Below are 285,993 nucleotides of genomic sequence, written 5' to 3' on the forward strand. Positions count from 1 at the left end.
GGAACCCTGCAGCCTAATGGTATCAATGTGGACTTCACCAGTTTCAAAATCTCCCCTTCCCCTACTGCATCCCTAAACCAGCCCAGTTCGTCCCCTCCCCCCACTGCACCACACAACCAGCCCAGCTCTTCCCCTCCACCCACTGCATCCCAAAACTAGTCCAACCTGTCTCTGCCTCCCTAACCGGTTCTTCCTCTCACCCATCCCTTCCTCCCACCCCAAGCCGCACCCCCATCTACCTACTAACCTCATCCCACCTCCTTGACCTGTCCGTCTTCCCTGGACTGACCTATCCCCTCCCTACCTCCCCACCTATACTCTCTCCACCTATCTTCTTTACTCTCCATCTTCGGTCCGCCTCCCCCTCTCTCCCTATTTATTCCAGTTCCCTCCCCCCATCCCCCTCTCTGATGAAGGGTCTAGGCCCGAAACGTCAGCTTTTGTGCTCCTGAGATGCTGCTTGGCCTGCTGTGTTCATCCAGCCTCACATTTTATTATCCCCAGAATATTGCCCAGGTCTCTGGATTAATTGTGTAGTGATTGAGTTTGATTCTACTGGAGTTTCGGAGAGTGTGGGTTGATCTGGTCGAGCTGAACAGTTTTGACACGATGGATATAGAAATAACCTTTTCCACTAGAGGGTCCACCCAGAATTAGGGAGCACTGTTTTAAAACGAGGGGATGCCTTTTTAAGACCCAGATGGGAAGAAATTCTTGCTCCCAGAAAGTAATGCGACTTTGCAACTCTCTGACTCTGAAATATTGAATATTTTGAAGTTGGAGCTAGAGAGATTCTTGTTGGCTGAGGAAATCAAAAGTTATAAAGATGAGAATGTGGAATTCAAAACACAGCAAGATCAGGTATGATCGTATTTAATTTTATGAGCAGGCTTGAGGGGCTGAATGGCCTACTTCTGCTCCAATTTCATTTATTCATAATGTCTCTACTATTGTTTTAAGCCTGTGGTCTCTGATTAGTGATGTCCTTCCCATCCATTCGATCTAGGGTCCTCATGTGCCTCAATGAAATTTTGCTTCAGCCTCCTCTGAACCGAAGAAAATGACCTCAGTCAATCCAACCTTCCCACAGGGCTAAGACTGTCACAAGTCTCCACTGAAACATATCAGTTACCATTGCACCCTCCCTGTAAAGCATGACCACCCCACAGCAGTGTGACTAACCTAACAATGAGTCTACGCTAATACAAACATATACACGCAAGATAAACAGGACTCTACCAGAGGGGATTGTTCACCTTTAATTGACTTACACTGCACACATGCTCGGAACTGACTCTGAAACAAACAACGTGCCCTGGATCTTAGGGCATTATTTGCTGTAAAAGTGTAACCTGAACTCAAGCAGGGGCTGACACAAAAGTTGCACAGTCAGTGTTGACTGTAACTGACAGGCTGCAGTGACTCACCCCGATGGGGTTCGTAAGCAGTCTGTCTGCCCTGAGGGAGTTTGGGGACTAGCAGAAGCCTGTTTTGTAAATTAGATTTCAACTCTGTCTTCTGTATTATATTATCATGTAGTCCCAATTCCCATACTAGCTGCAGTTTTTGAGGTACATATTGTACTGTTAGAGGCCGATGATGACAGAAGAACACAGACCAGGCAGTAAGGAGAACTGGACACAGTTGATTCTGTTTGTCAGACAATGTGAAAGAGTGTCAATATCAGACCAAACGCAGCGTAATGACCTCTCTTGGGCTCCAAGTGTACAAGTTTAACTCAACCAAGGGGCAGATTGTTTGCTGAATGTTTCCTACATCATAAACACAGCATGAAAGGTATCCACTGTATGGCATCTGGAAAAATTGCAAAGTCACTTTAAAGCAATTGGACTGATGATTCTTCCAGAATTGCTAAATCTTTCAAAACATGCCTGGTATGTTAACATTGTGACATTGAAACTCCAGTGACGTGTTGCTAAGAGTGAGTCAGCAATGTGAGGGAACTGAAAGAGTAAAACTGAAGATAACGTCAGTAACACAGAGTCCTGACTGGGAACAAGGAACACCCGAGCAAGATTTATTCTGCGTAACGTGTTTCGTGAGCAATTTCTGAGGTCCTGTAAAAATTGCACATTCCTGTAAAGCATGAAATTTCATTTAACAGCAGAAATTAACTTCCGAAAATTCTAGCATAGGACAACAAAAGGGAAACATTACGAGAAACACAGAGGTCATTTGCGCATTGAATCGGTGCCGACAGTTTATCTGGTGCCAAATGTACCCTATTATCAGTGCAATGTTTTCAAAAATAGGAACGTTTTGTGCTTAGAAGGGGTAAAACCTAACCTTCAAATGGAGATGGGCAAAAAGGGCAAAGATCACTAAACATCATGAGGACTTCTTCCATGGTCATTGGCCAAAAGGGTTCAGACAATTGGCTGGCACAGGCTAAATTCCCTGCTCCTAGAAATATGATACAGCAATAAGTGCTGGCGCCAGAAGGGAGTTCTCAGTGGGCCGTCCTCAGGCACCTGTCTTCTTCAGGTGGAAGATGAACCAGAAGAGGAGGAGGAAGACCCAGAGAAGAGTTTCCATACTCCTTGGCTAGAGAGCACAGTGCTGCTTGTACCACTTTAACACGACTGAAACATTCCACATCGACAGACTGCGTGCCCTCTGGTGTCAGTGAGCCATCCCCAATTGTCACAGTTGTACACTTTCTTTATCCCATTAACTAATGTACCTCATCTAAACTGCTGCTTCCTACCTAACTCAATAAACTATCAGAAAGTTGCTCACAAATCATCGACTGCCTGTATCAGGTAAAGTCAGAAGTCATACCACACCAGGTTATACTACAACAGGTTTATTTAAATTCACAAGCTTGAGGAGCACTGTTCCTTCATCAGTGAAGCACATCTGACTTGTCCACTCCAGTACAACACCAGCATCTCCACATCATGGATATATTAGGTAACTATGAGTGGGAAACTCTGAAAATCAATACCCCTGTCTTTTCTTCCTGAAGTCTACCTTTACATTCATGGAAAACTAATATTTTAAAACTCTCTGAACTGTCACAATGGGTTGGGTGGTCAGTTTTTCCTTCCACACGCAGTACATTTATGATTGCTATATGGCTGTCTAGCCCAACACCTCCAAGTAGCCATTACACGTGACCCTGTTTGTTAGACATCCCTCGTGATTCTCCACTGACTGCACAACACTTGCTGTAGCCAATCAACACTCCTATTGCGCTGCTAGAAAATACAAATGGTCTGAACCTGGTCTACTCTTAGCCCGTAACCCAAGTGTTGACTGCTCAATTTTAAAAAGGGCTCGTTTAACTATGTTACAACTAATAATCATTGTCCTAGGTGCTTATTGGGTAGTGTCCCTGTCTGTAAGCTAGCAGCTTTGGGATCAAGCCCCACTACGGCCAACAAAAGATGTGTTTAGAACATGGCCAAACATAAAGCATCCTGAGAATGGCAGGCGGTAACAGTGGAAGGGAGGTCTGGTCAGCTGTGTGATAGAAAGAATGTTGCAGCCCTCACTTACCACTGCTGTCCATAGCTCCAGGTGGCAACGTGCAGGTAAAAGTATATGTTGTCATAGAAACCCGGATTCTGAGTTGGGGAGGGAGAGCCAGTTGGTTCGGTTGTCTGGATGACTGATGTGGATCAAATTGGAGCTAACAGCAAACAATGTAGCCCTCATTCAAGCAGGGATGGATTTGGGGTCTGTCTACTTCTGAGAACTCAGTGCTGTGAAGAAGAATTATAGTTCCTTTGGAATTCTACAGACTGTCATCCCTGGTTGGCCCTGACTGGGTTTCTTATCTCCTTGCTCTTGTCCTGCCCTGCTTCTGCCCAAAAGCAGCTCTCTTCAGCTGTTTTCTCTCTGTTATTATCTCTTGGATCTCTCCGAATTCCTTGGTCTCTCACACACACTCTCTAACAGCCTGGTTTTGTTCAATTCCATGGGAGTACATTTTTCCTGCTTCAGATATCTGAAGCACAAAAGACCTTGGGAGTCCTAGTTCAGGATTCTCTGAAGGTTAATGGGCAGGTTCATTTGGCAGTTTGGAAGGCAAATGCAATGTTAGCACTCATTTCGAGACGGGGTAGAATACACAAGCAGAGATGCACTGCTGAGGCTTTATAAGGCTCGACTCACACTGCATTTGAAATACTGTGAGCAGTTTTAAGGAATGATGTTATGGCATTAGAGGAGATTTTCAAGACTGATCGCAGGGATGAAAGGCTTGTCATATGAGGAGCAGTTGAGGAGCCTGGGCCTGCGCTCATCTGTGCTAAATTGCCCGTAGTGTTCAGGGATGTGTAATTTAGGTGGGTTATAGGAGACTGGGTCTGGGTGGGATACTCTGAGGGTCGGTGTGGACTTGTTGGGCTGAAGGGCCTGTTTCCACACTGTAGGGATTCTATGATGATGACTGGTCTGTAGTTTTATGATCAATATGGTAGTGATCAGAACTGTGAAAGTATTTGAGCTTTTGTCTAACTAGTGTTGTGCATTATTCTATAACATCCTGCTCTTTTTTTAAAGCCTGAGACAATAAAGGAAAACATGCCATACACCAGCTCAATTACTCTATCATTGGGGAGGCAATGACCTAGTGCCATTATCACTGGACTGTCATTGCAGAGATCCAAGTAACATTCTGGAGACACGTTCTGGAGACCTGGGTTCGAATCCTGCCACGGCAGATGCTGGAATTTCAATTCAATAATAATCTGGAAATAAGAGTTTAATGATGACCATTAATTCATTGTCAGTTGTTGGGGAAAAGCCATCTGGTTCACTAATGTCCTTTAGGGAAGGAAACTGCAATCCTTACCTGGTCTGGCCAACATGTGACTTTAGACTCACAGCAATGTGCTTGACTCTTAACTGCCCTCTAGGTAATTAGGGATGGTCAAACATTCAGTGAATGAATTAAAAAAGCACCTCTGTTGCTAACTTTGAGGATATATGGACATCCTCTCTAAAATCTCTCTGTTTCTCCATATTACCCTGTCATTTCCCACTATCTTGCCTTGTGGCACTCTTCAATTTGCACTACTTGGGTTTCTCCAGATTGAATTTTACTTTCCACTCTTCTGCCTAATTGATCAGACCATCTTCCTGCAATCTGAAACTTTCTTCCTCACTGCCAACTACATAACCAATATCTGTGTGAATTTGTAAACTTTTTTATTGCGCCTCCTATGTTTGAACCTAAATCATCAACATAAATGTAATCTAACTAACACCAGTGGCCAAATACTTTTCACAGTTTCCTCCCCCAAAGTAGAATGTGTGATGGCAAGGCTAAAGGGATCAAAAGATATGGGGAGAAAGTGGGAACATGGCCCTGCATTATGAAGTCATCGATTGTAGACTCTTCAGTCCAACTCACCCATGCCAACCATAATCTCAAACTACACTAGTCCCATCTGCCTGTGCTTGGACCATATCCCTCAAAACATTTCTTATTCACGTACTCGTCCAAATGTCTACTAAATATTGTAATTGTACTCATATCTACTTCTTCCTCTGGAAGTTCATTCCACTCATGAACCACTCTGCATAAAAAAAACTGTCTTTTTTAAAATCTTTCCCTTCTCACCTTAAAACTATGCCCCCCTAGTCTTGAACTCCCCCACCCTAGGGAAAAGAAAGCTACCAGTGACCTTATCTAAGATAACAAAGTGTGGAGCTGGATGAACACAGGAGGCCAAACAGCATCTTAGTAGCACAGCTGCATGGCCTGCCGTGTTCATCCAGCTCCACACTTTGCTATCTCAGATCTCCAGCATGTGCAGTTCCCATTATCACAGTCACCTTATCTATACCCCTTATGATTTTATAATCTTCTACAAGGTCACCCCTCAGCCTTTTATGCTCCAAAAGAGAAGTATCAGTCTTTTTCAGCCTTTCCTTATTACTCAAACCCTCTATTCCTGGCAACATCCCAGTAAATCTCTTCTGAATCCCCTCCAGCTTAATAATATCCTTCCTATAACAGGACAACCAGAACTGATAACTCCACTCCAGAAGAGGCCTCAACATTGTCATAAACCATAGGAGTAGAAGTAAGGACATTCAGCCCATCGACCGCACTCCACCATTTAATAATTGCTGATGGGCATTTCAACTCCACTTCCCTGCACTCTCCCCGTAGCCCTTAATTCCTTGCGAGCCCTTAATTCCTTGCCTTGAAGACATTTAATGTCCCGTCCTCCACTGTGCTCCGTGGCAATGAATTCCACAGGCCCACCACTCTCTGGCTGAAGAAATGTCTCCTCATTTCCGTTTTAAATTTACCTCCTCTAATTCGAAGGCAGTACCCACAGGTCCTAGTCTCCCCGCCTGACGGAAACAACCTCACGGTGTCCACCCTTTCTAAGCCATGCACTATCTTGTAAGATTCTATTAGATCTCTCCACAACCTTCTAAACTCTAATGAATACAATCGCAGGATCCTTAGCCGTTCATCGTACGTTAAACCCACCATTCCAGGGATCATCCATGTGAATCTCCGCTGGACACGCTCCAGCGCCAGTATGTCCTTCTTGAGGTGTGGGGCCCATAATTGGACCCAGTATTCTAAATGGGGCCTAAGTAGAGCTTTACAAAGTCTCAGAAGCACATCGCTGCTTTTATATTCCAACCCTCTTGAGATAAGTGACAACATTACATTCGCTTTAGAACATATAGAACATAGAACATTGCAGCACAGTTGTGCCGACCTGTCATACCAAACTCAAGCCTATCTAACCTACACTATTCCATGTACGTCCATATGCTTGTCCAATGACGACTTAAATGTACCTAAAGTTGGTGAATCTACTACCGTTCCATTCCCTTACTACTGTCTGAATAAAGAAACTACCTCTGACATCTGTCCTATATCTTTCACCCCTCAATTTAAAGCTATGCCCCCTCGTGCTCACCATCACCATCCTAGGAAAAAGGCTCTCCCTATCCACCCTATCTAACACTCTGATTATTTTATATGTTTCAATCAACATAGAACATAGAACATAACAGCACAGTACAGGCCCTTCAGCCCTCGATGTTGTGCCGACCTGTCATACCGATCTCAATCCCATCTAACATACACTATTCCATGTACGTCCATATGCTTGTCCAATGATGACTTAAATGTACCTAAAGTTGGCGAATCTACTACCGTTGCAGGCAAAGCGTTCCATTCCCTTACTCTCTGAGTAAAGAAACTACCTCTGACATCTGTCCTATATCTTTCGCCCCTCAATTTAAAGCTATGGCCCCTCATGCTCGCCGTCACCATCCTAGGAAAAAGGCTCTCCCTATCCACCCTATCTAACCCTCTGATTATTTTATATGTTTCAATTAAGTCACCTCTCAACCTTCTTCTCTCTAATGAAAACAGCCTCAAGTCCCTCAGCCTTTCCTCGTAAGACCTTCCCTCCATACCAGGCAGCATCCTAATAAATCTCCTCTGCACCCTTTCCAAAGCTTCCACATCCTTCTTATAATGCGGTGACCAGAACTATACACAACACTCCAAGTGCGGCCGCACCAGAGTTTTGTACAGCTTCACCATAACCTCTTGGTTCCGGAACTCGATCCCTCTATTAATAAAAGCTAAAACACTGTATGCCTTCTTAACAGCCCTGTCAACCTGGGTGGCAACTTTCAAGGATCTGTGTACATGGACACCGAGATCTCTCTGCTCATCTACACTGCTAAGAATCTTACCATTAGCCCTGTACTTTGCCTTCTGGTTACTCCTACCAAAGTGCATCACCTCACACTTGTCTGCATTAAACTCCATTTGCCACCTCTCAGCCCAGCTCTGCAGCTTATCTATGTCTCTCTGCAACCTACAGCATCCTTCGTCACTAACCACAACTCCACGGACCTTAGTGTCGTCTGCAAATTTACTAACCCATCCCTCTACGCCCTCATCCAGGTCATTTATAAAAATGACAAACAGCAATGGACCCAACACCGAACCTTGCAGCACACCACTAGTAACTGGTCTCCAGGATGAACATTTCCCATCAACTACCACCTTCTGTCTTCTTTCAGCAAGCCAATTTCCGATCCAAACTGCTATATCTCCCACAATTCCATTCCTCCGCATTTTGTACAATAGCCTATTGTGGGGAACCTTATCGAACGCCTTGCTGAAATCCATATACACCACATCAATCGGTTTACTCTCATCTACCTGTTTGGTCACCTTCTCACAGAACTCAATAAGGTTTGTGAGCCACGACCTTCCCTTCACAAAACCGTGCTGACTATCCCTAATCAATTTATTCTTTTCTAGATGATTATAAATCCTATCCCTTATAACCTTTTCCAACACTTTGCCAACAACTGAGGTAAGGTTCACTGGTCTGTAATTACCACGGTTGTCTCTACTCCCCTTCTTGAACAGGGGAACCACATTTGCTATCCTCCAGTCATCTGGCACTATTCCTGTAGACAATGATGAGTTAAAGATCAATGCCAAAGGCTCGGCAATCTCCTCCCTGGCTTCCCAGAGGATCCAAGGATAAATCCCATCCGGCCCAGGGGACTTAGCTATCTTCACCCTCTGAAGGATTTCTAATACCTCTTCCGTGTGAACCTCAATCCCACCTAGTCTAGTAGCCTGTATCTCAGTATTCTCCTCGACAACATTGTCGTTTTCTAGAGTGAATACTGTTGAAAAATATTCATTTAGCGCTTCCCCTATCTCATCTGACTCCACACACAAACTACCACTACTATCCTTGATTGGGCTTAATCTTACTTTCGTAATTCTTTTATTTGTTAAATACCTATAGAAAGCCTTGGTGTTTACCCTGATCCTATCCACCAACAACTTCTCATGTCTCCTCCTGGCTCTTCTGAGCTCTCTCTTTAGGTCTTTCCTGGCTACCTCCTAGCCCTCAAATGCCCTAACTGAGCCTTCACATCTCATCCTTAATCACAGACTCAACCTGCAAGTTAACCTTTCGAGAATCCTGGACCAACACTCCCAGATCCCTTTGAACTTTGGCGTTATGAATTTTCTCACCGTTTAGAAAATAGTCCGTGCCTGTATTCTTTTTTCCATTTGCTCGCATTGAATTTCATCAGCCATTTGTCTTGTGCAGCCTCGACATCATGTCCCAACTCCTATACTCAGATGCCTGAACAATGAAGGCAAGCATGCTAAATTCCTTCTCAACCACCCCATCTACATGTGACACAAACTTCAATGAATTATGGACCTGAACCCCTAGGTCTCTCTGTTCTACAACACTATCAGGGCCCTACCATTAATTGTAAAAGACCAGCGCTTGTTTGTTTTACTGAAATGCAACACCTCACATTTATCCAAATTAAACATTATCTGCCGCTCTTCAACCCATTGACCCAATTGATCAAGATCTCTTTGTAATCTTAGGTGACCTTCTTCACTGTCCACTAGCCGACCAGTTTTGGTGTCATCTGCAAACTGACTAACCATGCCTCATATATTTTCACCTAAATGATTTATATAAATGACAAACAAAAGTGAACCCAGCACTGATCCCTTCAGAACACCACTGGTCACAGGCCTCCAGTCTAAAAAAACAACTCCCTGCCATTACTGTCTGTCTCCTGCCAATTTTGTATCTAATTGGCAAGCTCACCATGTAGACATAATAAAATGAGTTGGATGACCATCCATGATCATATTGAATAGAGGAGCAGGCTCAAAGGGCCGAATGGCCTACTCATGCTTCTATTTATGCTGTTGCTGTGTTATAGGACAGGGGAGTCTCAGTAATTTCTGCCAATATTTAGAAAGTTGTTTTGCAAACATTTGAGATGAGTTAGCAACACTGTCGGAAGTTGTATACTTGAGCTCTTATTGACTGGGTCAGCACCATAAGTACTGGCCAGATGAACTTGCGAGTGTCATCCAACAACAACAGTTTATAGTAATGACAAATAATGTCTTTTTTAATTGAACTTTGTGGAAAAAGTGACTTGAGAAAGTAATGACTAATTTAAATTGCTTACAAGGGGGGCCTCCCAACCTGGGAGTCAGGAAACTATTTGGGTTCGTGAGCTGAAAGTTTTGAGTCATGAACTGTGACAGGGTAATGACTACTATTGAACGTCAGGCCTCAACCCCATCTTCACTCTCACAGGATTCCCCTTCCCCACCTGCTTGTTGTTACAAGCTTTCTCCACCCCATTCTCCCTGCCCCACCTATCAATTTACCCCACAACGCTCAAGAGGGTCGGAAAACTTTCAAGGCTCAGCAATGGGGTGACTTGTGAGATAAAGTTTTGGAAACACTGACTTGCAATAAATAAAGCTGAAATTATTGACAAAAGATTAAAGTTCAAAGGTAGAATTCCAAAGGTTAATCTAATCAGCGAATGATTTGTACTTTAATTTATAACCAGATATCTCTCACATTGCCAAACAAGGTTACCACAACATTAACCAATTGAGCTCAGTAGGTCTGACAGCCTCAGAAATCAGGATGTTCTGAGGAAGGGTCACCAGACCTGAAACGTTAACTCTGATATTTTCCTTCACAGATGCTGCCAGACCTGCTGAGCTTTTCCAGCAACTTCTGTTCTTGTTCTTGGTTTACAGCATCCGCACTTCTTTCGGTTTTTATTAACCAGTTCAGCACTCATTCCTTATCTCAGATATTGATTGGTTAACCTTGTGAAAATGCAGTCATTAAAATGGGTAGGTGAATGTGTTCATCATTCTCTATATCAGCGCACTTCCATGTACATGTGTCTGTATGTACTTATATGTTTGTGTATAGTTATATCTCCATGTATGAGTGCACACAAACACACGTGTATACAGATACAAAAACTGAAGTTGCTGGAAAAGCTCAGCAAGTCCGGCAGCATCAGTGGAGGGAGACCAGAGTTAATGTTTCAGGTCTGACGACTCTTCCTCAGAACTTCCTCCCTTCTGAGGAAGGATCACTCAAACCAAAATGTCGGCTTTGATTTCTCTCCCCAGATGCTGTCAGACCTGCTGAGCTTTTCCAGAAACTTCAGTTTTTGTATGTAACAAAATGCTGAGCTTTTCCAGCAATTTCAGTTTTTGTATGTAACAAAATGCTGAGCTTTTCCAGCAATTTCAGTTTTTGTTTCTGATTTTTAGCAGTCGTAGTTATTTTCAATTTTTACATGCATATACGCGTGGCAGTACGCATCTTGCATATTCAGGTATTTGCACTGATTCATTTCTCTTATAAAGTTAGGTTTTACAGTAGCTTTGTTCCTTCTCAATATAGTGGCAGATAAGCCATTCCATTAACTGCTCAAACAGCAGCAACGAGGCTGTTCTCTCGACAGCACAGCTCCTCCAGCAAGATGGTGGCACAGCAAGGGTGACATCTGTAGCCAAAGCAGGACCGGTGGGTAGGCCAGGCCTGGCTGAGGAGCCAGGGATTCCTGGTTGCAGGGTGAGTGTGGGTTGAGTGGCATCAGCGAAGTGGGCCCAGTGGCAAAGAAATGGCATCCAAATTGGGTGAGGTCTTATGTTGGTAAGCCCTGTGCCACGCAGTGAAAGTCTCCGTTGATGCTATGTGCAGGCATGGACTGGGTTGGAAGGACTGATATCCTGAACTTCTTTGTTTTTCAAACTTAGTTCTATTTCCCGTAATGCTGGTGTATTTATTTCTTTACTTTTTTTTGGTTCCTAAGGATTTGATCTTATGTATCTATAGCTAGGTACCTTTGACCCTGAGATGGCACCATAAATGATGTTTGCAAACCTTTACTCATTTGAGTACACGTAGAGATAATAAAACTGATTCAAACATTTGTTCATTCACAGGCAGGCACACAGCTGCCATATTAAAATAACCCAGAGTGAATCACTATCCTTTTATCCACTCAGTATTGTACACATTTAAGTGCTAACATGCACACAAGCAGTGATAGCATTTGGAGAGTTTTGAGGTCAGAGGCTACAATGTGTACCTGAGTAATTTTAGTGCCACACTGTTCAAATGCCACACTGTCAGAGGTACTTCACACTGAAGCAAGACACAGAAGCCCATCTGCTCTCTCAGGTTTATGTAAAAGTTCAAAGCCCAGGTCAGTTCCTCCTGGTGGGCTAGCCCATTTATTTATCCCTCTGTCGACATCACACACAAACACACACACAAAAAAATCCAGTGTTGGCGAGACCTTGCTGTTTGCAAATTGCCCGCAGCATTTCCTACATTGCAGCTGTGAGTGGATATCTAAACGATGCTGTCCTGGCTGTGGGATCACATGGGAACATCTTCAGGTTGTGAAAAGGCACAATGAGAATTGCAAGTCTCGCTCGAAAAAGCTGACAGTGACACCCTGCTGAGTCGCACAGCCAGTGGTCAGGAATGAATGAGTTTCTTATCAGCTGTGTACTGTCAATGTACAGAAGCAAATACTGAGATCAGTGAGGCCCAGATGGATGTGAATTGTTCTCTGTGTGGCTGCACTGATCTATATGCTATGTCTATGTGGCAGCAATGTATGTGCTGGCTCTTTCACACTATGAAAGATTTCACTTTCAGCGGACCCTTTGAGGTGGGAAAGGCTCTTTAACAGTTTAACCTGTGCGCAGACCACCTCTGCTCTTCCCAAACACAAGTATAGTGTTATACTACACTCAGAGATAGCAAGAACTGCAGATGCTGGAGTCAGCGATAATATGGTGTGGAGCTGGAGGAATACAGCAGGCCAGGCAGCATCAGAGGAGCAGGAAAGCTGACGTTTCAGGTTGGGACCCTTCTGAATTTCTGAAGAAGTGTCAAGTCCGAAATGTCAACTTGCCTGCTCCTCTGATGCTGCCTGGCCTGCTGTGTTCCTCCAGCTCCACACTGTGTTATCTCTGTGGTGTTATACGATACCTGCATGTGCTCTTAGGTGACCATAGAACATAGCACATCAAACAGTACAGCACAGGAACAGGTCCTTCGGCCCACAATGTTGTGCCGAACGTGACGCCAAATTAAACTAATCCCTTCTGCCTGCCATAGGTCCATATCTCTTCATTCCTTGCATGATAATGTGCTTATCTAAAAGTTCCTTAAATGTTCCTGAGACTCCATTTAGCTTCTGTCTCAATGGCCAAGAACATATTATTTTATGACCCATTGCAGACTCAATTCAGATGTTACAAAGTTTGATCTCACTATCTCATTTGTGCTGTGCAAAATCTTGTTCCCTTCCTGTCATCAGTTAATTACATGGGGCTGGCCATGCAAAGTCATTATGCAGATACAGGCTTTACCACGATAAATCTGTTACAGAGTTTTTAAAAAAATCTTATTAATGGTGGCATCAATGGCCCTCTCAATCAAATGGGGGAGGGGAGGATCTGAGTCTTTGGGCCTAAAATTCACTCAGAGATGATAGGGTCCAGTCTATCACTGGTCCCCAATCTCAAGCTTTTTGGCTATTTCCCTGGTCGCAAGGGAATGACTCAGTCCTGGAGTGGGGGTCTTTGAGGGGGTGGGGACGGGGGTGCAGAAAGGTGGTATGAGTCTCGATGGTACATCTTGGAAAGGGGGCTGGGGGACGCAGGGCACGTGCTAGTATGGAGGATGGGGGTGGGGAGAGGTGCTGATGCCAGGATATTGGCATGGGGTGCACTGGAGGGGGCTGTGGATTAAGGAGGTGGGAGGACAAGGTTTGGCATGTTGTGAGATTACATACGGGAGGCCTCACGGGCCTGCTGGCCTGCTGTGTTCATCCAGCTCTACACCTTGTTATCTCAGATTCTCCAGCATCAGCAGTTCCTGCTATCTCTAAGAAGTTATAAGGAGAGGTTGGATAGGCTCGGACCCCTTTCTATCCCTGGAGCATAGGAGATTGAGGGGTGACCTTATAGAGGTTTATCAAAACATGAGAGGCATGGAAAAGGTAGATAGCTGACAGCTCTTCTCCGGGGTAAGAGAGTCTAAAACTAGAGGCCATAGGTTTAAGATGAGAGGGGAGAGATACGAAACGTCCAGAGGGGCAATGTCTCCATCAGGCCTATTCTACAACCACAAGACCAGTAGGCAAGTGTCAACCATCCACTTTGACACTCCAACTGCTCCCAATCCACGTCCTCGTCCGATCTCCACACACAGGGGAACTGATGGAGGAAAGGCTATTTCATCTCCCTTTTCCCATCCTGGCTAGTCACGTGCTCAATGCTAAAGGAGGAGCTGTCATGGTGCAGTGGTAGCGCCCCTATCTTTGAGTCAGCACACAATGGCTCCACAATCCAGGGACAATCATTGAGTCATAGAAGGTCTACAGCATAAAAACAGGCCCTTTGGCTCAACTTGCAAATGCAGCTCAGTTTTCACACTTTAAACCAGTCCCATTTGCTTGCATTGGGTTCCAAGCTGTTCCAAAGGTTTGTCCTAACATCTCTGAACAGGTTGGGTAGATCAGCAACGGTCACGGAGTTATTGTGTCGATAACAGCAATCGATCTCAATCAATGAATCTACAAGAGACCCAGGCAACATGCAAATTCGAACATGTTCCAGCACAGAATTGTCATGAATGGGGGTCCAGCGTTCTTCCCCCCTTCACTGGGCAGGATCACAGAGCTAGCCAAGTGGAGTACAGACTGGGATCTGCTGCTCTGTAAATTTCAAAGTGTTGTCTTTATCAATCAGACTCTATATGGCCTTGTTTGTTTGGGCAAACTCAACTGCAGGCCTCATCTACAGTTTGTTTACTCCTGCCCTGTCAGGATTTCAACATAGCATCGAGGTCGCTCAATGTGGAAGCTGTTCAGATAGCTTTGTCAATATTAAGTGACTCCTTCTGTACAAACAGTGATGATCGATGGCAGGTTGCTTATTATTGACTCATATGGGCCAGATTCCAGGGATGTCGAGTGTTGGCAACACATAAACAAGGCTGGTTTTAGCCATTGTGCAGTTTAGAAGGGGCTTATTTTTTAAAAATTCACTCTTGAGATGCGAGCATCATTGGCCTAGTGGGGAGGATTCCATCACACTCCTCCCTGACTTGTGCTTTGTAAAAGGTAGACAGGCTCTGAGGATCAAGGACTGAGTTACTTGCCATGGAATTCCGAGCCTCTGACCTACTGTTTTAGGCAAAGTGCTTATTGGCTAGTCCAGATCACGTTCTGATCTATAGCAGCCTCCGAGTTGTCGATAGTGTGAGATTCAGTGACAGTAGGTCATTGAAAATCAAGGGGAGACGGTCAGACTGTCTCTTGCTGGAGATGGGCAGTAACAAATGTTACTTACCACTTATCAGACCAAGCCTTGACATTTGTCATGTTTATGAAATCATGAGGGGCATAGGTGAAGAGCAAAGGTCTTTTCCCTAGGATAGGGGAGTTCAAAACTGGAGGGCATATTTTTAAAGTGAGCGGAGAAAGATTTAAAAGGGATCTGAGGGGCAACTTTTTCACACAAAGATCAGGTCAAATGGGCAACGAACTGGTAGTCAATGGTAAATGCAGGTACAGCTACAACATTTAAAATCATCTGGACAGATGAAATAGCTCTACAGAAGCTGGTATCCTGTCACTCAGTTACCTTTTATTTACACGCGGAGAGTCTGTGACACTGCTCCAGCTTCTTCAAAGCCAGCTCGCAGAGCAAACAGGATGTTTGACAGAGATAATGGGAACTGCAGATGCTGGAGATTCCAAGATAATAAAATGTGAGGCTGGATGAACACTGCAGGCCAAGCAGCATCTCAGGAGCACAAAAGCTGACGTTTCAGGCCTAGACCCTTCATCAGAGAGGGGGATGGGGAGAGGGAACTGGAATAAATAGGGAGAGAGGGGGAGGCAGACCGAAGATGGAGAGTAAAGAAGATAGGTGGAGAGAGTGTAGGTGGGGAGGTAGGGAGGGGATAGGTCAGTCCAGGGAAGACAGACAGGTCAAGGAGGTGGGATGAGGTTAGTAGGTAGCTGGGGGTGCGGCTTCGGGTGGGAGGAAGGGATGGGTGAGAGGAAGAACCGGTTAGGGAGGCAGAGACAGGTTGGACTGGTTTTGGGATGCAGTGGGTGGGGGGGAAGAGCTGGGCTGGTTGTGTGGTGCAGTGGGGGGAGGGGATGAACTGGGCTGGTTTAGGGATGCAGTAGGGGAAGGGGAGATTTTGAAACTGGTGAAGTCCACATTGATACCATATGGCTGCAGGGTTCCCAGGCGGAATATGAGTTGCTGTTCCTGCAACCTTCGGGTGGCATCATTGTGGCAGTGCAGGAGGCCCATGATGGACATGTCATCTAGAGAATGGGAGGGGGAGTGGAAATGGTTTGCGACTGGGAGGTGCAGTTGTTTGTTGCAAACTGAGCGGAGGTGTTCTGCAAAGCGGTCCCCAAGCCTCCACTTGGTTTCCCCAATGTAGAGGAAGTTTGACATTCCTGTTCAATCAGGGCTCCCTAACCGGGCCAGGTTAACAGCCCCAAACAGGGAACTCATTCTACAAGGTCCACGTGGCTTGTTACAATCACTACATCTGTCCTCCCCCTGAGTCTGAGCTGATAGACCAGTATTTTTTGTTATAGTTCCTCCTGGGGTGTTTTAGCACCAGGTCAGGTTCCTCCAATTCTGCCCCTAACATGAGCAGTGCGTAGCAGCACAGTAGCTTGCCTCTTGCTCCCGGAGCATCTCGAAAGAAATTCATTCCCCTGTTCAGGTGGCAAAGGCATTGAGACAGCAACATCCATTGTGCCCATCTCAGATTCTGAGGTTTCATCCCCATTCGATGGGGAGGGAGAGCTCACAGGCTCTGGAATAATCTGAAAGGCTGTTAAGGGAGCCAGGTACATTTTGCTCCCACTATTTTTGCAAGTTTGCAGCGTTCATATGGTCCAGGTGCTTGTTCAGGACCATTGCACCTACCGGAATCTTATTCATCACTGAACCTCATGCCAATCATGCCTCTTATCCATGCATGACCATATCTCTGGCTCCTTCACCAAATGTTAGCCCCTGAAGTACACTGTCTCGCTTAGCAGAGTCTTGGTGTTCCTGATGCCATTTCACACTCCCCACCCACAGCTCAGGAAGGCGAGGCTTTATCTGATGTGGAGTCTTCTCCCCACTAGCAACTCTGTCGGAGCTACCCTGTAGTTGCATGAGGGGTGGACCTACAATCAAATAGGAACCAGGAAAGATTGGTATCTAATGAAATTGTTGGCTGTTTCTTTAAGCCAAATTCTGGTTGCTCTTTCTGCCATTATTGGATGATGGATGGTATGGAAGTGTCCTCATACAACAAATGCCATTCAATTTTGGGAATTCCTTGCTGATGAATTCTGTTACCATTTAGCCAGATGTTATTTTGATTGGTTCTGATTTGGATGTTGCTAAGAAAGTTAGCTGTGCCAAACCAGATGTAGATGGGCTTTCCTGGGCAGGCACTCTCCTGGATATCAGCCTATGAGTTCCTTTCCTCAATTTAGGATTAATTGGACACTGTTGCCGTATCGAGTCTGCTTACCAGCAGCAACTACAATGGCTCACCAGCCCAGATCCTGAAGAAATTGTTAACCATTTGGCCAAGTCTGGGCTTTGTTTTGGAGTTTTCTTATGTGCTGACCTCTGTTCAGGATATGCCCAAAGTGAGGCTAAGCAATTGCCATCACTCAAGTGATGTCCCCCAAGCTCAGTCAGCCTGGTGAGGTGTCCCCACTTCCATCAGAATACCCTGCAACTCATACAAACCACTTGCTGGTTTTCCAATGAAAAAGCCAGTTGTGGTACTGGTTTGAAGTCTGGTTTGAAGTCCAGTTGGAATTCAGCTAATAGGCACATTTGCACAGTTGCATCATTAGTCCCACATACCTAATGGTCTCTCAGCATCTCATTAAGTGTTGCACCAAAATCACAGCCTCTGCCAGTCATCTTAACCTTGTCACAAATCCTGATACAGATTCCATTGGTTCTTGAATTGCCTATAGCATTAGAGGCAGTCTGGGGGTCATAATATTCCTTCATTAAATCCATCAGGTTTTAGTACCTGGTGCCTCAGAAAAGGTTGAGGCTCCTAATGACAGAAAAAAGCTACAGGTCCACAAACTACCAGGAGAATTACTTGTTGCTTTTCATCAACCAGATGTCATTTGCCTGGAAAATATAACACTCTTTCCACATACTGGGCCAAATTTTCAACAGCAGGATCAAACAAGCCAAGCTTCCTAAATAACAACATGATGTCAAAAATGCTAACACTAACTTAAACACAACTGTTGCAAGTGAACATCTTCAGGAGCATGTTTCTTCTCTCATCACCATTGAAATAACTCCACAGAGGCTGAAATCCCAGCAACAAATCATCCTTTAGTTACACATAGGACATCCTTGACACTGATCCAGCTTCCCTCAGAGTGAGCAGAACCTCTGACACTCCTGTTTATATCTGTCAACCAGGGCACCATGATTGGGCCAGATTAAACAGCCTCAATCAGGGAACCCATATTCAATGAAGCCCACATGACTAACCTCATTACAATCCCTGTAATAGGTGCATGAATAGGAAATGTTTGGAGGGATATGGAGACCAAACGCAGGCAAGTGGGATGAGTTTAGTTTGGCAAACATGGTCAGCATGGACAAGTTGGGCCGAAGGGTCTGTTTCTGTGCTGTATGACTCTAGGTAAAACAAAGACCTGCAAAAGTTGAAGACAGGAATGGATCCTGCACTGCTGGCTTTATTTTGAATCATATTTCTCTCATCACGCCAAAATTAGCTAAACAACTAGTTTATGTGGAATGCTGGTAGTGGTCCTACCTCGAGGCCCAGTTCAGTCTCACCTGCTCTTGCGGTATATCACACCATCTCCAGAGCAGGTTGATAAAGAAACTGCTGCCACAGGCTGGTATAATGTTTAGCCCAGGGCAGTGCTCAACAGAGGGAGAGGAGCCAGAGGGTGTCCTGCAGAATCTGGAGGTTCTGTAGAAAATGAAGCCTGGTATCAGAGGATTCCCCAACTGGGGCAGTACGGCAGGCCATCGATGGGTTGGTTTATTTTTGTAGGCTGTCCTATCAGATCTACGAGATAAATTATCCAGTTTCTGCATTACTTGTAGGACCTCTAAGATTGCCGCTGTGTGAGCGTGTGTGTGTATGTTTGTGTTTGGCTTTGCTGTGTGTGTGTGTCTGTGTGTTCATGCATGAATGCATCTGTGTGTATGATCATGTATGTTTTTATGTGTGTGTGTGTGTGTGTGTGTATGATAGTGCAAGTATATATCTGTGAGTGATGAGTTTGCATGTATCTGTGTTTGTGGGGGTGCTTGTGTGTTTATGTGTGTTTGTATTTGTAAGTGTGCATGCATGTATGTGTGTAATTGTGTATGAGTGTTTGCATACATTTGTGTGTGTTTGTGTGCTAGTGAGTATGTGTGTGTGTGAGTATGTGTGCGTGAGTAAGTGCGTGTGTGATTGTCAGTGAGTTTGTGTGAGTATGTGTGTGTTTTTTTGTTAGTGTGTGTACGTGTGTGTGTGTGTGTGTTAGTGAGTGTGTGGGTGTGTCAGTGTGTGCAAATCTGTTTGTGTGAGCATGTCAGTGTATGTGAATCTGTTTGTGCTGGTGAGTGTGTGTGACAGTGTGTCGGTATGTGTGAATCTGTGTGTGTGTGTGTGTGTGTGTGTGTCAGTGTATGTGAATCTGTGTTATGCTGGTGAGTGCGTGTAAGAGTGTGTTGGTGTGTGTGAATCTGTATGTGTGTGCATCGGTATGTGTGAATCTGTGTGAGTGTGTGTGTGTCGGTGTGTGTGTGATTGTGTCAGTGTGTGTGAATCTGTGAGTGTGTTGGTGTGTGTGAATCTGTGTGAATGTGCAGGTCAGACAGAATGCCTCTGGGAGAATGCTTGGTCCCATGGCCATGTTGCTCTGGGCTCATTACATCTGTGGAAGCAGAATGGCACCAAGGCAGGGAAATGATGCCTTTTTAAATCAATGTTTTAAAACAGATTGTTGATCGAAATTCGCCTACTACCGCAGAATATGACAGATGCATATTAGTCACTGATTCAGAGAAAGTGCAGTACTGCTTCCTCCAGATCATTTCCTGAACGTTAGTAAATGTAAATCAGTTTTACTGGGGGTTGGGGGGTGTAGATGGAAGAGTAAGTGGGGTGGGGGGTGTTATTGACTTGTTGCTCAGGCTGCATTTTCTCCTCACTACCCAGAAAGATGGTGGTGGGGTAGGGCTTCTGAGCTGGGGGTTGGTCCCCTCCCACTTTACCTTTCATTTTCTTTCTTGATTTTCCTCTCTTTTATTTTGCTTTATTTCTTGGTTCAGAACTCAGTTGCAGAGATGGCATGAATGGTAGTGAGTAGGCCCAGCAGCGAGGAATTGAGTAGGTTCAGCAGCACAGACTCAAATAGGCCCAGCAGTGCAGTCTCAAGTAGGCCAGCATGGACTTGAGTAGGCCCAGCATCACAGACTGTGGTAGGCCCAGCACAAACTCAAGTAGGCCCAACTATCTGTGTTCAAATGCACTCCCAGAGGCATTCTGTCTGACCTGCACACTCACACAGATTCACATACACCGACACACTCACACACACACTGACATATTCACACTGTCATACAGTTTCAGGCACACTGACACACTCACACACACGGATTCACACACACTCACACACACACAGATTCACACACACTCACACACACAGATTTACACACACACTGACATACTCACACCGTCATACAGTTTCCGGCACACTGACACACACACACACACACACACACACGCACATACACACACACACACACACACACACACACACACACACACAGATTTACACACACACTGACATACTCACACCGTCATACAGTTTCCGGCACACTGACACACACACACACAGATTCACACACACTCACATACACAGATTTACACACACACTGACATACTCACACCGTCATACAGTTTCCGGCACACTGACACACACACACACAGATTCACACACACCGACACACTCACACTCACACACTGACATACTCACACCGTCATACAGTTTCTGGCACACTGACACACTCACACACACAGATTCACACACACTGACACACTCACACTCACACACTGACATACTCACACTGACATACAGTTTCAGGCACACTGACACACACACACACACACACACACACACACACAAACACACAGACTCACACACACACACTGAGTAGGCCCAGCTGCTCTGACTCGAATAGGCCCAGCACAGGCTCGAACTGGCCCAGGACGAGCTCAAGTAAGCCAACAGCAAGGACTCAAGTTGGCCCAGCAGCGCAGACTCGCGACGGCGGCGTCAGAGGTGGGTTGGGGTTCGGCATGATTTCCGCACCGTCGCAGTGGTCCTAGCGCTGACTAACAGTTGCTGAGGCAGCAAAAGTGAGTTCGGGTTCCCTGAGGCACCTGCGTCCAAGCAGATTCATGGGGGCAGCAGCAGGGCCAAGTTTAGGCCTGAAACAGGCTCATGGCGACGGTGGAGTTGACTTTGGGCCAGTGCAGTACCCAGCAGCTCAGTGGTGTCTGTATTGGTGAGGTCCGTCGAGAACTAGCAGCGGCGAGGTCATCGGTGGAGGTGAGATGGTGCCAAAAAGTGGTGACTTTCATTCCAGCAGTGAGGGCGCGGCATAGGGAAGCCATGCCTGGTCAGCAGGCCCATGACGCAGCACTTAACAAGAAGGACTGTAACGGTGACATGTTTTCATTATTTCTTTACTTTTGTGCTTTGGTTTCTGTTCGCGGTTTTATGTTTGGTTTATTTTCCTGTGAGAGAAATAGAGATGGTACCGGAGAATGGTGATGCTACACAACACTGTACTTTGTAACAAGATACGCATGACAATAAATCAATCGATAAACAAATGAAAATAAATCAACGGCCAGGCAATGGGGGAACTCAATCCTACAATAAAGCAGTTCTGAGGAAGGGTCACCGGACCCGAAACGTTAACTCTGTTTTCTCCTTCACAGATGCTGCCAGGCCTGCCGAGCTTTTCCAACAGCTTTGTTTTTGTTCCTACAATAAAGCAGATGGGTAGCTGCCACACTGCACCTCTACCCCAAACCCTACTTCTGTCTCTGTCCTGTCACTGTGGAAGGTGAGCACTTTATCCTTGGAGATTGTGTCCAACTCGTACGACATTCCAAACATTCAGCTGAGTATATCCCATTTACATGGGGAGGTGATGGCCTCATGGTGTTATCGCTGGGCTATTAATCCAGAGAACCAGGTAATGTTTCACGGCAGATGGTGAGATTTGAATCCAATGAATATCTGGAATTCTAATCATGACTGTGAATCAATTGTTGAGGGAAAATCCCATTTGGTTCATTAATGTCCTTTAGGGAAGGAAACTGCCATCCTTACCTGGTCTAGCCTACATTTGATTCCAGACCCACCTACTCTTAACTGCCCTTTGGGGATGGGCAATAAATGCTCCCTGGCCAGTGATGCCTTCATCCCATCAATTTAAAATAAAAATTTAACCATCAGCAGCCATTACATGAAACTTTTTGAATTTCTTCCCTCAACATCTCCTCCTCCTCCTCCTCCTGCAGCCAGGGCTGTCCTTAGAACCTATGCCCAGACTAATATCTCCGCAAGATGCTCAGTGTCAGATTTTGTTTGGTGTCGCTCCTGAGGTTTTCTGTCTCAAAGGCTGGGTCAAAATCCTGGGATTCCCTCCCTAAGGGCATTGTGGGTAAACCCACAGCACACGGACTGCAGCGGTTCAAGAGGGCAGCTCACCCCCACCTTCTCAAGGGGCAACTAGGGACAGGTAATAAATGCTGGCTCAGCCAACGACAGCCACATCCCACTAAAGGTGAAAGAATAAAAGAAAAAAGGTGCTACCTAAGTACAGGTTGTTGTTGTTCCTTCATTGTTCCCAAAACGTCAGGACCCCCTCCTTCCTGTGGGAGAACCATCACATAGTAATCTGCAGTGAGTCAGATCATGACTACAACTTTCTTAAAACTGACCCAGCCTGTGACACTCACCAAATGTTCGACAACACTTTGTAACTGCTTCGCCACACTCACCAGTGTGTGGTTACAGCACAACAGATACACGGAGGGCAGTAAACAAAACATGTTCCAGAGCGAATCTTGAACCGTGCAAGATAAGTACCTGAATAAGAAATGTTTGCAGTGATATGGCTCAAATGCAGGCAGATGGGACTAAGTTTACTTTGGGATTGTGGTCAGTATAGACTGGTTGGACCGAAGGGCCTTTTCCATGCTGTCTGACTCTGTGACTCGCTATGTTAGTTTATACCTCACCTTCATTGCTCAGTCCTTTGTGTATAGGGGTTGGGAAGTCATGTTGAGGTTGTACAGGACATTGGTGAGACCTCTTCTGGAGTACTGTGTCCAGTTCTGGTTGTCCAGTTGTAAAAAGGATATTTTCAAGCTGAAGAGGGCTCAGAAGAGATTTACCAGGATGTTGCTGGCTATGGAAGGTTTGAGTTATAACGAAAGGCTGGATAAGCTGGGAGTTTTTTCACTGGAGCGTAGAAGGTCGAGAGGTGACCTGATAGAAGTTTATAAAATAATGTAAAGTATAGATAGAGTTATTGGCATTCCCGACAATATGAGATTTCGAGACTTGGGGGCACATTTTTAAGCTTTAAAAGAGAGAGCTTTAAAAAAGGCATGATGCAAATTTTTTACACAGAGGGTGATTCGCGTGTGGACTGAGCTTTGTGATGACATGTTGGATACAGATACAATTGTAACGTTTAAAAAACAATGTGAATTGATATATGAACAGGAGATATTTGGAGAGATAAGGGCTCGGAGCAGGCAGGTAGAAGAGGTTTACTTTGGGATTATGGTTGGAGCAAAGGGTCTGCTTTCTTGCTGTATGACTCTATGACTCTATAACTGATTGAGTGAAGTTCCAGCAACACACGACAAGGTTGATAGACATGTTCAGAGGAGAGCAGCTGCTTGTCTAGCACCCATATCCAGCATCTTCATACTTACTCCCTCCACCACCAATGCTCGGTAGCAGCAGTGTGTACTATCTACAAGATGCTCTGCAGAAATTCACCAAAGATCCAAACCCATGACCACTTCCATCAAGAAGGGCAAGGGGTAGCAGATACACGGGAACACTTCACATTCCCCTCCAAGCCCCTCACAATCCTGACTTGGAAATATATCGCCATTCCTTCACCATCACTAGCCAAAATCCTGGAATTCCCTCCTTAAGGGTATTGTGGGTCAACTCACAGTCATGAACTGCAGAGTTTCAAGAAGGCAGCTCACCCCCACCTTCTCAAGGGGCAATTAGGAACGGGCAATAAATGCTGGACCAGCCAGCGACAGCACATACTCTGAGAATTAATTGTAAAGCAATCAAATCAGCATCCATAAAAATTCACAAAAATATTCTCAACCTGTTTCTTCTCCAAAAGCTGGAAATCTCCATCTCCGAGCAACTGAGATACTTGTAACAATGGGGGACCTCCGGTGGTTGAAATGGGTTATTGCCTTTTGTAAATTCACCAAAACATTTTCAGGAACTGGGCATGAGTACTGGTGAATAGTTGTATGTTTTTCCCTTTTCTTCAAGATAAGAGATGTCAATGTTGTGTCTTTTTTACATACATTTGATATCAAGCACTCCCAGGACACAGACAGCATGGGGTTAGATACAGAGTGAAGCTCTCTCTATGCTGCCCCCCCATCAAACCCTCCCATGGCAGGGACAGTATGGGGTTAGATACCGAGTAAAGATCTTTCTACTGTTTTAAAAACTAAAGTAATGCTTCCTTTAAGCTGTCCCCATCAAACAGTCCCAGGACAGGGACAGCAAGGGGGAGAGACAGAGTAAAGCTCCCACTACACTGTCCCCCATCAAACACTATAAGACAGGGACAGCACAGGGTTAGATACAGAGTAAAACTCTTTCTACTGTTGTAAAAACTAAAGTAATGCCTCCTTGACGCTGTCCCCATCAAACACTCCCAGGACTGGTACAACACAAGGTTAGATACAGAGTGAAACTCCATCTACTCTTTTAAATTGAAACTTCAATGCTTTGAAGCTAAAATAAAATTTACTTGACACTGTCTCTATCAAACATTCCCAGGACAGGGACAGCATGAGGCTACACAGTAAAACTCTTTTTTTAATGTCACCAGTGTCCCATAATCTGTTATCTTAGCGTAACTTTTGCAACAGCTCCAAACAGAAAGCTGATCTGCTGAAGGAGATAGAACCACACCCTGCAAGTAGGGGCTATCTCTTTATTCAGGGTTCACCCTTTTTAACTTAGAACTTGCTGGGTCATACTCTGTCCTTACTGATCCAAATTGGTCATTTTATTTCTTCATCAGTTTTGTGTACTTTTATTTATATTGGTGCATATTTATGTTTAGCTTAACATCTAGCTTTTCCTTGGGAATTGGCTGTCAAGTGAAGACGTTCGCAGGAGAAACATCTTCATCCAGAGAGTGTTGGGGGGCGGGGGGGGGGGGGGGGGGGGTGGTCTGTGGAATTCTCTGCCACAGGCTGAGGCCAAAACATTAAATGTTTCCAAGAAGTTGTTAGATATAGTTTTTAGTACTAAAGAGATCAAAAGGGGATGGGGAGAAACTGGGAACCTGGTACGGAGTTGAGTGGTTAGCAATGATCATATTGAATGATGGAGTAGGTTAGAAGAGCTGAATAGCCCACCCCTGCACCTGTTTTCCATGTTTCAGTCAGGAGTCCCAGCCAGATTATTCATTCACAGGATGGGAGCATCTCAGCACTAGGCCAGCATTTGTTTGCTCGTCTTTAATTGCCCAGAAGGCAGTTAAGAGACAATAATATTGCTGTGGGTATGGAGTCACATATAAGCCCAGATCAGATAAGGATGGCAGTTTCTTTCCCTATAGGACATTACAGAACTAGATGGGTTTTCCTGACAATCATGGTTAGCAGTAAATTCCTAATTCCAGATTGAATTCAAATTCCAGCATCTGCAGTGGTGGGATTCGAAACCAGGTTCCCAGAACATTACCTGTGTCTCCGGATCAATAATGTAGCAATAACACCCAGGACCACCAGAAGAAATCATTGCAAAGTCCTTCAAAGAAGCATTACCAAACAACATGTGGAACTAAGCCATATGAGGAGGTTGGTATTATAACAGATCACTAAAAGATTGGTTAAAGCCGTCAGTGTCTTTAATCAGGAAGCTGAGAGGAAGAGAGAGGTTGAGGTTTAGGGGGAAGATTACAGAAATGCACTGAAGGGATTTAAAAATATCACTTTCAAAATGGAAGTGTTGCTCAACCGTAGTGGGACCATAGTATATTTAACAACAACAACTCGAAATACGGAAGGGAGATAAGGGGCTTGGTGACGTGGTGCAATGAGAATAACTTCTCTCTCAACGTTGGCAAAACTAAAGAACTGAACATTAACTTCAGAAAGAAAGGAGGAGAACACGCCCCCAGGTACGTCATAACCGATGAATGGACTGTCTAACTTCAAATAATGCTGATCTTATTAATGTTGATCTCACCCAGTGCATGCCCTGTGCAAAGTAACCCATATATTTCTGTCTAAGTTCTTTGCAACCTGTACATCCTTGCTTACTATGAACAGCCTGTACATAAAACTTTTCACTGTACATAGGTACATATGACAGTAAGGGGTGGCACGGTGGCTCAGTGGTTAGCACTGCTGCCTCATAGCACCAGGGACCCAGGTTCAATTCCAGCATCGGGCGACTGTCTATATGGAGTTTGCACATTCTCCCCATGTCTGTGTGGGTTTCCTTCCACAGCCCAAAGATGTGCAGGTTAGGGTGGATTGGCCGTGCTAAATGGCCCATAGAGTTCAGGGATGTATAGATCAGATGGGTCTGGGTGGGATGCTTCAAAGGTTGGTGCGGACTTGTTGGGCTGAAGAGCCTGTTTCCACACTGTAGTATTCTATGGTACTTTAAATCATTCAATCAACTATTGTATATAGCATTGGTTAATGTTTGTGTTACTTTAGCTCCACCCATTCTCCTGATGTTACACATAGTCTGTGGGTGAAGACAGGGAGTTCTCCTCCAGCTTTTGAGTTGACAAATCTTTCTGTACTAGCTCCTGGAGAACCTAGCAACTTTGTCCAACCCAATGTTGTTGGACCTTTTGCCACCTTAGATTCCCTACAGTGTGGGAACAGGCCGTTCGGCCCAACAAGTCCACAGCAACCCTAGGAGCATCCCTCCCAGATCCATCCGCCTATAACCCACCTAATCTACACACCCCTGAACGCTGCAGACAATTTAGCATGGCCAATCCACCTAACCTGAGCATCTTTGGACTGCGGGAAGAAACTGGAGCACCCGGAGGAAACCCATGCAGACACGGGGGACAAGGTGCAAACTTCACACAGACAGCTGTCCGAGCGTGGAATCGAACCCAGGCCCCTGGCACTGTGAGGCAGCAGTACTAACCACTGAGCCACCGTGCCAACCTTCTTGTCCTCTGTGTAGAGTTCCTCTTCTATAGCATATGAGGGCGTATCACTTACCACTAATCAAAAATAAGACGAGACATAGGGGGAATTGGTGGCAGCAAATTACCCCAAATAACCCTTACCCAGTGCCACACACCATCAGGCACCAGGAGTGGTTGTCTGGACAAATACAACATATAGGCCAGATGAGAGAAGGGGGCAGATTCCCTTCCCTCAAGGAATTTATTGACTTTGCCCCAGAGTGCGTTGTATCATGGATACCCAGAAACTGTTTGTTTACTTCTAGATTTCTTTTCTCACTGTGCCATCTTAGCTTGTGAAAACTCTGTGTAAAGCCATCCCTCACTGCCCATTCATGTGCCTAGGCCTGCGCCGTTTGTTCCACTCGATGGACAGAATGTACACCTGGACCCAATAGGGCAGAGGGTCCCGGATTGAATTATTAAGCTGTGCAGACTAGACCGAGCGCTAGGTCCCAGAAGCCTGTATCCCTGCAGTGAGGGAGGGAGGAAACCCCAACCAGAGGATTCAGAAAAGGGGCAAGCCTTGAACATATTCCTTCCGTATGAAGGCACATTGCTTCCAAGAATGGCTAGTCCACTGGGCGTAAGGCCATTACAGAACCTCAGGGGCCCAATCGAGCTGCGTTATTACATTGGCGATGAGAAACCTCTCACGAATGAGTACGTGGCTGAGTGTGTGGAGTCCTCAGGTGAGAGCAGGACTGGCCCAGACTCTCTGATTTATCTACCAAAGCTCGCTCACCGAGCAATAATGACAATTTAACCGCAGGCATAGATTATAGGAGCAAGAGTAGGCTATTCAGCTGCTGAATCATGCTTGCTAAAGTATAGCTGATGGTTTTTTTTTTAAAATCCATTCACAGGATGGGGGTGTTGCTAGCTAGGCCTTATTTATTGTCCGGAGGGCAGTTAACATTGCTGTTGGTCTGGAGTCACATATCAGCTACCTTCCCTAAAGGATATTAGTGAACCAAATGGGGATTTCCCAAACAATTTGGCATGGATTCATGGCCACCATTGGACTCTTCAGTCAAGATTTCTTGTTAATTGTAATTGAATCCCCGTTCCACCAGCTGCTATAGAAGGATTCAAACCTGGGTCCCCACAGCATTGTCTGGGTCTCTGGATTAACTGTCCAGTCATACCACCACTAGGCCCTCACCCACCCTTAAAGCTTGCAGCCTGCATTTTCCTGTCTGCCATCTGTACCCTCTGATTCCATTGTCAGTCAACACTTTATCTACTTCACCCTTGACCATGTTCAGAGCCTCCATAGCTCAGAGGGGAAGAGAATTCCACAGAACGGCGAATATCTGAGAGAAGGACATTTCTCCTCATCTCTATCTCCATCTGAGAGAGGATCGTCAGTGCTAATGGAACTGAGGCCCACCATAACTATATGGGGTTTATTTTAATAATGTATATGGGCATTTCTGGCAAGGCCAAAATTTGTTGCCCACGAAGTGATTGGGTCTCTTGACCAATTTCAAGGGCATTAAGAATCAATTACATTGCTGTGGGTCTGGAGATACATTAGGCCAGACCAGGTAAGTTGGCAGATTTCCTTCCCTAAAGGAACTGGGTGGATTTTTATGATTATTGACAATAGTTCAGCGGTCCACTATCAGTCTTGCTTTTAATTCCAGAGTCAGTAAATTCAAATTACACCAGCTTTCACAATGGGATTTGAACTCGTGTTGCGGACTATTAACTGGGGTCGCTGGGTTGCTAGGTTACTGACATTGCCTATAGACTCAGACTGTTACATTCCCACAGAGCCCTTCCGGATGGCTGAAACATTTTCATCTTGCACTCCTCAGGACACACGCAAGAATGCCAAATTTCTAACAGTCACAGCAATTTATTCTACAGGTGCAAGAGATGCTGGTTGGTCAAAAGGTTGGCTATGATTGGCTGATGCGTTGCCATGGACAAAGACATAGGGGAAATAGATGCTGTCAATGATCAGACGGTCTGTTTGCTGTCACATTGCTGCCTATGAGAGTTGACTGTGTGCAAATTGGCTGTCGAATTTCCTAGATTACAACAATTCAGAGCTACTACATTGGCTGGAAGGAGCCTTGGGACATTCAGAGCTGCTGAAGGGCACTATATCAATGCGTGTACTTGTTTTAATTTACTTGGTGGGAAATTGACATTTGAATCGATTTGTTTGCCCCTTCAGGTGTGGCCTGAGCTTAATTCTCTTTGTCTTTATGTAAATTATCTCCTGAAACATCTCTGCAGCAAAACAGGTCCATTCACCCCAAGGTAATGGGAACTGCAGATGTTGGAGAATCATGATACCATGTTAGATGTTAGAACACCTACCGCTCAGTTCGCAGTAAACAACTGCACCAAACACATTGTAGTGTGTTTTGTAAAAACTGTAAATCAACAAACACATTGATTTGGAGCCAATCTACCATCCTCTGAGAAAAAGAACAGGAAATGACATCACCAACCCAAGGAAACCTAAACAGATAAATAGAAAGCCGGACATAATACCAGCACTTCACCGGAGGCTCACTGATGATGTTACCTAGAATGGTGATGAAATGTCTGAGAACTAACCTTCCAGCTCAGCGAGCAAACTCACATCCGCAACTGCACCTCCCAGTCGCGAACCATTTCAACTCCCCCTCCCACTCCTTAGATGACATGTCCATCCTGGGCCTCCTGCAGTGCCACAGTGATGCCACCCGAAGGTTGCAGGAACAGCAACTCATATTCCACTTGGGAACCCTGCAGCCCAATGGTATCAATGTGGGCGTCACAAGTTTCAAAATCTGCCCTCCCCCCACTGCATCCCAAAACCAGCCCAGCTCGTCCCAGCCTGCCTAACGTGTTCTTCCTCTCACCTGTCCCCTCCTCCCACCTCAACACGCACCCCCATTTCCTAACCACTAACCTCATCCCGCCCCCTTGACCTGTCCGTCCTCCCCGGACTGACCTATTACCTCCCCACCTATACTCTCCTCTCCACCTATCTTCTCCTCTATCCAACTTCAGTCTGCCTCCCCCTCTCTCCCTATTTATTTCAGAATCGTCTCCCATCTCCCTTTTCTGATGAACGGTCTAGGCCTGAAATGTCAGCTTTTGAGCTCCTAAGGTGCTGCTTGGCCTGCCGTGATCTTCCAGCTCCACACTTTGTTATCTTGCCTTCACCCCAAGGTGTTGGCTCTCCTTGCAATAACATAGTTTCATCAGATCCTTGAGATTTGCATTCTGAATTAAACTGAATCCAGAAGGTCTCAGAAGTGAGGTGCATTCATGCATGTGGGAAGAGGGTGTTCAGTTGGCTGGATGGCTGGCTTATAATCCCGGCTGGCATTAGCAGAGAAGGTTCAATTCCCACACTGGCTAAGGTTACCTTGAGTGGCCCTCCTTCTCAATCTCTCCCCTCGCCTGAGGCATGATGACCCTCAGGTTAAACCCTCACCAGTCAGATCTCTCTACTGAGGGATCAACTTTATGATCCGGTAAGGTTATGGTGCCACAATGGGAGGCAATAGCCTAGCAGTATTATCATTAATGATAGTAATCACCTCAGGGGAGGTATGGCCTAATGGTATTATCGCTCGACTGTTAATTCAGAGACCCAGATAATATTCTGAAGGACCCAGGTTCAAATCCCACAGTGCCCGATGGTGGAATTTGAGTTCAATATATATCTGGAATTAAGAGTCTAATGATGACTGTGAGTCCATTGATGATTGTCTGGTTCACTAATGCCTTTTAAGGAAGGAATCTGCTGGCCTACATGTGACTCCAGGCCCACAGCAATGTGGTTGACTCCAAACTGCAACACGAACAATAAATGCTGCCTAGCCAGCAATGCCTTCATTCCGTGAATGAATAAAGGAAAAAAAAACTATTAATCCAGGAAACTCAGCTCATTCCCTGGGAGCCTGAGTTCAAATCCTCCCACAGCAGATGGTGAAATTTGAATTCAGTTTTAAAAACAAATCTGGAATATCGGAGTGTCCTGATGACTGTAAATCCATCACTGTTTGAAAAACCCATCTGGCTCACTAATGTCCTTAAGGGAGGGAAATCTGCCATCCTTACCTGATCTGGCCTACATGTGACTCCAGACCCACAGCAATGTGGTTGATCCTTAACTGTCCTCTGGGCAATTAGGGATGGGCAATAAATGCTGGCCTAGCCAATGCCCTCATCCAATGAAAGGATAGAAATTAAACATTGCCATACACGCGGACATGTTCTGTACTAACAGAAGGAAAAAAAAAATTCAAATCTTGTCTCTTTCCTGAATTATCAGAGGGCCTTGGACAGCCTCCAGTTGCCCCATTGTATTCTCTATAGCAAGACATCATTCAATCAGAGCCAACTTCCTGACCAATCAGCATCCTTTCATCCTGTAGTATAAATTGCTGTGATCGTTCAAAATTTGGTATTCTTGCATGTGTCCTGACGAAACCGTCTCAGCGACCCGTCTCCTTTCTCAGGAAGGGCTTTGTGTGAATGTAACGGCCCGTGTCTACCAGTCAGCCAGCTGGGTCACGTTCTGAGGTTGGAATCAGTCATGTAGCAGGCCTCCTGCAGCCTCCCCTTTGCTGCGTGTGGGCGGCACCGATAAACCAAGTATGTCCTGAACTCACCGCCCACCCCTTCCACCCCCTCACCGAGCCAGTTTCCTGTAGTGGCTGCTCGGAGCGAACAGGAAGAGCTTGTGCTCTGAGCAATGCAGGCTCAGGTGAGACAGAGCTTCCACCCAGACAGCGAGGCTGCCATCAACAAACTTATCAGCATCAAGTACTACACCTCCTACGTCTACCTAGCCATGGTAAAACCTACCTTCTTACTGACATCTTGCACTTTAGAGTGAGAGCTCAAAGAGGCTTGGCTTTTTAAAATGCTACACTTTGCAAGGTTAAAAAGAAAGCCGAAATGATCTCCTTCTAATCTCTGCTGGCGATGATATCATTTAAAATATTGCATGTTGTTTCTCCTTGTGGGAGAGTCCAGGACTAGAGGGGCATGATTTCAGAGTAGGGAGTCATTCATTTAGGACAGCGATGAGGAGGAATTTCTTCTCTCAGGAGGGAGTAAATGTGCGAAATTCTTTAGCAATGAGGGCTGTCGAGGCTAGGCCATTAACAAGGTTGGGTTAGACAGATGTTTAATCAGTAAGGGGGTCAGGGCGAATGGGGAAAAGGCAGGAAAGTGGGGCTGAGGGTTAGCAGATCAGCCCCAATCTCAGTGAATGGTGGAGTAGACTTGACAGGTTTCATGCTCCTATATTTTATGGCCTTTCGGGATAATATCAATTTCTTTATACTGTATTCTCAAGACAAGCAGGAATGAAGTCAAGTAGAACGTGCATTTTCATAGCACCTCTTATCATTTCCAGTTGTTGCAAAGTGCTGGACAGCCACCAGAAGTATTTAAGATGCATAACGCAGTGTAGTCATCATGTTCCAAAGACAAAGTCAGAAATTTGTCTTAAGGCACTGCCTGCGTACGTGGGTGTCACCTTAACTCCAGGACTCAGTAAACAGACCAGCACTTCTAACTCACACATCTGTATCATACCCATTAGTGCTGCTCTCCATAGAACTGTGCTGTCCCTGTCCTGGGAGTGTTGGATGGGGACAGTGTAGAGGGACATTCACTCCGTATCTAACTCCATGCTGTCCCTGTCCTGGGAGTGTTGGATAGAGATAGTGTAGAGGCAGCTTTACTCTGTATCTAACCCTGTGCTGTCCTTATCCTGGGAGTGTTTGATGGGAGCACTGTCAAGTGAGGATGTGTATGTTTATTGAGTGTGCAGTGGTGTGTTTACACACGTGTACCTACATGTGAGAGCTTGATCCTCCCCTGTTAGCCTACCATATGATCCCAGCTTTGTCAGAGAGGAACTCTCAAAATTTCACTTCCTCAAAGGGATCATGGCATTCCAGAGCCAAGAAAGAGGACTGCAAATCATACAGTACTGTCAGAATCCAAAGGTATTGTAAATAGTTTATCCCTGCAGCCAACACCCCACCAACGTTGGAAAAAGAGTGGAAAATTAGCAACAAAAGCATGCAGGAAATAGTTTTGAAAACAGAAGTTGCTGGAAAAGCTCAGCAGATCTGGCAGCATTTGTGGCGAGAAATCAGATTTAAAGTTTCAGTCTCATGGCCCTTCCTTAAAACCGTTTCTGGAAAAGGGTCACTGGGCCTGAAACATTAACTCTGATTTTTCTCCACCGATGCTGCCAGGCCTGCTGAACTTTTCCAGCAATTTCTGCTCTGATTCTGATTTGCAACATCCGCAGTTCTTTCAGTTTATATTCAGCAAACAATTTATGTTGCCTAACCTCTGGCCCAGGATATTTTTCACTTGACGGACGCAGATACAGCTCAGTAAGGAGTGCACCACAATTAATTTCGATAGCAGTTAAAGCATTTGTTTCATTTTTTTTAAACATCTGCTTGTGAGAAAGTGAAATGCAAAGTAGCCATATTCTGCTTCAGAGATATTTGGAACTGCCGATGCTGGAGAATCTGAGATAACAAGGTGTGGAGCTGGATGAACACAGCAGACCAGGCAGCATCAGAGGAGCAGAAAAGCTGACGTTTCAGGTGTGGACCCTTTTTCAGAAATGGGGGAGGGGAAGGGAGTTCTGAAATGAATAGAGGCGGGGGGAGGCGGATGGAAGATGGATCAAGGAGCAGATAGGTGGAGCGGTACAGGAGCTCTCTTCTTAGTGAGAGACAACTCATCGCAATTTTAACCTGACGTGGGGAGAGAGTTTGAAAAGGTGAATCCTTCATGGTAACGTCACAATGCAGAAATTGAGCCCACGCTGTTTGTTCACTCACCAGCCATTCAGCCAACTGAGCTAACCAACCAGCTTTAAGAAAGCACCATTCACTTCAGAGCATTTTAGTAAAAACTTTTAAAATCCTGCGGAAATGTTGCTATTATTATCATTCAGCATCACAGCTGTCCAGGTACTTTTGACTAACTTTTCAGAAGTAGCAATTCGTGTTACAGATCCCCTCCACACCCCCTCCATAGATTTGTTGAAGGTATTAAATGGCATCCTTTTCTCTTTTCTTAAAAACTGAAGTCTTTTTATTTCGAACGGGATGATGTTGCACTGGAGAACTTTGCAAAGTATTTCCATGACCTGTCAGAACTGCTGCGTAAAAATGCTGAGGAGCTGATCAACTACCAGAAGCTCAGAGGAGGTCGAGTCCAGCTGGAGAATATTGAGGTGAGCTGGGCATTTCTATTTCTGTATGTCTTCGACTGTAATTTCTTTCCCAAGTACTTCCTGTGAGCACTTGCTTGGTGTACGCTCATGTGAGAAGTACTTTTAGGAAGTATTTAGTTGTGCATTTGTGACGCCAACGTGTATAAGGCCCATGTGCTGGAAAATGGGATTGGACCTATTGGGTTATTGGGTTTGACCAGCGCAGACTCGATGGACCAAAGGACCTTTATTTCCCTGTGCTGCAGATGCAGGCTCAGTTGCAATGTTTAAAAGACATCTGGATAAGTTCACAATTTGGAAAGATTTGGAGGGAAAGCAAAGCGTGGAGCTGGAGGAACACAGCAGGCCAGGCAGCGTCAGAAGAGTTGATGTTTTTTGTGTCAGGAACTGTCTTCACAAATGACCTGAAACGTCTGATGCTGCCTGGCCTGCTGTGTTCCTCCAGCTCTGCGCTGTGTTATCTCAGACTCCAGCATCAGCAGTTCTTGCTTCATCAAGGCTTGGATGGATGTGGGCCAGGAGCAGGCAGGTGGGAAGAGTTTGAAATTGGTGCATGGTTAGCATGGACAATTTGGACTGAAGAGTCTGTTTCCATGCTGTATGAATCTATGACATGATGATTAGATGCTCACATCCCATAAATTCTCTCAGGACTCTGATAGGGCTTCTGCGCTATTCCAAAACTCTCCCAAGCAGCATGTGACACTGCTCTGACCACAACAGTGGAGGTAGTGTTGAAAAGGTAGGGTCGATGGAACTCCAGCTTGACGTGACTTTGGGTGTTGGGTTAGCATTTGGAGCCACTGAATGGACTCTAGCTGAAAATGAGGGGTGTCTTTGGTGGAGAGAGAGCTGATGGCAAGGGGACCAGGCAGTCAGAGGAGATCCACAAACCAATGGAAATAATGAGGGGCATAGCTAAAGTGAATAGCAAAAGGTCTTTTCCCGGCGGTGGTGGAGTTCAAAGCTCGATGACATAGGTTTAAGGTGAGAGGAGAAAGATGTAAAAGGGACCTGAGGGGCAACTTTTCACACAGAGCGGGGTTTGTATGTGGAATGAGCTGCCAGAGGAAGTGGTGGATACAGGTACTGTTATAATATTTAAAAGCTATTTGGATAGGTACGTGGATAAGAAAGATTTAGACGGATATGGACCAAAGGCAGGCAAATAGGGCTAGCTTAGTTTGGGAAACTTGGTGAGCAAGGAGCCCGGGTTAATGCTCTGGGAGCAAGGGTTCAAATCCACTCTGGTTAAATTCCAATTCTACGAATTACTCCAAAATGAAAGCTTATCTTACTAATGGCGAGCACGAAGCTATCATTGAAGATAAAGACTCACTTGTTCATGCTGTTCCTTAGGGAAAGAAATCTGCCATCTTTATTCGCTCTGGATTCCATGTAACTCCATACCCATAATGTGATCAGACAGCAACAGGCTCAATGCCTAATCACCCTCTGAAAAGACCCAGTGAGACCCTCAGTTCAAGGGCAATTAGGGATAGGCAATAAATGTGGGTTTTGCGATCGATGCCCACATCTCAGGAATTCATTTAAAAAATAATCAGCTTCAGGCATTCTGCTGATATCATTCCACAATTTTGACATTGTATCTGCGTGTGTTCCCTCCGGGTGCTCCAGTTTCCTCCCACAGTCCAAAGACGTGCAGGTTAGGGTGGACTGGCCATGCTAACTTGTCCGTAGTGTCCAGGGATGTGCAGGTTAGGTGGGTTAGCCATGGGAAATGCAAGGTTACAGGGATAGCGTAGGAGGCTGAGGCTGAGTCTGGGTGGGATGCTCTTCGGAGGGCCAGTGTGGACTCAATGGGCTGAATGGCCTGCTTCCACAATGTAGAGATTCTATGATTCTAAGCCCCCTTTCTCCTTTTTGTCCTCTGTCCTTTCATGCCTAAATGTACTGAGTACCACTGTGAGGGAGCTGGATTAATGTCAGAGATACCATCAGTAACACAGGGAGCTGGCTGGGAGGGTTTCACTGAGAAACAGTGTGAGGGAGTTAAATTAATATCACATTATAGTGACTACATTTCAAAGGTACTCAATTGCCTTTGAAGCATTTTGACACTCTCAGAGATTATGAAAAGTAGCTTTTAAATGCAAGCATTTTTAAAACAGCAGATAGAGTTGTTAACCAAAAGTTATTTCCTTTCTTCTTCCTCTTTCCCCTTTATTTCTCTTTTTTGAATCTAAGTTCACTATCTAGGAACTTTGTACCTAAGATGGTGCCATTGGGTGACATTGTGATACTTTTCACTGCACCCCTGTACTTGAGTACGTCACAATGAGGGATATTCTGTTCTACTCTGTTTCCAGGACCATCCACTGATACTTCCGCTGGCTCTTACACTTATGTTAACAAATGCCTACTGTCACATGTGGTTCATTGGGAGCCTAAATTGAGCAATTAACATGTCAGGTGCCAGAACAGAAGCTGAATTATAGCCACTACAGTTCATCACGCGATCTCATCGCTGGCAATCATGTGGAATATGTCCATGAACTTTAACCTTTATCTGCTTCAGTTGCCAAATAAATGGTAGCCATGATGTGATTGTGCCAGTATTGGACTGGGGTGGACAAAGTCAGACATCGCATGACACCAGGTTATAGCCCAACAGGTTTATTTGAAATCACAAGCTTTCTGAGCACTGCTCCTTCGTCAGGTGAAGTGGAGGGATATGCACAGGCACAGAATTTATAGGCGGAGAGATAATTGGCAGTCAACACTCCACTCACATCATTTGTATTATCTTTTGACATTCTTAATTACCTGCAATTATCTTGCAATTATCTCTCCGCCTACAAATTCTGTACCTGTGTGCTACCCTCCACTTCATCTGATGAACGCGCAGCACTGCGAAAGCTTGTGATTTCAAATAAACCTATTAGACTATAACTTGGTGTTGTGTGACTTTCTATCTGAAACAAACGCAGAGTGTGAGAGTATTTGGTGAACATTATAAGTGCTTTGCTTCTTTGGTTGTGTAAGCCTGCATGAGTAGCACATTTTATCTGTTATGTGAATGAAGGCAGGGTGTTTTCTACCAAAAGCAGTGTTTGAGGCTTGTCAGCAATTTCTAAGAAGCAACATTGCCCGAGACCTCTGAGCAATGCCCATTAGGGAAGAATATCTGTCAACCTTACCTGGGTCGGGCCTACACGTGACTCAGGACCCACAGCAATGTGGTTGATTGTTAACTGCATCCCTGAAATGACCAAGAGAGCCACGCAGTCCGGGGGCATGTGGGGATGGGCATCAAATAGCAGCCTTGCCAGTGGCACCCACGATGCCTATGTGTGAGTTTAAAATTGCCTGGTGTGGTGCAGTTCACAGTAGCTACCACTAGATGGCAATAGACCATTGATTTTTCATAGGCGACCCTCGATGTTATCCATCCCAAAACAGTAACAAGGCTCTTGTCATGGAATGGTAGTGCCCCGTCCTCTGAGACAGGTGGCCTAACTTCAAGTCCCTGAGGCATGTTATAATATTGCTGCTTAGATCAGAAAACTTTCTTTTTTGGAAGTGTGGGTACTGACGCAGTATAGCAGAGGCAGTGGCACAATTTCTGCACAGCAAGATCCCACCCCGTGCCATGAGCTAGCCAGCGGATCATCTGTGTGAGGTGTTGCTAAACGCCAACATGAATCTTTTGCATTTACGTAACGCCCTTCGCAGCCCAAATGTATAAAGTGGTTTCCCAAAGTGTCAACAGTTGTTGTCACATGGAAAGAAAAGCAGCAGCCAATTTGCTCACAGCAAACTCCCACAACCAGCAATGATCAGGTAAACGTGAGATCTTTCTGAATTATGTATTCCCTAAATCACACCATGTTTCAACTGCCCATCACCCCGTGCTTGCTGACCTTGTCCACAACTCCCTTTGATTTCAAAATTCTCAAGATTTGTCCTCAAAGCCCTCCATAGTCTCACTTCTCCCCTATCTCCGTAATCTGCTCCAACTTCGCAAAGTTTAGGGGAAGGCAATGACCTCATGGTGTTATCGCTAGACCATTAATCCAGAGACCCAGATAACATTCAGAGGACCCAAGTTCGAACCCCACCATGGCAGATGGTGGAATTTGCATTCAATAAAAATACCTGGAATTAAGAATCTGATGACGACCACAAATCCATTGTCAGAAAAACCCATCTCGTTGACTAATGTCCTTTAGGGAGGGAAACTGCCATCCTTACCTGGTCTGGCCTACATGTGACTCCAGGCCCATAGCAATGTGTTTGACCGTAATTGCCCTTTGGGTAATTAGAGATGGGCAATAAATGCTCAGTGATGCCCTCATCCCATGAATGAATAAAGAAAAAAAAGAATTCAAACGAGGATTCCTGGAATATTCCTTGAATCTCAGAATTAATAGTCCAATGATAACACTGCTAGACCATTTCCTTGCCAAACCTATAAATGCTAACAGGACTAGGCAGGGTAAACACAGGGAGGAAAACAGGAACAAAAACAGAAGTTGCTAGAAAAGCTCAGCTGGTCTGGCAACATCTGTGACGGAAAAAAACAGAGTTAACGTTTCAGGTCCAGTGACCCTTCCTCAGAACACAAGAAGGATGGTCCTGATGACTGGAGAGTGCAGAACCAGAAGATCACAGTCTCAGGATACAAAGCAGGCCATTTAGGACTGAGATGAGGAGACATATCTTCACCCAGAGAGTGGGAGACCTGGGAATTCTCTGCCACAGAAAACAGCTGATGTCAAAGTGTTGAATGTTTTCCAGAAGAAGTTAGATATAGTTCTTATGCCTAAAGGAATCAAAGAGAATGGGGAGAAAGCAGGAACAGGGGTATGAGTTGGGTGAACAGCATGATCACGTTGATCATGCGGATGGCCTACTCCTGCTCCTAGTTTCTGTGTTTCTAGCGGATTATAAAAGAAATTTAAACTGTGGAGCACATTGCTAATGTTACAAAATCTTCCAAGATGCTTTGCAGATGTATTATGAAATGATACATGACACTCCGTCTCCTCGGGAGATACCAGCTCAGGTTTTGGTTAAAGAAGTAGGCTTTAAACACTGGTTTCGGGGTGGAAATTGAGATAAGGAGGTGGAGAGGTTTGGGAAGGGTATTCCAGAACTTAGCACGAAGGGCACAGCCAACTGTGTTTGTCAGTGATTCACATCAGGGGTGCTCAAGATGTCAGAACGACAGGAGGCAGACATCTTGAAATTTTGCGAGACTGGGGAGCACGACCACGGAGAGATTTGAAAACAAGAGCAAGAATTTTGAACAGTAAAGGAATTATGGGTTACGGTGAGTGGGCGGGTAAGTGGAGCTGAGTCTCCTATTGATCAGCCATGAAAATATTAAATGGTGGGACAGGCGGGAGGGGCCGGATGGCCTACTCCTGCTCCTAGTTCTTATGTTCTTACTCATTTTAGAGCCGAGGCAGCTTTTATTTGTCAAGCCATTAGAAGACGCCAGTTTAGCCAACTGAGAAACCTTCCACTTCAATTTTTTTTAAACATTTATTCACAAGGTGCAGGACAATGAAATGCCCATCCCTGATTGCCCACAGGTCAGTTAGGAATAAACCACATTGCTGTGGGTCTGGAGTCACATGTAGGCCAGACCAGGTAAGGATTACAGTTTCCTTCCCTAAAGGACATTGGTGAACCTGATGGGTTTTTCCTGACAATCGATTCATGGCCCTCATTAGACTCTTTATAGCAGATCTTTTATTGAATTCAAATCCCACCCCGTGCCATGGCAGCAGCACAAGGGGAAACAGCTCCAGAGCATCACTCAGGCAGTCAGCGCGAGCCGGCAGAATGAGCTGTAATAGGCAGGAGCAGGCAGCCTGAGGTGGGGGGGCGGGCGACAGAGTGCCCGGAGTGAAGCAGGAGCTGCGTCCCGGAGCGATAGAGGAGCTGAGGTATGAATCCTGATATGGCACGGCTTATCTTGTTGCTGCTGAGTGCCGGTGAGGAACGGACTGGAGGCTGGAGCAATGCGGGACAATTGCTGGTCTTTGGCCTGGCACCACTTGCTGAGCTGCTGTTGTTGGACTGTAATTTAAAACCTTTTCACCTTGTTGGAACTACCTCTGTAGGTAACACTTATGCTTTCCTTCTATCCTCATTGAGTGGAGCCACCTTATTTTAACTCTGTAAGATTTGTGCCTAGGTACTGGTGTGTAAAATGGCACCCTTAAAAGGCCACCGTTGTAAAAGCTTTTCACTGTACTCCTCTACTTCTGGATTTTTCTTATCTGCCTGTTTCGTGCTGTCCTTACAAACGTCAAGGCCCTTCTCACTGGTGAATACTGAAGCCAAGTATTCATTAAGGACCTCCTCTGACTCCACAAACAAGTTCCCTCCGCTATCCCTGATTGGCCCTACCCTCACTCTGGCCATCCTCTTGTTCCTCACAGAAGCATAGAACACCTTGGGGATTTCCTTGATCCTAGCCGCCAAGATTTTCCCATACCCCCTTCTAGCTCTCCAAAGTCCATTCTTCAGTTCCTTCCTGGCTACCTTGTAGACCTCCAGAGCCATGTCCAATCCTTGCTTCCTCAACCTTAAGTGATCTTCCTTCTTCCTCTTGAGTAGGTATTACATGTGTCTGGTCATCCAAGGTCTCTTCACCTTACCATCCTTTTCTTGCCTCAGTGGAACAAACCTGTCCAGTACGACAAACCTAACCAGTACTGTAGCAACTGATCCCTAATCAACCTCCACATTTCTATTGTGCATTTCCCTGAGAACATCCGATCCCAATTGGTGCTCTATAGTTCTTGCCTAATAGCATTCTAATTCCCCCTCCCCCTATTAAATACTTTCCCATACCTCCATGCAATAAAAGAATATCTAATTCTACTGCAGACAGGATCACACTGATAGGGGATTTGGTTTTTAACTTATTGTTGTCACATGCACCGAGATAGAGTGAAAAGTGTTGTTTTGCGTGCTACACAGGTAGATCATACCATACAAAGTCCATTAAGGTAGCAGAACATAGTGCAGGAAACAGTGTCACAACCACAGAGAAGCTGCAAAGAGAGAGAAATTAAAATTAACATTTGAGAGGTCCTTTCGAAAGTCTGATAACAGCGGGGAAGAAGCTGTTCTTGAATCTGTTCATACATGTATTCAAACTTTTATATCTTACAGAAGAGGGTGGCGGAGAGTATAACCAGGGTGGGGAGGGGTCTTTGATTATGTTGGTTGCTTTCCCGAGGCAGTGGGAAGTTTAGATGGAGTCAATGGATGGAAGGTTGGCTTGGGTGATGGACTGGGCTGTGTTCTGCCCATAACTCTCCGTAGTGTCTTGCAGTCTTGGACAAAGCAGTTGCCATACCAAGCCGCGATGCATCTGGGCTGCGATGGTTAGACAGAGATCTCAGTTTGACTCTTTTCTTGGCACAGAAACCAGAAAGGCGAGAATGGACAAATGGGCTGGATGCTGTTCAGTTTGCACTCGATCTGCAGAAAAGTATCAACAAGTCTCTCCTTGAACTTCATCACCTGGCCTCCAATAAACATGATCCTCAGGTACCTATGGGGTGTTGTCCCTGCCGCAGGGCACTCTGCTACAGAGCTATAGATCAGGGCCACACAGTGGCTCAGTGATTAGCACTGCAGCTTCACAGCACCAGGGACTTGGGTTCGATTCCACCCTCAGGCGACTGTCTGTGTGGAGTTTGCGCATTCTTCCCATGTCTGCGTGCGTTTCCTCCGGGTGTTGTAATTTCTTCCCACAGTCCAATGATGTGCAGGTGAGGGCAGATTGGCTATGTTAAATTGTCCATTGCGTCCAGGGGTGCACAGGCTAAGTGGGTTAGCCTGTGGGACTGGATTCTCTTCAGACTAAATGGCCTGCCTGCCACACTGTAGGGCTTCTATGCTGCTGTTGTCCCCCATCACCCACTGAGTGTGGAATGTGGATGACCATCACCTGACAGCCTCTTTCATGGACAACAATGCTTTACTTGCTTGCCTGTGCCAAATGGATCCCATCCCTGTTCGACGCTGACCCCTCGTGTACACTTTAACTCTTTCTTGAAAAGCCCAAAGAACCGCGGATGCTTTGAATCAGAAACAAAGACAGAAGTTGCTGGAAAAGCTCAGCAGGTCCGGCAGCATCTGTGGAGAGAAATCAGAGTTAAGGTTGAGTGACCCTTCTTTAGAGCAGAACTCTTTCTCGCTCACTCTCTGTCTCTCTCTCTCTGTCTCTCTCTCTCTCTCTCTCTCTCTCTCTCTCTCTCTCTCTCTCCGCTGATGCTGCTAAATCCTCAGTTTCAGATTTCCAACATCCACGGATCTTAGATTCCGTGACTGGTAGTGACCAAACTCAATACATTTTTGATCGAATGGGGTAACTGACTGAGCTGCTGAGTTATTTCACATTTGGGTTTTTTTTTTCGCTCTCCTAGATGTGTAACTTCCTCGAGTCCAACTTCTTGAACAGCAACGTAGAAATCATGAAAAAGCTGGGAGATCATGTCACAAGCCTCAAGAAGTTGACTGTGGGCCAGACAAGTGGAATGGGCGAGTACCTCTTTTATAAACACACCCTCGGGTAAAAGGACCTGACTGTGGGAATGTCAAGTCTCTCCCTTTATAACCCCCACCTCTCCTGGGCAGAGCTGAAATCCAAAGCGTTTTATGCTGCTTGGTGAAGCAATGAAAATTGGAAGGAAGTCTTTGTTCATGGAGTGACATTGTCGATATTATGTAATAAATAATTCTAATTGAAAAGGATCACAAATTTCATCTCTGTTTCACTTTCAGATCTGTTGCCTCTCTCACAGCTCCATACAGCATAGAATCCCTACAGCGTGGAAGCAGGTTATTTGGCCCATCAGGTCCAGACTGACATTTTGAAGATCATCTCACTCAGAACCACCCCATCCCTATAACCCTGCACTTCCCATTGGCTAACCCACCTAGTCTACACATCCTTGGACACTGCAGGATAATTTCACACAGCCTAACCCCTAACCTGAGCATCTTTGGACTGTGGGAGGAAACTGGAGGACCCAGATTGTGCAAAGTTCACACAGACAGGTCACCCACATGTGGGATCGAGCTAGGGACCCTGGTGTTTTGAGGCAGCAGTGTTAACAACGAAACCACCTTGCCACACTCTGCTGTCAGCCTTTCCTCAGAAATCAGAAGTCACACAACACCAGGTCATAGTCCAAAAGGTTTATTTGTAATCACAAGGTTTTGGAGCGATGCTCCTTTGTCAGCTGAAGATGTCACTTCACCCAATAAAGGAGCAACACTGTGAAAGATTGCGTTTTCAAATAAACCTGTTGGACTATAACCTGATGTTGTGTGACTCCTGACTGCGTCCACTCCAGTCCAACCTCCAGAAGACTGCTGTGTTCAATACCCATAACAATTTCCTCCTCCTGGGGGAAAGCATGTGCATCCGAATAAAATCAGTGCCACAGGTTCGATTCCTGTCCATCAGAAGTGGATTTGGAGCTGGCTCCTCACTCTGTCCCTGAAAAAAGGAAGGTGAAAACTGTGAAGGAAATAGCTCAGGGTGGGGTGTTAGGAGACAATGAGCCATGGTCCTGACTTCAGGCTCGGAGCAACTTGTAAATAGATATTCCTACGCTGATGTTCATTTATTACAAGAGAATTGAATACCAAGGTAGGGATGTTCTGTCTCAGTGAGGCAAGACATTGGTGCTCCTTGTGAGCCATGAATGTTTATGGGTACAATATTTGAAGGAAAGCTGGCGGGCATGGGGAGGCGATGGCCTAGTGGTATTATTGTCAGACTGTTAATCCAGAGACCCGGATAATATTCTGAGGACACGGATTCGAATCCCACCACGGCAGATGGTGGAATTTGAATTCCATAAAATATCTGGAATTAAGAGTCTAATGATGACCATGAATCCATTGTTGATTGTTGGGAAAAACCCATCTGGTTCACTAGTGGCCTTGCAGGAAGGAAACTGCCATCCTTACCTGGTCTGGCCTACATGTGACTCCATACCCATAGCAATGTGGTTGACTCTTAAGTGCCTTCTGGGCAATTAGGAGTGCTGCCTAGCCGGTGATGCTCTCATCTCATGAATGAAAAAAAAGGCACTTATACGGACTGTGTATAGTATTGCTTTCCTTATTGAAGGAAGGATGTCAATGTATTGGAAACAGCACAGAGATGGTTCACCAGGCTAATAAAAGCAAAACACTGCAAATGCTGGAGAGAGAGAGAGAGAGAACACTGGAAAAACTCAGCAGGCCTGGCAGCCCCTGTGGAGAGAGAAAGCTGACTAGTTCCTGGGATGGGCAGGTTGTCCTATAAGGAAACTTTTGGACAAACTGGGCTCGTATTTGCTGGAGTTTAGAACAGTAAGAGGTGACTCCATTATAACAGAGAGGACCCTGTGGCATCTCAGCAGGCTGGATATCGAAAGGATATTTCCTCTCGTGGAAGAATCTAGAGCTGGGGGGTGGGGTAGTGACATTTAGAAAGCGCGGAGCATCTGTTTAAGCAGAGAGCGGGAAGAATCCGTTTTCACTTCCAGAGGACCATGAGAGTTTAGAAATCTCCTCTTTGACAAGTGGTGGAAGTAGGGCCAGGGACAGGGGCTGAGGGGTACATCAAGTACACCAGGGGTCAATGTACTCAGGTCGGGGGTCAGAGGGTCATGCGGGTCAGGGTGGGGTTGAGGGAGTCGGGGGTGGGTCAGTGTACTCAGGTCAGGTAGTCAGGGGTCAGGGTGGAGTCGATGGGGATTGGGGGGCATGTGGTCAATGTGCTCAGGTCAAGTAGTCAGAGGGTCAGGGTGGGATTGAGGGGTTCGGGAGGTCAGGTAGTCGGCGGTGTGTCAGAGCAGAGTCGAGGAGTTCAGGGTGGTCAGTGTCCTCTGGTCAGAGGATTTTGGGCGATCAGAGTGGGATTTAGGCAGTTATGGGGGGGGCAGGGTACTCTGGTCAGAGGATTTTGGGGGATCAGGGTGCGATTTAGGGGGTTTTGGGGTCAGGATACTCTGGTCAGGAGATTTCAGGGGATCAGAGCAGCATTTAGGAGGTCAGGGGAGCCAGTGTACTCAGGTTGGGAGCTGGGGGGTTTGGAGTCACAGGACATCAAGGGATCAGGGTGGGGGTCGGGTAAAGTGGAAGTTTTACTCAGTCAGGTGTAGCCCTGGGGTCTGTAATCTCTGTTGCTGTCAATGGTGAAAACTGCAGAGGTGCGTAGGTTCATGATAAACAATGTGTTTGGGGGTGTTGGAGGGTGAAAGGTGATCTTGAACACGTGGGAATGCGGAGCAGTATGTTCAGCCGAGATCTTATCGCATGGAGGAGCAGGCCAGAGGGGCAGTATGAGCAAGAAGTGTTAAATGTTAAACCCTTGTTTACCAGGAACCAGTGTGTTCCAAGCGGCAGGCACTCTGTCCACCTTCCCCATTCTCCTCCAGGCTGCCACTCTTCACCCAGCTGTGAACAGGCAGCCACAGGGAACAGCAAGGGAGCATTGCTGGCTCAGTAGTTAGCACTGCTGCCTCACAGTGACAGGACCCGGGTTCGATTCCACCCTCAGGCAGCCATCTGTGTGAAGTTTGCACATTCTCCTTGTGACTGTGTGGGTTTCCATCCCTCCAGTCCAAGGGTATACAGGTAAGGTGGATTGGCCATTGTGTACAGGGTAGTCTGGGGCAGGATCCCAGAGAGCCCAATTAAGGAAGTAAGAGTGGGGATAGGATGGGAAATGTCCCTTTTCTGAAGGATCAAAGAAAATCCAAAGTCCTCAAGGTACACTAAAACGTTCCAGGAAATGATCAGCCCAGTCTCCATAAAATATGAACATATAATTTTGCGATGGTGATTCAGTGGCAGAGTTGGGCGATGGTTTTAATCTTTTTTTCCTGTTTTAGCTGATCAAGAATTTGATTCTCAGGTGTTGCTGCACCAAAAACCTTCCAGACATTGGAAGCTAAGTTCTGGATCAGGTATGAATGTTAAACACAGCCTAACCCGCTGTCATTTCTGTAATCCTGAGTTGATACTGTTAAACCATTTAACCCAAAAGATAAACATGCATCACATACAGCTTATGCAAGGATTCCTGTAAACAATAACGAGCTCCCAAGGATAAAGAACCTATGTTACGTTCCTCTTTAGCAAGTGGTAGCCTAGAACGAGTAGGTGTGGACTCGATGGGCCAATTGGCCTGCATCCACACAGTAGAGATTCTGTGATTCAAAAGAATCATGGGTCCCAGTGGAGGAGCCCAGCTCCTATTCTGTACCTTCCCTATGTTCTTTCTCAGAAAGTAATTAGTCTGTGAAATGTCATTTCCCCAGCTTGGGAGGAGAGTTACTGCATATATTTTAAGGCTGAGTTAGATTGATTCCTGATTGATGTGACGGTAAGAGGGTGTGGGAGTGAGAGAGGATATGGAGCCGAGGCTACAGTCAGATCAGTTGCAATATGATGGAGTGGAGGAGTAGGTTTTTTGGGTTAAAGGCTGAATGGCTAAATAGCCTCATGTCCACATTCCACCTGAATTGATCGAACTCGGCCTTAAAAATATTCAGTAACTCTCCTCCAATGCTGGGGAAATAACATTCCACTGACTAGTGACCTTCTGAGAGAGAAAATAAGGAATGTACAAAATAGAAGCAAGGCTAGGCCATTGGGGCCTTGATTCTAGTCCACCATTTGGTCAGGAGTCACAAACATATCTTCCTTATCCTTGGGAGCTAGCTGTTGTTCATGGGGTTGTGGGTTCGAGCCCTAACTCCAGACTCTTAAACTCAAAGTCCAGCTGACATTCCCAGTGCTGCACTGTTAGAAAACCAAGAAATTTTAGACCACTGACCAAGGCATCTGCTAACAGGAAATGACCATGGTCCTAACAAGGGAGAGAGTGACTAATGCCTTAAAACATTTCAGTTGTTCATAGAGACCCAGCAAGGATTTTTGATGGACCCTGCTTCAGAAAGGTCTAGGCCCAAAACGTCAGCCTTCCTGCTCCTCTGATGCTGCCTGACCCGCTGTGTTCATCCAGCTCTACACCTTGTTATCTCAGATTCTCCAGCATCTGCAGTTCCTACTATCTGAAGGATTTTTGATAGATGAATCACTTTTGATGAAGTCTGATGTTGATTGAAGGATAAATGTTGGTTTGGACAATCACATTAGAATGTTTGCCATGGGCTCCTTTACATCAACTTGAGAAAGGCCTCAGTTTGACTTCTTACCTGAAAGCTGACACCTCCAACACAATATTATGGGAAGTGGCCATTTAGTTCTCAAATCTGTTCCAAGGAATTCATAGTTGATCAGTGTCCTAACTGCCTTGGCCCACCTTAGCACCAGGTACCTTAACATCTTTGATCAATATTACCTCAAGGTGGGGATTCAACAAATGATCCAGCATCAACTACCATCTGCAGAAGATGTTCCAAACTCCTGCCACCCTTTCAGTGTACAAGTATTTGTTAATCTGACACCCAAAAGATCTGAATCTAAATTTTCAACTCTACCTCCTAGTCCTAGATACCCCAACCAGCAGAAAGCAATCTGATTGACTTATCCACCATCACATTAGTACCTTGACAGTAACTTCCAGACCCATATCAACTTCTTTCTAGAAGGACAAGGGCAGCAAATGCATTCACCCCCTGCAAGTTCTCCTCCAAGCCACACGCCATCCTGACTCAGAAATATATCACTGTTCCTTCAGTGTCATTGGGTCAAAATCCTGGAATTCCCTCCCTAAGGGCATTGTGGGTCAGCCTACAGCACACAGACTGTTCAAGGATGCAGCTCACCAGCACTTTCTCAAGGGGCAACTAGGGACGGGCAATAAATGCTGGTCCAAGCCTGCGACACCCACATCCCTCAAGTGAGTCATAGAGTCATGCAGCAGAGAAACGGATCCATCATTCCAATTATGGCTACCACAGTCCCAAACTAAACTAGTCCCACCTGCCTGCGCTTGGACCATATTCCTCTAAACATTTCTTATTCATGTATTTATCGAAATGTCTTTTAAACGTTGTAACTGTACCCACATCCTCCACTTCCTCTGAAAGTTCATTCCACATATGAATCGCTCTGTGTTAAAAAAATGCTCCTCAGGTCTTTTTTTAACCTTCCTTCTCTCACCTTTAAAATGTGTCGCTGGTTGTAAAATCCCCCACTTATGCTTTGTTACTAACTAAAAATTGTCAGCAAGCCACAGAGGGAGATATCGAAACAGATAACCAAATGGTTGGCCAAGTCAATGAGTTCTGTAGAATGTCTTAAAGGAAGAAAGTGAGTGTGAATAACTGATACTTTTCTTGAATTGATAAAATTTCACTCAAATTGCCCCTTAACCTTCCAGACCCCCAGACAGTGCAACAATAATTTATGTATTGACTCCTTGTAATTGATGCTTTGGAACTGAGGTTTCTTCCTGCTGACTCTCTCCTGTTTTTACTCAAGGTCAGTATATCCTTCCAAAGGTGAGCTGCCCAGAACTGCTTGCAGTAATTCACATGTGGCCAAACAGGTCACTGAATATCTGAACATGACTTCTACCCCTTTGTAACCCAAAGCCAGGATTCCACCAGCCTTTCAAATATTATTCCTGTTCATGATATTTTCATGATCTATATACCTGGAGCCGAGATCTCATTCATACCCCCTCCAGGGTGGTTCACTTTTTAATCACTTGTCAGCGCTCTGCTCTAACTCTTATGGAGATTAGATTTAAGGCGCAGTAATAAAACAGAATTCAATCAAGTATCTCAATGGCACCTATCATGTACTTAGGAAGTTCAAAACTATTTCATGTCAGCAATTTTAGACAAGCACCACTGTGAGACCAAACCTAGCATCTAGTTTACTCACCAGATTATAGGCCAAGATTAATGCAGGATTAGATACATCCCAGCCATTACATACATAACAAAATGATACATTTTCCGTGTATCATATGTCACATTAGCTCGGTTAAAAAAATAAACATTTGAGGTTTGTGAGGTGATTGTAATGAGGTCAGCAGTGTGGACATCACAGAATATGGGTTCCTTGCTTGGGGTTATTAATCAGGGAGGCCTGGCTGACAGATTAAACAAGATTGTCAGAGGTTCTTCGCACACTAAGAGCCGGCTCTGAGGGAGATGCAACACCAGGGCTGACTGAACTTGGGGAACACCACTTGAATGAAGGTAATTGCCTAGTCTCATTCAGAACATATCCTGCACAGAGGGACTCTAAGTCAGCCCACAGCAAAACCCCAAAACAAAGCCCAGGCTCGGCCAAATGGCTGGCCAGAGCAAGAATACCGCAGAGAATAACTCACCTCCTGACTCCCTAAAGCCTGCCCACCATCTACGAGGCACAATTGTGGACTGTGAGGGAATTCTCCTCCCTTGTCTGGGTGGGTGCAGCTCCAACATCATTCAAGAAACTTGACACCATCCAGGACAAAGCAGCCATGTGACCGGCCCCACATCCACAAACACGCACTCCCTTCAACACTGACCCTCACGAGCATCACACTGTACTACCTACTAGTTCCACTGTACAAATTCAAGAAAGATCAGCACCTTCCAAACCCACAATCACTTCCATCCAGAAGGACAAGGGCAGTAGATACATGGGAACACCGACTGCAAGCTATCCTCCGAGCCACTCACTATCCTGACTTGGAAATATTTTGTCATTCCTTCAGTATCACTGGGTCAAAATCCTGGAATTCCCTCCATCAGGGCATTGTGGGGCAACGTGTGCCATGAGGACTGCAGCGGCTCAAACAGGAAGCTCTCAAGGGACAACTAAGGATAGGCAATAAATGCTGGTCCTGCCAGTGATGCCTACACCCCATGCAAAAAAAGACAACCAGGATCAAGCCATTTTGAATCCAGTGATTTTTAATGAGGCAGGTTTCATAAATGATGTCTGAATATAAGATCTCCTAGGAAATAGTGATCATAACATGGTAGAATTTAGCATTCTATTTGAGAGTGAGGATCTTGGGTCTGAAACAACTGTGCCATGATTAAATAGGGGCAATTACAAAGAACAAAGGCAGAGCTGGTCAAGCTGAGCTGGGAAAGCAGTTTAGCAGCGAAGACAGTTGAGGAAAAACGTCAGACCTTTAGGAAAATAGCTCTTGTCTCACAGCAAAGACATATCCCAGTGAAGAATAAGGATTTTTGGAAGGGGATGAACAAATCATGGTTAATCAGAGAAGTGAAGGATAGCATTAGGTTGTAAGAAAAGAAAACATATAATGTGATAAAGATTGGTGATAAAGCAAAGGATTAAGGAAAGTTTTTAAAGCCAACAGAGAATAATCAGAAAAAAAAGAGGGACTAAATAAACTTTAAGAATAACGTTGTAAGTAGTGTCAAGAGAGCTTCTTTAAATATATAAAAGGAAGAGAGAAGCCATAGGCTGTTTTGAGACTGAGGCTGGAGAGATAATAATAGGGGAACCAAAAATTGCAGAGGAGTTGAATAAAACCTTTGCTTCTGCCTTCACTGTACAAGATACTATTAGCATCCCAAAATTACTGAATAGTCAGGAGAAAATAGGAGGAGACGAAACAAATTCAAGATTAACACGAGAGAAAAGATGCGAGGGAAACAAATGGGGCGAGACACTGACAAGCTCCCTGGGTCTGGTGGGACGCCTCTCAGGATATTAAAGGAAGTAGCTACAAAGACAGTGGATGCACTGGTAAGTAATCTTCCAAGAATCCTCAGATTCTGCTAAGTCCCCGAGTATATGGAAAACTGCCAACGAAACACATTCATTTAAAAAGGGAAGGAAACTGAAATAACTGCAAAGAGACTGATATTCCAAGTTACCCAGTCCACCCTTTATCTATTTCTGCACAATACACTGGCTGTGTCCAGCCAGCTCAGAGTCAGTCTACTCAACTGAGGAGATGCTAATCTCCTGGAGACACTTTTATTTTGCAGACATGAATGTTTATATTTTGCTTTTAGTTTTTATTGTCCTCAGCACCCACATGCTTTGTGCGTGTGTGCATGTGTGTGTGTGTGTGTGTGTGTGTGCGCGTGCGTGTGTGTGTGTGTGTGTGTTTGTGTGTGTGCGTGCGTGTGTGTGTTTGTGTGTGTGTGTGTGTTTGTGTGCGTGTTTGTGTGCATGTGTGTGTGTGTGTTTGTGTGTGTGTGTGTTTGCGTGTTTGTGTGCGTGTGTGTGTGTGTGTGTTTGTGTGTGTGTGTTTGTGTGTGTGTGTGTGCATGTTTGTGTGTGTGTGTTTGTGTGTGTGTGTGTGTGTGTGTGTGTTTGTGTGCGTGTGTGTGTGTGTGTTTGTGTGTGTGTGTGTGCGTGTGTGTGTGTGTGTTTGTGTGCGTGTGTGTGTGTTTAGGTGCAAAACACAATGAAAACACCAGTGGTACCAATAACTTTATTAATATTCCACCACCAGGAAAAACCCATGGTGGCCAGGGAACCAGTGACAAGTATAGTCACAGCCAGAAAAATGTTCACGTGAAAGGAAAAGGGAAAGGGAGGGCAGGAAATCAAATCAAAATGGAATTGGAAGGGCGGACCGAATAAAGACCCCATCCCCACAGTGCCCAACTCTCCCTAAAGGCATTGAGAGTGTTGGTGGACACTGCGTGCTCCTTCTCTAGAGTCACCCGGGCTCAAACATGGCCATGGAAGACAGTCAGGCAATCAGTTGTAAATGCCCCCCTCCTCTGCCCGCCACCCAGGCCTGTGAAAGGCCAGCTTGGCCAGGCCCAGAAGCAGATCCACACAAGGACCACACTCCGACCTGTCCGCTCCCCTCTGCACTGAGTGCCCGAAGATCAGGAGCATGGGACTGATGTGCAGCCCCCAAAAACACAAGGTCCTTCAGATAACTAAAAAGGGGAGTGCAAATGCCCACACCCAACGTACACATGGTCCACGGACTCCACAGCACCACAAAACAAACAATCTCCTGGTTGTAATAAAATGTGAGGCTGGATGAACACAGCAGGCCCAGCAGCATCTCAGGAGCACAAAAGCTGACGTTTTGGGCCTAGACCCTTCATCAGATATTCTCCAGCATCTGCAGTTCCTATTATCACTGATACAATCTTCTGGTTGTATTGGTCAGCTAGGGCTTTCTTGATTTGCCCAAGTAAACAACCCCCATCAAGGTCCTCACAGTTTACAAAGTTAACCTGATTCCACTCACTACATCCGTGCCCCATTAAGCCCAAGGATGTAGGCCTGGTCTTTCTTTTGTAGCTTTTCCTGCGACATTTTCGCCGCAGGCCCAGTTCCTCTGATTCAACCCCTGACACGGGTGGCATGCACCTGATCAAAGCCCGCCTCTTACCGAATGCCACTTGGCTTTAGGAAATATTTGAATTCCCTGCATCCCATTGTCCATGACTCATACCTCCTAGAGTCTGTGTATCGCAAACGACGCTCGCAGCTTCTCAATCACCATCTCTGAGTTTTCCGAATGAACTTTATTCACGTCCAACCACTTTGAATGTTTGACCATTTAACCAAATATTAATTTCAATCTGTTCAGATTTGTGTGTCACTAAGCAATTTAATTCTTCCAGCCCACATGTGGGGAGACTTTCCTACTTGTCCCCTATAGTTGAGCTCCTGCTCAAACATGAGGATTGGAGCCCTGAGCGAACTTTGTTACAGGCTGGCTATGCAATCACTGAAAAGACCTCCGTAAGAACCGGGTGAATCAGTTCACCAAGTGTTTGTTTTGATTGGTTCCAATTTGGATGTTTCTAAGCGATGTAATTGTTCCAATCCAGATGCGGATGGACTTTCCAGGGTATGCACACTCCTGGATACTGGAACGTGAGTTCGCTTCCTCTCTTTGGGTTTGGTGTGCCGGGTATGGCACCAACCGTTGAAAAGTTTGCCCCTAGCACCCATTGATTCCAGCTTTGCTTGGGCTGCTTGATACCAAACTCAAACATGGCCTTGATATCCATGACTGTCACTCTCGCCGCCAAACACATTGTTCTTCAAAACTGACTTGAGTATATTCACAACAATCTCTCCCAATCTGACAACACCAATCTACAAGGAGATTAAAGTGTCCCATCATTAATGTACTGCCTTTGTTGCGTGCCCTCATTATATCCCAATTTATCCGCTGTCCTATAGTATGCTACTGTTTGGAATCTGTACACTGTTCCTGCCAGTGTCTTCTCTCCCTTTTTATTTCTTATCTTCACCCATACTAATTCTTCTGACTCAAGATCATTTCTTGCTACCATACTTATTCCATCCCATAGCAAAAATGCTACCTCACCACCCTATCATAGAATCCCTTCAGGTTCTGGGAACAGGCTACTCATCCTATCAAGTCCACACCAACACTCCAAATGGCATCCTGCCAGATCCATTCCATAAGACCATAAGACGTAGGAGTGGAAGCAAGGCCATTCGGCCCTTCGAGTCTACTCCGCCATTTAAACATGGCTGATGGGCATTTCAACTCCACTTACCCGCACTCTCCCCGTAGCCCTTAATTCCTTGCGAGATAAAGAATTTATCAATCTCTGCCTTGAAGACATTTAATGTCCTGGCCTCCGCTGCACTCCGTGGTAATGAATTCCACAGGCCCACCACTCTCTGGCTGAAGAAATGTCTCCTCATTTCCATTCTAAATTTACCCCCTCTAATTCAAAGGCTGTACGCACAGGTCCTAGTCTCCCCGCCTGACAGAAACAACTTCCCAGCGTCCACCCCTTCTAAGCCATGCATTATCTTGTAAGTTGCTATTAGATCTTCCCTCAACCTTCTAAACTCTAATGAATACAATCCCAGGATCCTCAGCCGTTCATTGTATGTTAGGTCTACTGTTCCAGGGATCATCCGTGTGAATCTCTGCTGGACACGCTCCAGTGCCAGTATGTCCTTCCTGAGGTGTGGGGCCCATAATTGGAACCAGTATTCTAAATGGGGCCTAACTAGAGCTTTATAAAGTCTCAGAAGCACATCGCTGCTTTTATATTCCAACCCTCTTGAGATAAGTGACAACATTACATTCGCTTTCTTCATTGCAGACTCAACCTGCAAGTTAACCTTTAGAGAATCCTGGATCAACACTCCCAAATCTCTTTCCCTATCACTGTAACCCTGCACTTCCAATGGCTTACCCGCCTAGCTTGCACATCCATGGACACTATGGAACACTTTCCCATGGTCAAGCCAACCAACCCGCACCTCCTTGGACTGTGGGAGGAAACCCAAGCTCCCCGTGACGCAGACACGGGGAGAATGTGCAAACTCCACACAGGCTGTCACCTGAGAGTGGAATTGATGCCATGCAGCCCACCTTCTGGGGTGGAAAAAATTCTTCAAATCCCCTCTAAGCGACCTGCTTCTTATCTTAAAATAGGTAGTGGTGTGTGGACGGGTTAGCCCTCTGTACATTGCACTGGTAAGTGGAAGATAGAGGAGATATCTCTTGCAGGCACGCTGGGTCAACATGGTGGCTCAGTGGTTAGCACTGCAGCCTCACAGCGCTAGGGACCCAGGTTCAATTCCACCCTCGGGCAACTGTCTGTGTGGAGATTGCACATTCTCCCTGTGTCTGCATGGGTTTCCTCCCACAGTCCAATGATGTGCAGGTTAGGCGAATTGGCCATGTTAAATTACCCTACAGTGTTCAGGGGTGAGCAGGTTAGGTGGGTTATAGGGGGATGGGTCTGGGTGGGTGCTTTAATGGTCAATGTGGACTTGTTGGGCCGAAGGGCCTGGTTCCAAACTGCAGGGATGCCATTCTATGGGTCAGACGTCTGTTGGGAAGAGGTGGGCAGGAGCGTTTTCGCTCTTCACCACCAGCCTCTGGAGCATGTCAGTGAGGTAAAGCTAATCTGCCAGGACACACCTGTATTTGAATTTCAATAAAAGCCCTGACAACAGACAAACAGCACCTTGGAGGCCTGTATATGTGACTTAGTAGAACTTGTTCCCACCTGAATCAGGTGGGGAGGTGAAAGTCTGTCTGGAACAGGTTCCGCAAAACCTGAACACACAGAGAGCGCGAGAGAGACAGGGTGTGAAATGAAATTTTCTGTGAGATTCACTGGGGAACAACAGTGTTGATACAATCCTCTCCAAAGCCCTGGGGTTGTGACTGGAAAACAGGGCACATGGGTTCTAGGGGCTGTTCATTGCGTTTACAAAAACCAGCAGCAATCTCTCACTTCCTCATTTGCTCACAGTGATAGGTACAGAGCGAAGTCCAGCACCATGATATGTTCAGTTCCCGTTCTCTGCTGTAACTGGGATTTCAGTGAGAAATGAAGCAATTCTCCAGGGGCTGCCAGACAGTCTCTAGCCGCAGGGAGTGAATCCTGACCCAGGAGCTGTAATGGCTCAGTCTCACCGGGTGCTACTCATCTTCCTGGCACTGCTCTCCAGCTGGGTAAGGGCTTCTGTCGCTCACCTCACAGCCTCGCGATTTTAACCCAGGTTGCAATCCTTTCAGGGAGAAATGAATGTGGTGAAGTTTGTAGGTTTTGCAAAAAAACTGCTCTGTGGAGAGAGAGTGACAGAGGGTAAGTGTGAGAGAGCGTGTGACAGAGGGAGAATGTGACAGAGAGAAAGAAGGGAGTGTTACAGAGACACAGAGATTGATAGAGAGCATGTGACAGAGAGAGTGACAGAGAGAGGGAGAGTGTGACAGAGGGAGAGGGTGTGAGAGAGTGTGACAGAGAGAGAGGGAGAGTGTGACAGAGGGAGTGTGAGAGAGAGTGTGGCGGCAAGGGGGAGCGACAGCAGAGTGTGGCAGAGAGAGTGAAGAGAATGACAGTGATTAAGTCACTGAGAGAGTGAGAGACTGACAGAGAGAGGGAAATGTGTGACAAAAAGAGGGGAGCGTATGACTGGAAGAGAGTGAGAATGTGATAGAGAGAAGGGGAGATAGAGAGAGGGAGAGGGACCCTGAAGAGACGGGGGGTGAGATGGAGATTGTGAGACGGGTCTGACAAAGAGAGAGAGAGATTGGGAGATTGACAGACAGAGAGGGAGAGAGAGTATGACGGAGAGAGGAGAGAAGTGTGAAGAGGCAAAGAGGAAGAGAGAGGGAGAGTGTGACAAAGAGAAAGGGGACGTGACGGAGGGGAGTGTGGGTGAGTGTGACTGACAGGGGGAGAGTGTGATTGACAGAGGATGGAGTGTGACAGAGGGGTGAGCGTGACAAGAGAGAGGGGAGTGTGACAGGAGAGAGCGGAGTGTGACAGGAGAGAGCGGAGTGTGACAGAGGGGGGAGTGTGACTGTCAGAGGCGTGAGTGTGACAGGGAGAGAGGGGAGTGTGACAGGGAGGGAGGGGAGTTTGACAGAGGGGAGAGTGAGACTGACAGAGGGTGGAGTGTGACAGAGGGGTGAGTGTGACAGGAGAGAGGGGAGTGTGACAGGAGAGAGGGGAGTGTGACAGGAGAGAGCGGAGTGTGACAGAGGGGGGAGTGTGACTGTCAGAGGCGTGAGTGTGACAGGGAGAGAGGGGAGTGTGACAGGGAGGGAGGGGAGTTTGACAGAAGGGAGAGTGTGACTGACAGAGGGTGGAGTGTGACAGAGGGGTGAGCGTGACAGGAGAGAGGGGAGTGTGACAGGAGAGAGCGGAGTGTGACAGAGGGGGGAGTGTGACTGTCAGAGGCGTGAGTGTGACAAGGAGAGAGGGGAGTGTGACAGGGAGGGAGGGGAGTTTGACAGAGGGGAGAGTGTGACTGACAGAGGGTGGAGTGTGACAGAGGGGTGAGCGTGACAGGAGAGAGGGGACTGTGACAGGAGAGAGCGGAGTGTGACAGAGGGGGGAGTGTGACTGTCAGAGGCGTGAGTGTGACAGGGAGAGAAGGGAGTGTGACAGGGAGGGAGGGGAGTTTGTCAGAGGGGAGAGTGTGACTGACAGAGGGTGGAGTGTGACAGAGGGGTGAGCGTGACAGGAGAGAGGGGAGTGTGACAGAGAGAGGAAGAGTGTGACTGGGGGAGAGGATGAGTGTGTGTAAAGGATATGTTTCAATTTACGTTAAAGATTTTTGCACGATGAAAATGTTATTGCTGGGGTCACTCAGGACCTTTCTGAATCTGTGCTCAGCAATCAATGACTATAATAATTGTGTGGGGTTGTGAAGAATTTCCTGATCTAATTGACCCTCGGTTTAAGAGAAAGAGTGAGCAGGAGTTTCATGTGTGACTGAGAAACTAATTAAGTAGAAACAGTAAATCTCACCAGCTGTGATGAATATTGAGACATTTCCTCTCAATGACCAACGTGGTCACATTGACTGATGTGAAAATAATGGGAGTGGTTTCTTTGTAAGCTGCCGTGCAGGTCTGAGGAACTTTTAACAAATAAAAAAGCCTGATATGAGAAATACCATTTTCACACAGCAAGTGGTTAGGTTCTGGAACGCACTGCCTGAAAGTGTGGTCAGCACAGTTTCTTACAAGGTGTTCGAAGCAGAATTAGCCTGATATCTGGAAAGGAAGAGTGTGTGGAGTTACAGGGAGAATGACACCGAGTGAGATAACAAGGCGTAGAGCTGGATGAACACAGCAGGCCAGGCAGCATTAGAGGAGCTGGAAGGCTGACGTTTCAGGCCTAGACCCTTGACACCGAGTGAAATGCTTATTTGGAGGGCCCCAGTAAACACAATGGGCTGAATGGCCTTCTTCAATTCTGTAGTTCTGTGGCATAGAATTCTTGGGAAGTAAGTGCAGCTGGCATTTATTTCTGATTAGGTGGCAGTGAGGTGTACTTGAATTGATGTCAGATAAGGAATTTGGATTTGGTGCTGGTTTCTCAAAGCCAAGTAATTGCATTTAGTTCAGAGCTTCTCCCCGAAAGGCTTCTTACCATTGGAAAACTGGCCTGATCACTTTTACTGAGATAGCTTTAACAACAAGCAGAGAACTGTTCACAATGTCACTGAAGTTTTGCACTTTTAAAATTAATCTTGGCACATGGCCGCTGGTGGCCGGACCAGAATTTATTGCCCATTCCTAATTGCCCAGAGGTCAGTTAAGAGGCAGTCACATTGCTTGAGAGTCTGGAGTCACATGTAGGCCAGACCGGGTAGGATTGAGCAATTACTCCCCTAAATGGCATTAGTGAGCTCAACAGAATTTTACAACAATCGACAGTGGTCACTATTAGACTAATCTTTCATTCTACGTTTTTATAGAATTCTAATTTCCACATCTGCCATAGTGGAATCCATACTCATATCCCTAGAACATTAATTTAAGGGTACAGATTATTATACTTACAGCACAGAAGAGACCCTTTGGCCTCTCAAGTGTGTGCCAACTTATTTACACTAATCCCAGATTCCAATATTTGACTTCGCTTGCGATGAGATTTCAAGTGCTCATTAGGTACTTGTAAATCCCAGGAATAGACTGTTATGCTATGACCTCTGCTGATTCTGACATAAGCTGAAAGTTATTCAATAAACATTGACCCTGAATGGACTACAATCTAGGTTTACAGACATTAGGAGTTAAACCATGAGGAGAGATTAGATGTGTTAGGCCTTTATCTCAGGAATTTAGAAAGTTAATGGTTGATCAAGTCAAACTTTTCAAGATATTAACAGGAAAAGACAGGGTAGATAAAGATAAACTATTTCCACTGGTTGAAGATTTTAGAACTAGGGACAATGTCTGAGAATGAAAGTCAGACTCTTCAGGAAGGATGTTAGGAAGCAAATCTACACATAAGAGTGGGAGTTTTTGAACTCTCTTTCGCAAATGGCAGTGGATGCAAGATCGGTTGTTAATTTTAAATTCCAATCAGACAATTTTTTGTTAAGTAAAGCTATTAAAGGATATGGGCCAAAGGCAGGTGTATGGAATTATGCCAGAGATCAATCATGACCTTATTGATCATAAAATATAGGAGCAGAATTAGGCCATTAGGCCCATTAAATCTGCTCCACCATAAGATCATCTATTTCTCAATCCTGTTCTTCTGCCTTGTCTCTGTATTTGATCCCCTGGCCAATCAAGAGCCTGTATCTTGAATAGTGGAACAGGCTTGAAGGGCTGAATGGCCTATCATGTTCCAATAAAATGAATAGGCAGTACAAACATGGATTTTAAGAAGCGGAGTCAGAATATTACTGGTGCGAAACTACCCACAAAGCATTTTCCTATTCAAAAGGGGAAGCTTGTGAAGGTTGCATCAGTTTGTTCCGGTGGTGACTTAATAAACGCCGTTATGAAGTGGCCGAGAAATACTCAAGCTGCAGTGGGAGCTATGCACAAGTCAGCAACGATTTCTCCCTCGACACCATGCAGGAACATCCCACCTCTCATTTATCCTCACACCCAGTCCCACAGGCAGCCAAGATGATTTCCAGCATGGGCCAGCATGAGGTCATTGCAGGGACATTGTCTTATCAGTGGGGGGCAGAGGTCGATAAATTTGCCAGGAGGTAACATGATCTGTTTGAATGTAGCAGAATTACCCAGCGAGAAAGCAATAAGCCGAAAACCATGAGGAACTGAAACTTCAAGCTAAAAAATAATTGCCAAAAGCTTAAATTTAGCTATAGAAGCAGTGAACAATTCACAGGAGAGTTTTGGTAAGCAACCAAGGGCTAAATTCAGCTGGGAACTGGGAGTTGTATAGATTTAGAGTTGTTTTTGTTGCAGCAGGCTAGATGGGCAGAATGGCTTTTCTGTGTTATATGATCTACATTGTCCTTACTGGAATGTGTTTAAGGCCAGTAGGATTTCTTGTCAATCAATGATCTTTTTTGACTGAAGAAAGCTCTTGTCAGACATAGTGATTTCAGGCAATAACATAGAGACTACTTCCTCAAATGTTTTACGTTTCCTGTTACACTTCCACGAGGACATTTTATTGATAAAGCCCATTTCGATGTAAAATCATAGACCTTTGGTAACGACCTTACATGAAATCTGAAAATTATATTACAGCCAATCAGCCATCCTGACATTGACATACAATATTATATATCAGGGATCCAGACCAGTTACAAAATGAGTCCATTCTGTCCATCCTGTCTCTACAATGTCAGGGGTTATGGTGGACTCGTAGTATTATCGCTGGACTGTTAATCCAGAGACCTCAGGGACATGAGTTCGACATTCCGCTATGGCAGATGGTGGAATTTGAATTCAATAAAAAATCTGGAATTAAGAATCTAACGATCTCCACGAGATTGTCAGAAAAGCCCATCTGGTTCACTAATGCCTTTCGGGAAGGAATCTGCCTTCCTTACCTGGTTTGGCCTACACGTGACTCCAGGCCTACAGCAATATGCTGGACTCTTAACTGCCCTCTGGACAATTAGGGACGGGCAAAAAATGCTGGCCTGGCTAGGAATACTCTCATCCTGTGAATGAATTAAAAAGAAACATCTGACTGACCTGTCCTTTACCTTCAGGCCTGTAACTTTATTTTCTCCTTCAGGATAATTATCTAATCCTCTTTTGAAGGCCTTGATAGAATTTGCTTTCACCACACCAGATCCTCACTACTCACTGTTTAAGAACGGGCTACGGGTGTCACTGGCTAGGCAAGGTTCTATTACCCATCCCCTGTTAACGCAGAAGGCAGTTCAGAGTTGACAACATTGCTGTGGGTCTGGAGTCACATGAATGAGGGAAGATTTCCTTTTCCCAAAAACATTAGAGAACATAATGGTTTATTTTAGCAACAATATAAATTACTGGAGAAACTCAGCAAGCCTGGCAGCATCAATGGAGAGAGAAACAGACTTAATGTTTTGAACCAGGTGACCTTTCATTAGAACTCATGAAGAAGAGTCACTGGACCCGAAACATTAACTCTACTTTCTTCACACGCTAGCAATTTCAATTTTTGTTTCAGGTTTCTACCATCAACGGTTCTTTATTTTATTTTAGGAGTTCTAACAGTAATTACTGTTAGACAGCTACAGTTACACAGCTACTGTTCGGTTAGGTTTCACCGTCTGCTATGATCAGATCTGAAACCACGTTCACACAGCTCTAGCTAAGAGCTGGATTACTAGACTAAAGACTTTATTGCTACCACCACCAGCCCAAGGCTTTGCCTCATGTTGTCTTTGCATCACATCTTGTACCCTTGATGAGGGTGTTGCTGGCTGGGCCAGGACTTATTGCTGTCCCTAGTTGCCCCTTGAGAAGGTGATGGTGAGCTCCATTCTTGCACCACTGCAGTTCATTTGCTGGTCGTAGGCCCACAATGCCCTTAGGGAGGGAATTCCAGGATTTTGACCCAGTGGTACTGAAGGAACAGTGACATGTTTCTAATTCAGGATGGTGAGTGTCTTGGGGAGTGGGGGGTGGGTCTTGCAGGGGGTGGTGTTCCCATTTGTCTGCTGCCTTTGTCCTTCTAAATGGAAGTGGTTATGAGTTTGGAAGGTGCTGTCTGAGGATCTTTGGTGAGTTTCTGCAGAGCATCTTGTAGATGGAACACTCTGCTACTATTGAGTGAATATTTGTGGATGTGGTGCCAGTCAACTATGTTGGCTTTCCTGGATGGCATGAATAGAGTTACACCCATCCAGGCAAGTGGGCATATTCCATCACAATCCTGACTTGTGCCTTGTAGATGGCTGACAGGCTTTGGAAGTCAGGAGGTGAGTTACTCGCTGCAGTATTCCTAGCCTCTGGTCTGCTCTTGCAACCACTGTGTTTATGTGGCAGGTCCAGTTTTGTTTATAGTCCAGGATAACTCCCAGAATACGGATAGTGGAAGATTCAGTCATTTAATCTCAAGGATCCAATTGCCTTAACTCATTGTCCTCTGGTTCTCAATTCTCCCAACAATTAAACAGTTTACTTATCTATCTTGTCCAACCCCTCACCTCTATCCAAACGTGCTAATCTCCTCCTTTCTAAAGTCCTAAATGTTATGTTCTCATAAGTGTTGTGCTTTAAATGAAATTGATTTTTGAAACAACAGAGAATCTGCTTCATAAAACACCCCATTCTCTGACCTTATGACACACTGCGCTCTGTGCGTCATTAGAGTTCACCTCTACGGTAATGAGGCCCTGGTAGGTGACTTCCTTCAACTTATGCCATCATATCTCAAAGACCAAAAGAACAATGCAGCACAAGAACAGGCTCTTTGGCCCACCAGGCCTGCTGGGACGCATGATGCCTTTCTAAACTGAAAGCCTTTTGCCTTCTGTGGTCCATGTATCCCTTTATTCCCTGCCAATACCTATAGTTGTCAAGATGCCTCTAAAATGTTATTATATCTGCTTTTACGGCCTCTGCTGAGTGCACATTCTTGGCACTTGTCACCCTCTGTGTAATAAAACTTGCCTCTAATGTTTTCTTTAAACTTTTCCCCCTTTAACTTAAAGCTATGTGCCTAAGTAATTGACATTCCTACTCTAGGAAAAAGACTCCATCTGTCCATTCTATCTGTACCCCTCATAATTTTGCTAACTTCTATCAGGTTGCCCCCTCAGCCTCTGACATTCATATGGAAACAAATCGAATTTGGCCAATCTCTCCGTCCAAACCAGGGACCTTTTCTGTAACCTCTCCAAAGTCTCCACATCCATCTGGTAGTGTGGATACCAGAAACATGCAACATTCCAAATGTGGTTTAACTAATATTCGATACAGCTGCAACATGATTTGCCAATTTCTATACTCCAGCAGAGTGATAAAGACAAGCAGGCCGTCTGCCTTCTTGACCACCTTATCTACTTGTGTTTGTCATTGAAAGAAATGAAATCATCCTCAACTTCAGGAAGTCCACAGTACATGACAGCAAGTAATGACACAATCAGGCAATTTGATGAGTCACGAAGTAATTTGTTTGTTTTTGTACTGTTGAGGGATAGAAAATTTTTGGCTGTGACTTTTGGGAAAATCTCCTATTCTCCTTTGAAATAATGCCAATGGAACTTTACCCCCAGCTGGGGAGAAGAGTAAAAGCAAAATGCTGACGACGTTGGAAATCTGAGATATAAAAGAAAGGCGCTGGAGAAACTCAGAACATCTGGCAGCATCTTTGGAGAGAGAAACAGAATTAATGTTTCAAGTGCTTCTTCAGGGGAGAGGTGCAGAGCCTCTGTTTGAGGCATGACCTAAAAGATTGTAGTTCCTCCCTCAGTGCTGCTTTGGAGCGTAGACTGGCACAGCTATTATTTTATTCATGAGGGGCCTCACCATCTCGGTGGCATTTATTGTCTGTCCCTAATTGCCCAGAGGGCATTTTAGAGCCAACCACATTCCTCTGGGTCAGGAGTCACATGTCGGCCAGACCAGGTAAGGATGGCAGATTTCCTTCCCTAAAGGGCATTAGTGAATCAGATGGCTGTTCCTTGACAATCGACAATGAATTCATGGCCATCATTAGACTCTTAATTCCAGATATTTTTATTGAATTCAAATCCCACCATCTGCCGTGGTGGGATTCTAACCCAGGTCCCCCGAATGTTGTCTGGGTCTCTGGATTAACAGTCTAGCCGTAATACCACTAGGCCATCACCTCCCCTAATACTAATGGAAAGACATCATAGAATCCCTACAGCGTGGAAGCAGGCCATTGAGCTCAAACCGACCCTCTAAAGAGCATCCCTCCCAGATCCACCCCATCCCTGTAACCCTGCATTTCCCATGGCTAACCCACCTCAGCCTGCACATCCCTAGACACATCAAGCATGGCTAACGCACATAATCTGCATTTCTTTGGGCTGTGGGAGGAAACTGGAGCACCTGGAGAAAACCCACACAGTCACGGGGAGAATGTGCAAACTCCACATAGATAGTCGCCCGAGAGTGGGATCAAATCTGTCTCCCTGGCGCTGTGAGGTAGCAGTGTTAACTACTGGGCCACTGTGCCTCTCAGCAGATTTCAGCAGCTTCTGTGGAGAGAGAAAAACAGCGTTAACATCTCAAAGTTCAATACGATTTCTTTGCTGGACCTGCTTAATTTCTCCGGCATTTTCTGTTTTTATTTCAGGTTTCCAGCATCCACAGTACTTTGCTTTTATTTAGGGAAAGAAATCTGCCATCTTTACCTCGTGCGGCCTACATGTGACACCAGACTCCGGCAGGCTGTTTCCAAACTGCCCTCTGCAAAGGCCGAACCTGCCATTCAGCTCAAGGGCAATTAGTCATGAGCAGTGACCTGGCTGGAGACATTCACACTCTTGGGAAAGAATAAAGAAAGTTCTTTCTCACTGCCAGGGCCCAGTCGTTGAAAGCAGAACATGGAGCCTCATGGACACAATCTTATTCAGATTCAAATACAATATTGGCCATCACTTACCATAGCAACTTCTGAGAGAAAATGGCAGCTTGAGATCCATGTGTTATCGTTTTATATCTTACCTGAGGTGTGATTCGCCGTCTAGGTCTCTTTAGCAGTTTGGTCTTACCCTGGCCTCTTGCACACTTATCACCTTTGGCCAGCCACTCAGCACCACGACTCTCCCCTCCTCTCGTTCACCTCGGTTGTCAGGAAGTGACCTTGATTTTTTGGCGGCCGCTGCTGGGTTAAAATGGGGCCCGAAGTTCAGCCAAGGCCTTTACTTTTTGCCAGAGCCAGTAGTCCTCCAGTGCCCCTGAATGTCTCACACCAGACGGGCTTCTGTGGCAAGTCACTGGGAGATGTCTAGGATCTTTCCTCTCTGAACCTAGTGTCACTGAGGCAAAGGTGGCATCCAAATGAAGTGGGTGAACAATGCAAAACTTGGAATCAAGCCAGATCAGTATTAATTAGTATGACACCAGGCGATGATTTTAAGTTTCTTTAAAGTGGAGTCACAGGTAAATAGGATAGTGAAGAAGGTGTTTGGTATACTTGCCTTTACTGGTCAGTGCATTGAGTGCAGGAGTTGGGAAGTCATGTTGGAGCTGTACAGGATATTGGTTAGGCCACTTTTAGAATACTGCATTGAATTCTGGCCTCCCCGCTATGGGAAAAATGTTGTGAGATTAGACAGGGTTATATTAGATGGGGATAGTGGGAGGATACAGCGATGGGGATAGGGGGAGGTTACAGCGATGGGGATTGTGGGAGGATACTGCGATGGGGATAGCAGGAGAATACAGCGATGGGGATAGCGGGAGGATACAGTGATGGGGATAGTGGGAGGATACAGCGATGGGGATAGCGGGAGGATACAGCGATGGGGATAGCGGGAGGTTACAGCGATGGGGCTGGCGGGAGGTTACAGTGATGGGGATAGCAGGAGGATACAGCGATGGGGATAGCGGGAGGTTACAGCGATGGGGATAGCGGGAGGATACAGCAATGGGGATAGTGGGAGGTTACAGTGATGGGTATAGAGCGTTGTTACAGACACTAGATAGTGGGTTAGGAAGTGGATATTTGAAAAAGTGACTGACACAGAGGTGGTGTATATATCATTTCACTAAAGTCTCACCTCTATCAGGTCTGTACCTTCCAAAACAGCATCTGTACCCTTTAGAAAGTCAGCAGCATGGGATCACCACCCCCTTGCAAGTTCCCCTTCAAGACATTCACCATCCTGACTTGGAAATATATCACCATTCCTTCGCTGTCGCTGGGTCAAAATCCTGGAATCCCCTCCCTAAGGGCATTGTGGGTCAACCTCCGGCACATGGACTGCAGCGGCTCAAGGAGGCAGCTCATTACCACCTTCTCAAGGGGCAATTAGGGATGGGGCAATTAATGCTGTTGCAGCAGCCTCGCACACATCCCATTGGCAAGTTAAAGAAAAAGATATGATCTGTTTCCTTGGGTCCCAATGGGTTTAGTCTTGACACTGTCACTGCTACCCTCAAAACAATGAACAAATGAAATGTCAAAGTACAGCACAGGAACAGGCCCTTCAGCTCTCCAGGCCTGTGCCAATAATCATGCCCTAATCAACATAAAAAACAAACCTGCCATTTTTCAATCAGTATCCCTCTATTCCCTCCTATTCTTTTACCTGTCTAGGAGCCTCTGAAATGCCTTCAATGTGCCCGTTTCCACCACCTCCTCTGGTAGTGCGTTCCTGGCTCTCTCTGCGTGAAAAACTTCCCTCGCACATCTCCCTTAAACTTTCCCCCTCTGACCTTGAAGCTGTGTTCTTTTGTATTTGAAACTTCAACCCTGGGAGAAAATGCCAGGGTGGACTCACTGCAGCACTTGAGCAGATATGGTGGCTGAGACGCGAATGCAGTACTGAGTGAATGCTGCCCTTCCAGGAGGTACAGAAGAGACATTAAACTGTGCAATTATAGTCGGATGTTATCAAGTGTTTCAAAATAGGTTAGGGGAGCTATCTCCGATATCCTCGGCTGTCACTTCAGATGCAGACTATCCAGTCATTATTACCTTGCTCTTTGTTTGAGCTTGCTGTGTATAAATTGGACAATAGAAGGCAGAAATGCTGGAAAACCTTAGCAAGTCACACAGCCTCCGTGGATCGAGGTGGAGTTAACTTTTCAGACTTTCCATCAGGAAGTCAGGAAAGGTGCTACATAAATGCAACTCTTCCGTTTTATCCTTGCTGCCGAAACAGTTTCTCAGAGCAGCTAAGTATGTGTTATTAATGTTGGCCTAGGCAGCAATGTAAGCATCCCAGTACCCAGTACAGAATAACGAGAAAGGGAAGTTGCCATGGAGACATGCCTAATTAGAGAAACACCCTGTAGGTTCACTTTCCATGATACCAGCCCAGGGGGACTCATGGAAAAGCTCCAAGTAGCACTCCTGTTTATCTTGAGAGGATTTGGTTGGGAGGAACCATCGACTGTCACCTCAGTTGATCACTTGGGTGTAACTGGACATGGCACAATGCCATGCTGTGACAAATTTGATATGACGTCCTTCTTCCTCTGCGTTTTGGGCAGAGCTGGCAGAAAATCCCCTGAGTATATCAATGACGGACTATGGCCCAGTTAATGAAGGCACTAACCTTATGAGCTTTGAACTCTGGAAAGGCATTTGAGGTGCAGGAGATGTTGTTTACTCAGAGGTCAAATGGACATGATGCAGGAACATCCAAAACGTGATTATATTTATTAGTTTACCCAGAATGGAGCTGTGCAGCATCAGAAATTACACACGGAAAAGGGAGTCTTACACAACACATTTCCACCCCACAGAAATCCATGATTCCTCAAAACTATGGAAGGCCAGGAATGTCCTGTTGACAGGGGTGGCACAGTGGCTCAGTGGTTAGCACTACAGCCTCACAGAACCAAGGACCCGTGTTTGATTCCAGCCTCAGGCAACTCTCTGCGTGGAGTTTGCACATTCTCCCCGCGTCTGCGTGGGTTTCCTCCGGGTGCTCCGGTTTCCTCCCACAGTCCAAAGATGCGCAGGCTAGATGGATTGGCCATGCTATATTGCCCGTAGTGTTCAGGGCTATGTGGGTTATAGGTGGTTGGGTCTGGGTGGGCAGTGTGAATTTGTTGGGCTGAAGGGCCTGTTTCCACACTGTAGGGAATCGAATCTAATCTACCTACCCATCCCCCATGCACCACACCCCTCAAATCCCTGATAAGGTTTTAATTATATTGGTTATTGCCATGCTTTAGGCTGAACAGCTGACCCTGAAACTGTTTTTCCTGAAAAGATTCATTTCAAGTGGGATTTGGATTGTTATCTGAGAAGGAAGCAGGGCGGTTTGATGGCTCAGTGGTTAGCACTGCTGCATCAAAGCACCAGGGACCCAGGTTCAATTCCACCCTCAGGTGTATGGGCTTGCACATTCTCTGTGTCTGTGCTGGTCCCCTCTGGGTGCTCAGATTTCCTCTCACAGTCAAATGATGTGCAGGTTAGGTGGATTGACCTTGTTAAATTGCCCCTAAGCATCTTGGGCTATGTTAGCTAGATGCGTTTGCCAAGGGAAATGCAGGGTTATGGGGGTGGGAGGCTCTTCAGAGTGTTGACGTGGACTTGATGGGGTCGAATGGCCTGATTCCATTCTGTAGGGGTTCTAGGGAAAGGTGTGCAGAAGTGGTGGTGACAAAGTCTGCATTGCTCTGTCAGAGATTTTCCCCCAGGCATGATGGGACAGGAGAATTGCCCTCCTCTTGCACTGTAGAAATTCTGGGAAATGCAGAAGGTGGATCTAAGAATGGCACTTTACTTGCAGCACTGACAGAGGGCTGTGGTGGCCAAGAAGTTTATTGGGCACCGTACCAGATGCTAGGAACGATGCCTGTATGGCAATGCCCAACAACATTGGGACCCAGACCTCAGGTCAGCCTGGGTGTGTGCTCGATATTCTCAGGTACTGTCAAACCTTCCGGTTACAAGTCACTGTGTCACGTCTGCATCTTCAACTGAAATTGAACCTGTTTTAACCTTTTATGGGATTTGGATGCTGCCAGCAAGCCTAGAATTTGTTGCCGGTGTTCTCTTCACTGTGACTCATGCCAATCTATGTGCCAACGCATTGACTTTCCATTTCAGAAATCACTGTTGTGCCCAGATCCTGGAGGTCTTAGCACCGAAAAGAAATGAGAGGGACCCTTAACTGAGAGGTTTGCATGGCCATTTCAGAGGGTAGCTAAGAATCAAATGCACTGTTGTACATCTAGATTCACATGTAGGCCAGACCAGATGAGGATAGCAGATTTCTTTCCCTTCAGGACACGAGTGATTCAGATGGGTTTTTATGACAATTGTGGGTCGTTGTCATTGTAGTATTACTGATTACAGTCAATCCAAAATTATTCATTGAATTTTAAGATTTGATCCCTTTGTTCTGTATCCTCCCTATGGAGAAAGTAACTTTGCTGCATTTAGCCTATTGAACACTTTGACCAAATTGGATATTTTAAACGAAACGGGTCAATCAGACCACCCACAATAATTTATGCCGAAAAAAAGGACCAGGTTATTCAATTTGTTCTTATAATTTAATCCTTGTGTAACCTTAGTTATTTTTGGAAATTTTAGTGTGTGTTCATAAAAGTAAAGGAATTAGCCAATTCAGTTGCAGCAGATAATCAGGAAGACTAATGAAATGTTGATGGTTCATGAGGGTTGGAGCATAAGAGTAGAGACGTAGAGGAGAAAAGGAGGAGGAGAGGGGACCTAATTGAGGTATACAAGATAATGAGAGGCATAGATAGAGTTGATAGCCAGAGACTATTTCCCAGGGCAGAAATGGCTAGCACGAGGGGTCATGGTTTTAAGCTGGTTGAAGGAAAGTATAGAAGGGATGTCAGAGGCGGGTTCTTTACACAGAGAGTTGAGAGCATGGAATGCGTTGCCAGCAGCAGTTGTGGAAGCAAGGTCATTGGGTTCATTCAAGAGACTGCTGGACATGCATGTGGTCACAGAAATTTGAGGGTGCATACATGAGGATCAATGGTCGGCACAACATTGTGGGCTGAAGGGCCTGTTCTGTGCTTTACCGTTCTATGTTCTATTTCCAGTCCAACCACCATCTACCTGGTAAAGAGTTAGTTGGTGGGGAGGTGGGTAGGAAACAGTGAGCTGGACAGCTGGTCAAGCATCATTACCCCACACTATTTTTGCAGCAAGATCAGTGAGCGCAGTTGGCTTGATGTCTCTATTTTGCTATAGCCAAAACACCAAAAGCATTGATTCAAGTCCCACAATGGCTGAAGTTACCATGAAGGACTCTTCTTTTCAACCTCTCCCCTCTCCTGAGGAATGGTGACCCTCAAGTTAAACCATGACTTGGTTCTCTCTCTCTAAGGGTAGAACAGACATGTGGTGACTTTACCTTTATTTGCATTCAACCAAGTAATTTTATTTTTGCCTAGACAATATATCTATCTGGTTTCAGTTAGAAATGTCTCCTCGTTAACACCACTTGTGGACCTGGCATTCCTGAACAATGGCACAATAGCTCAGTGGTTAGCCCTGCCACCTCACAGCGCCAGGGGCCTGGGTTTGATTCCACCCTTGGGTAGCTATCAGTGTAGAGTTGGCACATTCTCCCCATGCAGTCCAAAGATGTGCAGGTTGGGTGGATTGGCCATGCTAAATTGCCCCTAGTGTCCAGAGCTGAGTAGGTTATATGGATTAGCCACGGGAAATGTGGGTTACAGGCTGCTCTTTGGAAGGTCGGTCTGGACTCAATGGGCCAAATGACATGCTTCCACAGTTTAGGGATCCTATGAGCAAAGGGTGCACTGACTCCTCTTGCATTTAGGGCAGCCCAATTTTATGTGGAGTGAGGAAACTCAAGCGAGTTACAGGTATCTTGTCAGCAGGCAGAAAGGATCCACCATCCTTCTCTTAGAGCGATTTTGGTACAGAAAGAGATTTACCCATCAAATCCATTCTGCGTCTCCGTAGAGCCGTATTCAGTCAGTTCACTCTAAAGAATAGAAACAAGTGGAATACACAACGCATCATACAAGGGAAAGGAGGGAGATATTTCTCTTTCAGTTGGACGACCTGGCTGGAAGAAGCTACAGGGTCTGAGAAGGAGCTGCAAAGCCAGAGGCTGAGGGAGTGGTATTAGAGATGAGTATAGGGAGTAGTGTGGCAAAAAGACGCAATAAGGAGAATTGAAAGGATTTGAAAAGGAAAGACCTGTGACAGATCAGGACACATAAGAAATTCAGTACCAAAGGGTACTGCAAGACAAGGAAGATAACATCATTGTAGTCTCATTCTCTCAGATACACAACAGGTAGTGGTTTAATCTGGGGGTCACCATGCCTCGGGGAAGATATCTCACCTCAGCCAGTGTGGGAATGGAACCCTTGCCTAGCAACATCAATCCATGCTGCTAGCTAGCCATCCAGCCAACTGAACTAGCAGATTCCCTTTGTGAAGCAACTAGAGAAACCAATTCTGGGTCTTGAAGATTTTGAAAGTAATTGAAAGCCTTGAAGGTAAATGGTCTCCACAAAAACATGTCCCGTCTGTGAAAATGAGAGTACAGGTTAACATCTGAAATGGCTAAACACCAATTTTGTGAATCTCTGGTCTCTTTCCTTACTTGCTACCCAGCCTGCTGACTGTTTTCACGCTTTGTTTGAGATATCATACTGGCAGCCTCCAATGTACAAATGGCTTTCAACTAAGTAAGCTTACTGGCTTCAGTGTCCATAGGACTTTCCACTTGTCAGTGAATTAGTTAGGTAGGGATAGGAAAGATCACCTTGCCACACACCACAAGTGCTTTCCAGCGTGTTATTGAAAAGGAAAGGGTTAGCTGGATGAGATGAATACTAACTGCTGGATGACAATGAGCTTGGCACAGTTTCAGTCACAGCTGATGAATAAAGCTCAGTGTTGCTTACTGTCAGGCAATATGATGGATATTAGATGGGTTTGATGAATGTTCAGAAGGTTTATTTAAAGTCTGACAGAAGAGGCTGCGGTGCAAGATGTTGACTTTTTTTAAGAATTAGTTCACAGGCGTGGAATGGAGGGTAGGATTACATTTTTCTTTCATGGAAGGCATTGTCTAGTGGGGTACCACAGTCATCAGTGTTTGGACCCCAAATATTTTCAATCTCAATATACATCAACTATTTGAATGAGGAAATCAAATTTAATATTTCTAGGTAGGATGGTAGCTTAGCGTTTAGCACTGCACTTCACAATGCCAGGGACCCAGGTTGAATTCCAGCCTTGGGTGACTGCCTGTGTAGAATTTGCACACTCTCCCTGTATCTGCATATGTTTCTTCCAGGTGCTTTGGTTTCGTCCCACAGTCCAAAGATGTGTTGGTTAGGTGGACTGGCCATGCTAAATTGCCCATAGTATCCAGGGACATACAGGCTAGATGGGTTAGCCGCGGAAAGTGTGGATTTAATGGGTTGAAAGGCTGCTTCCACACTGTAAAGATTTTATGGTTAGGTGATATATATTTGTTGCAACATATGTTATTTATGCAGTTGTACATAAAAACATAAGACATAGGAACAGATATAGGCCATTCAGTCCTTTGAAATCACTCTGCTATCTAATGGGATCATGACTGATTCTCTCTTTCAACACCTCTTTGCTATACTATCCGTGTATTGCCATACTGTCTGAGTATCTCTTGATGTTTTTAATATGTTGAAATCTATTGGTCTCAGTCTTAAACATATTCAGCAACTAGATGTCCCCCACCGCCTTCTGGGACAGAGAATTCCAAAGATTTACAAACTTCTGAGCAAAGAAATTCCTCCTCATCTCAATCTGAATGGCCTGTCCTTGATTCTGAAACTATGTCTTCTCATTCTAGACCAATACCAGCACCACCACCAACAGCACCAAGACCACCATGACTATCAACACCTCTAATACCCACCATAACCAACAGCACTACCAATACTCACCATCACCATCAACAACACCAATACCCACCAGCACCAACACAGCACCAATACCCACCATCACCAACAGCACCAACACTCACCATCACCAACACAGCACCAACACCCACCAACACCAACAGCACCAACACCCACCATCACCAACACAGCACCAACACCCACCATCACCAACAGCACCAACACCCACCATCACCAACACAGCACCAACACCCACCATCACCAACAGCACCAACACCCACCATCACCAACAGCACCAACACTCACCATCACCAACAGCACCAACACCCACCATCACCAACAGCACCAACACCCACCAACACCAACAGCACCAACACCCACCAACACCAACAGCACCAACACCCACCATCACCAACAGCACCAACACTCACCATCACCAACAGCACCAACACCCACCATCACCAACAGCACCAACACCCACCAACACCAACAGCACCAACACCCACCAACACCAACAGCACCAACACCCACCATCACCAACAGCACCAACACCCACCAACACCAACAGCACCAACACCCACCATCACCAACAGCACCAACACCCACCAACACCAACAGCACCAACACCCACCAACACCAACAGCACCAATACACACCATCACCAACAGCACCAACACCCACCAACACCAACAGCACCAACACCCACCATCACCAACAGCACCAACACCCACCAACACCAACAGCACCAACACTCACCATCACCAACAGCACCAACACCCACCATCACCAACAGCACCAACACCCACCATCACCAACAGCACCAACACCCACCAACACTAACAGCACCAACACCCACCATCACCAACAGCACCAACACCCACCAACACCAACAGCACCAACACCCACCATCACCAACAGCACCAACACCCACCATCACCAACAGCACCAACACCCACCATCACCAACAGCACCAACACCACCAGCACCAACACAGCACCAACACCCACCATCACCAACACAGCACCAACACCCACCATCACCAACAGCACCAACACCCACCATCACCAACACAGCACCAACACCCACCATCACCAACAGCACCAACACCCACCATCACCAACAGCACCAACACTCACCATCACCAACAGCACCAACACCCACCAACACCAACAGCACCAACACCCACCATCACCAACAGCACCAACACCCACCATCACCAACAGCACCAACACCCACCAACACCAACAGCACCAACACCCACCATCACCAACAGCACCAACACCCACCATCACCAACAGCACCAACACCCACCAACACCAACAGCACCAACACCCACCATCACCAACAGCACCAACACCCACCAGCACCAACAGCACCAACACCCACCGTCACTACCAACACCCACCATCACCAACAGCACCAACACCACCAGCACCAACAGCACCAACACCCACCATCACCAACAGCACCAACACCCACCATCACCAACAGCACCAACACCCACCAACACCAACAGCACCAACACCCACCATCACCAACAGCACCAATACCCACCATCACCAACAGCACCAACACCCACCAACACCAACAGCACCAACACCCACCATCACCAACAGCACCAACACCCACCAGCACCAACAGCACCAACACCCACCAACACCAACAGCACCAACACCCACCATCACCAACAGCACCAATACCCACCATCACCAACAGCACCAACACCCACCAACACCAACAGCACCAACACCCACCATCACCAACAGCACCAACACCCACCATCACCAACAGCACCAACACCCACCATCACCAACACAGCACCAACACCCACCATCACCAACAGCACCAACACCCACCATCACCAACAGCACCAACACCCACCAACACCAACAGCACCAACACTCACCATCACCAACAGCACCAACACCCACCAGCACCAACAGCACCAACACCCACCAGCACCAACAGCACCAACACCCACCAACACCAACAGCACCAACACCCACCAGCACCAACAGCACCAACACCCACCAGCACCAACAGCACCAACACCCACCGTCACTACCAACACCCACCATCACCAACAGCACCAACACCCACCATCACCAACAGCACCAACACCACCATCACCAACAGCACCAACACCACCATCACCAACAGCACCAACACCCACCGTCACTACCAACACCCACCATCACCAACAGCACCAACACCCACCATCACCAACAGCACCAACACCCACCATCACCAACAGCACCAACACCCACCAGCACCAAGAGCACCAACACCCACCAACACCAACAGCACCAACACCCACCATCACCAACAGCACCAACACCCACCATCACCAACAGCACCAACACCACCAGCACCAACAGCACCAACACCCACCATCACCAACAGCACCAATACACACCATCACCAACAGCACCAACACCCACCAACACCAACAGCACCAACACCCACCAGCACCAACAGCACCAACACCCACCATCACCAACAGCACCAACACCCACCATCACCAACAGCACCAACACCCACCAACACCAACAGCACCAACACCCACCAACACCCACCAACACCAACAGCACCAACACCCACCACCACCAACAGCACCAACACCCACCATCACCAACAGCACCAACACCACCAGCACCAACAGCACCAACACCCACCATCACCAACAGCACCAACACCCACCACCACCAACAGCACCATCACCCACCAACACCAACAGCACCAACACCCACCATCACCAACAGCACCAACACCCACCAACACCAACAGCACCAACACCCACCATCACCAACAGCACCAACACCCACCACCACCAACAGCACCATCACCCACCAACACCAACAGCACCAACACCCACCAACACCAACAGCACCAACACCCACCATCACCAACAGCACCAACACCCACCAACACCAACAGCACCAACACCCACCAACACCAACAGCACCAACACCCACCATCACCAACAGCACCAACACCACCATCACCAACAGCACCAACACCACCATCACCAACAGCACCAACACCCACCGTCACTACCAACACCCACCATCACCAACAGCACCAACACCCACCATCACCAACAGCACCAACACCCACCATCACCAACAGCACCAACACCCACCATCACCAACAGCACCAACACCCACCATCACCAACAGCACCAACACCCACCAGCACCAAGAGCACCAACACCCACCAACACCAACAGCACCAACACCCACCATCACCAACAGCACCAACACCCACCATCACCAACAGCACCAACACCACCAGCACCAACAGCACCAACACCCACCATCACCAACAGCACCAATACACACCATCACCAACAGCACCAACACCCACCAACACCAACAGCACCAACACCCACCAGCACCAACAGCACCAACACCCACCATCACCAACAGCACCAACACCCACCATCACCAACAGCACCAACACCCACCAACACCAACAGCACCAACACCCACCAACACCAACAGCACCAACACCCACCAACACCAACAGCACCAACACCCACCACCACCAACAGCACCAACACCCACCATCACCAACAGCACCAACACCACCAGCACCAACAGCACCAACACCCACCATCACCAACAGCACCAACACCCACCACCACCAACAGCACCATCACCCACCAACACCAACAGCACCAACACCCACCATCACCAACAGCACCAACACCCACCAACACCAACAGCACCAACACCCACCATCACCAACAGCACCAACACCCACCACCACCAACAGCACCATCACCCACCAACACCAACAGCACCAACACCCACCAACACCAACAGCACCAACACCCACCATCACCAACAGCACCAACACCCACCAACACCAACAGCACCAACACCCACCAACACCAACAGCACCAACACCCACCATCACCAACAGCACCAACACCCACCAACACCAACAGCACCAACACCCACCAACACCAACAGCACCAACACCCACCAACACCAACAGCACCAACACCCACCAACACCAACAGCACCAACACCCACCAACACCAACAGCACCAACACCCACCATCACCAACAGCACCAACACCCACCATCACCAACAGCACCAACACCCACCACCACCAACAGCACCATCACCCACCATCACCAACAGCACCAACACCCACCATCACCAATACACACCAACACTATACCCAATATCACCATCAACACCACCGGTACCCACCATCAATACCATCAATTCCCATCAACACCGCAAACAATACCCGCCAACACTCCACCATCAGTGCCCACCATCACCACCAATACTCACCACTACCATCAATTCCCACCACAACCCTCTGCCCAGCCAGGAAAAAGATTGTTCTTGTCTCAATCCTATCAAGCACTGTAAGTACTTTCTATATTTGAAGAAGATCAGCTTCCATTCTTCTTAACCTCAGAGACACAGTCTCTTGTCTATTTAACCTTCATTGGACAATCCCTCCTTTCCAGTCATGGTGGCACTGTCCCTTTGACAAGTATGCCTTGCTTTTGTTAAGGAGACCAAAGCTGCACACAGCACTCCAAATGTGGTCTCACCGAGGCTCTTTATTATTCCTCCTTACAAGTTCTCATAACTCTGCTTATTATGAGCCCACATTTATGTAATATATGACATAATATTTCATGAGACACATGACTTTGTGGTATCGGCATTGTGTCTGATCCTAGCTGATATTACCACTGAACAAGAATGAAATCTGGGTTGATAGATCATATAAGCTTTTTTTTTGATGTGGCAGTATTTCACTGAACTATGAGCCTACAAGGCTGCAGGTTTAGTTTTAATAATAAAACAGTTTATTACATAAAGAATTAAAAAGAAATAAACCAAGATCTCTAAATAAAGCACAGACTGAAAAACTTCAAAATATCCAGCAAAACAAAATCCCATCTATTCCCCAACTCCATTGTTTTACGCTTAATCAGATCCAGAGAAATCCCTTCTCAATCAAATTCATAAGTTTGCTTCTGTAAGTTAACTGCTTCTTCCCAATTCCAGTCCTGTGGGCTGTGTGCCCTTTTCCCCTTCATCACCCACACAGCTGAAATCTTAGGCTTTCTCAGCTTTGACTAAAGAATGCGGGTTTCTAACCATACACTGCTGATCTGGAAGTTCCACAAACTTTACTGTTCCACAGAGGTAATTCTTTAAGTGCTCAGGACAACTTCATTTTTCAGGAAAGGTTTTATTTGCATCTGACCCCAGTCAGGCCTTCTTTGAGCTGAACTCAAAAGCTTTTGAGCTGCATTTAAAAACAAATTGCTCATCCTAACTTCTGCTAAACTGATGGCTTAATGTTTCCTCTCTTGGATCATTAACTATCATAAAAACATACCAGGAAGTATATAGTGGTTTAAAATCATGGTTCCAGAAAATCTGGCTTAGTTAATTTTTAAACCTAATAACAAAATAATCAACGTACCACTAGTTTGAAATCCAAATTCTAAAGATAAAATGATATTAACATGTAAATCACACGCTGTTCACCATTTTTGTGATACATAACTGCAGATAATATAGTGTCATACATCACAGATACTGACCATTCTGTCCAACCAGTCTATGCTAAACATAATCCCAAACTAAATTAGTCTAACCTGCCTGCTCCTGGCCCAGATCCCTTCAAATCTTCCCTTTTCATGTACTTATCCAAATGTTTTTTAAATATTGTAATTGTACCCATTACTTCCTCAGGAAGTTCATTTCACACACGAATCACCCTCCATGTAAATTATGTGTCCTTATGTTTTTTTAAAATTTCTCCCTTCTCACCTTAAAAATATGCCCCCTAGTCTTGAAATCCCCCACCTTAGGGAAAATGACCATTAATCATATAACAGCTGGTGCGATATACGTTTTATACTCTATGGCGTATGTCGTGTTATTATAGCCCATGACATGAAATGTTGGGAAATGTGCACATAGAGACCATGATATATTATGCAAATTAAATCACCATTCCTTTAATGTTGCTTGGTCAAAATCCGAGAACTCCTCCGCTAACAGAATTGTGGGTGTCTCTAAAGCATGGAACTGCTGTGACTCAGAAAGACAGTTCGCAACCACTTTCTTGAGGGGCAATTGGGGAGGACTAGCAAATGCTGGCTCACCCAAAGAAGCCCATATCCCATAAATAAATAAAAAGTATGGGTGAACTAACTGCTCAGAGGCCGGTATCCTGCCACTGATTCACCTTTCACCTACTTGTGCATAGTACACTGGGTGCGTCCCCCAGCCGGCTCAGATTCAGTCCCTGAACTGAGGTGATTCTAAATCTGCCATTTACATTAGTCAGCCAGTGTTTCCTGATTGGCTCGAGTTAATAATCCCAGTCAAGGATCTCATAGTCAACGTGATCCACCTCGTTCTAATGATTACACTAGGGAAAATCACCATAGCCTTACCAGATCACAGGAGCCACTCACTCATTAGAGAGAGATGATTGAATAAATTAATGAATGAATTAGCTTTATTGTCACATGTACTCAAATGGGTACAGCGAAAAGTTTATAAGTCACCACTTACAGTATAATCTTTGGTACAACCCTAGAGAAATGAAGTAAATTAGTTACTTTACAGCTATACACTGTATAACCATAGGTCAGAAAAACAAGAAATAAAGTTAAAAAGATAAACATTCCAACCTCACTCCAAGAACTCTCTGCAGCAGACCTGCACAGATGACGATGGTGTTTTAACCTAAAGATCACCACACCTCAGACGAAGAGAGAGGTTTGAAACGGAGAGTCATTCTCAACTAGTGCAGGAATTGAACTGATGCTTTTGGTATCAATCTGTATTGCAAACCAGCTGTCATGCTAACTGACCCAATAACTGGCCTTAGAATGGACTTCCGGTCTCGAGGTGATTCCAGAGCAATCTCCTGGCTTTGTGAACCCTGAGGGGAAGCCATACACGTTCTAGAGTTAAGAACCAATACAGACTGGAGCTAAGTGCCAGCATGGACTGGGCTGGAAGACCGTTGGACTGAATATTGTTTTTCCTCCATTTTGTAATTTATTCCTGCATTGTTGAACTTTTTACTTCTCTATTTTCCTAAAGACTGAACTGAAGAAACCGAGCCTAGGGACCTTTGTGCCTAAGATGGCACTGTAACTAATAAAGCTAATACTAATTCTAAAAATATATGCTGCATTTGCAGATGTATGAGTGAAAGAGGGGATGGGAGACAGAGAATGAGAAGATGGGGTAAAGGGTGGTGGGGGTGTGGTATGGAGGGAACATGAAAACTGAGGGATGAAGTTCGAGGGAGGGAGTGAGAGGGGAAGACCTGGAGTTGGAAGTTAGATGGAGAAATTCTGAATCAATCTGAGCCGAGAAATATGAATTCAGTGATTAAAGGTGGCCACATTGAATATGGGTCGGATGTTAAACTAAAAGGTGAGAATTTATAAAGAAGGGTTTCTGAGCACAGCTGTGTCATGATACTGACAACACCATTTCTTTGGAAAAGTCATCATTTCCGATAATCAGGGAATGGAAAATAAAGGTAGGTTAGCTGAGGAATTGAGCTTTTGATAGGCATAGTGTATACAAACCCAACACTAATGCAATTTCTTTCTCAATCAACAGGAGGTCGTATACAGCCTGAATTGTTCTGGTAAGTTCAATAATTCTACTGAGATTATAAAATACAATAAATGTGCAGGTGGATTGCATTGTTGAATATTCTGTTGGTTCTCCTTTGAGGTTAATTCTGCTCTCGTGAAAATAACATTTTAACTTCAGCTCAGCAGGAAAATGGCATTGCTTTAGTCAGGGACTAGAGTTCACAGTCCAGCACTAGAGGTTCTAATGTCAACCCCTTGCTTGCTGGCCTCCTGTCCTGATCATAAAACTACCCCCCTCCCCTTCATTTTCCAATTCCCCCGTAGCCTCACTCCTCACTGTTTCTCCTCTAGCCCACAACCCTGCGAGATGTTGACACTCTCCTTTTTCTGGCATTTTGCTCATCCTCGATTTCAATCTTTGAAATCCACTTTAATCGGAGCCTTTAACTGCTTTGGCTCCCAGCTCTCGAAATCCCTCCCACCTACCTCTTGACCCCACTTACCTCCTTTAAGACACTGCTCCTATTCAGCAGGCTTTTGACCTGACTTAGAATCACCTTTGAGTTGGGTGTCATGTTTTGTTAGATAATGCTCCCATGCAGCAGTTTTGTCAAAGGTGCTTTGTAAATGCAGGTTTTAATAGTTGTGCTCATTTCCATTCTCCATACTGTTAATGGTCCTTGCATCTGCAGTGATCTGGAGTGGGCCTTTACAAACCCATGCCTGGCATGATCTAAGGGATCATACAGATCCACTGGATCCCTGAGGCCTTGAACATACTATCAGGAATGTTCCCCTCTTTGGAAAGTGACTTGACGAGGAATCCAAATGAGATGAGGTTGATCTTAACATCAAACACAAGTGAACAAGAATCTCTCTTTAATATCCCATGTGCTACTGTAGTACCAATTGATTTACAACACAGCTGTCCCTGGAATATCTGCCATATCCTCATCTACTTCACCAGGTTCACTGTTCCTGAATGACTTCACACGCATCTTCCTCTTTCTTTTAACTTCCCAGCAACAGCCACTTCCCACACTGATGAGAAATGAAAAATGAAACTTCTACGTTGCTGGGCTGAGATGTTTTCTCAATACTATGACCATTTGCTGAATGACTCCTGCAGTTTTGACAACTGTATTATCTTAACAGCTAATGTGACATTTTAAAGAGTTCATGCAGGATGACGCATCTGGTACCTTCACTCGGGAACCATTCTCATTAGCAATTTAAGTGGTGGATGAATGCTTAGAAACATAGCAAATACTAGGAGCAGGAGTAGGCTATTCCAGTCTGCTCCACCTTTCAAAATGATCATGGCTGATCATCCAACTCAGACCCCCGTTCCTCCCCAAACTCTTTGATTCCTTTAGCTCTAAGGAGTATATGTGTTGCAGATTTCATCTCTGATGAAGAGTCATCTAGACTCGAAGCTTTAACTTACTCTCTCTCCATGGATGCTGCTTGACCTGCTGTGATCTCCAGCACTTTTTGTTTTTGATACAGATTCCAGCATCCGCATTAATTTGCTCCTCTGTCTAACTCCTTCTTAAAACCATGCAATGTTTTGGCCTCAACCGCTTTCAGTGGCAGAGAATTCCACAGGCCTCCCACTCTCTGGGTGAAGACATTTCTCCCCATCTCAGCCCTAAATGGCCTAACCTGTAGCCCTTAGACTATGAGCCTCGGTTCTGGTTCTTAGCATTTGCTGTTTTTTTTTTAAACAACGTAGTAATTCACGAACCGAAACAAGATCCCTACTCCCAGCTGGTATCTATTAAAAGCCCAAAATGTTACAGCATGCTTTATAACAGAGGGAAGGGGAGTGCTGACACAGTGAAATTGCTGAGAACTTGCAGAGCAAACTCAACGTTTCAACATTCCTCTGTGAGATCATTTACAGCTAATAGGGAAATTGGAATAATTTGAAATAAACACAGAGAACACTGGAGAAACACAGCTGGCAGTATCTGCGAAGAGAAAACCAGTTAATGTTTCAAGTCCAATTTGACTCTTCTTCAGAATCTTTGTCCCAGAGTTTGTGCCTCATTTTTGATTTTTTATTTTCACTTGATTTGATTCATTGTCACATGTAGCAAAGCACAGTGAAAAGTTTTGTTTTGCGAGCAGTACTGGCAGATCATAGCTAACAAGGCCAGACAGATCATAGGGTGCTTAGACAGAGCGAGGCACACAAGGTAATGCTGCACAGGAGGCGCACAAAAGCAAGCTCAACGCTACAGCGTGGGGCCGGAGGGGGACAGCAAGTCAGGCAGCCTCAGAGGAGCAGGAAAGTTGACGTTTTGGGTTTACACCCTAAACCCAAAAGATTGACCTTTCCTGCTCCTCTGATGCCGCCTGGCCTGCTGTCTTCATCCGGCTCTGTGCTGTATTGATTCCGACTCCAGCATCCGCAGCTCTTGCTGTCTCCAAGGTCAACATTAGATTTGAAGTTAGAGTGGTCCATTCAGCAGTCTAATACCAGCGGGGAAGAAGCTGTTGTTGAGCCCACTGATGCGTGCTTTCAAGCTTCTGTATCTTCTGCCCGACCCAAGAGGTTGAAAGGGTCTTCGATGATGTTGGCAATCTTTCCATGGCAACAAGAAGTGTAAATGGAGTTCAGTAAAGTAAACAGTTGTTCAGTGAGCAGCAGAGTTGAGCTGATTAAGATATCAATTAAGGTGGCATCATGCCAATGTCTGATTTTGCGCAGAACAAAATGGCCATATAGACCTACAAAAGAGAAACCTAAGTCTGTAGAGAAGCATGGGGAGTGCCAAGGTGCCCGGTTTGTCCCATTCAAGGCAGCATTGAATGTCCCACTCATGCCAAGCCCACTATTATCCATAAAGCCCAGTTGTGAAAGGGAAGTGCTGCATCAGCAGTGTGGTGCTGTTCGAATGGGAACATACACAATCAGCATGATTTTATCAAACCAGCAACGACTGCGCCCACTGCTAACAGTGACTTCTCAAATTGGAAACCTACAGTAAATTCCTGAGAGTGCGGCTTATTAACAGAAAGTGATGGCTCCAAATTGATTCACGGATTAATCAGAGTAGAAAAGGCCCTTCGGCCCATCGAGTCTGCACCGACATACCTACCACTAAAAGCAATCGAGGCCCAATTTCCTGCACGTGTCCCAGATCCTTGAATGCTGTGATTTTGAAGTGCTCATCCAAATAATTTTTAAAAGTTGTAAGGTTTCCAGTTTGGTCTACCATCCCAGGCAGCGCATTCCAGATTCCCGCCACCTGCTGACTGAAAAATATTTTTCCTGAATCTCCCAAACTTTACCTTAAAACTATGGCCCCTCATGATTGACCCCTCAACCAAGGGGAATAGCTACTCACTATTCACTCTGTCCTTATCCCCCATAATCTTCAACACCTCAATCATGTTCCATCTCAGTCTTCCCTGCTGTAAGGTAAACATCAAAGCCTACCTAGTCTCTCCTTATGACTCAATGTCTCCATCCCAGGCAGCATCCTGGTGAATCTCCTCTGTACCCCCTCCAGTGCTATCACATCCTTCCCATAGTGAGGTGACTAGAACTGCACACAGTACTCCATTTGTGGCCTGACTCACACTCTGTACAACTCCAACATCACCTCCTTGCTCTTAGACTCTATACCATGAGTGATGAGAGCAAGTGTCCCATATGCCTTAGTAATCCTATTCACATGCTCCACTGGCAACCTGTGAATAGTTACCCCAAGATCCCTCTGTTTCCTGGTGACTCCAAGTTGTAGTAGAAGCAGCCACAATCCCAGGGGACCATTGGTTTAACTATCGGGTCTCCATGCATCAGGCATGGGGCAATGTCGAGAAATTAGGACCATCATGGTAACCTCTGCCAGTGTGGAAAGTGAACCTGTACTGTTAACAGCTCCCTGCATCACAAACCAGCCATCCAGCCAAATGAGCTAACCTGTACTCATAGCAGGCTTTGGCAAAGTAAACCTCTGCACTGGAAAGTGTTTGCAATAGTTTCTAGATCTCCAAATGGATAGGGTGAATAGTCAAGTCCTCTTCCCCAGGGTGGGAGAGTCCAAACTAGAAGGCATAGATTTGAGGTGAAAGGGGAAAAATTTAAAAAGGATGTGAGGAGCAAATTTTTCATGCAGAGGGTGGTGTGTACATGGAATGAACTGCCAGAAGAGGTGGTGGAGGCTGGTACAATTACATTGAAAAGGTATCTGGATGGGTATATTAATAGGAAGGGTTTGGAGGGATATGGACCAAATGGATGAGCAGAGAGAGAGAGCTTGGTGTCCATGTGCATAGATCCCTGAAAATTGCCACCCAGGTTAATAGGGTTGTTAAGAAGGTGTATGGTGTGTTCGGTTTTATTGATAGAGGGATTGAGTTTCGGAGCCATGAGTTCATGTTGCAGCTGTACAAAACTCTGGTGTGGCGACACTTGGAGTATTGTGTACAGTTCTGGTTGCTGCATTATAGGAAGGATATGGAAGCATTGGAAAGGGTGCAGAGGAGATTTACCAGGATGTTGCCTGGTATGGAGGGAAGATCTTATGAAGAAAGGCTGGGGGACTTGAAGCTGTTTTTGTTAGAGAGAAAAAGGTTAAGAGGTGACTTAATAGAGACATACAAGATGATCAGAGGTTTAGATAGGGTGAACAGTGAGAGCCTTTTTCCTCAGATGGTGATGGCTAGCATGAGGGTACATAGCTTTAAATTGAGGGGTGATAGATATAGGACAGATGTCAGAGGTAGGTTCTTTACTCAGACAATAGTAAGGGCATGGAATGCCTTGCCTGCATCAGCAGTAGACTCTCAAACTTTAACGGTGTTTAAATGGTCATTGGATAAATATATGGATGATAATGGAATAGAGTAGGTTAGGTGGGCTTCAGAATGGTTTCACAGGTCGGCGCAACATCGAGGGCCGAAGAGCCTGTACTGTGCTGTAATGTTCTATGTTCTAAATGCTGGCAAACGGGATTAGATTAATTTAGGATATCTGATTGGCATGGACAAGTTGGATTGAAGGGTCTATTTCCATGCTTTACAGCTCTACGATTCTATGACTGCTTTGACACTCATATAACTTCGTCAAGGAAATGCCTAAATTAATCTTCAATTTTATAGCTTTATTTTATTCAGCATAGATGAAATTTTAGCTCTTAAGTATTTCCTGACCCCATTCTATTCTTGCCAAGGTAAGAGAGACAGAACAATGCAGACCAATGCAAGAGAGGAGACAAAAGCAGCTTGTGAAGTTTATCTGATAAATCTTTCTGTATTTACACCCACATGTAATCTGTTATCCTAATCATTCCGTGGCCGCAGTGTTTTGGAGAAAAAGTACAATTAGCCCTGATCATTCCCCCATACAGGGACGTTTTTTTGTGTCATCAGATTTTCTGTTAGAACACAAAACTGGATGAATTATTAACCTTCGCCAACTATTATTCACATTAGAGCAGATTATGCTTCGAGGAAGCCTCAGTCGAAATTCTAGAGATCGTAATAATAAAAATTGACAGACTAAATAGGTGAAGCTTTCCCAGCACCAAGGGAGTCCTGTAACTAGAGTGTAACAACAACTTGCCTTTACATCCCAAAAGTGCTTCACAGATGCATCAATAAGCAAAGTGTGTCGCTGAGCCACAGGAAGTTTTAGGGCAGATGGACATAAATGCAGGGAAGAGCAAAGCTCAAGGAGCATCTTTAAAGATGGGGACAGAGAGGTGGAGAGATTTAAAAAGGGAATTCCGGAATTCAAGGCCTAGATACAGCCTCTGACTGTGGAGCAATAAACATGGAAATGCTTCAAATTGTCAGAGATGGAAAGACGCTGGGGATCTAAGGGGAGAAGGTGCAGGGTTACAGGAGGCTACGATGTTTGAGGCCCTAGAGGAATTTGATAACAGGATGGGAAATCGAAATGTTGAACAGCTGCTACTGTAGGGACTGGTCGGTTAGTTCCAGAGCTGGTTTGCAATGAAGTGTGTTAACAACACGCGACAAGTTCACTTTCTGTACCAGCTGGGGTTACTGTGGGGTGACCCTCTGAGGAGGCATGGTGAACCTCCTCACCAGACCCACAGCACCCCACCCCCACCCCAGCCATCTCTCTGTAATGACAGAGCACCTTATCACCTTCTGAGACCATAAGCAGAAACTTTCAGGGTTTGAATATTATGGGCAGTGGCAATATTTGTGTCAGGGAGCAAGGACAATCTCAACAACAGGAATACCTCACTCCATCTTTAATGCTTAAGGCAAGCAGCAGCAGGTGACCAATTAAGGGGAATTTTTTTTTAAGCAGTTTGCTAACAGCCCAACTCAGCTCATTAATAAAAACTGAAATAACTGCTGGAAATCAGAAACAAAAATAGAAATTTTTGGAAAAGCTCTGGCAATATCTGTGGAGAGAAATCAGAGTGAACTTTTTGGATCCAGTGACTCTTCCTCAGAACAGGTGGTAGCTAGGTTCCCCAGCCAACATTCTCTGTCACAAGCTTGTGCATTACTCCAGCAAAGCTCAGCACAAGCTGGAAGAACAACAGAGACTGCAGGAACTGCAGATGCTGGAGAATCTGAGATAACAAGGTGCAGAGCTAAATGCACACAGAAGGCCAAGCAGCATCAGAGGAGCAGGAAGGCTGAAGTTTCGGGCCTAGACCCTTCTTCAAAAATTTTCTGAAGAAGGGTCTAGGCCCGAAACGTCAGCATTCCTGCTCCTGTGTTGCTGCTTGGCCTGCTGTGTTCATCCGGCTCTACACCTTGATATCACTGGAAGAACAACACCTCATTTTCCTCTTGGGAGGTCTACAGGCTTATGGACTCAATATCGAGTTCAACAACTTCAGCACTGGAGCTTTTCCTATGCCCTTATCCCAACCCTACAAACCTGGCCTTGTTATCACATAGTCTGCGATTACACATAACCCATTGTTAGCCACTAACAGCCCCCATTAATAGCTATTCAGTGTCCGAGCCTGATCGTTATCCACTCCTTTGTTCACTGAACTATTCTACTCTCTCATTGAGTGCTCTCTCCACCTAATGTTTACTTCTTGCCCGTCTCCACCCACCCAATCTTCTGCATATAAACTGTTTTCCTCGCCACCATCAGTTTTGAGGAAGGCTCACTTTTCCCCCTCAGCCAGAGGTACCCAGGCTCACATTGCTGCTGAGATAATGGGAACTGAAGATGCTGGAGAATCCAAGATAACCAAGTGTGGAGCTGGATGAACACAGCAGGCCAAGTAGCATCTTAGGAGCAGAAAAGCTGACGTTTCGGGCCTAGACCTTCCTGCTCCTCTGTTGTTGCTTGGCCTGCTGTGTTCATCCAGCTCTACACTTTGTTATCTCACATTGCTGCTGCCTTGCCTCGCCCTGTGGCACAGACACAAAGCCAGGAAGTTTGTCCGAGCTGTCAGCTGGCTGCAGTCAACTTGAGGGGGATATACTAGAGGTGGAGGGTCCCAGCACAGTGAGCCTGAGGACAGTCTCCGATACCAGTCCAGGGGCTTGGACACAGTCAGTCAGCCACTTGGCACAGAATCAGGGGGCTGTCCATGTTAGAAAGCCCACTGACTCTTTCGGCTCGCATCGTGGGTGGTTTGCCCCCTGGAATGAGGGAGAGGCAACTATTGCAGAAGAGGTCAGTGGGTGGCACAATGGCTACTGTCGGCTCAGGTGGGGAGGTGACCCTCAGGTGAGTGAGGGGGCAATGCCGAGGGCAGGGCAAAGTGAGTGTGTTAGGGGATTGGGGTGGGTGAGAGTGCGTGAGGGGGCAATGCGGAGGGCAGGGCAGGGTGAGTGTGTTAGGGGGTTGGGGTGGGTGAGAGTGAGTGAGGGTGCAATGCGGAGGGCGGGGCAGGGTGAGTGTGCTGGTGGGGTTGGGGTGGGTGAGAGTGAGTGAGGGGGCATTGCAGAGGGCAGGGCAGGGTGAGTGTGTTGGGGTGGTTGGGTGGCTGAGAGTGAGTGAGAGGGCAATGCGGAGGGCAGGGCAGGGTGAGTGTGTTGGGGGTTGGTGTGGGTGAGAGTGAGTGAGAGGGCAATGCAGAGGGCAGAGCAGGGTGAGTGTGTTAGGGGGTTGGGGTGGGTGAGAGTGAGTGAGAGGGCATTGCAAAGGGCAGGGCAGGGTGAGTGTGTTGGGGGGTCGGGGTGGGTGAGAGTGAGTGAGGGGGCAGTGTGGAGGGCAGGGCAGGGTGAGTATGTTGGGGGTCGGGGTGGGTGAGAGTTAGTGAGGGGGCAATGCGGAGGGCAGGGCAGGGTGAGTGTGTTGGGGGTCGGGGTGGGTGAGAGTGCATGAGGGATGATGTTGCAGCCAATTGTGAGGGTGAGCCTTGGTGGGAAGTGGATGCAGTGGCAGAGAAAGAGTGTGTGTGAGCACTCAGAGAGCAGGTGGTGGCACCCACCCTGGCAGAGTGGCAAAGGTCATTGACCTTCTTCCTACAGCATCAGGCATTACAGCAGACGGCTGAGACTGCTCTAACCCTCAGGCCCGGTTGGCATGGGCTGGTGTCTCAGCCTCCACACCACCCTGACCAGCAGGACTTCAAGGTCCCTGCCCACAAAGCTGGGCACCACTACCACCCTGTTGAGGGCAAATGAAAGAAACTGAGCAGAGCCGCTCCAGGTGGACAATGCTTCTCTGGGGGCACTAAGGGCATTTAAAGACAGCGCGGGCTCAAGGGATGTTGGTGAATTCCCAGCCAGTATGTGTGAGCGGTGAGATGTTCCTGGAAATGCATGTTGGAGGACAGAGCTGGAATTTGACATGGGGGATGCTTTAGGGGTTGGTTAATAAAATGGATTTGATAAAATACAGTGAGAAAACTTGCTGACCTTGTGAGGAGATCTCTTCACTAATTTCATGACTCTGGCCCAGCAGTGGTTTCCCCAAACTGTCAGGGACTCATGGGAATGGTGATCCAATGAGACACAAGATCCTCTCTGCCTGTTCCCCAGCCAATCCCTCACACTTATTCAACAGCTTTAAATCCATTCCCTTGTCTCCTTGACTTTGAAACAGAGTTGGAAGGCTGCAGGAGGAGGTCAATGTACAGCTGAGAATGAAAGATTGGAGCTGAGATGTTTGCAGGTACTGAAAGTCCAGTGGCAGACACACAAAGAGGAAATTCTTAAGGGGATTGGAAGAGATAGTTTGGGAAAAAATTGAAAATGCTTCACTGAAAAGGTAAAGTCATTGTTGTCCCACGCTTGATAGACAGAGGCAACTGGTGGTCATTTAACCTGAGGGTCACAACACCGGCAAGAAGGGGAAAGATTGAGAAGGATAATCCATCGCAGTCACCTCAGCTAGTGCAAGAATTGAACCAACAATATTACTATTGTTCTGCATTGCAAACCAGCTGTACAGACAGCTGAGCTAACCAACCACCTGTGCCTCTCTAAGCATAGAAACAGGGAATAGGAATAGGCCCTTTGGCTAGTTTGAGCCTGCTTCAGTGTTCAATCTTATCCATTACCTCAACGCCAAATTTGTCTCCATACCCCTTCATGCCTCTATTATCTTCAATAAACTCCAATGGGCGGAGAGAATCAGACAAACATAAAATATACCCAAAGGGCTTCCTTTACCTTAAAACTTAAAACAGATTGAATGAGGGACATAGAATCAGTTCATCATTTCTGGTCGGCCATTTTGTCTGTTCTTACACCTGGCTGCCTGCCCAAGGAAGCATCTCTTTCCATTTTGAGCACCTTCACTGTTTGTGCGTACAAGGCCTTTCCAGGGCAAAGTTGCCCAAGCAGTTTTATTGTGAAAGAAATCACACGAGTACTCAAGTCATTTTGAACAGAATGTATGTATTTATTAATTTATTTCCATTCCCCTTCCAGTAGCAGCAGTCTCCATTCTTCCTGAGAACACTACGGCCCTGAAAGTTACCTGGACAAATCTGACAGAAGATTTCAAATCGATTCAACTGACGTTACAAAATGTCACAAAAACAGACAACAGGACAAGCGGCGAAGTGATATTCGATGGTCTTATGAAAGGGATGAATGATAGCATTTCAATTCACATCAAATACAATAACAACACATGCGAAGAAGTACAAATGGGAACAACAAGTAAGCTCTGTTCTAAGGTGCAAATTGAAACATTTGTCAAAATCTTTCCTGCTTACATGTCAATGGCTAATTTAAAATGCTTCAACTTCCTGTAGAGCTCACTCAGTCTCATGCCTAAACTTGATGTGAAGGTAATAGAGTGGTGTTAATAAAGGTTCTGTAATTGAGCAAGCTGTGGGAAGAGGTCAGAGATCTCGCTGGCAAAAGGTCCCTCTGGTGTTTCAACATGAGGTCAGATTAGAATCAAGTCCGAGGGTCACACTTGCTACCAATAGTTTGTTTATCCCCTTTATTCGTTCACAGGATGAGGGCGATGCTGGCTAGGCAATCATTATTGTCCATTCCTAACTGTCTGGAGGGCAGTTCAGAATCACATTGCTGTGGACTCACATGTAGGTCCGATCAGATAAGGAGGCAGGTTCCTTCCCTAAAGGCCATTAGTGAGCCAGATGGGTTTTTCCTCACAAGTGACAGCAGTTTCATGGTCAACCATTAGATTCTTAATTCCAGATTTTTTTTTTAAAAATTAGATTCAAATTCTATTATCTGCTTTAGCAGGATTCAAATCCTAAGTGCCCAGAACACTATGTGGGTCTCTGGATTAACAATCCAGCGATAATACCACTGGACCATTGCCTGCCCAATGCATTGTGCTAACAAATTGTCTTGACATGTGGAAACACGGAGAATTGGAACACCAGTTGGCCATTTGGCCCTTTCAGCCTATTCTACCATTCAACTACTGGTCTTTTTAAGTTGCTTTTAAAACATTTACAGAAAAGGTCAAGGTAAATAGGAATGTAGAAAATAGGAGCAGTAGGCCATTCAGCCCTTCAATCCTGTTCTACTGATCATCCAAATCAGTCCCTAATTCCCACTTTCTCCCCATATTCTTTTGATCACTTTAGCCCTAAGAATTGTATCCAACTCCTCAGAAAATGCCCGATGTTGTGGCCTCAACTCTTTTCTGTGACAGAGAATTCCATAGGCTCCCCATTCACTGGGCGAAGGCATTTCTCCTCATCTCAGTCCTTAATGGCCCACCCTATATCCTTAAGCTGTGACCAACCCCCCTCTCCCCACAGACCCACTCTGGGTCTGGAAGGAAAAGCTTACTTTTTAAATAATTATTGCGCCTTGGGACAGTGCAACAGGACCGTGCCAGCCAGAGAGAGACACAAACGAGACTGTGAAGATCAGAACTAGCATGCAGGCAGTTGGAGAATTTCTACCGACACACCTCACCCAGGCCTCACTCCTTACAGCAGACAGTGTCTTCCACCATTCATCTCACATCTCAGTGGTGGGACCAGGGGTGTCCAGCTGGACGGGTGCAGACCACCATGCCGTATGAGGCTGTTGGCACTATTGCCCACTATGGGATAGGTTTGCAAACACCGTCTTCGTTCAGGGCCTCCTGGGTCTGGTATGGTTGAGGAAAACTCCTCATTGGTCCAACATGGAATTCATTGTATGTTAGCAACCAGTTACATCAGAGGACGTGGATGTTTGATCTTTTCTCCTTTCGAATCCTTCACTTTTCTCCCACCAAGTTTATTATGATATTGGGTGATGCTCAAAGTACTCCACAGGTATTAACCCAGTCCTTACACCCCTATGCAACACTGACCACATTCTAAACCAATTCTTGAGCCCTGGTCAGCCTCAATATATCACATTGTGAACCATAGTATTCACACTGTACGCACATGGAGATCTTCAACACCACACCATTTCTTGCCCCACTCTAGTTTCAGATCCTACTTTAGGATTGGTGCCAACTCCATAATTTACAACAGGTTCCAGCTACTAACATATCCCACACTGTATTCTACAGACCCAACAAATGCTGTACTCCCAGGTCATAACAGTGACAGAATCCCTACTGTGTAGGCCATTCAGCCCATCAAGTGTACACTAACCATCCAAAGAGCAGCCCACCTAGACCTACCCTATCCCTGTAACCCTGCATTTCCTATGGCTCATTCACCTAGCCTGCACATCCCTGGACACATATACAATTTAGTATAGTCAATCCAACTAGCCTGCACATCTTTGGACTGTGGGAGGAAACTAGAGCACCTGGAGGAAACTCGAACGAATATGGGGCAAACTCCACATGAACAGCCACCTGAGGGTGGAACCAAACCTGGGTCCCTGGTGCAGTGAAAGAGCAGTGCTGACCACTGAGCCACTGTGCCACCCATGTCTCTATTATACCCAAAGTGCATTAGTGTTTGCGAAATAAGATTAAAAATTGGCGAATTGCAAATAGAGTCAAAGACATTTACAACTGCTCAAATACGAGGAAAATCCTGCATTTGCTGGAAATCTGAAACAAGGGCTGACATTGCTGAAGATGCTCAACAGGTCTGGCAGCATCTTTGAAGACAAGAAACAGAGTTAACTCTTCGAGTCCAGCCAGACATTTCTTCAGAAGATTCTTCTTCAATTCAATATAGCAGGCTGAGCAGCATCTTAGGAGCACAAAAGCTGATGTTTCGGGCCTTGACCCTTCATCAGAAAAGTGGGAGGGGGAAGGGGGTTCTAAAATAAATAGGGAAAGAGGGGGAGGCAGATCGAAGATGGATAGGGGACAAGATAGGTGGAGAGGAGACAGGCAACTTAAAGAGGTGGGGATGGAACCAGCAGAGGTGAGTGTAGATGGGGAGGTAGGGAGGGGAAAGGTCAGTCCGGGCAGGATGGACAGATGAAGGGGTGGGATGAGGTTAGTAGGAAGGAAATGGGGGTGCGGCTTGAGGTGGGAGGAGAGGATAGGTGAGAAGAAGAACAGGTTAGGGAGGCAGGGACGAGCTGGGCTGGTTTTGAGATGCAGTAGGGGAAGGGGAGATTTTAAAGCTTGTGAAATCCACATTGATACCATTGGCTGCAGGGTTCCCAAGCGGAATATGAGTTTCTGTTCCTGCAACCTTCAGGTGGCATCGTTGTAGAACTGCAGGAGGCCCAGGATGGACATGTTGTCAAAGGAAAGGGAGGGGGAGTTGAAATGGTTCCCGATTGGGAAGTGCAGTTGTTTATTGCGAACTGAGCATAGATGTTGGGGTTCTGTTCCAAAATGGAGGTCTCGTGGTGTGGGGGTCTTGTTCCAACATGGAGGTCTTGCAGTGTGGGCATCTTGTTTCAAATTGGAGGTCTCTCAGTGCGGGGGTCTTGTTCCGACATGGAAGTCTCTCAGTGCGGGGGTCTTGCTCCAACATGGAGGTCTCTCAGTGTGGGGGTCTTGTTCCAACATGGAGATCTTGCAGTGTAGGGGTAATGTTCCCACTTGGAGGCCTCGCAGTGTGGGCACGTTGTCTCCAGATCCACAACAATTAACTGTGCCCCAGGCAATAGATGCTGCACCTAGACTGTGACGCCTCATGAATGCCAACTTTCTTGAATGCAAGAAGACACAGGACAGATTCACTCCAACTCTCTCTTTGCCCTTATGTTAACAGAGCCCTCTCCAGTCTCCAACCTCTCTGTGGTGAACAGGACAACAGAGACGCTGACAATAAACTGGACGGAGCCTGTTGATAAACGAGCCTCCGAATACACGTATGAAATCACAGTTACAAATGAAACTGAATCTTTCAATAAGACCTACTGCACCAGTCAGAATATTTTCCAAGTGACAGCTCTGGAACCTGGACTCAGATATAATGTGACTGTGAAGGCATGCACTCCTGAGAACATACAGAGTGACCCTGAGACTGTGAGGGCTACCACAGGTAAGTCACCCTCTGTCATTTAAAGGGGCACTAACTCCACTGAGGGTTTAGAGTGTGTGCATTTTGCAATTTGTACTGGCAATTACACAGTGCAGAGTTAGAGTGTGGAGAGTTTTGTGAAGATTAAACTAATCCAGTACCTTGTAGATGTTTACAGCGCAGAAAGAGGCCATTTTGCCCATCGTGTCCATGCTTGAACTCACTCCACCATTCGACTACATTATGGTTGAGCTAGGGAATGTAAACAGCACAGGATGTAATTTACCCTCCACCTCTTAAAGGGTCTGTTATTCCTCTGAGAGTAAGAGATGACATGCCATGTTAAACTAAACTGATGATCATTACCTGCTGAGTCCTTAAAGGACAGATTTGTATATGATATCGCCTGGCAACAGACAACATACTGCTCTTAAAGTGCAGTTGCTGCTGTCACAACCAAAATGTATCTTTGCACACAGCAAGACCCCAAAACAATATAGGGCAGAAGGTTTTGAGGTGTGGCGGTGTTGTTCCAAAATGGAGGTCTCTCAGTGTGGGGGTCTTGCTCCAACCTGGACGTCTCTAAGTGTGAGGGTCTTGTTCCAACATGGAGGTCTCTCAGTGTGGGGGTCTTGTTCCAACATGGAGGTCTCTCAGTGTGGGGGTCTTGTTCCGACATGGTGGTCTCTCAGTGTGGGGGTCTTGTTCCAACATTGTGGTCTCTCAGTGTGGGGGTCTTGTTCCAACATGGAGGTCTCTCAGTGCAGGGGTACTGTTTCAAAATGGAGGTCTCTCAGTGCGGGGGTCTTGTTCCGACATGGAGGTCTCTCAGTGTGGGGGTCTTGTTCCAACATGGAGGTCTCTCAGTGTGGGGGTACTGTTTCAAAATGGAGGTCTCTCAGTGTGGGGGTCTTGTTCCAACATGGAGATCTTGCAGTGTTGAGGTAATGTTCCCACTTGGAGGTCTCGCAGTGTGGGCATGTTGTCTCCAGATCCACAACAATTAACTGTGCCCCAGGCAATAGATGCTGCACCTAGCCTGAGACGCCTCATGAATGCCAACTTTCTTGAATGCAAGAAGACACAGGACAGATTCACTCCAACTCTCTCTTTGCCCTTCTGTTAACAGAGCCCTCTCCAGTCTCCAACCTCTCTGTGGTGAACAGGACAACAGAGACGCTGACAATAAACTGGACGGAGCCTGTTGATAAACGAGCCTCCGAATACACGTACGAAATCACAGTTACAAATGAAACTGAATCTTTCAATGAGACCTACTGCACCAGTCAGAATATTCTCCAAGTGACAGCTCTCGAACCTGGACTGAGATATAACCTGACTGTGAAGGCATGCACTCCTGAGAACATACAGAGTGACCCTGAGACTGTGAGGGCTACCACAGGTAAGTCACCCTCTGTCATTTAAAGGGGCACTAACTCCACTGAGGGTTTAGAGTGTGTGCATTTTGCAATTTGTACTGGCAATTACACAGTGCAGAGTTAGAGTGTGGAGAGTTTTGTGAAGATTAAACTAATCCAGTACCTTGTAGATGTTTACAGCGCAGAAAGAGGCCATTTTGCCCATCGTGTCCATGCTTGAACTCACTCCACCATTCGACTACATTATGGTTGAGCTAGGGAATGTAAACAGCACAGGATGTAATTTACCCTCCACCTCTTAAAGGGTCTGTTATTCCTCTGAGAGTAAGAGATGACATGCCATGTTAAACTAAACTGATGATCATTACCTGCTGAGTCCTTAAAGGACAGATTTGTATATGATATCGCCTGGCAACAGACAACATACTGCTCTTAAAGTGCAGTTGCTGCTGTCACAACCAAAATGTATCTTTGCACACAGCAAGACCCCAAAACAATATAGGGCAGAAGGTTTTGAGGTGTGGCGGTGTTGTTCCAAAATGGAGGTCTCTCAGTGTGGGGGTCTTGCTCCAACCTGGACGTCTCTAAGTGTGAGGGTCTTGTTCCAACATGGAGGTCTCTCAGTGTGGGGGTCTTGTTCCAACATGGAGGTCTCTCAGTGTGGGGGTCTTGTTCCGACATGGTGGTCTCTCAGTGTGGGGGTCTTGTTCCAACATTGTGGTCTCTCAGTGTGGGGGTCTTGTTCCAACATGGAGGTCTCTCAGTGCAGGGGTACTGTTTCAAAATGGAGGTCTCTCAGTGCGGGGGTCTTGTTCCGACATGGAGGTCTCTCAGTGTGGGGGTCTTGTTCCAACATGGAGGTCTCTCAGTGTGGGGGTACTGTTTCAAAATGGAGGTCTCTCAGTGTGGGGGTCTTGTTCCAACATGGAGATCTTGCAGTGTTGAGGTAATGTTCCCACTTGGAGGTCTCGCAGTGTGGGCATGTTGTCTCCAGATCCACAACAATTAACTGTGCCCCAGGCAATAGATGCTGCACCTAGCCTGAGACGCCTCATGAATGCCAACTTTCTTGAATGCAAGAAGACACAGGACAGATTCACTCCAACTCTCTCTTTGCCCTTCTGTTAACAGAGCCCTCTCCAGTCTCCAACCTCTCTGTGGTGAACAGGACAACAGAGACGCTGACAATAAACTGGACGGAGCCTGTTGATAAACGAGCCTCCGAATACACGTACGAAATCACAGTTACAAATGAAACTGAATCTTTCAATGAGACCTACTGCACCAGTCAGAATATTCTCCAAGTGACAGCTCTCGAACCTGGACTGAGATATAACCTGACTGTGAAGGCATGCACTCCTGAGAACATACAGAGTGACCCTGAGACTGTGAGGGCTACCACAAGTAAGTCACCCTCTGTCATTTAAAGCGGCATTAACTCCACTGAGGGTTTAGAGTGTGTGCATTTTGCAATTTGTGCTGGCATTTACACAGTGCAGAATTAGAATGTGGAGAGTTTTGTGAAGATTAAACTAATCCAGTACCTTGTAGATGTTTACAGCGCAGAAGGAGCCATTTTGCCCATCGTGTCCATGCTTGAACTCACTCCACCATTCGACTACATTATGGTTGAGTTAGGGAATGTAAACAGCACAGGATGTAATTTACCCTCCACCTCTTAAAGGGTCTGTTATTCCTCTGAGAGTAAGAGATGACATGCCATGTTAAACTAAACTGATGATCATTACCTGCAGAGTCCTTAAAGGACAGATTTGTATATGATATCGCCTGGCAACAGACAACATACTGCTCTTAAAGTGCAGTTGCTGCTGTCACAACCAAAATGTATCTTTGCACACAGCAAGACCCCAAAACAATATAGGGCAGAAGGTTTTGAGGTGTGGCAGTGTTGTTCCAAAATGGAGGTCTCTCAATGTGGGGGTCTTGCTCCAACGTGGAGGTCTCTAAGTGCGAGGGTCTTGTTCCGACATGGAGGTCTCTCAGTGTGGGGGTCTGGTTCCAACATGGAGATCTTGCAGTGTGGGGGTAATGTTCCCACTTGGAGGTCTCGCAGTGTGTGCATGTTGTCTCCAGATCCACAACAATTAACTGTGCCCCAGGCAATAGATGCTGCACCTAGCCTGTGACGCCTCATGAATGCCAACTTTCTTGAATGCAAGAAGACACAGGACAGATTCACTCCAACTCTCTCTTTGCCCTTATGTTAACAGAGCCCTCTCCAGTCTCCAACCTCTCTGTGGTGAACAGGACAACAGAGACGCTGACAATAAACTGGACGGAGCCTGTTGATATACGAGTCTCCGAATACACGTATGAAATCACAGTTACAAATGAAACTGAATCATTCAATAAGACCTACTGCACCAGTCAGAATATTTTCCAAGTGACAGCTCTGGAACCTGGACTCAGATATAACGTGACTGTGAAGGCATGCACTCCTGAGAACATACAGAGTGACCCTGAGACTGTGGGGGCTACCACAAGTAAGTCACCCTCTGTCATTTAAAGGGGCAGTAACTCCACTGAGGGTTTAGAGTGTGTGTATTTTGCAATTTGTGATGGCATTTACACAGTGCAGAGTTAGATTATGGAGAGTTTTGTGAAGATTAAACTAATCCAGTACCTTGAAGTTGTTTACAGCGCAGAAAGAGGCCATTTTGCCCATCGTGTCCATGCTTGAACTCACTCCACCATTCGACTACATTATGGTTGAGCTAGGGAATGTAAACAGCACAGGATGTAATTTACCCTCCACCTCTTAAAGGGTCTGTTATTCCTCTGAGAGTAAGAGATGACATGCCATGTTAAACTAAACTGATGATCATTACCTGCTGAGTCCTTGAAGGACAGATTTGTATATGATATCGCCTGGCAACAGACAACATACTGCTCTTAAAGTGCAGTTGCTGCTGTCACAACCAAAATGTATCTTTGCACACAGCAAGAGCCCAAAACAATATAGAGCAGAAGGTTTTGAGGTGCGGCGGTGTTGTTCCAAAATGGAGGTCTCTCAGTGTGGGGGTCTTGCTCCAACTTGGAGGTCTCTCAGTGTGGGGGTACTGTTTCAAAATGGAGGTCTCTCAGTGTGGGGGTCTTGTTCCAACATGGAGGTCTCTCAGTGTGGGGGTACTGTTTCAAAATGGAGGTCTCTCAGTGTGGGGTCTTTTTCCGACATGGAGATCTTGCAGTGTGGGGGTACTGTTTCAAAATGGAGGTCTCTCAGTGTGGGGGTCTTGTTCCAGCATGGAGGTCTCTCAGTGTGGGGGTACTGTTTCAAAATGGAGGTCTCTCAGTGTGGGGGTCTTGTTCCGACATGGAGGTCTCTCAGTGTGGGGGTCTTGTTCCAACATGGAGGTCTCTCAGTGTGGGGGTACTGTTTCAAAATGGAGGTCTCTCAGTGCGGGGGTCTTGTTCCGACATGGAGGTCTCTCAGTGTGGGGGTCTTATTCCAACATGGAGATCTTGCAGTGTGGGGGTAATGTTCCCACTTGGAGGTCTCTCAGTGTGGGTTACTGTTTCAAAATGGAGGTCTCTCAGTGCGGGAGTGTTGTTCCGACATGGAGGTCTCTCAGTGTGGGGTCTTATTCCAACATGGAGATCTTGCAGTGTTGGGGTAATGTTCCCACTTGGAGGTCTCGCAGTGTGGGCATGTTGTCTCCAGATCCACAACAATTAACTGTGCCCCAGGCAATAGATGCTGCACCTAGCCTGTGGCGCCCCATGAATGCCAACTTTCTTGAATGCAAGAAGACACAGGACAGATTCACTCCAACTCTCTCTTTGCCCTTCTGTTAACAGAGCCCTCTCCAGTCTCCAACCTCTCTGTGGTGAACAGGACAACAGAGACGCTGACAATAAACTGGACGGAGCCTGTTGATAAACGAGCCTCCGAATACACGTATGAAATCACTGTTACAAATGAAACTGAATCATTCAATAAGACCTACTGCACCAGTCAGAATATTCTCCAAGTGACAGCTCTGGAACCTGGACTCAGATATAACGTGACTGTGAAGGCATGCACTCCTGAGAACATACAGAGTGACCCTGAGACTGTGAGGGCTACCACAAGTAAGTCACCCTCTGTCATTTAAAGGGGCAGTAACTCCACTGAGGGTTTAGAGTGTGTGCATTTTGCAATTTGTGCTGGCATTTACACAGTGCAGTTAGAGCGTGGTGAGTTTTGTGAAGATTAAACTAATCCAGTACCTTGTAGATGTTTACAGCGCAGAAAGAGGCCATTTTGCCCATCATGTCCATGCTTGAACTCACTCCACCATTCGACTACATTATGGTTGAGCTAGGGAATGTAAACAGCACAGGATGTAATTTACCCTCCACCTCTGTTATTCCTCTGAGAGTAAGAGATGACATGCCATGTTAAACTAAACTGATGATCATTACCTGCTGAGTCCTTAAAGGACAGATTTGTATATGATATCGCCTGGCAACAGACAACATACTGCTCTTAAAGTGCAGTTGCTGCTGTCACAACCAAAATGTATCTTTGCACACAGCAAGACCCCAAAACAATATAGGGCAGAAGGTTTTGAGGTGTGGCGGTGTTGTTCCAAAATGGAGGTCTCTCAGTGTGGGGGTCTTGCTCCAACTTGGAGGTCTCTAAGTTTGGGGGTCTTGTTCCAACATAGAAGTCTCTCAGTGTGGGGGTACTGTTTCAAAATGGAGGTCTCTCAGTGTGGGGGTCTTGTTCCAACATGGAGATCTTGCAGTGTGGGGGTAATGTTCCCACTTGGAGGTCTCACAGTGTGGGCATGTTGTCTCCAGATCCACAACAATTAACTGTGCCCCAGGCAATAGATGCTGCACCTAGCCTGTGACGCCTCATGAATGCCAACTTTCTTGAATGCAAGAAGACACAGGACAGATTCACTCCAACTCTCTCTTTGCCCTTCTGTTAACAGAGCCCTCTCCAGTCTCCAACCTCTCTGTGGTGAACAGGACAACAGAGACGCTGACAATAAACTGGACGGAGCCTGTTGATAAACGAGCCTCCGAATACACGTATGAAATCACAGTTACAAATGAAACTGAATCTTTCAATGAGACCTACTGCACCAGTCAGAATATTTTCCAAGTGACAGCTCTGGAACCTGGACTCAGATATAACGTGACTGTGAAGGCATGCACTCCTGAGAACATACAGAGTGACCCTGAGACTGTGAGGGCTACCACAGGTAAGTCACCCTCTGTCATTTAAAGGGGCACTAACTCCACTGAGGGTTTAGAGTGTGTGCATTTTGCAATTTGTGCTGGCATTTACACAGTTCAGGGTTAGAATGTGGAGAGTTTTGCGAACATTATACTAATCCAGTACCTTGTAAATGTTTACAGTGCAGAAAGAGGCCATTTTGCCCATCATGTCCATGCTAGTTGACAAAGATCTTGACCCACAGCTCTGTAGCCTATGGCAATGCAAGTCAATATCTAAATACTGCTTGAATATTAGTTTCTGATTAAACCACCCTTTCAGACAATGAGTTCCATACTGTCACAAGCCTCTGAGTGAAAAATAAACTCTGTTCTCCTCTTAGCCTTCTGTCTCTTACCTTAAATCTATTTCCCTCTACTAATGGAAGATGTGCATCCTCTCCACCCTGTCTAAGCCCTACTTGATCTTTTCATTTCCATCTCAATCATCACAGTTGTAAGGAAAATGACCCTAATCTATCCAACTTTTCCTTGTGACTCAGACCCTCCACTCCTGCTAAATCTCCTCTACACCCTTGCTCATGCAATCACACCCTTCCTTTAACAATAGGGACAATTACTAACTGAATCTGCTGTGCCTGAAGATATAGCTCATCAGAGATGCGGATGCTAAGATAACTGAAATGCACACAGTCCCAAGAGAAAAGCACATTGACAAGTCATAAATCTGAACAGGCTTTGCAAAAGAATGGAGACTGAATGTGGCAGGGACAGGAGAGACAGAGCAGAGCTCACATTACTGCGCTTTGTGTGCAGAAAGACAGAAAGTTACCTGTCTGAGCATTTCATATTCTTTACCCTTTTAAAAACACCTTACAGCCGATTAATTAATTGTGTATTGTAGCGATTGTTGTAAAACCATAAGGAACAGGAACAGGAGTAGGCTGCTTGGTTCCCCGGGCTTGGTTCCCCGAGCCTGCCCCACCGTTCAATAGGATCATGGTTGACCTAACATTCCTCATGTCCACATTCTTGCCCTTTCCCTGTAACCCTCGATTTTCCAACTGACCAAGAATGTACCTGTCTCCCCTTAAATAAATACAAGGACTCTGCCCCCACAGAGAGTTCTCTGTGGCAAGGTGTTTCAAAGACTCACAACCCTCTGAGAGAAGAAATTCTTCCTCATGTCAGTCTTAAATTGGCACCTCTGCTTTCTGAGATTACGGCTTCTGGTTATAGACTCTCCCATAGGAGGAAACATCAACAATTACCCTATCAAGCCCCTTAAGAATCCTATATGCTTCAATGAGATCACCTCTCAGTCCTCTAAACTCCAATGAGCAGAGTCCCAGCATGTTTAGCCTTTGCTCTTAAGTAAATCCCTCCGTACTGAGGATCATCCTGCTGAACCTTCTCTGAACTGCCTCTAAGGAAGTTATATCTTTCCTTAATTAAGGGGACTAAAATTGCTCATAGTACTCCACATGTGGTCTCACCAGCATCTTGTCTGTAGCAAAGTGCAGCAGCTTTGAAGGAGATGTTGTTCTGGGGTCAAGCAGAATGATACCTCAACTCAAGGCTTAAATTGCAAGGAGAGATTACACAAACTAGGGATTGTATTTCCTGGAAAATGAAATGGTTTGTGATTTAATTGAAATTTTAAAGCTTCTGGTATTAAGGGAATTAATGGTGTAGGTGAGAGGAAACTGTTTTTGCTGGTTAGGGAATCTATTCTAAGGGTGTCGTACTGGAATCCATTTTTACGGAATTGATCTTCAGCAACTCCTGGGATTGTAGGTAAACTTAAAGACTTATTATAGCAATAGGGGAGATGATGGCCTAGTGGTATTAACATTAGATTATTAATCCAGAAACACCCAGATAATATCCTGGGGGCCCGGGTTTCAATCTCGCTACAGCAGATGGTGGCATTTGAATTAATTTCCAGTTTTCTAAAAATCTGGACTTAAGAGTCTCGTGAAGAAAATGAATCCATTGCCGGCTATCAGAAAAACCCTCTGGTTGTCTCACGTCCTTTAAGGAAGTAAACTGTGCCATCATTACCTGGTCCATCAGACAGGTGACTCCGGACCCACAGCAATGTGGTTGACTTTTAAATTGCTCTCTGGGCTGTTAGGGATGGGCAATAAATGCTGGCCTAGCCAGAGATACTCACATCCCATGAAAGAATAAAAAAATTTATTATGTTCCACAAATACAAGGTTTTTATTCTTTTTATTTCTTTCAACGTTTAAAAGACATTTTAATTAGTACATGAATAGGAAAGGTTAGGAGGGATATGTCCAGGAGCAGGCAATGGTCTCGTGGTATAATTGCTGGACTGTTGATCCAGAGACCCAGGCAATGTTCTGGGGACCTGGGTTCAAATCCTGTCATGGCAGATGGTGGAATTTGAATTCAATAAAATATCTGGAATTAAGAGTCTAATGATGACCATGAATCCATTGTCAATTGTGGGGTAAAAACCCAATGGGTTCACTAATTAGGCCCAATCAAGGATAGTAGTGGTAAGTTGTGTGTGGAGTCAGATGAGATAGGGAAAACGCTAAATTAATATTTTTCAACAGTATTCACTCTAGAAAATGACAATGTTGTCAAGGAGAATACTGAGATACAGGCTACTAGACTAGGTGGGATTGAGGTTCACAAGGAAGAGGTATTAGATATCCTTCAGAGGGTGAAGATAGATAAGTCCCCTGGGCCGTATGGGATTTATCCTCGGATCCTCTGGGAAGCCAGGGAGGAGATTGCCGAGCCTTTGGCATTGATCTTTAACTCGTCATTGTCTACAGGAATAGTGCCAGGTGACTGGAGGATAGCCAATGTGGTTCCCCTGTTCAAGAAGGGGAGTAGAGACAACCCTGGTAATTATAGACCAGTGAACCTTACCTCAGTTGTTGGTAAAGTGTTGGAAAAGGTTATAAGGGATAGGATTTATAATCATCTAGAAAAGAATAAATTGATTAGGGATAGTCAGCACGGTTTTGTGAAGGGAAGGTCGTGCCTCACAAACCTTATTGAGTTCTTTGAGAAGGTGACCAAACAGGTAGATGAGAGTAAACCGGTTGATGTGGTGTATATGGATTTCAGCAAGGCGTTCGATAAGGTTCCCCACAATAGGCTATTGTACAAAATGCGGAGGAATGGAATTGTGGGAGATATAGCAGCTTGGATCGGAAATTGGCTTGCTGAAAGAAGACAGAGGGTGGTAGTTGATGGGAAATGTTCATCCTGGAGACCAGTTACGAGTGGTGTACCGCAAGGGTCGGTGTTGGATCCATTGTTGTTTGTCATTTTTATACATGACCTGGATGAGGGCGTAGAAGGATAGGTTAGTAAATCTGCAGACGACACTAAGGTCGGTGGAGTTGTGGATAGTGACGAAGGATGCTGTAGGTTGCAGAGAGACATAGATAAGCTGCAGAGCTGGGCTGAGAGGTGGCAAATGGAGTTTAATGCAGACAAGTGTGAGGTGATGCAATTTGGTAGGAGTAACCAGAAGGCAAAGTACAGGGCTAATGGTAAGATTCTTAGTAGTGTAGATGAGCAGAGAGATCTCGGTGTCCATGTACACAGATCCTTGAAAGTTGTCACGCAGGTTGACAGGGCTGTTAAGAAGGCATACAGTGTTTTAGCTTTTATTAATAGAGGGATCGAGTTCCGGAACCAAGAGGTTATGGTGAAGCTGTACAAAACTCTGGTGTGGCCGCACTTGGAGTATTGTGTACAGTTCTGGTCACCGCATTATAAGAAGGATGTGGAAGCTTATGAAAGGGTGCAGAGGAGATTTATTAGGATATTGCCTGGTATGGAGGGAAGGTCTTAGGAGGAAAGGCTGAGGGACTTGAGGCTGTTTTCATTAGAGAGAAGAAGGTTGAGAGGTGACTTAATTGAAACATATAAAATAATCAGAGGGTTAGATAGGGTGGATAGGGAGAGCCTTTTTCCTAGGATGGTGACAGCGAGCACGAGGGGGCATAGCTTTAAATTGAGGGGCAAAAGATATAGGACAGATGTCAGAGGTAGTTTCTTTACTCAGAGAGTAGTAAGGGTATGGAACGCTTTGCCTGCAATGGTAGAAGATTTGCCAACTTTAAGTACATTTAAGTCATCATTGGGCAAGCATATGGACGTACATGGAATAGTGTAGGTTAGATGGGCTTGAGATCGGTATGACAGGTCGGCACAACATCGAGGGCCGAAGGGCCTGTACTGTGCTGTAATGTTCTATGTTCTATGTTCTATAATGTCTTTAGGGAAGGAAACTACCATCCTTACCTGGTCTGGGCCTATATGTGACTCCAGATCCATAGCAATGCGATTGACTCTGGGCAGTTAGGGATAGGCAATGAATGCTGCCTAGCCAGTGACATCCTCATCCCATTGATGAGTTAAAAAAAAGAGATATGATCCAGACCTCCTAGCTTAGAGGTAGGGACACTTCCACTGCATTGTAAGAGCCCTCAAGTTCCCCAGGGTAGATATTATTCAAATGAATCTGTTCTGAGATGTTATTACACACTTCAGCGGGCAGCTGGGGCTTCAGCCAGGCTTCCTGATTCAGAGGTAGGGACACTGCCACTGTACCACAAGAGCTGGTACCATGGTTAGTATTTTTTTTCCTTTTGCTACCTTTTTGCACCATTTTTCATACCCTGAAAGACTATTACACACAACTGGGCGACTGTGCGGAGTTTACACATTATCCTTGTGTCTGTGTGTGTTTCCTCTGGGTGCTCCAGTTTCCTCACGTAGCTCCTTAAATTACACAAAGAGGAATTGTACTCCCTACAAGCTCCTGGGTCATTCACTGTAGTTCTGAACTGGAATTATTTCCTGTCATTTACAGGGAATGGGTGCCTACCTATGAGACAATTAGACTCAGTTTGCCAGCACATCCTTAGTTATTCTACTGGTCCATCTGAGAGATACTGTGCTGTCTGAACTATGTCATAGAATCCCTACAGTGTGGAAGCAGGCCATTCAGCTCATTGAGTCCACACTGATTCACCAAAGAGCTTTCCACCCAGACCCACTTCATCCCAATAGCCCTGCATTTTCCAGGGCCAATCCACCCAGCCTGCACATCGTTGGGCTACGTGAGGAAACTGGAGCACCCAGAGGAAACACACACAGACACAAGGATAATGTGTAAACTCCACACAGACCCCCAGAGGGTGGAATCCAACCTGAACCCCTGGTGCTGTGAGTCAGCAGTGCTAACCACTGAGCGACTGTGCCGCCAATGTCCCCTGTTAGAACATATGTCAGATTTGCATCCTTCTGATAACAGAGTCACAGGGAAACTGCAGCTAGCTCTCAAACATCATCCTATAGCTGCCCATAGAGCCTGGACCATGTTAACCCCACTTCTGCCTTTCTGTTCACAAATCCATCTGCAGTCTCTGACCTGTCTGTAGTGAACAGGACATCTGACTCACTGACATTAAAATGGAGAGTTCCCACTGATAAACGAGCCTCTGAGTACATGTATAATATTACAGTCACGAGCACTATTACAGCTTTCAATGCAACTTACTCCGTCAGACCAGGAAAGAACATGTACCAAGTAACAAATCTGGATCCTGGGCTCAGATATAAGCTGGCAGTGAAGGCAGTCACTCCAGAGAACACACAGAGTGACCCTGTGATTGTGCAAAGTACCACAAGTAAGTTACCCTCCATCAATTAAAGGGACAGGCACTCTGGTGGGTACTCACTTTTTGCAGATTAACGTTTACCTGCCAGCTGTAGAGTTTGGATGGAAGAGACTATTGTGGAAAATAGACTAGTTCAGAATCTGTAACAACAGAGACAAACTCCAAATGAATCTATAAAACCTAGAGATGTAGTTCATCATGGATACAGTTGCTAGGGTAGCTCCAGCTCACACAGTAACAAGAGAAGGCAGATTCACAAAGAGCAGCCTGTTCAAAAGAGTGGAGAGTAAGAGCTCAGCCCAATGAAGATTGTGTGAAGAAAGAGAAACGATTGCCTGTTGTAGCATTTTGTATTCTCGAGATGCTCCAAACCACCCCGTAGCCAATGAATTAGTTTTGAATTGGAGTGACTTGCTATTGAGGACACATTGGCCTGGGAGGGAATGCAGTGTAGATTGAGCAGACTGATGCCCAGGCACCAAGGCTTATATTTTTCATCAACCTACTTAGGCATGTTATAGCATTCCTCTGATGCAGGTAAGACTTGAACAAAGACCTTCTCACCCAGACGTAGGGACATTACCACTGCACCACAACAGTTGGTAGCTCCAGGACTTAAATTACACAAAGAGGAATTGTACTCCATAGAGACTGGTCAATTAATGGACAATTTGACTCAGAGTTTGGGCTTAGTCTAAAAGTTTTAGTGATGTTATTGAGAAGCATTCCTGCAAAGACTGGGCAAAAAACATTTTCCTTTGTGCATTCATGGATGAGGGTGTCGCTGGCTAGGCCAGCATTTGTTGCCTATTCCAGAGGGTAGTGCAGAGTCAACCCCATTGCTGTGGGTTTGGAGTCACATGTAGTCCAGACCAGGTAAGGATGGCAGTTTCCTTTCCCAACAGACATCAGTGAACCAGATGAATCATCTGAAACTCTCATCTGCATATTGCAATTGATAATCAGTAAATCACTAGTTTTAAAGCTGAGATTGATGCATTTTGTTACCCAAACAACTGAAGGCATAGGGATAATCAGAGATCAATCCCATTGGCATCGAGTTGCAGTACAGGCTCAGTGGGCTGATTGGCCCCCTCCAGATCCCGTCTTCACTGTAGCTGTCTTTTCCCGAGAATGCAGAATTTCAAGACTAGGGGGCACATTTTTAAGGTGAGAGTAGAAACAGTTAAATAAGACATGAGCGTCACATGTTTTATACAGGGGCAGGTTTGCATGTGAAGTGGACTTCCTGAGGAAGTGGTGGATGTGGGTACAGTTACAAAACAAATATGAAGGATATGGGCCAGGAGCATCCAGGTGGGACTCGTTTAGTTTGGGATTATGTTCAGCATGGACTGGTTGGACTGAAGGGTCTGTTTCTATGCTGTGTGACTGTACAACGCTTTGGCACAGAGCCCACAGGCTGTTGGCTGTCTCCAGTTGATTGTTCTGTGAGCAATGGCAAGAGAAATGCACACTTGGAATTTGAGGAGAATCCCCTCTCTTCTCCAAAGGGAAGCTTTTGATTTATTCCCATTTGACGCACCAGATGGACTCCTGGTTTAAAGTTTCATCTGTAAGATGTTGCCTCTTACACTCCCTTGGCTATGGCACTGAAAATGTGCCTTGGATTTACCTGAGAGGTACTGTGCTGTCAAAGCCGTGTCTAAGGCTCTGATCTAAATTGTGCCAGATGTTGGTCCTTTTCTGATGCGTGATGTCTCCATGATAGTTTGTCACTATACCTTTCAATGATTTGTTCATGACATCAGGGCTGCATATGCTCTGAGGGTATAAAGGACCCTGACTCCATCTTTACTCAGACCACTCAGAGCATGACGCCCTACTCATTCTAACCAAATAGCCTCATATTAGCCCAGAAAGTATGCATCTGTGAATCTAATCTTTGTAGATAACAGTGAGCAATAATAAATATTTTGTTGGATCTTTCAATACTTCATTAATCAGGACTAGTTGTTATGTTATGGGATATAGCATAAGCATCACTTCAGCAGCTACAGATAGCATGCTGGAGATAAAACACAGATCAGTTTCAGTGTCAGATTACAGGTTGAAAGGACAACCGGCACCAGTTCTCAAACGCCAGCCGAAAGCTGCTCGGAGAGCCTGGGCTACACTAACGCCACATCTGCCTTTCTGTTCACAGAACCATCCACAGTCCCTAAACTGTCTCCGGTGAACAGGACAACAGACTGACTGACAATAAGGTGGTCTCAGCCCAGCGATATACAAGTCTCCGAGTATACATACAATAATACAGTCACAAATGATGCTGGGTCTTCTAGTGTGACCTACTCCACAGTACCAGGAGAGGATGTGTTCCAAGTCCCAGCCCTGGTACCCGGGCTCGGATATAAGCTGGCAGTGAAGGCAGTCACTCCTGAGAACACACAGTGACCCTGCGATTGTGTAAATTACCATAATTAAGTTACCCTCTATCCTATAAGGATGCAACCACTTGCTGGGGGGCTCAGTTAGAGAAGGGCTGAATCCAGTATTCAGATACAGCCTCTTCCAAGGTTGCTGAGGGCAGTATAGACCAGGTGGGACACAGCATCCAACCGCAGGGGCATGCAAAGCAGGGGAAGGGCCTCTTCCTGCACTTTAGGGATTCTACAATTCTAACTCCTTATGTGCATGGGCTTTGTAGAAGATTCTTGTGCCAGAGGGGTAGTGTCTTTACCCCTGAGCCAGGAGGTTCAAGTCCCCCCTTGAAAGCTGAGGGTCTCAGAGCTGGTGACCTTGAAATTATTACCAGTCATTGTAAAAAGCCATTCATGAATGGTGAAGGAATTCTGTCATCCTTATCTGGTCTGGGTCTACACGTGATTAAAGACCCACAACAATGGGGCTGACTTTTAACTGCTCTCTGAATTGACCCAGCAAGCCATTCAATTCAAAGGCAATTGAGGTATGTCAATAAATGAAAGGAATAATTAGTGACGCCCACTTCCCATGGAAAAATTAAAAACAAAACCTGACCGTGTGTGTGTGTGTGAGTGTGTGTGTGTGTGTGAGTGAGAGAGAGAGAGGGAGCAACAAGGCAATGGAGCTGTATTATCCCAGCATTCTTTGCAGCAGTGATGGTCTCCTATTAAATCTACAGTGCGAAGGAGGTATTACATTCATTAACTATTTCTCTCCCTCTCTGCCTGTCTATTGACAGACCCCTCTTCAGTCACTGATCTATCTGTGACTAACAGGACAACAGAAACCCTGACCCTGCTCTGGGCAGCACCTGATGATGTGAGAGCGTTAAACTACACATACAGGGTCAGTGCTGAGTCTGTGAATAGCAGTGCAACCAGCATTACATCACCTGGAGGCACAAAGTTCCAAGTGAAATCCCTTGTACCTGGCACATATTATGACATGAAGGTGGAGTCGGTCACTCCTGAGGGCACAAGCAGCGCTCCAAAGAGGTTGAGTATTGCCACCCGTAAGTAAAAGCCTGCAGTTCTTAAAGTAGCAGTCGATACACACGGCAATATTTCAAAAGCTTATTTGATCACTGCTGCTAACATGACTTTCAGCCCTCTTCTCTTAAACAGCCCCTCCTCACTCTTCATTCCTCCCTTTCTTTCCAGAAGGAGCTGACTCTGTCTGGGGATGTTGCTTGGGCACCGCTGCCTCACAGCATCAAGGACACGGCTTCAATTCCACCCTCCCAGCTGTGGAGTTCGTACACTCTCCCCGTGTCTTCATGGGTTTCCTCCGGGTGTCCCAGTTTCCTTGCATAGTCTGAAGATGTGCAGGTTGAGGTGGCTTGGACATGCTAAATTGCCCCATAGTGTCCAGGGATGTGCAGACTAGGTAGGTTAGCCATGAGAAATGCGGGGTCACGGAATTGGGTGGTCAGTGTGGATGGGATGCTTTTTAGAGGGTCAGTGCAGATTCGATGGGCTGAGTGGCCTCTTTCTGTATTGTTCTATGATTCAAGTCCAGCTTCCTGCATCCTCCTGTCACTGATATCAGCGAGTTAGCCCACTGCATCTGATGTGGCTGAACCCATTCTCAGCTACCATCTAATCTTAGATCTTTGTCTGATGAGGAAGTCAGTGGGTGGAGGGTTAAGCAAGAACGTAGAGCTGAGATCGGGCAGCATCTTATTGAATAGCAGAAAAGACTGTTGGGCTCAAATAGCCTATTTGTGATCCAAAGTCACATGTTTAAAGAAGTGCACATCCTCACAGCATGTACGCACAGAGTCATAAAATGCAGAAACAGGCCCTTCAGCCCAACCAGTCCATGCTGACCATAATCCCAAACTGAACTAGCCCCACCTGCCTGTACTTGGCTCATATCCCTCCAAATCTTTCCTATTCATGTACTAATCCAAATGACTTTTAAGTGTTGTATCTGTACCCACATCTATATCTTCCTCTGAAAGTTCATTCCACACACAAACCACTCTGTGTAAAAAAAAATTGCCCTCATGTCTTTTTCAAATCTTTCTCCTCTCACCTTAAACATATGCCACCTAGTCTTGAATTCCCTCACCCTAGGGAAAAGACATCTGCCATTCACTTTATCTATACTTCTCATAATTTTATAAACCTCTACAGTGCCAGCTCTCAACCTCCCATGCTCCACTGAGAAAAGTCCCAGCCTATCCAGCCTCTCCTTATAACTCAAACTCCAATTCCGGCAACATCCTGGTAAATCTCTTCAGAACCTCTCCAGCTTGGTAATATCTTTCCTATAACAAAGTGACCAGAACTGGGCACTGTGTTCCAGAAGAAGCCTCACCAATGCCTTGAACGATGTCACCTTGATGTCCCAACTCCTATACTGTATAGTGTTGAGGAATGCTTTAGGATGTTTTGAGGTTAAGTAAGAAGCCTTATAATTACAAATCTTCCCCCTTCCCACCATCCTTAGGATTAAAAAAAGTGACAATGTTCCCAGAGATAGACTGTGCTACATATAGCATGAGGCTGGAACCAGGTACACAGAGTGCTCCTGACCATGAGAGGGAGCATGTCTTTCCTGGAGCAGGCAGTGTCTTGGACACATGTATCCAAATCATGCTCCTGAGAAACATTCAATCAAATAGCAATTAAAACCAGGACAGACCACATGCGGTCAGCACTGGGATCTGGGTTATCTACAGCAGAACCAGACCTGTCAGCCCATCATACCTCTACTAGCTCTCTGAAAGAGCTATCCAATTAAGTCCTGTCGCCAGCTCCTTCCCCATCGCCGTAGAGCTCTTTCCTTTTCATGAATGACTTTTTGAAGTTTCATATTGAATCAAGATAGGTCAAGCCTTCTTTCTCTCTCTCTCTTTCTCTCTGTCTCTAGCACTTTTTCACTTTATCTTGCCCTCTCCCTCTCCATCTCTATCTGTCACTTCATCTCTCCAATAAGCCACCATTCTGTCTCTCTCGCCGTGCCCATGATTTTTCTGAAAAAGGCTCCAGACCCAAAACGTCAGCTTTCCTGCCCCTCTGACGCTGCTTGGCCTGCCTAACACCGTGTTATCTCAGTTTTTCTCTGGCATTGTTTCTCACTCGCGCCCCCTGTCTGTCATCCTCTCTCTTTCACTCTCTCTTCCACCAACTCTCCTACTCTCCTTTTCCCTTCTTCTTCTTGTCCTCTTTCTTTCTCTCTCCTTCTCTTCCCCTCCCTCTCATATGGTCCCTCGCTCTCTTTCTGTAATTCATTTTCTCCTTTTCCGTCTCTCTCATCCTCTCCATCTCATCATCTCTCCCTTTTTCCCCCCTCTCTCTCTCTCTCTTGCATTCGCTCCCCCCTCTCTCGTCCTCTCTCACTTTCTTTTTCACTGTTCCTCTGATTGCATCTCTTTGTTTATTTTTTTGGTCATTATTCCGTGCGTTGTAACAATCCATTTTCTAATTCCCACCTGTCCTCTGTGACCCCGTCCCACTCCACGACAGTTCACGTTGACTCGTTAAAAGCAGGAGGCGCTGCGCTGAGCCTAATCCCTCAATTCCTTTTACAGTTCCTGGTCCCGTCTCCAGCCTTCAGTGCAGTGAGATCTCAGGATACTCATTCCTTGTGGAATGGAGCAGACCACGGGGTAACTGCACTGGATTCAACATCTCTTTGTATGATGGAGGCCACTTACTAACTGCTCAGACCATCGGAAAGAAATACGATTTTCTGGTTGAAAACTTGCAGCCTGGACGGAAATACACATTCCACATCTACACACAAACTGGCCAGTCTTACAGCGCGAGGATAACTCAGCAATGTTGGACCAAGTCAACCCGTGAGTATTTCAGATCCGAATGTTTCTCCTGTCTCAGGAACAAAAGCAAAGTTGCGAGAAAAGCTCAACAGGTGCCAGACCTGCTGAGTTTTTCCAGCAACTTTGTTTTTGTTCCTGATTCACAGCATCCGCATTCCGTCGGTTTTTATTTACTATTTCTCCTGTCTCATCTGGGACCAGTGTATTTTTCTAAGAATTCTCAGTAGACCGCTCTCACTATGTTGCCCAATAAGAATCAGCATCTTCAGAGAAGGAAAAGACTAAACTGAGGAGGAAATGGAGAATCAGTGTTTTACGGATGTCTATCTTCTTCACACTAATGAATCCACTAGACTATCTGTCACAGCGATAAAATTCCCATTCAGTTTTAAAAGCAGAGAGAAACATAGTGTTAATGTCACTGATCTAGTAATCTAGGCTCTCAAGCTAATGCAACGGTCTGGATGATCCATGGGTTCAAATCCAATCACATCCGGAAACTTGAATTGAATTAAAGGAATCAACATTTTTTTTAATGTCCTGGAATTGAAATCTAGTCTCAGCCATGGTGATCATTATAACGCCATTGCCATAAAAATTCAACACCATGAACCCAAAGATTCATAAAGCATAGAAGCAGGCACTTTGGCCCACCATATCTATGCCAACCAACAAACACCGATCTACACTAATCCTATTTACCTGCTCTTGTCCGTAGCTGACAATATCCCAGCATTTTAAGTGCTCATCCAGATGCTTCATAAATATTGCAAGGGTGTCTGCCTTCTCCATCTTTCAGGCAGCATGGTCCATATTTCTCCCAACCTCTGGGTAAAAACGTTTCTCGGACAAATTACAAAGAGATCTTGATCAATTTGGTCAATGCGCTAAGGAGTGGCAGGTGCAGTTTACTTTTGATAAATATGAGATAGTCAAACAAGCAAGGGCAGGACATATATAATTAATGGTACAGCCTTGGGTAGCATTGTAGAACAGAGAGACATTGGGATTCAGGTATATAATTCTTTGAAATTTACATCACATGTAGACAGGGTGGTTAAGACAACATTTAGCATGCTTGCCTTCATTGCTCAGACCTTTGTGTGTAGGAGTTGGACATCATGTTGTGGTTGAACAGGATGTTTGTGAAGCCTCTTCTGGAGTACTATGTCCAGTTCTGGTCACCTTGTTATAGGAAGAATATTATTTAGCTGGAGAGCGTTCAGAAGATATGTAACAGGATGATGCTGGGTATGGAAGATTTCAGTTATAAAGAAAGGCTAGGAGTTTTTCACGGGAGCGTATGAGGTTGAGAGGTGACCTGAGAAAAGACATGAGGGGCATTTTTTTTGACACACAGGGTGGTTCGTGTGTGGAATGAAGTTCCAGAAGAAGTGGTGGATGAGGGTACAATTACAATGTTTAAAAGACATTTGGATTAGTCCACGCATAGGAAAGATTTGAAAGCATATGAGCCAGGAGCAGGCAGATGCGACTAGTTTAGTTTGGGATTATGGTCGGCATGGACTGGTTTGACTGAAGGGTCTGTTCCTGTGTTGTATGACTCTATGATTAGCCCTGCACATCTGCATTTATCCGAATCAATTGCTGACTGCATGCTTCGGGCTAACCGTATATTTCTTGTTCCGTGCAGCTATTATCATTGGAGCAGTCATAGGATCTCTCCTGGGCTTGATCCTTATTGGTTTTTTGCTGTTTTTCATCATCACCAAGCGAGTACCATGGGGGTAAGTGTTTCTGCTTAATGGGCACTGAGTGGGAAGTTTGTAATGTTAGGGCTGCCAACACAGAGCCCGGAGCTGAGCTCACCTTTCTTCCATCAGCAACAGCAAGCAGACTGGCAAAGTGGTTTGTGAATTCCCACTCAGTGCAGGCTGGTGGCTAAAGTCTATCTTCTTCCCAAAATCCACAAACCTGCCTGCCCTGGTCGACCCATCGTCTCAGCCTGCTCCTGCCCCACCGAACTCATCTCCACCTATCTGGACTCCATTTTCTCCCCTTTGGTCCAGGAACTCCCCACCTACGTCCGTGACACCACCCACGCCCTCCACCTCCTCCAGGACTTCCAATTCCCTGGCCCATTACACCTCATATTCACCATGGACGTCCAGTCCCTGTACACCTGCATTCCGCATGGAGATGGCCTCAAGGCCCTCCGCTTCTTCCTGTCCCGCAGGCCCGACCAGTCCCCCTCCACCGACACTCTCATCCGCCTAGCTGAACTCGTCCTCACACTCAACAACTTCTCTTTTGACTCCTCCCACTTCCTACAGACTAAGGGGGTGGCCATGGGCACCCGCATGGGCCCCAGCTATGCCTGCCTCTTTGTAGGTTACGTGGAACAGTCCCTCTTCCGCACCTACACAGGCCCCAAACCCCACCTCTTCCTCCGGTACATTGATGACTGTATCGGCGCCGCCTCTTGCTCCCCAGAGGAGCTCGAACAGTTCATCCACTTCACCAACACCTTCCTCCCCAACCTTCAGTTCACCTGGGCCATCTCCAGCACATCCCTCACCTTCCTGGACCTCTCAGTCTCCATCTCAGGCAACCAGCTTGTAACTGATGTCCATTTCAAGCCCACCGACTCCCACAGCTACCTGGAATACACCTCCTCCCACCCACCCTCCTGCAAAAATTCCATCCCCTATTCCCAATTCCTCCGCCTCCGCCGCATCTGCTCCCACGATAAGACATTCCACTCCCGCACATCCTAGATGTCCAAGTTCTTTAAGGACCGCAACTTTCCCCCCACAGTGATCGAGAACGCCCTTGACCGCGTCTCCCGTATTTCCCGCGACACATCCCTCACACCCCGCCCCCGCCACAACCGCCCCAAGAGGATCCCCCTCGTTCTCACACACCACCCTACCAACCTCCGGATACAACGCATTATCCTCCGACACTTCCGCCATTTACAATCCGACCCCACCACCCAAGACATTTTTCCATCCCCTCCCCTGTCAGCTTTCCGGAGAGACCACTCTCTCCTTGACTCCCTTGTTCGCTCCACACTGCCCTCCAACCCCACCACACCCGGCACCTTCCCCTGCAACCGCAGGAAATGCTACACTTGTCCCCACACCTCCTCCCTCACCCCCATCCCAGGCCCCAAGATGACATTCCACATTAAGCAGAGGTTCACGTGCACATCTGCCAATGTGGTATACTGCATCCACTGTACCCGGTGCGGCTTCCTCTACATTGGGGAAACCAAGCGGAGGCTTGGGGACCGCTTTGCAGAACACCTCCGCTCAGTTCGCAACAAACAACTGCACCTCCCAGTCGCAAACCATTTCCACTCCCCCTCCCATTCTCTAGATGACATGTCCATCATGGGCCTCCTGCACTGCCACAATGATGCCACCCGAAGGTTGCAGGAACAGCAACTCATATTCCGCCTGGGAACCCTGCAGCCATATGGTATCAATGTGGACTTCACCAGTTTCAAAATCTCCCCTTCCCCTACTGCATCCCTAAACCAGCCCAGTTCGTCCCCTCCCCCCACTGCACCACACAACCAGCCCAGCTCTTCCCCCCCACCCACTGCATCCCAAAACCAGTCCAACCTGTCTCTGCCTCCCTAACCGGTTCTTCCTCTCACCCATCCCTTCCTCCCACCCCAAGCCGCACCCCCAGCTACCTACTAACCTCATCCCACCTCCTTGACCTGTCCGTCTTCCCTGGACTGACCTATCCCCTCCCTACCTCCCCACCTACACTCTCTCCACCTATCTTCTTTACTCTCCATCTTCGGTCCGCCTCCCCCTCTCTCCCTATTTATTCCAGTTCCCTCTCCCCATCCCCCTCTCTGATGAAGGGTCTAGGCCCGAAACGTCAGCTTTTGTGCTCCTGAGATGCTGCTTGGCCTGCTGTGTTCATCCAGCCTCACATTGTATTATCTTGGAATTCTCCAGCATCTGCAGTTCCCATTATCTCTGGTGGCTAAAGTCTCCTGTCTCCATTGCCAGCTCGGGTTACCCTGTGTGAATTGGCACTTCGAGACATTTTCCACCCTGTTTCTAATGGATGTGCAATACCATACAAAATCATTTTCGAACTAGCAATAAGCAGGGAGTTGAGTTCAGGGTGACAATGCAGGGCTATTGTGAATGATGTCCTATTGGTGTGCAAGAAGGTCCACTTTCCAGATTTATCACTGGATGAAATAAAGGGAATTTTACCCTAATCGTGATCTCTGTGAGTGTTTGATTGGACAATTTGAAGACATTGAAACAGAAAATGGGAGCAGGAGTAGGCCAGTCGGCCGCTCAAGCCTGTTCTGCTATTCATTATGATCATGGTTGATCATCCAACTCATTAGCCAGTTCCTGCTTTGCCCTCATATTCTCTGATCCCCTTAGCCCCATCTGCCAGATCCAACTCCTCCTTGACATCATACAACATTTTGGCAGTGAGTACTTTCTGTGTTGAAGAATTCAATAGGCTCACCATTATCTGGATGAAGACATTTCTCCTCATCTGAGTCCAAAATGACTTACCCTGTATTCTTAGACTGTGACCCCTGGTGATTGGGAACATCCTTCCTGCATCTACCCTGTCTAACATTCCAACCACTAGTAGTCTCACGGGCAGAGTGAGGTATTATCTGGCCTGGGAATAATGAGTAGTCAGGAAAGGGAGCAGAAGTAGGCCATTCAGCCTCTCAGTACTGGGATATATTCACATGGGGAGTCTGTAAGACTTCCCAGGCCGATCTTTGAATGGTGATGGTGGAATTGAAAGCACTGCAGATTGGTGATATCTTTCCTTTTCATTTTGTTCTAGGAAAGAAACAGATCATGACCTTTCACTAATGTCTGCTACCCCTAAAGAATTCAAGTAAGTGGAATTTTCGTCTATTCCCAAAGGCTCTGACTATTATCTTAAAGCTGCCCTAAACTCCAAAGCTTCATCCACATGGCTACCCATTCTACACCACGTCATGCTTTCTTGGGGTATTTTAAACACATTTGACATGGTAACAAAGTGCATTAATAATCCAGAGGCTAACATCCTGGGGTCATGGGTTCAAGTATCACCGTGGCAGCTGGTGGAACTTAAACGTAATTCATCTAGAAGTGAAAGCCTCAGAATTGCTGCTAGACCTGCTGAGTTTCTCCAGCGATCTCTGTTTCTGATGTAGGGAATAGGACGAACTGGAAGGTTGTTTGAAAGGACTTGGGCAGACTCGATGAGCTGGTGGTGTCCTCCTTTACTGTACTAATGTAGACTCGGAGTGTGTTAATGGAGCAGTTTTCCCCCATGCTTTGTTCTGTTCACCAGACCCGTCCATCTGAGCGAATATGAGAGTTACTTTCAGAGAAAGCATGCTGACGCTGATTTTGGATTTGCAGAGGAATACCAGGTAAGGAAAGAGTGATCACAGGATAGGTTATTTAATTTTAAATTGAAATGTTTAACGGCGGTGTGTGCATGCACGCGCGTATGTATTCCCTGTGTGTGTATGTTCCCAGAGTGTATATGTGTGTCCCAGTGTGTGCATTCTCCACTTTCCACTGTATTCCCGTGTGTGTGTGTATGCGTGTGTGTTCCCAACACTGGTGAGTTTGACATATTATGGAGAATGATTGCTGGGTTCTTCCTCCCAGTAAGCTGAGGACATGGTGAGCAAGGAGTTGATGTAGAGTAAGGTTGAAGGTTGCAGGGAATGTGGATTCTTTAGCCCAGAGACTGACTGCTGCTTCCTCTCATTCACAACCTACAGAGTCTCAGCACCGTGGGCATTCATCAAACATTAGAAGCTGCCCTGCTTGAGGACAACAAAGTAAAGAATCGATACACTAATGTCCTGCCATGTAAGTAACAAATGTGCTTGAAATCAGAAATAAAAACCAAAAATGCTCGAAATGCTCAGTTGAGTAGGCAGCACCTGTGAGGAGACGAACAGGCACACAAACACACACATATAGATACATACGCACGGAATCGTACACTCTCGTGTACACACACACACAGACACATACATGCAGACACATAGACAGACAGACACAGACCCACACACACACATACACACACACAGATAGAGACCCATAGACACAGACACACACAAACACACACTCACTCTCTCACACACACACACCGTCCCTCACTCACAGACACATACCCTCCCTCACACACACACACACACACACACACACACACCCTCCCTCACACACACACACCGTCCCTCACTCACACACACACCCTCCCTCACACACACACACCGTCCCTCACTCACACACACACCCTCCCTCACTCTCACACACACACCCTCCCTCACTCTCACACACACATCCTCCCTCACTCTCAGACACACACACACACACACACACACACACACACACACACACACACACACACACACACACACACACACACACACACACCAATACAGACCCAAAGACACAGACCCACACACACAAACATACATACACACATAGACACACATTGTGGCTGATCCAGTGAATGCAAATGTTCCAAAAGGAGATGACAAAAGTTTGGGAAGTCCCTGAGAAGACACAGATGAGTGTAACCAGGATTGGGATGGGCGTGTAGGGGGTAGGGGTTGGATTTCACCTATGAGGCTCGGTTGGTGAACCGGGGTTGTTGTTATCAAGTTGCTGGTGTTGATCAAATAATCATTCAGTCCTCTAAGTTTATTTCAGATCACAAAACACACTTGCAGCTGTAAAACAAACAGTGCCATAGAGCCAATATCAAGAATGCTGGAGAAACTCAGCAGGTCTGACAGGTTCTGTGGAGAGAGAAACCGAGTTAACAATTGCAGTCTGGGGTCTCCAGTCACAACTCCTGACTCAGTTCTGAAGAAGGGTCATACAAAGATGCTGCCAAACCTACTGAGTTTCTCCAGCAACTTCTGATTTTGTTTCAGATTTCTGGATTTCAGATTAAGTAACTGTGACATAGGAAAAGGCCATTCAGCCTGTCATAGAGAGGCAGTGGTGGAATGGAAATGTCACCGGACTAGTAATCCAGAATCCCACATTCACGTTCTGGAAGTTTGGGTGTGAATCCCACCATGGCAGATGGTGACATTTGAATTCAGTAAAAATCTGTAACTGAAAGGCAGTTTCATGGCAATCATGTAACCATTCTTGATAATTGGAAAAACCCATCTGGTTCACTAATGCCCTTTTAGGGAAGGAAACAACCATCCTTACCGGGTCTGGCCTACATGTGACTCCAGACCCACAGCAATGTGGTTGATTCTTAGCTGCCCACTGGGCATTTAGGAATGGGCAATAAAAGTTGGCCTAGACAACGATGCCCTCATCCGTGAACAAAAAAATAAAGATTTTCGAGCAAGCAGCTTTATTTGACTTTTATTTGAGAGCAATACAGTAATTGTAATCACTGCGTTACCTGTGCAGTCCCAGTCAGATTCAACCCTATGCAGAATTGCTCCTTATGACATCTTATGATCTCAAAGGTAGTTCTCTTAAAGGCAAACACAAGCACGCAACAGTTCTCCATGAAGCTAAACAGATTTGGTAGATATTTTGATTATGGAATAGACAAGTGAAAGATGTTTGTATTGGTTGACAGTATAAGGATTAGGGGGCACAGATTTAAGGATTTGACCAAGAGTTATGAGGGAGAATGTATGGAAGAACACTTTTACCCAGGAAACAGGTCAACTGAATCTCTGGAAGTTGAGATCATTGATTGTTTCAGCAGGATTGGTAGCTTGAGTGGAGCCACGGGGAGACTGGGATTGACTGGCCCTCGGTACAGGCATCTGCATGGATTTTCTTTCCTCTTATTCTTTCACAGGATGCAGGCATCACTGGCAAAGCCATCATATGTTGCCCATCCCTAATTGCCGTGGAACTGCATGGCTTGCTAGGGCCATTTCAGGGGGCAGTAATGCATCCACCACATTGCTATTGGCCTGGAGTCACATATAAGCCCAGAGCAAGTAAAGATGGCTGATCCCCTTTCCTAAAGGACATCAGTGAACCAAACGGGTTTTTTCAACTATTAACAATGATTATACCATTGCTGTCAAACTGTCTCTTAGTTACAGAATTAAACAGGTTACTGAATTCAAAGGTCACCATCTGCCGTGGTAGGATTCACACCCAAACTCCCAGAACATGAATCTAGGGTTCTGGATTACTAGTCCGGTGACATTCCCATTACACCACTGCCTCTCGATGATGGGCTGAATGGCCTCCTCCTATTCACAATTACTTTAAGCTAATATTCCTGTGTGCAGAAGATGTGTACTGCACGATTGTGCTTATTGCCGTCTCCTGGTTGGAGGAGAATTTTCTAAAATTATTAATTATTTTCCTTGGCTGTTAAACAATCCTATTTTTGGCCCTTCCTCATAAGTTGGATAGTTCTTGGAAGTACAGGATTCAATAGATTTTTTTTTCCATTCGTCTTTCTGATAGCTTTGCAGAATGGAAGAGATGGATTGAATGGGAGATAGCTTGGGCCTTTGTTAGTTCAAACTGTCCTACAGTGGGATTTAAATTATTCTAGGATATTGGCATGAATTTTCCCTACTGGCTTTACATAATTGAAACCAGGCCCGGTGGATCTCATTGACTATGAGCTCCCTGATTAAGATTGTTAACCTGGAGCCAATTAGGGAGCCCTGGATCACAGATATAAACAGGAGATTCAGAGTGTCTCCTCACTTTAGGGACTGGCTCTGAGCAAGCTGGTCAGACCCCCATGTACAAACCACATGTAAATAATCGGTGACTTGGTGATGGATAGGAGGAACTGCTGATGCTGGAGTCAGGGATAACACAGTGTTGAGCAGGCTGACATTTCTTTCTGAAGAAGGGTCCTGACCTGAAAGGTCAGCTTTCCTGCTCCTCTGATGCTGCCTGGCCTGTTGTGTTCCTCCAGCTCCACACTGTGTTATCACTTAGTGTTGGATACCAGCTTCTGTGCCATTCGTCCAGGCTCAGTTGGCCATTTCTGAGTCAACCACATCACTGTGTGATCTGGAGTCATATGTAGTCTGGACCAGGCAAGGTTGGAAGATTTCCCTCTCTAAAGGACATTAGTAAACTGGATGGGCTTTTATGGCAATCAGTGATAGTTCCATCAAATAACAAGACTACCTTCACATTCCAGATTTATTCATTAAATTCTGTCATGGTGAGATTTGAATCAATGACTTCACAGCCTGGGCCTAGTAGATTACTAGCCCAGTGGCATTACTACTATATCACCTTGTGTCCTCTTCTGGTCAGGCTTATCCCCAGAGGAGGCTTTCTGCCTTTCAATATAGATATTCACTAAGCTCATTCATAACGTTTTCCTCTCTTGGCATTTTCAGACGATGCTTCCCGGGTTAAACTCGTTGCTCAGCCAGCGAACAACGCTTCAGACTACATCAATGCCAGCTACATGCCAGTAAGTGCTGCATATAAGCTGGAAAGGGTTCAGAAGAGATTTACTGGGACTTTGCTGGATTTGGAAGGTTAGCGGTATAAAGAAAGGCTGGGACTTCTTTCACTGGAGTATCGGTGGTTGAGCAGTTGAGAGATAAGAGGTCCAAAGGTGTGCACATTAGATGGATTGGTCATGCAAAATTATCTATAGTGTTAGGGATTTGTAGGTTAGGTGCATTAGCCATGGAAAATGCAGGATTACAGGGATATGGTAGGGGATTGGGTCTGGATGGGATGCTCTTTGTAGGGCTTGTGTGGACTAATGGGCTGAATGGCCTGTTTCCACACTGCAGAGATTCAGTGGACTTTATAGAAATTTATAAAACCATGAGAGGTATACATAGGGTTAATGGTAGGTGAATTTTCCCTAGGATGGAGAATTTCAAGATTAGGGGGCACATTTTAAGGTGAGAGGAGAAAGACTTGAGGGGCAAATTTTTTACACAGAAGGTGGTTCGCCTGTGGGATGAATTTCCAGAGGAAGTGATGGATGCGGGCTCAGTTACAATGTTTAAAAGACATTTGGGTAAGTACATGATTGGGAAGGCTTTAGAGGGATATGGGCCAAGTTCAGGCAGATGGGACTAACTAGTTTATAGTTTGAAATTATGGTCAGCATGGAGAGGTTGGACCAAAGGGTCTGTTTCCATGTTTTATGACTCTATGACCCTATGTGAAGGATTAAGAAAGGCTTTAAATATCTGCACTTGTAACACTGACAACCCTGACCCCAAATACACACATCAAGAAGATGTGATAGAAAGCACAGTGAATGTAAAGGGCCTGTTGCTGAAGCTAACAGAGACTAGAAAGAGGTTTGCTATCAGATCTTTCACCTCTCCCTAACGTTGGGAGTTTGTCTAAACAGCTTGCCCCAATCATTGGGATGGGTGGCATTAGAACCCATACACCATTCCTTGACATTTAATGGCATCACCGACACTGCATCCCTCACCACCTACGTTCCTGGGGATGAACATCAACGAACAACCTAACTTCACCACTCACGGCAAATATTATGGCCGTGTGCAGCTCAAAAGTTGGGATTTTTGAGTCATCACCAGCCCCACAGGTTTTCCCAAAGATTTTGTCCATAATCTACAAGGCATGGGTCAGGCATGTGATGGAATACTCCCCATTTGCCCTGGATAGGTGCAACAACAGTCAGGACCATCCATGTGTTTGGCATCACATCTGCCATCTTCAACAATCTCTCCTGTAACCATTGACAGACTATGACAGCAGTGTCTGCTGTGACTTAGAAAGGCAAACCCACCACTTCTACCACCTAGATGGACAAGGGCAGCAGATACGGTGGAACACCACAGACTGCAAGTTCCCCTCTGAGCCACTCACCATCCCTCACTGTCATTGGGTCAAAAGCCTAGCACTTCCTGCATCTCACAATGGGTGTATGAATAGCCCATGGTTCAGAAAGAAGATTGACCATTATAGGAGTATTGGAATGCACAGTAAATGCCGGGTTTGCCGATAAAGCCCATTTCCTAAGGATGATCCCCATTTCGATGAGCCAGAAACTGAATTTTAGTGACTATTACTTGCCTCCTTGTATGGATGTCCTCATTTTGCTCAACTGCCCTGTCTGGAATGCATTCTTCTAACTTGTCCACACCTCAGGTGGTCCCATGTCATTGGCAGCACAGGGAAGCCTCATTGTCATCATTCTGTTCAATGCCTCGCCTTGGATGGTTCATGTTGGCATTGGAGGATTTCTGAGTGGGACATTGTGCATGACCTCCACGGCATCCTCACACCATCCCTTCCCATTATAAATGTTTGGTCCTGATATTTCAGATGATACCGTTGCCTACATTTTTTTTCTGTGCTATCATTCTGTGGCTTCTGCTCAGGGTTCACTCCTCTTGGATCTCCACAGGGTTACAGGTCAGACAAAGAGTTCATCGCTGCCCAGGGCCCATTGCCCAACACACTGGAGGATTTCTGGCGAATGATTTGGGAGCAGAGGACGGGGGTCATTGTGATGTTGACAAACTGCATGGAAGGAATTCGGGTGAGTCAATGATTCCAGGTTTGGGACGGACCAGTCTCAAAGCAAAAGGTTGAGGGGTTGTGGGGGGGGTGGGGGGGGGGGTGGTGCGGTGGCTGGTGTGTGAGGTGTTGAACAGCCACCGTCATGGTTTGGGGTCACTGTTCAACATGGCTCGATTTCACACAGTGAGGTCTCCTGGTCCTCAACATGAGCTGAATGTTAGAGAACAACTGCTGTGGTTACTGGACATGTGATTTGCCTGGAACTCTGAAGGGAGGCATTCTCAATGTTCTCAGTGTATGTACTAGCATTGTAATTGGGTACAGGAGTAGGCCATTCAGCCCTTCTTGCCAGTCCACCATTCAATAAGATCTTGGCTGATCAGCTTGATACCTCAACTCCACTTTACTGCCTTCGCCCAGTAACTTTGTTGACCCTTATCAAGTCAGCTCTGCCTTAAATATGTTCAATAAGACAGCCTCCACCACTCTCTGTGGAAGAGGATCCCATGACCCTCTGAGAGGCCAGGATTTATTGCCCAGAGAGCAGTTAAGACTCAACCACATTGCTGTAGGTCTCAAGTCACATGAAGGCCAGACCAGATAAAGATGGCAGTTTCCTTCCCTAAAGGACATTAGTGAATCAAATGGGTCTTTCCAACAATCGACAATGGATTCAGGGTGATGGAATACTCCCCATTTGCCCTGGATAGGTGCAACAACAGTCAGGAGGCTTGACACCATCCATGTGTTTGGCATCACATCTACCATCTTCAACAATCTCTCCTGTAACCATTGACAGACTATGACAGCAGTGTCTGCTGTGACTTAGAAAGGCAAACCCACCACTTCTACCACCTAGATGGACAAGGGCAGCAGATACGGTGGAACACCACAGCCTGCAAGTTCCCCTCTGAGCCACTCACCATCCCTCACTGTCATTGGGTCAAAAGCCTAGCACTTCCTGCATCACACAATGGGTGTATGTATAGTCATCATGAGCTTCTTAAATGCCTTAATTCACCAGTATGTCTGATATGAAAAATCTAAGCTACACAGAGACTGAGTTTGTTTTCCTTGGAGCAGAGGAGGGAATCTAGTGGAATTGTACAATAGACTCAAACCTTCCATTGTGGGATTTGAACACAGGACCCAGATCAATACCTGGGTCTCTGGATTAACGGTCAAGCAACAGTACCACTAGGCTAACAAAGTGTGGAGCAGGATGAACACAGCAGGCCAAGCAGCATCTCAGGAGCACGAAAGCTGACGTTTCGGGCCTGGACCCTTCATCAGTACCACTAGAATATTGCCTCCCCTATCATGCTGACAGGATCTGGGTTGCGGGGCTGGGGAATGGGACTTGGAAGGAGGTTTTCGGGTTCTGGTTATGTTGACAGTCTCCTTTGGATTCTGGGTCATTTTGGTGCATGCCTCCCAGCAAAGTATTGACAAATTCTCAATGTTAGGTCCCGATCCTTTGAGATCCAATGCTATTCTGCACACAAGGTGTCAGATTGGGTTGTGCTTACAGTGCACTTCAGCAAGAATCTTTTCAGATCCCTTCCGTCTCATACACTGAGAGGATTCCATTAGAAGTCATGCCAGATTGCATGGCCAGAGCCTCCTGCTCCCACTCACCTGGATGGCAAATTGAAATGTCATACCAGCAAAGCACTGGACTCACAAAGAGTATCAGAGATTTTCAGTGTGGAAAAGAGAGCTGACTCCTCAATTTCTCCACAAGACTTGTGTGTTGCACTCCTATGCCAATTACTAGGAAATTTCCAAGAGTAATAAAAAAATGTGTGGGGAAAATGATTGGAAAATTGTGGGATGGGATGGGGAGTTCACTTCATTCACAGGCAGGTAGAAGGTGATCTGATAAGGGATCTAAAAGGACAAAAGGTTTGGATACAAAGAAGGCAGCCAATATCATCAAAACCCCTCCAACCCCAGCTATAATCACTTCCAATCTCTTCCATCGAGTTGATGATACACAGGTTTGAATACACGTACCAGCAGATTCAAGAACAGCTTCTTCCCCACTGTTATTAGACTTCTGAATGGACCTCTCAAATTTTGAAATGAATGCTGATCTCACTCTGTGTGCACCTTCTCTGCAGCCGCAACATTGTATTCCTCACTCTGTTCTATTCCCCTAATGCACTTTGTATGGTATGATCTGCCTGTACTGCACGCAAAACAAAACTTTTCACTGTGCCTAGGTACATGTGACAATAATAAATCAAAGCAAAGCAATGCAGCTAAGGGCAAGCAAATGAAGGAGAAGAGTCTAGAGGATGATTAAATTCGGATGAGTGAAGCATTAATAGAATGTAAACACTTGAACAGACTGGTCATGTTGAATGGCCTGTTTCTGTATTGGGTATTCTACACAATCCTGTATAATTATTTTGGATGAGTCGCCCTCAAATGTGTTCTTTTTTTGGTTCCAGGTCAAATGTGAACGCTATTGGCCACTGGATTACACACCCTGTGCCTATGGAAACATCACAGTTACCGTCTCCTCGGAGACCATTCTCAGCGACTGGACCATCAGAGACTTCAGTATCAGAAAGGTTGGAGGCTGGAGGAATATTAAAAGGTTCTAGAAAGACCGTGGTGGTTGCATATTTTATTTGGCAACCATTGTCTTCAATAATAGTAGCAACACAACACAGATGCCAGTCAATGACCATGAGCTATAAGCAGCACATGGCTGAGTGGTTAAGACCATAAGACATAGGAGTGGAAGTAAGGCCATTCAGCCCATCATGTCCACTCCGCCATTTAAATCATGGCTGATGGCATTTCAACACCACTTCCCTGCACTCTCCCCGTAGCCCCTGATTCCTTCTGAGATCAAGAATTTGTCGATCTCTGCCTTGAAGGCATCCAATGTCCCGGCCTCCCCTGCACTCCGTGGCAATGAATTCCACAAGCCCACCACTCTCTGGCTGAAGAAATGTCGTCTCATTTCTGTTTTAAATTTACCCCCTCTAATTCTAGGGCTGTGCCCACGGGTCCTAGTCTCCCCGCTTAATGGAAACAACTTCCTAGCATCCACCCCTTCTAAGCCATACTGCTGCCTCGCAGCACCAGGCACCCAGGTTGCTGATATTCCTGAGACTTGGCTGTGGCTTTGGACGTGGGAAATGCAGGGTTACAGGGATAGGGTAGCATGCTGTTTGGAGGGGCATTGTGGACTCGATGGGCCAAATGGTCTGCTTCCACAATCTAGGGATTCTATGATTCCTTGGATTCTACGAAATAACCATAGCTGAATCCCCCACTATTACTAACCCCTAGGGGTTACCATTGACCAGAAACTGAACTGGACACATCATTGAAAAAACATTGGCTACAAGAATAGATCAGAGGCTGGGAATCCTGCAGTGAGTAACTCACCCACTAATTCCCCAGAACCCGTTCACCATCTATTAGGCACAAGTCAGGAGTATGGTGGAACACTCCATAGTTCCCACAGCACACAAGAAACTCGACACCATCCAGGGCAAAGCAACCTGCTTGACTGGTACCACATCCACCACCTTCACTGATAATAAAATGTGAGGCTGGATGAACACAGCAGGCCAAGCAGCATCTCAGGAGCACAAAAGCTGACGTTTCGGGCCTAGACCTTCCACCACCTTCACTGTTTACTTTTCTGCCACTGATGCCGGGAGGCAGAAATATGTGCCATCTACACTAGGTACTGCAACACATCACCACATCTCTGTCTCCCTTTTTGTTCCCCAGAATATGCCCCTGGTATTTTATTTTACTGAGGCATGTCTCCCTCAATTTGTCACCTAGTGTTGTGTTTGTTTATCGGGAAATGTTGGACTGTCTCTTTTGTACTTACTAACGTACTATATTGCTCAGACCATTGAGTACAGGACTTGGGCCATCATGTTGCCATCGTACATTGCCTCACATTGGTGAGGCCACTTTCGGATTACTCCGTATAGACCTCGTCACTCAGCGATCGGGAGGATGTAATGAAATTGGAAAGGATGCAAAAGATTTACAACTACATTACTTGTGCTGGAAGGGTGGGCAAGCGGGACTAGTTTAGTTTGGGAAACTTGGTCAGCATGGACGAGTTGGACCAAAGGGACTGTTTCCGTGCTGTATGACCCTATAACTCCTTTGGGAAAACTTTCCAACGCCCAACCTCCACCAAGTCAAAGGAGACCACCACTCATTGTAAGTTCCTCATCGAGCCACTCACTATCCTGGCATGGAAATCTATCACCATTCCTTCGTTGTCACTAGGTCAAAGCCCTGAAGCTCCCTCCCTATTAGGAACAGAAGCTCCCAAAATGGCACTTGATCTCCAAGGAACAATTTCTCAGCAGAGACGATTGAAACTAGGGTTGTATTTTCTGATGTGAATCTAAAAGGTTAAGAGGTGATTTGCCTGATGTTTTCAAGAATTTAGAGGAACACGTAAGGCTGGAGAGAGACAGAGTGACGGAGAGAGAGGCAGTGGGAGGGAGAAGGAGAGAAAGGGAGAGAAAGAGAGAGAGGGAGAAAGAGAGAGAGAGAAAAAGAGAGCGAGAGAGAGAGAGAGAGAGGTGGGGAAGAGAGATTGGGGGGGCAACTTTGGACTGTGGGACAAAACTGGAGCAAAGGCACACAAACACAGGGAGAACGTGCAAACTCAATTACCTGAGAGTGGAATTGAACACAGGTCCCTGGTGCTTTGAGGTAGCAGTGCTAACCACTGAGGCACTGTGCTGTCCAAGTGGAGACTGAGACAAGATCAATTGTTCATTCTGATTCTGAGACTTTTATTTCAAGACAAGGGGCAAATGAGAGGGGTATATGGAGTTATATCAGAGATCAGCAGAATTTCATTGAATGATGGACCTTGGATTGAGGATAGGGACTAAGTTTAACCATTTTCCACAAATCCCAGCAGAGGCTCTTGGGTTTGCTACAGGTCTGGGATGGCCATTCGAGTGAGGAAAGGGATGAGCAGTTCCCAGTGGATCTCGGGGAGAAAAGGAAGCTGCAAAAGGAAAGAAGACTCACCCTCTGCTTTCTCTGGATAGGCTGGATCATCGGAGCTACGCTCAGTCTCACATTTCCACTTCACTGCCTGGCCAGATCATGGAGTTCCCAAAACAACAGAGAAACTGATAGCCTTCCACAAAATACTTCGTGGTCACCTGAACAGGAGTAACCAAGGTTTTCCGATTGTACACTGCAGGTAAATACGTACTGTGACTGGATCTCTCTGCTCTGCTTTAAGCCAATGACTGTACTCTCTTGACTTCTCAAAAACATCCTACTGTTGTGTATGCAGTTTACATGGATCAGTTAGAATAGCGCAGATGGGCTTAATGTCAGTGGGAGGGAGCTGGAACAATGTGTTACAGTGAGTAACACAGAACAATAAAATAGTGAAAAGGATTTGTATATAAATATGTGAATAACAAGCAATGTCAGTGCTGATGTGATAGATGATGGAGAGACTCTGAAGCGACAAGTGGCATTTAGGAGCTTGTGCTAAATCTGTGCATTGTCATAAGAACATGAATAAGACTTTCAGTGCAGACAGCCCTCTTAAGTTATTGGGTAGTCAACTTCCTCCAGGACCAATCCCAGAATAATAGATGGTGGCAGTGGTAGGAACTGTTTCTGGTTTATCCTGGTTGGAACACACCTCCCGAACTGTTTTACCATTTATTAAAGACCCCATCCGGTTCACTAATGGCCTTTAGGGAAGGAAATCTGCCATCCTTACCTGGTCTGGCCTACTTGTGACTCCAGACCCACATCAATGTGATGGAGTCTGAGATGCTGTAGCAAGCCACTGCATTCAAGAGTAATTAGAGAAAGGCAATAAATGCTGGCTCTGCCAGTGATACTCACACTTCATATATTGAAGAAAGGAAAATCTTTGGAGGGAGAAACATTCGTGAGTGACCATGTTTAACAATTGAACATAATTAGGCCACTTGGCTCTTTGAGCCTGTTTCTCCATTCAGTAAGATCGCAGTTGACCTGGTTTTAACCTCAACTCCACATTCCTTTTCCTCCCTAACAGCTCAGTGGTTGCAACCATAACTCACAATCTGCAGTCTCTAAAGAAGGTGGCTCCCATCCACTCACTGCCTTTTCAACAGTACATAGGGATGGACAATGAATGTGGGTTGAGTCGGTGATGGTTACATCCCCAGAAAGGATAGAGCGAAAGGATAATGTTTGGCTGAAGGGGCGACAGAGCTAAACGCCAGAGCTGGAGCTGTTGCGAGAATCTATCTACCTCTGTCTTAAAAATATTTGTCGATTCTGCATCCATTGCCTTTTGAGGAAGGGAATTCCACAGACTCTCAACCCTCTGAGGGAAAAGAAAGTGGATTAGCATCGAAAGAGACACAGTCAGTAACACAGGGCTGTAACTGGGGAGAGCGATTCCTCAGTGAAGGTGTGACAGAGCTGATTGCTATTAAAGATGCAGATGAATGCTTCATTTCACCAGAATTCTTGGCAGCGGGCTGTGTTTTGAGGGAGCTCAGTTTGGGGAAAGCCTGGCTAATTAGTTTCAATGTCTGCTCTAACTCGATCTTGGTTTTAACCACAGTGCTGGAGTTGGGCGAACAGGTACTTTAATCGCATTGGATTACCTACTTCAGCAAATGGAACAGGAAGGTCTGGTCGATGTTTATGGGATTGTCCGCAAAATGAGGCAGAACCGGCCTCTGATGGTCCAGACAGAGGTGCAACATGTTTCTCCTTGCTTTTGCTAGGAATTTATTTGCTGTAACTCAAGAGTGGCTTCACCTCCTGCATCCGGATAGGATGCTCTTCAGTGGATTTGATGGGCCGAAAGGCCTGCTTCCACGCTGTAGGGGTTCTGTTGTAAACGGCGCGGCTGCACGAGCATGTCGGAGGCTGGGAATCATTCAGTGAGTCACTTCCTGACCCCCCCATGCCTGTCCCACCAACACCAAGTGTTGGAGTGTGATGGAATACTGCCCATTTATCTGGATCGGTGCAGCTCCAACAAAGCTCAAGAAGCTTGACACCACCCAAGACAAAGCAAATTTATTGATGGATTTCACTCGCCATCTCCAACACTCAGCCCCTCCTCCACTGATGCCCAATGGCAGCTGTGTCTACCATCTTGCAAGATATACCGAGAGTCATTTGATGGTCCCTTCCAAAAATGCCACCTTCACCACCTACAATGATAAGAGCAGCAAATGCAGGGGAACAACAGCCTGCACGTTCCCCTCTATGCTACTCAACAGTCTTCACTGTTGCTGGGTCAAAAAAACCAAGAACTTCCTCCCTAACAGCACAGTGGTTGCAACCACAGCTCACGATCTGCTGTCACTCAGAAGGTGGTTTACATCCACTGCCTTTTCAAGAGCAGTTAGGGATGGGTAATGAATGCTGGTCTAGTCAATGATGCTCATATCCCCAGAAAGGATAGTGCAAAAGGGTAATGTTTGGCTGAAGTGGCCGCAGAGCTAAAAGCCAGAGCTGGAGCTGCTGCTATGTCGAAGCGAGGGAAGTGGTTAGTCCATGAGGAAGGCTCAGAACTGGGTACTGAGCTTCCATACAAGAATGAGGAAGGTTACAGCCACACATCCATCACCCTTCCTCATTTGTTCAAATTCCACAGGCTCACGGAAAAAGTTCCCGCCATAACACTGAGTGCTCAGAACTCCAACAGAATATGACTGGGGGGTGCTCCCTACAATGAGACTCTCCAATTCGGACCAAACCCAGCACATCAGTGGTGACTGAACTCGGTCTCCCTCCATGCTGCTCTGAAGAGTCTGTGTATGAAATGAGTTTCTGAGCTTCTTCTCTGTTTGACATGCGGAGAATCAAACACCACTTTATCCAAGAGATCAGGAGGCCAGTGATTGTGGGGAAAAGTAAATATCATTCGGCAGTACTTTGTGATTAAAGGGAGTTTTACTCAGTGTCCAACCCCGTGCTGTCCCTGTCCTGGGAATGTCTGATAGGGACAGTGTAGAGGAAGCTTTAATCAGCATCCAACCCATGCTGTCCCTGTCCCTTGGAGTACATGATGGGGACAATGTAGAGGGAGATTTACTCTACATCTAACCCCATGCTGTCCCTGTCCTGGGAGTGTTTGATGGGGGCTGTGTAGAGGGACCTTTACTTAGTATCCAAGCCTGTACCGTCCCTGTCCTGAGAGTGTTTGTTGGTGATGACGAAGAGGGAGTTTTACTCAGTATCTAACCCTGTGCTGTCCCTGTCCTGGGAGTGTTTGATGGAGATGGTGTAGAGAGGGTTTTTCCCTGTATTTAACAGCATGCTTTCCCTGTCCTGTGTCCTCATTTCAGTGCTATGGAGGTGCCAGTGTTGGACCGGGATGGACAAAATCTGAAATCATGTGACACCAGATTATAGTCCAACAGTCTCACCTCATGCGACAAAGGAGCAGTGCTCTGAACGCTTATGATTTCCAATGAACCCTGTTCAGCTATAACCTGATGTCACGTGACTTCTGACTCATTTCAATAACCACAAGATTTACTTTGAATGGAAATGTTTTAGTGTTATCGTGAGGAGTAAAATCTTTTCATCTGTTTTCCATTTGCTGGCGTTTAGCTTCAGTACATCTTCCTGCATCAGTGTATGTTGGATACAATCCAAATGAAGATGGAGCCTGAAGAAGCCATTTACGAGAATCAGCAGGATCTTATCTATGAAAATGTTAGTGCCATCCATGCTGCAGAGTCACACGTAATTTAGTTAGTTAGAACACTGTTTATTGCTGCCATGTTGCTATGGTACTGCAATGAAACGTGCCTCGAACTCCGTGTATGTGCCTTTATTCTATACCCCTCACACTGGGGTCCCCCAATGTGTGGCTCAAATGAATCCAGTCTTGCCAATGGACCATGAATCTTTTGTAATCACTTGTACATCATTGATTCATGCCACTGTTTGTATCTCCACATCAAAGTGCCTCTTTTTCTGAAAATTAAAATTCTCCGTGTATCCCACTGTCTCTCCATGTGTCCCACTGTCTCTGTGTACTTCCTTTGTCTCTATGTGACCTTCACTGTCTCTATACTGTTCCCACTGTTGCTCTTCACACTGTCTCCCTGTGCCCCTCTCCATCTCTCTGTGTCACCCTCTGTGTAGCTCTGTCTCTCCATGCCTCCCTCTATCTCTCTGTAGCTCCCTCTCTCTGTGTGTCTCCCTCTGTCTCTCTGTGGCTATCTCCTTCTCTCTATGACCCCCTCTGTCTCCCTGTATCTCCATCTGTCTCTCTACTTCTCTCTCTCTCTCTCTCTCTCTCTCTCCATCTCCATCTATCTCTCCCTGGCTCCCGTTTGTCTCTGTGTGTCCCTCTGTCTCTCTGTGCCCTCTGTCTCTGCGTGGCTCCCTCTGTGTCTCTTTGCCCTTACATCCTGCAGATATTTATATTGCTATCCTGTACATTCCAATGGTTGTTTAGAAAGAGTTTGTGCTGGCATGATTCGAGTTGTATCCTCAGAAGGAAAGTGGCCTCTTGATGTTCACAATAGCACTTTACGTCATTTTACTGGGATTGCACGATCTGTGAATAACCCCGCTGTTTACAGCAGAGGGTGTAGACAAACATTCACCCCCCAGACCAGCCTCCCTCACCCGCAGACAGGCAGCCAGTTTCCTCAGTTGATCCAGAGGGTAAACGAGAGAGGCCTAAGGTAGGAGTTGAGTGGACTGGCCCATGTTCAAATGTCTGAAGATTGAGATGAAGGAACGGAGTTTAGATCCTAAAACAAGCAAAGAACATAACCTGAGCAGCCCCTCAAGAAGCCTTCGTATTAAACAGTGAGACTGTTCCATAACATTATGGGGATTTCATTGGTGCTGGAGTTGATTTATGTGTTAGTAACTAATTTTGTTGTGAATTACCCGGCAAAGGTTGAAAGTTTTGGACATGAGGAAAGTGGTAAAAGTAAGAAAGAACATTACTGGCAAATGAATAATGAACCAGGAATCACTGCCTACAGGAGAGGGAAAGGTGGAGGCAATGAAGATTTTAAAAAGGGGAAACCAAATGGCTACTTGAGATAAATTAAATTTGCAGTGTGCCAGGGACAGAGCGGGCACATTGGCACTAACTGACAGGCTCTGGAGAGAGCTGGCATGCACTCACAGGGCTGAATGGCCTCCTCCTGTGCAGCGCAGGGGTTCTGTGAGGTCCTGGCCAAAATATTAGATGCTTTGTGAGAAAGGTTGCTGATTCGTTAAAGTCTGTTTTATATTGAGAAATCAAGATGAAATTTACCCTCACTATCCCTTCAGTGTTCCTTACTATCCCTTCATTGTCCCCTCATTATTACCCCACTCCCTGTCCCGTCACTATCTCTCCCCCATTCCCCCACAACAATCCCTTTATTGTTCTCTCAATGGTACCTAATAAAACTCAGGCATCACACAGTGCTGGACTGGACTGAATGCACTGGCACTGCACTGTACTGCACTGGCATGGGACTGGACTGAACTGGCACTGGACTGGACTAGACTGTACTGGCACTGCACTGCACTGAACGGGACTGGACTGGTCTATGCTGGACTAGAATCAGCCTGCAACAGACTGTGGGAAATGAAAGCTCTGTTAGCCTGGGCTCTCCCTGAGGTTGGGTGAGAACAGGAAGATCACACACCCTCAGGATCCACGATGAAAATCTCCATGGCTGCCTTCCTTCACACTGCAGTGAACTGTTTAGATTTTAGGATTAATTCTGTTTGAGTGCCTCTTATAAAAGAAGGCTCTGACCAAGAGACATCTCCAAGGCCTGGAAAACTCTCACAGGTTCATCGGCCTAACTGTACCAAGCATGCTCACCTCCCCAAAAACCACCCCAACATGGCACAGGCCAATGGCCCACATGTTTGATTGTAAGAATGATATAATTTTTGTACACCTCTTTCTAATTCTGATATTTTATTGGCGGAAACCAATTTGGAAGATAAAGAGATGTTGCCTCACACCCACCAAACATCAATACAACCATATGTACCTGGTGCCAACCACATCCAACACCATCGCACTGTTCGTGTGGCTACACCCACATCTGTTCTCTTCCAGTTTATAACTGTACAAAGAAATAAAGAATAAGTTTATTTGTTTTATTGATTTGTGCCTGTCAGTTACTTAAAGGGACAGACCACACGGAACTGACTGTGATAGAATGCCAGTGCTCGTGACAGTGACTATGAGAGCCATTGGGAGAAGGTAGATGTGCTGGAGTGAGGAGTGGATGCGTGTAGGGGTGTGTGTGTGTCTACAATTATTTCTGTAGCAGTTTTGATTCTCCCATCCTATTTCTAACCAACCTGTTGCATCTGAATGCTGCTCCCAGCCTGACTGGGTGGACCATGATCAATGTCCCTCTGCTCAATGTCTGTGGCTCCAGTCCTTACTGTCCTTCCATAATAACGTTCTCTATCTCTCGTCTCGGTGCCCACCCAGTGATCAATTCCCCCACTGCTAATGCCCCCTCTGCCCAATTACTCCCTTTCTCAATGCCCATCTTCTTGACATACCCTCCTGCTCGATGCTGTTTGCTCAACCAGCCCCCTCGCTCCCCAACCTTGCTGGATGCTCCTCATCTCAATGACCTCCTGTGATCGATGCCTCTCGGTTGCTGATATTCCTGGTATTTGACGCTGGATTCAGGTTCTGTTTGGAATAAAGGAGATCGAGGGGAACACAATGATGGCAGACAATGGACAAGGTCTGTACAAAGCACCTGCTCGGACTAGTGGGTGGCACAGTGGTTAGCACTGCTGCCTTCTAGCACTAAGCACCTGGGTTCAATTATACCCTTGGACAACTGTCTTTGTGGAGTTTGCACATCTTCCCCCTATATGTGTGGGTTTCCTCGCACAGTCCAAAGACATGTAGGTAAAGTGTGCTGGCCCTTGGTGTCCAGGGGGATAGGGTTAGGGTATGGGTCTGGGTCTGAGTGCAATGCTTTTTGGAGAGTTAGTGCAGGCTTGATGAGCTGAATGGTCTCTTTCTGCACTGTGGGGATTCTCTGACTTGGATTCACAGAATTAAAACTTTAGCCATGAGATTGGGGAGGTACGGCAGCAAGAATGTTTCTACATGACAGGAATGTGCCCAAGAGGGCACTAGAAATGGAGATGAATGATTTTGAAAGGAAATTAGACAGGCACTTAAGGGGAATAAACTGGCAGGAGAGTAGGAGATTGATCTTAAATCAAGGCTGCACCGCGGCTCAGAATCCTGGCCTGAATTTATAGCTGGAATCCAGGCTCAAATCTCTGGAGCGTCTTTAACACAGAGCCTAAGATAACACAGCGCAGAGCTGGAGGAACACAGCAGGCCAGAAGCATCAGATGAGCAGGAAAGTTGATGTTGCGGGTCAGTTTGAAATGTCAGCCTTCCTGCTCCTCTGACGCTGCCAGGCCTGCTGTGTTCCTCCAGCTCCACGCTGTGCTATCTCTGACTCCAGCATCTGCAATTCTTACTATCTCTTAAACACACAGCCTGCTATGTCAATTGTATGGTGCGTGATCAGTGAGGCAAGACTGACACCTACTGTAGGAAGGATAGCATTGCAAGTGGACAATTTCCCCTCAAAGAAATTGGTAGATTGGGCCAACCGGGAGAAGGGGAAGCTGGTGAGATGTACGGTAGGTTTTTGAAGGAGAGGTGAGAAGGTTCATAGGGAATTTTAGTGGTTGTGGGTTGGCAGACTCTAACATTGATAAAGTAGAGAGGAGGCTCAGCTCGAAAGGTGTGAGCTGGGGTTTAAGATGCTGGAAGGGGCACCAGGGTGAATGGAGGCATTGGAGTTTGGTAAAGATTGGAGCAACAGTGCACTGAAATATAGGGAGACCTCAGAGGGGGTAAATCGTTGGAATGAAGAGCATATAGGGGAGGTGGTGGCCTATTGGTCTTATTGCTGGACTAATAATCTAGAGACCCAGGTTCAAATCCCACATTGGCAGATGGCAGAGGCTGAATTCAGTGAAAAAGAGTCTAATGGATGACTGTGAATCCATTGCCAATTGTTAGGGAAAACACATCTGGTTCACTGATGTCACAGAGGGAAGGAAACTGCCATCCTTACCTGGTCTGGCCTGCAGGTGACTCCAGACCCACAGCAATGTGGTTGACTCAGGGATGGGCAATAAAATCTAGCCTAGCTAGAGATGCTGTCATCCTGTGAATGTATTAAAAGAAATTGGGGTGGGGGTGGGGGTGGGGTTCTGTGCTTGGAGACTGGTGGTGATGAAGGCAGAGACACGGGTTTGGCATTTGACGTGGGCATTGGGAAAGGCTGTGTTTCGGGGTGAAGGCAGGTCAACAACAGCTTCTCAAGAGTACGTCAGGGATGGGACAACAAATGCTTGGCTTAGCCAACGACACTTACTTACATCCCATCAAAGACCAATTTTAAAACATGTAGGATGTGGATGGGCCACACTGTGGGAATAGACAATGAATCCAGCCAGAGAAACTCTGCACTATCCTGAGGTTCACTCTAGACACTCGGTCGTGGAGGGAATGTGTGGAACCGAAGAGGGCAATTATAACATCTGGATGGTTGCTTGCAATGATTAATCTGCCCATCATTCACAAACTCCCTGCTGCCTGGGTCCCAAGTCTGCCCTGGTCAACGGTCAAGAGACAGACGGAGTCAAAGAAATGCCAGCAGGAGGCACTGCATAATTCTTTCTAAGATAGTTGCTGTTAAAACACAGTTGAACCAAAGATTTCCAATTTCATGCCATTTTTCTGACTGCTTTAATAAACAGTGAACCACAGGGAGTGGTGGTGGAGTAATAATCCTGACCCCAGGCTAATGGTCTGGGGATGTGGGTTCAAACCCCACCAATGAGAGGTGGTGATATTTGAATTCAATGCTAAAATGAAAAGCACTAGGTTAATAATAACCACTGTCATTAAAGTCTGATAGTTATGCCCTTTAGAGAAGGAAATTTGCTCGCCTTACCTGGTCTATGTGACTCCAGACCCACAGCAATTTTGTTGGCTCTTAACTGCCCTTTGGGCAATTAGGGATTGGCAGTAAATGATGTTTATCTAGCAATTCCCATCAAGAAGGAAAGTAATTTTGGTGTTTGGATGAATGTAAAGTATTGCATTTTGGTAATGCCAAAAAGGGCAGGACTTATACAATTAATGGTAGGACCCTACGTAGTGTCATAGTACAGAGACACCTAGGGTTTCAGGTGTGTGTCTGTGCATTTGTATGCGTATGTATGTGGGTAAGTATGTCTGTGTGTATGCATGTAAGAATGTGTGTGTGCGCGCCCGTGTGTGTAACTGTGTCTAATTCATGGGATGTGGGTGACACTGGCTGGTCCAGCATTTATTGCCCGTCCCTAGTTGCCCCTTGACAAGTTGGGGGTGAGCTGCCTCCTTGAACCGCTGCAGTCCGTGTGCTGTGGGTTGACCCATAATAGCCTTAGGGAGCACACCCCGATCGGGGGAGGATCGTAGGATTGTGCTCCTTTGGTCTGAACACCCCATCCCCCAGCAGTTCTCACCGTTTTTGTGCAGTCTTTTGACACATCTACCTCAGTGAAATACAGCAGCTGTGTTGCAAAAACTGAGCACTGCAGAGCTCGAGAGTCCCCAGAGGCATGTTGCCATGGTGATGGTTGCCTTTTAGGTGAATGGAACTGATCTGATAGCTACCCAGTGACATCTGCTTTCTTCACATCAACCAAGTACAGACAGATTACAGCTACAGTTAACCCTGAGATGCAAATACAGCCACAAGCTGCAGACCAACGCAACATTTAGCCTCACTTCGCTCAACCAAGAAGCCTCATATAGGATGTTAATGGGCACTTCTACTCCCCTCCAAAGCCACGCATCACCCACTGAGGCTTAGCCACATCACGGATGATCAAGCAATAACAAGGTGCAGAGCTGGATGAACACAGCAGGCCACGCAGCATCAGAGGAGCAGGAAAGCTGACGTTTTGGGTCTGGACCCTTCTTCAGAAAATGATCAACGCTGTTTGGACACATTCTCATGACCTCCTGCACCCATTTACACGCCCCAGTGGTCTCACCATGGTCATTTCGCTTGTCTATTCTGCATTCCCCAATTGGACAATTCTTCACTGACATTCAAACAGCCTCTTTGCAAGGTCTTATAATTTTAAAAATTGCGAATTGCATATTAGTAAGAACACGTTTTACTGACCCAATAACATTCTTTTGCACCCTGGATGTTGGTCTTGACCAATTTTATCCGGTCTGGTCAATTCCTGGGACTGCCCAGTGAATGCTAAAGGATTAATAACTAGACTGATCACTGGGATGGTGCTTCCAATTGGGCCTGTCGAAGACTGACTGTTCCTTCAAAAGAATCTAGTTGACACAAGGGTGAAGTGGGAACAGTTCAACTAAAATCTGATTTTCCCACATCGGGTATTAAAGGGTTTACTCTAATCCCACTGGAACCCATGTGAGTGTGTGAGTGAGAGAGCGCGGGAGGGCGATTTTTCGGTTATTTGTTAGTCACCCAGTTGGACGTTGTCCTCAAATTGGGCAGTTGGCTGATTGTTACCACGACACAGAAGCAGAGTAGGCCATTCGGCCTGTCACATTCCAAGGGCTCTTGTGTTGCTATGGAACCTCTGAGCTTCAAGACCAGAGTTCAAGTCTCACCTGAATTAAGACTCTCAAAACAGGCCAATTTAAAATATTTAAGGGTTCCTGGGGAGTAGTAGTAATGTCCCTATCTCTGAACCAGGAGACACAGGTTCACCTGCTCTTTAGGGGAATAATCACACCTCTGAACAAGTTGATTAGAAACCATGAGGCCAGCGTTCTGGGACATGGAAGCCAGAACTAAACAGTTTGCACTGGAACCCCACAACCGAAGTGCAGGAAGGATTTTCCTTGTCAACAACCTGGTGAAAGAGAACGGGAAGATGAAAAAGTTTGTGCTTCATTCCCCAACTGCATTGATGCAGCAGATTTAAAGTTTTAACACAACCCCAGACACAGAGCAGCTGCAAAATCAGAAAAACTACTGAAGCTTAAAGAGATACTACAAGACAGTGGAGTAAAGTGGTTGGGGTTAAAGGAGAAAAGAGTGGAAAGAGGAGAGATTTTGGAAGGGAATCATAGAACAGAATCCCTACAGTGTGGAAACAGGCCCTTTGACCCAACAAGTCCACACTGACCATTGGAGCATCCGAGCCAGGCCCATCCCCCTACAACCCACCTAAATCAAAACACCCCTGAACAGTACAGGCAATTTAACATGAGCCATCCAGCTCGCCTGCACATCTTTGGACTATGGGAGGAAACCCATATGACACAGGGAGAATGCGCAAACTCCACACAGATGCCCAAGGGTGGAATTGAACCTAGGTCCCTAGTACTGTGAGGCAACAATACTAACCACTGAACCACCATGCTGCCAAGCTCCAAACCTTGGCATCTAGACCACTGAAAGCTTGGTGTGTGCGAGTTGTCTGCTGTGAACTTTACATTATACCATTTCAAAATGGTTTAAAGTTCAGATAGCCTTTTCTTCATTCTTTCACAGGACATAGGAGTTGTTTGATTTTGATTTTATTAACACGTTAACTCAGGTGCAGGAGTACAGTGAAAAGTATAGAATGTCACCACACAAGGGAGCAACTTAGAGGCAAATACCTAGGTACAGAATCTGAAGGACAAAGTAAAAAGAAAAGAACAAAGTTAAAAGCTAAACATTGCAATAATAATAGTAGGGAATAAAATATATAAAGTGAGGTTAAAATTTGCACGCTGTAGAACTTCCTAGGAATAAGTAGAAAATAAAGAAATAAAATCTGCAAGTTCAAATGTTTCAGTCTTTATGTGATAAGCCATGGTAAAAATTGGACGGCGAAGCTGGGGCCACATGGTGTAACTGAGGGCTCACCACGTGGGCCAAAAGACCACCATGCCAAGTCAAAAGTACACCTCACCAACACAGTGCAGAGTCCAAGGCTGGGAGTCCAATGCCAGAATTCCGTGGCCGGGAGGAGAAAGGAGGAGGAAAGAAACCAGGACAGGAAATGGACAGAGCAGATGAGCTCTGTCTGAAGGGTCCTACTCCACTGCCATCTTGTTTGTTTCAAGGATGATTTAGCATCTGCATTGAGCAACTTGCTTGGTCGTTTCAGACAGCAATGAAAAGTCAACCGTGTTGCCAAGTCTGAAGTCACATGTAGGCCAGATCAGGTAGGGATGGCAGATTTCTCTGTTTGAAGAGCGATTGCGAGCCAGATTGGTTTTTGCAAGAATTGGTGATAACTTCATGAACTCCACCACCCCCCCACCACCCGCCCCACACTTACTCAAGCAGTTTCCAATCATTAAAATTGAATTTAAATCCCAAGGGGAGGCTTGAACCTGGGCCCACAGATTTGCAGCCAGTGACATTTACCACAGAGCTACCAAGATATCCTGAAGGTGTGAAAGCGACAATAGCTTTCTTTGTCATCAGTTTTTTTTCCCCCCAAAAGGAAAAACATTCAAAGGGAACTACCTAAATAGGAAGGGTTGAGAGAGATATGGGTCATATGGGACTAGGTTAAGCTGAGAAATCAGGCTGGCATGGACGAGTTGGACCGAAGGGTCTGTTCCCATGCTGTACAGCTCTAGGAGTTTAACTGAATAAAATTTCCATAATATCTTGGTAGGATTAGGACCTGTTTTCCTAGAACTTCATAAAATAACCAGTGCTCTGCTGTACTTGGGGAGTACCCAACAGGAAGAATACTGATCAGAGACAGTGGGAACTGCAGATGCTGGAGAATCCAAGATAATAAAATGTGAGGCTGGATGAACACAGCAGGCCCAGCAGCATCCCAGGAGCACAAAAGCTGACGTTTTTCGGGCCTAGACTCTTCAGAGAGGGGGATGGGGTGAGGGTTCTGGAATAAATAGGGAGAGAGGGGGAGGCAGAGGCAGACCGAAGATGGAGAGAAAAGAAGATAGGTGGAGAGGAGAGTATAGGTGGGGAGGGGATAGGTCAGTCCAGGGAAGACGGACAGGTCAAGGCGGTGGGATGAGGTTAGTAGGTAGAGATGGAGGTGCGGCTTGGGGTGGGAGGAAGGGATGCGTGAGAGGAAGAACAGGTTAGGGAGGCAGAGACAGGTTGGACTGGTTTTGGGATGCAGTGGGTGGAGGGGAAGAGCTGGGCTGGTTGTGTGGTGCAGTGGGGGGAGGGGACGAACTGGGCTGGTTTTGGGATGCGGTGGGGGGGGGGGGGGGGGAGATTTTGAAGGTGATGAAGTCCACATTGATACCATTGGGCTGCAGGGTTCCCAAGCAGAATATATGAGTTGCTGTTTCTGCAACCTTCGGGTGGCAGCATTGTGGCAGTGCAGGAGGCCCATGATGGACATGTCATCTAAAGAATGGGAGGGGGAGTGGAAATGGAAATGGTTTGCGACTGGGAGGTGCAGTTGCTTATTGCAAGCCGAGCGGAGGTGTTCTGCAAAGCGGTCCCCAAGCCTCAGCGTGGTTTCCCCAATGTAGAGGAAGCCACACCGGGTACAGTGGATGCAGTATACCACATTAAGCAGAGGTTCACCTGCACATCTGCCAATGTGGAAAGTCATCTTGGGGCCTGGGATAGGGGTGAGGGAGGTGGTGTGGGGGCAAGTGTAGCATTTCCTGCGGTTGCAGGGGAAGGTGCCAGGTGTGGTGGGGTTGGAGGGCAGTGTGGAACGAACAAGGGAGTCAGGAGAAATGCTTACAGATGCCTATCTAAAAGTACCAGAGATTAGCAGCATTGATGCTTAAACATATAGAGTACGATCTTTGTTTCCAAAGAGCCTGTTAAATATCTCTCGGGCACCTTTACAGTGAATGCAACTCTCTCCTGTTGATCTTTATCTTCATGCTGTACCTGGGATGTGTTTCAGCACATACTATAGGGAAGATGATGTGATACTTGAAAGGGTTCAGAAAAGATTTACAAGGATGTTGCCAGTGTTGGAGGGTTTGAGCTACAGGGAGAGGCTGAATAGGCTGGGGCTATTTTCCCTGGAGCATTGGAGGCTGAGGGATGAACTTATGCAGGTTTATAAAATCATGAGGGGCACGGATAGGATGAACAGCCAAGGTCTTTTCCCCTGAGCAGGGCAGTCCAGAACTAGAGGGGCATAAGCTAAAGTGAGAGAGAGGAAAAGATTTAAAAGGGACCTAAGGGGCAACATTTTTACAGAGTGGTGCGTGTAAGGAATGAGCTGCCAGAGCAGCGGGTATGATTATAACATCATGTAGGAAGGGTTTAGAGAGATAAGAGCCAAATGCTGGTACATGGGGCTGGATTTATTTAGGGTATTTGGTTGGCATGGATGAGTTGGACCAAAAGGTTCTGTTTCTGTGCCATACAGGTCTGTGACTCTATGACTTGGGCACTCTGTGCTGTCTAAGTGATTGAACTTGCTCTGTCTAAACCCAGAGCAGCCTGGTAGCAATGTGCCTCCAGATCCCTGGATCAGACATTATCAATCCACACAATTGCGAAGAATTGCAGTGGCAAATCAGGACTAATCTGTGGATTAAAACAAAATGAATCACATTCCCCAGGCTCTTAATTCACTGAAAGAGAGCAGGCAGGAAAGTGGAGCTGAGGCCCAGGTGAGGTCAGTCATGATATTAAACTGAGGAGCAGGCTGAACAGCCTACTCCTAGCTCTTTTGTTCTTAAGCTCTCATGAGCATGGGTTCACCGAATCTCTGTAGGTAGTTCTCGTGGTTCCGAGATGTAAGGTTATGGGTTCAAGACCCATGTGAGGGAATTAAGAACATAGCAGAGATTCCAGTACAATACCAGGGGAATGCTGCACTGTTAGAGGTACACAGTCTTTCACAGGATATATCCATCTGCCCAACCCTTCCATGTTAGTTTTTAATGTAGCAGCTGATGGAATTTAAATTCAATTTAATAATAAAATCCAGAAATAAAGCTACCGTCTGTGATGGTGACCCTGATAATTGTCGTGAAAACCCATCCAGTTCACTGACACCCTGCAGTGAAAGGAATTTGCCATCCTCACCCAGTCAGGCCCACATGACTCCAGGTCAGCAACGTGGTTGACAATTAACTGCTCCGTGAAATGGACAAGCAAGACTCAGAGGTTAAGTAAAATTAGGGAAGGACCTCAATCAGTGAACTTGCCAGTGACACCCACATCCCATGAAAGAAACAAAGGGGCAGAAGATGCAGATGCCCCTGAGTAATGCTTAAATAATGCACCCCCTCCAGCCAACGACATTGGGCTGAAGGCGGCTGCTAGTGCAGAACAAGGACATCAGTGCTGTGTGGTCACCTTCATGGAAAAGTGGGTGAGGATTGCAAAACTACACCCAAAACGTTGTTTTCTTTGTTTGAAGTTAACTTGTACAAAAATGTTATTAGACACCTCTGGAGCAGGAGGGGCTTGTACGTGGGCCTCCTGGCTCAGAAGTGGGGACGCTACCACTGCTCCACAACAGCCCTTCCGGTCAAAATAGGAACTTCTCCAGGGGCTGGCCTAACTGCTGCCTTTTTCTGGACCATTAAAGTGTAAATCATAGGAACAGAAGTGGGCCATTCAACCCAAAGAGTCTACTCATCCGTTCAATATGATGGACGATCTGATAACCCCCAACTCCAATTCCCTGCCTTTTCTTCATAACTGTCGATGCCTTTCCTGATTGAAAGCCTTGAATATACGAATGACCCAGCCTCAACAGCCCACTGGGATAATCTGGGGTAATCCCAACCTTTATGGAAGATAATTGTCATGCAGTGAACTGGAGCTCAGGAACAAGTGGCTGAGCATTTCCCTGACTGTACAGGGAAGGTTAGGCCTGGTTCTCCTACCCTAAATTCTCCCCCAATTCCCCCCACGCAACCCTGTCACCTTGAAGGAGAGTTAACAGGCCTTGATGGGGGCCTAGGCCCTCTGTTTCCTAGTGGGTTTTCCAGATCTGGATTTCCCTCATGGCCTGCTCATTCCTGAGTGCCAGCAGCACCTACACTGCAGTGATGACCAGCGCTCCAGGAGGTGACACCTTCACACCTTTAAGTCCATCTCCCTGCTCATGAGGGTGATGGAGACCAGAAGCCTCTCTTCTCATGCCTTACATAGATGGGACTCAGGGTTCACCTCCTCAGAGGCCTCCCATCCGCAACAAAGAGGGCAAGGCTCTCCGTCAGTCAGTACACACCCCCTACTTCTTCCAAATCCAAGAACAAATCATGAAGAGTATAGATAGGGTGAACAGCCAAGATTTTTTTATAAAAACCCTGGGGTAGGGAAGTCCAAAACTAGACTGATAGGATTTATGGAGAGAGAGAGAGGAAAGCTTTAAAAGGAGCCTGAGGGTTAACATCTTCACACACGCACAATGAGCTGCCCGAGGGCATGGTGGAGGCTGGTACAATTACAATATTAGGAAGGGTTTGGAGGGATATGAACCAAATGCTGGCAAATAGGAATAGATTAATTTAGGATCAGGTTGGCATGGACGAGTTGGACTGAAGGGTCCATTTCCTTGCCATATCTCTCCATAACCTCTCTTGCTCAGAAGTCGTCGAAGCAGTCAGAGAAAGAAATCATACTGAACTCGAAATATTAACTGTTTCTCTCCCCACTGATGCCACCCAGATCTGCTGAGTTTCTCCAACAATTTCTGTGCTTGTGTAAGATTTCCAGCATTTTGCTCTTGTCCCTGTCCAGCTACTTGCCTACAAAAGGATAGTCTCAAAAGGCAGCTGAAGGCTCCAGAGGTAGTAAGAACTGCAGATGCTGGAGTCAGAGATAACAGGGTATGGAGCTGGAGGAACACACCAGGCCAGGAAACACCAGAGGAGTGGACAAGTTGACATTTCAGGTTGGGACCCTTCTCGAAATGTCAGCTTCCCTGCTCATCTGATGCTGCCTGGCCTGCTATGTTCTTCCAGCTCCACAGCTGCAACAGCCCCACATCACAATGCCTTTAGCAACCTAATATTGGCACTCACTAGCCCCTTATCTCTTCAATGTCTGATTCCCTGCTGCTCTAGGGCTGTCACTGCTTCCATCTGGATAGACAGGAATCGATGGATTAAACAGGGCTGCTGCAGGGTCTATCATTTCAAACTAAGGAGGAGATGCTGGAAGGATGAAGACCCCTAGTGTCCCCAGCCATCAAATCTATTTTCCACTTTTACACTAGCAACCAGAAAGGGTTGTAAAAGGACTTGACTTATAGGATTTAGGAACTAAATCTTCTTTGCTGCCTTTACAAATCACTCAGAGAACATGGCAGCAGACTAGCATAAAGAAATGAGGAATGATACAGAACTGGATCCCAACTATCTGTCTGTCTGTCTTTCACACTACATGTCCACCAAAAGCATAGAGACAGCTAACACATGGGCTGCAAGGCATTATCTCCTCCTCCATTTTAATTTAGTCTCTTGCTACTCTCCCCTACTTTTCATACAATCACTTACTGTGGAAGCAGGCCATTTGTCCAATCAAGTCTATACTGACCCACCAAACAGCATCCCATACAGACCCCACATGGCCCTTCTCCTATACGTTTAACCCTGCACTTCCCATAGCCAATCCACCACACCTGCACATCTTTGGGCCGTGGGAGGAAAACCATGCAGACAGGGAGAATGCAAACTCTCCAGGCGGTTGCTGAATGGTGGAATCAAACTCTGATGCCTCTGAGGCAGCAACGCTAACCACTGAGCCACCACACTGCCTGTTTCTGTTGCGCCACCCAGCTGGGTCAGTATTTGTTCATCTTTTGTCTAGCTAGGTTTTTTTTTGTTATTCATTGGATGAGGACATCATTGACCAGGCCAGCATTTATTGCCCATCCCTAATTAGCCAGAAGCCAGTTAAGAGTCAACCACACTACTGTGGGGCAGGAGTCACACAGGCCAGACCAGGTAAGGATGGCAGATTTCCTTCCCTAAAAAAGAGCATTAAGAAACTAGACAGGTTTTTCATTTCAATCAACAACAGATTCATGTCATCTTAAGATTCTAAATTCCAGATTTTTATTGGATTCAAAATTCCTACCTGTCATGGCAGGATTTGAATGCATGGACCCAGAATGTTACTTGCGTCTCTTGATTCAGTCCAGCGAGAACACCATTAGGCCATCACCTACCCTGTTATGAGTGATGTGTTGGTGGTTTAATTCATTTTTAAAAATGATTAGAACTGGTGGAAATTCATAAAAATAAATCTGTGTTTAATTAAAGAAGCATTCATTTACGAGGGTTTTGATGGAACCAAGAGAGAAACAGCTCCCCTTAGTGGCAGAATCAGTAAGCACAGGAGACATTTGTTTACAGTAAATGATATCATTGCTAAAAAGGCCTATGAAGGGGACAACTTCCTTCTTGTACTCAGCAGGACTGAGGCACAAGGAGAATCAAGCTTGGGAAAATGGGAAGTGGAAAGTTGTTTTTCCATATGCTTCAGTCCTAATAAAAGCAAGACAAAAATCATCTGAAAACTAGGAATTGTACAGGATTAATATTACATTTGAGTACAGCCAGTATCATTCACTGCATCAACAGCTGAGACTGGGTTAGAAGAAAGATGGAAATTGTGGGAGATTGACTTACCCTAAGATCTTTCCAGTCTCTGTGGTGAGATTAGTCAGTCATACTCATGTGAACTACAAATAGCTACAGCCACACATTGTTCACAGGCCATCCTTTCAGTTAGCCCAGAACGGTGGGTCTCCTCACACATGATGAGCTTTTTAGGCTGTTGTGACAGTTTTGAAAGTTCAGCTTGGGTTAGGAATGTTTAAGTTCCATATTACCAAGCAATTAGCAGCACAGAATTAGACCCTTCAGCTCAACAAACCTATGGTGCTCTATAGACCAAGGCATCAAGTTCCATTCCTCCTATTCTCTCCCCATGCACCTAAGAGTTTATCTCCTTCAGGAACCCATTCAAGATCCTCTTGATCATTACCAAACATACCATACTCCGAGGCAGAAAGCTCTGGCTTTTGTGATATCACTTAAGAATTCAGATGCAGATTTTTTTTAAAAAGTAATTAACATAAAGGAAGCAATTTGCAATTTTTGCCAATTTATTGCCAAGTTATTGTGAACCAAAACATTATTTTAGTCACAAAAGGGGTACTGAAAAGGGTTGCAAAGGATCCCATTGTTATTATAAACCAAATGTAAAAGTAATCAGCTCCCTGGAACAGTGTGGATTAGGATCCTGTACCAGAGCAGGCTATGAAACAGATTAGACTGCCTAATCTCTAAACACTGGACACAAAATACTTCTCTAATAGTCTCAACTTGCAGGATACTGGATAACTGGCTCAAAGCTGTAAGAAAAAGGGAAGGTGCATGGGTTAAAAGTTGCCTTTGGACTATTTAACAGTCATAGCCCATTGGTTGATCTAGGCCCAAATTTTCAGAAATCAGCCAAAACTGCATGCTGTGTTCCCTAGGTACATAGGCACACTCTAAACTTAGCTGAGCCTGAAGAGATAAGTTGTGGTCCTTGAAGATATTTGCATTCAGCTCACCTTGTGTAGAACATTCCTGTGCAGAGTCAGGAAGGCACATGTTTGGGGATCCAGAGATGTGCATTTAACATTTGCTTTTAGCCACTCTAGCTGCTGTTGCTGAATATTTGCAATTAACAGCAAATGGGAAGAAATTACTGAGCTGGAGGGTTGGGGGCAGAGAGACCAAGAAAACATCCATCAGTGCCATGAGACTAACAGCAACCTGCCCGAGGCTGAAAGTAAAACATAGATGAGTGATAAGCTGAATGTATATGTCCTGAAAAAAAAAATCACTGCACAAGGTCACCTAATTTACCCATTGGCAGTTTATAAAACTTAAAAAATAAAATCATTGCAAACTAAACACTTTAAAATCCTTGGGAAACAAAAAGTCAACACTGCTCCATGCAAACCCCAGGCCTCGATTAAGGTGAATGAATTACCCAGCACAGTAATGAAACGTCTGCGGAACAAACCAGCTTGGCAAGTCAACCAACCTCAACTCCAACAGCCCGAGCTACAAATCTACTCAAGAACCTTGGTGAATGAATGATTATACGGCTAGGTTGACTACAAAAACCAAGCCTTTGTTTCTAACAGCGAGAGTGAGAAGAATGGTCACCGTAGCCAGCTGCGAGGAATGGTAACAAAAGCAATGCTTTAAAACTGATTGCTGCATCGACAAACTAAGTAACTATTGCGCCACAATTTCCATCCTTCTACTGACAAGCTCTAATAGACAGCAAAGAGCAAAATTACGTTTCAAGCCACACGATCACGGATTGTAGCCTCCCACCATTCAGAGGCTACGACATGATAGACCCTGTCACCTTTTGGATGTGACACTGAACCGCTGGCCCACCTTTTGTAAGAGGAAAGAATTATTTTAAAGCACAGATTGTAGAAGGAATAGCTAGACATTTTAAAAAAGCAAGTTCTCAGCACTCGCAGTAAGTGCTATTTACAGAGCCACTTGGTCAAGCTATGGTTGGTGAGATGTACTGAGGAGGAACTGGAGCCCAGGGTGTGGTGGGGCGGGGGGGGAGGAAATAGGATAGGGCCAGCAACAAGCATCTGACTGGTCTAAAGACCAATGACCATTTGTTCATGCCTGCTAACAATTCAGAGATTGGATCCCAGGTAAATGAGTTTTTTTGGCTATGAACGAGATAGTCAGAGGCCTTTGGATCTCTGGAACAGAGGGTGGTGCCCTTTTCTCTACAGTTTCAAAAAGTTAACAGCCTCAAGAAAGCCAGTTTATTTACCCCCTCTCAGTTGCTGTAAGCTGTTACTTTCAACCAACAAGTCAGATTCCAGATTCCTTTAATTGCAAACCAGTTGCTCAGTGCCTCCTGCAATTAAGTGCAAGTGCCTGGCAAGAGATTGAGCAGCAGCAATTTTAAAAGAATTAGCTCAGCAAACCCTTGTATGAAGATAAGTTAACTGCCTTCTAGTCTTTTGTTCCACCCATAACAATGTTTTTAAAAAAATGTGTACACCCATAGGCAATTTCTACAAGTTGAAAAAACTATTCAAGCAAAATGTCAACAGTACATAACTCTTTCTGCAGTGACTATTTGTAATATGGTAATACCTGTTAAGTACAGAAGCTTGGTTGGGTCAAGTTAGGTCTTGTAGGTACATTGGATAAACTTTATTTTGATAAATATGTAAGTTATGACTCCAGGAATATTGGAGTTCGATTTCCTCCACCCCAGTGAGGCATAACAGCACCTTCTCCAGCAGATGTATAAGTGTTCTAAAGATGGGTCACTAGACCTGAATCATTAACTGATTTCTCTCCATAGCAACTGCCAAACCTGCTGAGATTTTCCAGCAATCTCTGTCTTTGTTTCTGATTTGCAGCATCTGCAGATTTTTTTTTGCACAAAATCTTATCACCATTTCAAAGAACAGGAGAGTCCGACCCACAATTTCTGCTTTATCCCTGAATGAACAGCTGAACACAGATTATCTGGTAATTGCTCTTTGAGAGAGCTTGCTGTGCTTAAATTGGTTGCCATGGTTCCCTGCATTGCAACAGTGACCAGACTTCAATGACTGGTTAGCAGTGCTTCAGGAAATGAGTTTGCAGGAGGGGGGGGAAAAAAAAGGACCAAGGAAGTCAAATCGCCACATTTGTAATAACAACTTTATTCTTAGAAAATGAGAATAGTTGCATCCTTTTGTCAGTTTCTCATCATTTTGTTCACATCTCCAGCAGTGATTGTCTACAGTTTGTTAAACATCCCAAGAAGCAACATGGTTGCTTAAAATCTTTTGAAGATTCAGATATACCAGAAATAGTTCATTCCTTGCATGCACACACACTCCTCTGCCCCCTCCCCCCACCCCAACAACCACCTCTCTCTCTCTCTCTCTCTCATTTCAATACTCCAGCCCATCAACACAAACTGAAGTATCATTTGCAGTCTTCTTTCCTCTCTGAAGAAACAGGAGTGCCTTGGACAGGTATTGGAGAAAAGGCAAAAGTGGAACTGTAACTAGAAACTGGAGCTTAGCCCACCTCAACAAGCAGTTTTTGACAGTGAATCTTAAAACGGGTAGTTATTTCTCACACTGGGTAGAGTCCTTCACATGTTGGGTCAGGGATACACAATCAGAACAGATTGTGAAGAGCTTCAATGATTGCACATACCTTGCTCACCCAAATACTCGCCAGAAACAGCACATTAAAGAAAAATAACATTGGGCAGTTTAAAATGAAACAACGTGCTAGAAGCACAGACAGCAACAGAAGTAAAGGTTCACTCGCTGGGTTAATACTCCAGTGCAGACAACCCCCATCTGTAGTCTTCACATCTGATGCCTTTTTAAAAAAACTGCAACACAACATTGTCAATCCACTGACATCACAACTGAAGCCAAATTTAATTTTTACTATATAATGCATATAAAGGATGGTTGCATTAATTATAGGGATTCAAAAGTTGGAGTGATTCACAAACTATACTGGTAGAGCACAGAAGTGATAACCCTCTTCCAGCTTCCTATCTGTTTTCATTCCTCAAGAGATCATTAACCACTTTGACAATTCCCTCAAAGTACAACTCTCACAAGGCAGGGGGGAGGAATCAAGAGTCAACACTGGGAGTTACAAGAGAACACACAGAGGAGACAGAGTTAAATCTAATTTTTTCATGCAGATGAGCATCAAAAGACCAAATACTGGCAGAAAGCTCTCTTAAAAAAGGTCCTTTGGAAGCCAGAAAAAAAAGTGATAATTTAGCTGGATTATGCAGGTGTCTGCTGATGACACATGGGGTGCTGCACCCAAACAGCACCCAGAAACAAACATCTACACAGTAACTGCAGCCAACTGGCCTGATTCTGACTGTTCAGTCTCTCTCATCACTCCAACCACTCCGTTTACACAACTTAAGATATCTCAAACCATTCCAAGCACAAAGCAAATGTACTCCAGCTCCTCCTTTACAGTTAGATCCAGCCAGTTGCTACTATGAGCAAAGGCACCAAGGACCTCCTTGCCTCACTAGTGAAAAGGGGCAGGGTGGAGGGGGTGGTCACTGTTCTTCAGCATTACAAAAGAGACAACAGTACATTTTGGAAACTGTTCTCAAAAGACAGAAGCCTCCATTAGCCAGAAGATTCAAGTGGGAGCTCAGAAAGAGAGAAAAATAGACAGTTGCAGACTGAGGAATGGAAGGATTAATGTTGCACTAACTCTGCACAAAACAGTAGATTTTAATTGTAGATAAGCTGAAAGATATTATGCCCCACTGACAAATGGGTAGATTCATCACCATTCCCAGCAACAAACAGCTTTGAAGGAAATCCATCTTGATCAAAGTCAGGCAGCAACTTGAGCCAATAGCCAAGCAACAGACAATTTTTAAAATGTCTAGGTTCCTCTCCTGCCCTTCAAGTTCCCAGTGTGGAAAGGGGAGGGGTCACCAGCACTCTTCATGAAACGCCCAACACAAAACAGAGAGACGGTCAATCACACATTGCAATTTCACTCATATCACTTCATTTCCATTTAAAACTGGATTAAAACATCAGTTCTTCACACATACCATCTCAGCAGGTCAGCCTACTCAGCCATACCCAAAAACATCAGGCCCTGGTCAGCTACACCCAGCAGAAATGACACTGCCTCTGCCTTCAAACCCAAAACTTGCATCAAACTGAATGCAAATGAGAGCTGCTGATAATGGATTACACAAACTCTATGTATTTAGACTGAACCATTGGTGGAAGATACCAACATGCTCAAAACCTCAGATCAGCAGGGAGCTGCTCAGTATGGCAGTGCATTACCCACAACTCAAGAAGAGATAGATATTCCCTCCCAGTGAAGGAATCCAAATTCTCTTTCCAAAAGAGAGACATGCTAATCCAACTAATTAGTGTTAAAAATTAAGCAATGCTGAGAGATCTAGGATCCAGTCGCTGCAGGCACTGGAGGAATAACTGTGCAGAGCAAATAACAGTCATAGCTCCAGCTACAAAAGGACTAGACTGAGCACAAGTGCTGAATTAGGGAACCAGTTTACTCTGCTAAATTGGACTGGAGTTGTGATTTATCTTATACTTGAATTGGAGCCGTTCTGTAAGATCAGGCTACAGCCCTAGATTTCCAACCAAGACTCACTCCAACACCTCTCAGGCTAGTGTCAATGCAACCTACACTCTTTGAGAGGGGAGCACTCAATAGCTTGAGTTGAGATTTGGAAACGATCAGAAGAAACATTTTCTGGTCATTAGGTTCTACACTCTACCCTCAGATACCGAATTAGCAAGTCTGGGCTTCTATGAAATGAAAAATTCACAACCAAAATAGCCCAGACGTCCAAAGTCAAATTCACAACATGGCAGACGTTAGCATGACTAATTGCAGCAAAGGGAGGGTTAACTCAGTAATTATGCCCCAGCAGTGGAATGCAACATTACAGGAGCTCTATAGAAACACTTCTCGTATGGGAGAATTGTTAAGTGTGAAGACATGCAGCCAATCAGGCTAAGGGGTGTGCAAGTGAACTAAAGGGTATTTGAAAATCCATGCATCTCAGAGAAAGTACAAGGGTTAGCCAGTTACACAACAGATGCTGGAAAGCTACAAGAGGGAAGGCTGATAGTGGTGTTACACCTAATTCAGGAGGAAGGTAGTAGACACGGAGCAAAAAACAGTTAGCTACACCTGCTACTCTGAAGTGGCCACGAATGAGGATCTGGGAATGTAATTAAAGCAAAAGTATTGCAATTGGGTCACTGTATTGCACAGAAGCTCACACCCTCCAATTTGCTCATTGTAGTGTTGACAGTGTGGCTGGGTCATTCCTGCAGTTCCAAAGAACACGCTTCCAAAAAAACCAAACAAAACATCCAAAAACCCAGACAGAATGCTAAGTACAGCCCATATAGGGAGACTTGCTTCTGGGGTGTTTTCCCTCCTCCACTGCTGAGGACTGAGCTGGGATAAAAGTGCCAAGGCCAGGGTCAGGCTTGGTCACAGGAGTTTGCAGTCATCTCCTGGGCTGTGTTCAAGTATAACAGAATTGCATTTAAGTGAAGTAACAATTGCTCAAAAGATAAACAGTCTATGGAGATACTGCTTGGTGGTCGTTGGTGGGGAACAAGGGAGGGGGGTGGCAGGGGTTAATGATTTACAGCTTACCTACACAGTAAACTGGCAGGGTGGAGCCCCGTTGCACACCCACTCCAATTCCCACTGTACCTGAGAACTAATTCACAAAAGGCCTACCTTGGGCAGTGGGAGTAGGAGAGAGTTCCAATCAGTGGGACTGACCAGAAACTGCTGACCTTAGAGTGAGAATCAGCTTCTGTACATTTTGATTTCAACCTCAGTGAGGAACACAAGCAATCCACCTTTGTCATATGCCGAACAGTTTGGAACATTGATGGAAGCTGATCTCTAAAGAGATATTTCTCTGTCCATGTATCTATAAAACACAGTCTAAACAAAAAGGGTATTTAACGAAGGAGACACATTCAACATTCATCCAACGCTTCTCAGTGACAGCTAAGAGCAGTCTGGTTTTGCAAGTTTAGGATCCCTGGGGCAAATGTCAATAGAACAACAAGCGAGTGGATTCAGCAAAGACAAATCTGACCGTAAAACTCCAAGACAGATGACACAATGGCTGTCTTTGGGGAATTAGCAGCTGCCTTGCCTTTGACAAGTTCAACTGCTTCTTGTAATCAGTGAAAGGAAAGCATTATAATGCTTCTGTAATGAAGCAGGTGGGGAAAAATTACTGATGTCCAAACTTGATCTATAGGCTGAGGTAGGTAGAGAGAGAGATAAAAGCCAGAGCATGCAATCAGGCAACAAAACCAGCTCAAAAAGAAAACCAACTCATACTTGCATGGATTGCAAGTCAATCCTCAGATCAATCCTTTAAGTGAACATGACAATGACAGAAGGGGCCAGTGGGATGGGCACTGCAGCACTGTAGGAGATTCTGAAAAGCCAACAATCAGTATTTGGTTCCTAAGGTGGCACAAGAGAAAGGAGGATTCTAAACAAGTTCAAGTTAATCACCTCAAACTGAATTACAGCCAGTGTTTGGCATCAAGTAGCAAATCTGTTTTTGAACTAAACATTCTCATGACAAAGTTGCTCAGGGATGCAAAGTACTGGAGTTAATAGACCAGGACATTTGCTGAAGCACCTGGACTCTTATTAGCCCAATTACTTGAATAAACATGGAGTATCCAGCAGCCCTTCAGCATTAACGAGTGACAGCAAACTGAACCTGCTCATTTGCCATGTAACAGCAACAGGCCAACCTCACTAAAATTAATCTTGTAGCCCCTTTGTACTGATTTGCAATAAAAATTAACATATGTTTCATGCTCATTCTCTTTTAAAAAAAAACACAAGATTAAAACAAAAGCAGATTGGCCAAGACACCAGATTTAGATAATGATCTTTTATGAGAAGATTAGTGTCAGCTCATCTCTCAATCTGAATGTGTGTGCGAGAGAGAGAGAGAGAGAGAGAGGATTATCTGAACCATGCTCTTGTCTGAATATAATGAAAGGGCTCAGTTAGCTTGTTTTAAAACAAAAAACAAAGCATGCTGGAAGGAGGAGAACGACACAAGGACAAGTTGGAACATTAAAAGTGGATTCTGGGGCACTCTGCTACACACAATGTTTTGCCAGAAAAATATACTATAAAGTTTCTTGCTTTCTTCATCTTTGAAAAGTTACTGAATCAACTTCTGAACCAGTCTTTTGTTATATGTAACCTTAATGCTACATGAAGCAGCTGGCCCATGGGATGGCCCTGGGCCAGTAAACAGCTTTCCTTGCAGAAGGGTTCCTGTAGTGTTGTGCTTGACAGGGTAGGGTGTAGAACAGAGGGAGAAGGGTGGGGGTGGGGATGGGGGTGGGGGGGGAAGAAGAGAAGGGTAGAATAAGTCGCAGCGGCAAAAAGTGCTTTAGTACTTCCGATAGGGCTTCTGAAAGTCACCGGTGTTGAGTCGAGGACGAGGCAGGTCACCAAACATTTCAGTGCCGTCTGTCACACTCATGGCCAAGGCCCTCATGCTAGCAGCAATCTTGTCCAAATCTGGGGAAGGCAACTGCAGACAAAAAAAAAGGTCAGAGCGACACAGCAAGCTGAGCCAAGACAACTGCAAGTCAGTAAACAGCAGAGTAAGGGCCCTTAAGAGAGCCAGCAATTGAGGAAGGGTCACTGGATCTGAAATGTTAACTGTTTTAATACTTCACAGATGCTGCCAGACCTGCTGAGCTTTTCTAGCAATTTTGCTTTTGTTCCCAATTTACAGCATCTACAGTTCTTGTGTTTTAATTGAACCCTCAGACCCTGACAAGAAAAGTTAATTCTGTTCTCACTCTGACCCCCCAAGCATCTTGCAGAAATTTTGCCCCCATGTCTTTACGGATTTTCAGCATTTTTTGTTTTCTGCTGTAGTACAGACTAGCTCATGTCCAGTCTCCTCATTGAGCCCTCAAATGGGAAGACTTAAAGCGAACAGAGACAGAACTTAATGAACAATGTACACTTGTACAGTGGATATTTTGGTATTTTAAAAAAATTCCAAGATACTTCACAGCAGCAGTGTAGAAAAAAATGGCAAGTGGCCTTAGGGAGTATCTTAAAGAGGGAGAAATGGGCAAGGACAGGGAAGGGCAATTCCAGAACTTATCCCAAGGCAGCTGAATACAGAGTCTCTAGTGGTAAAGAGATGGAAATCAGGGAAATGCAAAAGTCCACAGCTGGATTTCCTGGTGGGGAAGGAATATACCATCATCTTTCTTGAAGGACTAATTCCTGTTAAGATGCAATTCTGCTGCAATCAGAACTGCTCTAGTACACTGCACAGAATGGCAACATGCCAAAGTCCAGAGGTGATAGCTCACCAAACGTTAACACTGAAACCAAGTCAAATCTTTTCTGCTCTCTACACTTCTTGGCAGGTCCACTGGATAATCAAAAATAAAAAGGTGTTGTTTAATCCTCCCACCTATCCCCTTCAAGTCAGACATTGAAGTTTATTAGTATCTCTCCTGTTAGACCAGTTGAGGGACGGCAACAGAGAACCCTCTAGTGTGAACTTACTCTGCAATTTCAGGCCCATCCAAATTATTCCTGCTGTAACCTATCCTTTTGGAAAAAACACAGAATTACGCATGTCATTGTTAGGTTTGAAGTAGATGCCAAGCTGGAACAGAGTTGCAAAGAACATCAGAAGCTCTCCCTCAGACAGAAGTAGAGTCTCCCAACTAGAACTCTGGGTGAAATAATTTTCAAAATACAGAAGGCCACTGTGGAAAGGCAAGTGGAGGAGAGTGACGCCACTGACCAGTAGGAGACAGTTGCTGGAATTAGGATTTAGTTCAATGGTTGAGTCATCTCGTCTCAAAACATTAAATTGCTTTCTCTCCACGGATGCTGCTTGATCTGCTGTAATCTCCAGCATGTCGTTTTCATCTCTCTTTACTTGGGCAATTTAGGCAATGTCACAGAGCAGCAGTCAAGAATATTTGCACCAAAAGTAATGGGCCTGAATAAAAGCAGTCTGTTAATTCTGTACTGCTAAACCAATAATTAACAGAAGGTTAGAGATAATGTCTGGGTGTAGGTGTGGTGCAGTGGCTCCCTTTCATCACAAAAAAAGCCACAAAAAAAATCTGCAAAGTTATCACTACAGCTTCAATCTCACCCACAGCTGGGTTCGATTACACCAGAGTGTGGTTGCAGGGATTAGAGACCTAGTAAAGTTATCACTGGGTTGGGAGAATTACCACTGAACTACAGCCAACATTCAACCATTTCCATTTGAATTCACCAATCCAAGGGAAATGGGGTGCAGAAAAATTTTCCATCACCTCATGAGGGTATTACTGGCTGAACCAATATTCACTTATCAACTCCAACTGGATACAATAGGGGGGCTTCATTGGACCACTTCAGGAGGCAAATCAAGGGTCAACCACATTGGTGTGGGCCTGGAGTCACAGAATTAGACTGGACAAAGACTAAGACAGTTTCTTTCCTAGAAGGATATTTTCACAAGTCGGAAACTTAGTCACTTGCACTTAACCAAAACGTCTTTGAAACCAAAACAACCACACGTTCCATTGGTGGAATGCAAATTCCATTGTGGATTTGAATTATAAAAGTCTGAGTTACTAGTCAAACAAAATTATCATTACACTATTGTACCCCGAAGAAATGACACCAATTCTGGAGAGAATGCACCTTACCCTTCCTTCATTTTCTCCATCAGCAAGCTTCTTTGGCTTCAGATCTTTGAATCCCCATATGGGCACAGACACAGGCAGGGACTTGGCATACTGGTGATGCCTTGCTTGTGGCAACGTTTGTGAACGAACAGGAAGTTCCTCACTCAGACTGCCATCTGTAGGGCACAGGCACAAGACAAAAACAAACCGATCAGCCGCACTTCATTCATATTGGACCAGTGCAAAGCTAGGACTCAAAGCATCATTTTGTAAATGCACTAAACCCTGCTTGCATGCGGTCAAGAATCCAGCCTCTGTATAGCCCCAAGCTATAACCCAAACAATACACAACATGTCTGGGTAACACCACCAGTAGTTAGTCATAGAATCAAATTCCCTAGTGTGGAAGCAGGCCATTTGGCCCATCAAGTCCAAACGGACTCTCTAAAGCACATCCCACCCAAAGCCACCCCTCTCCCCTATCCCTGTACATCTTGGCCTGCAAATCCCTGAAGACTATGGGCAACTTAGCATGGCCAATCCACCTAACTGGCGCATCTTTGCTCTCCAGGAGGAAACCCATGCAGACAGGCAAACTCCACACAGGCAGTTGTCCAAGACTGGAATCAAACCTGGGTCTCTGGAGCTGTGAGTTGTGTCATTCTAACAATGAATGTGGATGTGGACGTGGACATGGACATGGACGTGGACATGGACGTGATCCACTTAAAGTGTTGGATGTGGGCACAATACATTGCAATCCCCAATTCTGCTACTCCCCTTATTTTTAATCCAACTTGAAAGAAAGTGAAAGCAACTCAACTATCTATCCATCCACCCTATAGAGATACAACTCAACAATTGAAGCCTGGCAAAATGGTTGATATTCTCCAGGGAAGTAAATTCAGATTCTTCAATTCAATTCCTACATCCTAAAAAAGTAGGAAATACTTTTCAAATATAGTCAATGGCCCAAAAAGTTTTACAGCATTTTAGTTGTGAAAGGCACCATATAAAACAATTCTTGTTTCTTTTCCCCTTCCACCTCTACTCTCAATGTGAATGGGTAACAAGCAGCTCACATACATCCGCTACAGGAAACACTGAATTGTTACTTGGCATAAACGCCAACTTCCTTCCACCATCTACTAGGTTCTGTTGGACAGCAGTCCAGACTCTGTCTACTTACCATCTGTGCTTTCTCCATCAAGGTCAGATTCAAAGAAGGGCTCACAGTCCTGACTGTTTGATTCCTCATCCATTGTGAACATGGCTGGAAGCAGATGGAAAGAAACAAAATCTCAAATCTATTGTAAACATCATTTTGCTGTACTTCAACATTCATACCTAACACCAAAGTGGGAGTTAAGTGGAGTTGAGGCTACCAGCCAAGTGGTGGAAAGCAGATTTAAGTAGATGCCTATTGACATGATAAGCTGATCCTAGGTTGCATACTTGCTCTACAGCCAAGACATTAACAAACCTATAGAATACACCCACAATTGAAAAATACACTTCAGAGGTAAAACATATGTTGTAGCTTTGCCCAGCAAGAATGAAAAACAAAAATCACAGTTCTCGGAAATGAAAGTTTAAATACAGAAGACCAGAAGGATTTGGAGTTACAAACAAATATCACTTGAAAAAAGGGTTATGACTCAAATCAGTTAAACCACAAAATTAAAAAAGAACAATGTTTCCATCTAAAGGGCAGAAATGAAAATGCAAAGCATCAAAATGTTAAACTCTTATTAATTTATTGGCTACTCCTCAAAGAGGAGGATCAGCATCTTCCACAAGTCCATGATAGCAGATGCTGCATTTTGGAATCTATACAGATATCCAAGGAGATTGTGGAGGCGTTGGTGGCGATCATCTTTCACTAATCACTAGAGTCAAGGGGGGTCCCAAAAGACTGGAAAATGGCTAAATATTACACCCCAATTAAAAGGCAGGTAGGCAGAAGATAGAAACAATAGGCTGGTTAGCCTGACCTGGGTCATTGGTCTCTAAAATATTACCATTATAAAAGACAAGATTGTGGAGTGCATGGTTAAAAACAGAGTTGAGTCAGCACACTTGTCAAAGTGTGGTCATGCCTGACATATCAGTTCAAATTCCAGAAAGGAACAAGCAAGTTAGACAAAGGATAGCCAGTGGACATGATCTATTTGCATTCCTAGAAGGCCACTAAAGATAAAAATCCATGGTGTTTGGGGCAAGGTTCCTAGCATGGACAGAATATTAGGTGACTGGTAGGAGGCAGACAGCAGGGATAATGGGGTCTTTTTCAAGATGGCAGCCAGTAACTAGCAGAGTTCTGCAAGGATCAATGTTGAGACCTAAATTATTCACATTACACATTAACAATCTGGGTGAAAAAAACTAAGGGCATTGTTGCTAAGTTTGCAAATGACAAAAGATAGCTGGTGGGAAAGGTAATGCTGACAGAATGTGGGAGGGAGGCTTTAGACAGACTTAGCTAGGCTAGGAGAGTGGGCAAAGTAGTGACAGATAGGACACAATGTGGGAAAGCACAAAAAAGTTATGCAATTTGGTAGGAAGAACAGAGGCGCAAGCCATTTTCAAAGGAGGGAAAGGCTTTGGAAATCTGAAGCACAAAGACTTAGAAGTCCTAGTTCAGGATTCTTTGAAGGTTAACTTGCCAGGCCAATTAGCAGTTCAGAAGGCAAATGCAATGATAGCATTCATTCCACGATGGCTAGAATACAAGAGCAGAGAAGTACTGCTGAGGCTGTACGTGGTTCTGGTCAGACTGTATTCAGAATATTGTGAACAGCTTTGGGCCCCATATCTAATGCTGGTATTACAGGGGACATGGGGCAGCGGGTGTGCGCGTGCGCGTACGGGGTATGATTGAAACTTACAGAATACTGAGGCCTGAAAAGAGTGGACACGGAGAAGATATTTCCACTTGTAGGAGAGAGACTAGGACCTGAGGACATACTCTCAAAGTGAAGGGATGACCTGTTAGAATTGAGGAGAAATTTCTTCAGTTAAGAGGTGGTGAATCTGTGGAACTTACTGTTGCAGAGGGTTGGGGAGGCCAAGCTGTTGAGCATCTTTAAAACAGATAGACAGGTTCTTGGTCAGTAAGGAGACTGGGGAAGAGGCAGGAGAATGGGGTTTAGTGACTGATCAGCCTTGATGAAATGATGAAACAGAAAAAAAAATTGGGCTGACAGCCTAATTTTGCTCCAACAATTTTAGTTAAAAGTCAGACATACACATCATTTGGAGCTTAGAAGTTTGAGCCATGGTTTTTGTTTTAAAACACCGAGAATGGTACAAAAGAACAAGAGTCTACAGACCCTGATCAGAAGCTTCAAATAAAATTTGACACAGAGCCACTCAGATGACAATGACAAAAAGCTTGGTTAAATGTTTTAACCAGGAGGTGGAGCAATTTAAGGACTGAATTTTAGTCTGAAGCAAATAAAAAGGAGTAGGCCAAATCAGCCCATAAGCTTGTTTCATCATTTAATAAAATCACTGCTGATTGGGAATGCGTAGAAATCCAGCTACCCCCAATAACCTTTGACCCCTTTGCTGACCAAAAATCTACCTCTGCCTTGACTCATTGTCTGTGTAGAGTTTGCAGGTTCTTCCCATGACTACATGGGTTTCCTCCAAATACTCAGGTTTACTACCACAGTCCAAAGAGGAGCAGGCTAGATGGATTAACCATGGAGAATGCAGGGTCACAAGGATAGGATAGCAGGGTAGGAAGCTCTTCGGAAAGCCAGTGCAGACTATGGACTGAATGGCCTGCTTCCCCGCAGTAGGGGTTTTATAATTTTGACTTTGCTTCTGGCTTTTGAAAGTGTACTTTAGGTCCTATAGAGGTACGGTGAAAATCAGTGAGGCACGAAAGAGGTCAGAATGGGAGAGTAGGGCTACAGGAAGTGACACAGTCAGGAGAGAGAGAAATTGCCAGAATGAAACTTAGACTTTGGGACAATGGAACTTGTGAAAATTAGGATACAGGCAGCAGAGTTGGGAACACAGGAGGTTGGTGCAAAAAAAGTGAGGAGAGAAGCATATGGGAAAAGATTAAATCAAGAACTCAAAAAAGGTAGCAGGAAGGGTTTTTTAAAAAAGGGACACGACAGATTTCACAATCAGGTCACCCAGCAGGCAAGCCAACTGCTTTTGGTGTAAATAAGTCTACACTCTTGCTGTTGAAATCAGCTTGGTTGGATTTTTTTTGAAAAGTATAAACACAGATAACAGCCGAGCAGATAAGCTAGGGAACTAAAGTGCCCCCAATAAGTGCGTCAAGACTGGAAGCTTATTCACATAGAACTAAAGGCTATTAACTTTTGTCCAGTTGTGCAAGTCTGGCTGGGTTTCTTGCCCTATCCAGTAAACTTTCATCCCTTAAATACATAACAGCTCACTTATTTCCTTAGTTCACATTCAGAAATCCCTTCAACATTACATGAGAGTTCCCAAACGGAAGCAGTTAATGCTTTGACAGAGTTGGAGGAATGGAGTTTGTTCAGTAACCCAACAGCTATCTCATTGAAATAAAGTGTACAAAGGCCAGTACCCCATCACCAGGCCACCCCTTATTTACTGGTGCACAGTATACTGGCTGGGGCCACAAAGCTCCAAGTCAGTCCCCGGACCTGATGGGATTCTAGATCCACCTGGTTCCAATCACTGCACTCAGCCCTGGTTTGGGAAGCCCTCTCTGGAGCACAAGATCTCGGCTGACACTACTGGGTAGAACCGTGGGAGTGCTGTGAGGTTCTCCTCTTCCCTGGTATTGTGCCTAGTACTTATCCCTCGACCAATTTCACAAAAAAAAATTTCTGGTCTTTGCTGATGGTTAGATGTATTCAAACTGACTGCAGTGTTTCTTAGATTACTAAGACAGCATTTTAACATGCAGTCAGTTGGCTGCTAACACTTTAAACATCATGAGGCTGTGGGGGGAGACTGTATAATGCAAGTTATTGTTTTTAAATCTACACTGGAATTGATACCGGGACGTAAGAGTTAATTCAGTATCCATTCCAGCCAACAGCAATTGCATATCGTTTGCACCGATTCTCATTTCATGTGTGTGTGTGTCTGTGTCTGTGTGTCTGTGTGTGGCGCTGAGAGAATGGAACAGCCTGCACTCCTGCCCTAACCGAGATGCCTCCCCTTTCACAGCTCTTCCATTCTCCAAGGCCTAACCCCCATGGACAGGGGAGAAAAGAGAGAGAGTGAGGTGGAAAACAACATTTGGTAAACACATTGTATACCACGTGCAGCAAGCACAGAAGAGGGATAAGATTAAGCAAGAGACAACCAAGAAGGTATTCTCAGTGTGGAAGCTAGGTTCTTGGACTTAATCCAACAGGGAGTTGGGGAGGTCATGTTTATCTAGACAAAGTGTAAATCTGAACAAGTTGTAGCAGAATGACTGAACCCAAGTTGAGGTAGCCTTTCCCAGATTAGGAGCTTTGCTCCAGCTTGTGAAAGATGATCCAGCAAAATGCAACTTACATCATATCGGGTACCAGGGATACCTAATTCACTTTGCACAGGGATTCAGACCGTTTATTCACCAAGGTTAATTATGAAGTGGATATACTGGATCAGTGGATCAGTGGATCCAGTTACAGTGCTATTAGTGGAGCTCTGAACTGTGTGGGGGCAGTCAAGCAGTACAACACTATTTCCCTGCTTAGGGGTTTATTTTCTGAATGGCAAACTGGATTCAGTCTCAGTGCCAACAGATTTAATGCAGGGAGATTCTGGGCCTGTCCATTCTACAGTATCTAGCACTACACTTTTTAGAAAAAAAAACAAAAAAGAAGTGTGAAGACTTAACCTGAAGACCAAAATAGAAGGAGGATGCAAGGAAAGAACAGGGAAGCAGGAGCTTTGTGCTTTGGAAGTGCTGCTGCAGACATGGGCCAAATGGCCCCTCCCTCACTGTTCAAAGTAACTGAATTGTTTCTCTAGCATGCGCTCTAACATGAAAAACAGCAAAGAAAAAAAAATAGATAACCTGGAAAAAAGAATCAAAACCATTTGAGATGGACAATCAAGAGAGACTCTACACAGAGCTCACACCATTTCCAAACGTTTCTTGAATGGATTTTAAGGTTTTCACCTCACAACAGATAGCTCATTTCTGCAACTTGGAGCAAAATATTTATCCCCAAAACTTCGCATTCAAAAACAAAACAACTGACACTAGTTTAGCAATCCACAGGCCCAGACTAATGTTATGGTGGTCTGGAATTCAAATCCAGTTAAGAAAGCAGGTGGAACTCAAATTCAAACAAACATAATCTGGATTTAAAGACTGGACCTTGACAGTGGTGAGAACCAGCAAACGGAAATCTGCCATCCTGTCTCAGTCTGGCAGATATGTGACGCCAGAACCACTGCAATGTGCGCAACTCCCACCCAACTGAGATGGTTCAGCAAGCCACACAGGCATATCAAGCCATCAGAAAGCATCATAGGTGTATCTCCATCACAATGGCTCCAGCGGTTCAAGGAAACAGCTCACCACCTCCCCGAAAGGCAATTAGGGATGAACAAATAATGCTGGACCAGTCTACATCCCATAAACAAATTTTTTTTAAAATTCCATGGGCCTTGATCTTATTTTCATGATTTTATCTTTCATATCTCGCTGTGCTTGTCCAATCTTTCCAGTTCTGTCTCTTCTAGAACCATTTGCAATTTAATATATTGCCGACCCAGAAAAGTAAGGCAAATATACAATAATTGGGGAGGCAATGGCCAAGTGGGACCATCACTGGACTGTTGGTCCAGAGACCCAGATAATGTTCTGGGGACCTAGGCTCAAATCACACCATGGCAGACAATGGGATTTTGAATTCAATAAATACTGGAATCAGAGTCTAAACAATGACCATGAATCCATTGTCTATTGTTAGAAAAACCCATCAGGCTCACTAGTGTCTTTTACGGAAGCAAACTGCCATCCCTACCCAGTCTGACCCAGATGTGACTCCAAACCCACAGCAAAGCAGTTGATTCTAAACTGCCCTCTGGGCAATAAACGATGGCCTAGCCAACAACACACTTATCCAATGAATGAATTTTTTTTTAAAAATCAGCTTTGTGGAGAACAAAATATAGGAAGATCCCAAGTGCTAAAGAAGGCAGCACATCTGCAGAGGGGTACAGACATGTTAAACAAGTAGGCAAAAACTTGGCAGAAGGAATATAAATGTGGGAAAAAGTGAGGTTGTGCGCTTTTGGCCAAACAAAAAAAAGCACATTATTTAAATGGAGAAAGACTGCAGAAGTCTACAGAACAGACAAACGATTGTATTTGTTCATGAAATCACAAAGCTAGCATCCAAGCTTAGCAGGTAGTAGGGAAGACAAATGGAATGCTGGCTTTTATTTCAAAGGGGACTCAAGTTTAAAAGAAAGGAGGTTTTACTGAAACTATAGAAGGCACTAGTCAGAACATCACTCACATACTTAAGAATTTTGGGTCCAATACCTATGAAAAGATTTGGAGTAGAGAATGGCATTGGATCAGCCCAGAGAAGGTTCACTAGGCTGATACCAGGTGTGGAAGGATTACCTCAGGAGGACAGGTGGAGCAAAATGAGTCTGTGCTTGTTGGAATATAGAAGCACAAGTGTGATCTTATTTAAAACATACAAGATTCTTGGGGACTTGACAGGATAAATGAAGAAAAGTTGTTTACCTTGTAGGGGTGTCTAGAAACAGAAAATAAGATCTTAGGAAAAAAAGGGCTACCCATTTAAGATCGATTAAGAATTTCTTCGAGGTTAATGAACCTGTGGAATTCCTTACTGAGAAGGCTTGCAAGACTGGGTCTTAACTATATTCAGCACAGGCACAGGCACTTTTAAATCAGTAATAGAATCGAGGGTTAATGGGGATAAGGCAGGAGAGTGGAGTTGAGGATTATCAAATCAGACATGATCTTATTGAATAGCGAAGCAGACTACGGGCTGAATGATATGCTTCTGCTCCAAAATCCATGGTCTTACATAGACCATTATGGCCCAAACCTAGAATAGGAGTTCAACAGTCCTATAGACTGCAGATGACAGGAACTTAAGAGTTTGACAGATGCACAATTAAGTTTGAGGGAAGATAACCAAAGCTTGGTCAAACAAGTGAATGAAAAAAAGAAAAGCATAGAGGTTCTTAAAGAGAGCAAGACTTAAGGCCTTGATCTTTTTCTTTCCAATACAACCACCTCCAGCCCCATAACTTTGATTTCTTCACACCAATTTTGGATTTTAGTGTTCCAATTATTGGAACTTTTGTTTTTTCACTGAAGCAAATAAAAAACAGAACATCACTTGCTGGACCAGCATTCCTTGTTCACCCATAATTACCTTGGAAAAGCCACATAGGCCCATCTGACAGAAATTGAAAGCGATGATTACAGACTACTAGATTAAGAGAACTATATTCTGCATTCGGTTCTATTATGCTGATCGTACTTAAGGTATCTTTCAGCTAGTAAGCATGCAAAGCAATATTTTCACTCAGTACATTAACAATATTAAATCAAATTAATCATTCTCCTTTTACCTGAAGTATCGTTTAAGCTACATCGGTCCACTTCTCTCTCTGATACAGAAGCCGACCTCTCTTCGGTTTCTGCTGCCTCAGGGCCATTTGTGGCCACTGGCCCTGGACTGACCAGACCCTGATTGCCAGTCGTAAAACCACTCTTGCCATAAATGGACGGATAGCTCTTGGAGAAAGCATCCTCAGAGGCATGTGCGTCCTGCCCTGCAGCTTTCTCACTGTTGGGCACTGGGATCACGCTGTTGGTGTAAGCAGAGGTCTTGTGGAAAACTGCAATGTCATCTAAGTACTGCTTTATGGCGTCTGTGAGGGCCCCTGTGCCATGAACTGCATAGGCAAGGTTTGACTGCAGCTTGGGCCGATAAGCTGTGAGGAGGACAACATCATTGCCAGTTTGCTTCCGGTACTTCTCCATGGCACAGATAAGAGAATCCCAGCTCTCTCGGTGGTTGTCAACCATGTCGGTCGTCATCATTCTGGACACGTAGCTGCCTGTGGGGAGCTGGGACAGTGGAAGAAAGATTGAAAAACAAAAATCAAAATGGGCACTAAATAACAGGAACTGTGGAATTGTTACAGAACAGAAGGAGACCATTCAGCCCTCTGGGGCTGTTCTCAAACAAGTATCTGTACCCTAGAGGGCTATGGAAGCTCTGTAATTGAGCACACTCAGACAGAATGAGGCATTTCTGGATACGAAGGATATCAAGATCCAAGGCTATAAAACAGCTGTTCTTAAACACCTTCTACAAAAAGGTCACTTCAAGACACTTGTACGGAATGAGCTGTCGGAGGAAGTGGTGGAGGCTGCTACAACTACAACATTTAAAAAGACAGCTGGATGAGGGTGAACAGGAAGGGTTCAGAGGAATATGGGCCAAATGCTAGCAAATGGGACTAGATCATTTTAGGTTATCTAGTTGACATGGACAAGTTGAATTGAAGGGTCTGTTACTATGCTATGTAACACTGACTGTACTTAAAGGATCACAATCAGGACAACGTTTCTGGTGAGACTCCAACCTGGAGGTGGCCTCCTGGGTGCCTTAAATCTGGAACACAATGCTTTACACAGGATGCAGAAGAGATGTGCTTTGGGATGAAGGCTTTCAATTCAGAACCAGTCTATCCATGCAAGAGTGAAGTTTGAAAGAGAAGCCACAAATAAAAATGTGGTTTCCAGTGGAGGGTCAGTAGCTATGGGGACATAAATTTCCAGGTACTCCGGTTTCCTTCCACAGTCCAAAATGTGCAGGTTAGATGGATCAGCCATCCTAAATTGCCCGTAGTGTTCAGGGGTGTTAGGTTATAGGGGGATGCTTCAAGGGGCTGTGTGGACTTGTTGGGCTGAAGGGCCTGCTTCCACACTGTAGGGAATCTAATCTAAACTCCCTGGCTCCCACTACTACCCTAAATACTGACCCAGACTCAGGTTTTGGATTTAATATGTGTTGAAAGTGCCTCCTAACGAGTACAATTCAGGATTCTTCCAAACAGCAGACTAGGTTAGCTTTGGGTTTATCATTGCACAAATTAATAGTGGCAGCTTCATTAACAGAGTGGTATTGAGTTAAATCATTCCTTATATTAAAAAAAAGGTACAAGTTGGACTTGTGTAAGTAACATTTTTTGTTCAGGAATCCTACAGGATCCAGTCAGACAGTGGAGTCAGGTTCCAGCAAGCCTGGGGAGGAAAAAAACAGATGCTGCAATTTAAAGACAGTGGGAGGTTTGGGAGCTCCTTTTTGTTTTTGTTATTGATAAACAATCCCCAGTGTAGCAATCTGGAATAGTGAAAGAAAAAAGGGTTACTCATTTCTATAGCAGCTTTCATCATTGTCAGACATCCTGAAGTACTTTACAACCAAAGAAACATTTTATTTGCAGTCAGCCACTGTTAAAAGGCAGGAAAAAAATCCCACAAAATAATGTAATAATGACCAGACTTTATTCTTTAAGCAAAAGAAACAACATTGGTTAAGGAATAATTGTATTTGGGACACTGGGGAGAACATTCCTGCTCTTCCCCAAATTATATAGCAGTTTTGTTGGTAAATGTTGTGCTCTAAAGTGGGATGTGAAACACGTGACTCACAGAGCTGGGTGCACTACTCCTGGAGCTATGACTAACACCTGATCTCACTTCACACCACCACCTACCCCCACTTCCCCAACACAACATGCCCATTTTGAGAGCAAATAAACTCAAGGGAACACACGGAAGACTTGGCTACTATTACCACCACAATAACTTGTACTTGTATATCATCTCAAACACAGCTTGCTCTGTGCCCTCCCATGTATAAAGGCCTGTCAGGTGATAGAGTGTTGCAGCCTGGCACACTCCCAGGGCAAGGGCCACGTACTTAGGAATAGACAGAAGTTTGGAGCTGGAGCCTCACCAGGGCACAGGGAAGAAATAAAGTCACTTTCTGAGGCCCATCACCAGAGTATTGGGAGAGGCTGCAATCCACATATAACATTTTGGATTGCATGCTTGATGTGGAATGAATATTTTAAACAAGTTGTAGTTCTAAGAGCAAGCAGCTCAGGGTGCCAAGTACTGCATTGAAGAAAAAAGTATGCCCCCATTTGCTCTTTGTTGACTTTAAACATATCACTGAAAAGATGTGCAGGTGTCAGCAAGTCCTGGGTGAACTGAAGTCAATGGGCGTTAACAGTTTCTATACCAGGGTAAAACAACAACTTCACAGGACTTCGCCAAGATGGCAAGGCTGAGATTTCATCCCCTCCTTGCCTGATCATGTTTAGCTTCCCCACATCTTGCCAAGATGCTTTCAAAAACAAATGTTGGCTACGCCATGAACAATTTATTAGCCATTTCTGAAGAGAGGCAGATATAAAAGTCAACGTTGTCTTATCAGCTGCTTTTTCATTGAGAGGGGGAGTTCTGGTATTGAGTTTAACCAGAGAATCACAATGCCTCATGTGAGGGCTGAGGTCGCGAAGACAGGACCCTCACGGTGGTCTCAGTTACTGCAGGATTCAAATCCATCACGATGCTTCACCAGCCAGCCATCCAACCAACTGAGCTAACTGAATCTTTTTATCTATTGCTAATTTCCCTGGAGGAAGTGGTGGTGAGCAGCCTTCTTGGCCACCGCACTCATCAAGTCTATGATAACCAACATGCTGTCAGAAAGGGAGTTTCAGGGTTGTGGCTCACCATGAGGGAGTGACTCAGTTCCAAGTCAGAATAACATGTGGCTGGAGGGAACTTGCAAAGTGGTGGAGCTCCCAATCATCTGCTGGCTTTGTCCTACTAAGCACTGGACGTCAAAGGTCTAGAAGGTGTTGTCAAAGTAATTTTGGTGAGTTACTGCAGTACAACTTGAAAGCAGCACACAGAGACTGCAACGTTAAAGACTGTGGATTGACTGCAACTCAAGCAAGCTCAGTCCTGGATGGCGTCAGTTTCTTAAGTGCTGTTGGAGTTACACCCATCCATGTAAAGTAAGCATTCAATTCCACTTATCACGTATACCTTGCGGATGGTAGGCAGGCAGCAAGCGCATGAGAAGAGTTGCTAGCTGTAGAACTCCCAGCATTTGACCCGCTCTCAAAGCCACAGTATTTATTTGGCTGGTTGGTCTCACTTCAATTTCTGGTCAATGGTAACCTCTAGGATATTTTGTTGCCATTGAATGACAGGGAGCAATGGTGAAGATTCTCTTCTTTGCATTGGCCATTTTCTGACACATGACATGAATGCTACTTGCCACTTATCAGTCCAGATATTGCTGCATTGACTGTTCTAGAATCCGAGGAGTCACAAAGTGGTGCAGTCGGAAAACATCCCTATTTCTGACTTTGGCAGAGGGGTGGGGGCGCGAAGTCATCGATGGAGCAGTTGAAGATGGTTGGACCTAGGACACTATCCCGAGGATCTCCTGCAAAGATGCCTAGGAGAAACAATGATTGCTCACCAAGAGTAGGTACTCTCACCTGTGCAGTTCAGCTATTTCATTCATGTTTAGCTATAAGAGGTCAGAAACGAAGTGGCTGTAGACAAGTGCAGACTGTGTTGTAATCCAGATATTCCTTTACAAGAGCCACTTGATCACACTGTGCCCATTACCCCATGACAAGGAAGAAAGCAAGGAGTCAGCACATACAATCAAGTTCCTGCAGTCACTGGCAGTGCAAACGTGAGACAGCAAACATAGCAAGAACAAATTCGCAATAAATCATTATCTACTGTTCTTTGGTTTAGGATTGCTAATGTTTAGTGAAAATATTCCCAATTGCTGACCTCCTGCCTTCCAATGCTGAAATGCTTTTTGAAAATGGCTGCCTGCCTTGGCTGCAAAGAAAGCTATAACTGGGCTTAACTTTCCAAAGTTAAACAGCTTTCCAACATTCACTCACTCAGCATGCACAGTCATGAGCAAAAACACAAGGTTTCAGACAACTGCCTACACTCAAACAATGGTATCCCAGAAAAACAAACATTTGTGCCACGGAAGGGAAAAAACTTGGTTCGACTGCAACACACACATACACATGAAGACAAGAACGAACTGCAAACTGCAGACAATTCAATTACAAAAGTAAACTCTACCAAACTCGAAACAAAAACAAAGTGTTCTTTGAATACCCATGAATCAAAAGATTTCCCGAGATACTGGGATGTGGCTGTTAACTTTGCCACAACGGTGAGGTAGGGGAAAGCGGTTAACTAAGTGGTCAACTCCGGAATTAGTTCACCACATTTTCCACTCCTTGAGATGTTTCAGCTATGGCTCTGTTAGTTGCAAGCTTGCCAGAGTCAGAATACAGTACATTCAAGACCGCACTGACTTCTGTGCTCTAGACCTGCAGAGTTGACGTTCCAGTGCAGTGGAGGCAATGCCGCACTCTCAGTAGTACCATTTATCAGAGACTGTCAGAATCATATAGCATAGAAACAGGCCCTTCAGCACACCATGTCAATGCCAACCAAATACCAATCTCCACCAAGATAACAAAGTGTGAAGCTGGATGAATGCAGCAGGCCAAGCAGCAGCTCAGGAGCACAAAAGCTGACATTTTGGGGCGAGACCCATCAGAGTTCCCATTATCTCCTACCACCAGTCTGCACTATTCCCAGTTACCTGCCCTTGGTCTATAGTTTACAATGCTCTGGCATATTAAGTGCTCATCCAGATACTTAAATATTATGATTATCTGTCTCCACCACCTTCTCGGGCAGCACGTTCCAAATTTCCACCATAGCACGGATGGCTCTTTTCAGATCTGCTCTTATACACTCACTCTCACCTTCAACGTATGCTCTCTGGTCTTACACATGTCCGACATAGACAGAACATGAATTTTTTTCCCTATATCTCTCAATTGAACATTACAGAAACATTAACTCTTTTTACTTCACAGATGCTGCCAGACCTGCTGAGCTTTTCCAGCAACTTTGTTTTCTGTTGCTCCCTTATTAGGCCTCCCAAAATGCATCACCTCATATTTAGTGGGATTAAAATTCCATCTGCCATTGCTCTGCCCAACTCACCAGCTGATCAATAATAGACTAGTCCGAGACCATCCTCCTCACTAATGACAACAGATTTCCAGGTCATCTGCACATTCAATAATTATACTTTCTACATTCACATCCAATGTAGATCTGTGTTTTTAATCACATGAAACCAAGCCCCATCGCTGCCTTCTCAGTAACTCCTGAAAGAGCCCATCCCCACTTTTTCCCCAAGCAGTTATTATCACTCCCTGACCCTCTGTCCAAATATTTAGCCATTAAATCCAACATGCCAAAAAAAATTTGAACATTATCACTTTTGTGGGGTTTGTGTGAATAAATGCCAGATGCCTTTCCTTGCATTACAAGTGCAGCCACGCTTGCTGGGCAATTTACAGTCATTACAGGCACCACATTAAGGCCATTTTCTTAACTAATACCAGCCATCTAGGGATTCTACATACATCAACCCATTCCTGGTTAGCTCACCAAACTTAGTCAAGTCTACATTAAGCCATGATCTTCCTCTCCACAAAGACTGTTTTATTTTCAAACTTACCAAGCTATCTCTGTACACTGTTACAAATTCTCCTACTGTGCTTTTTGCTTCATTCTCTATCCATAAACGCAAGGCTATTATGGAACAGGAGCATGATGGAACACTCCCCAGTTTCCTGGATGAGTGTGGCTCCAATACTCAAACAGCTTGACGCCATCTCAGACAAAGTAGCTCCACTTGACTGGCATCCCATCTACTTCCTTCAACATGCACTCACCCCACCATTGATGTACAGCAACAGCAGTGCATACCGTCTACAAAAAGTGTACTGCAATAACACTCCGGTTCCTTAGGCAGTATCTTCCAAACCCATGACCTTTACCACTAAGAGAAACAAGGGCTGCAAGTACACAGAAACCTGCAAGTTCCCCTCTAAGCCACAGCCCATCCAACCTTGGAACTAGAGCACTGTTACTTCACTGCCACCAAATTAAAATCCTGGAATTCCTTAATGGCCCCAAGGATGCTCTAAACCTCATGATCTGCAATAGTGCAAAACAGCAGCTCCCCACCACCTAATGGGCAAGTAGGGATGGTCAATAAATGCTGACCTAGCCAATGTGCTCAGACTCCATGAACAAAAAGAAAGATTGCATAGTTTGGGAAAACTCCATCTTTAGCAGATCCCAAGTGTTCTACTACCCACAGGTTGCCTTCACAATGGCATAGACCAAGAGCACCTCTTTAGGAGTATATTTACATCGCACTGTCCTTTTGCTATAGCTCTTATAAACCCCTCACGACAACACCATTTACAAAATAAAATGGCTGCACAGTTTGTTTGGCAAGGTTCAAAAGAAGCCAGGAAGTCAAAACGGCTATTCAGAAAACAATAATACCCTTCAGTCTCAAAGGCGTCAACACATTTGGTACAAATCCACAATTCAGAAGTAATTATTAGGTGAGAACTGTAACATAAAAGTTCATCTACATAACCATGCCAAGACAACATTCTTCCAAATACTTAAAGTTCCGAATGCTCATGCCAGCCTTGGCTCTACGGGTGGCCGTGGTTGTGGGTTCAAATCCCAAAATCACAGACTAGAGAACACAGCTTTAGTTAAAACACTATGCAATTGAGAAAATTGCACTGTTGGCGATTGTTGCTATTCAGGAAAATATTGAACAAAGGCCACCAGCTATCCTCTGATGTAAAACTTTCATCACTCAAAAACAAAAGGGGTAAAAATAAGTTCTCTCTGGTGTCTTGATCATTAGTCACCCCTCAACTACCATCCCTAAGACAGATTATCTGTCTACTTGTACATTGTTGTTTCTGGGAACTTGCTGCGCACAAATTGGCTGTACTAGTATGCACATGATCACACAGACATCAAAAGTGGTTCAGTTGAGGATGCACTGAAAGCCACTACAGAAATGCACATTTTTGCTTAACTTCCAGAAAATTATTCAAGATACCAGAAGACCTTGCCTACCACACAGAAGGGCAAGTCTCTTTTACGTTCCCAGAGGAAAGGAGACATGACTTCAGGTTAACACCTTACACAAAACACAAGATTGCACCTCTGATAATAAGCTACTGCCTTAAGGCTGCACTCAAGTATCAGCAGAGGTCTCATGTTCAAGTCAGAATGTTGTAGTGGCTTCTAATTCACACAAGGAGGAGAAATACTTGGAATCATGCATCAGCTTTCAAGGTCTCCCAAAGAACTTTAAAACTAGATGCTATTGAAGCATGGCCATTGCTGTAACACAAGGGAAAACCACAATTAACTTAACAGCAAGCTCTGATATACGCAGTGATCAGATAACCCAGTTGAGGGCTAAACACTGGGCCAGTCATTAGTGATCCTAATGATGTTCAGCATAGTGCCATAGGAGCCATTACAGCTACTTGAAAGAGCAGATAGGGACAGGACTTAACTTAATATTGCATCCAAAAGATCCCTTCCAAAACTGCAGCAGGCCACAGAGCACAACTTCACTGAGGAAAGGCTTGATAAACAAAAATATTCACATTGAGGTAAGTTAGCAGCTCATACTGCAGAAATCTTCAAATGAGTGATGTTGAAAGCAAACCGAATACACACAAATGCAAGAACACAGTACAATGCCAATACAGAACACTAACTCAAGGCTGGTTAAGGATAACGACCTCCTGCAACACACGGTAACAATCCCCACCAACCCCCAAAACCAGTCAGATAGAGCCTTACAATCACCTCTCCCAAGAACCAGAGCACGGTCAGCTAGATCACTCCAAATACCTCGTCAAAAACTACAGCATGAAGTAGCTGATCACTACAAATACAGACACCTCCTGCAAAACCAGAACTCGGTCAGACAGATCCGAACAACACCTCCCCCAAAACCAGAGCATGGTCAGGCAGATTACACACTATAAACAGCCTCAGGTGCAGAAACAAAGCAAACAGCAGCAATGGGAGAAGCGTTGATAGACACCCCCACCCCCCCCAAAAAAACGAAGAGTGAATAAAGGGTCCTGAGGCAGCGTGCAGAGAGTTGTAAGCGTGGACAGCAGGTAGGAGATGAGAAGGGACAAGTAGAGGACGCAAGGAGGGCAGAAGAAGGAAGATTAATTCACAGGAGACCAGCTGAGAGCCCACCAAGCTCCTTACCGGTGTCTCCCTCCAACCTTCCCAGAGCCAGGCCCGCATGCGCACTGCGTCGCCTTCTTATGTCAGCACGTCACCGTCTACGTCCGATGTAAACGCTTTTGAAAAAAACTACCTTTTCTACTTAAGCTCATTGCCCACTAGTATATTGTTTCAGATGCCAAGTGACAACGATCGTGGGCATTTATATTTCAAAAAGGGAACGATTAAAAATTAATCGGTGTCCACGGACATACCCACGCATGCCACGCACAAACATGGCGACCGCCCCGAACAAACATGGCGGGAGTTTGTTTACTCCTTTCCTCGAGAATTTTTAAACATTCTGCGCCGTCAGTGTGCGCTCAACTCCACTCCATCGCGTCAAACTCAACGCCATCCCTCACCTCGAAAGGTGACTTGAAGGGAGCGAGGAGCGACCGCGTGACTGTTCCTGAGTACGGAGGTGGGGGTGAGCCCCGCATTAAGATGGCAGCCGGCCATAGAGCCACGCGCAACAAGTACTAAACTGCAGCTTCGGGGCCTGCAGCGACTGGGAGAACAAAAATACAAAGGGCGTCGAGTGTTCCACCAAAAAACCAGAGGGGAAGAGCATAAGGCTTTGAATCTAAGCACAAGCTCATCCTCCCCCGACAACACACCAGTTCCCCTCACAAAGATGGCGGCCGGGAGGGAGCCTTTTCTATAATTACGATTTTTACGTTGTTGTACCATGTAACATCTGAAAGAAAGAGGCAGAAATCAACCAAAATATTCAATGGATAATATTAGAGGATCCGCGCTTTTAGCGAGGTAGAAGGATAGCTTTGCACAAGATTACTCTCGTTGCTGGCACACTGCACCCTGTTTTTGAGATTAAATCCAGACTTGTCACAATAATTTATTAGCCCCGGGCAACATCCAAGTCATAAGACACTGACGTCAGCCAACGAGCTAAAATATGAGAGATAATAGGAATTGCTAAATATGACACTGAACTTGGAACTTTATTCACAAGCCCGACTCCTAAAGATAGGGCAGTGTTTAAAAAAAAGAGTTGGACAATGAAAACTTGGGATGATGCCATTGGTATCCTGACTAAACCCCTCCTCCTCCTCCCTAATAGTAGGAGAGTCAACTAACAACCAGTAAGAAATAAGCACCATCCGGAAGTGATGCAAGGGGATTTGTTTTGAGACGAGCTGAAATAAAATGATGGGATCATCTACAGAGAGTCACAAGGTAATAACTCATTTCTTATATCCTGTTGTGTAGTACAGTGATGTGGGATGATGTGTCCGTATGTCGAGAATCCTTACACCCTTTAATACAAAGTCATTAGAATGTGGTTTAAGATGTTGCCAGCAACAGAGAGCCACAAGGTAATAAATAGTTCCTAGCTCCTTATAGTACAGTGCATGCAATATGGGATGTGGTTATTTACAGAAGATTGTAAGGTGATATTTTGTTCCTTAAATCCTACAGTAGAACAGCACTTTCATATGGTGTGGGATGTTGTTTTCTATGGTGAGTTATAAGGCAGTAATTTGCTTTTATGCCTGTAGTTCAGGGATGCTGTACAGTGTGAATTGTAATAATGAAGAAAGAGTCACAAGATGGTAACAACTTATTCTTCATGTAGTGTAGAACAGGAGCACTATAGTGTTGGGAGGGATCACGTGAAGAGAATTATAGGGAAATATGTTCATTGTAATTCATGTGCTACGGTGAAGAGTGAGGTCACTTGCAGAGAGTTACAAAATATTCACTTGTTTGTTATATGCTGTAACAAGGTGATTTACCAGAGCACTGAGGAAGGCTATCACTTTGCAGATATTAACTCGTATATATTGTACTACAACAATATACAGAATCAATTATTAATTAAAATAATTATAAAATAAAAATTAAAATAATTATTATTAATCAAGGATTAATTCTATTTTTACTAATATTAGCACCAACTATAAATTTGTATGAAATAGGGTCAGTGTTTATATGGTTATAAGGTTTGCCACTTCCAGCATTTTTTTTGTGTGTATTGTATGTATTGGTAAGGATACCTGAATGAATAGTTAGAGAAAATGTTGACATGTGGATACCTGTAGTTAGAGTAGGAATTGGTTACATGTAGTTGCAATCTTAATATTAGTGACTATCAGTATATTTAATGGTGAGTTACATACGGAGGTAACACTTGTGGATGTCTCAGTATATAGTTCCTCTTGTGATTCTTGTCATCATGAAATGTTATTATTACTAATGATACAGTAGCATACACTGATACAGCAGCGTGCTGTTAGTAGGCCAGATACTTTGTAACAAAAATAAGGGGAAAATCAGCAAAAGGATGATTTGTAGACTGCTCTCTTGATTATATTGATTCCAGATCATAATTTTGTGAGCACGTGTGTCAGGTGGTCCCAGTTTGATTGCAGTTTATTATCTTGTGTATGTTCAGGAAATCCTTTTTTGTTTTTGACATAAGAGTGCATTTAACAAATATTCCAGAATTTTAATGAAGATCATGACAATCTGTTTCACTGAGAGCAGGAAATCTTGGCCTGCACTTAAAGGGTGTAAATTTGAATATTGGTCAATGAAAACAATATTTCACTAAGTGAGTGGTTGACCTTTCGAGCAGGGTCCCTAAGAGACAGTCAAAGCAGTTACTGTTGATTCATTCTGTTAGAAATAGAATGCACAAATCAGAAATATCCCTTTCAGAGTGTGAAAGAGTTTTTTTTTCATTTTCAAACTTCATTCAAGGGATGTGGGTATTGCTGGCTGGACCAGCATTTATTGTCCATCCTTGAGAGGATGGTAGTGAGCTGCCTTCCTGAATCATAGCAGTCCATTTGTTGAAAGTACACCAGAGTACCAAGAGGGAAAGAATTCCAGGATTTTGACCCAGTGACACTGAAGCTGTGGTGGTATATTTCCAAGTCAGGGTAGTGAGTTGCTTAGAGAGGCATGGGTGAGGGGGGAAGATCTTGCAGGTGGTGGTGCTGCAATGTATCTGCTGCCCTTGCCCTTCTCAATGGTAATAGTTGGGCATCTGGAAGGTGCTATCCAAAGAACCTTAGTAAGGAGCTGCAGTGCATCATATCAAGAGAAGGCCATGGCTAGCAAATAATTGGGGAGGAAATGAGCAAGTCAAACGTGAAAAGCCAGTGGACATGATTACTTGGATTTCCAGAAGGACTTCGACAAGGTGCCATGCAGGAGGGTGCTAAGTAAGAAAAGACCCCATAACGTTAGGGCCAAATTTCTGGCCTTGATAGGGGATTGCCTGACTGGCTGAAGGCAGAGAGCAGGGATAAAGGGATCTTTTTCAGGGTGGCAGCAGTGTCCCGTAGAGTTCGGCAAGTGTCAGTGTTGGGACCACAACTATTCGTGTTATACATTTTAACAATCTGGATGAAAGAACTGAGGATGTTGTTGCTAGCTTTCAGATGACTGAAAGATAGTGTTGAGGGAGGAGGGAGGCTAAGAATGACCTGGGCAGGCTAGGAGAGTGGATAAGGTGGCAGATGGAATACAATGTGGGAGGGTGTGAAGTTATGCACTTTGGTAGGAAAAATCGAAGCATAGACTATTTTCTAAATGAGGAAAGGCTTCAGAAATCTGAAGCACTAATGAACTTGGGAGTTCTAGTTCAGGATTCTGTCAAAGTTAACATGCAGGTTCAGTTAGGAAGGGAACTGTAATGTTTGTGGTCCCTTTTTTTTGGACTCCAGTAAATATGTTCTGCTAGGTGTGAAATGCCTGCTGAAAGGGACCTGCAATTCTTTTTCCTTTTGTGAAAACTTGCTCTATAAGGCACTTTGAACCAAACCTCATGTTCAAAATGGACATCCCATTCTGTGCATTAAATTGAAATCACATTTGATCTTATTTTCAAACCTGCGAGCTTCAATACCTGCAACTCTGCTGAGAGGCCAAATGTTTATTTCCACCCACTATTCCTTTCAGCAAGTCAATTGTATTTGTGCCCGCAGTGAAACCTGAGCATGTCTGTAAGGCTCGGAGGGTAAACGCACTATTCTCAGGGAAAGTGAGCAACTCAAGTCTGTGAAGATCCTTGCCTTCTGTTACCTGGCAATATGCAATTAGTTCGACCTCGGCTGGTACAGGAACACAGAAGTCAAAGTTGGTCTGGTATGTATTACGCCGGGGATGGAAAGAAAGTGCAGCGGGATCCTGATGAACATTGAGGATCCATCTTTATAGCTGGCTGGCGAGTATGGAATAGGCAAAGTGGCAACTGTCCCCATGGCTAATAGCTGAATTCTTACATGAAAGATAGTTTCCGACAGGCGATAATGAGCCTGTTTCTCAACATTGCTGATCAACCAACAGAAAGGAAGATATAATGTATTTGGCCTTGGATAAGCCCAAACATTTCAAAAAATAAAATTCATGGGGCGTACTGTCGACCTCTCTTGTAAAATTTGTTTTCTAATCCTAACTGCCCTTGAAGGTGTAGTCCATGTGGTATAGGCACAACCCACCTTGTATAGTGCAAGGTACGTTATAATGAGAGGGCTTATTAGCAGCATATTTCACAGATCAGTGGACAATAGTGTTGTGAAGTTAGGTGGAGTACTTGTGGATTGAAAGGCAGGATGTTAGAATTTATTTGTAAAATGATGAGGGGAAGAGTGCGTGGTGCCTTTAAAAGATGAAGTGTTTTTTCTAGTCTCAGGCATTTTCTTTTAAAATCTCTGTGAGCAGCAGCAGGCACAGAGAGTTCCTGAAATTGAAACATTTTGTATCAAAAGGCTGTATGGTGGGCAACCCAGGCAGTAGACTTGTTTTCCCAGAGATAATGGGAACTGCAGATGCTGGAGAATTCCAAGATAATAAAATGTGAGGCTGGATGAACACAGCAGGCCCTCTCTGATGAAGGGTCTAGGCCCGAAACGTCAGCTTTTGTGCTCCTGAGATGCTGCTTGGCCTGCTGTGTTCATCCAGCCTCACATTTTATAGTCTTGTTTTCCCATTAGGGTAACCAGTTTGAATCAGCCAATTAATTTAAACCAGGCACTTAGAGTAAAAACCAGTTAAATTTAAATCTGATCGTTTGGACAACCTAAGGCCAATGTTATTGTACGAAATTGATTTTCCATCAAGGATATAAAAGAAGAGAGTATTTGAAAATCAATGTGAGGAAAAACTGCCATCTGTTAGAGTTAACAACCAGCAGCCCTAAAGAGAATAATGTCTCAAAATAATCATCATTTGACTAACGGTACCACAGTAGTCTTAACTCATATATTCCTGACACAAGAATTTGATGGAGAAAGGCGTTCCTGACTGAAGGAGAGTGTAGAAGGCACAGAACATTGCTGAAGATGTAATTTCGAGAGATTAAGTTTTAAAACTCTCTTTTTAATTAATTTGGTTTTTATATATGTGGGATTTATATTTATTGGAACAGCATACCATTGCAATTTTGTTTTATTTGGGAATAGTTAACAATTGAGGGGGATTTGTTCAGTTTGTTAGTAGTTCTGTTAACTTTTTCACTGTTAGATAAGTAAACTGTTACTTGTTGATTATAAAGTGACTGTCAGAAGTTCATTTCATTTAACTTCCCCTTTATAGCAGCTTGAGGGTGAGAGGTAGTCGATACCACTTTTCACACTACTTTTAGTAGATTTGAGAGTGGGACGAGCCCTCTGGGTGTTTCAGTTTTAATTATCAGTGGGGTGGGAGTATCAACGTCTGTTTCATGACTGTAGTCACCCTTGTAAAGGTCACTTTACCCAGCGATGGATTCAGACATGGAGAAGGGATATCAGGACAGATATTTATTTTGCAGCTTGCTGTACGTCTTTGTGCAATGTAAAGGTCTGGACCGAGTACCAAGCAGACATCTCCACATCGAGGCTAGTTAACCTCTTACCTTGTCAATGTTATGTTTAACCGTTTTGGGAAAAATTCCATTATTACCAATAATATGAGAACGATAGTGCAAAATGACCAATCTGGTACAATAACTGAGTTCATGCTTCTGTTTGGCTTGATTATTTTGTTTGAAAAATTTTGGTTATAGCTGTGTGAAAAGGGCCTTGTTGGGAACCAGGAGCCAAGATTTAAGGTTGTTTTTTGTATTTGCAGTGGAAGATTTTGTTTTGTTAATGCTATTTCTTGGCACGGGGGTTTATTGGCTTAGGTAACAATACAGCTCATGTACAGTTCCAACAGCACAATTCCAATATGGCTGAGATAGATCAGGGAGTGGAAGACATTGGCAAATTCAAATTCTCAAAGAGCCCAAAGTTGAGACTTGAACTCATCTTCTCTGGGTTATCATTGCAGGACCCTAAATTACTGGTCCAATGCTGATTACTGAGAGGTTAGTTTCCTGTTGCATGATGGTTAGTAGCTTTTCCTACTTGTCTATATTAGTGCAATTTGGCATGATTGCCAGAGAACAATTACTTGACCCAAGGATGAGGAACAGGATGCTGTGCACTCTTGACATGCAGCATTCCAGGTGAGATGTTATACCAACATGTTACATACCAGATACCTTCAACATGCTGTGGTCATGGTATGGGTTTTGTCTTGCAGGTCGTCTTTGAAAAGGAGGGTGTGTTTCTGCACACGAGCACGAAACGGAATAATGACCAAGATACGCTGATCCCTGGGGTGATCCGGATCCTAGAGAAGGTGAGGAGCTACGTTGCATGCATTCCGCAGCAAAGTGCCGAAAATTCCAGCAATTTCAGTCATTGGCAGACTTTGCAAAAAATAGCAATACAGACAACTTTAAGAAAATAGGAGCTGGAGTAGGCCGTTCAGCCCTTCAGATCTGTTCTGCCTTTCTACATCATGGCTGATCATCTACTGTAATTCCACTTTCCTATGCTAACTTCACACCCATGAGGTCACAAATGTGTAGAAATCTATCAAACTCTGTCTCGAATCCATTCAATGACTGAGGTCGCTCATTCCTCCTGCCCAGAGGATTCCAATGATTCTTCACTCTTGGAGTAAGAAATCCTTCTTCCTCTTGTTCCTGAATGGCTTGCCTTTTACTGTGATACTGTGGCCTCCTGTTGATGTCCTCCTGTAGAAATTCTGTAAGCCTCATTGAGGTTGTCTCCCATTCCTCTAAACTCTAGAGGATATGGGGCTGGTCTCCTCAGCAGCTTGTATGCTTTGGGGAAAACAGAGTGCATTCAATTTGGATAACTTTCTCAAAAGGCTAGGATGGGCTGTTGGGCTGAAAGGCCTCCTTCCATTGCGTTAGAATTCTGTGAACAGAAATAATGGAGAAACTTGATTTATTATTGAAACTAGAGTGAAGGCACTTCAAACTTATTCTAATGGTTATTTGTTCTTGTTTCGCAGGGTCATGATACTGTGATGGAGTGGACCCCAATCAGTGAGAGCGGGGAGCATCCCCAATTCCTGCATTCCAAAAAGGTACTTCTCCAGGGGCCATGTGTGCAGTACAAGTCTATTAGAAAAAAGTTTGGGGACAGTATGACTCATGAAATGGTTGCAACGTAGGAGGCCATTCAGCCCATCATACCCATATTAATCACTGTGGGAGAAACTCCGCTAGTCCCCCTCCTCTGCCTTTCCTTCGTAGCCCTTTGAAAAGTTTCTTTCTTTTGCAATAATGGTCCAACACTCTGTTGAATGTCTTGTTTGAATCTCCCTCCATTAACTCTCAGAATTGGGGAAAGCTCTCTGCTGTTTGGAGTCATGCCTGGCACATAAGAAGATTATTGTGGTTGTTGGACGTTAGTCATTTCAGCTCCAGGACATCTCTGAAGACGTTCCTCAAGGTAGTATTCTAGGCCCAACCATCTTCAACTGCATCATCAATGACCTCCACTCCAACAGAGGGCCAGAAATGGAGATGTTCACCGATGATTGCACAACATTCAGATCCATTTGCAACCCCAGGATACTAAAATAGTTATTGTCCAAAATGTAGCAAAACCTGAACAAATACCCAGAGGTAGGCTGAAAAGTGGCAAATAAAATACATACCGTATTCATGCCACAAAATGACCATCTTCAACAAGAGACAATCTATTGGCCCTTGACATTCAATGGCATTACCATTACTGAATCCACGAACATTATGGGGTTACAGTTGATGGCAACAACCTGCACATGCAATCTTTCAATGTAGAGAGCCTGTTATTGCTACTGTTAGTATAGAGTCCTGGCTGACTAGGAAATCCTCCTGCTTCTTTGGCCTACCAATCATATCAGGAGGCTAATATTTGCTAATGAACATCTTTGCCTCCCTTGTGTCATATCTTCCATAGCAGTCAATTCCTTAGGTGCCACTTGAATCCAGAGTTTCTTGCCCAGCAGTAGGACACTGCTCACTGCCTCGCAAGATCCTCTTGAAGAGCACGTAGCTTAGTTCTCATGATCCTGGCTAGGAGCTATGTCAGATGGTTTCATTTATTTGTTCCTGTTCTCACCATTTTCACTATTCTTTTCCAGGATTCCACTGTGAATGGGGTCAGTCATACTGAGGAGGAGCTGTTTGACCCAGGTTACGAACCTGATTGGGCCGTCATCAGCACAGTAGGGTCAAGGACACGCCCACTGGAGGATATGCGTGGTAAGAGATGCTGTCTTTTCTTACTGTGATGCATTCAATTTTCTTTCATGTGTATCTCACTCTAGTCAAGATGAAGTATTGACACCAAGCATCAGATACTACTGTCAAGTACAGTGATCTCCAGAATGCTACAAATGCATTGTGGTGTTCCAATGATGTATCTCAACCCATATTTCAAGTACCCAAGGCTATTCTGCCAATCATGCCTGTACTGGCCTCGCACAAGTGTAAACCAGTTTGTTTTTCTTGCTTGTTTCTCCCCTTCACACATTTATCCAGTTTCCTTTTGAAAATTACCATCAAAACTGCTTACCTTTCAGACAACAAAGTGTAGAGCTGGATGAACACAGCAGGCCAAGCAGCATCTTAGGAGCCAGCTCTACTCTTTGTTATCTCAGATTCTCCAGCATCTGCAGTTCTTGTTATCTCTGATACAGTTACCTTTCAGATAGTTTGTACAAGATTGTTGCAACCCTGCCGTGTTTAAAAGTGAACCCATTCCACAAACCACCCCGCTCCCCCCCCCACCGCCGCTTATTTGTTTTGCTGATTGTCTTAAACCCACCTCCTCTGGTTGCCATTCCTCCAAATGAAAACAATTTCTCCTCACTTAATTAACCAAAACCCTTCTTAATTTGAAGTAACTATGGTAAACCTCCCTTCAAAATACAAAATCCTGTGGGTTTCTCTGTATGAGATTATGAACAGTTCATACCATGGGGAAGTTCCTACTGGAAACAGGAAGAATGAGCTTCTGAGAGCCAGGTTAGAATGGAAACCACATGTAAACATGCTCTTTTAAGGAAATGATATTTTGGTTTTTTTTCAGTGAGGGTATAAGTTTTGTAAATTTTACAGGCAGCGACAAGATCAATTCCGTTAAGGTGTAATTGCCAGAGCAATCTATTTACTTTAAAGTTTGTGTGTTTTGAATGTTACTTACATAGATGTGGACATCTGATAAATCCTTACAGGGTGCAGATCTATTGGATATTCTGTTCAGAAATCCACCAGCCCTAGTTAGGTGAAAGAGATTGATAACAAAATGTTCTTATTTACTTATCTCCACATGCTGGGCAGAAGTTTCAAAGAGCTCCCTATAACTAACTCAAGTAATTGTAGATAGCCCATGTATTCATAAAAGCAGGGGTTGTATATCGGCGGGAGAGTGTAATTGAATTACAAAAACCTGTAAGTCTCTCTGCCGGTAGAATTAGCTACAGTTCCAGTGGATCCGTAGGCACTAGAAAACAGGAGCAGGATGATCTATGAGGTTATATGCTGTCGAATAGCATGCAATCCATTCCTGTTTTGGTACTTGCGTAAAAGAATACTTGTGATGTGCTGGTAGGGACCCAGGGAATTGTGCTTTACATGGTGGACATATATTGGATGTGTTCTGTGAAGTAGTTGACTTGTTCACTGGCTTCTTTTCATTATTCATTCGCTGGGTGAGAACTTCACTATCTAAGCCAGCATTTTAAACCCATCCCTGATTGCCCAGAGGGCAGTTAAGAGTCAACCACATTGCTGTGGGCCTGGAGTCATGTGTAGGCCAGACCAGGCAAGGATGACTGTTTCCTTCCCTAAAAGACATCTGTGAGCCAGATGGGTTTTTCTTGAAAATCAACAGCAGTTTCATGGCTAATTCTAAATTTAACTTTTTTTACATTCTTAATTCTATTTTTTAAAAATTTAATTCAAATTTCATCATCTGCCTTGGCAGGATTTGAACCCAGGTCTCTTGGACATTACCTGGATCTCTGGATTACTGAAAATGACTCTAGACCATTGCCTCCCCTAATGCCTACAGGGCATTCAACTTGAGGGATCCACCTTTAGTTGAATTAGATTTTCTTTTTCTTTCTAGAGTTGTAATTAGCCACAGTTCCATCTACTAAGTTTGGTCCTGTAACCTATGTGCATTAGAGGGTTGTGTTACAGTATTAATGGTCAGAGCTGTGAGTGTCTATATGGCAAATAGTCTTCAAACTATTCTTGTTCATGACTACTTGTGTGATTAGACAACAAGGACCCTTAGAGATTAGAGAAAAAGGCAAATTGACCAAAATTTAGGATGCATGTGTTTTGTGCTAGAATTGACTTCATGAGCCGAATGGTTCCTTTTCTTTACTGATGGCTAGTTTCTGTTCAATGAGCATGTCTTTTTTTTATTTTGTCTGCCCTTCAGCTGCCACCCGGTCCTCCGAAGTCAGCAGCAAGTGGGCATTCTCTCTCAGTCTATCTGAACTCAAATCCATTCGGAAAAACAAGCCTGGCTTGGGTTGGTCGTACCTCATCTTCATCACCAAGGAAGGAATCTCCTTCCCAGCTCTTCATTTCCATGGTGGTGGCACCAGAGCCTTACTGAAGTGTCTGTGTAAATATGTCGTCCTGGCCACGTGAGTATAAAACTCCTCCCTCGCACTGTGGGCCATTGGAGTTCTTAAACTGTACTCTCACAGTAAACCGCAGAAATCAGACTGGCAATGAAATGTTACCAGGACAAGTACAAGTCGCTTCTTATTTGTTGAGCCATCTCCTTCTATCCTCAAATGTGTTGCTACATTTATTGGGTAGAGCCAATGCCTATGTTGACATTCACTGAATAGAGCAACACTTTGGAGTAGGGAGAAGAAAAATACTGATTGGGTTTGCTCTCCTGTCTGGTGTGTAGAAGCCCCCACTCTGGTAACAATCAACTGTTGCTTTTCACGTTATCAGATCATTACCAATAGCCCCAGCACTGTCCCCAGTGATGAAGAGGATTACTGCCAGAATTTGCTGTGAATCTTGGGTTTGATTGTACACATTGCTGAGCTACAGGCTTGCTGTTGCGGTTTTTCAACAGTATTCATTGATTTTCTTTTTCGGCAGTTCCAAGAAGGACCCTCGTCTTTATCTGATCTATTCTCACGACTCTCATGCCTTATCCCAATCCTTTGACGAGTTGCAGCTATTCGATGAGCATTCATCAGACTTGGTGTCTGTGAGTAATTATATCTGTTTTGATTACTTTTTTTTAATGCCCTTGTGGTGGATTAACCAATGCGTTCAATGAGATCTTTCAGAATACAGGAGAATTCTCAGTAATTGTGGATTGGATTGACCATAAAATACCAGTACTACAGATACATAATTTTCTTTTCATTAGAAATAAAACATTTAGATAAATTTATTACTTATCAGGATGACATTTCTACATTGCTGAAAAAAGAAACACGTTGCCAAATCTCTTCATCTATCAGAACACAAGAATGCCAAATTTCAAGTGATCACAACAATTTATATCACAGAGAAAAAGGGTGCTGATTGTTGGCAAGTTGCACTGGCTGAGGTGTTGCCACAGAGAATGCAATGGGAGCTATGTGTTCCACAGGCTCTCAGATAATTCAAAAAAGGTGCAAGGCCTTTGGATGTTCATTCCCTAGTCTAGATCACCCCACAACCATGACTCTAATCACAATCAAATCATAGTCATTTACAACAATTTTGTGTTGTGTAACTTGTTTTCCTTATTGAGAGTGCTCCATGCATTCAGATATAGTACCGAGGTTGCTTTTAATAGAATCCCAACAAGCCCACACCAATTCTTCAAAGAGCGTCCCACCCAGACTCGCCTCTCTACCCAATCCCTGTAATCTTGCATAGCTAATTCACCTAATTTACACATCCCTGGAAATAATAGGCAATTTATCATGGCCAATCCACCTAACCTGCAGATCTTTGGTCTGTGGGAGGAAACCAGAGCACTCGGAAGAAACCCGCACAGACATGGAGAATGTGCAAACTCCACACAGACAGTTGTCTAGGGTGGAGTTGACCCCGAGTCCCTGCTGAGCCACCATGCCATGTCCTTTAAACACTTTCAAATATTTTTTGAGTCCTTATTTGCAGCTAGCCTTGCACTTTTTTGCTTTCTACTTTTCTACTCTTTACCTTTGTTTCCCTCACTCTTGTCCCCCCCACTTAGGTTCCTACGCTGCCGTCACTCTAGCTTCAAGACTCCATCACAGTTCTATGATTGCTCTCAGTCCTTCTGAAGCTCAACTTGCCCACCATATACAGATTCCATCTTCCCCAGAAGTGGGCTGAATGTGTCTAGCATCTAAAACCTTCCCTCCTGCATCGTACCTCCTGCCATGCATTCATTGGTCTAATCTCTTATTCCTGATGCCTCTGGTACACTGCACTGAGATTAATCCTTTGAATACCACCTTTTGGTGTGTATTTTTTAAAAATTTCTTTCCTAGCTGCCTATATTCTGCATGCAGGACTCCTCGTCAGTAACAAATGATAGATATGACCACAATCTCTGGATATTCTCCCTCCCTCATCAAAATGCCCTGCAGCTGTTCTGTGATATCCTCAACCCTGGTTCTGTGGGGGCAGCAAACTATTCTACATCATGTCTCTGGCTGTAGAAACATTTTATTCCCTTGAAATAGAATGTCCACTCACCATATCTGTATGATATGGGCAGCTCAGTGTTTAGTATTGCTGCCTCACAGCCCATGGACCTGGGTTCGATTTCACTCTCATGCAACTGTCTGTGTGCAGTTTGCACATTCTCCACTTGTCTGCGGGTTCCAGTTTCCCCCTGCAGTCCAAAGATGTACAGGTTAGGTGAAGTAGTCGTGGGAAATGCTGAGTTACAGGGATAGGGTAGAGTAGCGAGCCTGGATGGGATGTTCTTCAGAGGTCAGTGTGGACTCGATGGGCCAAATGGCTAGCTTCCACGATGTAGGGATTCTATGATCCTCCCTCCCACCCCAACACCTTCCCGTATAATTGAGCCATTCCTGGTACTACGGACAATGGCTCTCACTACAATCCCTAAGAACCCACTTCCCCAGCAGTATCCAAAATTAAAAATCTGTTGGAGAGGCAGATATCCACATAGGACTCCTGTTTTACCTGCCTGGTACTTTTACTCTATTAATTAATCACCTACTCCCCTTCTGCCTGTGCACTCTTTACCTGCAACGTAACCACCTTGCTATACATGCTGTCCCTGATGTTCTAAGTCATGTGCATACGCTAGTGATCTCAGCCAGCGCTCCAGATCGAAATGTACATTTTCAGTAGCTGTAGCTGGAGACACTTCCTGCACACACGGTCACCCTGGATATCGGAAGTCTGTTTCTTTTCCCTACATCACACAGTAGAAGAATTCCACTTTGTTAAACTGCCTTACTATGACTTAGCCTGAAGTTACTCTCTTTTCTTTATCTTTCTCAACTTTAAAGTGTATTGATTATACACCAAAACTTTATTTTATTCCATTTGTTTTAATCAGTTCTCATCTAAACAGTAGACTAAATGTTCACATGGTCTTACTTAACCCAAGGCTGCCACTTGTCCTTTTGCTAGCTCCTGGTCCCAGCCAATGAGCTCACCTTTCCCATGCAATGTCACTCTTGGATATTTTTTTAAATACCAGCTGTGTCTTGAAGCTTTTCAACTCCTGATCTGCTGAAGGATAAATATCTGGAAAGAAAAGCGGGGGAAAAAAGTTCTGCACCAGCATTCACACTCTCATTTTATACTATTGTGGCCTTGATTATTTATCTAGCTGGTAGTTACAATTTTAAAAAAAAGTTAAACCAGTTTCTTTAATTGGCTGATCATATCTGCTCTGCCACAGAGGGCTTGATTTGCATGTTTAACCATTCTCCGCAAAACTTTGAGATAATAGAGTTGAAACAGTAACTTTATGTACAATGCTAAATTGCAGGCAAGCATACCTAAATTTTACAGAAGAGCAACACTTAAATTTTAAACCTCTTATCTCCCTTTCACCAGTTCACCACTTTGCACCTTGAACTAGAGCCCCCAGTTGCAAAGAGCTGACCCAGACATAATGGGCTGAGTAGCCTTACCCATTCCTCAATCGTTCCATGTGAAATGTATATTACTGAGTGTCGTTTTTTTTTTCATCTTTTCCCAGCGCTTCATACAAGACCCTTATGCTGCCACTTTTGGCAGCTTCTCCAAGGTGACCAACTTCCTGCGTGGAGCCCTGCGGCCCCAGGATGGATCCCGTCACCGTCCCCTTCGCGAGATGGCAAGCGGTCTTGACTTGGACCAACAGGAGGAGCCAGGCTTTGAAGTCATCATGTGTGTAAGTGTCCAACCTTTCCTCTGATGGTGAATTACCTGGTGATGAATATAGGACACGTGGCCAAACCGTTTTAAATACAGCTATCAGGTCACTCTTCACGCTTAGAGAGTGAACACACAATCTTTTCAAGTTTTGAAATTTTTTGTACTCTTCATAACTATGCTGTGTGCTGATATAACCTTTGATGGGCCACTGGGTTTGTTGGTGTTTGAAAGTTGTGTTAGCTGAAATTAGTGCAGTCTTTATAGTGTTGTGCAGATCCCCAACACTTCCATCAATCATAAGGCCCCAAAGTGGGATATTCACCATGCATGGTGAGTGCAGTTCCTCAGATACTGCAGCAGTGTGTCCCTGTGAAAAAAGTGTGGATCCAGGCTACAGCTCCATTTGACATAAATATTATCTGCCACTTAAGTACTGAACAAAGGCCATTTCCAATGAGAGAGAATCTAGGACTACCATTGACCAGAAACTGAATTGGTGTAGCCATGTAAGTACTGTGACTATAAGAGCAGTTTGGGGCTAGAAAGTCCACAACATGAAACTTACATTCTATCTCTCCAATTTATGTCCTCCATAAACAAGACATAGGTAAAGAGTTTGATGAAATGCTCCCATTTAGCTGTTGCTGGAGCTGCAGTCATCAATCTTGAGCTCAATCCACTTAATTGGCACATTATCCCCACCTTCAGCATTCACTCACTTCCACTCAAATGCACAGTGGCAGAAATGTGTCCATCTACAAGTCACCAAACCTCTCTTAACAGCATCTCCCCAACCCATGACTTCTGTTACCTAGAACGAGCAAGGGCAACAGGTGGTTGGGAGCAGTACTACTTGCAGGTTCCCCTCTAAGTGACTCAGCATCGTGATTTGGATCTACATTACTGTTCCTTCAGTGTTGTTGGGTAGAAATCCCAGAATTCCCACCCTAATAACACTGTGGGTGTTCCTATACTGAATGGATTACTGCAGATTAAGAAGGCAACTCACCACCACCTTTGTCAAGGCATTGAGGGGTGAGTAATAAATGTTGGCCTGGCCAGTGATGTAATCAGCCTCAGTAATGCCTCTCAACCAGTGTCATGGACTACTGGATGGATTTCCACTGATATTATTGCAGATCCCTCAATGCTATCACAATAACTTCCTCCCAACTGCTTCAGCAGTTAGCATTCCCCAGGAAATGCAACAAAGGACAGTCCCAGCTCTCTGCACAACCATTCCGCCCCGACACCTCAATCACTGGAGACAGTGAGTAATTGGTCATCAAACCAGCAAAGTGCCATGCTCAAGCCATTGTCATTGGTTAAGTTAGTTGATTATGAGGCTGTGGACAGTTGGCCTGAGCGTGAAGAACAGGCTGTTGTTTAGTAGCTAATGAAGATCTGTTGTGTCCCATGAATTTCAGCTTCGTTCTGAATAGATGCCTGTGTATGAAACCCTGCCTTGTTTGTAATTTTGCAGCAATTCAAGTCATATTGGACTTGTGATGTATTTCAAGGTGGAGCAGCCTGTCCATGTTTTGATGACCTTGTAAATGTGGTACCGTTAAGGCTGTTCTAGGCTCTCATTTTATAAAGATTTACATAAAAGGATATAGAGAAAGTGCGATAAGATTTACAATCATGGTACCAAAGGTTATTGGAATTTGAGTTATTGTCACATGTACTCGAGCGCAGGAGTACAGTGAAAAGTTTACAATGTCTGTCCTCATTGCGCCCATCTTAGGTACCTAGGTACAGATTTTAATACAAAATAGAGAATTTTTAAAAAAATGTTACAATACTTCATAGTGACTCATCAGATAAGGCAGAAAATAAGAAATAAAGTTAAAAGGATAATCATTAGTCAGATAAACAGATTACAAATAAATATTACATTGCAATAGATCAGCACAGGGGCCTTCCACATGTAGTCTGACTGGGCTGACAAGCCACTGACCACCCACACTGATTCCCAGTCAAACAACAGTCCCCGGTCCGCTCTGGCCCTCAGCCGCTCTGCCCCATGCTTCCAGCTCGCATCATTCCGGCCCTCAGCTGTTTTGCTCCATGCCTCCCAGCTCACTCCGCTCCGGTCCTCCATTCGCTCCACAGACTGCCAGAAAAGCCTGTCTAGGCATAGTGTGGCCTTTTGTCTTTGGCAGACGAGTGTGAGAGGTTGTCTAATAGATAGCTTTAAATTGTGAAGATGTTTGATAGGGCAGACATGGGAAAAGGTATTTTCACATGTGGGGAATGCCAAAGTCAGGCAGCCGTGAGTATAATCAATCCAAAGGATTTGTTGAATTTTTTTTTGTGTAGAGTGGTGAGAATGTTGTACATGCAACCACTGAGAGTAGTTAAGGTGAATAGCACAGGCTAATTTTATATTAGTGAGAGAAGAAAACAAAAGGGTGTGTTGGTACAATGAGAAGCGGAGTGGGAGGACGCTCACACAGAGCATATGCACTGGCCTGTTTCTGTGCAGTAAATCCTAATATGATACAAGAAGGGAAGAAAGAAATATCCCGGCTGCAGCCTTTGTTTTGTTTGTAAAGAGGGATTTCCTTTAATCGTCACGTTTTAAGATCTTTCTGACCTCCTTTTGCAGCAAGCTGATCTCGGTCAGCGGCCAGCTGTGCAGAGGCAGGAGATTATGACAGCTGAAGAATGGGAGAAACATCTGGACTCAGAAGGAAGAGTTCAGGCAGTGGAGGAACTGAAGAAGAAGATTTTCAAAGGAGTAGGTGAATTCATTCATTTATTTACACGATGGTTTTTAAAACTTTCCGTGTCATCATGGGGAAGTACAGTCAAGGTGGAAATTCAGTTGATCCAATAACTTACCAGCATAAATCACGGCAAAGCAGGAATAAATCGTGCAAAAGCAGGAATTTAGTGGAGTTTGCAAAATCATTTTGAAGTTAGCAACTTTCAGTTAAGTGCAGCAGACTGGATAACAAGGGCAAGATAAATTAGTTCTGACTTGGTGAATAGGTGCTAACCCAAGTAGCAGACTTATTCCCTGACGAATGGGAGATTGTAAAATACTGAGTGTTGTGTTGTCTTGGAACCACAATCAGCTTCAAATGCCTTAACAAAAATTTACAGAACATCAGCCACTGCATCTGACTCTAGGGGACAGTGTAAAGGGAACTTGACTCTGTGCTGTATCCATCCTGGTTGATGGGAATAGTATCTCGGGAGCATTTTTATTCAATTTAAAAGAGTAGAAATAACTTAACTGTACTTTCTGTATACTTGTAGTTTTAAAAGAGTAGAGGAAGCTATTTTACATTTGTATCTAACTCTCTGCTATACCCATTTGTCCGAGGTGATGGGGACAAATGTTAAGGGAACTTTACTTTGAATTGAAGATTAGAGGGAGCTTTGCTCTGTATCTAATCCTGTACTGTATGTACCCTGGGATTGCTTGATGCTCGTAATATGCTGGAAAGTTTTCAGTTTATCCTATCAACATGCCTGTTCACTGTGTTTTTAAAAAGTCAGCATGGGATTTGTACTGAGTAATAGATGGATTGCAAATCAGAAAAATACTCCAATTACCTCAACTTCGTGGACTGGCGAGTTATACTGACTTCCTAGCAGCGTGCACTACTCTTGGCCAACCAGTCATTGGTTTAAGACCCATTTCTAGACTAAGGTACACATTTTCTCTAACTCCACTGCACCGAAAGAGACTATTGAGCCTGACTCCTCATATTTAAAGAATGTCTTCACCTATCTTTGCAACTAAACAGTGCCCCCACAAGTTCTTCTACCAATTAGCTTAAATTTCAACCAGAAAACAAGTTGTAGATTTATTGATCTCATTTCTGTTGACACACTGAAAAGTACTTCTTTGGCTGAGATGTTTTGGGACATACTGATGATGTGAAAGGCAGTATATAATAGCAATTTCTGAAATATTCTGTTGTTGTCTTATTTTTGCCCCCGCCCCACCCATTTTGGACAGTGTAACACTGTGCTGCTTAATCCTCTACACGTTATTAACTGAGGTGTCCATTGTCTTTTCTGCTGCTGTCATTTCGAACATTGATTCATGAACTTATTTTGTGAACATATAGCACAGCAGGAGGCCATTTGACCTCTTCTTTGGGAGAATTATACGATTCAATGCATTGTAGAGGGTCAAGCACAGGTGAAATCACAGTGAATGACAGAACCCTTTAAAAGTATTGATATGCAGAGGGATCTGGGTGTACAGGTCTACAGATCACTGAAGGTGGCAGCGCAGATAGATAAGCTAGTTAAAAGAAAAGGCCTTTGGCATGCTTGCCTTCATTGGAAGGGGCAGTGAGTATAAGAAACATATAAAATAATCAGAGGGTTAGATAGTGTGGATAGGGAGAGCCTTTTTCCTAGGATGGTGACGGCGAGCACGAGGGGGCACAGCTTTAAATTGAGGGGCAAAAGATATAGGACAGATGTCAGAGGTAGTTTCTTTACTCAGAGAGTAGTAAGGGAATGGAACGCTTTGCCCGCAAAGGCAGTAGATTCGCCAACTTTAGGTACATTTAAGGCGTCATTGGATAAGCATATGGACGTACATGGAATAGTGTAAGTTAGATGGGCTTGAGATCGGTATGATAGATCAACACAACATCGAGGGCCGAAGGGCCTGTACTGTGCTGTGATGTTCCATGTTCTAAGGATAGAAAGTTCTGCTACAGCTTTATAGAACTTTAGTTAGGCCATACTTAGAATATTGCACACATTTCTGGTCACCATACTACCAGAAGGATGTGGATACTTTGGAGAGGGTACAGATAAAGGTTTACAGGATGCTGCCTGGTATGGGGGATTTTAACTATGAAGAAAGGTTTGATAGACTGGCTCTGTTTTCACCAGAACACAGGTGGTTGAGGAGCAACCTAATGGAAGTTTGTGAATGGCATTGATAGAGTGGAAAGTATGAGGCTTTTTCCCAGGGTGGAGGGATCAATTACTGGCGGATGCAGGTTTGGGGGATGTGGGTGGGGGTTGCTGGGGAAAAGTTTAAAAGAGATGTGCGAAAGATGCTTTTCTCTCAAACGGTGATGAGGGCCTGGGGTGTACTGCCAGAGGAGGTGGTGGAAGCAGACACAATGGCAGCATTCAGTCAGCACTTGGACTAATGCATGAATAGGAAGGGAATAGAGGGATACGGATCCTGTAAATGAAGGCAGTTTCAGTATGGAAGGGCAAAATGTGTTGTTGCAGGCTTGGAGGGCCAAAGGGCCTGTTCCTGTGTTGTATCATGCTTTGTTCTTGTTCTTGAACCCAGTCCTTGCTCCTTCTCCATTGTCCTGTGTTTTTCTCCCCCTCACGTATTTATTCCAATTTGAAATTAAGTATTGAATCTTCTTTCACATACTGCATTTGTCATGCCTCACTGCAATAGAACACTGGAGTCAAGTCACACTGTTTCCCAGAGTCATCACAAAAGTGAAAGATTTTATCAGGACATTTTAAAAATTTCCCAATGTGATTGTCTTCAGTCACACATTGACAGAAAGCGCAGACCAGGTTTCTATACTTGACATTATTAGGGAGGCAATTGCTTAGTGGCATTGCCACTGGTCTGTTAACCCAAAAACCCAGGTAATGTTCTGGAGATTTGGGTTTGAATCCAGCTGGTAGAATGTGAATTCACTAAAAATCTGGAATTAAGAGTCTATTGATGGCAATGAATTCATGGTCAGAAATCCTATCTGGTTCACTAATGCCCTTTTTGGAAGGAAACTCCCATCCTTACCTGGTCTGACCTACTTGTAACTCCAGACCCACAGAAATGTGGTTGACTCTTAGCTGCCCTCTGGGCAATTAGGGATGGCAATAAATACTGGCCCAGTGAGCAATGCCCTCATTCTGTGAATGATTTTTTAAAAAATTATTGTTACAGATAAACTACTGGAAATTGTTGACATATAACTCTTAGTTAAAGCTCTAATATCCTTACAATACTTACATATGCATAAGAGTTGGTCATTGACATCAGGAAGCAAGATGGAAGGCACACCCCTGTCTACAACAGTGGTGCTGAGATGGAGATAGTTGGGAGTGTCAAGCTTCCAGGAGTGATGACCACAACAGTCTGCCCTGGTCCAGCTACACAATGGTCAAGAAAGCAGAGTGACGCCTCTACTTCCTCAGGAGGCTAAGGAAATTCAACACATGCACATTGACTCTTACAAATTTTTATAAATGCACCACAGAAAGCGTTCTGCCCAGATGCATCTTCGCTCAATGTGGCACCGCTCTGCCAGGACCATAAAAAGCTACAGAGAGTTGTGAACACTGCACAGTCCGTCATGCAAACCAACTTCATCTATACTTCTCGCTGCCTCAGGAAGGCAGTCAACATAATAAAATACCCCTCCCACCTCAGTAATTATCTGTCTCAAACATATCTACCAACAGATTCTTCCCTGCGGTTATTAGACTTCTGAATGGACCTCTCAAATTTTAAATTTGAATGTTGATCTCTGCAGCTTGTAACAATGCATTCTTTCCTCTGGTCTATTACCTTAATGCACTTTATATTGTATAATCTGCTGGTGCTGCATACAAAACAAAACTTTTCACTGTACCTAGGTACATGTGACAATAATAAATAAACTATAATCAAAGACAGAGACAAAAAAAGTGGTGTCATGGGTGGATAGATAAATTGGGAAGGCAATTCAATGGTCTCTGTCCCTGTGATTCACTGAGATGGTCGTTTTGGCTTGCCAGGACTTGCAGCTCCTCGATCTGCCATCTTGCACGAGGCATAGAACCATTGGTTCACAACTTAAAAAGTCTCTGACTGGTTAAAAGCAACTGCTTACAGAATTGATGAGGGAAAATAAACTGGCTTTTTGCAGGCTTTAGGTGTTTTTACCATACAGACAAGAACAGCGCCTTCGTTTCCAGAGTTTGACAGGCTTCTAGCTAACTCATTCAATCCCACAAACTGTTCAGATACCTGAAAGCCAGTCACACAGTTGTTTGCAGGCAGCAGGTCTTTGTCATTGGCATTTGGTCATTACTCTATACAGCAATCAGCTACTGGTTACCATGCCAATTTACATTTTATGCACACTCACTGGTGCCAGTTTGTCTGCAAGTAAAGCATTCCCCGCCCCAACTGGTTCAACAAAAAACTGTAAACAGTACTTACAGTAAGGAAGGTTTGGAAGGTGTAGCAATACCTACCACAACCCTAGGATTTTAAAATCATTCTTTTTGTCCTTTTTAGCTTACTATCAGAAGTACTGAATATTTTTAAAAAGTCCTTACACATTCCAGATCATAACAACTCTGTAATTAAAAACATGTCTCTTCCCCACTCGCTCTGTATCTTGTGACAAATATTTTAAACCTGTGTCTCTGCTTCCTCATCACTGGAATTGATTTCTCCCCCTTTGCTGTATCAAAATCCCTTTGAAAATTTGTCTGCTTTATTAATTGTTCTTTAATCTCAGGGACTGTGCCACAGCATCCGTCGGGAAGTCTGGAAATTCCTTTTGGGATACTACTCCTGGGATAGCACGGCTGAGGAACGCAAAACTGTGGTGAAGCAAAAAACGTAAGGAGCTGTTCCACTGTGACCCACGTTGAAAGGGCGCTGTTTATGACTGAAGGGAGAAAGCAGTGTGTCTGTCATTACTGGTATGCAAGCATTCAACCATTAAGTAGGGACAGAGATGCATCCTTCTAGATGCGAAGACAGAAATTGCTGGAAAAGCTCAGCAGGTCTGGCAGCATCTGTGGAGAGAAATCAGAGTTCACATTTCAGGTCCAGTGGTGACTCTTCCTCAGAACTGATGGTAGCTGTATATGTGGAAGACAGGGTTGGGCGAGGGGTTAAGGATTAAACGATAGGTGGAGATAAAGCCCAAAGAGAGAGAGGAATAGTTGGACAGACAAAGGATTGGATAATGATCTGGCTTGGAAGGTGAGTAGCTATGAATGGGGACAGTTAGTGGCTAACAATGGATCGTGTGTAATTGCAGACTGTGTGATAACAAGGCCTGGTGTGTGGGGACATGGGAGAGCTCAAGCCCTAAAGTTATTGAAGTCGATTATTGATTCCAGAATACTGCAGGGCCCCCTGGAAAAAAATGAAGTATTTATCCTTCTAGATACTCTAGTTAATGAAGATAGCATAGGAAATAACTTCAAGAGCAGGCCATTCAGTTTCTTGAGCCTGCTTTGCTGTTCACTAGGTCATGACTGATCTTGCATCTCAACAACAGCACTATCTCTTGATCTGTTTTTGATGTATAGAAATCCACCACACTCTGCTTTGAAGATACTCTGAACTTCTGCAATTGTCTGGCGTAGCAAATTCTAAAGATTCATTGTCTTCTGAGGGAAGAAATTCCTCCTTTTATCACAGTGCTAAATGCCCTGTCCCTTTTTTTTCTGAAACTGTCCACTGATTCTGGATGCACCTCCTCCCCACTTCCCTCCAGCCTGAAACCAGGGGAGATATCCTTCCAGCATCTACTCTGATGACCCCTGTGAGAATTGTGTGTGTTTCAATGAAGCCATCTATCAGAACATAGGCCCATTCTCCTCAATCAGTCCTCAAAAGGCAACAAAACGGTGGGATGATTGTGGGGATTGGAATTGATTCATGAATTTCCATATAGAATGGAGTCTCTTTTGATTCCATATTTAAAGGGTGAAGGCTTACTGCTATTCTGACTGTGAAGATCCCAAGTGTAAAATAGGACAAACCAGTCAGGGTCTGACCTGGCCTGAATCCACGGGGTTGAGCCCCAAATTTGGAACAGCTTAACACCAATTTTCTGGCTTTACATCAACAACAACAATATGCATTTGGCATAGTCAAGCCATCCAAGGTCCTTCGCAGGAGTATTGTCAAATAAAATCTGGCAACAGGCTGCACAGGGCATCATTAGGTCAGATGACTAAAAATTTGATCAAAGCCCATCTTGAAGAAGAGACAACTTGAGGGGATTAGGGTGGGAGTTTCAGACCTGGAACTATAGGTAGGGGAAAATTGGGAATGCGCAAAAGGCTAGGGCTCCCAGAGATGACAGTAGGTTGAAGGGCTAGGGGACATTACAAAGCAAGGTCACAGATGGGTTTTGAAAAAAGCAATGTGATGTTTACAGTCAAAGCTGGCTCATGGGCGCTGATTTCCCACTTTCCTGACTATAGAGAGTTATTTACCTCTAAGCTAACTTCATTGAGCTGCGAGTTTGTGTTATGAAGTAGTCTAACAGATCTAAAGTACATTATTTCTGACCTAGGAATGCTGTCGCTAGCAGCATTGATTACTGATTGCCTTCTCTTACTAACAGTCTGGTGATTCATTTGTAGATTTCCCTTAGCCAGGCTAGAATGGGTACAAGCAAATTGAGCTGTACCTGCATGTTTCAAATTCCAGGTGGTTTGATCTGTTTTCCATTCCCTTCCCCATGATACACGTACTCTGTATTTCTCTGCCAACCCACATGGGTCTTTTCTTCAGGGACGAGTATTTCCGGATGAAACTGCAGTGGAAGTCGGTGACTGAAGATCAGGAACGGCGGAATTCCCAACTGCGAGCGTACAAGAGTCTGATTGGTGAGTTTAATGGGGAGGTGAGTGAACTTTTAGGTCAATCTGCAGCAGTCGGAGATCTGCTGCAGAGCATCTTAATTGGCGAGTCACTCCGCAGCAATTCCCATTAAGGCTCAGCTTAAAATAGTGGCATCTAGGGGAAGTACTGCACACCCACAGGCAGCAAGATGCAAAGCCTCAGCAAAAAGTCCCAAACACTTGACAACATTACAGCAGGAAATCGTATTTAATTTTGGTTTGTATGATGTGGGTGGCAATAACTGGGCCAGCATTTATTACCAGTCCCTAACTTCCCTTTTGAGGGTGGTTGTAAGCTGCTGCCTCAAACTGCTGCAGCCCATGTGGTGTGGGGATACCAGCAGTGCAGTTAGAGAGAGAGAGAGAGAGAGAGAGAGAGAGTTCCAGGATTTCAACCCAGCAGCAGTGAAGGAACAGTGAAATAATTCCAAATTAGGATGGTGTTGGGTTTGAAGGCCAACTTGCAGGTGACGATCTTTCCATATATCTGCTGCCCTTGTCCTTCACATGGCAGAAGTCACATGTTTGAAAGGTGTTCTTGAAGAGCCATAGTGACTTGCTGCGCCACATCTTGTAAAGGTCCACACTGCTGACACCGTGTGCCAATGATGGGAACAGTCAATATTTGAGGAGGTGTACGAGGTGCCAGTCAAGTTAGCTGCTTTGTCTTGGATGGTGCTGAGCTTCTTGAATGTTGGAGGTGTGTTCATCTAGGAAAGTGGAGAGTACTCCTTACTAAGATAATAAAGTATGAAGTTGGATGAACGCAGCAGGCCGAGCAGCATCTCAGGAGCACAAAAGCTGACGTTTCGGGCCTAGACCCTTATGCCTTGTAGGTGAGATTGAGTATAACTGTTTGTCAGTGGGAAGGTGATTCAGCTTCAGCCTCAGAGAAGATTCTGTATTTGGGTCCAAAATCAACAGGAATTCAAGCAAAGTCGAAAGAAACTGTTCCCAGTACTAGAGAACCAGAGTAATACTGATGTTAGGTGATTGACAAAACAACAAAGATTCTGATTCTGTAACAAAAAACAATATAAAGAGAATGATCTTGGAAGCGAATGGAAAAGATCTGGTCTGCATGGCAAAATATTCAGAGTTAGTTTTTTACATTGATCGCTGAAATGACTTCTCATCCATAGAACGGGATGTCAGCAGGACTGATCGCAGCAACAAGTTCTACGAGGGGAATGACAATCCAGGCCTGGTGTTGTTGAATGATGTGCTAATGACTTACTGCATGTATAACTTCGATCTGGGTAAGTTCCCATTTTAGTCTCTTCTCATACATGTACATGTTGCTGACTGTGTGCATCCAGTGACTGTAAATGACTACAATTTACATTTATACGGTGCCTTTAACATAGTAATGAGCACCAAGCTGTTTTTCGGATGGCCACTGAGCATTGTACATTATTACCCTTTTCGAACAAAAGCTTGGTCTAAGTGGTAGCTCTTAGGAATTGAGCAAGTCGCAAGGATTTTAAATTTGGGACATGAATGGCTCAGGAACAAATGTAGATTATGAATGGGACTTAGTTTAATCTGAAATACTGGCAAGAATGTTTCTGAGTTTGAATTTACAGAAGGTCAGTATTGGTTGACCAACCAGTACAGTATTAGCATGTATTACCCACTTTCATGTTAGAATTATTTTGAAAACAGTGAGAAGAGCCTGTGTTATGCAGAGCCTGTGGCTTTTCAGACTTTATCATTGATAAATGACCTGTGAAAACTCCACCCCTCTGTTAATTGCACCTCCCCCACGTCCCAGCATACCTAACAATAGCTTCCGGCCACCATTCCTATACTGTCACCTCATCCTTGCTTATCCACATCCCTTATCAGCTGTCCAGCAGCAACAACTTCGTGAGGCATGAGTGTTAGGTATTTGCATTTATCTGGGTGCAGCTGCAGAGACTGCACTCCAGTCTGTAGCCCTGCAACTGTCTGGGTAATCTAACTTTGCCTCTTGGCCAATAATGGCAATCTCCCAGCGCAGTGTGGCGATTCCCTGGCCCAGCCTGGCGGTCTCTCTTAGCCCATTGGTGCCCTCTCGCCCTGGTGTGATCTGTCAGCGGCCTATGGTGGTTTCTTGGCCCAGCATGTCCTCAGCTTGAACCTCCAGCATCAAGGTGATTCAAGGCCTGGCATGGACTGGGTTGGAGGGACTGTTATTCTGAACTTGTTATTTTGTCTATTTTTCTAATTAATTCTTATGATCTGAAATGCTGGACTTTTTATTTCTTTGTTTTATTTTATTGCTTTAGAACTTGTACTGAAAAATTTGTGCCTAGGTACCTTGTACCTCGGAAAACACCATTAATGGCAACTTGTAAACTTTTCACTGTACTCATATGTACATGTAACAATAAAGCTAATTCAGTTCAGTTCATCACGTGAATAATCTTGAATTTCTTCCAACATGCTGCAAGTTCAAAGTCACCCTGTTCAGCTTCTGATAAAACATTGCAAAGTCCCTCCCACCATTTCAATCTTCCTGCTTGCTTCTTCCTCGGACTGAATCCAGTGATGTAATCCCTTGATGAGCTGTATGACCCAAACTCTGGTTCAAATCTGCTTCCCCCATCAACTTTGAATAACCTTCCAACTCATACTGCTGTAAGCTAGGTGCTGCTGCCCTATCAGGCTGGTCAGTCTGATCTTCGCTAATCATTAAAATAAAGCAAGGAACTGCAGGTGCTGGAAGTCGAAAACAAACAAAAACAGAAATTGCTGGAGAAACTCAGCAGGTCTGGCAGCGTCAGTGGAGAGAATGCAGAGTTCTTTGATCCAAAGAAGGGTCATGAGACTCAAAATGTTAACTCTGCTTTCTCTCCCTAAACTTTGCTAAACCTGCTGAGTTTGTTTTGTTCCACTGATCATTGTCTATTTTTCAGGTTTGTTGTAAAACATTAACCAAGTTGGAGGCACCGTATTAATGCAGGTTGTTGTACAGGCTGATATGTTTATAATGATGAGCACAAGCTCTCTCGGACGCTATTGTGATGAACAAGTTGTTTTTAATATGTCTGCTTGAGGAAGAGTGTAGATAAATCCAGTTGAGAACTGTGGGCTAAAGGTACTGTATAACATTATCCATATGGTTATTATAGAATCATATACTGCAGAACAAGTCCTTTCAACCCATTGCACTTTTACTAGCTTTTTAAAAAGACCTGACCAATTAGTCCCATCTCTCCCTGCAGTTTACCCATATTCTGGCAGATTTCTCCATTTCAGGTATTCGTTGAATTCCCTTTTGAAAGATATTGGGACAGATACACTGATGGCCAGACAGTCGTTACGCCAGGACAGATTAGAATTACGCATGGGGACCTGGCAGAATCCCATCATAGCATACTCTGAAGGAAATGCCTCGGAAATTGAATTTTCCTGTGAATTCCTCTATGCCTGGAAGCATCCAAAAGTCTAATAAAAATCAGAGATTATGAATGCTTTCGATGAAATTAAATTAAATAGTTACTCAGGACAATGTTAGACTGTGTTAAACACAGTCTGTCCCAGAGCAAATATAAAACTGATCCTATAGGTATCCCATCCAATCTCCCAGCGCCCCCAACTGCATCACCGCAAGATCCTGGCTAACACTTCTGCCTGTGACACCATGAACCCCTCAGCTGATCTTTGCACCCAAACCACCCTCCACCCACCAGACCTGACACCCACATATCACTGAACCAATTTTTCTCCAGCTCGTTCTGACATCCACTTGCCTCACCACCTGCAACCTGGCACTCTCCTTAGCTGGCACCCTACCCTGTACCTGTCTGGCATCCTACCAATAGACAATAGGTGCTGGAATAGGCCATTCGGCCCTTCGAGCCAGCACCACCATTCATTATGATCATGGCAGATCATCCACAGTCAGTATCCTGTTCCTGCCTTATCCCCATAACCCTTGATTCCACTATCTTTAAGAGCTCTATCTGTCTCTTTCTTGAAAGTATCCAGAGAGTTGGTCTCCATTTCCTTCTGGGGCAGAGCATTCTATATATCTACCACTGTCTGGGTGAAGAAGTTTTTCCTCAACTCTGTTCTAAATGGTCTACCCCTTATTCTTTAAACTGTGTCTTGGTACTCTACCACTCTCCAGCTAGTACTCTGTCTACTTGGCATCTTACCCCCCCCCCCCCATCCATCTCGCACCCTAACCCATCAGACCATAACATCAGACTTGCCCTTCGTTAGATAAAAACTTAAAGAACTGTGGATGCTGTAAATCAAGAATAAAAACAAAGTTGCTAAAAGCTCAGCAGGTCTGGCAGCATCTGTGAAGGGGAAAAAAACAGCGTCAACGTTTAGGGTCTGGTGACCCTTCCTCAGAATTTTCGAAATTTTGTTTCTTTTCCTTCACAGATGCTGCCAGACCGGCTGAGCTTTTCCAGCAGCTTTGTTTTTGTTACCCTTTGTTAGAAAATGTCAAATCTGGCTTTCGGGATCTTTTACATTTCAGAGCACAGCAGCTGACTATGAAAAGGGGACATAGTTTGCTTCCACTACAAAAGAACAATCGGGATGGAAATGTTGTCTGCATTCCTGAGGGAGATGCAAGTGGTCTCTCACTCTCACGTAAGACAAAAGGACTGGAGCAGCATCTGCGTGAGATTGCCAATACCTAAAAATTCTAGCCCATAAAATCTGCTTTCGTCACCCTTTTCAGGGACAGTATTCCAGATTGCAGCAACCTGCTGCTTAAAAAGATGCTGTTGTCTCCCGTGGTCCTTTTAACTTAAATCCTTGTCAATTTGATTACTGACTGTGTTATCACTGGAAACAGTTTCTCTTTATCTATTCTATCAAAGCCTTTGAATAATTTAAATGTTCTCTTAATCATTCAGTTCAAAGAACAGCTACATATTCCTCCACTTTCAAGTTCCTCAGCTCTGATACCATTCTGAAATTTCCATTCACCGTCTCCCAAACTGAACATTTACAATAGTTGCTGTTATGTTTTTGCAGGCTATGTTCAGGGAATGAGTGACCTCCTCTCTCCCATACTGTACGTTACACAGAACGAAGTTGATTCCTTCTGGTGTTTCACAGGCTTCATGGAGCGAGTGGTGAGTGCTGTCAGTGCCATGGATATTCTGCTTCACCGAGAACAGAAGGAATCGCTTGCATTGATCAAGCTCATTTCACATGCTCAGGACCTTCCCACTTGCTTTACTACCAATGGGAGGCAATGACCTAGTGGTGTCACCTCTGGACTATTAATCCAGAAACCCAGGAAATCTGGGGACCCAGATTCGAATCCCACCACAGCAGATGGTGGAATTTGAATTCATTAAAAAAAATTAAGAGTCTAATGATGTCTGTGAATCAACTGCTGATTATCAGAAAAAAATATCTGGTTCACTAATGTCCTTGAGGGAAGGAAACTGCTGTCCTTACCTGGTCTGGCCTACATGTGACTTCAGACCCACAGCAATGTGGTTGACTCTTAACTGCCGTCTGGGTATTTGCGAATGCGCAAATACTGCCTCGCTAGCAATGCCCTCATCCTGTGAATGAATTTGAAAAGTAGCTATGAAGAGAAGCTAAATAAACTCTGGTTCCCTTATTTAGGGTAGAGAAAGCCTGACTGAGGTGTATGAGATTGAGGGGTGTGGACAGGTAGATAGAAGGCAGCTGTTCCCCTTCATTTAAGGATCAGTAACAAAGTGAAGGCAGAGTGTTTAGAGGGAATTTGAGGAAAACCTTTTTCACCTGGAGTGTCAGAGATAATGGGAACTGCAGATACTGGAGGATCCGAGATAACAAGGTGTGGAGCTGGATGAACACAGCAGGCCAAGCAGCATCTTAGGAGCACAAAAGCTGACGTTTCAGGCCTAGACCCTTTTCTGATGAAGGGTCTAGGCCCAAAACATTAGCTTTTGTGCTCCTGAGATGCTGCTTGGCCTGCTGTGTTCACCTGGAGTGTGGGAGGTGTCTGGAATACTCTGCCTGAGAAAGTAGAGGCAGGAAACCTCACTACCCTTTTAAAAAGTACTTGGATAAGTGCTTGAAGTGTCATAACATTCAAGCCAATTGCTGGAAAGTGGGACTAGTATAGATTTGGAGTAGTTTTGTCCATACAGACTCGATGGGCTGAAGGGCTTCTTCTGTACTGTATGGTTCTATGAATTAAGCACTTTTGGTGAGCAGTCACATGTTGTAAAGCGGGAACAGGATAACCCCATGCAGGTCACTTCACCTGACGAAGGGGCAATGTTCCAAAAGCTCATGATTTCAGATAAATCCTGTTGGACTACAACCAGGTTCATGTCACTTTTGACCTTGTCCATCCTAGTCCAACATCAGCACCTCCACATCTTAATTTTAATACAATAGAGCTTGACCATGTCCCTCTGAGCTTACAAAGGGAAATCTCGTACTTACCTCCTAGCAGTTTGGGCCCTCTTGCTCACTTTTAAGTTCCTTACGGATGATTTAAAGAGAAGTAACAGAGGTGAAAATCCGACAGTTGTTTGAGTCATCTGAATCTTTAAATTAGATTACAGCCTCTAATTCATTTCTGGATGATTAGTAATAGGTAATATTTTTAGGACAGTTCAATTCCACTATTCTTACATACAGAATTAACAACTGTGCCTCTGTCTCTGATTGATATCAGACATCATAGTGCTCAACTGTGCAAGACTCCATGCAGTTATCCAGCACTATGTGATTCTCTATATATCAGTTGAGTACAGAATGCTGGTCTAAGCTTATTTTTAGCAAAATATTGTGGCTGCTGAAAATCTGAAATAAAACAAAGCCCTGGAGCTACCCTGTGGGTCCAGCGGTGTCTCTGCAGACAGAGAATTAATGTTTCCAGCCGATGACTTTATCTCCAGTTCTTATGGAAGGTGCTCGATCTGAAACATTTACTCTCCTGTCCACAGATGCTGCGGACCACCTTGTGTGTTTCCATCATTTCGCATTTTAGATGAATCTCTGACAAAGGAAGATACTAATTCTGTGCAAATGGTTTGGACTGTGGTTGTGGCTGTATGTTTCTGGCACTGTTTAATTTTCTCCCGTCACACAACAGTGTTAGCAGTCTGTCTCTTATCTCTGTTCATAGCACCGTAACTTTGAGGAGAGCCAAGAGAGCATGAAGGAGCAGCTGGAAAAGTTGGCCCTATTACTGAGACTTCTGGATTCTGCACTTTGTGACTTTCTAGGTCAGTGAGTTAAACCCAGCGTCCTGCTCTCTGCCCCACACCTCCAGGTTGTAGTGTCTCCTGTGATGACAGTCCCATTCTGTGTCATCACAAAGAGTAACATTGCTGTTAGAAAAGCTTGCACATTTACTTAGCAACTAATTGTTTTCTCTGTATACAGTGCAGTTATTTGGAGGAGGGTCCTCAAGTACAGTATATTTCATTGAGTTTGCAAAATAAAAGCAGGCCATTCAGCCCAGCTGATCAATGCGGCCTTAGTGCTCCACATGAGACCCCTCCAGCCATTCTTCACCGAGACCTCTGAACATGATTTACTCCTTTTAACCTTCATGCGATTTATCCAGCTGCCCATTATTTGAATCAATAATATGCCTGTGATTTTGAGTTCTGCATGGTATGGAATCCCTACAGTGTGGAAGCAGGCCATTCAGCCCATCAAGTCCACTCTGACCCTCAAATGGCAAGATAATCTCCCTTTGGTGATGTTGGTTAAGCGGTAAGTATTAGCCCAAGACACCTGGGGTCAGGGGACAGGAACATCCATGCTCACCTTCCGGCTGTCGTCGTGGAAATACTATAGAATCCCTACAGTGCAGAAGCAGGCTCTTTGGACCATTGTATGCACACTGACCCTCTGAAGGCTGTTCCCCCTGCCACAACCCTTTCCTTGTAACCCTGCATTCCCCATGGTTAATCCACCTAACGTACATGTCCCTGAACACTACGGGCAATTTAGCATGGCCATTTCACCTAACCACCACATCTTTGGACTGTGGGAGGAAACCAGAGCACCCAGAGGAAACCCATGCAGACAGAAAGAATTTGCAGACTCCACACAGTCGCCTGAGGGTGGAATTGAACTCTGGTCCCTGGCACTGTGAGGCAGCAGTGCTAACCACTGAACCACCATGCCACCCTCTCCCTAACCCCTGTCTCTTGGTAAGTAACTTTCTCCTGAATTCCTGGTTGGATTTTGTTATTTTTATTATTGGTTCAGTACGATCCATTCGTTAACGATCAGGTTTAAGCTCATGCTGCACAAGAATTGAGATCTTAGTATCACATGGCCCTTTGATCTCACTCTACCATCTAATAGGATTGTGGTTGACCTTTGATATCAATACACTTCCCTGTCCTATCGCTAAATCCATAGAATGTCGTTTGGATCTAAAAACCTGTTGATATATCACTTGAATATATTTAATGTCTGAAATTCCTCAACTTTTTTAGGGTATAGAACCAAGACACTCTGAGTGAAGAGATTTCTTCTGATCTCTGTTCTGAACCTGTGCTCTGAAACTTTAGGCTTATGTTTTACACGCCAGCCTCCCAGCATCTATACAGTCAAGTCCCTTCTTTTGTATGTTTCAATGAGATTGCATCCTCTAAACTCTAGGGAATGTAGACCCAGTCTATTCGATCTCTTATCGAAGGGCAAGTCTTTTATCCCAGGAATTAATCCATTGAGACTTCATTGCAATCCTCCTAGGGCAGGTATGTTATTATGTATGTATCTTATTTCTACACTCCTGGGCTAGCTGAAGAATATTCGTCAAGATTTACACTCCTCCAAAACAACCATATGATTGCTCCTTAAAGTGTGGGATGACTGAATCTGTGATCTATTTGGATTTCCAGAAGCCTTTTGACCAAACTGCTGAGTAAGACGAGCCCATGGCATTGGGGGCAAGGTACTGGCATGTGTGGAAGACTGGCTGACTAGCAGAAGGCAGAGAGTACAGAAAATGGGGTATTTTTCAGACTGGCAGCCAGTGACTAATGGAATTAGAATCATGGAATTCTAAATTCAAAGAAGAAAAAGACCATTCAAACCAACAGGTCCACACCAGTCCTCCAAAGAGCATCCCACACAAACCCAGCCCCTACTCTATCCTCATGACCGCATATTTTCCATGGCTAATCCAGATAAGCTGCCCATCCCTAGACTAGAGACGATTTCTCGTAGCCAATACACCTAACCTGCACATTTTCTGACTGTGAAAAGAGCACCCGGCAGAAACCCATACAAGCACAGGGAAAATGGTCAAACTCCACATATACAGTCACTCGAGGCTGGAATTGAACCTGGGTCCCTGGCAGCAGTGCCAACCACATTCCCCAAGAGTCCGTGGGGGATCGCCGCTATTCACATTCTATATTAAATGATCAGAGTGAAGGAACTGAGGGCATTGTTGCTAAGTTTGCGAATGACTCAAGGATGGGTAGTAGGATAGGTAGTGTTGGGGAAGTGGGGAGGCTGCAGAAGGACTTGGACAAGCAAGAGAATGGGCAAAGCGGTGGTGATGGAATACAGTGTGGTAAGGTGTGAGCTTGTTAATTTTAGTAGGAAGATTAGAGTTGTAGACTGTTGTCTAAATGGGAAAACGTTTCAGAAATTTGAAGCACAGAGACTTGGGAATCTTCCTTCTGGATTCTCTGAAGGTTAACGTGCAGGTTCAGTTGGCAGTTAGGAAGGCAAATGCAATTTTAGCATTCATTCCAATAGGGCTAGAATTCAAGAGCAGAAATATACTGTTGAGTCTGTATAAGGCTCAGGTCAGACTGCATTTGGAATATTGTGAGCAATTTTGGGCCCTGTATCTAGGGAAAGATGTGCTGGCATTGGATGGAATCCAGGAGTTTACAAGATTGATCCCGGGGGATAAAGGGCTTATCATATGAGGAGCAGTCGAGGATTCTGGTTCTGTACTTGATGGAGTTTAGAAGGATGAGGGAGAATATGATTAAACCCACAAGGCCTGGTTAGAAGGACATGGAGAGGATGTTTCCACTAGTAGGAGAGACTCGGACCTGAAGGCACAGCCTCAGAGTGAAGGGACGATCCTTTAGAACAGAGGTGGGGAGGAACTTCTCCAGCCAAAGGGTGGTTAATCTGTGGAACGCATGACCACAGAAGGCTGTTGAGGCCAAGTCATTGAGTGTATATAAGACAAAGATAGAAAGGTTCTTGATTCTTGTTTTAGAAGCCTGAGTAAAGTTCTGTAGCACACCTTGTAGACAGTACACACTGCTGATATCGAAAGTCATGTTAGTAGGAGTGAATATTTGTGGATGTGGTGGCCCAATCAAGCAGGTTGTTTTGTCCTGGACGGTATCAAGTTTCTCGAGTGTTGTTGGAGCTGCAGTCATCCAGGCAAGTGGGGAGTTTTCCATCAACCTCCTGACTTGTACCTTGGTGATGGTGGGCAGGATTTCAGGAGGTGAATTAATTGGTGCACGATTCCTAGCCTGAAATTTACCCTTATCCACAGCAATTATATGGTTGGTGCAGTTCAGTTTCTGTTCAATGGTAACCCCCAGGATTTTTGTAGTTCAGCATTCAGTTGATGACATTGTCATTGAATGTCAAGGGTAATGGTCAGATTCTGTCTTGCTAGAGATTGTCATTGCCTTACATTTATGTAGCGTGAATGTTACTTATCAGTTGTTAGCCTAACTCGGGATATTGTGCAGGTTTTGCTGCATTTGGACATGGCCTGCTTCAGCATGTGAGGAGATGAACATGGTGCTGAGCATTATGTAATCATCAGTGAACATTCCCACCCTGACCTTTATGATGGAGGGAAGGTCATTGAAGCAGCTGAAGATGTTTTTGCCTATGACACTAGCCTCAATCTATTTTTACTCTGTATATCTTACTTTCATGAGCAAACACTTGCGTGGATATATCTCTCTTAGACAGACACACACATTTATCCATACTAGCTCTCACAACATGGACAGTCGGAGGAACGTGCATTTGCAGACACTCGCACAGGGTGTATTTGAATACAGAAATGCCAATGGCTTCAGTTCACTTCCTGAATTTAGTTTAAGTAGAGTACATAATTCTTCTTTCTGGCAGCTATTAATTGAAACCAGTTTGGACAGTTTCCATCCAATTTAATGAGGGCAGAAATGCCGTAGCATTAACAATTGGCACTGTTCCTGTGGCCTGTCTCCCGCAGATCATTACTGTTTCACTTTGCATCAACTCCTAGGCCTCTAGCAGTTCCAGCGGCTGCTCCTGTGCATGAAGGTATGTACTGAGACAGACTCAGGCTCCATGGTTAAGTGGACTGTTGACACTTATTCATGGATAATATATGATGATTTGATTTGAAATACAGTAGAACTGCCAGAACCCCTGGAACTATAACCAACAGAATAGTGGCAGAAACTCAAAAGGCTTTTTAAAATCCATTGGCCTCTGCAGTAAGAATAACCATCCTTCCAGTCTGCCATCATAAGCGTCTTCCTGGTATCTCCAGTGGTTATTGCAGTTGAAGTGGTTTCTGAGATGATTATGGTGCATTTACCCTGTATTTGCAGTGGTCATGCTTTGGTTCAGAGGACTGTGTTGTTCATGATGCCCTCGTGGAGGGTTTATTCCTGGTGCACATTTTATAGTTCATGGGCTATCTTTCACACTATTTTGTGGTGCAGTGGAGTTTGTTTGAAACCGTGACGGGTGAGGACTGTTTTTGCCTTTTATTGCACAGCAACATTCCTGATGAGTATTTTTCTTTCCTCTCCTCCTTTTCCTCTCCTTTTTCCCCTCTTTCTCCTTTTTCCTCTCTCCCTCTCCTTTTTCCTCTTATGCTCTCTTTCTAGATTCCAGAGAGTCAGGAAACTTGTGCTTCTGCTTCCGCTGGCTTCTCATCTGGTTTAAGCGAGAGTTCTCATTCCCGGATATACTACGGCTCTGGGAGGTGAGTGCTCTCTGCCTGCATTTATTACATTTTTAAAATGTGAATAGTTATGTGGAAAAGCATCACGTTCTGCTGTAATCAGCCATAATTTTTTTGACCAACTGAGTAGGCTCAAGGGGCTGAAAGTCCTCCTCTTGCTGCTATTTTCTTTTGTGTCATGATATTAGTTCAAGGCTGTCTTTAAATGAGGGAGATATTCTAAAATTTTAATGAGATTGCACATATATAATGATCATTATCAAATTTCGGAGCTCTTCTGCTGTTTCCCACTGGATATGGATGAACCCCCCCCCCGGCGGAGGGCTGCGTGGTGCAACAGGGCTTCACATAAATTCTTATCATTAGTGACTCTTAACGAGGGAAAATGGGCATCATAATGTTGGAATGGATCTTAAAGGTGTGAAACAGTCAAGAGGTGAGGAGTTTATGGTAAGGGCATAAGCTATACCAGTGTCACAGGCCAAGGTGTGGTTGATCAGTACATCAGTGTTCCAGGGAGGGATGGATTGTGCCAAAACACCCCAGAGAAGGGGTGAGAGCTGTGCTGTTCACTCCTTGAACCTGTTTCTATGTTGAATTGAGTTTGTAGCATCTATTGAGTTCTGTTCTTGCCACCAGGTGCTGTGGACGGGCCTGCCATGCCCAAACTTCCACCTACTGGTCTGTTGTGCCATCCTGGACTCTGAGCGTGATGCTCTGATGAACTCCAACTACGGCTTCAATGAGATACTCAAGGTAAAAATGAATCGGTCAGAAAGTTGTGAAATTGCATTTCCAGCTTTGCATTTGATCTCTCACTGTTGACCCAGTGAGCAGAGCACTCTGTCATCACCCCTTCAGGCTTCACTTATTGAAGTCACCTTCCTGTATATCCAAAGTTGCTACCAACGCAAACTCAGCAATGACCGATCTGAAACTGACCCACAATGGAAGTTTTGAAGACCATATTCAGTGCTAGTATAAATGGGTAAACGTTGCAGTAGCTTCACTTCCACGCTGTGGGAGGGGTCTGTGTGTAGGCTGACAAGATGTAGCAATTAGTGTGCTATGGAGATCACTGCTGGGACAACTGCCTGCGATTTAAGTAACCGACTTAGGTGAAGGGACACAGAAATTGTTGCCAGATTTGTTGACTTCACAAAGATAGGTGGGAAAGTAAGTTGTGAAGAGGACATAAGGATACCACAGATTCAGTGAGTGGGCAAATCGCAGTTTGATGGAGGAAAATGTGAAATTGTCTGTTTTGGCAGGAAAAAAGAAAAGAGCGCATGTTATTTAAACGGTGACTGTTTGTAGAGTTCTGGATACAGAGGCATCTGTATGTCCTCTCGTATACAAATCTCAAAAGGTTAATCTGCAAGAACACCAAGTTTACAAACTTGTACTTATCCTGAGTGCAGTTGAAAACAGAAGTATGGAGTTTGCTGTTCAGTTATACATGGCACTGTTGAGGCAACATCTAAAGTACTTGCACAGTATTGGCCATCTTATTTAAGAGAAAATGCAAATACATCGGGTGGAATTCAGAAAAGTTTTAACAGAATAATAGTGGGAATGGCAGGTTGTCTTATGAGGAAAAGTTGGTTTCTTGAGAGGCTAGAAGCGGTGAGGATAGTTCCTCTTATTGATGAATATAGACTTGAGGGTTCCTGAGATCACCCCTGTAATATAGAGATGAGGTGAAAGTTTGTCTGAAAGTTACGAGCCATTGGAATTTTTCCTATTAAGGTGTGGAAGCAGACATGAAATATTTTTAAGGCGTGGATAAATATATTTTTGTTAAGCAAGGGAGTGAAACATAATTGGACTAAGCAGGAATGGAGGCTTGAGGTTACACTCAGATCAGCTGTGATCTTGCTTAATGGCAGAGCAGGCTCAAAGGATTGAGTGGATTGCTCCAGCTCCTAATTTCTACCTTCAGTTGCTAACTACACACACATTCTTCCTACCTTGCATCAAGTAATACTGTTGGTTGACTTTTTTACCAGTGTGCTCAAGTTTGTCCATTGTTAGTTGGAGCATTGAAAGATGCTGTCACCTCACTGCCAGGTCTCTGCTATTGCCTTTGTGTTCTGGACAGTAAACATGCTTTCTTCTTTCGCCTCCCATCCTCCCTCCCTATTAGCCAGCTTAAGCACTCCAGTTCTGAGACCTGAGCTCCTGTCTTGTTCTCCTTGCAGCACATCAACGAGCTGACCATGAGGTTGAACGTGGAGGATGTGCTGTGCAAAGCCGAAGCCATCTACCTCCAGCTAGCAGCCTGTCCGGTGCGTGTGCATGCAAACTCCCCCTCCCACCCCCGCCCTTGCAGTGGCCCTGTAGCTGTGGTGCTGAGTGACAGCATCCCTTAGTGGGGCATCTCCCTGCAGATCAATACAGTAAATCCAAGCAGCAGAGGGAAACTCAATGTTTCCCTATCTCCAGTCAGGATGGAAAGGTTCCTTACTGTGCTGAACAAAATCTAGGGAGGGCAGGTGATTTTATTGCTCCAATTCCTTGGGCTTAAACTATTGAGGTATTCTTAATTTTTAAATTTTCAGGATGCTGGAATCATTGTAATAGAGAGGTATGAACAGACCCTTTGATCCAGATATCCCAAATTAACCTAGTCCTGTTTGCTAGGATTTAGCCCATATCCCTCTAAACCCTTCCTATTCCTATACCCATTCAGGTACCTTTTTAAATGTTGTAATTGTACCAGCCTCAACCACTTCCTCTAGTAGTTTGCTCCATACACACACCACCCTCTGCGTGAAAAAGTTGACCCTTAGTCCCCTTTAAATCTTTCTCCTCTCACTTTAAACCTATGCCACCTGATTTTGGACTCCCCTACCCTGGGGAAAAGACTAGCTATTCACCCTATCAGTTCCACCTGTGATTTTGTAAATTTCTATAATGTCTCAAGGCAGACTCGTTACCCAAACCTAATTGCCCTTGAGCTGAGAGGATTACTGAGCTATTTTCAGGCAGTAAATAAGAGTTAACTACACTACTGTGGATCTGGAAACCCACCTGGATAAGGACAGTAGATTTCCCACTCCAAAGAACATTAGGGAACCAGATGGATTTTTACAACAATGGTCACGGTCACTAGTGCTGAGATTTGCTTTTATTTCCAGATTCTTTTCAAGAATAAATTGAAATTTTGATAATTGAATTTAAATTCCACCAGATGCTGTGGTGGGATTTGAACCTATGACCCTCAGCACATCCAGCCTAGATTTCTGAATTGCTATTCCAGTGACATTCCAACAATGCCACCAGACAGAAAATAGCTGAGCTAAGCAATGGAAACTGAGGCAGAAACTTTTTTTTAAAAAAGTTACATTAATAAGAGAGGTTTTGGGGGGGAGGGGGGAAGGGATTTCTAAATGTTGACATTGAAAATTAAAATATACTGGAAATTAACAGCAAGCCCATTCATCTCAAAGTCACAGTATCTTTAAGGTGAGGGGGAGAGATACAAAAAGGGTGAAGAGGGGCAATTTTTTCAGAGGGTGGTGAGTGAGTGGAATGGGATGCCAGAAGTGATGGTGGAAGCTAGTACAATTTCGTCATTTAAGAAACATTTAGACAGGTACACGGAAAGGATTAGTATGGAGGGAAATGGACCAAATGCAGGTAAATGGGACCAGCTTAAATTGTGAAAACTGGGCGTGGGAAAGTTGAGCCGAAGGGCCTCTTTCCATGCTGTAGACTTCAGTGACTCTGTCTTGGGACTGCATGCTAATTGCTGAGAAGAGATAGGTTTGGGGAGATGATTGAAGTGGTGCATAGGCTGCAGATGTGGAAGGGTACAATGGGGCACAGAGGGATAACATACCACTAGGTGCGAGACGCTCAGTCACCTCCCCGGTGAAAACATACCGCAGATGTGGAGAGCTGATCATTGTGTTTCCTCTGTTTGAACAGCAGCTACAACGGAGCGTGCAACAGATCCTGGGCTTAGTGGAGGACGCTACCCCCACCGCCAGCACTAGCTCTGGCACCAACAGCTCACCCCAAGCCCTATCCCCCAGCCAGACACACGAGTTGGAGCTTACAGACAGCGCCTCCCACAGCCTGCCCGACAGCAGCATCGAGATTTTACACACTGAGGACGGTGCCATTGAGTCTGGTCAAAGCCCATAAGAGCTGGGGTCAAGTGGCAGGGCTGTTCTTGGGAAGCCGGGGGGGGGTCCCAAAATCTCAAAGGACATTTAAACACTTTGAACAAAACCTTGAGCAAGATGTTAAATGTGGCAGCAGCTTTAGAAATGAGACAAAATTCATCCATTTGATCCTGTAAAAATGGGCAATATCCTTTCTTCTTTGACTGAGCTTTGATCTGGATGGTCCTAATTGAGCATAACATTTGCTTCAATTCCCAATTCCTGTTCAAATTCTGAAAGAAACTGAAAAATCAGTGGGAACTGGCTGCTGCTTTCAGTTTAGAATGAGAATTATGATATTGTGGAATTCTGATTTAATATTTTGTTTAAAAAACATTATTTTTTCAAAGAAATTAAATGTGAAGTCCTTTCAAATTAAGAGGGAGTTTGGTTTATTGGCAAGAGAGGCAGTAAATGAGATGCGGGGACCAACTCCTGCCATCTGCCCCTCTGGCTTTGTTCGTCATCTAAACAAAATCAAATCCTTCTCTTTTCATCAAAGGTGTGATCACCAGTGTTAAGGGAAGGATTCAGTTGCGGCTCGATGGTAGGCCAAGCAGAAATGTTCAGTATAGCCCATTGAATATGTGACAGTGCAATACTGTGTTTCACTCAACTGGGCTCCCAAAGCTTGGACTTCAGCCGTAATGTTATTTTTTCTTTTTGCCTGAATCTCCGAAGCTTGTCAGTCAGTGCCTCCCCTAACTGTCCTTCCTATGTGCCCAAACTTTCCTTCAGTTTGGTGTTTGTCTTTATTCAGCACACAGCCTATATCTGGGTCACCATTGATCAAACTAAGGGCGTCCAAGCCTGGGTGGGTGATTCAATTGTCCGTCTGGATGCAGCAAACCATCTGTCAGTGATTTTCGGCTGGTCAGGGATCACCTTGAGCTGGGGAACTGAGAGCAATGTGCCACATCAAATGGCATTTTCTGAGCAGCAGACTGCTGAAATTAATTTTTATTTCTCTGCCGTGAGACCCATAGTGTGGTTGGATCACCCTGAAATGTCAGTACAAATCCCTGTAATCTTGTTTCCTATAAAACCTGTGCTTGATTTGGTGGATTTGAACCCAATGGCCCTGCCAAATATGGAACGAAGGGACCAAGACTGTCACTGCAAAGGAAATAGTGATTTTTTTTTCCTGTTTGTTCTGTTTTAAGAAAATACTTGCCACCTCTTGCACAATTTAAATTTTATTTATTTCCCAGAAAGGCATAACCCTGTGAGAGGTGGTTTGAAGATCTGTAAGACAGCACAAGCCAGCTGGCTTGCACTGTGCGGCATTGACTTTATTCTGTGTAACCACAACTGTGTTCTTCAGAGCTGTTGGCGATCTAGGGGAATAGAAACTCAGTCGTTCAGCTGGTCAGTAATAATGAGGGAAGCACACCTGTCCATTTTACGATGGCGGGGGGGGGGGGGCGCAGGGGGAGGGGAGTAGATGTTGGTGGAGATGGGGGGGGGCGGGGGGAGGGGAGTAGATGTTGGTGGAGGAGGTGGGTGGGATTCGGGATCAACAGCTAGAGGAGAGAGGACAAGAATACACTTAGTTTTCTGCCAGATAGGATGAAAGTGTGTGTGAAGAGAGCACTGCTGGAGGAGAGCTGGTTAATACCAGACTTTGCCACTCATTCAGTGGTGTAGTCTGTGCAACTCATGAAGCTATAACCTTATCTTGTATCACCGCTGCCCAATCCTGTTCTCTCCCGGTTCAGGGACCGGCAAGTGTGTTTCAAGCTCCCACATTCCACTTTGAGATATAAAGGACTGGCGCCCACCCACACACAGAAGTGGTCACAGCCGTTGTCAATATGGCTCAATTGCCAAGATTTTTCCACTTTATTCTGACGAGTGAGTTTTCAAAAACTCCAGCGTATTTCCCAAAGCTGACTTTCCAGGGTGGTACTGATAGAGCACCACTCTGCCAGAGGGGCTGCCTTTCTTTCTGACTGTGGGATTAAGCTGAGGCACATTTGGTCCATTCTGATACGTTGCACGTGTTATCCAATGACATTCATTTAAAAACAAGTGAATGTTCCTAATGTCGTAACCAACATTTGTGCCTAATGCTAATGGCATGCAATGCAGATTAACTAGTTGTCCATCTGATGAATCTTGCTGATATACAAAATTAATTTGTGTTAGACTCCACTTGAAAGTAATTAAGTGCTTTGGAGTATTTTCAGTAAAATATTTTCAGTTAAGCCGCTAGGTTTTCATTTGAATCCTTAAAAGATGCCCCAAATTGCTTTTCCAAGGGGAAGCACAAAATTATTATTTCCGAGGTTCATTTTGTGCCTGTACTTTAAATGTGTAACTGACTTTAATCTACCTAAAAAATTGGTCAGAGGGTTTTCTTTAGTAGTCACTAGTTTGTGTGTTTAAAAAAATTTATAATTCAATGTAATCAGAAAATCTTTTTGAATGTGTGTTATAAATTGACTTTCTGTTGTGCTATTCAGTTAGAATGGTGAAATGTTACTGATGTAGCTTGCAAATTACACTTGATCTAAGTAGGATGTACAGTGTAATGTCTCCCTTCCCCATTCTTCTGCACATTTATCTTTGACCCAGCTTGCTTTAAACAAAACATATATTCCAGACCATTCAATTGTCTTGCTGGTGTATCTGCCTCCAGCACGGAGAGTTCCTGCAATGTTTGTAAAATGGTTGAGTAAATTACCTCCATCTCACAGTTCTTCAACGGGACCCAATGTATAGAACAGGATAGAAGGGAGGTTTACTCTGTATCTAGCCCATGCTGTACCTGCCTTGGGAGTAACCAACACTGAATAGGGTACCTGAAGGAGAAGGTTTTATTCTCTGCTTCAGCAATGTTGCTGTGACTGACAAAACAAACATTTAAACAGATACTGACAGTAATCAGCAATGTTGTATTTTTATTGCAACAGCAAACAATAGCATGGGCCTGACTCAAGCCCTATAAAATTAGTTTTATGAGGAAGCTGAAATTTTACAATTGGTGAGGTAATCCTCTGTGCTGACTTCAATACCACGTCCACAGACATCATCCAAGAATGACCCATCCATTATTATCTAGCAGGGAAGTGTTCAGATCCTGGCAGCTGCTGAGGGCTTAGGGCAATGCTGTGGAGGCCTCAGACAAGCTGAACTCTGTAACCTGCTGCACACACAGCTGTTTAACCCAGGCTCAGGTTAGCAAAGGGTTAATTTGCTTTTTGAGGTCTTATGTCACTGAATTCAAGCAGAGTGATGTTGAGTGGAAAGTTCAGCGGTTGTGCAGTGAACAAAACCAGATTTTCAAGATGCTTTGTGGCAAGTAAAGCTAATTATAAAGTATAAATATATCTTTGCCCGCTCCACCATACCATTAATAGTCACTCCCCTGGTATGATTGACAGTAAGCCACATGCTGTGTCTTTTAAGTCCTGAACTATTGTTCCCTGTAGCCTCTGGTTCTTAACACAATTCCTGCTCCATTGAGAAGGTACATTTGAAGCAGCTTTCACCTTTTAAGCAGACAAGGTCCTTGTTTAGCCATTGGGCATCACAAGCTGTTAAAAGGTAGGAGCAGGAGGAGGCCATTCAACCCCTCTTATGTTTCAGCTTCCAATAAAACACCTGTTCCATGACCGCCAAAACTTGTGCCGAACCAAAATATGTTGACCCTTTTCCTCTGTGAAATATTCAATTGAACCTTGTTCCTCATCCTCCCCACCCAGTTGTTTTGAGGGTGGGGGAGGGGAGTTGGAGAAAGTTCACATTTCTACAAGTTTTTAAATGGAGAAGTGTTTCCTGGTTTGTTACAGAGAAGATCACAAGTTTGAAGGCCTTGCTCATAATGAGGCAGTTTGAATTGAATGCTGCAAAGCACAGACTCATTCTCCGCAGAAGATGGTATTCAGTTCACGTCTGTACAGCCTCTTTGAAAGAGTTTTCCAATGGCTCCCACTCTTCTAGTCTTTCCTGTCGAGTAGAAATGACAGGGAAGGAATTGAGAGCATTTGCAGACAGCTGGGCCCAGTGGACTGTGAGATATCAATAATTATTAATTCCAGGATATGGAGCAAATAAAACAAAGGACCTCCCAGCAGCTCTGAATGCTGTTATCCAAACACTCCCTGTTGATCAGAGGCATTTTGCTTTGCATTACGTTTGTGAATAAGCTGCACAACATTCACGAGCAGACAAATCTTCATTATGGAGCGGAGTCTGGCCCCCAATCCCAGGAACTCACTCACACAGTGTTTCCACATGTCGCTTGTTTTTGCTCAAAGTGCGATTCTTGCTCCCTGCGAGGACACAGCTCTGTTGGTTACATTTGGCAGGATTCACCAATCAGAAAGTTCCGGCCTTGTCCACATGACAGCAGAGTAATAAGAGGCAAGGATTGTCATTTAATCTAATGAAGTGTGTTGGGTGTAGTTTCAATGTGAGTGGCATTCCAATATAGTTTTATCTTTTATGAGAAACATTTTTTTTATGTCCAGCTCTGATGGAATGAGGTGATGATGCCTTTGTTTAGTCGCAGTGTGTGTTGCCAATGTCACTTTGGCTGCCGGCTGCCTGCACATTTCTGGATGGCAGCTGTGGCGCTAGAGCTCCATGATGGAGCCTCCCCCTCTCCCCACCCCCACACCCGCCTTGATGCTAGCCACACCCCTCACTGTACAGCTCACTCAGCGTCTAGAGCAATGAGTGAGAGACATTGGCTGATGCAGATAGGGCTCTTTTCTGAGTGTCCCTCTGAGTCAATGCATTTGTAATTCATTTCAGAGCACCTTTTGCATGAGTGCTGGAGTACTGCAAATTTAACAAAGCCTATGCACCAACATATTAATTATGTTATTGGGTACATCAAGGCACTGCTTGCAAGTTTGACTGAAAAGCAGTATTTCCACACCAGTACGGTCACTGCCCCCCAACTAGTGGTGATGTAGGCAATAAACGCAGCACTGTTTCATTCACCTAAACCCCAGTGCACATTCTTCCCTCTGGAATTCATCCTTTTATACAGCAACAATATCCACTGAACTTTCTCCCCCATCCCCCTCTCTGATGAAGGGTCTAGGCCCGAAACATCAGCTTTTGTGCTCCTGAGATGCTGCTTGGCCTGCTGTGTTCATCCAGCTTCACATTTTGTTATCTTGGATTCTCCAGCATCTGCAGTTCCCGTTATCTCTATAACCTACATCAGCTCCTCCCAACATGTCTGATGCCTACTGTACTGGCAGGACATGTGCATCTGTATTAAAGGTCAGTCCCCCCAGGTAGAGCTGATTGTATTCCTGCAGGAATACAATGATTGATTAGTATCCTCCTATTCTCCACCCCTCCCTGATACAGTGGTACACAGCAGTGACAAGGGCCAGTGGGCTACTGCATAAAATGTGCAGTATCTGATCAGTAATGGATTCTGTGAAGCAAGGCCTGATGTGAACTGTATTGTATACTGCCTGGTGCTGTGCTGTAAGGTTCACTTCTGTCTGGAAACTTCTTGTGTGATTCTAAAATGTATGACTGTAATTTGCTGTATTAAAATACTGACCCAATCACTACCACAGGTAGATGCAATGCTTTTTTTTTCCCTCTGAATCTACTTTGTATCTTTCACTTTTTAAAAAATGATTTTATTTGCAGGGGGAAATTTCTCTCATTTGCATGCTTTCCGCTATCTCATTCCCTGAGGTGAGAGATTGCACACTTAATGAAATCTTCTACATTCATGTCTCCCTCACACACTCAAAAGCATTCTCACGTGCATGCTTTGACTCATGTATATACAGAAGGCACTCATTTGGATCATTGTGTTCATCCTAATTAACAAAGCTCTGCTGACACTTTTCCAGCTCTCGCCCCTTAGTCCTGGGAGCTAAGGCAACACCTGAGTACCGTTTAAATGTTACAAGTTTCCGACAGTACATTCCAGATTCCCACGACCCTTCGAGAAAAAGTTCTCATCTGTCCCCTTAGCCACCTTACCTCTTTAAATCTATGGACCCCAAGGCCCCTGTGATCTTTAATAAAAATTGAAAGAACTGCTGATACTGTAAGTGTGAAACAAAGCAGAAGTTGCTGGAAAAGCTCTACAGAAACCAGAGTTCTGAGAAAGGGTTACTGGACCCAAAACGTTAACTCTGATTTCTCTCTTCAGCAGATCTGGCAGCAGGTGTACTTTTCTGGCAACTTCTGTTTTCATTTCCTCTGATCTCTAATACTTTCTAGGGGCCTATTTTCTAAGCATTGTGAAATCCCTTGCATTGTTAACTCTCCTTTAGTTCATTATATTACACGTTTGTTATCTGAATTCTATTTGCCATTGTTCTATCCACCTGTCAATATTGTTCTGCAGTTTAGGGCTACTCTTCCTCACAAATTAGCACTGTACACTTTTTGTGACATCCACAAATGTCTTGACCATGCCTCCACATTTAAGTACAAATTATTAATCTCCACCACAAGCAGTAAGGACCCCAGTACCGAGACCTGTGGAACCCCCAGCAGAAACAGCAGTCACGGAAACATCCCTCTATCATCAGCCCCTGCTTCCAGCCTGTCAGCCCATTTTGTTTCCAACGTGCCAATTCTCCTTTTGATCCAATGGGATTTTAGTTTCTTAACCAGTCTATTGAGGGGTAACTTCTTGAGAGCTTTGCTAAAATCCATGAAATGCATTGCCCTCATTAACACTCAACAGTTACGTTCTCAAGACATTGACCAAATTTGTCAAACGCAACCTTCCCTTAACATATCCATGCTGACGAATATTGATTAATCCCTGAAGGTCCTGTTCCTGTTTAGGTGTAACCTGTCCAGTTTGTACAAGTCACACCTTCCCAAGAAAGAGTCCCAGTGCCTCAGAGAGATAAAGCTGTCTGTTTTGTACCATCTCTCCAGCCATGTGTTCATCTCCTGTATCCTTCTATTCCTATACTCAGAACAGGGGGCACTGGGAATAATCCAGAAATGACAAACTACCTTTGCAGTCCTACTTTTCAATTTTGTATTTAAATGTTGAAAGCCTGCTTACAGGACCTGATTTCCCTTTCTTTCTATAGCCTCGGTCCCAATTAGACCCCTGATGTTCATTCTGCACCTTCAGAATGCCCTGTGGCGCTTCTGTGACATCTTTTGACATCTGGGAGAGAAAATACCATCATGCAGTCACCTCCAAGACTGCATTAGTGCCAGGCTGCTCTCCTTGCCAATAAATCCCCTAGCACTATAGATAATAAAATGTGAGGCTGGATGAACACAGCAGGCCAAGCAGCATCTCAGGAGCACAAAAGCTGACGTTTCGGGCCTAGACCCTTCATCAGAGAGGGGGATGGGGAGAGGGAACTGGAATAAATAGGGAGAGAGGGGGAGGCGGACCGAAGATGGAGAGTAAAGCAGATAGGTGGAGAGAGTATAGGTGGGGAGGTAGGGAGGGGATAGGTCAGTCCAGGGAAGACGGACAGGTCAAGGAGGTGGGATGAGGTTAGTAGGTAGATGGGGGTGTGGCTTGGGGTGAGAGGAAGAACAGGTTAGGGAGGCAGAGACAGGTTGGACTGGTTTTGGGATGCAGTGGGTGGAGGGGATGAGCTGGGCTGGTTGTGTGGTGCAGTGGGGGGAGGGGACGAACTGGGCTGGTTTAGGGATGCAGTTGGGGAAGGAGAGATTTTGAAACTGATGAAGTCCACGTTGATACCATTAGGCTGCAGGGTTCCCAGCAACTCATATTCCGCCTGGGAGACGTTGGAAGAGGTAACTGAAAGCTTCTGGAATGAGGCTTGGGGAGAGAGAGATGGGTGTAGAAGGCTAGGGAGGGAATTCCAGTGTTTAGGAAAATGATATGGACCAGACCAGATGCCCTCAAAATATATTGAGAAGGTAGCCTAGATCCTAACTGTTTCTCATTTTAATGGTAAATATTAGGTGTTGTGTTCCAGATGCAATTTGACTAGTCAAACTGCTTGACATTAAACAGGGCGTCATGGTGGCTCCGTGGTTAGCACTGCTGTCTCTCAGCACCAGGGGCCCAGGTTCAATTCCCCATCGGGCAACTGTCAGTGTGGAGTTTGCACATTCTCCCTGTTCCTGTGTAAGTTTCCTCGTGCAGTCTAGGTGGATTAGTCATGTTAAATTGCCTGTAGTGTTCAGGTAGTGTAGATTAGGTGGGTTTGGGGAATGGGTCTGGATGGGATGCTCTGTGAGTCAGTGTAGACTTGTTGGGCCAAACGGCCTGTTCCACACTGGGGAGATTCTATGGAGAAAAAAACGTAATTTATTCAAACACTATAGTTAAAATCCAACATAAGAAAGAATAGCTTAACCCTGTTGGGAAAAATTAACAGAACAATAGAATCATTAGCTATTACTAAATAACTGTTCCTAAATAGTAACATCCTGTAAACATACCCTTAGCAAAAAGCAAATTCAAAAAATAGGTTGTCACATGCATTCCAGCAGTCTAGGAAGAGACCCTCACTTTTTGGCTGTAATCGAGAGAGGGGGCAAATAGCTTCCAATTCTTCAAGATCCCAACAACTGCTGCTGAAAACTAAAAATCCCTGGTTCTGTGGGTGGGGGCTTGACCACACCCATTCAAGCTGCTTCTATTGTTCCAGATTTTTTAAAACAATATCCAAACTTCACAAGTTGTTTATATTCTCATAGTCTCCAGATACCTGTTCCCCCCATTAATCTCTCTAAAAGAAACCAGGACAAAACACATCTTGTAGCTACCAATAGTGGGGCAATATAAAATTTATGATGGACGAGGGTGAGAAATGGAAGAGAGCAGAAATTTCAGAGTAGGGTGAGCACTTCCTCTGGATCGGTGTGAAGTATTAAGGACTTGAAGATTAATTTCCAGCAGCTCTAGAGTGCAATCAACCTTATTTTATTGTTTTCTTTGAGCATTTCTCTTGATGTAAAATGTGGCACACTGGAACTGTCCCTACCTCTGAGCCAGGACGCCTGGGTTCAAGTCCAGAGTTGTGTCATAATATTGTTGAACTGGCCAATTAAGAAATATCTATAAACCCAGTTGAAAACTGAGTCGGGGAGACTGTTGATCAAACAGCACCCATCCAGATAATGGATCTTAAGAATCATAAAATCCCTACAAAGGGGAAGCAGGCCATTCAGCCCATATCAACTCCCTGGAGAGCATCTCACCCAGACTCACCCCTCTTCCTGTAACACAGCATTTACCATGGGTTAATCCACCTAATCTACACATCCCAGACACAGTGGGCAGTTTAGCATAGCCAATCTGCACATCTTTGAGACTGTAGGAGGAAACTAGAGCACCCGAAAGAAACCCACACAGCCACAGGAAGAACATGCAAGCTCCACACAGGCAGTTGCCCAAGGGTGGGATTGAACCTGCATCCCTGGAGCTGTGCGGCAGCAGTGCTAACCACTGAGCTACCATGCCACCCACATTGCTTTCTGATTGGCTTATAAGTGAGCTCCCAGTACTCCGTCCCAAACATTCCTGTGAGATCATCACCACACATGGGAGCAGCGGTTCAATAGATACATCACATTTCCACTTTCTTGGGGACAATTAAGGACCAACAATAAAGGCCATTCTGCATCCTGAAAATGATTTTTTTAAAAAATGTAGTCAATGCATGCACAGCAAGGTCCCATAAAGGACACATACTTGGCTGATGAGTTTATGATGGAGATATTTGAGTAGCAAATCGAAACCAGAAGTAACTGGAGAAACTCAGCAGGTCTGGCAGCACACATGCAGACAGAGCAGTGTTATGTTTCAGGTCCGATGACCCTGCTTCAGAACCATTCTGTTTCTCTCGCCATAGGTGCTGCCAGACACGTTGGGTTTCTCCAGCACTTCTCCTGGTTCTGTTTCAGATTTCCAGCATCTACGGTGCTACATTTTTGATTGAGGAGCCAATGTTGATCACAGCGACAGCACAACCCCACTCCCTGCCGCATATCGCATGACGCTCAAATCCAGGCGGGCAGATGGCACCTCAGTTTAATTCTCAGACAAAGGGTAGCACCTCCCAACAATGCTGTACTGAAGTGTTGGATGTAGATTTTGAGCTTGGGTTTGTAGCAGAACCTATGCCCACTGATTCAGGTGAGAGGGTAAGCAGCAGATCCAGGCAGGCTGTGAATAAATCAGAACATTGCTGGGATATTGTTCTGACTGTTGTGGGTCAGTGTGTTAAAATTCCATGCTTTGATCCAAATAGCAAGGCTCTTGGGATTAGTCCAGGATCCACTCTATTAATCAAATCCCTTTTATGTGTCACTATAGATAGCAATTTTTTTTTAAAGAAAGCTGCAACATAGAATTCCTACAATATGGAAGCAGGCCATTTGGTTGATTTGAGTCCACGCCAAGCCTCTGGAGGTCATCCCACCCAATCCCTGCATTTCCCAGGGCTAACCCACACACTATGGGTAATTTGGCATGGCCATCCTATCCTAACCTGCACAGAAACCAGAAGGAAATCCACAGACAGGGAAAACACATGGTTAGTCACCTGGAATTGAACCTGCAACCCTGGCACTGTGAGTCAGCAGTGCTAACCACTGTGCTACCATGCAGGGCCTTGAGTTAAACCTGTTGTGCGTTGCATCCCACACATTGACCCTGTTTACTTGAACTAGGAACAGAATCGGGATAGTTGTCCAAATTGCCCACCACTTGCCCACCGTTCAATAAGACCGTGGGCTACCTAATTGTGGCCTCAACTCCACTTTCCTTCCTGCGTCTCCCCCCAAATAATCATTGACCCACTTGTTGGTCGAGAATCCCTCTACCACCACCATCAAAGTATTCAGTGACTCTGTCACTTTCACCGCTCTCTGAGAATGGGATTGAAGATTCAGACACTGACAAAGCCACTGTGTGTTTCCATTGTTTTCTGTTTTGCTTTCTTTATTATTTAACATTTCCAACATTGTCCTTTTTAAGGATTCGCTAACAGAATGAATTATTTACCCAAATGACAGTCACTACCTGATTAATCTCTGAGGAAACCCATCCTAGAGCAATGCTCATTCCTCTCTTTCCCGTTCTTTCCACCAGTCTTTCTCCTTTTTCTCATTCCTTTCTTCATCGTCTTTATCTTTTCTCCCCTTCTACTCCCTCCTTCCCTCTCTCTCCAGTCCCTCCCTCCTCCCTCCTCTCTTGACTCCCTGCTTCCTCTCTCCCCAGTCCCCCCTTCCTTCCTCCTCTATCCAATCCCTCCTTTCTCTGTCTCCATTCCCACTTTCGCTCTCTCCCCACTCCCTCTATTTTTCCCACTATCTTTCCTACCTGCCTCTTTCTTCTGGCCGCCCTCATTGATTCCTTCCTTTGTTTCTTTCTTTCTCCCATTCTGATTCCCTCCTTTCTTCCGTCACCATCCAGTTTCTTTCCACCCTGCCACAAGGGTTCAGTAGCACTCTCACCTTTGAACCAGAAGATCAGGCATTGAGGTACCCATTCCGAAGACTCGAGGAGGACAACACTCCCTGTGCAGTACTGAGGATGTGCCACACTGCTGGAGGTGTCATCTTCCAGGTCACCTAGGGGATATTGTGTACTGTGGTTTTGTCCCTACGTCTGGCCCAGTACATCTGGGTTCAAGCACTATCTGTCTCAGAGGTATGTTGGGCCTGCCAGCTTGGGCCAATCTACTGTAACATAGACACCCAGTATCAGACCAGTACTCTTGGTCAATATGTGTCCCTGCAGCCATGATTAGGCAATGCAAGCAACAAAAGCAGAAATTGCTGGAGAAACTCAGCAGGTTGTCATAGAATCCCTACAGTGTGGAAGCAGGCCATTCAGCCCATCAAGTCCACATCAACCTCCAAAGAACATCCCACCCAGGTCTGGTTGCTTTTCCAGAGAGAGGAAAACATTTGAGCTCCATGATCTTTGTAGTTCTGAAGAAGAATCATACGAGACTCGAAACATTAACTGTCTGTCTCTCCTCTGACCTACTGAGTTTCTCCAGCACGATTGGCTTTTGTTTCAGATTTCCAGCCCCTACAACTCTTTGTTTTATTTCAGCAATTCAGGGAGCTGTCTCTCCAGCACCTTTTCCATCGGCAAGAACAACCAATGATACCTCAGCCAATGATGCTCACATTTGGTGAACGCATAACCCTAACCCTAACCCTAACCCAACGCAGGAAGGTCTCTTTTTTAAAATTTTTTTATGCTTTCAGTGTTATGGGCATCACTGGTCACCCCAGCATTTATTGCCCAGAAGGCAGTCAAGAGGCAACCATATTGCTGTGGGTTTGGAGTCACATGTAGGCCAGGCTAGAAAGGAAGGCAATTTTCTTCCCTAAAGAGCGTTGGATCTTTGCCAACAATTGACAACAGTGTCATGGTCATCATTTGACTCAGTTCTGTATTTTTTAATTGAATTCAAATTCCACCATCTGCCATGGCGGGATTCGAACTCGGGTCCCCAGAACATTACCCGAGTCTCTGGATTACTAGTTTATCACTTTGCTGCCTGTGGGATCCTGCTGTGTGCCCACTAGCTGCTGACTTTTTCACTTCGAGAGCAGTGACTGCATGCGGAGAAAAGGGGCTGCGAGGTGATTTGGAATGTCCCAAGGCGCTATCACAATGCAAGTTGGCCGGCCTTTCAGTTTGTGGGATAGTCAGCCTTCGAGGAATTGCGGCGAGCAGCGAGGGCGATGTTGAGACACCAAGCTGTCGCGTCACTCTCCTGGGCTCCTCACCATGGTTGGAGTAACGGTAAAGCAGCTTTTTTGGATTGCCAGCAGTTACTGGATGGACACTAAGTGTTTATGACAGATAGCAGCTGCTTTACATTCGGCATTGAAGCATGAAGCCAGCTGGAGGGATCTACTCTTTCTGTCTGCCATCCCTCGAACGTCACACACTCAAACACACAATCCCAGTAAATCAAATATTTTCTCCCCCATCAGGGATTAATTTCTATTTTGAAAAAAAATTTCTTAAACTGTATTCTACATTGAGCCACGGGGAGGAGAACCTTTGTGGCTTCGAGTGAAATTTATCCCTAAATCAACACTGATTTCTCTGCTTATTCATGGGATTTTTAAAAAAAAATTAACTCATGGTTGTCGGTGGCTGGGCCGATGTTTTCTTGCCCGTCCCTTGTTAGCCCTTGAGAAGGTGGTGGTAAACTGTCTTCTTGAACCTTCGCAGTCCATGTGCTGTGGACAATGTCGGCATCATTTGCCAAACCAGCATTTGTTACCCATCACTGGTTGCCCCATGAATGTAGCGGCTTGCTCAGCCTTTTCGGGGTGTGGTTAAGAGTCACCCACATTGCTGTGGGCCAGGAATCATGTGCAGGCCAGAACGGTTATGGGCAACAGATTTCCTTCCCTAAAATGCATTGCTGAACCAGATGAGTTTTTTAATGAAAATTAGAGGGTTATATTGGGTATCGTTCTAAATATGATTAATTAAATTGCTGAGAGGGGATTTGAACAAATGTCTGCATGGTGTTGGTATTGGTTTCTGGAGTGTTGGTCCACTCGCATTAATGTTTTACTATCATCTTTGACTCCTGTGACCTCACTTATCCCAAGAATATTAGTCATTGTTCAATTGCAGTAAGTGGGATCTTACCAACTGGGTGTGACATGCCCTGTGTACTCGATTGGCAACCTGTACTCTTCCCCTGTGGCATTCTCTTCCTCAGATAGCAGAGGGGGCTGGTTCATTGCATGTATTCAAGGCTGGGTTAGACAGAGCAGTGATGCTGTGGGAACCGAAAAAGTGGAGCTGTAGACTCAATCGGATCCACCATCATCTCATTGAATGGATGTATGGGCTCAAGGGGCTGAATGGCCTATTCTTGCTCCTAATTCTTTCAGGATAGCTGGGCAAATAGACAATGGGCATTACAAGCCAGCAATGGCCACGTCTCAAAAGCAATGTTCATTGCTGCTTTGCGGTCAGTGGGATCTCCCTGTACAGAAACCAGCTGCTGGACTCCCTTACAGTGATTGCCTTTACTTTGCAATGTCCTGAGCTTGTGAGAGATGCTATATAAATGCAAGCTCTACCTATATGTGATAGCTGATTGAGATTAGGTATGCAACCAATGCTGGATGTACTCAGCAGGAACCTGATTCTCAGATAAAGTGGGCTGAATGGCCTTCCTTTGCTGAGCTTGCATTGTGATCCTGTGCACCCATGTAAAATATAAAGCTACATATCCTTGAGACGTCAGCACAGAAGCAGGCCTGACCAATCCAAGCCAGTATTAGTCCTGCCATTGAACATCTTCTTAGAGTTAAAGGGTATGGGGGAAACTGAGTGGGCTGATCAGCCATGGTGAAATTCACAGAATTCCGACAGTGTGGAAACAGGCATTTCAGCCCAACAAGTCCACACCGAACCACAGCGCATCCCACCCAGGACCATCTCCCTTTAACCCACCTAAGCTGCACACCTCTGAACACTACAGGCAATTTAGCATGGCCAATCCACCTAACCTGCACATCTTTGGACTGTGGGAGGAAACCAGAGCACCCAGAGGAAACCCATGTAGACAATGTGCAAACTCCACACAGATAGTCCCCTGAGGGTGGAATTGAACCCGGGTCCCGAGTGCTGTGAAGCAGTAGTGCTAAACGTTGAGCCACCAAGCCAATATCGAATGGTAGAGCAGGCTCAAAGGGCCAAATGGCCTACCCTTGCTCCTATTTTCTATGTTTCCTATTGTGCTAACCTTTCAAAGTGCCTTTTTATTGCTTTTCTTCCCCATGCACTTCCTAATCCCTTCTTAAAAAGAATGACTCACTGTTTAACCGAGGAAAGGCAGGAGTCAAGGAAGTGGGTGGCTGAGTCAAGGGGGTGCTGGGATAGTCTGGTGGTTTGGGGGGTAGGGGAGGCATTAGAGTGGTTTGGAGGTGTGGGCAGCTCAGATCAAAGTGAGGGGAATGGGGCCAGTCAGGGCAAAGAAAGGGGGTGTATTCAGGTGGTTGGGAGGTGGCCAGGACAGATCTAGGGAGGAATGGGCTGGGTTAGAGAGAGTCAATGGGGCAGTCAGCTCATTGTGAGTGGTGGAATGTCTGGTTGGTAATCAAGGGTAGGTTTTAGGTGTGTAGTTGATGGGATGAGTAACTGATGGAGTAGTCGGGTCGGGGCAGTCAAAGGATAATAGCATGGTTTAAGAGGGGGCAACTGAGGGAACAGTTCCAGTTATCAGGAGTCAGTGACTGGGGGAATCAGATACACACTTACCCAAGAATTAGACTGCATTGTAATCTGGGTAACTCTGCGGGCAATCTCCTACTCTGTTGAAATTCACAGAATCCTGACAGTGTGGAAACAGGCATTTCAGCCCAACAAGTCCACACCAAACTTCAGTGCATCCCACCCAGGTCTCCTGCTCTGGCTCTGAGCCTCTATGGAGATTCCCAGAGAGCAGGAGAATCACCCATCAGAAATTCAGCCATCCCAGACAGGTCAGGGGTCTCCGCAGGGTCCAGCAGAGCATCCTCGATGGGATATCCAGTCTGGGACAATCCCAAGAGCAGAAGAGGTGGCCCATTGCACTCTCATGAACATACTGCATGCAAAACCCGTTTCTTGTCCACCGGTTCTCTCTCGCTCTGGCTGATTTGCTGGGATGAGCGCTCCCTGATGTTCTATTTCAGTGCTGATTTTTCCATTTATTATTCCATAGGCCAAGTGAGTGATAATTGAGAATTAACCATGCAGAGTGAAACCGGCTCCACTTGTCAGGGTGACGTGTCACCCTGAATTACAAATCTTTGGCCTGTCTGTCTCCTCTCCACCTATCTTCTCCCCTATCCATCTTCTATCCGCCTCCCCCTCACTCCCTATTTATTTCAGAACCCTCTCCCCCTCCCCCTTTTCTGATGAAGGGTCTAGGCCCGAAACATCAGCTTTTGTGCTCCTAAGATGCTGCTTGGCCTGCTGTGTTCATCCAGCTCCACACCGATTCTCCAGCATCTGCAGTTCCCATTATCTCTGATACATTCATGAGGCAGCTATTTTTGAACAGTTCGATAGCTTTCAAGACCAATGCTGCTCATGCCAGCCCACAACTGAGCAGAATTATTGAATTAAACCTCACAGCAAGTTATGTCCCTTCCATTATCGGACCAATACTATGGGGCAGAGAAGATGTAGACTATCTTTATGGTGGGATGAAGGTGTTGCTGGCTGGGACAGCCCTCGTTGCCCTTGAGAAGGTGATAGTGAGGTCTCTTTGCGAAATGTTGCAGTACATGTGCTGTAGGTAGACCCACATAATGCCAATAGCCAGGGAATTCCAGGATTTTGACTCAGCAACAGTGTGGGAACGGCAATCTATTCCTAAATCAGGATGGTGAGTGGCTTGGAGGGGAACTTGCAGGGGGTGGTGTTCCCATGTATCTGCTGCCCCTTGTCCTTCTAGATGGAAGTGGTCATGGGTTTAGAAGGTCCTGTCTAAGGAGCCTTAGTGAGTTTCGAAGTGCATCTTGTAGATGCAATGTGGAGGCGCCAGTGTTGGACTGGTGTTGGGCAAGGTCATAAGATGCAAAATGCCAGGTTATAGTCCCAACAGGTTTATTTGCAATCACCAGCTATCTGAGCACTGCTCTTTCGTCAAGTAAAGCCCACTTTGCCTGACGTAGGGGCAGTGCTCCAAAAGCTTGTGATTGCAAATAAACTTGTTGGGACTATAACCTTGTAACTCCTCATCTTGTAGATGGTACACCTGCTGCTGCTGAGAGTCGGTGGGGAGGGAGTTGATGTTTGAGTCAATTTCATTCAGCCATTTGGTTTCCTCTGCCATTCAACACTCCGCAACCTCATGGCCACTCTCCCAACCCATCCCTGGGATTCACTCTGAAGTCAAACTTCAATTGATTTCAGTTTTGATCAGCCACGATCCTAATGACTGATGCTCCAATTTGATTGAGCAAGATCCCAGGTCCTGTGTGTCAGTTACAACATGATAGAGCTAGGTTCAACGTTATGTCACCTTTCTCCTCCCCCATGACAGTAGAGTTCCAACAAGTTACCAGCTTGTGAGGTAGGCACAGGGGGGAAGGGGTGAGCACCTGATGAAAATTAGGTGAAATCCCAGATCATGTAACTATGGGATAATGTGATTTCCTGAACCAGTCTCATTGCTAGGCAAGGCCCTATCTACCGTGTCAAGTGAAGGGAAATATTCAACAGCCTCAAGTTTAGAGAAGGACTGATGCACTCTCACACTGTTACGGCCAATAGCTAACTCCCATCTTAAAACGGACAATCTGGTCATGAACACATTGCTGCTTCTGGGGGCTTGCTGTGCAGAAATTGGGTGCTCCTGCTACATTCCATCCAAGGCTACGCTTCAACAAATATAACATCAATGTTGTCACAGAGGGCTGTGCTCCCATTAAAGAGAGGGACAACCGTGGTGCGTTTTACCTGAGGGCCACCACGCCTCAGGTGAAATGACCAAGTTTGAGATGGCCAAGTAAACTCAGAACGTGAGGGAATGAAAACTATGCTGTTAACATCACTCTGCATCGCAAGTTCGCTTCCCAAGGTAACAGACCCCCTCCATCGCTGACTGAGGTGCCCTGAGGAGAAGTGAGAGGTGCTCAGCAAATGGAAATTCTTTCTGTTTCTTGGCAACACTGAGAAACCATGTTTGTACCGTTCAGGATTGAGGCCTACTCCGAGGGAGCAATAACTGTAGTGACAGGTCGGACAGCGAAGATTCAACAGTTGGCCATTTAGACCTGAGGCGATGAGAAAACTCTTCACCCAGATCCATCTCTAGAATTCACTGCATCACAAAGCTGTAGCTTAGTCGTCAACTTTATTCAGGACTGAGGCTTTTAGGCACTGAAAGAAGCGACGGAAATAGGGAAAGTAGAATCATACAGCAAGAAAACAGACCCTTTGGCCTAGCCAGTCCGTGCCAAATATAATCCTGAACTAAACTAGTCTGACCTCCCTGTCCTGGCTCCTATCCCTCCAAACATTTCCTATTCATGTACTTATTTGAGAGTCTTTTAAATGTTGTAACTTTCTCAGGAAGTTCATTCCACACATAAACTACCCTCTGTGTAAAAAAAAATTGCCCACCATGTCATTTTTAAATCCCTCTCCTCTCACCTTAAAAATGTGCCCCTTCATCTTGAAATCCCCCACCCTGGGGAAAGAATGCCTACTATTAACCCTATCTATACCCTTCATGAATTTGTAATCCTCAATAAGGTCACCTCTGAATGTTAAAGAACCAAAATGAATAAAAATCTTATATTAGTGGAGTATAATAACTGAAATAAAGCTTTAATAATCTTTAAGTAAGCCTGCAAACTCAGGAACAGCTGTAATTGAGGCAGAAGCTCAGCTATGGTTTTGTTGAAAGATGAAGCAGACTTAAGGGTCCAACTGATCTATTCCTTTTCACTGTAATTTATGCCTTTCTCAGGCACTCCCTACCCCCAACCCTGGCCTGTGCCCTGCTGAAGCAGCTGTAAATCCAGTCAGTCAACTAACCAGAAATTTCTACACAGCATCTGCCGCTGGGATCTAAGAGAGTCAGTTGACTGAAATACCCTCAGCTGTCGGCCACACTCCAGTGCCCACCATATACACGGGGACATCTGTGTAGCGATGTCTCTCAACATCTGCACAACTTCAGGTAGAGCGACCTGGGAGCCAGGGTGCGGGTGTGGGGGAGGGGTTAATACATACATGTCTATTCTGCTTTTCACAGCCACACCCCAGAGCAATCAATGAATTAATCTTTGAAACGTGGTCAATGTCATCCTGTCCGAATTGTAAATGTGTGTGTGTGCACCCAGGATCATAGAAAAGAGGAACAGGAGTAGGCCATTCGGCCCTTTAAACCTGCTCTGCCATTCAGTACAATCATGGCTGATCATCCAACTCAGTCCCAGTCCCCACCTTCTCACCCCCACCCTTTGTAGCGATTGGAACGTGGACCAAGTGGATCTCATTTACTGTGAGATCCTTGATTGGGGTTGTTAACCTGGGCTATTCAGGGAGCGCTGGCTGATACATATAAACAGGAGATTTTGGAGACTTTCCTTATTCCAGGGACTGGTTCTGGGTGAGCTGATCAGAGACTGTGTACTGTGCACATGGAAATAAAGGGTGAGTTGGTGACAGGGCACTGGCCTCTGTATTTATTTTGCCTTTTGATCCCTTTAACATCAAGAACTGCATCTAAGATAACAAAGTGTGGAGCTGGGTGAACACGGCCGACCAAGCAGCATCTTAGGAGTACAAAAGTTGATGTTTTGAGGCCTAGACCCTTCATCAGAAAAGGGGGATGTGGAGAGGGTTCTGAAATAAATAGGGAGATAGGGAGAGGCGGATTGAAGATGGATAGAGGAGAAGATTGGTGGAGAGGAGACAAACAAGTTAAAGGGGCGAGGATGGAACCTGTAGAGGTGAGTGAAGGTGGGGAGGTAGGGAGGGGTAGGTCAGTCCGGGGAGGACAGACAGGTCAAGGGGGCAGGATGAGGTTAGTAGGTAGATTAGCTACATTATTTTAGGATATCTGGTCAGCATGGACGAGTTGAACCAAAGAGTCTGTTTCTAAGCTGCGCATCTCTAAGCCTGTATGACTCTATTCCGTATCCTTTGAATGTAAGCCCTGGTTTTGTACTTCCCTGTCATTGGGAGCATCCACCCTATTCTATCCTGCCTGGTCCTGTTAGAATTCTACACGATCCACCCCCATTCTTCAAAACCACAGCAAGATCCCACAACGTGGCAATGGGCAATGTTTTTCTAACAATGTAAGTGGGCTCTTCTTCAAAATAACTCTCACGTCCAATGATAAAAACGTCCGTTCTAAAAAAAACTTAATGAACCATTGGTTTGACTGTGGTAGTTTGTGTTTAGAATCCTTGTTTCATATCTTTCAGCAACTCAGCAAGTGAGCAGGTCTTTTTATAAGAACAGTACCTGGGGTAAGAGACCAGCACAGAGAGACTGAAGAAGAAACAGTACTGCCTCTGGAGCAGGGAAGGTTCAGCAGAAAATTCTTAGAGGGGTTTAAACTGAAGGAAGTACTCTTTTTGCAGGAAGGTTTATCTCAGAAATTGTTGGAGAAGCTCAGCAGTTCTGGCAGCTTCTGTGGAGAGAAGTCGGTTGTGTTTTATGTCCAGTGACCCTTCCTCAGTTCAAATCCAGGAGGTATAGCAGCGTTTGACAGAATATATCCAAAGAGGAGAGGGGAGATTGCCTTTGTCCAATGAGTTGTGATGACCTAAACTATGCCCTGAATGCTGAGCACAAAGTCGACAGTAACTTCCAAAAGGAACTGAAAGAACTGCGGATTCTGGAAATCAGAAACAAAAACAAAAATTGCTGGAAAAGCTCAGCGGGTCTGGCAGCATCTGTGGACAGAAATCAGAGTTAATGTTTGGCTTAAGTAACCCTTCCTCAGAAGTTCTAAGTTCTGTGCCTATTGGTTCATTAATGTCCTTTAGGAACGGAAAGCTGTTGTCCCTTAGCAGGACTGACCCTAGATGTGATTCCTGACCCACACCATAGAGTCATGCAGCGCAGAAACGGATTCTACAGTCTAACCAGTCCATGCCTATCATAATCCCAAAATAAACTAGTCCCTCTTGCCTACGCTTGGCCCATATCCCTCCAAGTCTTTTCTATTCATGTGTTTATCCAAATGTCTGTTAAACATTGCTCCTTCGACAGTACGAACCATTGTCTGTGTAAATAGCTGCCCCTCACATCCTTTTTAAATCTTACCCCTCTCATCTTAAAAATATGTCCCCTTGTTTTGAACTCCCCCACTCTAGGGAAAAGATCCTTGGTATTCACGTTATCCATGCCCCTCATGAAATGAGAACCCTCTGTAAGGTCACCCCCTCAGCCTCCTACCCTCCAGCCGAAAACAAAAGCTTATTTTCTTGCTGTCAGTGGCCTCGTGAATGCCTCAATCGGAACAAGAAGAGACCATATGCCATTCAGTGAGATTAGGGTTAACTTTGCTGAAGGAAAAGCCAGGAAAACATGCAAATGATACTGGTCTATCTCATCTTGTGTACATCTTAAAGCTATACCCTTATGGTGTCTGTAACCATTGTGGTAATAACCCATCTGGTTCACTTATTTTCTTTAGGAAAAGAAGGATGGCCCTAAAGAAAGGAGCTGTAGTGGAGTAGTGATGTTACTAAGCTGGTTAATCCACAACCCCGGTGCTCCGAGAGTATGGGTTCAATTCCCGCTGTGGCAGCTAGTGAAATGTGAATGGAATAATAGAAAGATCAGTCTGTTCCTTTTTTATTTAAACAAAACCCTCAGGTTCATGAAAGTCCTTGGAGAAGGAAGTCTGCCATCCTCACCCAGCCTGGCTTACACGTGACTCCAGACCCACAGCCACGTGGTTGACCTGCCCTGTGAAATGGCCTTCACATGTGACTCAGGACAAGGGGTAGCTCAGGATGAACAATAAACAGTGACACCGACCTCCCATGAAGAAATAAAAGAAAATGAATTAGTTGTACATTCATTTCCAAGAATCGCTGTTTTACTTGTATTATTGTCTCACCCTTGGCCGCAATTTAAATCCATCTACATGCCATGGCTCTGTATCCCCTTGCATCCGCAGAGGTCACTCCCCTATCCATCTCGCATTCAAAATACAAACCGAAAGAACTGCAGATGCTGTGAATCAGGAACAAAAACAAAGTTGCTAGAAAGGTTCAGCAGGTCTGGCAGCATCTGTGAAGAAGGAAAGATCAGAGTTAATGCTTTGGTGAACCTTCCTCAATAGACCCAAAACGTTAACTCTGATTCTTTTCCTTCACAGATGCTGCCAGACCTGCAGAGCTTTTCCAGCAACTTCTGTTTTTGTTCATGTTCAGAATGATTAAGCATCTTTTGTCAGGATATCACTGCAGTTGTCCCACACTTCTGTGTGAAGGTATCTGAAAGCCCTGCTTTGCCTGTATGGTTAAGGTCCCCTCAACGACCTCATCCCACAGAGAAGGAAGTCTCCCTCTATCCGACCACACAGAAGGCCTGTAGTGAGGGCAACTGGTTTCCTCAAGAGCCATTGAGAAATCATTGCATAGCACAGGTCCATCACTCTAAGTGCCATCAGTGATCGGATCCCTCTCTCCTCCCCTCTTCCCACCTGGGCTGATCTCTATCTACACCTCGTCAGCAACCACAGTTCAAAAGAAATCGATCGCAAAGCCTTTGGAGAGAATCCCAACATTGTTGGAAGTAAAGCAAAGGCCACCCTAGTTTTTCCCAGCAGCCAATCTCCTTCACTCACCAACAGAACTTCCCCTCGTGCCCACAAGATGGAGCAGTGCTCCAGAACTTGAGCTCAGAATCAACGTATTACCATATCTACAGAATAGAAGATACCGCAGGAAAGATTTGGCCCATCTGCTTGGTGCTTGTTCTCTTGTTAGAGGCTCTTCATTTCACCTTATCTGTTTAACTTTCTTTCATGTTTGTTTCTGTCAAATGATAAGTACTCTTCTGATACGTAGAGATGTTTAACTATGTGAGAAAGTATTAGGTAAATGCAAGTTGTTTTATGTGGGGGAAGGTGGGGCTCAGAAACTAGGGGCCACAAATATTGGGCAGCACCCGATAAATCCAGAAGTGAACAGAGGAGAAACACCTTTAAGCTCAGAGAGCAGGGCCCTTGCTACCGCAGGGAATGCTTGAGCTGAAAAGCATAAGTTCATGTATGAACACAGGAAAGAAATGGAAGGATATAATGATGGGGTGGGCTCAAGTTGGGGATATGTGCAAGAAATGTCCTGTGCAGTATAAACATCAGCATGGAGCTGGTGGGCCAAATGGCCTGTTTCTGTACTGCAAGTTCAATCACCTTAAATGCAGTCAATCCCTGTGGGAGCGATTTTCATCACTCAGGGAGTAAAGCTCTTAGCCCTGAATACATTGGATTTATTAGTGATTATTTCAGATCGTAAGCTTTTAACTAAACACTTCTGATCTGGAACTTTAAACTAAAATCTACTTACACTGAGGTAAATTCTTTGCTAACAATCCTAAACTAACTGCCTTTCTCAGAAACAATTGCTTTACACATGGAATTTCAGCCAAAACTTCTGCAAACTGTTCCAAACTGAAACTAAAAAACCTTCTTAGCCACATTCTGGGTGCTTCCCTGAATCCAAAGTAAGACAGCCCAGATGCATATCCCAGTGTGAAAATATCTTCACTACATCTACCCTGTCAAACTCAGTCACAGGCACAGCCGAAGGATATTAAGCAGGTTGTTTAGAACTGAGATGAGGAGAAATGTCTTCACCTAGAGAGTGGGGAGCCTGTGGAATTCTCTGCCACAGACTGAAGTCAAAGCTTTGAATGTTTTCAAGAGAGACTTATATATCATCCTTAGGGCTAAAGGGATCTTAGGAGATGGGGAGAAAGCAGGAATGGGGTACTGTGTTAGATGATCTATCATGAATGGCAGAGCAGACTTGAAGGGCCATATGGCCTATTCCTGCTCCTACTCTCGATATCCAACTCTAAACAACTTCATAATCAGATCCACCATTCACCACACATCACAGAAACAGACCCTTCAGTCCAACCAGTCCATGCCAACCATAATTCCAAACAAAACTAGTTCCACTTGCCTGCTCCTGACCTATATCCATCCGAATCTTCCCTATTCATGAACTTATCCAAATGTCCTTTCAACATTGTAACTGTATCCACATCCACCACTTCCTCTGAAGAGTTCATTTCATGCACGTACCACACCCTGTATAAATAATGTTTTATTTGAATCCCTTTCTTCTCACCTTAAAAATGTGTCCTCTAGTCTTGAAATCACCCATCCTAGGGAAAAGATAGCTACCATCAGCTCTATCTACACTCCTCATGGTCTTATAAACTTCCGTAAGGTCTTCTCTCAACGTCCTACTCTCCAGTGAAAAAAGTCCCAGCCTATCCAGCCTATCTTTATAATTCTAGCTTTCCATACCCTGCGGCATCCTGATAAGTCTCTTCTGAACCCTCTCCAGTTTAATAATATCTTTCCTATAACTGGGCGACCAGCATTGGATACAGTTCTCCAGAAGTCTCACCAATGTCCTGTATAACCTCAATATGACTTCTCAACTTCTATACTCTCAAAACTGAGCAATGAAGGCAATTGTACAAAACACCTTCTTAATCACCATCTCTATATGTCAATTCTGAATTCTAAAACACTATTGAAATCAAATCTCACCATCTGCCTTGGTGAGATGTGATCCCAGGTCCCGGGACATTAGTCTGGCCCTCTGTATCACTAGTGTTATTGAATTTATTTTAAATATGTCCATCATTTGGGTAGAGACCTGTCCTGCTCTTCTTTGTAGAAACTGCAGCACTGCCTCAGCCCTGGATGTCATGCTGAGATCTGTGGAATGGGATTTAAATCACCCACCTTTTAAACTAAGGGTGTTACCCACTGAGCCACAGCATCGTCAGTCTTCCAGGAGGCAAAAGTACTGAGTTTTCAGAGAGGGCCAAGAATATAATGGGAAAGATATTTCAACGTGAAAGATTAAATTTGGTTGTAAGGACTGTGACATTTTATTTATGTTTTTCTTATTATATGGACTGAACTGGGAAAGGGCTGCTTTAAAAAAGCTGTGTTAAAAGGATTGTTACAGTTTTGACAATGTTTGACAAGCGTTGTATGCAACAGATTGAATAAACAGTAATTGCAGTTTGAGTTGCGGGCAATTTGGAACTGAGAGAGTGGTGCAGTTACAGTTTTTATTGGCAATAAGAAGTTGATTGGTCAATGAACTAGTGACTAATGACCTTTTGCCCTGTCAACACCTGTGTGATTCATTCTCAAGTAGCTCATTAGCTTGGAGATGGGAATAAGTAAGATCGAGAAAGAGAAGTATATGGTTCTTCCCCAGCTCAGGAGCGCTCTATCTGTTCTCTGCAGTCAAAGTTTAAGGTAAACCTGAAGAAAACTAGTTTATCTTCCCTGAAGTAGTTGTTGTAAGTTGTGACTTTCAATTAATAAGTCATGGATGTTTACAAAGAAACCCGTCATCCTGGATCTCTTATCAATCAGTGGAAGCATTTGTAGAAAGATGATTGAATAATGTTCTGGCTAGTGCAAGAGTCATAAAGATCATCTCAACAACAGAATCAGGTGCTTTCCTTCATCTGTATTATCTACCAATACCAAACACAAGTCCCTACTGCCTTTGTTTCCAATCTTGTCCTGACCATGAGCTACCAAATATTGTGATGACTAACGAGGGGATAACGCGATTGATTACATATGAGGTAGTAGGAAAACATCAAAACATAATTAAACCAATGTACTACCCTAGTTATACGTAACACATTCCCTGAGAAGTTGTCAGTTAAAATCTTCTGAAGAAGAGTCATTCGACCCAAAACATTAACTCTGTTTTTCTCTCTCTGCAGACGCTGCCAGACCTGCTGAGTTTCTCCAGCACTTTGTTTTTGTTTCAAAGTCCCTATAACATTGCACAATAAATAGTTAATTCTCCATGAGTTTTGAAGTAAATCAAGTCATTGCACCTTCCCCAATGTCTCAGAGCAATGATAAGATCACTGCGCCAGGCATTGCAGTAATGACACTGAGTAGGGTAAAAGAATCTCAAGCTGGGTTGCTCCTTTTAACCCATTTTTTTAAAATTCACTCACAGATGTCACTGGCTGGGCCATCATTTATTAACCATCACTAATTTCTCTGAAGAAGGTGTTGCAGCGCTGCCTTCTTGAAATGTTGCATTCTGTGCACTGTAGGTAGACCCACATCACCATTTGGCAGGCAGTTCCAAGATTTTGACCCAGTGACAGTAAAGGAATGGCGATATATTTCCAAGACGGAATGCTGAGTGCCTTGGGGGGGGATCTTGAAGGTAATGGTGTTCCCATGTGTCTGCTTTTCTTGTCCTCCGAGTTTGAAGTGGATGTGGGTTTGGAAAGTGCTGTCTAAGGATTCTTAGTGGATTTCTGCAGTGCATCTTGTAAATGAAACATTCTGCTGGTACTGAACGTCGGTGGTAGAATATTGTCCCATTTAAGCGGGGGCTGCTTTGTCCTGGATGGTGTCAAGCTTCTTGAGTGTTGTTGAAGCTGCCCCCATCCAGGCAAGCAGTAAGTATTCCACCACATTCCTGGCTTGTGCCTTGTAAATGATGGACAGGCTTTGGGGAATCAGGAGGTGAGTTGCTTGCTGCAGAGTTCCTAGCCTCTGACTTGCACTCATAACCACTGTGTTTATGTGGTTAGCCTAGTTGAGCTTCTGGTCTATAGTAATCCCAGGATATTGATACTGGGAGATTCAGTGATGGTAACATCAGTGGTTGTCAAGAGGCATTGATTAGATTATCTCCTTTTGGAGTTGATCATTGCCTAGCATTTGTGTGGCTTGAAAGTTACTTCTCACTTGTCGGTCCAAGCCTGGATATTGTCCAGGTCTTGTCGCATTTGAACACGGACTGCTTCAGTATCTGAGGAGCCCTGAATGGTGCTGAACATTGTGCAATCATCAGCAAATATCCCCAATTTTGGACATGATGAAGCAGCTGAAGATAGTTGGGCCTAGGGCATTACCCTGAGGAACTCCTGCAGAAATGTCCTGGCCTTGAGGTGACTGACCTCAAACAGCCATGACTATCTTCCTACATTTCAAATATGATTCCAACCAGTGAAGGTTTGCCCCTGATGCCCACTGCTTCCAGTTTTGCCAGGGCTCCTTGTTGCCACACTTGGTCGAATGCAACCTTGAAACCAAGGGCTATCACTCTCACCTCACCTCTGGAATTCAGCTCTTTTGTCCATGTTTGAACCGAGGCTGTAATAAGATCAGGAGAATTGACCTGGCAGAACTCAAACTGAGCGTCACTGAGCAGGTTATTGCTGAGCAGGTGCTGTGTGATAGCGCTGTTACTGACACCTTCCATCACTTTACTGATGTTCGAGAGGAGACTGATGGGGGCGGTAATTGGCCGAGTTGGATTTGTCCTGCTTTTTGTGTACAGCACAGACTTGGGCAATTTTCCACATTGCCGGGTACATGCCAGTGTTGTAACTGTACTGGAACATCTTGGCTCGGGGAGTGACAAGTTTTGGAGCGCAAGTCTTCAGTACCATTGCCAGAATGTTGTCAGGGTGCATAGCCTTTGCAGTATCGGTGTCTCCAACCATTTTTTGATATCACATGGAGTGAATCGAATTGGCTGAGGACTGGTATCTGTAAAACTGGGAACCATTGGAGGAGACCAAGATGGATCATCCACTTGGCACTTTGGGCTGAAGGCTGCAGTGAAAGCTTCAGCCTTATCTTTTGCACTCATATGCTGGGCTGTTCCATCATTGAAGATGGGGATATTTGTGGAGACTCGTCCTCCAGTGAGGTTTTTAATTGGCTACTACCATTCAGGGTTGCAGAGCTTAGATCTGCTCCATTAGTTGTGAGATTGCTTAGCTCTGTCTATCACATGCTTCTTATGCTGTTTGTTATGCAAATAGACCTATACAGTAGCTGCACCAGGTTATCACCTTGTTTTTAGGTATGTCTTGCGCTGATCCTGGCATGCCCTCTTGCACTGTCCATTGAACCAGGGTTGATCCCCTGGCTTGATGGTAGTGGTTGAGTGGGGGATATGTTGGGCCATGAGGTTAAAGCTTGCGCTGTAGTACAGTTCTGCTGCTATTAATGTACCACAGCATCTCATGGATGCCCAATCTTGAGTAGCTAGATCTGATAGAAGTCTGTTCTAATTAATGCACACAACATCATGGAGGTTATTGTCGATATGAAGGCAGGACGTCATCTCCACAAGGACTGCGTGATGGTCACTCTTACCAATACTCTCATGGACAGATGCATCTGCAGCTGGCAGATTAGTCAAGATGAGGTCAAGTATGTTTTTCCCTCTTGTTGGCTCCCTCACCACCTGCCGCAGAGCCAGCCTAGCAGCTGTGTCCTTTCGGACCCGACCAGCCCAATCAGTAGTACTGCTGCCGAGCCATTCTTGGTAGTGGACATTGAAACCTCCCACCCAGAGAAATGTTGTGCCCTTCCCATCCTCAGTGCTTCCTCTAAGTGTCGTTCAACGTGGAGGAGGGCCGATTCATCAGCCGAGGGAAGTCAGTACATGGTATTCAGCAGGAGGTCTCGCTGGCTGTGTTTGACCTGAAGCTACGGGGTCATCACAGGGTCTGGACTCAATGTTGAGCACTCCAGGGCAACTCTGTCTTGACTGTACACCGCTGTGCCACCATCTCTGCAGGGTCAGGACATATCAAAGGATGGTGATGCTGGTGTCTGGGACATTGGGACAACAGATCTCCTTCCCTCATGGGCAGATTGGAGCTCATTGGGTTTTCCCTCCAACAATAGGCAATGGTTTCATTGCCATCAGAAGATTCTTGAATTTTTTTTATTGAATGGCAGGATTTGAGCCCACAACATTAGCTGAGTTTGTGAATTAATAGTCCAGCGATAATACCACTAGGCTGTTGCCTCCCCTTACTCTCTAAATGGTTACATTCTATCACACTGTTTCTCAGCAAGAGCAACAGACATGATGAATGAAAGATAGAGACTGATTCAGTTCTTTATTTTTGCTGGGAAGATACTTGCTCTTCATCCTGCACTTCAGCCACTGTGTGCCTCGTGTCATTTCCCACATGTATGGGGTGTGTGTGCGCGTGTGTGTAGTCCAGATGGGAAGGAGGGAGGGTGGGATACAGACACTCCTGGGACACTCTGCAGTGGCACCTTCTCCAGAGTTTGCTGCATTTGCCTCCGGTCTTGGAATTTGAACCATGTCCCTTCTGTCTGTCACTCACTGATCAATATTGACTCCCAGTTTGGCCACTTTCAATTTGGAAGTTCTCATCCAAGCATTCAAGTCCATCTAGATACTTTCCTGTCCCTATAACCTCCCCCTCCTCCCAGACTTAGCATCCTGCGAGATCTCTGCGCTCCTCCAATTCTGGTGCATTTGTGATTTTCAACATTCCTCCATTGGTGGCCATACCTGGAAATTCCCTCCCTAAACTTCCCTGACTCACCTTGCTCCTTTAAAGATGTTCCTTAAACCCTTACTCTTCATGTTGGAACACCTAGCTCAATGTCTCCTCTCCTCTGGTCCAAAATACATTGGTGAACCATCAGGGGAAACCTTTAAGGTGTTATATAAAGACTGAATGGTTGTTGTTGTGACTAGGATCAGCAAATCACCTTGTTGAATCAGACATTCAGATGGAGGCCATTTAAACCTCCATCCTTGTGCTGTCCCTCTGAAAGAGCTACCAATTAGTGCCATTCCCCACTGCGCTAGCTTTGGAGCTCAGCAATTTTGTTTCTTCAAATATTTCTCCAATTCCCTTTTGAAAGTTCCTATTTCTGCACCATTTGTGTTCCAGCGCATTCCACATCCCTACAACTCATTGCATTAGAAAAAACCTTTTTGTATCTTTTACCAATAAATCTGTGTCTTCTTGTCACCAACACACTTATCAGTGCCATCAGTTTTTCTTGTACTTACTTGAGCAAGCCTTCATGATTCTGAATATATCAAATTGGCCCTTAAACTTCTTTGCTTCAAAGACACCAATCCCAGCTCACCCCTGCATCCTCTGTGAGGCATTGGCATCCTTTCCAAACAATCGGTCTAACCAGAGATTTGTAAATGTTCATCTTGACATCCTCGCTTATATACTCTGTTCTTATGCCACTATTTATAAAGCCGAGCATCCCATTTGCTTTTAAGTAGACTCGTCGTCTAGGCCAATCCCCATCCAAGAGTTGAATAGGCAAACCTTTCCATTCTTTCTGTTCCTGCACTATTACCCCCTCCTTTAAAATTTGAATGATTTACATTTATCTCACGAGTTGCCAACTCTGCCAAAATTTTATTCACATAAGGGGTGGCACGGTGGCTCACTGGTTAGCACTGCTGCCTCACAGCGCCAGGGACCTGGGTTTGTTTCCAACCTCAGGCAACCGTCCATGTGGAGTTCATATATTCCCCCTAGGTCTGCGTGGGTTTCCTCCAGGTGCTCCGGTTTCCTCCCACAGTCCAAAGATGTGCAGGTTAGGGTGGATTGGCCATGCTAAATTGCCCCATAGTGTCCAGGGATATGCAGGCTAGGTGAGTTAGCCATGGGAAATGCAGAGCCACAGGGATAGGGTAGCGGCTGGGTTTGGGTGGGATGCTCTTTGAAGGTATGGTGTTTCCTGATAGACTGAATGGCCTGCTTCCACTCTGTGGGGATTCTATGATTTTCCCTTGCCCAATCAGAAAGCAGACCAACTTTTCAACATCCAACTGGATGGCTTTTGAATGTCAATCTATTCCCAACTCCAGCATTTTCTACACAAATAAGTATGAGGAATGGCAGACCATTCCTTTTATTAAACACCATTGTGGTTTTTCACCCACCTAGGGGATTAATCAATTCTTCAACACTCCAGGGCAATCCTGGAGGGTTAGCAACCAGGCTGTATTGTGCTCCTATATTGGGCATTTGGGAAGCATTTGAGCGAGAAACACTGAAACATCAATAGACTGTGTCAAACATGTTGAATGTTCAGTTCCTCCACCATGAGCAGCCATATGTACCATCTACAAGATTCCCTACAGCAGCTCACCAAGGGTCCTCAAACAGCACCTTCCAAACTCATGGCCTGCATCACCTGGAAGGACAAGTGCTACAGTTACACTGCAAACTCCCCTCCTAGCGACTCCCTGTCCTTACTTGGAAATATGTCTGCACTCCTTCAGTGTCAATATCCAGGGACTCCCTCCCTAAGGCCATTGTGGATGTATCTATGACTGAAGTGGTTCAAGAAGATGGCTCACTAGCGCCTTCTGAAGGTGCAATTTGGGATTTACAATAAATGCTCAGTCACCACTGGCTGCCCCGATGGTGGGTAAATCTACCCAGTGCAAGGACAAGAACTGGAGGCATGGAGATAGTTGGCAAGGTGGCGGGGTGTGGGGGGGTGGGGGGGTGGGGTGTGCGCCGTAATTAGTGGCTGTGTGTCACACACCCTAGGCACTGTATACAATGCTCAAATCAATACAATTGAACAGATTTTTTTTCTGAAGAAGGGCCTAGGCCCGAAACGTCAGCCTTCCTGCTCCTCTGATGCTGCTTGGCCTGTTCATTGCAGGATCAAAGAGATGAACGAGGAGAATTAGCTGTCAAACTGATAAGTCACTTTGACCTTCCCAGATAAGGGCGAGAGAGGAGGGTAAGGGGTTTGCATGGTTCCTCAGGGGCTGATTGGAAGAGACAGGGTTGATGATTAAAGACGTCAGCTTGTAATAAACATTGCAGTGTTAATTTCTCCATTGCCCCTCTCCCCTCCCACCATCCAGCCGTGTCCTATTCGGAAAGTTTGATTTACAGCCTGCAATGTGGTGGAGTACAGTACTGCATCGGCTGTGACATCAGCTCCCTCCTGCTGGCTTGTTGAGTCCTCAGGAAAGGCGAGCCTTGTAATTATCACAGCCGGTCACCGACACTGTCACTGACCGCAGAGAGACAAACACACAAACCAGACCTTAATGCTAAAGCTTCTTTCCCAACAGCTATGCATCTGTCTGCTCCTCCTTTACAAAGAATTTTACAACACTTTTCACCCCAACGTGTCCTTCTTGCCTCACATCTGCATCATTTTCCCCTCAAATGGATTATTTCTTCCTGGAAATTCCTCAAAGGAATCGAAAGACGTGATCTCATTAAGTGGCAGAGAGGGCTCAATGGGCTGGATGGCCTACTCTGGGATTTGAGCCAGTGCCGTCTGGCCTCACTCTATGTTGCAACCCAGACGTTCAGCCAACTGAGCTACCTCTTACCCCCTCCTTACTCTAGGCTAAAATATTCCTCTGTAAACAATTGCCCGTAAAAACTGACACACATCCCTGGAATTCCACTGCTAATACTGGCATATAGTCCTGGATATTCAATGCCAATGAAATTTGAGTGGGGGGGCGGCGTTTCAAACCCAGGTTTAAGGAGGGTTGTGGGGAGGTAAGATCTTTTACCCCTATTTCATGCCAGACAACAACGTGGCCTCTTCCCAATCCTTCACATTGCTGCTACCATGTCCAAACTCTTTGTCCAGAGCAATATGCCCTTCGGCAATGTGGTGACCGGAACTGAATGGCCCAGGCCTAACCAGTGTCTAACACAGTTCCAGCAATCCTTCTCTGCTCTTGGCTTCAATACCCAAACCAATGAAAGAAAGCATCCCACACGCCTCCATCACAATGCACCTGAAAAGTGCATGGAGCACTTTACTCTACTAAAGATGCCATCTAAATGCAAATTTTTGTTGTTTTGGGATCATTTGCTCTGCCCAGTGCACAGCGGCTGTCGTTACTAAAACATCACTTGGAAAATCTTCTCTGCAGGCTTTTGTTCGGCTGACTGTTCAATATTTGGAGCTGGACAAATTAAAACAAAAAAGGTGCCGAGCTTGTTCAGCAGAGGTTTTGTGCTAAAATCCAAGCTGCCAAGCTGTTAATGATTTAACATTGTGTAGTCTGCCTTGCATGGGCCATGTTACAATCATTGTTGGTGCAAGGTAGCGCTGCATTGAAGCAGGAGACGATAGCAATGATTACCCAAGCTGCTGGGCTCTTACTGGCTGCTATTCAAACTCTCTCTGCCCTATCTGTTCCCTCCTGACCTCCCCTCCCACCTACCTCCTATACCCACCTCACCCCACCTCCCTCCCCACCTCCCCCTCCCACCTTACAACCCCTCCCACCTACATCACTCCCTCCCTCCTCACCTCCCCCTTCCACCTACCTTTCCCTCCCACCTCACCTCCCCCTCCCACTTTACAACCCCTCCCACCTACATCACCCCCTCCCCCCTCACCTCCCCCTCCCAACACACCTCGCCTTCCCTCCTCACCTCCTGCCCTCCCTCCTCACCTCCCCGGCCCCCTCCCACCTCACCTACTGCACCCTCCTCGCCTCCCTCTCCCTCCTCACCTCCCACTTCATCTCCCTCCCTTCCTCCTCACCTCCACCTCCCACCCCACATCCCCCTTCCACCTCACCTCCGCCCCTACCTCCTCATCTCCCTGTCCCCCTCCCACCTCACCCACTGCACCCTCCTCACTTCCCTCTCCCTCCTCACCTCCCCTTCACCTCCCCCTCACCTCCTCCTGCCACCTCACCTCCTCCTCCCACCTACCTCCCCCTCCCTCCTCACCTCCCCCTCCCACTCCACATTCCCCTTCCACCTCACCTCCCCCTCCATCCTCACTTCCCCCCTCACATCCCCCTCCCAACTCACGTCCCCTTCCCTCCTCACCTCCCTGTCCCCCTCCCCCCTCACCTCCCCCTCCCAACTCACGTCCCCTACCCTCCTCACCTCCCACTCTCCCTCCTCACCTCCCGGTGCCCCTCCCAACTCACATCCCCTTCCCTCCTCACCTCCCGCCCTTCCTCCTCACCTCCCTGTCCCCCTCCCCCCTCACGCCCCCCTCCCAACTCACGTCGCCTTCCCTCCTCACCTCTCCCCCCTCCTCACCTCCTCCTCCCACCTCACATCCCCCTCCCACCTACCTCCCCCCTCCCTCCTCACCTCCCCCTCCCACCCCACATCCACCTTCCAACTCACCTCCCCCTCCACCCCCACTTCCCCCTCACCTCCCCCTCCCAATTCACGTCCCTGTCCCCATCCCACCTTACCTCCCCCTCCCTCCTTATCTCCCCTTTCCTGGTTCCTCTGAGGAAACGATTTCACTCGTACAGCCCCTGCTGCTACCTTCCAGAAACACTTCAATTACAGGCAGCCTCTGTTGTAAAGGAAGAAAATGGGGCAGCTAATTTCTGCACAGCAAGCTCCCACTGTCAAAAACAAAACAGTGACCAGGTCATCCTATTTTTTGGTAATGTTGTTTCAGTCATAGTCATGGAGCACAGGAATAGACCCTTCAGACCAACCAGTCCATGCCAACCATATTCCCAAACTAATATAATAAAGTGTGAATCTGGATGAACACAGCAGGCCAAGCAGCATCTCAGGAGCACAAAAGCTGACGTTTCGGGCCTAGACCCTTCATCAGAGAGGGGGATGGGGTGAAGGAACTGGAATAAATAGGGAGAGAGGAGGAGGCGGACCGAAGATGGAGGGAAAAGAAGATAGGTGGAGAGAGTATAGGTGGGGAGGTAGGGAGGGGATAGGTCAGTCCAGGGAAGACGGACAGGTCAAGGAGGTGGGATGAGGTTAGTAGGTAGGAGATGGAGGTGCGGCTTGGGGTGGGAGGAAGGGATGGGTGAGAGGAAGAACAGGTTAGGGAGGCAGAGACAGGCTGGACTGGTTTTGGGATGCAGTGGATGGAGGGGAAGAGCTGGGTTGGTTGTGTGGTGCTGTGGGGGGAGGGGACAAACTGGGCTGGTTTAGGGATGCGGTGGGAGAAGGGGAGATTTTGAAGCTGGTGAAGTTCACATTGATACCATTGGGCTGCAGGGTTCCCAACCGGAATATGAGTTGCTGTTCCTGCAACCTTCAGGTGGCATTATTGTGGCACTGTAGGAGGCCCATGATGGACATGTCATCTAAAGAATGGGAGGGGAAGTGGAAATGGTTTGCGACTGGGAGGTGCAGTTGTTTATTGCGAACCGAGCGGAGGTGTTCTTGAAAGCAGTCCCCATGCCTCCGCTTAGTTTCCCCGATGTAGAGGAAGCCACACCGGGTACAATGGATGCAGTATACCATATTGGCAGATGTGCAGGTGAACCTCTGCTTAATATGGAAAGTCATCTTGGGGCCTGGGATAGGGGTGAGGGAGGAGGTGTGGGGGCAAGTGTAGCATTTCCTGCGGTTGCAGGGGAAGGTGCCGTGTGTGGTGGGGTTGGAGGGCAGTGTGGAGCGAACAAGGGAGTCACAGAGAGAGTGGTCTCTCCGGAAAGCAGACAAGGGTGGGGATGGAAAAATGTCTTGGGTGGTGGGGTCGGATTGTAGATGGCAGAAGTGTCGGAGGATGATGCGTTGTATCTGGACGTTGGTGGGGTGGTGTGTGAGAACGAGGGGGATCCTCTTTGGGCGGTTGTGGCGGGGGCGGGGTGTGAGGGGTGTGTTGTGAAATGCGGGAGACACGGTCAAGGGCGTTCTCGACCACTGTGGGGAGAAAGTTGCGGTCCTTGAAGAACTTGGACATCTCGGATGTGCGGGAGTGGAATGCCTCATCGTGGGAGCAGATGCGGCGGAGGCGGAGGAATTGGGACTAGGGGATGGAATTTTTGCAGGAGGGTGGGTGGGAGGTGGTGTATGCAGGAGGGTGGGTGGGAGGAGGTGTATGGCCCCAAACCCCACCTCTTCCTCCGTTACATTGATGACTGTATCGGCGCCGCCTCTTGCTCCCCAGAGGAGCTCGAACAGTTCATCCACTTCACCAACACCTTCCACCCCAACCTTCAGTTCACCTGGGCCATCTCCAGCACATCCCTCACCTTCCTGGACCTCTCAGTCTCCATCTCAGGCAAACAGCTTGTAACTGATGTCCGTTTCATCTCTCTGATGAAGGGTCTAGGCCCGAAACATCAGCTTTTGTGCTCCTGAGATGCTGCTTGGCCTGCTGTATTCATCTAGCCTCGCCTTTTATTATCTTGGAATTCTCCAGCATCTGCAGTTCCCATTATCTCCATTTCAAGCCCCCCGACTCCCACAGCTACCTAGAATACACCTCCTCCCACCCTCCTGCAAAAATTCCATCCCCTATTCCCAATTCCTCCGCCTCCGCTGCATCTGCTCCCATGATGAGGCATTCCACTCCCGCACATCCCAGATGTCCAAGTTCTTCAAGGACCGCAACTTTCCCCCCACAGTGATCGAGAACGCTCTTTACCGTGTCTCCCACATTTCCCGCAACACATCCCTCACACCCCGCCCCCGCCACAACCGCCCAAAGAGGATCTCCCTCATTCTCACACACCACCCCACCAACCTCCGGATACAACGCATCATCCTCCGACACTTCCGCCATCTACAATCCGACCCCACCACCCAAGACATTTTTCCATCCCCACCCTTGTCTGCTTTCCGGAGAGACCACTCTCTCCGTGACTCCCTTGTTCGCTCCACACTGCCCTCCAACCCCACCACACCCAGCACCTTCCCCTGCATCCGCAGGAAATGCTACACTTGCCCCCACACCTCCTCCCTCACCCCTATCCCAGGCCCCAAGATGACTTTCCATATTAAGCAGAGGTTCACCTGCACATCTGCCAATGTGGTATACTGCATCCATTGTACCCGGTGTGGCTTCTTCTACATTGGGGAAACCAAGCAGAGGCTTGGGGACCGCTTTGCAGAACACCTCTGCTCGGTTCGCAATAAACAACTGCACCTCCCAGTCGCAAACCATTTCCACTCCCCCTCCCATTCTTTAGATGACATGTCCATCATGGGCCTCCTGCAGTGCCACAATGATGCCACCCGAAGGTTGCAGGTACAGCAACTCATATTCCGGTTGGGAACCCTGCAGCCCAATGGTATCAATGTGGACTTCACCAGCTTCAAAACCTCCCCTTCCCCCACCACATCCCAAAACCAGCCCAGTTCGTCCCCTCCCCCCACTGCACCACACAACCAACCCAGCTCTTCCCCTCCACCCACTGCATCCCAAAACCAGTCCAGCCTGTCTCTGCCTCCCTAACCTGTTCTTCCTCTCACCCATCCCTTCCTCCCACCCCAAGCCGCACCTCCATCTCCTACCTACTAACCTCATCCCACCTCCTTGACCTGTCCGTCTTCCCTGGGCTGACCTATCCCCTCCCTACCTCCCCACCTACGTTCTTTTCTCTCCATCTTCGGTCCGCCTCCCCTTCTCTCCCTATTTATTCCAGAACCCTCACCCCATCCCCCTCTCTGATGAAGGGTCTAGGCCCGAAACGTCCGCTTTTGTGCTCCTGAGATGCTGCTGGGCCTGCTGTGTTCATCCAGATTCACACTTTATTACCTTGCATTCTCCAGCATCTGCAGTTCCCATTATCTCTGATAATCCCAAAGTAATCTAGCCCCACCTACCTGCTCCTGGCCCATAACACTCCAAACCTTTCCAATTCACGCACTTATCTAAATGTCTTTTAAATGTTGTAACTGTACCCACATCCACCACTTCCTCTGGCAGTTCATTCCACACACAAACCACTGTCTGTGGCCCACTCGTGTCATTTTTAAATCTTTCTCCTCTCACTTTAATAGTACATCCCCTTGTTGAGAACTCCCCTAACCTGGGGAAAAGACCCTTGTCACTCACCTTAGCTGTATCCACCATGATTTTATCAACCTCAAAAAGGTCACCCTTCAACCCCTTACGCTTCAGTGAAAGAAGTCTCAGCCTTTCCAATCTATCTTTATAACTCAAACCCTCCACTCCCAGCAACATCCTGGTAAATCTTTTCTGAACCCTCTCCAGTTTAACAATAACCTTCCTACAGCAGGAAGACCAGAAGTGTACTCCAGAACAGGTCTCAAAAACATCCTGTACAACCTCAACATGATGTCCCAATCCCACTACTCAAGGGTCTGAGCAATGAAGGCAAGCATGCTAAACACCTTCTTAACCACCCTGTCTATGTGTGACCATAATTTCAAAGAGTTACATACCTGAATCCTTGGGTCTTCTGTTCTACAACACTACTCAGTGCCCTACCATTAACTGTATAAGTCCTGTCCTTGTTTGTTCTACCAAAATGCAATACTTTGCAGCTATTTAAATTAAATTCTGTCTGCTGCTACTCAGCGCACTGACCCAATAAATATTGGCTCAAATAAATTCTAGCTCTGTTTCTAAATGCTGCTTTGAAATTTATTATTACCAACCCGAGAGAGTGGCAGGGTCTTGGTTTAACACCTCATCCATAAGACAAGGGCTCGACAGTGCAGCACTCACTCAAATCTCTCGCTTGGGGCTCAAACTCATGCCCTCCGACTTCAGAGAGTGCTACTGGTCAATTTGTGACGGTCAGCTTGTGGGGTGATGTTGTCATTAGTGGTAATAGATGGGGCTAGACACCCAGAGGCCCGCGGCTTTGTCCTCTCTAGGCCACTGGTTAGGATTTTGGGTTGCCAACTGAAGACTCACTGTGTGACTTGTTCAGGGGCTGAGACAACGCAGGGCCAGTCTACATGACAGAGTTTACATTTATGGTTGCACAGTCATAAATTCCAACCACCAGCGACATTGTCTAACAGGTCAAGGGCAGCAGGTACATGGGAACACCATTCCACTTCTAATCCCCCATCTCAAGCCACTCGCCATCCTGAGTTCTTATTTTTTTTGATTAATTCAGGAGAAGTGGGCATTGTTGACCAAAACACATTTATTGTGCATTCCCCCAGTTGCCCAGAGGGAAGTTAAGAATTAACACATTGCTGTGAGCCTGGATTCACATGCAGATTAGACCAGATTAGATTAGACCATGTGGATTACATGCCTTAAAAGATCCAGATGCACTTTTCCAGTGTTGCAAATTTGGGTAGAGTATTTGTGGGCTGGGAGGCAGGAAATTAGAATTTGGTTTTTGTAAAATATTTATGTTTGTAAAATGATAGAGGGGGAAGCAGTGTGTGGTCCCTTTAAAAGATGATCTGTTTTTTATCCACATTTAGAGATTCAAAAAGGATGTCGGTGGGCAGCAGCTTGTGTGTTCGCAGGATGACGAAGCACCTGAATTGAAACATTTATGTCCAAAGGCTGTATGGTTAGCAGGGCTAAGCAGCAATTTTGTTTTGTTATCAAGACAACAGATTTTGAATTTAACCAATTAATTTGAACCAGGCACCTACATGCCAAAAACCAATTAAATTTAAATCTATTGGTTTTGACAACATAGGATTAAATCTATTGGAAGAAACACTGATATGTTATCAAAGGTATAAAAGAAGAGGCAGTTGGGCAAAGACAAGAGAGTTAACGGCCATCTGCCAAAGTTAACAGCGCTCAGCTCTCAAGAGAGAATCGATAGCTCTTACAGTCTTCTCTTAGGTTTTAGAGACAGCACCATCTAAATCAAAGGTACAATTGGCACAACTGGATAATATTCCTGACAGAAGAATTCAGTGGAGAAGCTGTTCCTGACAGAACATTCAATGGAGAAGGCAGAAGGAATTCTGGAAGACATGTAATCTGGCTGTAATTTTGAGAGACTAAAGTTTGTGTTTTTTTAAATTTTATATAGGTGGGATTTGTATTTATTGGAACAGCATACCATTAGAATCTGTTTTGTTCGGGAATACTTTGTAGTTAGAAGGGGTTTATTCAATTTGTTGATAATTTCGCTAATTTGTTGGAGTTAGATATATAAATTTTTACTTGTAATGTGAGTGTCAGAGATTTGTTTTATTTAACCACCAGAACTTGCTGAGAATCACGTTACACCACATTTCACACTCCTTTTTAAATGGCAAGGTGCTTCTCTTTGGGTATTTCAATTTGAGTTCTCAGAAGGAGATCAACCTCCACATTATAACATCAGCAAGCAGCTGCAGCTTCATGGTTAACATTAGAATCTTAATTCCAGATTTTTATTGAATTCAAATTCTGCCATCTGCTGTGGTGAGATTCAAACCCGGGTCCACAGAACATTTCCTGGGTCAGTAGATTAATAGTCCAATGATAATACCACTAGGCCATCACCTATCCTTGGAAATCTGTCGCCAATCCTTCCGTATCGCTGGGTCAAAATCCTGGAACTCCCTCCTTAGCAACACGTGGGTGTCCCTACATCCCAATGACAGCAGCAATTCAAAATGGCTGCACAACACTCTCCTTCTCAAGGATGGCCAACAATTGCTGGCCTTGTCAGTGATGCCCACATCCCAGGATTAAAGGAAAAAAAGCCCAGAAAGAAACAGAAATCAACAAATAGCCATCCAGATAGCACGAATCACAGAGTCCCTACAGTGTGGATGTAGGCCATTTGGCCCATCGGGTCCACACCAACCCTCTGAAGAGTATCCCGCCCAGAATAACCCCCCTACCCTATCTTTGTAATCCTTATTTCCCACGGCTAATTCACCCACCTTGCACATCCCTGAACACTACAGGCAATTTAGCATGGCCAATCCACCCTCACCTGCACATCTTTGGATTGTGGGAGGAACTGGAGCACACGAAGGAAGCCCACACAGATGCGGGGAGAATGTGCAAACTCCACACAGATATTCACCAAAGTTTGGAATCAAACCCAGATCCCTGGCACTGTAAGGCAGCAGTGCTGAAAATCTATTTCAAAATCTATTACTGCAATTCAGACAAGGTCAAGCAATACAGTGATTCTAACTCCCAGGGATTAATTATCCCCTGTGCTCCTTGTTCTACATTGTCAGTGTTTCTGTTCAGTCCTTTCTTCATCCCTGTAAACCTTCTCCTCCAGCCCCACAATTTTCTAAGGTCTCTGCATTCCTCCAAGTCTATCCCTTTGAGAATTGTTGACTTCAATGGTTCTATCATTGGAGGCTATACCTTCATCTGCCTTTTCCTTAAACTCTAGAATTCCCTCGCTCAAATTCTGTTGTCTTTTGAGGTGATCCTTAAAATTTACCTTTCACTCCAAACATTTGGCCACCTGTCCTAATATCTCCTGAAGTGTCAATTATTTATGAGTTAGAAACTCTGGAACACTTATTCCATGGGTGACAAAGTGATCATTGATCCTGCAGAGAGTGAGTCTAGGGAATTAACAATGGAAAATAAGGAGATAGCAGATGAATTGAAGAAGTATTTAATGTTAGTCTTCACAATAGAGGATATAAGTAGGAGCTCAGAAGCACCAATAAATTGGAAAATGAAAGATATTTAGGCACATTGCAATCACCAGAGAAGTGGTTTTCTTTTTAATTCATTCCTGGGTAATCCTGGCTAAAACAGCATGTATTGTCCATCCCTGATTGCCAGAGGGCACTTATGTGTCAGTCAGATTGCTGTGGGTCTGAAGTCAAATGGTCAGACCAGGTAAGGGTGGCAGTTTCACTCCCTGAAGGACTTCAGTGAACCCAGATGGGTTTTTATTACAACCAACAAAAGGTTTCCTAGTGATCATTACTCTCTTAATTCCACATTTTTTTTATTGACTTCAAATTCCATCCTCTGCCACAGCAGGATTCAAATTCAGAACATGATCCGGGTATCCGGATTAATAGTCTAGCATTAACACCACTAGGCTAGCATCTCCCCTGTGTTGGAGACTATATTCCCCTTAGGTTCTTCAATTTCCAAGGACATTTTGGGGCGGCACTGGAGAGACCAGAGTGAAAATTCTGGCACCCTTGGATTCCTTGGCAAGCAACTGCACAGCTTAGGATGCTGGTAGGAGGTAGCATCTTGGCATGGATGGAAGATTGACTGGCTAAAAGAAAACAGAGAGAAAGCATAAATGTCTTCTTTTCCCAGGTGAGCAAGATGAAACAAGTTTGTGCCGTACAGTTCGGTGCTGGGTGTCAACTGTTTATAATTTATATAAATGAGTTACATGTAAGGATGGAGGATATAGAGACATAGGGTCATACAGCACTGAAACAGACCCTTTGGTCCAACCGTCCATGCCGAACATAATCCCAAGCTAAAATATTCCCAACTGCCTGTGCTTGGCCCATATCCTTCCAAACCTTCCCTATTCATGTATGTATCCAAATGTCTTTTAAACACTGTAACTGTAACTACTTCCACCACTTCCTCAGGAAATTCATTCCACACATGAACCACTTTCTGTGTAAAAAATCTGCCCCTTGTGTGTTTTTCAAATCTCTCTCCTCTCACCTTAAAAATGTGCCCCCAGTCTTGAAATCCCCCATCCTAGGGAAAAGATAACTATGATTAACTCTGTCTATGCCCCTCATGGTTTCATAAACCTCTATAAGGCACTTTCTCAACCTCCTACGCTCCAGGTCCCAACCAACCCAACCTTTCTCTGTAACTCAAACCTTCCATGTTTGTAAATTTGCTGGTGACACAAGGAAAGTAAGTTATGAAAAGGATAATTGGGCGCTATGTAAGGGAAGTGAGTGGGTAAAGATCTGTCAAATGGAGTATCATTGTGGGTTAATTGCCCATTTTGGACGAAAGAATAAAAAAAGAAGCATTTTATCTCTTTGGTAAGCGATTTCTGAGCTGAGCTGCAGACAAATCTGGACGCTCTAGTGTTTAAATCACAAACGGTTAATACATACGAGCAGAAAATAAATAACAAGTAGGCCACTCAGTCCTTCGAAGCTGCTCTCCCATTCAATAAGATCATGGCTGAATTGATTTAAACCTCATTTCCACATATCCTCTCCCTTCCCCACCCCTGATAATCTTCCATCCCCTTAGTCATCAAGAATCTATCTCCCTCTGCCTTCAAAGTATTTAAAGATTCTGCTCCCACTGGCTTTTGAGGAAGGGAGCTCCAAAGAGAATGTCTCTGAGAGAAAAAATAGGTTTCTGATGTCTGCTTTAAGTGGATGGCCTCTTAATTTTAACCAATGATTGCCCAGTTCTCCCACAAGAGGCAACATCCTTTCCTCATCAATCTGATCAAGTCCCCTCAGGATCCAATATGTTTCAATTAAGTCACGCCTGCCTCTTCTAAACTCTCGAGGATACAGGCCCAGCCTGTCTGGCCTTTTCTCACAAGGAAATCCACACATTCCATGCTCTGTAGCACGGTGGCTCAGTGGTCAGCACTTCTGCCTCGCAGCACCAGGGGCCTGGCTTCAATTCCACCCTCAGGCGACTGTCTGTGTGGTGTTTGTATGTCCTCCCTGTGCCTGTGTGGGAGACCCAATGTAGAGATGTCGTTAAATTCAGATTAGCCATTCTGTCTCGGTGCTCTGGTTTCCTCCCACAATCCAACGATGTGCAGGTTAGGTGGATTGGCAATGGAAAAAGCAGGGTCCTGGACATAGGGTAAGGGGAGGATCTGAGTGCGCTGTTCTTTGCAGGGTCGGTGTGGTCTCAATGGTCTGCTTCCACACTGTAGGGATTCTATGATTCCAAATATTAGTCTAGACAACCTTCACAAGCCCCTGCGTCCAACACATTGACATCCTCCTGTACGTACAGTAACCAGTACTGTGCATGGTACTCCAGATGCAATGTGCATGTACTGCAAATAATGAGAAAAGCTGGCTGTTTATTTGTCAGGCGGGGAGCTGAATGGAAAACTGAAATGAATGTCAAAAAGGAGGTTATGCTTCAAATGTACAAGCAAGTTGTGAGCCAAATCAGAGTCTTCTAATTTTAAAAAGGATGCAAACGTGTTAGAAGCAGTTCAGAGAACATTTCCTGGATTAATCCTTATTTTCAGTGGATTATCTTATGAGGGACGACATCGTAACATCTAATACTTTGGGCTAAGTGCTCATAAATGGGAGATTAAGCTGAAGGTGTTTTTCACATGTTGTTGCAGACCCGATGGGCTGAAGGGACCCTTCTGCACTGTCTGATTCTGATTCTGCGGAAGACCAAACAGGCTTGGCCCGTACCCACTGGGGATTTAGAATGGCGTGATTTGGTTGCAACATAGTTGATCCTGAGGGGCTTTGACAGAGTGAATGTGAAAAGGACCTTTCCTCTTAACAGAGAATCTCGAACTAGAGGTCACTGCGTAAAAACAAACAGTGCCCCAGTTGAAACAGAGGGGAGGCAAGGGTCTTTCAGACAGAATATCAAGAGGTTTTGGAACTCTCTGCTTCCATACGCTTTTCAGGAAGACTCCTTGAATATTCCTAAGGCAAGTCAGAGACTCCTGGTAAGCGAGGTGTTGAAAGGTCATTGGGGACAGGCAGGGATTTAGAGCTATTCTCTTATTCAATGGCACAGTAGCCTCAAGAGACCAAAGATCAGGGAGAAGATACAGAAGCTTGAACACATGTGCCAGCAGGTTCAAGAACAGCTTCTTCCCTGCTGTTATTAGATTGTTGAATGGGCCTCTCTAGCTTCAAATAATGCTAACGTTGATCTTACTCTCATGCACCTCCTGTGCAGTCATAACCTGTATGCCTCACTCTGTCTTAGTGCCCTGTGATCTGTTTGTGCTTGTTTGCTATGATCTGCCTGTACTGCTCACAAAACAAAACTTTTCATTGTACTTAGGTATATGTGACTATATTAAATTATATCAGATCAAGTCAATTCAAATTCATGCTCCTTGTTTGTATGGCAGGTGCTTGGTAGGTGCAATAGTTTGTGACAGTAAAGCCCTTGAGAAAGCCCCCAGGATAGATTTACTGAGGAAATGGTGGCATTTAAATGGTATTAAATGGGGCAGAAGCAGGCCATTTGACCCATCTAGTCCATGCTGACATTCACTCAAATCTCCTCCTTCATTATCGATCAATGTAACCTGCAATCCTTTTCTCCCTCACATCGTTCCCGTTAAGTGGACCCACAGCCGTAGTGAAGGAGTGAGTTCCACATTCCCACCATTCTGTGGATTAAGGAGTATCTTCTGAATTCCCCAGTGGATTTCTTAGTGAGTGTCTTACATTGCTGGTCTTTCTCTACAGCCAGAAACAGTATTCAAACCTTGCAGAATTTTAATGATGCCCACCCCACTCCTCCTCCAACTCCAAGACTTTGTGCAAGAGAAGACCCAATAAAGACCAAAAGAACTGCAGATGCTGGAAATCAGAAACAAAAATATATGTAGCTGGAAAAGCTCAGCAGGTCTGGCAGCATCCGCGGAGAGAAATCAGAGTTAACATTTCAGGTCTGGTGACCCAGATTGTCAATCCTTTCTGAATGCGCATTACCACTCCTTCTCTGTATTAGACTTGCAAATTTTCACATCACCTTCCAGTGTCTTGATATCCTTTGCATAATACGGCAACCAAGTCTGCACGTGGTGTGACCTGGCCAAGGTTCAATACGCATTTAGTATGGCTGCCCTACTCTTCTTGTATCTGTTTAAATAATTGTGAGCTAATGCTCGGTTTCCTTTGTATTTTTATAGCCTCGCTGACACACCCCGTTGAGATCTTTAGTCACTGATGCACTTGTCAGGGCCTGGGGCTGAGCTTGTGGGGTCCGTGTTTAAGGCTACAGTTCCCATTTAATAATGGGAGTTTCAGTTTAGCATTCTGGAGGTGTGGTCACTGCAGCATCCCCTGCACAATGACTGCATTACGGCTGTGGGATTGACATTCAAATGCACCAGAAGGCTTTCGCTGTTAAAATCTAATTTGATGCACAAGCCCTGTGCCCCTGATCTGCTTTACTGTTTCCAATATTCCTCCTCTCATCCTTCTATAATTAACTGAGGACTTTGTCCTCCTTGTGACCTCAGGTGGGTCTTACCCTTTGGCTGATGGAAAGTGTAAAAAGAAACATCGAGGGCGGGGAAGGAAAAATCAGCAATTTGTAGAAAAAATAAGGAAAAAGTAACGCTTGAGGTACAGCACCAAGAGACTTCAGTTACCAACTCATCCAATGAGAGAAAGAAACAAGGGTTAGAGTGAGAATAAGTGAGACAGAAAGCGAGAGGGAGGGATATTAAGTGTGAGAGAGAGGGGCTGTTGTAGGAGACACTGCCGGAAATGTTGGAAAATGCTGGGGCTGATATTCAGTGAGATTTAGAGGCTGTAGAAGGTGTTGAGAAGGGTAAAGGTGGTGAGGGAACATTTAAAAGAGTGAGACAAGAAGTGAGAAAGAAAGAGTGGCAAAGCGAGAAAGAGTGAGGTACAAAAGGGAGATGGTCAGGAAGAGTGAGAGAAACAAGGGGCAGACAGTAAGAGAGAATGCGTGGAAGATTAAAGTGCTTGCTGTCAACCCAGGACAGAGGCCTCATCATTAACCATCTGAACATGCACAATTACACAATGAGCAGTGCGTTTGGTTGTAAACATTTTGTCACCCTGCTACGCAACATCGGCAGTGTGCCTCCTGTGAAGCTTCGGTGTTCTGTCCCATTTGTTGTTTATAGCCTCAATTTGTTGGACCGTTTGGTACCACTTCCAGGTGTGTTCCTCAGTGGTTTGTACACAGGGTCTAATTCAGCGTGTTTGTTCATGGAGTTCCAGTTGGAATACCAGGCCTCCAGGAATTCCCCGGCGCGTCTCTGTTTGGCTTGTGCGGTTATGGATGTGTTTTCCCAGTCGAATTCATGTCCCTCGTTGTCTGTGTGCAGTGAGACAAGTGAGAATTGGTCATGTCTCTTCGTGGCTAGTTGGTGTTCATGTGTCCTTATTGTCAGTTTTCTTCTAGTTTCGCCTATGTAGTGTTTCTCACAGTTTTTACACGGTATTTTGTATATCACACCAGTTTTGAGTACTGGATCCTGTATGTTCATCAGTAGCTGTTGTAGGGAAGTTGTTGGTTTGTGGACTACCCTGGTACCTAGGGGTCTGAGTAATCATATGGTCATATCCGAAATGTCCTTGATGTATGGTAGGGTGATGAGCAAGTCTGGTCGTGTTGTGTCTTCCTGTTGTGGTCTGTCTCGGAGGTAACGGTGGATTGTGCTTTTCGGGTATGCATTCCTTTTGAAGACTCCATTAGGTGCTCCTGTTCTGCTTTGCGTAGTTCTGGGTTGCTGCAATGTGGCTGATTTAAACAGTGGCCTAATGCAGCTCCGTTTGTGGGTGTTCGGATAGTTGATAGTGTAATTGAATATCTGGTCCATATGTGAGGTCTTTCCATATACGCTAGTCTGGAGTTCCCCATCGTTTTTGCGTTCTACCATTCTGTCTTCTTTCGTGAACTCTATCCCAGTGAGGATGATGTTTACGTATCGGTGAATTTCTCTGGTTTTGTGTGTTTGATTACAACTCCAATGCAACGAACCTGGAATGGACATTCACACTGGAACAAGTCATCAGCATAAAACAACAAAAGACCAGAGCAAAGCAAACAAAAGTTCTACAAGAAAAATGGCCCCAAATCATCCACATCAATGACACAGTCAACACAGATTCATGCATTAAAAATATCTCAGACCGACCACTTACAGACACTGAGAAGACCGTCCTAGTAAAAGGACTGAATTATAACTACAGAGACGCCAAAAAAACTGACTTCCTGGCTTCATTGGAGTCATCACTAAAGAGCAACGGACTCATAGAGGAAATACAACAAGCCGTCAGACCCAACACAGCTAAAGAGGTAAGTGGATCACATTCAACACAGAGGAGAGGAAAGTCCTGGGAGGACTCAAGAAAGACAGGAACATTGTAATCTTACCGGCGGACAAAGGACGCATGACAGAAGTCCTCAATACATCGAGAAAGCTAACGCACTACTAGCAGGTACCTACACCTACCAACAGATGGCGACAGAATCGACACCACAGTTAGGGAACCGGATTACAACGGCCCTGAAGAAAATGCACAACTCAGGAGACATCAGCAAGACAGCCGACCAAAATATGAAGCCAGAGGGATCCAACACACCCCGATTCTGTGGACTCCCCAAAGTACACAAACCCAGACTCCCGTTAGACCTTTTGTCTCACTGCCAGGTGCGCCAACACATAGACTCGCCAAAGAACTACAACAGCAATTGAAATACTTAGGTGACGGCGCTACCCACTCCATCCACTCCTCCCAAGAGTTCCTCAACATCATCAAGGACACCAGGATAGAAGAGGACAAGATGGTAATAGCCTTCAACATAACAGCACTATTTACATCGATAAACATCGGCCTAGCCAAAGGAACAATTGCCACACTGCTGGACAAATCAAGTAAGCAGGCACCCCAGGACACCAACAACATCAAGAAGGACACCACCATGAAACTACTAGATCTGTGCCTCGCAACCCACTTCACCTTCAATGACGGCATACACAAATAAATCAACGGAACACCGGTGGGATCCCCAATATCAGGGCTGGTGGCAGAGGCAGTGATGCAAAGGTTAAAATGGACAGCACTCTCTACTATACAACCCAAAATTTGGCCCGATATGTAGATGACACCTTTATGATTATCAAACACAAAAAATTATAAGAAACCCACCAACACATAAACAACATACTCACAAAAGAAAAAGAGAACAACCGACTACCCTTCCTGGACATAACGGTAGAACGCAAAAACGACAGGGAACTCCAGGCTAGCGTATGTGGAAAGACCACACATACAGACCAAATACTCAACTAAACCCATCAACCGTCCCAACAGCCACAAACGGAGCTACATCAGGACACTACTTAAACAAGCCACAAGATCTTGCAGCAACTGGAACTACACAAAGCAGAACAGAACACCTAATGGAGTCTTCAAAAGGAATGGATACCCAAAGAGCACAATCCACCGTTACCTCCAAGATAGACCACAACAGGAAGACACAACTCAACCAGACTCACTAATCACCCGAGCGTACATCAAGGTAACATTTCAGAGATGACCACAAAACTACTGAGACCCTGTTGACAAACATAAAGGTTCCTGTACCCAAAATCAGCAAAACCAGTGTAATATATAAAATACCATGCAAGGACTGTGAGAAACACTACATAGGCCAAACCAGAAGATAGCTGACGATAAGGATACATGAACACCAATTAGCCACCAAGAGATATAACCAATTCTTGCTGTCTCACTGCACACGGACAAAGAGGGACATGAAATCGACTGGGACAACACATGCATAACTGCACAAGCCAAACAGAGACGCGCCGGGGAATTCCTGGAGGCCTGGTATTCCAACCGGAACTTCATCAACAAACACATTGAATCAGATCCTGTATACAAACCACTGAGAAACACAACCAGAAGTGTTATCAAACACCCCAACAACCTGAGGCTATAAACAACAAATGGGACAGAACACCGAAGCCTCACCAGAGGCACGCTGCCAATGTTACCTAGCAGGGTGACGAAACATTTACAACCAAGCGCACTGGCTCGGTAAGCATGTCTACAACTCATCCACAACCCGAGTTACAAATCTTCTCAAAAGCGATACGTACAATTACACCTGCAACATTGTGCCTCTCATACGAGAGAAGACAAAATGCTTTTTGTCTGTTAAAGCGTGAAGAGAGAATGCAGACAATATGGCACCAGTTGGATATTTTGTGTTGTTTTGAAACAATTCTGGCTTTGCTGTGCACTGCAAGGTGTGCACTGTAACATCACCTAGACTGAGAGCAGATTGGAATCTTTTTTCTGATGCAGAGTGAATTGCATGGGGTTTTCTCTATGTCACTAGGTTCAAAACGTTCGTAATTTCAGAACGATAGAATCCCTACAGAGTGTGGAAGCAGGCCATTCAGCCCTTCAATCGTACACCGACCCTACAAAGAGCATCCCACCCCTCCCATCTTACCCTATCCTGTACTATTCCTGCATTTCCCATGGCCAGTCCAACTAACCTGGTCGTCTTTGGACTGTGGGAGGAAACCAGAGCACCCAGAGGAGACCCACATAGACACAGGGAGAACGTGCAAACTCCACACTGACAGCCACCTAAGCATGGAATCGAACGCAGCTCCCTAGTGCTGTGAGGCTGCAGTGCTAACCACTGAGCCTGCTCCCACCCCATGCCACCCCCAGCAAAGTGGTTGCAAATGGGGGAAGGAAATTAATTACAGACAATTTCCTTGACCCCTCAAACATAAGCGAACAAGATTCCGAAGAAGGGTCACGGGACTTGAAACATTGCTTCTCTCACCACTGATGCTGCCAGACCTGCTGAGTTTCTCCATCAATTTCTGTTTATGTTTCAGATTTCCAGCATCTATCGTTCCTTTATTCTATAAGCGAACAGTTTTCAGCTTTATTAGTACCACACTGAATCTCGCTCCAATTCTGCTTAAGCAGGCATGATCTCCCACTGCTGATGGCATTGGTCACAAGCACAGCCTTGTAGCAGATACAACTTGCAGGTGAGTAGTACAGGACCTAAGTAAATAGGCTCTGATACAGAAAGTGAGTGACGCAGACTCAGAACTTTACAAACTGACATGGATTACACAAAGGAAGCCTTTGCAGACTGAAGCTCTGAAGAAGGGTCACTGGACCCGAAACATTAACTCTGATCTCTCTCCACAGATGCTGCCAGATCTGCTGATATTTTTTCCAGAAGTTTCTGTTTTTGCTTCGTTGCAGGCTGAGTAAGATTAAAAAAGACTGTGGCTAAGAAAGACACAATTAGCTTCTCGTGTCTGTATTTTAAAACAACCTCCTCACACCTTAAAAATGTGCGCCCAGATTTTAAACCCCCCATCCTAGGGAAACGACAAGTACTATTAATCTATCCTGTCATTAATTTATAAACTTCTGTCAGGTCACTTCTCAACCACCTACGCACCAGTGGAAAAAATCCCAGCCTATCCTGCCTTTATTTATAACTCAATACCCAGCAACATCCTGGTAAATCTTTGTTGCTCAAACTTTTGGGATACCTTCCCCTTCCAGGGTACTCTGTGTTAAACAGTGCAATTTCTGGGTTCAAAAGTAACCATCTTAGGGCTGTCCAGGAGTTTATGCAATACATAGCAAGGAGTGGTCTGGTCAGGGCTTTACCCCTGAAATCAAATTGCTGCCATGAGCCAGCCTATACTTCCTCAGATTTACCCATCAGTATCCAATCAGAAAGCTGATTCTTAATGATACATTAGATAATTCTTGACTTTTTTTTTACCATCCCACCTTTGACATTTTCATATCTGATAAACAGAAGTGTTGGCATAATTATTTTTATCAAAATTCTCTTCTTTGGTAAAATACTGAAGATTAATTTTCAATTCCTAAAGGGCAAATCGAGAGGATTGACAACCACCACTTATTAAATATAGAGAAATACCTCAGACTAATGCAGAGTAGTGCGAAGAAGAGGAGAGATGAAGGGAACAGGAAGAATGTGAGACGCCATGGGGGTAGGGAAAAATAAAGTGAGAGAGGAAGTGATTAAGGGAAATAAGTAGTGAGCGGAAGGAGAGAGGAAGTAGTCAAGAAAGAGAATTAATAAATAAGTAGGAATTCAAGAAAGAGAGTGAAGGAGGGAAAAAGAGATGGAGGGGAAGAAAAAGTGAGAAGGAATGGGGCAGAGAGAGGTGAGAATTAGAGGGAACAGAAAAGAGTAAAAAAGTGAGGAAAAGGGTGAGTAGGATAGAGAAAGCTTGAGAGCAAGAAAGAGAATAGAGGGAGAGAGAAAGGATGAGAGAGAAAAGGAGAATAGTTTTTTGTGGAAGTGTTGCATGCACTGACTGAGGAGAGTGATCACCTGCAGCTTTCAATTCACATTGCATAAATGTTATATTTAATTCAACGCTACATTCCAATAACCTTCTCATGAATAATACATGGTGCAGGAGAGAAACAGCAGTTTAGTTATTGATGGGCCTCTGTGAATTACATAATCCTAACTGAGTTGTGTTTATTTTTTTTGCCAACAACCATTCGGTTTGAATTAAAGCTACACTCGCAAGGTCTGTACATTTTCTCCCCACTCAAATTTCTCGTCTATTCACCTGTTTTGCAATCAACCTCCACAAATGTTTCAGAGGCCCTGATTTGGACAGGGCTACAATTATAAAGTCATAGAGTGGTACAACATGGAAGCAGACATTACAGTCCAATTCGTCCATGCCAACCAGATGTCGTAAATTAACCCAGTCCCATTTGCCAGCATTTGCCCATTGCCCTCTAAACTCTTCCTATTCATGTACCCATCCAGAACCCTTTTAAATGTTGTAATTGTACCAGACTCCACCACTTCCTCTGGCAGTTCATTCCACACACGCACCACCTCTGCATGAAAATGTTGACCCTTGGTCCCTTTTCAATCTTTCTCCTCTCATCTTAAACCTGCACCGTCTAGGTTTGGACTCCCCTACCCTGGGGAAAAGACCTTGGCTGTTCACCCTATCCATGCCCCTCATGATTTTATAAACCTCTCTAAGGTCACCCCTCAACCTCTGATGCTCAGGGGAAAGTAGCCCCAGCCTCACCCTATAGCTCAAATTGTCCAACCCTGGTAACATCCTTGTAAATGTTTTCTGAGCCATTTCAAGATTCACTACATCTTTCCTATAGCAGGGAGACCAGAACTGAACACAGTATTCCAAAAGTGGCCTAACCAATGTCCTGTACAGCCACAACATGACCTCTCAACTCCTATACTCAATGCACTGACCCATAAGGGTAAGCATTCCAAACACCTTCTTCACTATCCTGTTGAATGATGCGCCTCACTTCCCAGTGCTTGGGTATCCTGCATGCATGAGCCCAGAGCGGGAGAGCCCACAGGCTGTTTATGAGGATGAGTGCTTTCTGCCGAGCAAGCTGCTCAGTGCAAGAGTCATTAGGATTGCTCACACTGCATCAGAAAATGCAAAAAAGATGCTTCAAGTCCCCACATGATTATAGCTCATAATCGATGCTGGTTATTGGAGGTATCTTTTCAACTTGGCATTAGGTGTCTCAGGTGGGTTTGTGCTATCCATCGGTCACACTGTTTTGAAGAAGAATTCTCTCCAGTGTCCTGGCTGGCATTAACCCCCTCAACCAATGCCAAAAACGGAATGTCAGGTCATCATCACATTGCTATTTGTGGGAGCTTGCTGTGCAGAAGCGAGCTGCTTTGTTTCAATAACCCCAACAGTATCATGCTTCAAATGTGCTCCTTTGACCATGAAGCACTTTGTGAAACCCTTAGGTCATGAGAGGCACTACATCAATGCAGTATTCTTAGCAAACTAAGTTCTTCCCTTCCACCTCCGAAACATTTTGTTTAGGGAGTCACACTAGATGGCTGACCAAGGGATGGAATGGATTCCAAGAGGAATGTGAAGACTAAGGTTATATTTTTAATGTAGAGACCTCTCGGTCACTCAGGGGGTGGCCAATTTGGTTTTGAGTTCAGTAGCAGTGCAGGCAGATTGAGAATGAGAATTCCGCACATGTGAGAAATTAGGATTTAAAAAAGCAGAGAATCACCAGGCTCTATTGAGAAGGATAAGCCGAGAGAAAACATTTTAAAAATATCACAAAGGCATTCCAGGAATCGGAGGGTGACCATTGGCTCCATTAAATGCACTGCACTTCAATAAATGCAACTCACTTGCCTATTCACTAACTTCTCAATTCCTCTGCCTCCAAATGCATCATGGAGTCCTGTTAAACTGCTTGCTCTAATCAGGAGCCAAACAACTACAATGGCAACTGTTCTGAAATCTTGGGCTGAGGAGCCCTGTGTGATTCCTGTCTTGTGATTTTCTAATTTTTCTTTAATGTGATTTCAGTTCTCTGCTTTCTTAAACACAAATAAAGTTTCAGCAAAACATACCTAAAGGATAATTCAAGAACCAGATGGAGACAGTGCAGAGGGAGCTTTATGCTTTATCTAGCCCCAAGCTGTTCCTGTCCTGGGAGTGTTTGATGGGGGCCAGTGCAGAGGAAGCTTTGCACTCTTTTAAACCCTGTCCTGGGAGTGTTTGATGGAGACAGTGTAGAAAGAGCTTTGCTTTGTATTTAACTCCGTGCTATCCCTGCCCTGGGAGAATTTGATGGGGACAGCATAGAGGGAGCTTTACTCTATATCTAACCTCAGGCTGTCCCTGTCCTGGGAGTGTTTGATGGGGGATAGTGTAGAGGGAGCTTTACTCTATATCTAACCTTCTGCTGTCCCCGCCCTGGGAGTGTTTGATGGGGGACAGTGTAGAGAGAGCTTAACTCCATGTATAACTACACTTACCAAAAGGTGTATCTGACTGGGTTAAAAATGTCTCGCTCCATTTGAAAAACATTTTCATCAAGATCTATTTCCCTGAGCCCATTTTTCCCAGTGCCCGGTACTGGGGAGTCTCAGGGAAAGCTGACGGCTGAACCATCCACAGTCATTCAGTGGCGATGTTACATAAACATGTCCCTCAGCCAATTGGAGACATGCCATGCAGATGCAAAGCTTCACAAAGAAATCTTGGTTTTTATTTCTATGAATCAATAGAGAGAAAGGCTTCTCAGTGCCAATTAATTTCAATGTAATTGTTTTTGCAAGTGTTTGGCACAGCAGAGAAAAATGCATTGAGAACTCTTAAGAAATGAATAATGAATAGGAATCGAATGAGGCCATTCAGCTCTTCATGCCAATTCTACAATTTTTGATCACCATTCTACTGCACAGAAGCAGCCCCTTTGGTCCAACTCGTCCATATTGAACAGATATCCTAAATTAATCTAGTCCCATTTGCCAGCATTTGGCCCATATTCCTCTAAACTCTTCCTATTCATATACTCATCTAGAGATGACGAGGTATAGAGCTGGATGAACACAGCAGGCCAAGCAGCATCAGAGGAGCAGGAAAGCTGAGGTTTCGAGCCTAGGCCATTCTTCAGATAAAGCTTTCCTGCTCCTCTGATGCTGCTTGGCCTGCTGTGTTCATCCAGTTCTATACCTTGTTATCTCAGATTCTCCAGCATCTGCAGTTCCTACTATCTCTCATATACTCACCCAGATGCCTTTTAAATGTTGTCATTGTACCATCCTCCACCACTTCCTCTGGCAGCTCATTCCATACACGCACCACCCTCTGTGTGAAAAAGTTGCCCATTTCGTCGCTTTTAAATCTTTCCCCTGTCACCTTAAACTTACGTCCTCTAGTTTTGGACTCCCCTACCCTGGGGAAAACCCTTGGATGTTCACCCTAACCATTGGCCCTCATGATTTTCTAAAATTGCATGAAGTACCCCCACAACACTGCCCCCCGCCCCCAGCCTCTGAAGCTGTAGGGAAAACAGTCCCAGGCTATTCAGCCTGTCCACATCAATCAAACCGTCCTTGTAACAAACCTTGTAAATCTTTTCTGAACCATTTAAAGTGTCACAACATTCTTCCTATAGCAGGGAGTCCAGAATCACATGCAGTTTTCCAAAAGTGGCCTAACCATTGTCCTGTATGGCGTGCAAACTCCTATAGTCAATGCAGTGACCAATAGAGGCAAGCATGTCAAATGCCTTCTTCATGCTCCTGTCTACCTACAACTCCACTTTCAAGGAACTATAAACCTGCACCCCAAGGTCTCTTTGTTCAGCAACACTCCCCAGGACCTTACCTTTAAGTGTATAAGTCCTGCCCTGAATAGCCTTTCTAAAATGCAGCACATCACATTTATCTAAATTAAACTCCATCTCCCACTCATCGGCCCATTTTACTCTGAGGTAAGATTAATCTTAACTGATTCTCCAAAATAATTATTTTCTCCAAGTGAATAACTGTACCAAAGTGACAACATTTTCTCCCTGTTAAATGAACCATTACATTATTATGTCAGTGTCACAACCTCAGAATATCCCAAAGACAGTTAAGCCCTTTTGAAGGGTTGTCGTTGTGTTAACATAGTGTTGTGAAGTTGGGTAGACTACTTGTGAATGGGAAGGCAACATGTTAGAATTTATTTGTGAAAATGATGTGGGGGAAGAATGTGTGGTCCCTTTAAGAGGTGATGTGCTTTTCTAAGATTGAAGATTAAACAAAAAGTCTGTGAGCAGCTGCAGATGCACAGACATTTCTGAAATTGAAATATATGTATCAATTGGCTGTGTGGTCAACAACTTCGGCTTGTTTTGATGTCAAGGACAACCAGTCGGAATATCAGTGAATTAATTTAAACCAGGCACTTAGAGGTTGAAAACTAATTTAATTTAAACCTGATAGTGTTGACAAGCTAGGACCAATCCTATTATAAGCAAATTGACAGGTCATCGAGGGTATATAAGAAGAGGGTTCTTTGAAAATCCATGTGAGAGGGAAGTGCCACTGGAGGAATAAAACTCTGGCTGTCACAGAAATCTTTAAATTCTCTGATTAAGCACCATCTAAAAGGTACTATGGCACTCTTAGCAAATATTCCTGATACAAGGGAATATTTCAACAAAGAAAGAATTCCTGACTGACAAATAGCAGAAAAAGCACAGAACATTCCAGAAGACGCATCCTGACTGTAGTTTTAAGAGTCAAACCTTTAATATTTTTTAATACTTTGCTTTATATTAGTGAAATTTATACTTATTGGAGCAATATACCATTAGAATTTTGCTTTATTCGGGAATAGTTGGTAGTTAGGGGGAATTGCTCGATTTGTTAGAAGTTCTGTTAATTTGATCACTGTTAGAATTTGATAAATAAACTATATCTGTTGCTTACAAAGTGAGTATCAGGGAGTTCATTTCATTTAACCATCCCCTCCACACTAATAGAAAGTGTGGAAGATAATTTGTACATAGCAAGCTCTCATAGAAAAGGCAATGTGAGAATGTCTACATCATTTGTTTCAATTTTTTTTCTTTTATTCATTGACAGAATGAGGGTATCACTGCCTAGGCAACATTTATTGCCCATCGGTAATTGCCCAGAGGGCAGTTAAGAGTCAACCACATTGCTGTTGGTGTGGAGTCAGATGTCTGACAGACCAGGTAAGGATTGACAATATTCTTTCCTAAAGGACATTAGTTAACCAGATGGGTTTTTCCTGACAATTGACAAAGAATTCATGGTCATCATTAGATTCTTAATTCCAGATATTTATTGAATCCAAACTCCACCATCTGCCATGGTGCGATTCAAACCTGGGTTTCCAGAACATTACCTGGGTCTCTGGATTAACAGCCCAGTGATAACAACCATTGGGCCATCACCATCAGATGAGGAATAAATATTGGTTGGGAAGGTGGGGAGAACTCCCTCATTCCTTTTATCTGTAACGCCTGCAGGATATTTCATGTTGACTTCAGTCCTGGCTTTGAATTTAGCATCTCATTGAAAGTTGGCCTGTTTGACTGTGCAGAAGTCCTTCAGTCCTGGAACTGGGGCTATCAGCCTAGTTTATGTACATCAGTAAATTTTTAGATTAGTTTTGACTTTGTGAGGTTTCTGGTGAAGCAGGAGGTGGCTCACACTTTACACTCAAACCTAGACTCAAAATCACTTGATAATCTCCTGGATTTCACTTTAAACAGTTTTTCTCATATTCTATGATAAAGTTCTGGCTTTGGCTTGGCTTTCTCAGTTCATTGGATGAATATTCAAGAACTACCCGCTCAATTCCCTTCATTAGTTTGAAAGGATGCTCAGCATTGAAAGCTCTCAATTTAATCTGAGTTCCCTGAGACATCTCTTGTAACTGAATCTCTTCATCCCAAAAACAGCAATCAAATGGTGCCGGGCCTCGAGTGTGTTTTAATGGCGTTTGCAGATGCAAGGTTAAGATTTAGTTTAATCGCATATGATTCATTAAGAACTTTTGAACTGGGAGAAGGAATAAGCCTTCAGGCCCACTCAGCCATTTATTATGATCGTGACTGATCTCATCTCGGCCTCAACTCCTCTTTCCTGCCTGTTCTCTTTAACCTGTTACTAATTAAAAATCTATCTCCTCCTTAAATTTACTCAATGTCTCAACATCCACCACACTCTGGGGGAGTAAATTCCACAGAACCACGACCCTCTGAGAGAAGCCATTCCTCCTTACCTCTGGTTTACATCTGCTGCCCGTTATCCTAACACTGTAATCTCTTCTACATTGCCTGACATGGGGAAACACCCCCTCTACATCTGCTTTGTCAGTCTCCTTTAGCATCTTAAGTTCCTCAATTGGATTTCCTCTCGTTCTTCTAAACTGCAGAGAATATGGGCCTAAACTGCTCAGTCTCTCTTCCTAAGACAAACCCCTCACCTCTGGAACCAATCTAGTGAACCTCCCCTGAACTGCTCCCAATATAACTACATCCCTCCTCAAGTAAGGTATTGATACTGTACACAGTGCTCCAGGTCTGGCCTCATCAATGTTTCATACGTTTGCAGCAATACCTCCCCACTTTTATACCCCATTCCTTTAGGAATAAATGTCAACATTCCATTTGCCTTCCTTGTTACCTGATGTACCTGCACACTAGTTCACTGCAGTTCGTGCATTATTGGCAAATCACTCATGGTTTGTGCCATAATTAGTAATAATGAAATGGGCAAAGGTGTTCATTCTCGGGCCCATTCGTGCTTTTAAATTTAAGCATAAGAATTAATTGACCGTGCTGCTTAACCTTTGTTGCAAGTGTGTGGTGTGTGATTGTGTCTGATAGAACATAGAACAATACAGCGCATAGACGGGCCCGCTGGCCCACAGTGTTGTGCGGAACATGACGCCAAATTAACTAAGGCCTTCCGCCTGATCTTGGTCCATATCCCTCCATTCCTTGCATGTTCATGTGCTTTTCTAAAGCTCCCTTAAATGCCCCTAACATATCTGCCTCCATGACTACCCCAGCAGCACATTCCAGACTCCTACCACCCTTTGTGTAAAAACATGCCCCCTCCTACATCCTTTAAACTTCCCCCTCTCACCTTAAATGTATGCCCCTTAATATTAGACATTTCAACTCTGGGGAAAAGATTCTGACCGTCAACCCTATCTATGCATCTCATAATTCAATAGACTTCTATCAAGTCTCCCTGAGCCACAGCTGCTCCAGAGAAAACAACCTGAGTTTTTCCAGCCTCTCCCAATAGCTCATACCCTCTAATCCAAGCAGCATCCTGGTAAAGCACTTCTGCACCCTCTCCAATGTCTGCACATCATTCCTAGAATGTGGCGACCAGAATTGAACGCAACAATGGAGGCTCGAAGTTGATTACTCTACTTTCTACCGAGGCAATAATCACACAGCACCAGTTTATAGTCCAACAGGTATATTTGAAATCACAGACTTTTGTAGCGCTGCCCCTTCTTCAGCCTTCACCTGACAAAGAAGCAGTGGTCCAAATGTTTGTGATTTCAAATATACCTGTTGGACTATAACTTGGTGCCGTGTGGCTTCTGACTTTATCCACCCCAGTCTGACACTGGCAGCTCCAAATCATAAATTCTACAAAGATGTGGTGGAGCAAGACAGGTCCAAGGGAGTGGTAAGACATGGTGGGGAGATAATAGGAACTGCAGATGCTGGAGAATCTGAGATAACAAAGTGTGGAGCTGGATGAACACAGTAGGCCAAGCAGCATCTTAGGAGCAGGAAAGCTGACGTTTCAGGCCTAGACCTTTCTGATGTGGGGTATATGCCCGAAAAGTCAGATTTCCTGCTCCTAAGATGCTGCTTGGCCTACTGTGTTCATCCAGCTCCACACCTTGTTATCGCAGGGCATATGGTGGAATGGGTTATTACCTGGCTTTCTGTGAAAACAATGTCATTTTGGGTTGTGGCATTGCTTCTTCTTCCCAATTACCACCAGCAGGACACAGTGAATCATCCCAGAACATCTGCAAGGCTAGATCACCGATGAAGACTTCGAGATTTCTGTCACAATTTGTAAAAAGAGTGCAGAGACAATAATAAAATGTCTGTAAAACCCGAAAGAACTACCGATGCTGTAAATCAGGAATAAAAACAGAAGTTGCTGGAAAAGTTCATTAGGTCTGGCAGCATCTGTGAAGAAAAAAATCAGAGTTAACATTTCGGGTTTGGTGACCCTTCCTCAGAACAGGTCTTTCTCAGGTTATACCTTCAGCCAGAGGGTAAACAAGATAAATTTGTTCATTTCTCTGCATACTTCTGCTTAGAGACATTGCGTGTGTCAATGACAATATAAGGCTTAAAATACAATCTAATTGGTGTTAGTTGATATGTTCCTATATTTCCAAGCATATCTTCCTGTTCAAAATCAGTGGCAGTTCCTTGTCTAAATATTCTAAGCTTTGTAACAGGTCAGTGCGTTCATTATTTTGACTGTTTCTTTTCTACTCTGGTACTAGCTTTTAATGGCTAATTAACCTTTGTGGAACTATATTGAATTCCATAGAATTCACAGCGCAGAATCCAATTTGCCCAAATGGTCTAAGTATATTTATGCACCATATAAATATCTTCTCACTCAGCCTTGCCTCATCCTATCAACATACCCTTCCAATTCTCTCTTCCCCATATTGATCTAGTTTCCCTTATATTAATCAATGGTTTTTATCTCAGCCATTCATTGTCGCAGAGCGTTGCAGAGATACACCACACACTTACTGGATTTGTTAGGCATGATCCCTTCATTACGATTCCGGTTTGGTGGCTTCCCCACAATCTTCATTACATCTACTGAGCCCTATTACACTGGAAGGTGAGCTAGTGGAAGGACAGAACTAGAGTCATAGAGTCATAGAACTGTACAGCTTGGAAACAGACCCTTTAGTCCAACTCGTCCATGCCGATCATCTATCCTAAAATAATCTAGTCCCATTTGCCAGCATTTGGCCTTTATCCCTCTAAACCCTTCCTATTCATTTCCCATCCAGATATCTTTTAAATGCTGTAATTGTACAGTCTCCACCACTTCCTCTGGCAGCTCATTCCATACACGCACCATCCTCTATAAGGAAATCTTTCCCCTCTCACCTTAAACCTATGCCCCCTAGTTTTGGACTCCCCCACTCCAGGGAAAAGATCTTGTCTATTCACCTTATCCGTGCCCCTCATGATTTTATAAACCTCTATCAGGTCACCCCTCAGCCTCCAACACTCCAGGGAAAATATCCCCAACCTGTTCAGCCTCTCCCTATAGCTCAAACTCTCCAACCCTGCAACATCCTCGTAAATCTTTTCTGAACCTTTCAATTTTTACAGCATTCTTCTCAAAGCGGGGAAACCAGAATTTCATGCATGCTTCTGTGTATTTTACTAAATAATATATGACATGCACGTGCTCCCTGGATTAACAATCACAGTTTTACATTGGGATTAAAAGGTCAACAACCTGAAATTTAACTGTGTTCCTTTCCTCACAGACTAGCTGATTTGCATCATTTCCAATTGTGGTTTCAGATTTCTAGCCCCTGCACAATTTTGCCCCTGTAGCACAATTTTACCCTGAATTTAGTCATAGAGGGCTCAGGTCTGTTTAACAGCCATTGCTCACTGGATTCTCTGAGGCAAAAGACCGGTAACAGTGACCTCTACTGGAGGGCCCTTGTCATGTAGTGATAGTGTCCTACTTCTCAGCTAGGAGATCTAAGGTTCAAGTTCCACCTTCCCCAAAGGTGTGTACTAACATCTCTGAACTGGTTATTCCCTCTGGATGGGAATTAGAGGAACAAATATGCACAGAAATTGCAGAGGCTTGCAGGGGAAATAGGGTTGTCATAGCAGGGCATTTTAATCTTCCTAACATAGACTGGGACTGCTATAGTGTTAAGGGCTTAGATGGGGTGGGATTTGTTAAATGTGTTCAGGAAAGTTTCCTCAAGCTGTATGTAGAGGACCCTACTCAGGAAAGGTCAAAACTCAACCTACTCTAGGGAAATAGGGCAGGACGGGTGACTAAGGTGACAGTGGGGGAGCACTTTGGAACCAGTGACTATAATTCTATTAATTTTCAAATAGTTATGGAGAAGGACAAAACTGGTCCACAGGTTCAAGTTCTAAACTGGGGCAAGGCGAATATTGATGGAATTAGACAGGAGCTTGCAGGGGTTGAGTGGAATGGTTTGTTCACAGGCAAAGGGACCTCTGGCAAGTGGAAAGCCTTTAAAAGTGTGATAGCTAGACTTTAAGATCTAATGTTCCTGTGGGGGTGAACAGCAAGATTGGCAGGAGTAGGGAGCCCTGGATGACAAGAGATATTGAGGCTTTGACCAGAAAATAGTAGGAGGCATGGCTCAGGAACAGGCAGCTGGGATCAAAAGAGTCCTAGGAGGTATATAGGGGATGTAGGAGTTTACTGAAGGAAGAAATCAGGAGAATGAAAAGGGGGCACAAGGTAGCTTTGGCTGAGAAGATTAGGGTGAACCCAAAGAGATTCTTTAAGCATATTAAAGGAAAAAGAATAGCTCGAGAGAGAGAGCTGGACCCCCCCAACCCCGCCAAGCACCAAAGTGGACAAGTATGTGTGGAAACGCAGGATATGGACAAGGTTGTCAATGAATATTTCTCCTCTGTGTTTACCATGGAGAAAGACATGAAAACTTGGGAACTTGGGGAAGTTAGGGGCGATGACTGGGGACAGTCCATATCACAGTCGAGGAGCTGTTGGACATGTTAGAATGTATGAAGGTGTATAAAATCTCCTAGTCCTAACCAGATATATCCAAGAACCCCACAAGAGGCTAGAGAAGAAATTGCAGGGACCCTCACTGATATATTTGCATTATCGTTGGCCACTGGTGAGGTCCCGGAAGACTGAAGGGTAGCGAATGTTGTGCCTTAATTCAAGAAGGGCTGCAAAGAAAAACCTAGGAATTTTAGAGAGTAAGTTTAACCTTGCGGTAGGTACAGTACTTGAGAAGATTCTGATAAGATATACATGCATCTCAAAAGATGGGGTTTGATTAGAACTAGTAAGCATGGCGCGGTGTGGGAGACCATGCCTCACAAATTTGTTAGAGTTCTTTGGTGAGGTGATCAGGAAGGTTGATGAGGGCAGGGCGGTAGACATCGTACGGATTTCAGTAAGGCCTTTGATACATGGTAGGTTGAATTGGAAGGTTAGATTGCACAGAATGCAGGGAGAGTTGGTAAATTGGATACACAGTTGGGTTGATGGTAGGAAGCAGAGAGTAATAGTTGAAGGATATTTTTCAGACTGGGGGCCTGTGACTAGTGGTGTGCCTCAGGGATCTGTGCTGGGCCCGTTGCTGGAAATATGCATATCATTGATTTGGATGAGAATGCACAAGGCATGATTATTAAGTTTTGCAATGACACTAAAATAGCAGTATTGTGGACTGTAAGGAAAGTTGCCAGAAATTGCAGCAGGATCTTAGTCAGCTGGTGAAGTGGGCTGAGAAACGGCAAATGGAGTTTGATGTAGATAAGTGTGAGTGGTGCATTTTGGAAAGTCAAATCAAGGTAGGAGTTTCATGGTGAATGGTAGGGCCTTGAGGAGTGTAATGCAACAATAGGATCTTGGAGTTCAGGTGCACGGTTCTCTGAAAGTAGAGTCACAGGTAGACAGGGCAGTGAAGAAGGCTTTTGGCACACTGGCCTTCATCAATCAGGGCATTGAATATAGACGTTGGGGAGTTATGTTGCAGTTCTACAAGACATTGGTAAGGTCAACTTGTGTTATTGTGTACAGTTTTGGTCACTTTGCTATAGGAAGGATGTTATTAAACCAGGAAGAGTACAGAAGAAATTTATAAGGATGTTGCCAAAACTCAAAAATTGAGTTATAGGGAGAGGTGGGACGCTAGGACTTTCTTCTCTCACTCTTCAAAAATCAGAAGATACAAAGTCCGTCCATAATAACAAAGAATTAGAGAAGGCTATTCGGCCCTTCAAGTCTGCTCTGCTATTCAGTAAGAACATGGCTGATCTGATTTTAACCTTGACTCTACATTCCCAATAATTCCCTCTCTAAGGGCATTTTGTGTTAGCCTACAGCACATGGACTGCAGCAGTTCAAGAAGGCAGCTCACCACCACCTTTTCAAGGGGCAACTAGGGACAGTCAATAACTGTTGGTCCAGTCAGTGACACCCACATCCCATGAGTGAATTAAAAAAAGTCATCCCCTTGGTTATCTATCTCTAAACTTAAAAATATTTAAAAGATTCAGCATCCACTGCTTTTTGAGGAGGATAATTCCAAAAACTCACAACTATCTCAGAGGAAAAAAAAATCCTTTTTTCTTCAGGAAACATGCTCATTCCAGGTATTAGTTCAGTAAACGTTCTCTGAACCACTTCCATGGCATTGACATCCTTCATAAATAAGGTGTCTCACAAATGCCCTGCCACTGAAGCTATGCATTAAGTTTTCCTGGACACTGAATGATGCGGGCTTTGTCAAGAAAGTTGGGAAAATCATGACAGATCAGCAGTGAGATTCTCATCCCAGAAGGAAAAGAAGCCCCATTTTCCAAACATGAGCAGCAAGCCAAGATTTTCACCACCCAGTGGGGAGGTGTGCATTAACATCTCGTTCTTGGGTAATTTCACCTCATTGATATGTGGTTTGCCATTCTCCCAACGAGCAGATTGAAACTGGACATGTCCATCACGAAAGTCAGAGGCATTACCTGCTGAGTCTAGCTCACAGTTCACGCCTCCAGCCATCAATCCTGGCCACCAGTCGCCAAAATCTCAGGACACGCTCCATGGGTAGGGTTCTCGTGGACACATCCCCTCAACTGGCATTGGCATCTGATGCGTAACAGCCTCACCCTAGCACATCTCTGCTCCATTTGTGAGTCCATTCTGCACTTGCATGCCACATTTTGGAACGCAGTGGAACCTTTCATTGCAATTCTTTTGCAAGGATACCGTACCACAGGGGCAGACCCCAGCTCAATGACTATTGGCTTGCTGTCTTTGTGCTCATTCGCCTTGCATCTGCTTTGATGCTCATAGCATCCTGCTTACTTTGCTGTATTTTGCCTTCTCACCAAGATCCTCAACACTCTAAGGGGTAGTGGGGAAGGCGATAGTGTATCTGAGGACTCGGGCTGCTGCAGGAGAGATATCATTAAAGCCGAGCTCTGACTGGAGAGGCAAGACAGCACAGTGGATGGCGAGGCTGAACTGCAGGGCTTGGGCCTGGGAGGGGCAGGAGGAGTCATGGGTCATTGAGTTGTACAGCGCAGAAACAAACCCCAGCTGGATGAACACAGCAGGCCAAGCAACATCAGAGGGCCAGGAAAGCTGACATTTCATGCCTAGACCCTTCTTCAGAAGATGTTTTCAAACTCCAGCGTCTGCAGTTCCTACTATCTCTTCAGACCAACTTGTCTGCTTCAACAGTAAATCTAGTTCCATTTGCCAGCATTTGGCCCATATCCCTCTAAACCTTTCCTATTCATACCCCATCCAAATACTTTTTAAATGCTGTAATTGTACCAGCCTCCACCACTTCCTCTGGCAGCTCATTCCATACACACACCACCCTCTGCTCAAGAACATTGCCCCTTAGGTCCCTTTTAAATCCTTTCCCTCTCACCGTAAACCTAGGCCTTTGGTTTTGGACTCCCCCAGCTTTGAAAAACGACCTTGGCTATTCACCCTTTCCATGTGCCTCCTGATTTTATAAACCTCTATAATTTCAAACCTCAGCTTCTGAAGCTGCACAGAAAATAGCCCCAGCCTATTCAGCTCCTCCTTTATAGCTTAAACCCCTGAACCCGGCAACAACCTTGTAAATCTTTTCTGAACGCTTTCGGAGTTAACAACATCTTTCCCATAGCAGGGAGATCAGAATTGAGCGCAGTATTCCAAAAGTGGCCTCACCAATGCCCTGTACAGCCACAACATGACCTCCCGACTCCTGTACTCATTGCATTGACCAATAAAGGCAAGCGTACCAGAGGTGAAGTCATTGGTCAAAGAGGTATGTGGGAATATATGGAGGCTCAGGAACTTGACAGGGATTGGCAGGGAGAAAAGAACGGGAGATTCGAGGGTGAGGTATGAGGGATCTTAGATGACCAGACCGAACCTGAGACTTTCTGTGCGAAGTCTGACCTATGTTGCCTTCCTTGCACCTATGACTCATAAATGCACATTGGAATTGGCTGTAACCATACCAGAGTGGGTGGGAGTCAGGCTCTACTTGTGAGCGATGTGGAGCCCTTCAAGGGGCAATCGCATTAATCAGTCAAAGCACAGGGCAGTTTGGGTGTATCTGTGATCATAGTGTCCTGCCACACATGGCATAAAGCCCATGGAGTGTCCCGTTGTGTGGGGCGCAGGTCCTGCTCAGCAATTTTCACCATGTCATCTGTCATTACAGATTGAAGACGGTCACATGGCATAAAGCCCATGGAGTGTCCCGTTGTGTGGGGCGCAGGTCCTGCTCAGCAATTTTCACCATGTCAGCTGTCATTACAGATTGAAGACGGTCATCTTTGTGAAGCAGGGACCTTAAAAACCACACCTGCGGGTTGGAATTCACAAAGGCCATCCAAATTTCATTGACTGCAACTGGGCACAGTGCTGGTCCCCTCTCACCTTGAACTGTAAATGCTTGTCAACGTCTTCTTCAACACAATGATACCTTTTCAGGGTAATGTAGGAAGACAAATTTTCAGGAATCACACAGCATTTACAATCTCCGACAACATAGTACGTACTGCATTCGTTGTTATACAATCCCTACATCAAAGGCCCATAGGCTGTGGATTATTCATCCAGTATCCCACTGTTCTGGATTCAAATCCCACCAATGACGGATGATGGAATTCAATAAAAATAATCTGGGATAGAACATACATGGAACATAGAACATTACAGCATAGTGCAGGCCCTTCGGCCCTCGATGTTGTGCCGACCTGTCATACCAATCTGAAGCCCATCTAACCTACACTATTCCATGTACGTCCATATGCTTATCCAATAACGACTTAAATGTACCTAAAGTTGGCGAATCTACTACCGTTGCAGGCAAAGCGTTCCATTCCCTTACTACTCTCTGAGTAAAGAAACCACCTCTGACATCTGTCCTATATCTTTTACCCCTCAATTTAAAGCTATGCCCCCTCGTGCTCACCGTCACCATCCTAGGAAAAAGGCCCTCCCTATCCACCCTATCTAACCCTCTGATTATTTTATATGTTTCAATTAAGTCATCTCTCAACCTTCTTCTCTCCAAAGAAAACAGCCTCAAGTCCCTCAGCCTTTCCTCGTCAGACCTTCCCTCCATACCAGGCAACATCCTAGTAAATCTCCTCTGCACCCTTTCCAAAGCTTCCACATCCTCCTTATAATGCGGTGACCAGAACTGTACACAATACTCCAAGTGCGGCCGCACCAGAGTTTTGTACAGCTTCACCATAACCTCTTGGTTCCGGAATTCGATCCCACTATTAATAAAAGCTAAAACACTGTATGCCTTCTTAACAGCCCTGTCAACCTGGGTGGCAACTTTCAAGGATCTGTGTACATGGACACCGAGATCTCTCTACTCATCTACACTACCAAGAATCTTACCATTAGCCCAGTACTTTGCCTTAAGAGGCAAAGAGGATTAAGAGGCAAATGGTAATCAAGAAACTGCTACTGTGAGCAACAATCAACAGAACATCTGGTTTGCTAATGCCGTTAGGGAAGGAAATCTGCCAACCTTACCTGGTCTTACCCCCAGACTCACTGCAATATGATTGACTCTTAACTGCCCTCTGGGCAATTAGAGATGAGTAGTAAGTGAATTAGGAAAAAATGTTTAGGCATTCCATGGTCCTCCTTGTCAGAATGCTCTATGTCACACTGAATGAAGAACTATGCTAAACCACCGTTTGTGAGTGATGTGAATGTTGGCTGCTAAGGACCTGTTCTGTTCTTGATATTCCCTTGTGGAACCAATGGTTCTAGCCACAGAAGGGGATGCAGTCACTGCTGCTGTGATATGACTAAGGCACCGAGGGATGGAAAGGGAACAGATATACCAGCAAACCCAGAACCAACAGCTAGACCAGTGTCTACAAAGTGGTGCAGCTGAGGGTGCCCTCAGGTGGCTCAGAGTCTAACATCCTTGACACCACTTTCTGTAGGTGAACAAGGCCCAGGTTAAAGACGTCACAGGAATATGCCTCATTTGAGAGGTGTGGAAGCAGGCCATTCAGCCCATCAGGACCACACTGACTCTCTAAAGAGCATTCCACCAGACCAATCACCAGTACCCTGGTAACTCTGAATTTCCCATGGCTAACCTACCCTAGGCTGCACATCCCTGGACACTATGGGGCAATTTAGCATGGCCAATCGACCTTAACCTGCACATCTTCAGATCCTAGGAGGAAACCCACACAGACATAGGGGAAATATGCAAACTCCCCACAAACAGTCACCTGGCGCTGTGAGGCAGCAGTGCTAACCACTAAGCCACCGTGCCACCCCGGGAAGTTTGATGGTGCTTCTTTTGTGAAATAAACTTGCACCCTTTTGTTAAAGAATATTGGCAGGCTCTTTTGGACATGTTCAGTTAGTAACCTCGTTGCTAACTGTTAGGGGAAATTTTGGGTATGATATGAGCTAACATCAGTTAATCCAACATCAAACTCAAACTGGGATTAGAAATGAGGTAAAGAGTTTTCATTACTTTAGTAGGCAACAATCATTTAAATCATTGACGTCCCATGTTTTTTTTCATTTATTCTTATTCAAGAAAGTATCAGTTGAAAAGAAAAATAACCTCACACAAACACGCTCACTCGGGATGCCGAAATGGCACACAGACAGAATTTAGCAGCAATGACCATCAGGCGCTATTTGTGAATGGGATATGAGGATTTCCCCACACCACACTGAGAAAGATAAAGCAATGGGCTTCAGACAGGAACAGGAATGAAACACAGGGCTCAGGCAGGAGAATGGATGGCATGTAGGCAGACACTGCATGGTGAGACTGTGACTAACAGCCCCCTTGCCACTTTTGGATCATGTGAAAAAAACGTGTTTGCCTAAAACAGACCATTTTGCAATTTCAATAAAATGAGTAAGGTACTGTCCATGTTACTTACAATGTATAACTCATTCAGTTTAGAGGGCTCCTTTTAAATCCTGTCTGAGGTAGATTCTCCCAGTGATGGCTCAGTAAGCAATCACTGACCTGTGTCTTGAGGATCCTGAGATTATTTCATAAAATAATCTACCACAATACAACCAAAAGCAAAAATAAAGCATACGATCTATGAAGATAACAAAGTGTGAAGCTGGATGAACACAGCAGGCCAAGCAGCATCTCAAAAGCTCAAAAGCTGATGTTTCGGGCCTAGACCCTTCATCAGATGAATGGTCTAGGCCCGAAATGTCAGCTTTTGTGCTCCTGAGATGCTGCTGGGCCTGCTGTGTTCATCCAGCTTCACACTTTGTTATCTCGGATTCTCCAGCATCTGCAGTTCCCATTATCTCTGATATGATCTATCAAGCCAGGTTTTAATCTAGTTCTAACGTGCCCAGTGTTACCGCCTGCTGGGACCATGATAAATTTCAAATTTAATGTCGACGTCGCTCTTCGTGCCCCTTTTCTATCCATAACATTGCATTCCTCACTCTGGTTGGTCTTACCCTAATGCGCTTTGAGCTGTCTGTGCTGCATGCAAAACAAATCTTTTCACTGTAGCTAGGTACATGTGATAATAATAAATCAAATCACATCAAATCAAATAGGTTGTAAAGAGCTGTGGGACGTAGAGAAAGATGTGATATAAATGTGAGGGGTTTTACTTTTGAGAAAGTGCCAAACATGTGAAGAGAATGAAATGAAAAGAGAAAAAAGAGGTGATTAAGAGGTGGAATAGGAAAACATATTAACAATGAGAGACTGAGGGGAATATGCACATGTCTAGTTTGTCCAAAAGAGAGAGAAAAAGAGAAGAGAATATACGGAGGAAAAGACAGTGAAAAGATAGGCTTACAGAGAAGAGACAGAGAGAAAAAGCAAGCAGATGGTGTGGAATGAGACAAACAGAGAAGGAGAGGCAGACAGAAAAAAATAATTGAGTCAGAGAGATGCTGAGACAGAGAGAATGGGGGGTGGGGGGAAGAGAGAGAGAGAGAGAGAGAGCGTGCTCTGTCTTTAAGCAGTGCGATTGGGAACATTTGCTTGAAGCAATTTCTCGCTCCTGCAGTTTTCAGCCTCTGCACAGAAAACCGTCCTGTGTTGCTGATAATAACTGACTTGTTCTGTTCCATTCAGCTACTCTCTTCATCAAGATTAATCGACAAGGGTCCTAGGATCTGACGGAGTAAAAGAGCTTTGCTTCTATAGATATATTTCCATTCCAGCTGCAATGCTGAGGGACCCGATTTGACAGCAGCGATCACATGTCCTCGTACGTTCATTGCCCGGTGATCCCTGAATGGATTAACTGAGCCATTCCATACATAGAAATAAATAAGCAATTGTTTATTGATTCAAGGCACACATTTGCTCAATCCACAATAACATTTCAGTTCAAGTTTTTTTCAATTTAACAAAGTACGATAACTTTACCCTATCCCTGACCTGGGACTATATGATGGCGGACAGTGTAGAGGGAGCTTTACTCTGTATCTAACCCCGTCCTGGGTGTGTTTGATGGGGACAGTGTAGAGAGATAATTATTCTGTATCTAACCCTATGCTGTCCCTGTCCTGGGA

General features: G+C 45.0%; 4 protein-coding genes across 10 annotated transcripts; 3 read left to right on the forward strand and 1 right to left on the reverse strand.

Moving 5' to 3' along the window:
• Positions 1-32,081: 32,081 nt before the first annotated feature.
• Positions 32,082-43,425, forward strand: LOC125446981 (ferritin, lower subunit-like). Its single transcript, XM_048521044.1, has 4 exons — positions 32,082-32,252; positions 34,527-34,673; positions 42,084-42,209; positions 43,091-43,425. Exons 1-4 carry the CDS (start codon positions 32,151-32,153, stop codon positions 43,238-43,240), a joined length of 525 nt encoding a protein of 174 aa, XP_048377001.1. The 5' UTR covers positions 32,082-32,150; the 3' UTR covers positions 43,241-43,425.
• A 2,369-nt stretch (positions 43,426-45,794) lies between these two features.
• Positions 45,795-135,291, forward strand: LOC125447028 (receptor-type tyrosine-protein phosphatase H-like). 5 transcript variants are annotated; one of them, XM_059640502.1, is made up of 21 exons: positions 45,795-46,633; positions 55,856-56,058; positions 80,476-80,503; positions 90,300-90,533; positions 93,992-94,264; positions 95,373-95,645; positions 96,754-97,026; positions 97,854-98,126; positions 99,442-99,714; positions 109,681-109,953; positions 112,480-112,749; positions 114,383-114,476; positions 117,538-117,591; positions 118,036-118,117; positions 118,478-118,568; positions 122,075-122,151; positions 124,087-124,221; positions 126,659-126,781; positions 129,263-129,420; positions 130,798-130,933; positions 132,807-135,291. In XM_059640502.1, the coding sequence occupies exons 2-21, from the start codon at positions 56,005-56,007 to the stop codon at positions 132,948-132,950; spliced, it is 3,318 nt and encodes a 1,105-aa protein (XP_059496485.1). In that variant the 5' UTR covers positions 45,795-46,633; positions 55,856-56,004; the 3' UTR covers positions 132,951-135,291. The 5 variants fall into 5 exon arrangements, with proteins under 5 accessions (XP_059496485.1, XP_059496486.1, XP_059496487.1 ...); XM_059640503.1 differs by having other exon boundaries at positions 90,303-90,533; XM_059640501.1 differs by lacking the exon at positions 45,795-46,633 and adding an exon at positions 64,598-64,973 and having other exon boundaries at positions 55,402-56,058.
• A 15,575-nt stretch (positions 135,292-150,866) lies between these two features.
• akt1s1 (AKT1 substrate 1 (proline-rich)) lies at positions 150,867-175,752 on the reverse strand. Of its 2 annotated transcripts, none has more exons than XM_048521180.2 (5): positions 175,687-175,752; positions 167,040-167,541; positions 159,646-159,729; positions 158,478-158,632; positions 150,867-156,328 (listed from the first exon to the last, which is right to left on the reverse strand). In XM_048521180.2, exons 1-5 carry the CDS (start codon positions 175,723-175,725, stop codon positions 156,185-156,187), a joined length of 924 nt encoding a protein of 307 aa, XP_048377137.1. In that variant the 5' UTR covers positions 175,726-175,752; the 3' UTR covers positions 150,867-156,184. The 2 variants fall into 2 exon arrangements, with proteins under 2 accessions (XP_048377137.1, XP_048377138.1); XM_048521181.2 differs by lacking the exon at positions 175,687-175,752 and adding an exon at positions 171,006-174,040.
• A 199-nt stretch (positions 175,753-175,951) lies between these two features.
• tbc1d17 (TBC1 domain family, member 17) lies at positions 175,952-217,443 on the forward strand. 2 transcript variants are annotated; one of them, XM_048521527.2, is made up of 17 exons: positions 175,952-176,904; positions 182,245-182,343; positions 183,028-183,102; positions 184,147-184,267; positions 186,459-186,669; positions 187,145-187,256; positions 190,218-190,391; positions 192,987-193,118; positions 197,845-197,948; positions 199,866-199,960; positions 201,118-201,234; positions 204,959-205,059; positions 207,066-207,165; positions 211,780-211,877; positions 212,496-212,612; positions 214,058-214,144; positions 215,790-217,443. In XM_048521527.2, the coding sequence occupies exons 1-17, from the start codon at positions 176,875-176,877 to the stop codon at positions 216,006-216,008; spliced, it is 1,992 nt and encodes a 663-aa protein (XP_048377484.1). In that variant the 5' UTR covers positions 175,952-176,874; the 3' UTR covers positions 216,009-217,443. The 2 variants fall into 2 exon arrangements, with proteins under 2 accessions (XP_048377484.1, XP_048377483.1); XM_048521526.2 differs by lacking the exon at positions 175,952-176,904 and adding an exon at positions 176,922-177,044.
• The last annotated feature ends 68,550 nt before the right edge of the window (positions 217,444-285,993 follow it).

The sequence above is a fragment of the Stegostoma tigrinum genome, chromosome 38 (genome assembly GCF_030684315.1).
Source record: "Stegostoma tigrinum isolate sSteTig4 chromosome 38, sSteTig4.hap1, whole genome shotgun sequence".
NCBI lineage: Eukaryota > Metazoa > Chordata > Chondrichthyes > Orectolobiformes > Stegostomatidae > Stegostoma > Stegostoma tigrinum.

Bases quoted from the DNA above. Each gene is read 5' to 3' on its own strand.
- tbc1d17 (XM_048521526.2), top strand. From the start codon at position 177,006: ATGTGGTTTAAGATGTTGCCAGCAACAGAGAGCCACAAG. The intron at 193,119-197,844 runs GTAGGTGAATTC...CTTTAATCTCAG, and splicing joins AGAAGAAGATTTTCAAAGGA to GGACTGTGCCACAGCATCCG. The intron at 205,060-207,065 runs GTGAGTGCTGTC...CTCTGTTCATAG, and splicing joins CAGGCTTCATGGAGCGAGTG to CACCGTAACTTTGAGGAGAG.
- LOC125447028 (XM_059640501.1), top strand. From the start codon at position 64,848: ATGGAGCCTCATGGACACAATCTTATTCAGATTCAAATACAATATTGG. The intron at 90,534-93,991 runs GTAAGCTCTGTT...TTATGTTAACAG, and splicing joins AGTACAAATGGGAACAACAA to AGCCCTCTCCAGTCTCCAAC. The intron at 109,954-112,479 runs GTAAGTAAAAGC...TTCCTTTTACAG, and splicing joins GAGGTTGAGTATTGCCACCC to TTCCTGGTCCCGTCTCCAGC.
- akt1s1 (XM_048521180.2), bottom strand. From the start codon at position 175,725: ATGCGGGCCTGGCTCTGGGAAGGTTGGAGGGAGACACCG. The intron at 159,730-167,039 runs GTAAAAGGAGAA...ATCTGCTTCCAG, and splicing joins TAGCTTAAACGATACTTCAG to CCATGTTCACAATGGATGAG. The intron at 156,329-158,477 runs GTAAGGTGCATT...TTTTGTCTGCAG, and splicing joins ATGGAGAAAATGAAGGAAGG to TTGCCTTCCCCAGATTTGGA.
- LOC125446981 (XM_048521044.1), top strand. From the start codon at position 32,151: ATGCAGGCTCAGGTGAGACAGAGCTTCCACCCAGACAGCGAGGCTGCC. The intron at 32,253-34,526 runs GTAAAACCTACC...TAAAAACTGAAG, and splicing joins CCTACGTCTACCTAGCCATG to TCTTTTTATTTCGAACGGGA. The intron at 42,210-43,090 runs GTACCTATGGGG...TCGCTCTCCTAG, and splicing joins CCAATAAACATGATCCTCAG to ATGTGTAACTTCCTCGAGTC.